This window comes from Urocampus carinirostris, chromosome 2, assembly GCF_059441175.1.
Source record: "Urocampus carinirostris isolate Australia breed hairy pipefish chromosome 2, RoL_Ucar_1.0, whole genome shotgun sequence".
NCBI classification, from domain to species: Eukaryota; Metazoa; Chordata; class Actinopteri; order Syngnathiformes; family Syngnathidae; genus Urocampus; species Urocampus carinirostris.
The window spans coordinates 68,472,643-68,753,063 of record NC_142350.1 but is presented as its reverse complement, the minus strand read 5'-3'; the positions used below and the strand labels follow the sequence as shown (position 1 = coordinate 68,753,063).

The 280,421-nt window shown below is 46.8% G+C and overlaps 13 protein-coding genes and 1 long non-coding RNA gene across 21 annotated transcripts in view; 2 read left to right on the top strand and 12 right to left on the bottom strand.

Annotated features, from left to right (window-relative positions):
- The window catches only part of LOC148373115 (uncharacterized), a 10,384-nt gene extending 4,922 nt beyond the window's left edge, over positions 1 to 5,462 (bottom strand). The window contains exons 1-10 of one of the 4 annotated variants that reach the window (XM_088328157.1): positions 5,166 to 5,462; positions 3,833 to 3,877; positions 3,723 to 3,767; positions 3,269 to 3,304; positions 1,013 to 1,060; positions 815 to 877; positions 617 to 679; positions 417 to 479; positions 220 to 282; positions 20 to 82 (exon numbers count right to left, since the gene is read on the bottom strand). In XM_088328157.1, the coding sequence (XP_088184283.1) occupies positions 20 to 82; positions 220 to 282; positions 417 to 479; positions 617 to 679; positions 815 to 877; positions 1,013 to 1,060; positions 3,269 to 3,304; positions 3,723 to 3,767; positions 3,833 to 3,877; positions 5,166 to 5,412 (736 nt within the window). In that variant the 5' untranslated portion in view covers positions 5,413 to 5,462. The remainder of the gene's footprint in view (positions 1 to 19; positions 83 to 219; positions 283 to 416; positions 480 to 616; positions 680 to 814; positions 878 to 1,012; positions 1,061 to 3,268; positions 3,305 to 3,722; positions 3,768 to 3,832; positions 3,878 to 5,165) is intronic. The other 3 variants (XM_088328156.1, XM_088328158.1, XM_088328159.1) reach the window with 3 other exon arrangements.
- Positions 5,463 to 18,549: 13,087 nt separating this feature from the next.
- On the bottom strand, positions 18,550 to 23,964 carry crabp2a (cellular retinoic acid binding protein 2, a). Its single transcript, XM_088327615.1, has 4 exons — positions 23,701 to 23,964; positions 19,131 to 19,309; positions 18,764 to 18,880; positions 18,550 to 18,645 (listed from the first exon to the last, which is right to left on the bottom strand). The coding sequence occupies exons 1-4, from the start codon at positions 23,780 to 23,782 to the stop codon at positions 18,595 to 18,597; spliced, it is 429 nt and encodes a 142-aa protein (XP_088183741.1). The 5' UTR covers positions 23,783 to 23,964; the 3' UTR covers positions 18,550 to 18,594.
- A 5,358-nt stretch (positions 23,965 to 29,322) lies between these two features.
- Positions 29,323 to 34,300, top strand: LOC148373113 (uncharacterized). Its single transcript, XM_088327614.1, has 2 exons — positions 29,323 to 30,201; positions 32,240 to 34,300. The coding sequence occupies exons 1-2, from the start codon at positions 29,977 to 29,979 to the stop codon at positions 32,582 to 32,584; spliced, it is 570 nt and encodes a 189-aa protein (XP_088183740.1). The 5' UTR covers positions 29,323 to 29,976; the 3' UTR covers positions 32,585 to 34,300.
- Positions 34,301 to 37,158: 2,858 nt separating this feature from the next.
- zbtb7b (zinc finger and BTB domain containing 7B) lies at positions 37,159 to 47,274 on the bottom strand. Its single transcript, XM_088327613.1, has 4 exons — positions 47,214 to 47,274; positions 40,572 to 41,163; positions 38,536 to 38,881; positions 37,159 to 37,930 (listed from the first exon to the last, which is right to left on the bottom strand). Exons 2-4 carry the CDS (start codon positions 41,149 to 41,151, stop codon positions 37,537 to 37,539), a joined length of 1,320 nt encoding a protein of 439 aa, XP_088183739.1. The 5' UTR covers positions 41,152 to 41,163; positions 47,214 to 47,274; the 3' UTR covers positions 37,159 to 37,536.
- An 8,796-nt stretch (positions 47,275 to 56,070) lies between these two features.
- On the bottom strand, positions 56,071 to 78,135 carry LOC148373111 (uncharacterized). The gene is made up of 9 exons (XM_088327612.1): positions 77,178 to 78,135; positions 70,794 to 71,000; positions 69,236 to 69,449; positions 68,374 to 68,535; positions 64,194 to 64,412; positions 63,215 to 63,361; positions 62,472 to 62,712; positions 62,239 to 62,403; positions 56,071 to 60,893 (listed from the first exon to the last, which is right to left on the bottom strand). The coding sequence occupies exons 1-9, from the start codon at positions 77,639 to 77,641 to the stop codon at positions 58,852 to 58,854; spliced, it is 3,861 nt and encodes a 1,286-aa protein (XP_088183738.1). The 5' UTR covers positions 77,642 to 78,135; the 3' UTR covers positions 56,071 to 58,851.
- A 4,671-nt stretch (positions 78,136 to 82,806) lies between these two features.
- On the bottom strand, positions 82,807 to 97,049 carry pklr (pyruvate kinase L/R). Its single transcript, XM_088327609.1, has 12 exons — positions 95,882 to 97,049; positions 93,787 to 93,951; positions 92,322 to 92,413; positions 92,130 to 92,261; positions 90,265 to 90,451; positions 88,897 to 89,170; positions 88,627 to 88,777; positions 87,418 to 87,570; positions 85,357 to 85,523; positions 84,168 to 84,234; positions 83,953 to 84,067; positions 82,807 to 83,008 (listed from the first exon to the last, which is right to left on the bottom strand). Exons 1-12 carry the CDS (start codon positions 95,883 to 95,885, stop codon positions 82,902 to 82,904), a joined length of 1,614 nt encoding a protein of 537 aa, XP_088183735.1. The 5' UTR covers positions 95,886 to 97,049; the 3' UTR covers positions 82,807 to 82,901.
- A 385-nt stretch (positions 97,050 to 97,434) lies between these two features.
- Positions 97,435 to 105,774, bottom strand: cyp11c1 (cytochrome P450, family 11, subfamily C, polypeptide 1). The gene is made up of 9 exons (XM_088327607.1): positions 105,477 to 105,774; positions 103,256 to 103,411; positions 102,982 to 103,184; positions 101,279 to 101,482; positions 101,060 to 101,208; positions 100,169 to 100,335; positions 98,713 to 98,791; positions 98,429 to 98,638; positions 97,435 to 98,098 (listed from the first exon to the last, which is right to left on the bottom strand). Exons 1-9 carry the CDS (start codon positions 105,713 to 105,715, stop codon positions 97,988 to 97,990), a joined length of 1,518 nt encoding a protein of 505 aa, XP_088183733.1. The 5' UTR covers positions 105,716 to 105,774; the 3' UTR covers positions 97,435 to 97,987.
- A 672-nt stretch (positions 105,775 to 106,446) lies between these two features.
- LOC148373108 (uncharacterized) lies at positions 106,447 to 111,476 on the bottom strand. Of its 2 annotated transcripts, none has more exons than XM_088327611.1 (5): positions 110,589 to 111,476; positions 109,480 to 109,581; positions 109,194 to 109,399; positions 108,267 to 108,354; positions 106,447 to 107,456 (listed from the first exon to the last, which is right to left on the bottom strand). In XM_088327611.1, the coding sequence occupies exons 3-5, from the start codon at positions 109,373 to 109,375 to the stop codon at positions 107,250 to 107,252; spliced, it is 477 nt and encodes a 158-aa protein (XP_088183737.1). In that variant the 5' UTR covers positions 109,376 to 109,399; positions 109,480 to 109,581; positions 110,589 to 111,476; the 3' UTR covers positions 106,447 to 107,249. The 2 variants fall into 2 exon arrangements, with proteins under 2 accessions (XP_088183737.1, XP_088183736.1); XM_088327610.1 differs by having other exon boundaries at positions 109,194 to 109,378; positions 110,589 to 111,475.
- A 1,158-nt stretch (positions 111,477 to 112,634) lies between these two features.
- Positions 112,635 to 140,163, bottom strand: setdb1b (SET domain bifurcated histone lysine methyltransferase 1b). The gene is made up of 25 exons (XM_088327606.1): positions 140,007 to 140,163; positions 138,262 to 138,465; positions 134,969 to 135,141; positions 134,856 to 134,899; positions 131,359 to 131,464; positions 131,131 to 131,292; positions 129,256 to 129,457; positions 129,111 to 129,184; positions 128,003 to 128,193; positions 126,621 to 126,750; positions 126,433 to 126,541; positions 124,347 to 124,442; positions 123,975 to 124,272; positions 120,264 to 120,525; positions 119,255 to 119,345; positions 119,015 to 119,131; positions 118,763 to 118,932; positions 117,463 to 117,687; positions 117,229 to 117,390; positions 117,042 to 117,142; positions 116,608 to 116,627; positions 116,276 to 116,400; positions 113,770 to 114,023; positions 112,884 to 112,972; positions 112,635 to 112,812 (listed from the first exon to the last, which is right to left on the bottom strand). Exons 1-25 carry the CDS (start codon positions 140,021 to 140,023, stop codon positions 112,695 to 112,697), a joined length of 3,540 nt encoding a protein of 1,179 aa, XP_088183732.1. The 5' UTR covers positions 140,024 to 140,163; the 3' UTR covers positions 112,635 to 112,694.
- Positions 140,164 to 144,116: 3,953 nt separating this feature from the next.
- Positions 144,117 to 165,019, bottom strand: arnt (aryl hydrocarbon receptor nuclear translocator). 2 transcript variants are annotated; one of them, XM_088327603.1, is made up of 20 exons: positions 164,709 to 165,019; positions 161,836 to 161,932; positions 160,519 to 160,557; positions 160,397 to 160,444; positions 158,945 to 159,158; positions 157,893 to 158,106; positions 157,719 to 157,821; positions 157,094 to 157,159; positions 156,923 to 157,008; positions 155,567 to 155,643; positions 155,363 to 155,497; positions 154,061 to 154,135; positions 153,787 to 153,938; positions 153,605 to 153,694; positions 153,290 to 153,371; positions 151,765 to 151,934; positions 150,581 to 150,758; positions 148,352 to 148,523; positions 146,616 to 146,734; positions 144,117 to 145,422 (listed from the first exon to the last, which is right to left on the bottom strand). In XM_088327603.1, exons 1-20 carry the CDS (start codon positions 164,725 to 164,727, stop codon positions 145,339 to 145,341), a joined length of 2,220 nt encoding a protein of 739 aa, XP_088183729.1. In that variant the 5' UTR covers positions 164,728 to 165,019; the 3' UTR covers positions 144,117 to 145,338. The 2 variants fall into 2 exon arrangements, with proteins under 2 accessions (XP_088183729.1, XP_088183730.1); XM_088327604.1 differs by lacking the exon at positions 153,605 to 153,694.
- A 431-nt stretch (positions 165,020 to 165,450) lies between these two features.
- LOC148373105 (uncharacterized) lies at positions 165,451 to 171,618 on the top strand. Its single transcript, XR_015849587.1, has 3 exons — positions 165,451 to 165,781; positions 165,979 to 166,123; positions 171,164 to 171,618. It is a non-coding gene; the product is annotated as an uncharacterized LOC148373105 (long non-coding RNA).
- cers2b (ceramide synthase 2b) lies at positions 166,934 to 189,561 on the bottom strand. The gene is made up of 11 exons (XM_088327605.1): positions 189,232 to 189,561; positions 179,581 to 179,754; positions 177,078 to 177,195; positions 176,500 to 176,618; positions 174,656 to 174,713; positions 174,537 to 174,587; positions 173,031 to 173,123; positions 171,410 to 171,538; positions 171,232 to 171,338; positions 170,423 to 170,576; positions 166,934 to 169,116 (listed from the first exon to the last, which is right to left on the bottom strand). Exons 2-11 carry the CDS (start codon positions 179,751 to 179,753, stop codon positions 168,973 to 168,975), a joined length of 1,146 nt encoding a protein of 381 aa, XP_088183731.1. The 5' UTR covers position 179,754; positions 189,232 to 189,561; the 3' UTR covers positions 166,934 to 168,972.
- A 5,454-nt stretch (positions 189,562 to 195,015) lies between these two features.
- LOC148373103 (CUGBP Elav-like family member 3) lies at positions 195,016 to 230,133 on the bottom strand. 2 transcript variants are annotated; one of them, XM_088327601.1, is made up of 14 exons: positions 229,693 to 230,133; positions 225,459 to 225,702; positions 220,981 to 221,063; positions 207,686 to 207,734; positions 205,336 to 205,464; positions 205,183 to 205,262; positions 203,463 to 203,618; positions 202,391 to 202,535; positions 201,334 to 201,483; positions 200,881 to 200,943; positions 200,212 to 200,316; positions 199,975 to 200,118; positions 198,673 to 198,823; positions 195,016 to 196,709 (listed from the first exon to the last, which is right to left on the bottom strand). In XM_088327601.1, the coding sequence occupies exons 2-13, from the start codon at positions 225,601 to 225,603 to the stop codon at positions 198,696 to 198,698; spliced, it is 1,377 nt and encodes a 458-aa protein (XP_088183727.1). In that variant the 5' UTR covers positions 225,604 to 225,702; positions 229,693 to 230,133; the 3' UTR covers positions 195,016 to 196,709; positions 198,673 to 198,695. The 2 variants fall into 2 exon arrangements, with proteins under 2 accessions (XP_088183727.1, XP_088183728.1); XM_088327602.1 differs by lacking the exons at positions 220,981 to 221,063; positions 225,459 to 225,702; positions 229,693 to 230,133 and adding an exon at positions 208,837 to 208,978.
- Positions 230,134 to 233,230: 3,097 nt separating this feature from the next.
- Positions 233,231 to 261,530, bottom strand: adamtsl4 (ADAMTS like 4). Of its 2 annotated transcripts, none has more exons than XM_088327600.1 (17): positions 261,371 to 261,530; positions 258,294 to 258,348; positions 256,582 to 257,057; positions 254,702 to 255,182; positions 247,110 to 247,212; positions 243,430 to 243,569; positions 242,065 to 242,269; positions 241,224 to 241,390; positions 240,785 to 240,911; positions 240,446 to 240,697; positions 239,021 to 239,150; positions 237,997 to 238,201; positions 236,815 to 236,988; positions 236,568 to 236,747; positions 235,304 to 235,483; positions 235,002 to 235,149; positions 233,231 to 233,965 (listed from the first exon to the last, which is right to left on the bottom strand). In XM_088327600.1, exons 1-17 carry the CDS (start codon positions 261,391 to 261,393, stop codon positions 233,832 to 233,834), a joined length of 3,180 nt encoding a protein of 1,059 aa, XP_088183726.1. In that variant the 5' UTR covers positions 261,394 to 261,530; the 3' UTR covers positions 233,231 to 233,831. The 2 variants fall into 2 exon arrangements, with proteins under 2 accessions (XP_088183726.1, XP_088183725.1); XM_088327599.1 differs by having other exon boundaries at positions 243,430 to 243,573; positions 247,111 to 247,212.
- Positions 261,531 to 280,421: the final 18,891 nt, after the last annotated feature.

Here is a 280,421-nt window from a genome sequence, read left to right as displayed (position 1 = left end):
AGGAAACCATGACCTTTACCTTCTGCGTTTGATGTTGCTGGGCGTCGAACCGACCAGGCGTCCAAGGCCTGAGGCGTTATCACTGCCACAAATATAATAAAGGGATGAATAGCCATCAAATTTGTATGTCAACATAGGAAAAAGTACTTTGAGATCGGAGTGTTTCTGTCCTAGCATTTTGCAGGACGCACGAAGGGACGAGGAAACCAGGACCTTTACCTTTGGGGTTTGACGTTGCTGGGCGTCGAAGCGACCAGGCGTCCAAGACCTGAGGCGTTATCACTGCCACAAATATAATAAAGGGATGAATAGCCGTCAAATTTGTATGTCAACATAGGAGAATTCGTGTACTTTGAGTGTTTCTGTCCTAGCATTTTGCAAGACGCACAAAGGGACGAGGAAACCATGACCTTTACCTTCTGCGTTTGATGTTGCTGGGCGTCGAACCGACCAGGCGTCCAAGGCCTGAGGCGTTATCACTGCCACAAATATAATAAAGGGATGAATAGCCATCAAATTTGTATGTCAACATAGGAAAAAGTACTTTGAGATCGGAGTGTTTCTGTCCTAGCATTTTGCAGGACGCACGAAGGGACGAGGAAACCAGGACCTTTACCTTTGGGGTTTGACGTTGCTGGGCGTCGAAGCGACCAGGCGTCCAAGACCTGAGGCGTTATCACTGCCACAAATATAATAAAGGGATGAATAGCCGTCAAATTTGTATGTCAACATAGGAGAATTCGTGTACTTTGAGTGTTTCTGTCCTAGCATTTTGCGAAGACGCATTAAGGGACGAGGAAACCAGGACCTTTACCTTCTGCGTTTGACGTTGCTGGGCGTCGAACCGACCAGGCGTCCAAGTCCGGCGGCGTATTCACTGAAACAAATATAATAAAGGAATGAATAGCCGTCAAATTTGTATGTCAACATAGGAGAATTCGTGTACTTTGAGTGTTTCTGTCGTAGCATTTTGCGAAGACGCATTAAGGGTTGAGGAAACCAAGACCTTTACCTTCTGCGTTTGACGTTGCTGGCCGCCGGTCCGACCATGCGTCCAAGTCTGGTGACAAAAAATAGACTATGTATGTACAGCAGTCGCCTTGAGAAATGAGAAGAATTCATGTAATTGTCACGGATACGGTAAAACCATGGGTTTATTGGCTTTTTAATATCAGACTTCTCCAGAGGAGATAGCCGAGAATGCCGGTTCCTTATTTTAACAATTTGACCCCGTTTGTGATTCGGACTATTATGCTCAGTGACGTCACCATCGGCCGATCGAGTTGCCCTTCTTCGATTTCTGCGCCCTTTAGAGCAGATCTGCTTTTTTTTCATAAAAAGGACTGAAGGGAGGACTTCGAATCACGAGGCCTTCCTGTACGGTCCTCTCCCGATCTCCTCGCCAGCTCAAAACGAGTCGACGTTCGCTCTCCTCGTTTCGAGTGTCTGTTGAACTTTGATATTGCGCCTCTCGAGGACTTGGGTATGGTCTTCTCCGGTTCTCCTCGCAAGCTCAAAATTCATTGTGCTCTTCTCTCCAGAGTTCCTTCTCCTTTTTTCGTGGCCAAATTCAAGCCCTATTCAAGCACTTTCAAGGCCAGTTTTTCAACATTACCTTTAAAAGAAAGAATCCAGCGCCGATCAAAACGACGTTTTCTTTTGACAGATGACTAAAATAACGTCACTATTTTGCTGTTAGCACATACTATGTCGGCGACGTCGCACTTGTTTACAAATACGAGAAGGCCCTACCAGTGACCGGTAATAACGGAGTTCCATGCGGTGGCCGATAAAGAAAGAAAGTATGAACGGGGGCAGAAAAATGAAGACAATTTGGACTCATTTTATTGCCATCCATTGCTCCGAAGCAGAGCGCATTCAATCTTTTGATTTTGCTGATTTGCATTTGACAAAAATACATAGAAATGGCTGCCATACACCTGCGAATAGGTACGATGCCCTTATCCAAAAATCATTTGATGTTTTGACTTTATCAAAGAAAAATGAAGCAATGTGTAGCCATTTTTTTTCATCCACAAAAATATCAAAAATGTGAATCCACCCTTCAAAAGGTTTTCAACAAATTTGGGTTTTAGGTGAAATCTTTGAATACGATAGACGAAATGACATTTAATATGCTTATGAATCTGCCCCCTGTGAGGAGTTAAATATGTGGTTATTATCATTTTTATCATATTGATTTTTTTCGCTGTAGCTCTGTTTGCAGCACTTTCCGTCCCTTTAATAATGCTTATCATTGTTTCGTGATGAAAGACTGCAAATCTGAAATGTTTATGCTAATTTTGTTTGTAATGATGTATTGTTCAATCAATAAATGATTAAAAAAATGTAAGATGACTTTTTTTTTATTATTATAAAAACAATTTGGCGCCCTCTGCCGGTACTACGACTCTCAGCGTCACAACGGATCGGTGTACACTCTTATTTGCATCGATTACACGTATTAAGTAGCGCATAAATCAAGTGATACATTAAATCGATGATTCGTCGCCAACGCTTTTAATAATCTGTTTTCATTTATTTTGTCGATGAGTTGTTGCAGCCCTATATTTTATATTTATGTACATACAATAGAAGGGTTGCGTCAAGAGAAAAACGAGCTGCAAAGCATCCAACATGAGGTTCAGTTTGCAGTATGTCCACTGGGTCTGACCAGAGCTAAGCGGCACTCGCGAGGCGATCTAGTGACTGCAACTGTCATTTATAAACCAGAGAACATTGAGGAAAGCTGTGTTTTTTTAGGAGTTCGTTTTTTTGCCTAAGGACACGTCGACATTTACCTCAGAGCTGGGAATCGAACCTGGGCCTCTTGGTCCTAAGGGGAGCCTTGAATCTTTAGTGATCTTATCTCATTTTGTAATCCAAGATTACATTCCTGATTCATAATTGAATGGTGAGCCTTCAAAAAGACCCCCAGCTCCCCAGCTAAGCACACTTCTTCTGCCATTCATTTACGAGTTGGGCCCCTGTGAGAGTGGATTTTCTACCGTGCGGCCCTTAAGCTAAAATGAGTGTGACACCCCTGCCTGCCGTAGGCACTGGGCTTCGCTCAATTTATCCGGCTTTCATGCAACCGACTTGAGGCTAAATTCAGCCAACATTACAAATATATCCTGGCTTAGTCTATTGTTTTAGAGACTTTTGTGACACACTAAAAGATTTATGAAGGTTTGGATGGACACATCCAGGGTCCGGCCGGGTCCGGCTTGCGAACCCCATGTTTGACAGACCTACTTTAGATGTTTACCTGCACAGCGCGGATCTTGAGTGTCCGTCACGGCAACTGCCAGAAAAAAACAACATTTGAAAATGAGTACTTTTGAAAGAAATACATTTAGAAAATAATCCATCAGTGAAATTTTTTGGAACCCACGTCAAACAAAAAAAAAATCAATAAAGGCGGCCAAAGGCCTACTGTCATCGTCTGGTGAAATTATGATGTATTTGATACTGTGTTCAATATTACTGGCGGGCCAAATAGCGGGCCAGTAAAAAATGTGATGACGGGCCGTAACTGGCCCCCGGGACGAACTTTGGACATCCCCTTTGAGCTTAGCAAAGCCAGCCCATTCTATCTTTATTAAGCCGCAGAGTCTTCTATCGAATTTTAAACCAAGACCGAAAGAAAAGAAAAAAAAGAGCAGTCACTCGATAAATTTGTAAGAGATGATGTTAAGAATTGGACGAAGAATCCAAAATACCTGCGTAGTGAACACGTCCGGCGGTCGGCTTGGCGGGACGGTTTCCTGCAAGAACTTGTTAGCAAGAGCTTCCTATCGTCCTTTCAAAATAAGAGAAAGCAATCACTCACTTTGCGGAGAAGGTGCGCTGACGGACATTTTGTCAACCTCCGCTTCTGAAAAATACAAAAGGAAATCGAGGAAAATGACATTTTCTTGACCCCTGAAGTCCAATCGAAAGAAAGAATCTCATCCGAAATGAAATGAACCATTTGGAAATATCACATTTTAAACTTAAAGCAAATCGATGAAGGACAATGCTCACATTCCTCAAAATATACTATTTGAAGGAACGCCGGGTCTCGTTTGACCACCAGATGGCATTGTATGGTTTAACCGAAAATGAAAAATACAAACTACGGAGACCGAAGGCTACCAAAAAGGCGCCATTTTTATTCACCTAGTTTGCCTTTAAAGGGGCCGTGTGCATTTTTCGACCACTAGATGTTGCTGCATGCTACAGTGCAACCCAAAACGAGTGCTGAAAATGAAGAATACAACCTGCAGGGACTGAAAGTGACCGAAAAGGCACTGTTTTTATTCACCTTGTTTGCCTTTAAAGGGACCGTGTGCATTATTGAATCCAATATGTCTTGCTGTATGGCATAGTGCAATCAAAAACCAGTGCTTAAAATGACGAAGACATACTACAGAGTGACCAAAACACTAAGTGAGCCTCATGTTATGTCAAATAAATAGTTGTTTCTTGACCTAAGATTTTTACCCACTCGTTTTGACGTGCCGGTACGCTAGTAGTCGCGCTCTACCCACGCAATCCGACGCTATCGTATGCTAGCAGTGGCAGTCTACCCGCTCATTTCGCTGTGCCCTCACGCTAGCAGTCGCAGTTTACCCAACAATTTTGATGCTCTTGTATGCTAACACTCCTGGTATACTCACTCGTTTTGACGTGCCGGTACGCTAGCAGCCGCGGTCTTCCCACGGATTCCGACGCCGTCGTGCGCTAGCATCGGCGGTCTAACCGCTCATTTCGACGTGCTCTCACGCTAGCAGCCGCGGTCTACCCAACGATTTCGGTGCCCTCGTATTCTCCCGGTATACCTGCTCGTTTGGACGCGCCGGTACGCTAGCAGTCACGGTCTACCCACGGAATCCGACGCTATCGTATGCTAGCATTGGCGGTCTACCCGCTCATTTCGCTGTGCCCTCACGCTAGCAGTCGCAGTTTACCCAACAATTTTGATGCTCTCGTATGCTAACACTCCTGGTATACTCACTCGTTTTGACGTGCCGGTACGCTAGCAGCCGCGGTCTACCCAACGATTTCGATGCCCTCGTATTCTCCCGGTATACCTGCTCGTTTGGCTGCGCCGGTACGCTAGCAGTCGCGGTCTACCCACGGATTCCGACGCCATGGCGCGCTAGCAATGGCGGTCCACCCACCGAGATCTTTGGCCTCCTGCAGGCACCCGATGAGCTCCAAGAGTTTGCGCGTGACGTCCACGGCGCCATCTACGGTGAAGGTGGAGGCCAAAACCCGGGTCACCTCCACATAGTTCTTTCCTTCCAACTTGGAGAGCGCCACCTTGCGCCCGCCTTGCCCGTCCGCCAGCACCATGCAAAATTTGTCAAAATTCAACTTGGACAAGTTCTCCAAGGCTTCGGCGACAGCTAACTTTTTCGAGCTCATCCCCGACAAAGGAGTCCGGCCCCGAAAAGCCGTCCCTCCCGCTCCTTCGCCGAAACGAAAGCTTTTCTTCCGCCTTGTTTTCAAAACGGTCTCGATAAGAAACGGGAGCGAGCAAAGGTCCTTTCTTATCAGTATTCGTACGGTTTTGTTTCTTTTGTGCTTTGTTGACCCGAGGTGAATATTCGGTTCGGAAGGAATGGAAAACAATCATAAATGGTAAACGGACTGCATTTGTGTAGCGCTTTTAACCAGTCTCTGAAGACCTCCAAAGTGCTTTACAATATACTTCACAATTTACCCATTCACACACACGTTTACACACCCATAGCGGCCTCAGCCCTTCGAGGCGCCTACCTGCTTATCGAGGGTGTTAGGTGTTCCGTTTCTCGCCCGGGGTCACTTCCACATTAAATTTAGAGGAGCCAGGAATCGAACCTAGGACTTCTTGGTCCCAAGACAAGCACTCTACAATGTGCTTCACACTTTACCCGTTCACACACACACTCACGCACCCATAGCGGCGTCAGCCATTCGAGGCGCCTACCTGCTTATCGAGGGTGTTAGGGGTTCCGTTTCTCGCCCAGGGTCACTTCCACATTAAATTTAGAGGAGCCAGGAATCGAACCTAGGACTTCTTATTCCCAAAACGAGCACTCTACAATGTGCTTCACACTTTACCCATACACACACACGCTCACACACCCATAGCGGCGTCAGCCATTCGAGGCGCCTACCTGCTTATCGAGGGTCTTAAGGGTTCCGTTTCTGCCCGAGGTCACTTGGGCGTTAAATTTAGAGGAGCCAGGAATCGCTCGGAAGAGCCGGGAATCGAACCTGTGACAAGCTGGCGTACACGGTTAACCACCGCATTCGACAAATCGGAAGCCCAAAAAAACACAATGACTGCTCAACAGAATCGAAGAACTTGATTGCCCTCAACGATAAATATCTGTTATTTGCAGCGACATCTAGTGGTTAACTCTAGTGCTCGTAGACTGTAGAAGTCGTAAGTGCAATGGCATTAGCGTTCATATTTTGAAGATAAAAGAAGATAACTTTTTTTGAAATGGATTTTCTTTTTTTTTGTCTGTTTTCGCTTCTTTAGGGATCTGCGAAGGACTGCAAGACAGCATTTCCGTTTGTGCCCGCTGGAGAGAGCTGCCGCACTCCTTTTTGGGGCAGGCCACAGAATGACTTGAATCCAAATGTCTTTCTTGTCTTTGATATCAACGTTATGAAATATTGTATGCTGCGAGATAGGACACGGCACTCCAGGGGAAATCATTTATAAAAAGACTTTGAAAGGAATAAGAATAGATAATAAGAATAATAATGCAATGAAGAATGGTGCGCGGTGACTATCGTGCAACGAAAAGAAGCGCAAAAACATTTAGCAGCAAAAAGTCAAAAATATGTCACATTCTGGTTTTGGTTTGAGATTGAGGTTCAATGTGTCATTAGGGGTTTAAACCAGATTTTGGGGTTCAAAGTAAGGTTTAAAACTAAACCGAGGGTTCAAATGATGGGTTTGATTTCAAAATAAGGCTTTGAGTATCTATAAAATGTATTTAATAGGGAAGATAAAGGGGTAGGAAAAATAAGCATCTGCTTCTGACTACCCCTTTTCGAACATGTTGTTTGACATTTTTTCGTTGTTGACTCATTGTTTTTGTCCTGTTTTTATTTTTATGTTCGAAATAAAGTTTTCATTCATTCATTCATTCAGTTTCAAAGTATTAATAAACTGAGGGGTCTAAGTAGGTTTTTGAACTACAAATTAAGGTTACAAATTAAGTTTTTTTTTTCAAATGAAGCTTTCAAAGTAAGAGGATGGTTTCAAACTTAACTGTAACTGTAATTAACTGTAAACGGGTTTAAAACTTAGCATAGGATTGAAAGTTGAGTTTTGCTTTCAAGTTAAGGGTTAAAGTAGGGTTCTGATTTCAAGTCAAAGTCAAATTTATTTCTGACGCCCTTAATCCCAAAAATGTCTCAAAGGACTGCACAGGATATCAATGACACAATGACCTGATCTTAAACCAACATGCGGGCAAGGAACCACTCAAAACCTCAGCATGAGGAAAAAGAGAAACCTTGAGAAGCGACCTCACAAGTGGTAATCCCCCTTCCAGGATGACCAGGGTGAATTACATTTAGCATTACAGTACACAAACATAGTCAACACAAGGTAAGATGTTGAAAATTTGTCCGGAAAGTGTATGACGGCAGCGACGCAGCTTACCATCTCTGCCGGCTGGTCCATGCAGGCGTTCACATGATTCAGGTCAAACGCTGCTCCGCTGACTCATCTCCAATCGTCCTTCTCCTTCGTATCACCACCAGGCAGGCGGTCGGAAAAAGACAGGACAATACAGAATATGAGGTGGGCATCCATCATAAGCTTTGGAATAGAAGTGTGTCTTGAGCCTCGATTTAAAAACTTCCATTGATTTCAAACTCAGGTTTGGAACTGCAATTCGGGTTTCAAACTACCTTTTGGGTTTTAAAGGAAGGATCAAACTATACCTGGGTTTGCTTTCAAAGTAAGGTTTTATGCTAGGTTTCTGGTTTCAAAATCAGTCAATTGGGGTTCCAAAATAGCTTTCGGGATTTAGAGCAGGCTTTCGAACTAAAACTAGGGCAGAAACGACGGCTCTGGTTTGGAAATAGGGTTCGAAACGGCAGCTGGCGCTCGGGCCGACCGGAGTTGGCGCTCGGGCGGCATATTTGTTTTGGACCAGGCGGTAAATCCAGGTTTGCGTCGGCGCTGTATTCCCTGTAAAATCCGTTTCGCGCCCGTCCGTCAAATCTCAAGCGTCTCGGGGTCACGACGGGGGCCGAGGAGCGCCCGCCCCTTTCCCCCCGCCAAAATAAAACGACGAGCGGTCGTGACCCGAAGGGAGGAAAACATCTCGGAAGTCGACCGATTCTAATTCGTCGAATTCCGCGGGACGTTTTTCACAAGTTCAAAGTCTTTGACATTTTCAATAACACAATAACGATCTGTTCCAAACTCCGTCGATTGACGGAACATTTGAAATGAAAAGAAAAACAGGGTGGACGGGATTTGTTCTGCCCAATTTTTTATTATCATGAAAAAAGAAATGAGGTGAAAAAAAAAGTAGGGGGAAAAAAAGTCACAGATGTAGGAGGTGGGGCACGGCAGGGTGCAGGGGCGTTTCTTAGCCCCTCCCCCTCTGTCGTCAATCACCCAATCAGTGTCTTCTCGTCATGAAAAACGGATGAAAAAGAGGGACGACGGTAGCACTTGCAGGTACGGCTGCTTAAAACCCTTCAAGTTCAATGTCGTCTTTTCAAGGCATGAAAGGTATCGCTTGAAATTGTTGCCACGTTTCCCAACAAGTCTGCATCGGCCAGAGAGAGAGATCTGGTTTTCTTTCATAGACGTCGATGACGTTTTGTGTACCGTTGCAAAATCGATGGCACCCTGGTCATCCTGGAAGAAGGATTATTACTTTTTAGGCTTTTTCTCAAAGTTTCCTATTTTCCTCACCTTGAATTTTTCCTTTCCCGCATGTGGGTTTCAGATCAGGGGAAGGCGTGTAACCTGCGCAGCGCTTTGAGACTTTTTGGATGGATCCCAAGTGTTTGAGCAATGAGGTTTTGTATCTCTTTGTAGGAGAACATTTTGCATCCCTCTCACTCTGATGATTCACAGCCCCCGTTTGATGTCCGCCTTGCGTTTTTTGTGGTTTTGTTTGTCCGCTTTTGAAGGGAGCAGACGCGACAGCTGCTTTTTACTGCTCGCCGCCCGCCCGAGGGGGGGGTCATAAACAGTTTGGGGCGTTATTTAGTCCTTTTATGCAGGGGGCTTATTGGGGTCCGCTAACTGCAAACAGCTGGAGGGCAAAACAAGGTTTTTGAAAAAAGGAAGCTGTTTGAGAATTGACAAATTCCTTCCCCGCGGGGGTCGGCACTTTTCAATAGTGTCTCCTGTTAACGTTCCGACGTTGAGAATTAAAGAGGTGTCGCTACCGCGTCGTCGATCACCGACATCCGTTTCAAAATTCAGTATGTGACAAAAGCGAGTACACCTCTCACATTTCTTCAGCGATTTCATTATATACTGAAGTAACATGGCGTTGACGCCATAAAGTCTGTGTAAAGCTTGTATAGCAGATGAAACGTTTTTTCCCCTTGAAAAAACTCAAAATATTGCCATCAATCACCAAACCCCGGCAACAAACGTGAGTACGACCCGAATACACTACACCCCTATACTTCCAAACAAAGCATTGTTTGTCATTTTCCCTTCAAAATACCAAGTGACTTGTTACTCTTATTAGGTCTCAGGTATGAATAGGGAGCAGGTGTGTTCAATTTGTAGTACACTCTGCCATACTGGTCACTGAAACTCCTAATATGACACACCATGGCAAGGAACTCTCTGGGGACCTTAGAAAATAAATAGTGACACTACACAAGGCCCCCTAGGGCGACAGGACGATCGCCAATCCCCTGAAGTGGAGCTGCAGTTCAGTGGCCGAGATTCTCCGGAGTTTAAAAAAAATGAGGACGCGCTCACACCGGGGCTCGTGTTGGATGTCCAAAGAAGCTGAGTGAACGTGCACCGCGTCCCATCCGAGTGCTATCAAAGAAAGATAGGCGCAGGGGGGGCTGTCAGCATTGCTGCAAAGATTGATTAGGCGAGGGATCTGCCTGGAAGTACGCAGACCATACACTTCAGGTACTTTCACTTGGAGGTGTAGTCACTTTTATTGCAAAGGGGTTTAGTAATTGACAGCTACATTTTAAGTCATTTTAAGGGAAAAATAAATATCATTGTGTCAAAGCCATGTTTCTCCAGTGTTGAGAAAGGTCATGTAGTCTAACGGTGTTCAGCCGATTCATTCAAGTAAACCACACTCGTCTCTCGATATTTGAATTTCTTAGTAATAAAGAAATCATCCAATAATAATATATTTTTTTCAAAAAGAAAACTACTCCATCACTGCCGAAGATAAAATCCAAATGGCGAAAATATTCATCGATAACAACAAATAATTCGTTTTTTATTTAGGGTTAGTTAGCTGAACCATGCTCTTAAGAAAATGACAATTGTTTTGCCGTGCTTTCAAAAAAATGGCCTTATAATAACCGGGCTTCCTCCTTCCACCTCCCAAACATCATATCTGCTTCTTGCCAATAGCTTACAAGTTTTACACACTTTTTCTTACTGCTTTTTGGCAAACTTTTACAATTTGCAGAATTTGATTTCCGTTTCGCTGCCATTTTGTTTTCGGTTTCACTTTCGTTTGCCGCACAACGCCGAAGTTCGCACGAGAGGAACAAAGTTTGGTGTTTACTTTGGCGGCAAACCAAAGCTTCGGGTTTATTTCGCGCTCGGTTAACAAAACCAGTTAATCCGTCCGCGACTCGGGTCGGGGTGATTTTTTGAGGTCCCGTCTTACCTAAAGTCTGACGGCATGGTCACGCCCCCTTATTTACAGGGTCACGCCCCCAGGACTAGCGGGATCCTGCCGGGCCACGCCCCCCGTCCGCCTGACCGCGCCCCCTCAGACTCGAGGACGACCTCAGCACCCGGACGGGAACTCGGTATCGGTTTTCCTCAAGGAAGGACCGTCATCGGATAAAACCTTAAAAAGATAAGGCGGGGGTTAGAAACGAGGCTCGGAGGAGATAAAACCGAGGACTCGAGGTTAGGATTTGGAAGGAGAGGCCTGAGCGCAGGGATTTCAATTCAAACCTTGGGTTCTGGACTCAAACGAGCTTTTGGTCTCATAGTGGAGTTTCAAACCAGACATAGAGTTCAAGGTAGGGTTTTAAAGTCAACTTGGCGTTCAATTGAGGTTTTAAAGTAGGGTTCTGGGTTGTCGCTGTAAATCGGGCTTCCAGACTAGCTTTTGGGTTTTAATGAAGGGTTTAAAACAGAACCTAGGGTTCAAAGTAGGATTTCAGACGAAACCTGGGGTTCAAACGAGGATTTTGCTTTCAGGGTAAGGTTTCATGCTAGGTTTCTGGTTTTAAAATCAGGTTTTAAAGTATATTGGGATTCCGAACCAGTTTTGGGGTTTTAGAGCAGGGTTTCGAACTAGAGCTAGGGCGGAAACGACAGCTTCGGTTTGCAAATAGGGTTGGAAACGAAAGCTCTCGCTCGGGCCGACGGGAGTTGGCGCTCGGGCGGCATATTTGTTTTGGACCAGGCGGTAAATCCAGGTTTGCGTCGGCGCTGTATTCCCTGTAAAAAATGTCTCGCGCCCGTCCGTCAAATCTCAAGTGTCTCGGGGTCACCACGGTAGCCACGGAGCCTCCGCCCCTTTCCCCCGCCAAAATAAAACGACGAGCGGTCGTGACCCGGAGGAAGGAAAACATCTCGGAAGTCCACCGATTCTAATCCGTCGAACTCTGCGGGACGTTTGTCACAATTTCAAAGTCGTTGACATTTTCAATCACAAAATAACGATCCGTTCCAAACTCTGTCAATTGACCAAACCTTTGAAATAAAAAAGAAAAGCTTATATGAGTTGGGGCCCCTACTTTTTTGGGTGTCATTGTCATCGGCTCGTCCAGGAGTTCACAACAGAACCCGCTAAAACATCCTTGGCCTCAATCAAGTTCAGTGTTCATTCGTGTCTTGATTATCCTAAAATCTTTTGGAGAAACATTCTACGGGCTGATGAGTCAAAAACAGAACTTTTGGAAGGTGTGTCACAGCATGATGCCAAGCGTAAAGCATGGTGGTGGCAGTGTGATAGTCTGGGGCTGCTTTGCTACCTCAGGTCCAGGACAACTTGCTGTCGTTGAGGAAATCATGAATTCTGGTGTTTACAGTAGATCCTGAAGGAAAACATCTGGCCATTAGTTTGCGCCCTCAAACTGCGCTCTGGGATCACGCAGCAGGACAACCATCCGAAACACAGAAGCAAGTCCGCCTCTAAACGGCTAAATCCAAGAAAAAAAGCCTGCATTAAAATCAATTGTAGCATGACCTTAAAAAGGCAGTTTGTGTTAAAAAAAAGCCTTTGACACGGCCAATTTGAAACCATTTTGCGTTGTGAAAGACTCATAAAAATATAGTAAAGGTTTGATTCCTGTGATGGCTGCCAAAGGTGGCTCAACGTGCCATGAGGTTCAGGGGTCAATGACTTTTGCAAATAGCGCCCGTTAGGTTGTCACGAGGTGTAGGACGGACCCAAATGCAGGACAACAAGCAGAAGAAATTCAAGGGACATGATCGAACCCCAACAGGGGGGGGATTTATTGAACAGCAACAAAAACGTACTAAGGAAAAGGGTGTGTGGAACCGGAATCACTGAGGAGGAGAACTTGAGAGGGAGGTTTGCAAAAGAAACGAGAGAGCGCCTCTTGGGGTGAAGAAAATCGTAAAAGGATGATTAGGAAATATCTTGAAAAAGATGGCTCGAGTGTACGCTCTGGGGGCCTGGAAGGAACCGAAGAGGGTGGTAGGAGTTGCGGGTCTTGGAGAGGGTGAACTTGAAATACAAGGAGATCGGAGGAGGAGATGGAGGTTTCGGCGGGTGAAGGTCTTCAGGAATCCAAAGGGTTGGACAATGAGGAATTGGAGGCTGGAGTATTCCCAGAGGAGGCTGATTGGGAGCACCTGGACAGAGAGGGAGACTGGAATATAGGGTAAAGTTGCCATCTTTTGGGAAAAAGAGGTACTGCAGGCACCAAACCGTGGCATACAGTAGATTTAGAATTTTTGGGAGCTTTAATAAACAGAATCAACATTTGAGTTGGGCATTACCGTATTTCCTTGGCTTGTCTCAGTGCCATGTTGAAATGGAAAGCTTTGCAAACAAAGACAGCTATCGAGAAGGAGGCAGGGACAGGGGAGCAATGAGAGGCAATTTGACAGGGGAGGGGGGAGGGCGGGGGGCGCAGGGGTGGCTTTTAGCCCCTCCCCCGTCAATCACCAGCTCAGTCTGTAATTGGCTTGATCAGCGCCACATTCCTTTGCAGAAAAATGGCAAAGTGACGCTAGCACTCGGGGTGACAGGTTTGAATCCTTGCAAATGCTTGAATTTCAATGTTGTCTTTTCAAGGATTCAAAAGTGCCTGGCATTTGGATGAGGTGCTGTAAATGCTTGAAATTGTTGCCAGGTTTCCCATAAAGCCTGCTTTAAAACGACGCAGAAACGACTTTGCCATCGTATTCCTTCTAACCTCTTGATTTACGACATCAGTTTGTAGGGTGTTGTCGTGTGAAGCGCTATCGCCCCCTATGTGTTTCGCTCAAAACGACGGGTGCATAAAACCAGGATCCTGGGATCCCGTTTTGATGAACGATAGCTAGAAAACAAACAATGTGTCGCGGGATGTCGGACTGACCCAAATGCAGGACACGGGGATGTGATCAAAGCCCAATATTGAATCAACAAAAACACAATTCACCAATGATAAGTGAGAGTGGAGAATTGAGAGGGGCCAATAGGGTGGCAGACATTTTGAAAAGGATATTGGAGTGGCAGATCTTGAGACCAGGAGGAAAGTGAAGAAGCTTGTCTTTATGGCGAGCAAACGTCTCGAGCGTAAAGCGGGAGCTTGGAGTGTTTGTGTTCCATGGGGTAACGCCGCCCCCTCTCGGAGAAGGGGGGAACTGCAGGTGCCGAACCGTGACACACGGACTAAAACATGTGGCAAATCCCTGCGCGGCATCCGGCAAAATTTGCAAAAGGTCATTCGCGGAGAAGACGAGAGGAACTGGATTTTTTCGCTAACCGTTTGCTACATCGCCACACGTGCTACAGGCGACACTGTTTCACGAAACAGTCGGACACGACTGACAATTTGGATCGTAATCGTGTCGCGTTCGACAAAATGGGAATTGAAAAACGGAGGGTGGCTTTTCAATAAAAAGAGTCTCGGCTTCACCCGCAGGACAAAAGCGGTACTGCAACTCTCGGCGTCACAACGGAAACGCGCGCCCTCTTATTTGCACGCATTTCAGTTCCACATCAATCGCTCGAGACGACGAATCGACCATTTTATTCCGTCAAGGTTCAAATTCGAGATTGCGGTCGGAAGGAGAAAAGAACGCACTCCGAGTCGGAGGTTGAGGTTTTTGATAGCTCCTTCCGTCGGAGTCGCCCGTTTCCGGAATCAGCTCGAAGAAGGACACAAAGCTCATTTATTGTACGACACTAGAACAGGGTTGTCAAACTCATTTGAACTCGGGGGCCACACCAAACAACAAACATTCTCTCTCGACCAGTAGATTTGAGAGAAAGGGAGAAAGAATTAAGAGAAAGAGAAGGAGGGAAAAGTAAAGAGGGTGGAACAAAGACAGAGAGAAACGGAGAGAAAGAGAGAAGGTGAGAAACAAAAGAGATAAAAGGAGAAATAGTGAGAGAGGGGGAAGGATAGAGAAAGAAAGAAATCCAATGCGAAATAGAAAGAGAGAAGGAGAAAAAAGAGGAGAGAAGGGTAGAAAGTGTCATGATTACCGATGTGCTTCATCTGTGGCCGCTCCTTTGGCGCCAACTGCCTCGGACTCTGATCGGCTCCCTGTCACTATTTAAACCCACTGCTATCTGTCTCCTGTGGTCAGTCCGTCTGCAAATCTCTGTGTATACTAGGCAAGCCGACCCTGACTCCCACCTGTCCCGTTTTTGCTCCTGTTCGTCTCCAGTTACGATCCATTTTTGACCCCGACCATGTCTACTCTCCCGTCCCGGCTTACGACGCGTTTCCGACCCCGACCACGTCTTGCTCTCCCAATCCTGGCTACTGACCAGTTTTCCACCGCTGACACCGCCATCGCTCGCTACGGAAGATCCACTTCCATGCTTGAATCACAAGCCGAGTACAAGAGCGAAGACTGGATGGTGGGCGCACCCTTTCCTCGTTCTGTCAATATAACTTGTAATAAACGTTACGCCTGTCCTGTTTCCGTTCTGGTCTTGACAGAAAGACAGAAGTGGGAAGCAAGAGAGAAATATAGAAAGAAAAGAGAAAGGGAAAAAAAGGAAGAGAGAGAGAGAACAAAAAAGGTAAAAAGACCGAGAGAGAAAGAGGAAAAGAGAGTGAAGTGGAGAGAGAGAAAGTGAGAGAAAAAAGGAGGAAGAGCGAGAGAGAGAGAGAAGTACATGGAAAGTGTTTGTTCAAGGCATCTGGCTTTGGCAACATCAAGCGGACATATTTCAACCTGAAGCTCGTTTTTCTCTTACGCTTCCCTCGGCGTTATCTCGCGGGCCTGATTCAATCCCTTAGCATGCCTGATACAGCCCGCGGGCCCCTCTTTCACACCCCTGCACTAAAAGGAAATGACTCGAAAATAGTTCTTAAAATGCTTATGTGGGGCAGCACGGCGGTGCGGTGGTTAGTGTGTGTGGCACAGTTTTGAGGTCATGGGTTCAAATCCAGCGACCAGCCTTCCTGTGCGGAGTTTGCATGTTCTCGCCGCGCTTGCGTGGGTTTCCTCCGGCCACTCTGGTTTCCTCCCACATTCCAAAGACATGCATTAGCCGGTTCATATTGTCCCTAGTTGGGAATGAGCGAGCGAGTTGTCTGTCCCTGTGGGCCCTGCGACTGGCTGGCAAGCAGTTGAGGGTGTCCCCTGCCCACTGCCCGAAGATGGCTGGGATGGGCTCCGGTACCCCCACGACCCTACTGAGGATAAGGTTAAATGACGGCGGGTGTTCGACCAATGACGTTTTGCGTCCCTCTCTCTCGCTCGCTCGCTCGCCCACTGTGGTCTTTTACGGCCCCCGTTTGATGTCCGCCTTGCGTTTTTTGTCGTTTTGTTGGTCGTGTTTTGAAGGGAGCGGAGGTGACAGCTGCATTTTCCCGCTTGCCGCCCGGGGGGGGTCGTAAACAGTTTGGGGCGTTATTCGGACCTTTTATGCGGGGGGCGGCCGGGGGGGCCAAACCAAGCTTCGGAGAAAAGGAAGCTATTTGAGAAGTGAGAAATTCCCAGGCCGGGACCGAAAAGCTTTCCTCTTTAAGGAGACTTTACGGGTTAAGCGCATCTGCCGTCAATCCAATGCATTTGCTCGTCCCTCGGGCATTTCCTGCCCGCCTCCTCAGGACCGGCAGCCATCGCTCCGACCCGAAAAGGGATTTGGGGCTTCCGGCCGTCTCGGTGCTTCTTAACCCGGGTCGGCTGGAACCCGAGGGCAGACCCGGGCACTCCGTGTTCTAGATAGATACTTTATTCAAGACATATAGTTTTTCTACTGGTGTGCGATATAGCCTCATGCCATGAGGCTCTTGAACCCCACCCGGGGGAGTAAAAGCCCACATGAAACCACACCCCCACATTGCATATTACCCTATTTTTATGACAGTGTGTATTTTATGTAGCACTATCTAAATACCCTATATCAACACGTTACATTGGGTATTTATGTATTATATTCCTTTTACTTGGCTATTTCGCACACCATTAGAAGAACTATATGTCTTGAAAATATATAAATATATGTCAAGAACTGGAACAGGACCCAATCGCGTGACATTCTCACACAAGCCTTTATTTTACAGGAAATGGAGAGTCATGCACGTTAGGAAGCCGGTCTGGCGTGGAAAGACAGGAAGCCAGGGACCGACGTGATCGATTCCAATTGCCCGAGTTGATACCGGACGGATGGGGTCCATACTGGACAGGACGGGACAGACGAGATAGATAACGAATCAGGATATCGAAAATAAACAGAAAAAAATAGACGGGAACAAAAACTGGAGAAAATAACAACAGGAAGGAAACAAAACTGGAACCCGAGATTAAACAGGACAAAAATAAACGGGAACAATACCGGACTGAAAATATCAACGGAAAAACAGGACCGAGTCAGAAGCCAGGTCTTGTAGGGCGGAAGTTCGTTGACGGGCTGACCATCCAACGCAAGAGAGCGCCGAGCTTCATCTAGACAGAAAACCAATCTCTCAACTAGCGGCAGCTGGCGCCACACGGGCGGGGCCAATTGGGCCCCATGGCAACCATGACATATATATGTATATATATATATATATATATATATATATGAATTCACAAGAAAGTAGGGTTTAACAAATGCACTTATGAAACTGGTGGAGTTGGGTAGCTCTGACAGGTTTAAGAACCAATCAGCTAGCTGCTTCCGTTAGAAGTACTTCATTCGCGACTATAAATATACATATATAGTGTCATGCTATCGAGGGCCAGATTCAAAAGCCGATGGGCAACATGCGGCCCGCGGGCTGCGGTTTGCCCACCCCTGCTCAGGCCATCGTGTATTTTCCCGCGAGCGACGGTTAGCGCAATTAGCGACGTTCGGTAAACATTCCGGGCGGCGCCGGCTAACGGGCTAACGGGTCGGTCCCGTAGTGGCCGCCATCCGCTTCGCAAATCTTCTTAAGCTCGCACATTTCTTTCATTGTTCGCCCTCCTGGATCTTGGAGCAGGGTGAACGGCTCGCTTTCCTTTATTGAAGGGTTCCGTTGAATGCGGTCGGTCTCCCGGATCCTGCGGGGCCCCTAGGGGCCCACACGCCCCAATATACTGAAAAAGCAAGATGGCTTCTACGAAAATTGAAAACGGCGCGCTACCGAGCATGAGGTTTTCCATCTGACCGGCTACGACACCTTCAAGCGGCGAAATCAGCCTATTCCTTTAAGGTGGTTGCTGCACGTAAAAATAAGCCCAGAATCCTCTTGACACTGTAGCGTCCTTCGCTCGCCTCGTGACTTCTTTCATAAGAAGATTGGGAAAACGTGTCTCATGTCAAATACTAGGAAATGAAATGCGCCGGATTGAAATCCTCCAAGAATTTCCACATTCACATCAGTCAAGAGTCCTTTTTATTGTTTTCTCGGAAAAAAGTTTGCTCGCCAAGCGGACGCGTCACACCGGGTGAAAATAGAACGACGGCTCTGCGCTGCGGCTAATAAATAGAAGAAAAGCAAAGTCGATCCATGGCAACTCAAAATTGATGAGTTCTTTTGTCAAACAGTACCTGATAGTAACGCTAGTAACGCTATTGCTAACGTTAGCATCCACAAAAAATATCAGAATGGAGAAAATATATACCGACACCTTCTTACAATGATGCCTTTAAATATACACAATGACAATGCTTTAAAAATGAGGGGAATCGCAGCTTTTGAAGGCATTTTCTCCATCGGGGCCGAAACAGGAGGAATTGAAGTTGAACGAGAAGGCATTGAAAACAGAACAGTTTTTGTTTTTGGAGTTGATCTTTACTGGCGCTCGTAGACTCGAGTACACACCACGTCATCCGCCCGCATCGTCTGAAAAAAAAATAATGATATTTATATGGCAACAATTTCAAGCATTTACAGCACCTCATATAAGTCCAAATTCCAGCAGGCAAAAAATGGACACGATGACGAGTTCATTCCCGCTTACCAAGATGAGCTTGCCGTCATTGGTTATCTCCCTCGTCCAGGAAGTTTTAGGCCCCTCCCCCTTTTGCAGGGTCTGCTCGCAGCTGATCTTGCTGTCCGTCTCCCAACGGGGATAACTCTACAGTACAAAAACAAATATGAAAATAGAAATGTGCCTTAAATGCAACATTCCTGACCTAAGTGCCCCGGTAAGAAGTCCCTCTGTTTCTGTTCTGGCAAAAGCGGGACCTTTTTTTGGACCGATTTGGGGTTAGGACTATGGTTAGCAATTAGCAGTTAGCGGTTCATGTTAGCCCACAAAAACGCCAAGCCTCGTCAGAGGTAATGAGCTGGTGGGAGAAGGGGCGGGGCTAATTCCGGCAGCCTACCGTGCAGGGGCGTCCGTCCACGGTGCTCTCGTTGAACTTTTGTCCCACGGTGAAGGTGATGTGGGTGGTCCTGACGCTGGTGGAGGTCTTGATGGACAAGGTCTGGCCGTCCTGCGAGATCTCCACCAGGGGCTTGGACGCCGCCTTCACCGCGATCTTACGGAGCATCACGTTGACGCCTGCCCGCAAAGTAAGGAGTGTTAGCATTCGGGATGCCGCTTGAGGGCACCAGCAGGCAATTGACACCCCCCTGAACACCACCCCTCTCCTTCCCCCAACCCACCATGCTTGCCTCTAGTCACCCGATTCAACATATAATGACTGTGCCGACAGCAGAAGCCATTAGATTAGTGCCTTCCATGTTTCCTTATAATGTCCTGCCAGCAGAGTGTGTCCTGGACTGTGTTTTTTGTTTATGGTTTTAACATCAGAGGTTAGCACTTTTTGCATGAGCATTAGCTGCTAACTCATTTGCATGAACTAATGGTTTGAGGTTAGCCACAAAAGAGATGCTATTTGCAAATGCAGCTCATGGGCCTAAGCCATACCTGTCAGGGCCAGGACAGGAAACAGGAAGCAGAACCCACTCGCGTAACGTGACTCACAGTTTGTTGGGGAGAAGAGAAAGGAGCGCACACTTGATCAGAAGATCGTTGGTCGCAGGGAGTAGATTGCTCGGAACGCGGAAGTGGTCAAAATCAAACAGATAGTGGCGAGAGCAAAACAGGAGCAAAAACACAGGAAAAAACGGAGATTCACAGGGCTTGGCAAAACAAGAACATAAACACAGGCAAAACGGGGATTGTCAGGGCGTGTCGAAACAGAGTTTCACAAACGCTCCGACAAAAGGCGACTCTCAAGACAGCGTTTAAGTAGTGACAGGGAGCAATCTGTCAACACGTTTCAGCTGGTGTCTATGGGCGGGGCCAATTGGGCGCCCTGGCAACAGTGACAGAAGCTGGCGCCACATGGCGGGGGGGCCAATTGGGCGCCACGGCAACCGTGACAAGACCAAGGACCGCACTGAACGTTTTAAACCTTCACTAACACTAATTGGATGCAAAATTATTGAATGCTGCAGAATTTCCACTTCAAGAGGTGAACTATTTCAATTCGAATCCCCAACTCTGGTCATTTATGTTGCACTAAACTGACAGTTGAGAGAGCAGCCAAAGAACTACAAAAATGGCAGACAACAACCGCAGTCCCGGAAAGATCGGATGTTTTGCCGACGTTTGTGTTAGCGACACGCTACTTGAGCCGAGCTACATGTAGACGTAGCATTTGGTTAAGTGTCTCGAGCTAACGCTACTCCTTGAATTCCGAAGAGATGACTCGATTTGGCACGGAAAGGCACAATGGTCTGACACACGGAAGAAGATTGCAACTTGTTAGAGCACGCCCGTTCCTGGTTTGGGGAATCTCCGTTCAAGCCGGGGCCAAATCTGCCAGATGCCAAAATGGGCAGAGTGTGTGTCGCAATTTGAGTCGAGGAAGAAGAAGAAGAAGAAAAAGAAGGGAGGCGGAACACACCGGCTGGTCTGCTCATGTCCTTTCATGGCTTAGAGAAAAAAAGAAAAGAAAAAAAAGAAAAAAGGTGCTAAAAAAAAGAGAAGGAATGGACGAAAACAAGGAGACAATAAGAAAACCCCTTCATTGATGTTTGGCTCCAATAATCAGAACATCTCACGGTGGTGGAGCATCGACCGGAAGGTCTCCCTGGCGCCCCCTTGCAGCTACCACTTTTTCCCCCCACGACCTAGTCAGAAGCTGTCTCTCTCCGCCTTTTCTGCCAGGTCCCCGATTTGCCTTTTCTGATTTTGCTCCACCCGCTCCGATCCATCTTCCATTGGACGGATGTTCCGACGAAGCCCCTGCAGCCAACCTCCAGATAGATGTTCCCCGCATCGCTTGGCTTCCAGCTCCGTATATTTGTTTCTGTTTTTTTCCATCAGTGAACTCCGCCATGACGGCTGCCTCGCTCGCAGGGGACCTCAGGATGCCCACGGGCCTCAGAAAGGTGATGCTTATCTCTGGTGGGAACTTCAGCCGCCTGTCAAGATCCTCCCACCCCGATGTTAAACATGGAGGTCTCTCCCTTTGGCTCATGTTCAACAAAGCGGATCGGTTCTAGGGTCTTGGAAAGTGGGTCTTTGGAAGCTTCCATTCTCCGCTCTTCAAAGACTTTCGGAAGCTTCCGCCAAACCAGAAAGTGGCGCCACCAGACACCAGACAAGTACATCAACGCTCCAACTGCAGGACAATAACTTCTAGGCAGTGAGCCACAGCACAACGCACCTTACTACTGAGTCACATCTTCATGCATACCAGGGGTCTCCAACGTGGTGCCCCCTAAAGACAGCTCACCAGTGCTGGGTCATTGTGATTTTCTAATCAAATGATTGTTTTTTTAAGTGCTTGACTGGGAGTATTTTTAACCCTACTTCCAATAATGAACAGGGAAATAACAAAAAAATACCATAGTAACAATAAACTAATAACACGTATGCCTTTTTTATGGCCAAATTCAAGCCCTTTTAAGGACTTTCTTCACTGCTATTAATAGAAAAAATCCGTTTAGAATGTCTGAGTGTAGAGGATTCATTCATGCCAGACTTTTTCGTGTCATTTGCAATGAGAGCTATGTCTCTGTCCTTTTTAAGCAGACTTTTTTTAATGGTCTTCCTTGGATACGTGATTTATTGAGTCAGTAAGAAAGAAAGCAACAATTTACAAGCACTTCACCCAAAGGTCAAGCACTCCCCAAACCTTGAAAACAAACAGTACAACATTACAATTCAAGCATTTTCAAAGATTTCAAGCACCCGTACGAACCCTGTATTTTAAAAATGCGTAAACGGGACTCAAATGGACCTGGAACCAAAATCTCAATTCTAATTCAACTCAAAAATGGCGAAAGGCCATAAAGTAAGATATCAACGCGTGTTTATTTCAAGCTATAAATCTGGAGGTTTTTGAGGGACCCACCGCACCCCCACCGAAGTCCTTTGGAGTAAGCGGTCCTCGTGACACCCCAGCTGACTTTGGGGGGGGTCGGAGGTCAGGCGGCCCAGGAAGCCCAGGGGTCACGGGCTGACAGCTTGCTTCCAGCTGTGACCCCCGCCTCCATATTGGAGGGGGCAAGGGGGAATACTTGAGGGTCTGCTCATTGAGATTTTGTTGAAAAGTCAACTTGAATAACTTTTTTTGGTCAGCCCCTCGTTATTTCGGGCAGAAAATTCCAGATTTCAATATTTTCCGACTAAGACTTTAAATGTGTTTTCGCGTTTCTTTATGAAGTAATAGAAGAGAAAAAATGACTTTTCTGCAGTACAATCGAGTCATACGTTGAAGTAAGAATATCTGGAAAAAAGTTATAAATGCAAAAAATGTGTGAAAATATCGTTAGGTTTATTTTGGGGGAAAAATAAGCAGCAATTTTATCCTAAAAAAGTGAGGGGTAAAAAATTAAGACAAACAACATTTTATGACAATGGGGAAAGACTTTTGGCAGATTTCCATCGTAGATGTTTTAGAATATTGCAGTACTTGTATGTTTGCAGTATTTCTGTCATGTATTTTTTCCAGAGTGCAAATGATAGCTAAGACAAGATCATAACTTGAGAATAAACTTAAAATAAGATTTTGGTACAAGGGTTTAAGATGATCTTATTTCTTTTGCAGCGTGTCATTTTGTTAAGATTGAAGTCGAAATATCATATCATGTCGTAAAAAGAAAAGGAGCGACATGAAATGATATAAAAATAGAGGAGAAAATCGGGTGTGCCCTCACACATTTTCAGTTGAGGACATCTGGTCCTGCCATAAACCGAAATCAGCAATATTAAAACAATGAAAGACTTTCAATGTTTCAGTCCAAAATCCTGCTGGTACGAGTACCCCCAAAAACTCAAAAAGGGCTCTCATTTTGAGTGGTCAAATAGGACACACTGTCCCTTTAAGAGATGTCTAACTTTAAAGCAATTAGCCTTATTTACCTTTTTTTTTTTTTTGAAATCAATTTGAGACTTTTGTGCAGCTTTTGATAGCGACGATTTCTCGAGGATGTATACTTTGCAAATTGAGGATTTTTTGCTGATGAAACCAATGATTTCTTGGAGCAATTGAACCACTTTCATACCGTTTTCTATTGTTTGCTTTTGAGATGCACTGTCCTTCTGTCTCTGCGGCCAAAGCAGCAGGTGTCTACTAAGCCGCTGGGGGACGGTAGAAGGGGGGTCTTCTTATTTGTGTCCTGTATCTGTCACTTTGGATCATTTCTGGGTGCGTACTGTAAGCGCGCAATCGGCCAGGGGTTTCTTTTGTATTCTATTCTGGGCGGGGGTCTTTTTTGATGTTTTTTTTTAATGAGAGGGGGGCAGGGGGGTATACTGGCCCAGGGCTAAGGCTCTTGAACTTTTTCATCCCCGTCTTTGGAATGACAAAGACCTCCCGCCTGTGCGTAAAAGGCGCACGCACGTTCTGCGAGCCGACAAAAGAGAAAAGCAACTTCGCTCCAAATCAAACAATCAAATAGAACTTGACAAATGAAAAGCCTAAAAGGACTCACCCAAAACTTTCAAAAGTTCCTCAAAGTTTTCCGAGCTCTTCATCTCCCAAATGCCGGAAAAATCCGGGATTTTGCGCTCCATCTCGCTATGCGTCTTCTTCTGCTTTGAGCGAGCTCCCCCCTCCCCTGATGAACCCCTCACCCTGCTTGAGTCCGTGGACTTGATTTGCGTGCAGTCTGCCTCCTCGCCAGATGAGAAAGACCCAGAAAACGAAATCGACCTCTCTCCTTTGCGCTTTTGCGCAAAACGCACCGCGCTAAAGTAAGACGCGCTAGTGAGGCGGTGAGATCACGCCCCTTTATTTATAGCCACGCCTCTAGGATGAGAAATGAGTGCTTGACCGCGCCCCCTTGTTCACGGGCCGCTTATACATAGGAGGATGACGTTGTGGCCACGCCCTCTTGTCCATAAAGACACGCCCCCCTCACCCCTCCGATTCGTCACCATTGCAGGGCTCTGCAAACTTTTTAAGCTTTCGAGCTACTTTTTGTAACTCGTTAGCACAAATGGCATCAGCTTTGATGTACATTTCTAAAATATCAATAGAATGATCTAAATGGCTACGGTAGCCAGATCGTTTGCTAAAAGAAGGTAGCCAGAAAATGCGCATTCCCTTTGCTCACTCGCCTGATAAAGCCCATCTATTGGAATTGAGTTTGTATTTCCTGTCAAATAAATGATGGATAAATCAACTTGTTCTTCATTTGATTCTCTTAATTATTCGCTGAAAACAACAACCAATACTTGAATAGATGTTTTTGTCTCTGAAGCCCAAAAACGCAATCGAGTTATTTGAATTTCTAAAACAACCACTTATGTTACGACGATGTTTTTCCTATGCTATTACCGGATTGATTGTTAAAAATAGGGTTAAACAGACTCAACCGATAAAATGACAGTGATCCAGTACTGGTGGGTGAGCTATTTGCGGAACAGATGAACGGGCACCTCGGCTGTCCTCAGGGGACACCGCCTCGGAGACCCCAGCACTAGTGAGTGAATGGCATCACCCCCAACCTTGCAGGGGAAATTTTGGGACGAGAAAAGGCAAACTTGGATGCTAAGCTCCTCTACAACTATAAAACAGTGTCCCCTCCCCTTCCCCTATTTTTATGCACTCGCCATAAAAGCAAGTGCGCGTGCAATACGATCTAGCTTCTGGCTGCTAGCCCCTGGACTTGTGTTTGTTGGGAGGGGGGCTTAAGGCTAGGTCTGAGTGCGCAGTCTTCTTTAGCGTGAGAAATAAAAACAAAACGTTCTCGGTCAATCTTCCGGCACATGAACGCGACCAGATGTATGGTGGTGCCCGGGCGGGTAGGGCCCATCAAAATATGGGGAGCATCTAGACCTTTGCAGTCCTCAGAGACATTTTTTGATTAAGGGACAGACAAAAAAAATGGGAGCTGACCTGATTACTAGATGGTGTCTTGGGATGGGATTGACACGACTGACGCGATGCAGGAGTGAAACAGACAGAAAGATGGACAGACATATAGGTTAAGAGCTCTTGGGCAGGGGGAAGCAAAGTTAACCATTGACTCTTGATGGATGATGGCGTCTGTGCCGTAACCTGGGGTTACCATAGGGGGGGATGCATTCACGGACCTGGCTTCTAAAGGGTCTGGGGGGGTGAGTTAACACCCTGACTTCAATCCCTTTACTTTGAAACCTCACCAAAGATTCATGTTTATACCCCAAAATGACGTCTCCATTCCCACTGGATGACATCATGCTTTTGTTTTGATAGTTCATGAAAGAAACGGCCACCGTTTGGAAACCAAATCATTGCACTTAAAAAGGTTTGAGATCCATAAATCCATCAATCAAAATGTATTTGAATAGCACTCACCACTCGATGGCACTGCATTCTCTAATGCCAAGGAAAACCAGTCCCAAGAGCTCAGCGTAGCCGGTAGGTAGGGATCTCAACCTGTAATTGTTTGTAAAAATCAACATCGGTATCACGGTCCATGTATTTGAATACATTTTTTTACCGACTGAACGAATGTTTTTGGTACCACTAGGAGGCACTAAATATGACACATTGTCCCTTCGACACTGCAAGATTGCGGACCAAATCGGTAGAAGAAAGACAAACGACAATACAAAGTTAACACATTTCAAGAGAACTGTCTGTCGGACTATAGTTCTTGGCAGGACTTTTTGATTGTTTTCTTATGGATAAACCTTCAAATGTACTTTGAAGAGTCAAGAGTTGAGTAAGATTTCAGTCTAAATCAGGTTCCAATAGATCAAAGTTTGGTTATGGGCCAAGGAAATACATTTCAATTGAAGATCTTTACGAGAACAGGAAAACCAAACTGTGCCTGCCTACTGTATACTCGTATTTGTTTTCTTCTCTGCATCATTTTCGGGAGTTTTAGCCTTCCTCAGGATGGAGGATAGTCCTTATTTGGACATTTAGGCGGTCCTTATGTGGCTAGACCCCTATTTAGGGTTAAAACCTGCTTTTAAATTCATGATTAGAGTAAGTGTTTGTTAGGAATCAGGCCAGGCAATGGGTCCCAAGCGTTACTTTTGGGCTAAAGGCCTAGCTAGGAAATGGACGACATCTTTGGAATGTCCAGACTAGAAAAAGCCCCGAAATGTGTCAGCAGGCCGTGACAAAAGACGTCCGTTTATTGAAGTGCACTCGGCCGTGATTTTCGGCCCCCAACCTTTCTCCTTTGAGCCTTTACCTCACGCAACTTTCACTCCCCCCGGACCCCCAAAAACGTCCTTTGTTCTTTTGTGCAAGAATCCAGGCTAGCGCGGCGCTTTGAAAAGTGACCGTAAGTATTCCGGGCTGATTGTCTCTGCTTAGGAAATGAAAAAGAGGCCGACAGAGATGGAGAGGAGCCCAGCACGGTGGCCGAGGCGCCCTTGTGGGAAAGGCGAATGTCTTCACATCCGCGCAATATCCCGTGGCCGACCCGATGAATATCTATGAAACTCAAAAATCAGGACATCGTTACCACGAATCCCGGACTATAGAGCACACCCCACTAAAGGCCGTGTGTTACGATCTTGCGACCTGAGGCAGGGATGCTTCAAATAAGGATGGTTTTTACCTCCTTTACGGATACCGTCGATTTGGCCTGAAATCCCCATCCAATTGAATGCTGTTCTTGAACCCTTTGGAGAGTATAGACAGTTTAAGTCTCTCTCAACGCTTTGTCCCTGGAAGTACTACCAACATAGAACCAACTGAGTTGGAACACAAAGAAATGGAAGCTTTTGATTCTGGCCTTATAATCACATGCCTGCAGAAGAGTGTCGCATGGGCATCTTAGCTGGAAAACAACAGGGACAATGAAGCCTTACCTGGTCTCGAATTTGATCACAATCTGACATAGTATTTCACACCATGTCAAAGCATTTCCAAAAGTGGCAATTTGGACACGACCACTTTACAGCTCTACAATCTCTGCAAACTGTGTATTTGACTTCGGGCAATTTTTTAGACATTGTGAAAGAGTTGGAAATGTTTGACTTCTCTTTCCGGAATTGAATCCACGATTGTGCGTCAAAATGAATCACGGGCGGCGTTACGCACTTTTATTTTGGGGTCTAATTTGAATATCTGGTTATCATTCAGAATTTCAATTGCTAACCAATGTGCCAATCATACATTTATATGTTACTACTGGCTAAAGATATTTGAGGTAAAGAAGGCGATCTCCGTCTTATCCTTAAAGGACCTTCTAGGCTATCGCATATTGCGAGTGTTTTCAATCAAAAGGTCAGAGGCTAACGGCCATATTGGAAATCAGAAACGATGCAGAAAAGCTTTTAAGTGGATTTATGTGTGTGTGGAGTCCAAATTTGACACGGTCGGATTCACTGGACTGCGGTGGATGTAAGAGACCGTTTTTGCGGCGTGAGTCGTTTCGTTGGCTGACTATCCAGAACAGGTTATTGGGGAGCTATATTGGCTTTATAGTCTTGGGGTATCTTGATGGCGACGTTTCTGTGTCAAGTATATTTTGAAATGGTCATGATATCCTAAATCTTAAGAGTGTAAGCTTTTCAATCATATTGGCATGACTGATTTTAGCGACTGCCGACATATTGAAGACACGACTTTGCTTGTCAGTAGTCCGACATTAAGGGTTTTTAATAACAAAATCTGGAACAATGTAACAAACAAACACGGGGGTCATAAAACATATTACAAGATAGATAGATAGATAGATAGATACTTTATTCATCCGCTTTGGGAAATTCCCATTTCCAGCAGCATCCCTGAGCTGAGAACAATACAATAATAAAGCAAAAAGAATACAATATACAAATACCCAGTGTGACGTGCAAATGCCCAGTGTAGCGTGTTATATAGAATAACTAAATAGTGCTACACAGAATACATATTGCAATAAAATTCGGTAATATGCAATGTAGGGGGTGTGGTTTAATGTGGTCTTTTACTCTGCCGGGTAGAGTTAAAGAGCCTCATGGCATGAGGAAGAAAAGATCTGACCTGACAACATCCAAACCAGAAACCAAGACCAAACCAAGAATAGAAATGCGAAGAACAAAGTGACAAACAAACAAGTGGCCGCAAAACAACCAAATGAAACGACGTACGGATGTGGCAGGCGGAATGATAATGGCAAACGGGGCGGTCGCGGTAATAATGAGCAAACAGAGTATTTTGACCGAGGAGCCGACATAAAGTCTAGGGCTGGGGTGTCCGACCGGTTTTCACCGATGAACGCGTGAGCTTTAATAGCTTCCTTCAAAGGACCTGATTCAAATTAGAAATGGAACCAAATGTAATTAAATGTCATGTCAAAGAGATGTTACATCTCCTTCATGTCAAATAATTTACAGTATTTTTTGTCAGGTCGCACTACAAAAATGAAGATGCACATACAGGTTTATTGTATGTTGTACTCTTGATATAACAAAAATGACCGAATCTTCTCGGACATTTTGGGGATCATTTCTTTCGTTTGTACGGAAACACCGACATGTGTTATAGTCCACAAGCATTGTGGGATATACAGGTTAGCTAAAATCAGGGTAATGTAACGTGTCTAAGTTAAAAGCCTCGCTGCAGCATTTTGTACCAGCTGAAGAAATACTAGAAAAATACTTGTATGGAATTTCTTTCAAATACCTCTACAGAAATACAACTGATATTCTCCAAAAATTGTACTATTGAAATACTAAAAAAATACTACTGTAGAATCACTACACAATACTTTAAAGTAAAAGTACAGCAATACCATGCACATACTCAAGAAATACGACAAAAATATCACCCAAAATACAAATAAAGTAATTCCACCAAAAAAAACTAGAGATGTACTACAAAGATTGTGATCTGCCAAAATACAATTGCAAAAGTATAAGAAAATTAAAACTACAGTAATACCACAGATAGAAGACAAGTATTCTTCTATAGAAAATGCTATAATAATATGAAAGCAGAAATACTGCGATGCAGTGCCAGGAATGGAATGGACTGAACCATTGCAGCGTTTCTCATCCTATTGAATTCTTTCCTGAGCCATAGAGGAGAGTTTTTAAAAGCCTATATTTGGGGTCCGGTTAGTGACGTCACTCAAAAGGCGACGAAAACTTCTAAATGTATGGATCTCATTGCCGCGTGTCTGAAGCGCATGGACAGTCGGGCCGTTTGTTTGTGTATCGTCGCGTCGCAGATTTACATAAGCATGGATCTCGTTGCTGCCCGTCTGTAGCGCTATAACAGGTAATCCGTTTCTACATCAGTCGGCGTGACGTCACGCACCCGACATCTTGGTCCTCGGAGAGTCGGCTTGCTCTATTTGGACCTTTCCGCGGAGACGGCAAAGTTTCGCAGCGGCGACTTTCGACTTTTTGGACTCACCTGCTGCCCAACTTTCGAGAAAGGAAAAGAGGGAACAGAAAGTATGAACGTTTCAGCGGTTTTCGGCGTCGTTTTTTCGGGAAACTTTTGACTCGGGGAGGGAGTGGCCGGTGTTCTGAAATGTCCTACCAAGGCCTCTTGCGCACGCGCACACGGTCGATTGTCAATTCCTTCAATTTTTGGCTTCGATGAAGTCTTTTTGAGTCCTCCACTGCTTGAAAAGGCTGCTTTCCGACGTCACTTTTGAGCCTGGCCTGTTTTTTTCTGTGCTAGCTGTTTGTGAGAATGCTTGCCAACCTTCGTTTTAATTTGAGCGTCGCTAACATTTGTTGAGAAGAAAGAAAAGAATATTAGCTTACGGTAAGGTAGGACAGAACACCGAGTCCACGTCAAAACACAAGTAAGCGGTCGTGACGTCATGCGCTCCATCTTCCTCATCGCGGCCGTCTACGTCATCTGTGTGGCGAACGCGTACAACGACGCCCCTTGTAGCGCGTCCACGCGGAAGCGGGGCCACGCCACTTTTGTGGAGCGTCACGTCCGCGGGGGTCTGCCCGCCTCCCAGGACGCCGGCGAGTGGAGGAGCTACATCCGGCAGAACGGCGGCTGCGATCGGCCCACGCAATCCTTCCTGGACCCGCAGGTACTTCGGAAGCCGACTCGAGATCCGTCGAGGTGTTAGTCGAGTCCGCTTTTCTTTCTACGGCCCCTCGATCGCAAAGGGCTAACGTCACGGCGTCCCCTGATCTGAAACCGGCACCAGGGCAAGGAAAAACTCTAAAACCTCAGCGTGAGGAAAATGAAGAAACATAAAGAGGGGAGGGCCACGCATGACAACGGCTAATTCAAAATAAATGGACCGGTTCATTTTGTTATTACTGTGTTTTTACGCATTCATGTAGCTAACGACTGCATCCTAACAAGTAGATGCTATTGGCACAGCTAGTCTAGTTAAGTCCTGTTGATTTGTTTGGCCCTTAATCACTACAAGTCTCAAAGGGCTACTATGATAGCGTCCCCTGATCTGAAACCGGCACCAGGGCAAGGAAAAACTCACTGTGAGGAAAATGAAGAAACCTTAAGGGGTGGGGGCGCACACGAGGTCATCCCCCTTCCAGGATGAGCAGGCTGCAATGGATGTTGCAACACACACACTTTGTATATAAATGCAGGTCATTTCATCAAATATAGCTCACTCGCGAGATAGATAATAGAAGCGTGTTTAAAGCCTGGATCACGGGTGTCAAACTCATTTGAGCTTAGAGGCCGGTAGATTCAACGGAAAAAGAAAGAGAGAACAAGCGAGTGTGAGACAGAGAGTGATAAATACAGAGAAAGAGAGAGAACAAGAGAGAGAGCGATAAAGAGAGAGAACAAGAGCTAGAGAGCAAGAAAGAGAGGGAACAAGTGAGAGAAAGAGAGAACAAGAGAGACGGAGCTACCGGAGAGAACAAGAAAGGGAGAGAGAGCTCCTAGAGAGAAAGAGAACAAGAGAGCGATAGCTACTAGAGAGAAAGAGAGAACAAGAGAGAGAGCTATTAGAGAGAAAGAACAAGAGAGGCATAGAGAACTGGATAAAAGAAGAGAAGAAGAGAGAGAACTTGAGACATTACTGCCCTCTGCTGCAGTAGCGCAGAATTGACAGTAACCATCACACAGTGTTGGGTCTTGGGGGCCTTCAAGGATCATTCTGCTGCCCTAAAAAAATATCTGAATCATGTGAGTTTAATTATATTATGAAATCCTTTTAAATTGTCCGTCAGCTTCCTTTCATTTTTTTTTCACTGGTTGCGATGCTTCCAGATGCTCCGAGCGTTTAACCGATCCCGTTTCAGCTTTTCACTGTTACAGACGCTGCCCTACTTACAAAAGTTTTGGACATTCGTTGGTTTATAAATTGAATTTGTTAAAGTTGCTTCGGTGTTATATTTTGTATGTTAAAGGTTTTTAAGTATGTTTAAGGTTTCTATAAGTGACCTGTATTGTTTAATACTAAAAAATAAATATTTAATAAAATTACATGCTCTATAAAGACAAATAAAGAGAGGTTTTCCCTACTTTTGGGACTTGTGCTTCCAGTGGTAGAAAGTGGCCGAAAAAGCGAACCAACCGTTTTCTCTACCGCATCAAGCTTTCTTATTCCACTTTAATTTTAAATTAGACGGTTCTCCTCTTCTTTACACTTTACACCAACTGCATTGAATGGATGGACCAGATATTAAACAATAAAAAAAAGTTCTTAGCTTGCTGGAGTTAGTGTAGCCGTAGAATGGATGACCTCAAACAACGCCACACGCCGTTAGCGGCGGGAAGAAGCACTGTAATCTCCTGCACTCGGAAAAGGGTGCACACAATACAAAATCTAACTTACGACAATGTCCGGATATTTTTCCACATTCCAAAACAAATGTTCGTATCTACAGTTTTGCGTAAGACGAATGGTCGTAAGCGGGGGAGCGTCTGTACTCGGCTCAGAAATCGACTCGCAGGCCTTCGCAACGGATCCTGAAGGCCTTAAAATCAGACTTGGAGAAAACTGTTGGTTTAGCCCAGCTGTCTGAAAATGGCTGCTCCCAAGGTGATAGCTTGAGCCCCCCCTTCAATATAAATGTTAAAAGGACAGTGTATATTATTTGCCCACCAGATGTCGCTGTGTTATCCAAGCCCGCCTTTTCCCGCAGGACTTGGAGCGCGTGCGGGAGGTGTGCTCCGGCCAGGGAGGCCAGGTCTTCCGGGACAACCTCTGTATCAGCCGCCGGCCCTTCTCCTTCGTGACGGTGAGGAGCCAGCCCGGGACCTGCGGCATCAGGAACGTCCGACGTGAGAAGAAACATCTCATCCTGGCCTGCGAGCTTTTCGAGCGCCGCTGCCTGCCCGTACACTTCGAGGGGAACCCCGCCGACGCCCGGCCGGGCCTCTCTGCCGGAGGGTGCGGGGATCCCGACGTCAAGGGCGGCGCCCCCGTCTGGAAAAGCAGCCGGATGTGGTGCCTCTCTACTCTGCTGGTCACCTGGGGGATGCTTTGACCTGCTCCGGGAACCTGGACCGGATCTTTATGCTTGTTAAATACGAGCCGTACCGAAGGCAGATCGTGTTACGGTTCACTGCTCGTAGATACTGGGTTGAATTCCATTTTCCGGCCTCCCTGTGCAGAGTTTGCATGTTCTCCGCGAGCCCGGTTGAGTGTTCTCCGGGTTAGACGCAAGACTGGGCCCGGTCGAGTCGACCCGGCTTGCGAGTATCAAAACTCGACCTGACTCGTTAACTCGATTGGCAGGACCGCGCCCACGGCAATCTTTTTTATTTTTGTTCGGTCCGCCGTCGGACCGATTTTGCCGGACCCCCAAAATTTCGCATTCTATCGGTGAGGACTTATGAAATATCAATATATATATCAAAATGTCATGGCATCCCTTTCTCCCCAGAAAAACAAAGGATTCTTCATGTCTATGCAGCGGAATGTGTTCAAAATGCCAATTATTTGCGACAATTCCAATTTCAAGCCACTTTTACGGCCATTGAAGTACACTTTGTTTTTTTTTGCTGCATTTTGGACGTCCGCTCCCTTTTGGGTGTCACTCTTTTTCTTTGCAGCTTGCACAAGTTTGTTTTGGGAATGCCGACTTTGCAACTAAACTGTAATCGATGGAGGGAAGTGGGCGTAGCGTCCTGGTCTTTTTAAAAAGGGAACAAAATCTAAACCGCCTTTGCCAAAATCTAAAGAGCATTTTATAAATAAGGGGCGGGTAAACTACGGCCCTCGGGCTTTTTATGGCGGCCAGCCAACAAAAAAGGTTAAAAACGGAGCGTCTGCGTTATTTTTTAAACAGACTTTACAAGTATTCTGCACAAAATTCAAGCACTTTCAACCCTTGAAAACACAAGGTTTAAATTCAAGCGTTTAAGCTCGATAGAGTCGGATGACTGTTTTTCCAGATTATGACCCGAAAGAACACGATCCAAGTGGCTGAAATGAGTTTCCTCCGCAGGGTGTCTGGGTTCTCCCTTAGAGATAAGGTGAGAAGCTCAGTCATCTATATAGAGCCACTGCTCCTCCACATTGAGAGGAGCCAATTGAGGTGGCTCGGGCATCTGATAAGGATGCCTCCCGAACGCCTCCCTCGGGAGGGGTTCCGGGCATGTCCCACTGGCAGGAGGCCCCGGGGCCACCCAGGACACGCTGGAGAGACTATGTCTCTCGGCCGGCTTGGGAACGCCTCGGGGTCCCGTCGGATGAGCTGGAGGAGGTGGCTGGGGATAGGGACGTCTGGGCTTCCCTTTTAAGGTCCCTGAACCCTGTTTGCTCACGATCTAAATCAACTTTCATGTAAGATCGGAGTTCTTAAACTCACAGCGCTTCGGATAATCGTCCCCTACCTTGGTGAGAGAGTTAAAGGGACGTTCTGTCACATTGAAGTGCTACATGTCGTAGTATTCTGTCGTGCGACCTAAAATGAATCCTAAATATCGTAAGAATGAAAATGACAGAAACTCAAAGTGATCATAAAACAACATTTTTCTTCAATTGAAAAAATAAAATTGCCCAGCATTTTGACATTTTTTTTTTTCCTCTGGTACCATTGGCAGAAAGATGTTAGACAATTATGTTAGCTCCGTGTAGGTGAAGCTCATTTTCCATCAAATAAATGCTACGATCTCAAAAAATACACATGTATTTCTCGCTAACGATTTAAACGGATTTTCTTCTTAATGAGTGACATTTTCGCCCCCAGCGGGCACTGTGTTCCGCTGGTTGGAGAGCGTTCTCCATCCGGGCACCGGTGTTGTGGAACGCTCTTCCCCCTGAGATCCGATCTGCAACCTCAGTGGAAATGTTTCAATCTAAGCTTAAAACTCACTTTTACTCTATAGCATACGAATAACCTAAACTTCTTATATGTAATAACTTGTGAAGCCCTTAGAGACTAATTGTGATTAAGGGCGTCACAAATAAAAATGACTTGACTTGACTTGAAAAATAAACGCTGTCTCTCTTTTGTCTCTTCCTCTCTCTTTGTAACACACTCATTTTCCTTTGGTATTTTAACTTTCTCTCTTTCATTCTTTTCTTCCTCCCTTTAATCCACAGGTATGGCCCCTTTGAGAGTTTTTTGTCGTCTTGCGTGTGAACCCCCCGCCCCACCCAAATGGCGCTAAAACGAGTCCGAGACTCCCGCTTGAGGGTTAAGAACGCCCGAGCACATAAGCTATCGTAATCGGTTCAGAGAGAGTCTCAAAACCCGGTCTGGCATCACCTTTCGAACATCATCACCGGATGTAATGAGCGTGGCCCTCATACAGTCTACCAATCAGAGCCCGGCATCAAGCGGTCAAACTCCGGAAGCTAGGGAGCTGGCCCTCCGGCCCCCCGGTTTCTAAAAGTCTCCCATTTTCATGGTTCCGATCGGACATCTCGTAAAGTCTTAGCACGTCCCCGAGTTAGTCTCCAAGTTCTTCTCCTAACCCCGAGAATTTCGCGTACGCTCGGTCTTTCGAGGCTGTAAAGGTCGTTAGGGCTGCAACAACTCATCCGTTCAAATCGATCGAGAGCGACTTGGCTCATCCTTCGGATGTATCGCGTGGTTTGAGCCACTAAGTATGTCGGATCCGTGCACGCCGTCTTGTCGTGACGCGGAGGGCCATCGGACTACTTTGGTCCGGCAGAGGGCGCTAAGACCGTTTTTTTTAATGCAGAAGTTATCTTACATTTTTTTCACCGAACATTGCATCCTTACAAACAAAATTGGCTTCAATGTTGTGTTCTTTGACTTTTTCGTCACGAATCAAAGTTGTTGATTTTCAAGGGAACAGAAAGTGCTGCGGAAGTACAACCCAAAAAAAATCAATAAAATAACAGAATATTCTGTCGCGCACTGTTTTTTCTACCCCCGAAATATGGAAATAAGAGGAGGAAATCAAAATGTCATTAAGAAATCGGATACAGTGTACATCAGTTCGTCGAAAAATAAAATCCAGCGAAGTGGGATGAGAAAAATAAGTGTCAGGTTGCGGTCTCACCGACGAGCCAATTTGTTATACCGCACACATTCGAAGAGTCGTTCGGGATCCCGAAGAATCGGCTCTTTCTGACGAGCCGAAATTTCTGCGCTTAAAAAAAGAGGTGCCTGCGGCCGGCCGGCTCACTCGCGTGTCTGTCGAACACCCGCAGGGCCTTCTTGTACCTGCGGCCGGGTGGGCTGAGATAAAAGAGGAGGTTCCGATAGCGCGCCATGGACAAATGGCAGAGCCTCGGTGGTGGCCTCAGCTGGCCCTCTGTGTCGGTTGCCCGCAGAATAAAGAGGCAGTGAGGCGGTCGTTTCGAACGAAACCGCCCCGCGTTCGTTAATTGCCCATCTTGATTTTTTTCACCCGGCATTGATCCCCAGTCATCAAATCCATCCTTTGAAGCTAAGATACGAGGTGTTTCGGAGTATCGCTTCCTTCCCGACAAGGAGACCGTTTTGGACTATCTGCGACGGTCCGTTCACGGGCGATTCCGAGTTTCGACCCCAACATATGTCACGGAAACCCTCCTCCCTACGAACGTCGGTCTTCGGAGCGCTAGAAACGCCCGACGGCGCGAACGTCGGAAACGACGGATCGGTCGGGAGCGGCTTACAAAAATGGCTTAAGCGGAACCGGAGGAAATATCCGAGTGAGGTCTGAGCATTTCGGGGTCGAAGACGGGATTCACCGGCTTCCTGGGACGGGCCCGTGGGTCGCCGTTCAACCGGACTAAACTTTCACCTGTGGGAAAGGGCGTGGTCAGAGCGAAGGGGGAGCGGTCAGGTCGCTTACCGAGCCACTCCGACACCAAATCGTGCAACGGCGTTTCGGGCTCCAGAAAAGAGGAATAAAAATATGTGACTCGTTTAGCCTTTCGCATAAAAGCGCCCACGGTCTATTGTCGTCTCCCTCTGGCTCAGTTTTTTTTTCAGCAATACAATCAAATTTCCTTTCAGCATTCCACTTGCTGATAATATTTACCAACGATAAACATGAAAAAGGATTGAAAAGTTTTTCCCATCATATATTAGTGAGGTGAGCATGATTTTGACACTTGAGGAAGTCACGGTGAAGTGCATTTCAAAAAAATGATGACTTAACACTGATGTTATTGACATGTCTGTCAACAATAAGGAAAAAAATACTCCAAAATGTACTGTAAAAAGGTTCCTATTTTCCAACACTGATTGTGACACTTTAGCAAAACGTTTTATATTGTGTCACTTGTTTTGGCTGAGGTGGCAGCAGATGACTCCGATATCTGAGAATTCTAAGCCAGAAAGGGAGGTTTGAGGTTTTATTACAGACAAATTCGAGCACTTTTGAAGGACTTTCGTTTTGGTTTCTGGCACGTCCCGCCATCACCCAGGTCAGGCCGGAGAGACGACAGAAGAAGTGTTCGGGCACAGGGCGGTATGGCCGCCCCGACCCAGGTCACCGTAAGATAATGGATAGATGGAGACCCCCGAAAATTAAGAAAGGATAAAGGAGGGAAAAAGTCCATCATTTTGGACTTAAAAAATGAAATCAATAAACCCGATTTGACTTTTAGTCGTATTTGATCAGAAAAACGAGACAAAGAAAGGGGGAGATATAACATTAGTCCACAGCGCTATTTATTATTTTTGGTCCAAAATAGCGAAAAAAATAGCACAATTTTCTCACAACAAAACGTCAAAAATAGGAAAATGATATCCAATTATAGACTTCATTTTTGAACTCTTTTGACGAGGACGACAAGTTTCCGACGGTAGAATAAAATAATTTCATCGCATTCTTGCTCATAACTGTCGGAAATAGATAAATAATATCTTTTAGCGTTCTTTTACTGGAAAAAGAAGAAAAGAATCGGCTTTTCCTCGTCTTTCTCCCGGTAAACCTTCGTTTTAAGTGCTTTCGGCTTCCTTTTCAGCCGACCGGTCCTATTCCGGGTCGGGGGCGATTTTTGAACCAGAACCCCATCTATTCCCGGTCACCTTCCGGGTCCCACACCTGCTCCTGAGGTGGCCGGTTCGGAGTCGGGGCCTTCTCGGCCCCCGGAAGGAAAAGTCTGCCGTCGTTGGTGAAGCGGGCCGAGTGGCGGCGGGGCCGGCGGGCTTTCCCGGTCGGGGACCCCGGCGAGGCCCCAGGCCGGCGGGCCGAGCCGGGGGCGCTCCAGGCAAGCGCGGCCCTCGCGGTGTCGCCGCAGGTGGTCCTCCCGGACGAAGGCCTTGTGGCAGAGCGGGCACTCGTAGGGCCGGGCCCCGCTGTGAAGGGCCAAATGGTTTTTCAGGTCGTACGAGTGCAGGAAGCGGGCGGGGCAATGCGGGCACCGGTAAGGACGCTCGCCCGTGTGCTTCCTGGTGTGGATCTTCAGCTTGTCCTTCCTGAAAACAAACGCCCAAAATACATCCGGTCTCCCCGTATTCAGCCTCCGTTATACCGAGCGCGCCTCCTCAGAAGGAGGAAAAACGCGCTGGTAGAAAAAGCATGAAAGAAAAAGCACCGAAATACACAAAAAAAAAAAAGAGAGAAAGTGACCGAAAAATGACCCACAATGCCCAAAAATGGCTAAACAACACAAACGACAAAACAAGCATAAAACGACACCCAACACAACCTCAAAAGAAATTGACAACAAAGCACAATCCCCAACAAGACAATCGCAAAACAACAACCCAAAACACAAATTGCCCCAAAATATGACCCCCAAAAAACACAAGAATCAACAAAACGACCCAAAAATGACGAGAACACCAAAACAAACAACACCACACAATCGACCGAAAATAAAATCCCCCCCAAAAACAAGCCCAAAACATCAAAAATGGCAAAAGAAAGCGACTCAAAACAAACCCCAGAAAACGAACCCTAAAAAAAATGACTAAAAGACAACCAAACCCAGAAAAGATGAAATCCAAGGCAACAAAACCCGACCTAAAATAACAAGCAAAACAGGCAGAAAACATCCAAGCGAAGGAGCCGAGTTTACCTGGTGAAGCGGACCCCGCACGCGGAGCACTGGAAGGGTTTCTCCCCGGTATGCGTCCTCATATGGCGAGGAAGTTTGCCGGCCCCGTGGATGGTTTTGTGGCAGACGGGGCACTGCTGGGGCAAGGGGGATTTCCTCTTCCTGCCCGCCGCCCCCTCTCCCCTGCCGTTTTCCGTCGGCGCCCCCTCCGTGTCTGCGGGCGGAGGACGGGACGCCGGCCCCCCCTCGTGCACCCGCCCCCTCTCCGGTGTCGGGACGGCCTCCGGGTCGCCGTTCTCCCTCCGTCGGTAGAGGATCTCGCCCGGGCGGAAAGTGGGCAGCGGCTCCTTCTTCTTTCCATCCTTTTCTGCCATAGATATAGAATACGGGGCGAGGATGAGTATTTCTTCATTTGGCTTTTATTATTGTACCTGTATAGAGCGGCTATTCCAGAGTTTCCTCCTGCTGAGGTTTTGGAGTTTTTCCTTGCCCCCCTTGTAGCTTTTAGTTCAGGGGACGCCATCATAGAAAAGCCCTTTGAGACTCGGCGCAATCCAGGGCCAGACAAAGAAACGGGACTCGACTTCAAAAAGAACAGCGACTTTAAATGGATAGTTTTCACTTTCGCGCTTGAGCATTCTGCCTACCCTGCACGTTAAGGATGGACCGATGCGGGTCCCTCGGGGCCAGTACCGATCCTTAGTATTAAAAGGAGGCCGATAACACGTATTCATTCGCTGTAAAAGCTTCAACATTTGAAAACGTGCAAAAAGAAACAAACGTTTTACAGTAAAGCCATACGGATTTCGACACAACTTACACGAGTCGTCGTTCACTGCTAACAGGAAATCAAGTGAGGCTTAGCGGCAACTCCTACAAAGCCACATCAAAACTTTTTACAACGAATCCATGAAAATGTCAATGTCACCGACACGACCAAATTTAAAACGAAAAAGAAATGATTTGACGGAGCTCCCGTTTTAGAGCCGGATTGACCGACTCGTGTTATGATAAGAGCTCATCGCATTTAGCCTGCTTTCGTATGCAAATCCCAAACCCGCACGCTTGTGCTATAAAAGCTAATATATCTCCTCCTCTGTCCGTGCGCGCTTCCGTAGAACAAGTTGACTACATTTACGCTTCATCGCATACGGGACGAAACGTCAATATGATCGGCGGCCTCGATTCGCGAGTCGGCAGAGCGGCCGCTGTCGGCTCCGCCCCTGCTTCGGTGGCTTAGCCGATCAGAAGGCGAGGGGTTGCGTCTGAGACAGTGAGAGAGAGGTTGTCGTCGCAAAAGATATAGGATCTTTTCGACTGCGTTTTTTCACAAACAATGTTCACCGGATGATGTTAACGATCGAGTAAATGCCGTTTCAGGCCTAAACCGACTCACCAGGAGATAGAAACTTAACACTGACCACTAAAGGCCGGGGAGAGCATTCGCTTAACTTGAGATCAAGACCACCAAGAAATACTCCAAAATCACGGTTCGTGCACGCTTTTCGTTCCACGAAAGAAGCAGGTATTAAGGAGAAGTTTCAAAATATTCCGGTACTGCTAAAAGAAGAACTCGAATCGTGAATTTCGCAGAACCGCAAATAGATCCGCCGTCTATTCCTTTTGGAAAATCTGGGACTTTGACATCCCGAGTGAATTGGGAATAGATTTGTCTTCTCGTATAGGTGTCGGCGGAAAAATGTCCAACGCCAGCTAGCGTTCATCGCGAGGGAAGAAGAAATGCAATCGCAGAGAAAAGCCACCGGAGAGCAGTGTCGGCCTCGTTTTTAGATAGACTCCTTAAGAAACGTGGCAACAATTTCAAGCAATAACCAGCACTTTACCCAAAACTTCAGCAAAAGGTTCAAGTATTTTTAAGGATTTCAGGGACCCGTAACAATCCTGAGAAATCGATGGCGGGCTGGACCGAGTCCTCAGACAGGCCAGGTCTGGCCTGCGGGCCTCATGTCTGACACTGACGTCCTGCTACCTGGTATGTATTTTATGAGGTTATCCTTTTCTTTTGTTAATAAAGGTTTCAATCAAAATCCACAAACTTTTCCTCCGGGATCCTCCCTCTTCTTTTAGGGCGACGGCATCCTGCCGGCGCGGACTCGCACCTCGCGGGTCAGGCTCCGCCTCTTGGCCTAGGACGTCCCAGCGGGTGTCAGCCACCCGACTTATCTCTAAGTGTTGCGCCCTCTGCGGGACGACCCGCCGGGGCGGCCCCTCCCCCCGGTCCTCCGGCTCCTGGCCCAGGATGTCCCGGCAGGCGTCAGCCACGCATTGTATCCCCAAGAGTTGCGCCCCCCGCAGGACGTCCGGCACGGCCGAGCCGGGCACAGTGAGGGTGGCGGTGTAGGCGAAATCCAGCAGCGCGTCCAGGGCGGCGGGCGCCACGCAGTCTAGCTGGCACACGTCGGAATCCCCCGCCTCTCGCTCCGCCTCGAAAAGGCGGCGGAAATAGAGGCTGACGGCGGCCATGACGGCCCGGTGGGTGGGGTAACGGGCCCCCCGGGACGTCAGCGTCAGGTCGCACAAAAGTCCCGAACGGCGCTGCCGGTTCAACTGGTACAGGACTTGGTTGCTGTGCTCCGTGAACGGGATCCCGATCAGACCCTCCTCCCCCGAACACATGCCCGACGCCGCCTGAAACGAAAAACAAAAAACTGCGTTGGCTTTTTACTGTTGGAAACGCGTCCAGGCTTAGGGTGACGCTTCGCAAAATCAAATCGCTCCAGACTCCTCGATGTCCATCCAACCATCCGTTTTCTTCCGCTTATCCGGGGTCAGGTTGCAGGAGCGGCAGCCTCAGCCGGTAAGCCCGGACTTCCCTATGCCCGGCCACTTCATCCGGCTCATCTGACGGGATCCCGAGGCGTTTTCAGGCCCGCGTCCAGGGTCATCCCCCTGCCGGTGGGACGTGCCCGAAACACCCTCAGTGGGAGGCGTCCAGGAGGCATCCTTATCAGATGCCCGAGCAGCAGCTCTACATAGACTCCCACCCGGATGATCACCTGATCAATAAAGGAGAGCCCAGCCACCCAGCGGAGGAAACTCATTTCAGCCACTTGTATCAGGGATCTTGTTCTCTGGGTCATGACTCATAGTTGGTGACCATAGGTGAGGGTAGCGATGTAGATGGACCGCTAAATCGAGAGCTTTTTGCTCCCTCTTCACCACGAAAGACCTCTATGGGGTCCGCACGACGGTGGACGCCGCACCCGTCCGACTGTCGATTTCCCGATCCGTTCCGCCCACTGCGCGGTACCCCATATTTCGGAAGAACCCCCAACAGGGCTCCCCGAGGAACACGAGTCCAGAAAACGTACGTAGACCGGATGGGCAAACGACTCTGCGCCTTGGAGGACCCTGAAGAGTGTGTAGAGCTGGTGCACTGTTCTACTGTCGGGACAAAAACCACGCTGTTCCTCTTGAATCGGAGATTGGATTTTCTGATGGAACCCTTCTCTCCGGTATAGACCTTACCAGGGAGGCTGAAAGGTGGGATTCCCCTGTAGTTGGAACACAAAAGGGGAACTGCCACCCCAGTCTGTCAATCCAGATGTCCCGTCCCCGATGTCGCAGAGCCGTGCCGACCGTGAGGTCCGCCACATCCAGAATCTTAATGAACTCCGAGCTTTTCGACCACTCCGGTGACTCCGACCTCAGAGATACGAGACACCGCTTCCTCAGAGGAAGACGTGTCGGTGGGATCGAGGAGGTCTTCCGAGTGCTCTGCCCACCGATTCACAACGTCCCGGGTCGAGCTCATCGGCGCCCCGTCTCCACTTGACACGATTCTGGTCTGGTTTTGAGGTGATTTTTGGATCCGTTTCAAAATCGCATTTCTAGTTCGCTTTTTGCTTACTTTTTGGATCACTTTCTGGTCAATTGTGGGTCCATTTTTAGATCGCTTTTCCGTCAAATTATTGTTGTTCTTTTACCATTATTTTTTTGTCGTCAAATTTTTTGGGGCATCATTTTTTAACCTCTTTTGTAGTTTTGTCATTTTTTGAACCCTGGGGATTCGTAGGAAAGGTTGGATATTTTTTTTGCGCTTAATTGTCATTTTGTTTTCCTTTTTAGTCGGTTTTCTTTTAGCAGTTTGTTGTTTGATTTCTTTAAAACGGTTTGATTTGGTTAATTTTTGTTTGTTTTGGGGTCAATGACTTTGTTTTTGGTCCTTTCTGGTCCTATTTGGGGCGTTGTCTTGGTAGGCTTTTGTTGTTGTTTTGATTGCTTTTGGCTCAATTCTTCCTTGTCATTTTTTTAAACCCGGGGGATTTTTAGAAGAAACGCATTTTTCGGCTCAAATTTTGTTCATTTTTTCCGTTTCTATTTTGCTCCAAGTCGGGTTGTTTTTGAGTTTAGAACAATTCTGAATTTCTCATCCGAGGTTTGGCCTCTCTCCTTATTCAGGGTGCTTATGAAAAGTCTAACTCATCGGTTATTGTTTTCGTCAATGTCGGTGGTTTTTTGGGGTCCGATTGTGTTCCTTAAAGGAAATCGGGCAGGCCGTGATACACTATCTCCAAAAAAAAGGCAGACAACGGAACAGATGCCGGATGAAATGGCCACCACCCGATTCATTGGGGCGGCAGTAGCTCAGGAGGTAGAGCGATCGTTTTAGGATTAAGGGATCCCAGTTCGAATCCCGGCTCGTCCGTGTTACATGTCGAAGTGTCCTTGGGTAAGACACTGAACCCCTAATACCCCCAATAAGCAGGTTAGCGCCTTACACGGCTGCACGGCCGCTATTGGGAAATGTGAAGCACAATGTAAAGCGCTTTGGGAAGTCATTGACTTGAAAAGCGCTAGAGAAATGCAGATCATTTCATTTTATTCCATTTCATTCCCCCGAATAGAAGAAGCCGGAAAAGGACCGGGGGCTGCGACAGGAGACGAAACCGGGACTGATTTTGCCCCGTTCCTTTTCTTTTCTTGACTTGAACTGGAATTTTTTTGTAAACGCTTGCAGGGAAAAAAAAACGAAGGCGGAAAGCTCCAAATGTGGCTTTTTAGGCCCCGGGGTTTTTCCTCGTTACACTTCAAAGTCAACTGTCACTTTCGTATGTTCGGCGCCCTCTGCTGGCCAGCTCAACAGTCGCAAAATATTCAACGCCGAAAGAGAACAAATACCACATTTGAAAGTCAAAATGTCAAAAAATACCAAAACCCAGAATCCGATTTAAATATTTAAAAGGGATGTTGTTTATAATTAACTGCCTCCTTGATAAACACAACTGGCAAAAAAAATACATGAACTATTAAAAATAAACTGGCATTTTTTTTAATCGTAGTAGGTGGGGAAATGCGGCTTTTTTTTTATAAATATCATGAGGACATATTTGTCAGCCATCTTGCTGCAAGGGTACCCTAGAAACCCCAAAAGGCAAAAAAACGAGAAGAAAAATGTTGCACTTTGGTCACGTTGAGTCTCTGTAGTTTGTATTCTTCCTCGTGCTTTGTAACACTCATTTTTGCTTGTGATACGCAATACTTTGCTACAGTACACGGTGGTGAAATCACGCACGCTGTCTATTTAATTTAGCAGGGGGGGAGTCAGAGGTGGGTGAACTTGAAATGTTGCCTTTAACGCCCCTGTTTTTTTGGGGGAGATTTTCTTTGGTGAACTCGTTGGATGGCTGACGCCCTCTGCCGGTCGTTTTACGAATCTGAACCTCCACAATGTTTCATATTTGACTCGAGAGATCAAAATCACAATCGTAATATGAAACACTTTTAAAGGAAAACGGTATCATAAAATGAAATCTAAAATCCAAATCAAACATCGCCTTTCAGGAATTTTGTACTGAAAAAAGGCAGATATGACTTTTCGCTACCTTTTCAATTGTGTTTTTATCTGTAAACAAATAGAGTTACTTGTAGTGTGTCAAAACGATGCTTTTGTAAACAAAATCAATCAAAAGCAACCTGTGCGGGTCAATAAATGCAAATGAGAAGATGCGGATCGGCCTAACCTTATCTAATCCCGAGGACTCTCGATTGGGATAGGAGTCGTACTAATAATAGCACACTGTCCCTTTAAGTGAAGTATTTGACTACCGTATCCTCAGAGATGGCCTGTTCCTTCCTCTTTTTTTTTGTCCCGGCCGTGCCCGCTCACAATTGCCACACCTGAGTGGACCTGATTTTCCACAAATAAGCCAGACCTCGCCCCCTGCCTCAGCAACCGGCACCCCGACCCCGCCGGCGCTACCCATTGGAGCGTTCCCACCGCGCCCACAACCGGTCCGACCTGCTCCAAAACCAGCCCCTCCTATCAAAGCCCCGCCCTCCCACCTCGCGTGCCAGCTCGTGGTCTCATTTAGGACCGGCCTAGTGCTCCCACTCTTGGCTGCCCCCATCCTAGGCTGCCATCAGCCTTTACCATCGGAGGGTTCCCACCACGCCCATCACCGGTCCGACCTGCTCCAAAACGAACCCCTCCTCACCAAGCCCCGCCCTCCCACCTCGCATGCCAGCTTGTGGTCTCATTTAGAACCGCCCCAGTGCCCCCACCCTTGGCTGCCCCCACTCTAGGGTGCCCCCAGCCCTTACCATTGGAGCGTTCCCACCACGCCCATCACCGGTCCGACCTGCTCCAAAACGAGCCCCTGCCAAGTGGCGCGCCAGCTTGTGGTCCAATTTAGAACCGCCCCGGTGCCCCCACCCTAGGGTGCTATTGTTCCATTCAACTTGTTATGCGACAAGCTTCTGGGAATCCATTTTCAGGCTCCGCCCAAAGGGAAGCGGACTCCGGCGAATGAGGTCTTTGAGGAGCGAGCGCTGGGCAAACAAAGCGGCAAAACCCAGCTGGCGTTAAAGCCACAGTGTGTAATATTTGGTTACCTTCGCTCCAAAAATGTTCAATGTTTTAACACGAAAGAGAATTGCTTTCGTCCAGCTCGGGATATCGTTCTCTGACGTGACGTCACACTGTGTCCGTTACTTTTCCCGCTCTTTCTGTCCTAGTTGGCCATTCTTTTCTTTCCTCACTTCTGTCCTTCTTCCACCTCTCTCTCTCTTTATCAAGGTAAGCCGGTCTTCTCTCAGGCTGCCCTGTTGAGACGCCGCGGACGACAGCGCCGTTCCCTGACAAATACACGCAAACGTTTCCAAAACGTTTGTCGCTTTGTGTGTAACTATACGTGTGATGAAAAAGAAGCTAGTACGTGAAACACGCGTTAAGAATAGGACTAGAAGAGCTTTTTTCCATCTTGGCAACATTGCTTAAATTCGCCCCATGCTGTCTCCGTTGGATGCGGGGATTAGAATTCCCGCGTTTGTGACCTCCCGTCTCAATGACTGTCACGCACTACTCTCCGGTCCCCCGAAGTCCAAAATCAAGAGCCTGCAGCGAGGCTTTTAACTAAGACAAGAACGTTTGACCACATGACCCCGATTTTCGCTAACCCGCATTGGCTCCCTGTTAGCTTAAGATGTGATTTCAAGGTTCTCTTGGTAGTATACAAAATCATGCATGGACTTGCTCCCTAATCTTTCAGATTGAATTTCCCCCTCCGCAGACTTCGCTCTGAAAACGCCGGTTTACTCGTGATCCCAAGAGCCAAGAAGAGATCCCCAGGTTGGAGAGCATTCTCCATGTGGGGCCCAGTCCTGTAAAATGCTCTGCCTTTTGAGATTGGATCTGCAACCTTGGTGGAAATGTTGAAATCTAAGCTTAAAACACACCTCTATTCTATGGCATATAAATAACCTATTTTATAGTGACAATATCTGTGTATTACTTGTTATTGCGACATCCATTTTGGCCTGGTTATCCTGAAAGGGGGATGACCACATGTGCGGTCCCTTCTCAAGGTTTCTTCATTTTCCTCATGTTGAGGGTTTTGAGTTTTCTTTGCCCTCATGTAGGTTTTAGATCAGGGGATGCTGTCATAATAGTCTGTACAGCCTTTTGAGACTCCTTGTGATTAAGGGCATGACATATAAACATGACTTGACTAAAAAAAGAAATAAACTATGAAATACAAGAATAGACTTTCAATTTTTTTTTTTTTATAAAAATGTTAAAGGTGAAAAGGGACCCCTGAAAACATGCCAATCAAAATATTTACAAATCTACATAAATAAGGATTCAACCCTAAACAATTGATACCCTCGACAGATGTCATTTTGGGAAAAAAAAAATCAACTCTTCAGCGCTGTAGATTAAGTATAAACTTCAAGTACTTCGAACTATTTCCAATTGAACTTTTAGCTAATAGAAAAGCAGACGCAGAAACGACACCAATCGGATGCGTATTCTGGAGAAAAAGCAGCCTGCATCAGTCGCTCACTCCCAAGAGTCGGCTTACGGGGACGTCACGTTCGCGAACGACACATCCCCGCCGGCCCAAGACGTCGGTGCGCATGCGCGCCAGGACCTTCACTTTTGGGACCTCAGCATCCACAAATGGACTCCACGAATACCCTTGAATCCCCCCCGAAAGCCAAAAGTCTTTCCACGAACCCTAATCGACGAATACGCCCTTGTCAAACGAGCGTTTCTTCGCTGCAAACTTTGAAAAGAGCGGCTCGGGAGTCAAGGCAACCGTGACGTCATCGCCGAGTCTTCCCCTGACCTACCCGGAAGCGCCAAAACAACCCCATCGGAACGCCGTTTTTGCGAACGAACGCCATAACGACGAAAAATATGGGAAGGCAGAAATAAGGAAAAGGTTACTGCTTACCTGTCTGTGCCACCTGTTCCGTCGTCCGTCTCTCACTTCCGGGTTGAAGACCAGCTGCTCCTCCTCCCCCCTCATTTCAATTTGACGTGGTTCCGCCAATCGCCTGCCTGTACCTGAGCCGACTCCTCCTCCTTAGTTTACCTTAGCCCCGCCTCCCCGCCACGCCTCGCCGGTGCAGCTTGCCGCTTGCCAGAAATGTGTCTTCGGCGAACAAAACGGCTCGATAAGCCGGCTTTTAACAAGAGTCAAAAAGAAATGAGTCAAAGCAAGAAAAGGGGGCCATTTTGGACTCGTTTTGGGCACGTTTTGAAAGACTTCTGCGGAGTTTCGGTCGGAATTGCTCAAAACCTGAATTGTGAATAGTTTTTGGATTTGATATTCGATCGCACTGAAAAGTTGATCTCTCTTTTCGCTGTGATTCTGCATGGATTCACTTTCGAGTGGCGTAGTACAAACATGTTTTTTTCTGTGTTCGGTTGGATCCCTTGGGCACACGGTTAGCAGGGGCACCATTTCCTACTGTGTGTCTTGGGCAAGTACATACTGCTGGCCCCCATCCCTCTCCAGGTCAACAAATGTTTCAACGAGTTCGACGTTCACTGGAGAGTGAAAAATAAAGGTCATTTTAATATTGTAATGCGTTATCAATTCATTTTATCTTCAAGGGTAGATTATTATTGTTGTTATTATTATTATTGGATGAAAGCAACAACAATCATCAGGAAGAGCCTTTTGGGGGGGACTCTTTTTCGTGAGCTGAGCCAAAAAGGCCACTTCGTTTTCTAGAGAACTGTCGGCGTATTCCTGTAGTACTCCCGCAGGAGTTTTTCTGTTGTATCTCCATCATAGTATTTTGTCGTATTTCCATATCACATTTTTTGTAGTATTACCGTAGATGTATTATACTTTCTTTCTTAATATTTCTGTAGGAGTATTTCCTCAGTAGTATTTTGTAGTCATTCTTGAGCGTTTCGGTGGTATTTTTGTAGTATTTCCGTATCATATTTTTCGAAGTCTTAACTTCTCTCGAGATGCCACTCCAGTCAAATAAAAAGTGGAAAAAGTCAAATTAATGAATGGCTGTGAAAAAGTACTTACCGGTTACTGTATATGCTTTTTGCTTGGTGCGTGTAAACCCTGTCCAGTGGACGCCACCTAGTGGCCAAAACAGTCCCTGCAAGCCAATGGGTCGTGTCGAGGAAACGTTACCGCTCTTCATTGAAATCCAAATCTAATTATTTCTAACTTTTCGAATTCTAAAAATACTATTTTACCATTTGAAGTCACTCACTACTTGCCGCCCGACACCGTTCAACGAAATAAACGCCCAAAATGAGGAAAAGATCCAATCAAGTCAAAACTTGAATCCAATAAATACAAAGATAGATTCACTCGATAGGAAATCCAATCCATAGTCATCTTGCTTCTTTCAGTGTCTATTTGAAGCAAACCATACCCCAAAACGCTTTCACCCGACTCTTTTCGGCGTAGCCTTATTTTTAGGAACGTGTCAACAATTTGTTTCATTCCCTTTTCCCGATAGTCTCGTTCCTTTACCCGTTTGATTTGGAGCGCCCCCTAGTGGTGCGTTAAACTGTCCATGCGTTTAATTGAAAATTAGGCGAAAAGACACAAACTATCATCCCAATGTTCATCTAGGCGGAGAGATTTGTCCTTCTTTTACGCTGTGGAATCTTTAGTTGGAGTGCTCCGATATTACGCATTGGAGCTTTAAGGTCTTTTTTTTCCAAAGTGGAGACATGTTGCTGTTCTTTGATTTGCACACCCTTTTGGGGCAGAACTGCTTTTTGTAACCTGGGAGATTGCATCAGAGTAAGGGCTCAAGGGAAGAAAGCTTTTAGATCAGGTTGCAATTTCTTATCTCGGGTTTTGGGCTCTCCCCTGTTCTCCTTGCAAGTTCAAAATCAGTCCTTTTTAGTTCTTTTTTCTTAGAGCTGGGTCATTTTGGGGTTTTTTTTTTCGGGCGAATTTTTGATCTTCTTTGGCTGCTGTTGTTCCATGCGCCCCCACCCCAACCTCCTACTTTTTCCGACCCAAAGGTAGCCAAGAAAAGATTTTATAACAAACGTTTTGATGCAGGGGCAAATAAATATCATTCCTGACGTGACACACTATGAAAATACTTCCTTATCACTGGGGGGCGACGGACTTCCGGTGGCGCAATGAGGTAGACGGCAGCAAGGAAAGTAGCTCTGACAAAAATCACTAAAGAGTAATGTAATACTTACTTGGAGAAAAGACAGAAAGGGTACAAATTGTGACCCATATTTATGAGAAATTCTTCAACAAAACATGGTCAAGAAGGGGAAACTTGTTGAGGAAAAGGGCGCTAAGGAGAAAAAGATCGAGGGAGCAGAAGGAATGTCATCGGTTGACGAAGGACGTGACTCGGCCATCCTCCATGAAATCCGTAAATTACGGCAAGAACACACGGAAGCAGCCCGGGAGAACAAGATTTCGATGACAAGACTGGAAAAAAGCATCGAAGAACTTCTGGAGCGCACTGGGTTGCTGGAGCGGAGGGTGGAAAGCATGGAGGAGCTACATGCTAACACGGAAGAGCGAACGTCAAAACTAGAACAATTAACATTCTCCTTGCTCCAACAAACTGCCAAACTAGCAACAAAGTGTGAGGACTTGGAGTCGAGATCACGGCGGAACAACATAAGGATACATGGGATTCCTGAGGGTGCCGAAAGAAACGACACAATCGGCTTCATAACAAACTTTATTAAATCGAACATTCCGACAACCGAACATATGGATGTGCGCATTGAGAGGGCACACCGCTCACTGGGGAACAAGTTTCAAGGTAAAGCACTGCCACGGGCAATTATCGTACGTTTCACCGACTACGTAGTGAAAGAATCCGTCATGAAAGAAGCATGGAAGCAGAAGACAACGTACGAAGGCAAGACCGTTTACTTCAACCAAGATTACACCACAGAAATCCAAAAAAAGAGGAAACAAGTAAGGGACGTTATCAAAAAGTTAAAGGAAAAGAACGTAAAGGCACAATCACCATATCCCGCCCAGCTGAAGATGTTTTTGGACACAGGAATAAGAACATTCTCTACACTGATGGAGGCAGCAACATTGCTAAAAGAAATGGGGATCGAAGTGGAAGAGGACAACACGGAGACACTGCAAAAGATGTTGTCAAAGAACATTTGGACCACAGTGACCGGAATCGAGAGAAAGACAAGGGAACAGCCCCATCATAGAAGGTGACTTACAAGCTCCTATGGAGCAAAACGAAGCCATATTCGGATTTGGGGAGAAAGAGTAAGGACCATATCTGCCCTTTCTATTATAAATTCAATAAGTTAGAAGTAAGTAAAATACCAAGTAAAATTATTATCTTTAAATCAAAACAATGTATGTATTTATATTGGCATAGAGCTACTTTAAAATATTTAGTTAGTTATAACTATGGACGACGGTACAAAAGTTGTTCACGCACTGAGTGCATATTTCCAGGAGGGTAGCCACAACTCTCCAATTGGACTCTTGGAAGACATGGGTTTTTGTTTTTTGGGTGTGTTTTTTTTCTTTTTGGTGAGAAATTATGTGTGCTTGTCAATATGTTTGTTAGTAATTTGGTTTGTTTTGTCAATGGAGGTGTTAGTAATTAATGTAGTGTTTCTGTATGCTTCAAAAATCAGTGAGACTCAATACAAAACATGAGCAATCTAAATATTGTTTCATATAATGTACATGGGCTAAACCACCCCATCAAGAGAAAGAAGATATTGAATCAACTCAAGACATTGCAGAGCTCAATAGCCTTATTACAAGAGACACATTTGACCGAGATTGAACATAAGAAGCTAAAAAGAGAATGGGTGAACCAGGTGTTCTACGCATCCTATGGTAAAAGGAGGGGAGTAGCAATTTTACTTGGAAAAGGGGTGGCGTTTAAAGTCGAAAAAGAAGTGAAGGACAATCTGGGGCGATATATAATGATTATAGGGTCAATGGCCGGTTGGGAAATATCAATAATGAATGTTTATGCACCAGTTGAGGAAAAGGGGACATTTTTTCAAGTATTAGCTAAAGTAATAACCAACTGTGCGAAGGGAATGTTACTTATAGGAGGTGACTTTAACACTGTACAGAATTGCAAAGTGGACAAGTATCCTTCAGTACATGGAACAAACACAAAGAGGTCGAGGATGTTGAATAACATAACTAAAGAATTGGGATTGATAGATCCATGGAGAGAGAAGAATCCCCAAACTAAAGACTATACTTTCTATTCAAACCCGCATGGCAGCTATTCGAGAATTGATTACTTTTACATTTCAAGACAACATATGCATACAGTAGTAGAGTGTGGTATAGAGAATATTACTATAAGTGACCATTCTCCAATTACTTTGAAACTAAGTTTAGACAATGAACCCCATTTTAGGTATTGGAGGATGAATGTATCTCTCCTCTCAGATAAAAACGTAGTACAGGAAATAAAACGGTGTATAAAAGAATATTTCCAAATCAATGACAACAATGAGGTTTCTCCATCAATATTATGGGAAGGAGGGAAAGCTGTAATAAGGGGGAAATTAATTGAAATATCGTCCCGGCTGAAACGAATACGCTTAAAGGATCAGAAGGAATTGGAGGATAAGATTAAGGAACTAGAAGAAGAACATAAAAAAACACCAAGTGAATCCAGATTACAGGTATTAAAAATAACCAGAAGCAAATTAGATGAACTTTTGACAAATAAAGCAGAAGGGGCTCTGCGCTTTGTGAACCAGAGATACTATGAAATGGGCAATAGAGCCAGTCGACTGCTCGCCTTCCAACTTAAAAAGGCCCAAACAGATAGAATTATATCACAAATAAAACATCCTATCTCTAAACAATGTTTAGTAAAACCCAAAGGTATAGCAGAAGCATTTGCAGATTATTATAAAGAATTATACAAGGACTCAGAAAATGACTTAGATAGCTACACGGCACAAAACTTTTTAGGAAAACTACATTTACCGACACTAACAGGAGGGGATACATTAGAAATTATTCGCCCCATTACAAAACAGGAAATACAAGACACAATAAATAACTTAAAAATAAATAAATCACCAGGAACGGACGGATTCCCGGGGGTGTTCTACAAAAGCTTTAAGGAAGAATTAATACCAGTACTGCAGAAAGTATTTAACTATGCTCTAACAAAAGGAGATCCCCCCAAAGCATGGTCGGAAGCCATCATAACAGTCCTGCACAAAGAAGGAAAAGACCCAATATTGTGTGAAAGCTATAGACCAGTTAGTTTACTTTGTAATGATCTAAAAATTCTTACAAGCATACTTGCAAAAAGAATGCAGAAATTTATAGCGAAATTAATTAGAAATGATCAAACAGGGTTTATTCCGGGAAGGCAGGGTGCAAACAATATTAGGAGGATACTAAACATAATTACGAGCACAAAATCTAAGACCCAACCCTCGATGTTACTGAGCTTGGATGCACAAAAAGCTTTCGATGGGGTGAAATGGAGCTTCTTACATCAATCACTTATAGCCTTTGGCTTCCCTCCAATATTTGTTGAATGGGTGAAAATAATCTATAAAAATCCTAAATCTCGCCTTAGAGTAAATGGTCACTGTTCAGATTTCTTTGAAATCAAAAGAGGAGTCCGGCAAGGGGATTGTTTAAGCCCACTCTTGTTTGCAATAAGCATAGAACCACTCGCAGAATCAATTAGACAAAATGAGCAAATAAGGGGGATATTGGATGAAGGAGGAACAGAACATAAAATATCATTGTTTGCAGACGACCTGTTGGTAATGCTGGAGGAACCTTCGTTATCAATACCACCACTGTTGGAGAGCCTTAAAATATATGGAGAAGTAGCTGGGTATTCAAATAATGAGAGCAAATCAATAGCAATGATGATATCAGGAAAATGTCCAACAGATGTGAGTGAAAGATTTGATTTTAAATGGACAAATAAAGGGTTTAAATATTTGGGGGTGACCATTACACCACATACCACACAGCTGTTTGATGCAAATTATGGAATGTTGATAAAAGAAATAAGGAAAGATTTGGAAAAATGGGAAATTTTGCCCTTAAGTCTTATCGGCAGGATAGAAACAATCAGAATGAACATATTACCAAGACTATTATTTCTGTTTCAATCCCTTCCAATTCTGATCCCGGCATCCACATTTAAAATGTTAGATAAGTTGATAGCAAAATTCCTTTGGCAAAACAAGAAACCTAGAATAAAATACAAAACCCTGTTAGCTCCTAAAGAAAAGGGGGGCCTAGACCTACCCAATATTAAATATTACTATTGGGCAGCTCAAATTAAAGCACTCATCTTGTGGATTACTACAGACAAAGATACGATATGGGTGGACATGGAGCAGCGATCTTGTCCAAATATGCCTGTGGAATCGTTACCATACATATCAGTCACGAGGTGGAATAAATTAAAAATCCAGAATGAATGGATTAAGGGAACTATTAAAACTTGGTCAACAATACAAAAAAAATTAAAAATATCAAGATCTGTGAATAGGGCTACCAAAATAGCGAAAAATCCAGACTTTAAACCTGGGGTTATGGAGGTAGGGTTTCAAAAATGGGCCCAAAAAGGACTGATGTTGATTACCCAAGTATTGGAAGCACAGGCAATGAAATCATTCGAACAACTCCAACAAGAGTTTGACCTACCCAGAAATGATTTTTACAAATATTTGCAACTAAGGCATTACCTCCAGAAACACGAGGAATGGGGGAAAATATGTAAGGAGCCAAGTAAGGTAGAAGAATTATTAATATCGTATACAAAAGGACAATCAATAAAGGGGGTTATATCAAAACTATATAAAGCCCTGAGAATGGATCTCAGTAATGAGGACATGGCAGTTAAGGAAAAATGGGAACAAGAAACTAATGTAGCGATAAAAGACAACGAATGGGAAAAAACATTGAAAGAGGGACACAAAATAACCAACAGCCCGACATGGAGGGAGTTTGAATGGAAAGTAAAAATGCGATTCTTCTATACACCCTCTATCACTTCAAAGTATAAAAATACCTCGAATCTATGTTGGCGTAACTGTGGGGGGGTCGGAGACTTTACGCATATTTTCTGGAATTGCCCTGTAATATCAAATTTTTGGAGAAGTATCCAGAGAGAAATAAAATTAATCACTGGCTGGGAGTTGCGGTTGGACCCAAAGGCTTACATAATAGGAATTTTGCCAGAAGAATTACTATCTGGTCAACAGAAATATATACTAAGGGTAATGCTTCTGGTAGCAAAGAAAATGATCACAGTGTCCTGGCTGAAACCACAACCGCCTGACATAAAACAATGGAGAGACAAATTAAAGCAAATGTACATTATGGAAAAAATCACTGCAAGACTTCAACTGAAACTTGACCAATTTGAGAAAAGATGGAAGCCTATCACACAAATTTTACTTGATGTCTAAACACCTCCCCCTAATTATTATGTGTTTTTTTTTTTTTTTTTTTTTTTTTTTTTTTTTTTTTTTTTTTTTTTTTTTGGGTGTATATTTTGATGTATTAATTTATATATATATATATATATATTTCTTTTTGTATGGATTTATTGTATGAGCATTTATTCTTATTTTCTATTAATAACATTTTTTGTTCTTTGTTGTTCCTTCTGTTATTTATGAGTGTGTCAAGTGTATATATTTTGTGTTGATGTAAGATGGGGGAATCAAACCTCTGTCAAAAATGTGTGTGAGAAATAAAAAGTTAAAAAAAAAAAGAAAATACTTCCTTATCATTTCAACGAGTTGATTATCTCAACCGGGTTTACAGATCAGTAATTTCATTATTGTCACCGAACGTCTTTCCCGGTTCCTGTTTTCGAAGACTACGAGGGCTTGTGCCAGCAATGTCCCATATTCTTTCATTCCATTTTCCTTCAAGGGCGGCAGGAACTCAGGAAACGCGTTCGTCTCGGGATCAAAAGGTGGCAGGTTGGATTGCCAGCCTCTCCTCGTTATATGTGGAAGTGTCCTCGGGCAAGACACTGAATCCCTAATGCCCCCGATAGCAGGTCGTTGCCTCGCATGGCTGGCGCTGTTATCCGTGTGTGACCGGGTAAGTGTCAAGCGCTTTGGGACTTGAAAAGCGCTACATAACAACAGACTATTTCCATTTCCAATTGTCGTGTGAATAAAACTTAGTTGGTGAGAATCAACGCGCACGATTTCATTATCTTCTGGACTGATGGTTATCCATATCAATGAAATGAAAAATCCATCGTTCGGACATGTTTTTAGTATTCATTCATGATAAATACTAGACCCAAAATGAGTCTTTGACGGATTCATTGGGCTGGGAAACCGTGAGCGCTACCTGTTGGTCGAATTGGTACTAAAGAAATTCGATTCTGAATGAAATAAAGAGCATATCAAGCAATTACTCTTGGTTCCCCAAAAAAAGATGAGTCCACTGGTCCTTTAGCCCAGAGTTCTGGAGTGACTGGTGCTCGGCGATCTCATCTTCTCTCTAGGCAGCTGTCCTGAAATACAGCTCCCTGATTTGCCTGGGGTGTGATCACTCCCAAGAGCCAATCAATGGTTTTCAATAGGAAAGGGCGTGTCAGCCCACCCAGTAGACTGCCTTGTAGGGTGGGACCTTTGCTTGCCACAACCAAAGCACATTCCTCAATTTTCTCGATATTTATTAGGGGTACCTTGACACCAAACCTAGCTAAAAACACTCCCAGAAGCCTCAAGTACAACCGTGTACATTTTCATTAAAATCGGTACGGCAGTTTCGGAGCCTATACGCTACATACGAACACACGCCAACACAAATTGGGATTTTTACATAAGTTTCGTTTGATTTAGATCAGGGGTCTCCGAGCTTTTTTTAAGTGTGGAGCTACCTTTTGCGCCAAGGACACCTAGTTTGATTTGCATTTCTCAAATAACAACTTCTACTACTGACTACCGGTGTTTGGAATAATACCGAGATGTTGTCAGTACGGGCTCATCAAACTCGCTGTTACCGTTACTGAGGGTGAAAAGTGCCGCGTTACTTTGTCTAGTAGGAATCGTTGGGACATCCTGGGTCAGCCTTTTGCCATATCTATTCACCTAACGCGAACACGGCTCTCATCCAAGCTAACGCGACAGCTAGCAACAATAACACAAACCGATGCGTGATGACGTCACGCAATGAAGATCCTCCTACTGTGATACCACGAGTGAGAGCGCTGTTAAATTCCTAATACTTAACGTCTCGTTTGGGGAAACTAGTGTAGGATCCTTTCTCGGTGGTTCCAAAACTGCAGGACGGAGAGATAGAGAGAGTGGGAGGATAGAGATGGAGGGAGAGAGTGGAGGGAGTGAGAAGGGTAGAGAGAGGGATTGGATAGTCACTTTATACCCTTTTACTGTTGTAACCAAAATAGTTCAAATCTAGTAACCTATTTCTACTAGATCCAAGTCTCATGTGGTGAGAGTTTGATTCTTTTATTTTACACTTCAGTTTTAAACGCATTTATATTGTCGAACTGTTTACTTTTGTTGTGTGAAAATACTTGAATTACAGTAGCACATGTCTCCTTGAGCAAATGTCTGACTAAATATTGTGATTTATCTTATCGCTGAAACTCACTCAATATTGTTTTAAAGTTGACGTGGGTTGTCAACAAAAAACTTGAGGTACAGTTGGCTATGTCTACTTGACCAGTTGCCTCGGGTTGTAAGAGTTTGATTTAATGGATTTGTCTCACTCTCTATTGTTTTCTGCTGATTGTTATTCTTATTCTATTTTTGGGTTGCGCTCGAAGTGTAGGAGATATATGACGAGGTTCATTAACACCTATCTGTTCTTCTCTATTCAAGCGAATAGAATCCTTGGATATAGTAGGAAAAGGGAACGAAAGAGAGACAATGAAAGAGAGAGAAAGAAAGAGTAAGAGCGAGAGAAAAGAGAGAGAGAGAAGTAGGAAGTGGTAAATTGACTTTGTTGACCACTGTATAAAAAATTCCTTGACTAGAAAATCCCTATGACCCAGGACCGGTGAGCTATTTTTACACCCTGAATTGGAGACCCCCGAATGAAAGAGCTAGATTAGATTGAGATAAGATGGCTGCTAAATATAAGCAGCGAATATGTTGAGATTTGATATCCCCGTGATGGCCGCAGGTGAGGCACAACTTCACCCGCCTCCCCTGACTCTACATTCACTGATGAAAACAAGTCAGCAATTTGAAATCTGAAGCAGCTTTATTGCTAGTCACACGCTCCGAAGCCAGACGGCCGTTCGGAGAAATACGGGAAAAACAAAAACGCTACCGAAACGAGAAATACATAGAAAAGAAAAAGTTTGGTCCTCGGATCCAGGTCTGGTCTAGGCATCCCGGTATCGTCCTCGTCGCTAGCCACGCAAAACATCGAGCGCTAGCGGGAAAAACAGGAGGAGGCGGCGGCGGCGGCAGCGGAGGCGCTAACTAAAAAGGCTAACGGAGCGTCGGCTAAACAGAGAAGAGAGAGAGAGAGCGAGAAGGAAGGCCGTCATGTGGCACGAAAGCGGCACGGGATATTAGATTGCCAGCCCGCATCCTGCTGGAAGCAGGACAACCCTACACAGTTGGTTTATTAGCATCTAAAATTCTAGCTAGATGGTTTATCAGGATGTTAAAATCTAGCCAGCTATTTTTTGAACTTGCTAAAAACCCTAGCTAGCTGGTTTATCAATATGCTAAAAAGTCCAGCCTGCTGGTTTAGCAACAAACTAAAACTCTAACTAGCTGGTTTAGCAGGATCCTGAAAACTCTAGCTAGCTGGTTTAGCAACATGCTAAAAACTGTTTCACACATATTGCTGTCAAATGGCGACACATATGAAAGAAATGTTGTTTTACTTCAAGTGTAAACTCGTCCGTATCTAGTTTCAGACAGTGGATTCGTACCTCGGCCTCGGTCCCTCAAATCAAGTGAATTGGTCAGGCTCGGGCTGCCTCTGGCTTTAATACCCGTGGGCCTGGGTCAGGTATAGCAGGATTTTTTTTACCTTACCTCTACTGTGCACCTAAGGTGGGTAGCGAGTCTGGGAGTGGTCAGTTGTGGCTGTGGACCTCCAGGATTTCTCCCGCCGGGTTGAAGATTTCCAAACACAAACTTGAAACAGTACACCTAAAGCGAGTAGCAAGTCAGGGAGTGGTCATTGGTTGGTTGTCCACTTCCAGGATTTCTACCTTCAGGCGGCAGATCCCCAAACACAAGCCAGAAACAGCACACCTTAAGCCAGTAGCAAGCCAGGAAGTGGTTTGTGGTCGGTGTGATGTGGAACTACAGGATATCAATTCCAGATGGGAGGTCCCCAAACAAGCTTCAAACAGTTCACCCAAAGCGAGTGAAAAGCCTGGGTGTAGTCGGTGGTCCGTGCGGATATTCGGGATTCCCACCTCCAGGTTTGATGGCTATGCAAATGGAGCACATTCCCACTTCTTATTTTTTGCATCCCATTCAGAACGTGGGCTCATCTCCTGTGACTGACCATGGAGTCGCACCGACACGTGATGTTCTAAACAGCCTAGCTAGCACAAATACAAACGCCACAATGACGAGAGCAAAGACCACAAATGTCGGTTGCGCTACATGTTGGCAGGCAGTTTGTGTCTGAGGCCTTCCGAGTCTTTTCTGGCTACCGGCAGACGAGGCTCGTTTCTGGCCACCTTGGGTGAGGCCGGGGCGGCCGACGGGGGTGAACCCAATTTATTGGCCTGGCCAGCGTTTTGTTTCAAGGGTTGAGCGCACGTTGAAGCGTCGCTCGGAGACGTAGCGACCAGAGAGGGGGACTTGGTCTGGGCCTGCCTTGGGTTGATAGGCCGGTTCAGACCCGACGCGGCGCCGGAAATAAGAGTCGAATGGGTCTGTTTCACCGGGTGAACGGTAACGCGGACCTTGGCCGGGCCGGGGTTGGTCATCGGTTTGGGAATCTGGCTGGAAGAGGCCGGCCTGGCGGAACTCACCCCGGAAGCTTGCACACAGGAGCTTGGACTGGGGGTTTTGGATGCGGGCGGTGACGGGGGCATCGGCGTCTGGCCAGAGAAGACAGACGCTAGTGTCGGAGCAGAGTTTTGGGAAGCGCTTGACGGATGGTTGCGCGCCACCTGGGTGAGGGTCGGGGAGGGTATAGGGGTCACGGCGGGGCTGACACCGGACAAGGGCGAGGCGGTGGCCGGGATCACGGTGGGTTTAACCCGCACGGGGGCTGCGGCGGGCGACGGGGGCGAAGAGCTCAGAGACGATTTGGGTCCGAATGTTTGAGGTGGCGGGATTGGACTGGAAAGAGATATCGGCGGAGGGGTGGACAAGGGCGAGGGTGACGAGGAGCGGGGAGAAGGCGTGGCGCTGGCTTTGGGACGCGGGGTGGAAGTCAATGACAGAGGGATACTTCCTGTCAAGCAAGGGGTCGGCGAAGACGAGTTAGTCGCTTTCGGGCGGGGGGACAAGGAAACAGGCGCTGGGCAAGGAACGGCAGATGCCGCGGTCGGCTTGGGAGAGGAAGCTAGCGAAGGCGCGTGAAAAGACGCGAAACCCAGCGAGAGGTTAGCCTGGGGGGGGCATTGCGAGTTGGATGCCAGATTGGGCTGCACCGGAACGGTCGACGCGAGTATTCCGGCGCTGCCGCCTCGAGCTATCGGTCCGACCAGGAAAGGAGCCGCTAACAAATTGCCCCCGGACGCTTTGCGATGGAGAGGCGGCTGAGGCTGCAGCCCTGCCCAGGAGCGGTGAGGCAAGGTCGGCTGCGAAGCTGACAGCAGTCTGGCCTCCTGGGTCAGTCTGCCCAACGAGGGCAGCCCTTGGCAACCTCCGTGGCGCAGGAGAGCTTCTTTTGCCCCTTGTTGGTTGGGCACTGTGGCCCCGCCGTCCGATGAGGCCGGGGCAGGGTTTCCGGTCTGCATCTTGGGTACGGCGTGAGTCGGGCCTCCCGCGTTGGTGCCAAAAGATCCAGCCGGTAAGGACGTATAATCGGACTGGAGCCGCAAGTTGTATTGAAGGCTTCTGGCTTGCTGACCTGGCACAACGCAGGCGTCAGGTGGGGTTTTGGACACCGGCGGGGACGTCAGCGGGCTGATGGTAGAAGGGGAGGCAGGGAAACCTTTGGGGGACAAACCTCCCATCCCGCTCATTGCCATCATTCCGATGAGGGAACTGACGGAAGGGCGCAGAGGTTGCATAACCGTAACGCGAGGAGACGAGAGCGGGAAGGTGGAGGACGGCGACGGCGAAATAAGCGGTGAAGGCAGGAAGAAGGCGCCGGCGGCCAAGGCGCACTGCTGCTGCTGCTGCTGCTGCTGTTGGTGCATAAGAGCGATAGCCACGTTGCTGGTGGCGGCGGCCGTTTGCAGGGGGGCGTGGACCAGCGGCGCCCAGATGAGGGGGTGGGGCCTGGGGGACAGGGCTCCTGTCCCCGCCATGACGCCGCTCCTACCGGCCGCTGCTGCCGCGATGGCGTCCTGCATGGCCGGCATGCTGTCGTGCTTGACGATCTGTTGCGCCAGGACGCTGTCGCAGGAGCCGAGACTGGCCGCCGATTGTCCGGCGGCACCGGGGCCGCCGCGCCCGCCGCCTCGGCCCCCGAGGGAACCTCCTTGAGATGACTTCCGCAGGAGCACGGAGTTCTTCCTCCCTGCAAGCGGAAGCAAAAATCACTCTCTGCTTCACAACTCCTATCGGCGATGCCAAAATCTGACTTTTGCCCTCGGCGATGGTTGCCACAAGATCAACCATTGGTTTTCTGATAAGGCTTTTGTAATGGATGGTGACGACACAATATTTTATCCAGTAGTGATGTGTTGTCGACTAACGCAACGGGCTCTATGAGTCAGCTCTTTGAATTAAACTTCAAATAGTAATGTGTTTTCTGTGAACGTAACGGCTCTATGAGCCGGCTCTTTAGCACGAACCGCGAGAGCTGGCTCTCCACCAGTCAGGAGTCAACTTCCTTCGAGATAGTGATGTGACAATGACGAAAGCCACACCTCTATGAGCTGAATGAAGCAAAAAAATTTGGTCCTGCTAGGTTTTTTTGGGACTGACAATCAAATGGCATGTCCAAACAAAAGCTGACAAAGTCTGAACTAGAAACAAAGACCCAAGCAAAAACTGTAAAATTCAAGAAACAAAGGAACAGTGAGCACTAAACTACTCACAAAATGTCCAAATAAAGAACCGGAAAAAAAGAGAACAAACCTGGCATCGGTCATGGAAATGAAAATGACTCGACGACGAAAGCTGTTCAAAATGTCCTTACAAACGGTGTGGATGATTAGGGACAGGTGCGTGGTGATTGGAAACACCTTTCCCCAGTTCTAAACACGGATGGTGCCCTCAGCTGGAGACGAGAGAATAGCAGACCCTAACAGGTTCTCTAAAGACAGCTGTTTGGGAGAAGAAAGAGCTGACTTTTCAAGGAATTGATTCGCTAAAAAGAGACAGAATTCCTGTCATTATTGGCCATTTTCTCTCTCCCATCCACTCACTTGCTTTGCCTTTTTTAGTCACTTATTTGCTGGCTCTAGTGTCACTTGTCCCGATTAATCATACCTCTCCTGCCTCACAGTTTGAACACACTGTTAAATGGACTTGGTGCTAGTCCGTTGCCACTTTTTTCACATTCTAAGCCTTTTTGTTTCCAGCGAACCGAAGCCTTGCCTCCTTTCCTGACCTCGAGTACCGCCTGCAGAACATTTAGACTGTTCCCTTTGACAAAGTGAGTTTACCCGATCACCGTCCCCTCTCCCGCCTCTTGGACCACGACTGCTGCCTCCGGTGATCAAGATACCGTTGACCCTATACCTAATTCCTCTTGTGCCGAACCCTGCCTGGTATCAAAACTACGCAACTAAACTGTGATTCCGCGTTGTGCTCCTATACTGGCCCGAGTGGCCCGGACATCTTCTTTCCTGCTCTCACAAGGACGCGCTTGACAAAGACAAAATGGGCGGCTCGAGACAAGAAGATGGAGGGTTTACCTATGCGGTCCAATCGGTCGACGGCGACGGTTTCGAAAGCCCGCCTCATCATGGGGTGCTCCTCCAAAACCTCGTTGAAGCTGTCCACGCTTAACGAGTAGAGACGGCAGTACGTGTCGGCCCGGACGCTGGCCGTCCTCCGTCCTCGTGTCAGCAGGCAGATTTCTATGGGACGGACGCAAAGACGCAAAATGTAGCGACGGACAAGGAAGCGGTCGCCGGACGGAGGTCACCTCCGAAGTAGGAACCGTCGCTGAGTTTGGTCTCCTTGTTGCCCCGCGTGAGGACGGCCACGCGGCCGTGTTGGATGAAGTACATCTTCCGTCCCAGCGTTCCCTCGCGGATGATGAAGTCGGCCGGCTGGAAGACCTCGAACCGCAGTTTGGTGAGGACGGCCGTCACGAAATTGGGATCGGCGTTGGCGAACAGCGGCATGTTGGCCACCAGGCTGCGGCAGTTGAAGCTCACGATCTCCTGAAACCACACAAAAACCCCGGACCGCTCTGCTGACTGTCCCTTTTATAGCGGGAGGACAAAACAAGGATCGGAATGAGGCTTTAAAGCAGGATGGGGAAGGTACTGCTGACGAGTACGATAGAGATAAAAGTCACTTTTTGAACGCGTTCAGGACAGAAGCGCGACATACGGGCAGTTCTGTGGACAGCAAAACGGCTGACCATTTATACTAGGAGGGTGGGCCACGATGAAAAGAAAACTTTAGAACAGGGGTGGTAGAGGCATGGCCGGCAGGTTTGCACTAAACAGAATATTCTGGGCAATGTGAGGAACAGAACAAGTCTGTATGGTTTCGCAAGGGCGCAGTCAAGACGGCTGACCGTCCCTTTGATGCTAGGAGGGCTACGACAAAAACAAAAGTTGAAAACAGGAGTCGGGAAGGTACGGCTGGCGGGGTGAGAATATTCTGGACGGTGCGAGGCGGAGAACGAGGCAGTCTGGAAAACGGTGCTGTCCTCACCTCTTTGAGCGGCTCGCTGAGCTCTCCTAGGATGTTCTCTTCGTCGAACATCTTCCCTTGGAATCGGTGCTCGTAGTACTCGTGGATCTTTTGCCGGACGTCCGCCGGAAGTTTGTGGAAGGACATGTACTGCTCCACTTGCTTGTACTACCGGCACAAAACACATGGCATTTTAGCAGTTTTTTAATCGTAGACAACGTCTTTTCTGGCCCGAGGAAAAATTCATTTCAAGTTAAATTAGTTTTACACATTTATTTTGGACAGGAAGTGACGTCACATCGGGAGTCATATCGCTGTCATATCTTGTCCGACTGTTGTCGTGCCTTGTCTTTTTGTTCCGTTTTGGATAAAAGTGGAGCTTGGACGCTAACCCCATTGTCTGGAAGTATCCAAGCTATTCCTTTGTAGATAGATACTTTTAATCTATTTCAATAATATTATTGATAGCTTTGTGTTTTTTGTCCATCGTTTGTGGCGTGGTGTTAGACTCCTTGTCTTTTTTATGTATAGCTTTCCTCTGTTTTGGATGAAAGTGGAGCTCGGATTCTATGAATGACCTGACCCTGTCGTCTGGGCGTTAACTAAGCTATTATTTTGTAGATAGATGCTTCAAATGCATTTGAATGAAATTACTTAGCGGTACTGTGTTTTCTACGTAGGTTTGACTTTGTTTCAGATGAGAGCTTGGACGCTATTCTTGACTCCCCCTTTTCGTCCGGAAGTTTCCAAAGCTATTCTTTTGCGGATAGATATTTTTTATGTCTTTGACCGAGATTGCTAACGGCTTTGTGTTTTTCGTTGACGGCTTGCGGCGTGCCGTCAGGCTTCCTGCGTTTTCATCGTATGTTTCCGTTTCCTCCGTTTTGGATGAAAGCGGAGCTCGGACGCTATTTTCGACGCGGCACACGGTCTGAGGGGAACGAAGCCGCTTGTCGAATCGCGTAGCACACACACCCAAGGAGAGCAAAACACGGGTCACCTTCTCCTGGTACTGTCGTCGGGAAGAGTCCAGCGACTGAATGAGGGCGGTGGCGTGTCCGATGAACATGGCGTAGCAAGTAGCGCCCACGATCATGCTTAGCATGGTGAGCCAGACGTCCGTCATACCTTCGGGCGCTTGGGCGCCGTAGCCGATGCAGAGCATGTGGCTCATGGCCTTGAACAGGGCGTACGAGTACTGGACCCCCCACGTGTCGTTCTAAAGAAGAGGGAGGGCCACATCTCAGCGTCCGCTCGCACGCGGCAGAATATCAGAATATTGACATTGAGAGCGACATAGTGATCTGCCGGGAGATGAAACGTGGCCTGGACACATCATAAAGACTGAAAAGAGAAACAGGAGCTGAAAGAAGGTTAGAATATTGGCACGATCCACAAACGGTTTTCTCTTTCTCTCCCTCTCTCTGTCTCTCACTCACCCTTTCTTTCCATACCTCTCTCAACGTTACCTGGTTCGGTCAATCACTTCCAAGTTCAATTTCCCTCCGCACAGCCGCAGTCACTTGTCCCGATTTCCCTCGTCACCATTTCGACACTCCGTCCCCTTGGCTCTGTGCTAGTCAGTACGTCCCAAGTGCTCCTGTCTCGTTATTTTGTGACTCTGGCGTATCGAAGCCTCGACCGCCCTTTGCCCTTTCTGACGACGGTAGCGGGCGCCCGATTGCCACTTGGACCGGCGCCTATGTATATATATATATATATATATATATATATATATATATATATATATATATATACATATATATATATATATATATATATATATAATAATAATAATAATAATTTCCTTGTATTGTCATTCTGTGTAACAATGTACACAGAACGAAATGTCGATTGCACCTGACCCGTTGTAGCGAGCCGATGCAGCCGCAGCCAACAGAGGGCGCCGCCGACCACTTTTTAAGTCTTAGGAATATATATATATCATGACGTCTTGGTGTATTACCGACAGTAACCTTGGAAACGATGGTCTCAGCTCTTTTCAGGTCATTGACCAACTCCAGCCGTGTAGTTCCAGGCGGATTCCTCACCTTTCTTAGAATCATGGAGACCCCACGAAATGATATCTTGCATGAGGCCCTACTCCCACTGAGAATTACGGTCACGTTTAGCTTCTTCTATTTTCTAAGAATTGCTCCTACAGTGCACCTTTTTTCACCAAGCTGCCCATCCCAGCCTTGTAGAGGTGTACAATTTTGTCTCTGCTGTCTATGGACAGCTCTTTGGTCTTCGCCATGTTCAAGTCTTAATGATGGTAAGGAGTGGACAGGTGTCTTTATGCAGCCGACGACCTCAAACAGGTGCATCTGATTCCGGATGCTACATGGAGTGCAGGTGGACTTCGAATGGGCGGACTAACATGTCTTTCAGGGTCAGAATTCTAGATGATACACAGGTGTTCAAATACCTATTTGCAGCTGTATCACACAAATAAATTGTTAATAAAGAATGCATTGCGATTTCTGGATTTTTCTTCTTAGTTTATCTCTCACAGTGGACATGCACCGACGATGACAATTTCAGACCCCCCTACGTGATTCCTAAGTGGGAGAAATAGCAAAATAGCAACTTCGCCGTATATATATCGGGCGGCACGGCGGAGGAGTGGTTAGAGCATCTGCGGCACAGTTCTGAGGTCATGGGATCAAACTTTCCTGCGTGGAGTTTGCATGTTCTCCCCGTGCTTGCGTGAGTTTCCTCTAGGCACTCGGGTTTCCTACCACATTCCAAAAAATGAATAGACCGGTCACAATTGTCCCTAGGTGTGAGTGAGCGAGCGAATGGTGGTATAGTGTGTCCTGCAAGCAGTGGAGGGTGTCCCCTGCCCACTGCCCGAAGATAGCTGGGATGGGCTCCGGCACCCCCGCGACCCTACTGAGGATAATGGATGGATATATATATATATATTGTATATGTATCTGAAACAAAATGAGAATAATAGACCTTAAAGACTATTGCCTAGAAGTGGTACCTCGCATTGTGCTCTTTCTTTGGACCACAAGCCAAAAAATGAAAAAAAAAAATCAAAATGCTTTCATGTATAAAGGCGACATCACTAAACCCTATTTTTAATTTGAAATAAAAGAGTCAAACGGGAAAAGGATTCCAAACGAGAGCTCGTTTCTTTTGCTAAGGTTTTGAGAAAAAGGTGGATGAAAATCGGTGCCGCTGTCTTTCTCTCTCTCGGGACGATGCTAGCATTTGCTGGCTGGGCGACGGTCGCCATGGCAACGGCAGGGACACGGCTCCAGGCTGTATTTGTTTGCGTCTCCCGCGTATTTCTCTCTCTCTCTCTCTCTCTCTCTCTCTCTCTCTCTCTCTCTCTTTCTCTGCATCTCTTATGGGAAACAAAAAGGCGACTCGCGCCCGCCCAGGGGCCCCGCAGGTGGGGTTTGCTATTTTCTTCTCTCTGGGTGAAGAAACGACGAGGATGAGGACGGGTCGGCCATCTTTTCCGCGGAAGCTAACACAAACACGGCAAACGCCAAGCGTCCGTACGACCGAAAGGAGGCCACCGCTGAGGGCGCGGGTGTCCAGCGGGCGGCACGCGGGCCGGATCGGGCCCGCACCGAGAGAAATCAAACATGTCCGCTCGATGTCGCCGAAGCCAGGCGCCACTCGCCAGCCAACTCGAAATGGATTTCTTCTTTCTCTCATTTTCTCTCTTTCTTTCCCTCTCTTTCTTTTGTTCTTTCTTTCTTTTCTTTTCACTTTCTCTCTGTTTCTGAGTCTCTCTTTCTTTCTACCTCTTTCTTTCTCTTTTTCTTTTGCTCTTTCTTTCTTTTTTCTCACTTCCTTTCTCTTCTGATTCTTTGTCTCGTTATCTATTTCTTTTTTTCCCTTCCTCTCCCCTTTCCCCCATTTCTCTTTTGTGCTCTCTCTGTTATTATGTCTCCCTTCTCTTTTCCTTTTTCCTCCCCTTTCTCTTTCTTTCTTTCCTTTTATTCTACTAGTCCGGCCCCCGTGAGATTTTTTTTCCTAGCATTTGAAGTGACACCCCCGGACTTAGGACGCAGCCCCTTTATTAGCTTTGCGCATACTCTTGGGATCGCTTAGAAATGTAACTTTTGAAGGCAAAGAACTTCTTTTCTGTGAAGATAACATGAAACTACTACAAAATACCGCCCGAACGTTGTTTGCATGGTCAATGACTATTCAAGTTGCAAATAATGCAATATTGAGGCCCATTTCTAGCAAGCAGCACTCCAGTCTTGTCTTTATGCAGTTCAGCTGGTGAGAAAAGCTGTAAAAGGGACCTTCCTTCGAGCTAGTCCGGTATCTGGAGCGTCACGTTTGCGACGGTGAATGGCCAGAAAAAGAGAACTTTCACGTAAAACTCAACAGTCTGTTTTTGTTCTAGGGGAAAAAAATGGCCAGGAAACTGAAGATCTCCTTCGATGGGTTGTACGACCTCTTTTAGGGAACAGAACAGTGACTAGTCTTTGGATTGAGAAATAGACCCTTTACAGGTCCTCAACAAGCAGCACGGTTGTACAGTCGCTGCATTTACAGTGACAGAGGCCGTCCTTCAAGGCATATTGGCCTTTTTCTGGCCCTGAAACTGGATGAGGAAAAACTTCTTGTTCTAAGAAATGAAAGCTTTTCCACGTCAGAAATTGTCAAGACACTGAAAATCTGCCACAACGCTTCTACCTTCAGAAAACAGCACACACGGAGTAGAATTAGAAGTCCATTAAGGTCTCTAATTTGAGATACTTTAGAGGTCCTCAACAAGCAGCTTTGTAAAATACTAGCCCAGAACTACAGTAGGGGTGGCTAACCCGGTCCTGGAGAGCCACACGTCCTGCATGTTTTGGAGGTTTCTCTGCTCCAACACAGGTGATTCCAATCACCTGGATCCTTATCAAGCTCTCACAAAGCCTGCTAATAAGCTAAACATTGGCAAAACCTGTGTTGGAGCAGAGAAACCTCCAAAACATGCAGGACGTGCGGCTCTCCAGGACCGGGTTAGCCACCCCTGATCTACATTGACAAGGTAACTCGGAGATGCAGAGTGGCAAAGAAAAAGCCCTACGTGAGACCGGACAAGCCAAGAAGGAGATTGGTATGGTCCAAGGAACACAGACATGGGAAAACTTATTTGATCTATCGGTGTCGGCTACGACTTTTGCCTTTTTGAAATAATCGAGGCATCTCACCACCATGAGGTTCTTGGAGACCCAGCAGTCGGGGGGGAAGTCCTGCAGCATGGGCACCAGGAACTGCAAGCATCCGTCCCAGTGGCACAGCAGAAGCATCATCCCGATCAGGTTGACGATGCGGACCATGGCGCTGGCCAGGTCGTACGTCATGTGGAAGATCTGGAGGACATTGCCACTCTGGATGTTTCAAACGCATTCAAACTCAAACCAAATCAACACGCATTTCAAACGATTCTTTATTTCTCTATTTTGAAAAAAGCATTAAATAGGCGACATGCAATGGTGACCCGTGGGATAGCTTCGCTCACTAACTTTCGACGACGAGTTTGTCAGCCATTTTCCTGAAGAAAATGATTTGAAATCACGGTGTGGTCTTCCACTAGGTAAAACACACTCAATACAAAGATTAAATTCGCCTCTTCCAATTCTTTGTCCATCCAAATATTTCATAAAATAATGTGTTTGTCACGGTAGCCATGGCACCCAATTGGTCCCCGCCGTGCGGCGCCAGGTTCTGTCACGGTTGCCACGGCGCCCAATTGGCCCCGCCCATGGACCCCGGCTGAAACGCGTTGACAGATTGCTCCCTGACTTTTTAAACGCCGTCCTGTGAGTCCTTGTTTGTCGGAGCGTCTGCGAAACTCCTGCTAAACTCTGTTGTGATACGTCAAGCTCTGTGAATCCCTGTTTTGCCTGTGTTTTGCTCCTGTTTTGTTTTCGCCCCGATCTGTTTGATTTTGACCACTTCCTCGTTCCGAGCAATCTACTTCCGCGACTAACGATCCCCGGATCGAGAGTGCGCTCATTTCTTTTCTCCCCAATAAACTGTGAGTAACGTAAGTAAGGAGTGCGATCTAACCTCCTCCCATTGGTGGATGTAGCGGATGAGCCTGGAGAGACGCAGCAGGCGCAACAGGCTGAGGATTTTGGTGAAGCGAACGATGCGTAGCGCCCTGGCCGTCCGGTACACTTCCGAGTCCAGGCTGTCCACCATCAGGAAGATGTAGTCCACCGGGATGGAGGACACAAAGTCCACCAGGAACCAGCTCCTCAAGTAGTTTTGCCGAATGGCCCTGAGGCACAGTCGCAAAAATAAGCAACTCCGGAGAGTAAGATGTATTTCCTGTTTTAGCCATGCTACCAAAAATGCTGCCTACGTTTTTAATTGACCAGTAAGTCGTGCGCACAAAAAACAAAAAACGTGTATAATAACACTCAAAGGCTTTGATAAGTTGATTCTGTTTTTAACTCTTGGATACCTGCAAAGGGAATGGAATGGGATGGGATGCCAGTTCCTCAGTTTGACTATTATATCTTCATTTTTGACTATTATAATTTCATTGTCACTTTCGGCTAGTCATGTTGCTGGTCTTTGATTTGCATTCCTTTCGGGCAGATCTGCTTCCGTAACATAGAAGATTTCAATAATACAGTTATTCGTCTATCCTTTAAGTCAAGTTCCACAATCTAGCCCAGTCTTGAAGTCAAGTTAAATATATTAGTCAAGTCTCATTACGTGGACTAGGTTTTAAGCCAAGCCCCACACTCTTGCCTAGCCTTTATGTCAAGTTTCATTTTTTTGTCTAGGTCTTGAGTCATATCCCATTTCTTTGTCTCATTTCCTAGTCTAGCCTTTAAGTCCTATCCCATTTCTTCATCTAGCTCTTTAGTCATTTTCCATTTCTTTGTCTAGCTCTTAAGTCAATTCCCATTTACTCGTCTAGCTCTTTAGTTAAGTCTCATATATTTGTCTAGCAATTCAATGAAGTCTTGTTTCTTTTTCTAGCCTTTTAGTAAGTCCCATTTCTGCTTGCTCACCAATTATAGTGTAGTTCTTTTTTTATTATTAGGACACCAAAGTTTGGGCACTATAGACATTGTTGTCACTATCAGCCAATCATGTTGCTGGTCATTGATTTCTACAAGATTTGGGGTGGATTGCTACCTGATCATCCTGGAAGGGGGATTACTTTATGTGCGGTCCCTTCTCAAGGTTTCTTCATTTTCCTCATGTTGAGGTTTTTTGAGCTTTTCCTTGCCCTCATGTAGGTTTTAGATCAGGGGATGGTGTCAAAATAGTCTGTGGTTTTCAACAATCTGTGCAGCCCTTTGAGACTCTTTGTGATTAAGGGACCCAGAAATCGATTTCAAACAAGTCTTATTTGAGATTTTGGCTCTCACCCTGTTCTCTTTACAAAATCATTTGATGTTTCCTCTCCTTATTCAGATCGTCTGTTAAACTTGATCGGTCATCGGAACCAAATTGAACGAGTACGTTTTTGCCGTACTGCCTCCTTTGGCTGAAGCGGGCACAGCAGAAGGAGCGGCGCGATCAATCGAATAGCCGCGGCTTAGCATTTTTAGCACGTTAGCTTCGGTCGACGATACGGGTCGTCGGACGGGCGAAGGGTCGGTACCGGGGGTCCAGCAGGATTTCGGTGCTGTCCTCTTTGAGGATGCCGGTGCGGAAGTTAAGGACCAGGTCCACCATGAAGAGCGTGTCGGAGACCACGTTGAAGATGATCCAGGAGGGCGTGTTCTCGTCCCGGAAAAAGGTGATGCCCACCGGAAGCACGATCAGGTTGCCCATCATCAGCACCAGCATCAGAAGATCCCAGTAGAACCTGGAACCGTCGAAGTCCGTCGTGAACACGCTCGGTCGGCGGACCATTTTCTGCTGAAAATCGATTTTAAAAATGCGGCGGCCTTCCGATATTACAAAGATTGAGTTTGTCGATTGATTCTCGTTTCTTGACCTCCTAGATACGTTAGATATAGCGGGGCCCCGACGCAAAAACGGACGTAGCTCCGAATCGACCGGACGGGACCTCGGTTCGTATCCGTCAGCCCGACTCGTATGGATGTCACGCGAAGGAGCGCCGGAGCCAATCCCCGTTGAGCCCTCATCCAATAAGAAAAGCGGATGGCGGGAGCCAATCCCAATCTAGTAGGACTCGCGGGAGCACTATTTAGCAGATAAGAGGCAAAAGGGAAGCTGCTGAATTGTGACCTTGAGGACTTAACTCAGAAGGATTCTTTTGCGAGGGCGGCCGAGACCCAACTAAGTCTTTTCTTTTGGTTATCTTTGGGTCGACCCTAAACCCGACCCGCCATTTATAAGTCTGGCTCTCGTTAACTGAATGGTGGCTTGAAAGCAATTTGGATTTAGGAGAGACGTCATTTTTTCAGTCTTTTTGCAACGGTTTTTTGTTTTTAGTTTTTTTTTGTTGTTTCTTTGGGTTTTTTTCTGTTGTGGTTTTTTTGGGTCATTTATTCAGGGTTGTTTTCCAGTTGCTCTAGTTGTTTTTAGCTATTTCTGGGTCGTTTTCTGCTTTTTTTTGTATTTTTTTTTTGGTCGTCTTTTATTCAGTAGTTTTGTTGGTGTTTTTTTGGTCCCTTTTCGGGATTTTTTTAGCTGTTTTTTCCAGTCATTTTGCACTCCTTTTTGTTCGTTTTTTTCTTTGGGGTTTTTTGGTCATGTTTTCAGTCATTTTGCCGCCGTTTTTTGTTCGGTTTTTTTTTCTTTGGGTTTTTTTCAGTTGTTTGGGAGTTCTTTTGGGTCATTTATTCAGTGTTGTTTTCCAGTTGTTCTTGTTGTTTTTAGCTATTTCTAGGTCGTTTTCTGCTTTTTTGTTGTTTTTTGGTAGCCTTTTATATGGTAGTCTTGTTGGTGTTTTTGGTCACTTTTCGGGGTGTTTTTTAGACAGTTTTTTTTGTCATTTTGTAGTCATTTTTAGCTGTTTTTTTGTCATTCATTTGTTTTTTGAGGTTGTTTCGGGGTTGCTTTAAGTCCTTTATGGTCATCCTTCAGTCGTTCTTATTTTTTTGGGGTTGTTTAGTGATTTTTTTTGGGTTGTTTTCCAGTCGCGTTACAGTTGTTCTTGTTTTGTTTCTTTTGCGGGCGTTTTTTTCGATGATTTTCAGGTGTTTTTTCATTCGCATACGAAACAAACGGGAGAAGATAACGTAGCGAGTCATCCATACGATGCAGCATTTTGAAGTCTAAGCTAGCCTAAGAAGCCGTGGTTTCTCTCCGTGACCTCTCTCCGGCTGGCCCGACGGCGCCCCCTCAAGGACCGACAAACGTTTGGGGAAAAAAATCGAGCGAGCTTTCTTGTTTTGAAGAAGCACCCCGTCCGGGGAGTAGCCGAAATGAGTCATTTTCTCGGCGGGTGTCGCCGTGCGTGGGAGCGGCCCCCGGGGGGCGCTGCCGGGACCGCAACCTCGGCGAAGAGCGCCGCCGGAAATCCCGGCGGCTTCTATTTGTTCCATCGGTGCCCAAATTATATTTCAGCAGGAATTTCCACATGTTATTATTACACCCGTCACATATGTACACATAGGATAGGCTTCATCTGTTTTGATTATTGGACACCTGCAAAGGAGATTTCCTTATTTTGTCTATTTGACCATACTGTCGATTGCTTTTTGACTATTATGCACTTGTGGACAACGAACTTGCTGTTCTTTGATTTGCACACCCTTTAGGGTCTGCGTTTGTAACAGGAGATTTCCTAAAAAGAAAGAGAAGAGGATGGTCTTTCTTATCCGAAGGCTTCTCTTTCCTGTTCTCCTGGCAAGTTCAAAATCTAGTAAAAACTTGAAACGTACCAGAGGTTTTTGGGCCAGTTCAGTTTTTGGTTCATTTGGTCCTTTCTGGTAGGGTTTTTCCCCTCATTTCATGTCATGTCGCTGTTCTTTGATTCCTACAACCTTTAGGATGGATGTGCTTCTGTTAGCTACTGAGATTTCACAAAAGAAAGAGGGCCTTAGAAGAGTTGGCAATTCCTTATCCATTGGTTTCTTCTCTCCTTTTTTGTAGCTTCTACTAAAATTGAGACTTAATATTTAGTTTTTCGACAATTTTTCGTTACATTTTTGGTCAGTTTCCTGTTGTTTTTTGTATGAATTTAGTCCTTTTTTATTTAGTTTTTTGATTTCATTTTTCCTTGGTCATTTTGGGCCAATCGGTTTGCCGCTCTTTGATTCCTTTACCATTTAGAGTGCATCTGTTTTGTTACCTAGGATAAGTAAGAAAACAAAAGGACTCAGGGTAGGGTTTTTACGACAGGAAGGATTCTCTCCCGCTCTCCTTGCAAGTTCAAGACCTATTGATTTATTTTTTTCCATTTTTTTATCAGTTGTCCGTTTTTGGGTCGAGTTCCGGTTGTTTTTTGTTGTGATTTGGTTTTTTTTTTTTTTGGGGGTCAATCGTGTCGCTGTTCTTTGATTCCATAGCTTTTAGGGCGGATCTGCTTTTCTAATCGAGGAGATTCATTAAAAAGAAAGGTCTCGTCGGGTGAGGGCTTTTAGAACAGGTTGGAATTTCTTATTGCAAGTTAGGGCAAGCTCCCCTGTTCTCCTTGCAAGTACAAAATCCATGAAGGTCTTCTCTTTATTTGGAGTTTAGACGTACCGATATACACCTATTTTTTCGCATGCATAAACAATACTGTCTAGTTATATATTTCTGTTGCAGTCCCTGAAAACGTTTGCACAGCGGGTTATTTTCGAGGCGCCATCTTGACAAGCGTCGCCGTCTAATTTAGCCGACGTGTCACCTGCACTTTATCCGCAGCGGGGAAAAAAACAAAGCTCCTCTCTGGCTGCCTTCAGACGTCTTTGCACTTGACTGCACAGGTTCCAAAGCGAGGAACCAACCATGAACCATTTGGCTTCGCAGAGGACAAAGAACAAAACCTTGTTCTCATTGCTTACAGTGGTAGAAGAAGCATTTTGGACATTAGGAATCCCAATACCGGACACCCGATTCCAGGACGGAGGAGAAAAATGGACGGACCGCGGACAACCGACGGACACCACTCCTGAACAATGAAAACTGGACTTGACTGGAACACTGCAGTATTTTCACTTAGGGCAATGGAAAGCAAGAAAACAAGTGTTCTTGAACTGGAATCTTTCCAATTATTTGAGAGTCTGTACAGCTTTTTCATGGCCAAATTCTGGCATTTTTGAAGACTTTTAAAGACAATTCTACACGTTCTCCAGTCCCAGAAAAAGATGACATATTTGTATTTGATACAAATGTCTCTGATCTGACTGAAAACAAAATAACCAGCCCCCCACCCCCCTGTGACAGAAACATCTCCCCGCGTTTTGTGGTCGGATCCCTCTTGTCGATTGAAATGTTAGTAATTGGTCCTTCTAAGTCCCGTGACTTATTCTCTAAAACCGCAGTGAACTTGGACAATTGCCACATCACACAGAGTGACTCACTTAAAAATTTAGGTGTCATTTTCGACCCTGATCTGTCCTTTCAAACACATGTGAAGAAAATTACTAGAACCGCTTTCTTCCATCTCCGTAACATTGCTAAAATTCGTCCTATACTTTCTCAGTCGGATGCGGAAATCATAATTCATGCGTTTGTTACCTCCCGTCTCGACTACTGTAATGCACTACTTTCCGGTCTTCCGATGACCAGACTCAAGAGTCTTCAGCTGGTACAAAATGCTGCAGCGAGGCTTTTAACAAGGACAAAAAAGTATGATCACATCACCCCAATTTTGGCTAACCTGCATTGGCTCCCTGTTAGCCTAAGATGCGATTTTAAGGTTCTCCTACTACTATACAAAATCATACATGGACTTTCCCCCTCGTATCTTTCAGATCTGATCTGCCCTTATGTCCCGGCCCGAAGCCTTCGTTCCGAGAGCGCCGGTCTCCTGGTGATCCCAAGAGCCAAGAAGTGTTCCGCTGGTTCGAGAGCGTTCTCCATCCGGGCACCGGTGTTGTGGAACGCTCTTCCCCCTGATATCCGATCTGCAACCTCGGTGGAAATGTTTAAATCTAGGCTTAAAACTCACTTCTACTCTATAGCATACGAGTAACCTAATCTTCTTATATGTAATAACTTGTGAAGCCCTTAGAGACTAATTGTGATTAAGGGCGTCACAAATAAAAATGACTTGACTTGACTTGACTTGACTTGATGGAATTACTGGAGCCGACTGACGAAGTTTCCATTGTAATTCAATCAATCTATGGCGATGTTCTGGCAAGGGAGGGGCAGAGACGGAAGGTTGTCCCCCCCCCTCTCCACCCACTTGGGTGATTGAAGTCAAACTATAAAAACTGGAGGCACCCACCCCTCACTCTCTTTTTGCTGCCGGACCGGGGATGAGCGTGGGCCCCCAATTCGGTAACCACAAACTACAGTCTGAACCGAATAAATATGATTTAAAGCAATTTTCTCGACACAAAATCTTTCCGTTTGGTCAAATTTTCAGTGTCGGGAAATTCTTCCCGTTACAATTTATAAATGGGAAACGCGAGGTCGCTATTTTGCCCATCATCGATACTAATACACATTTCCTACGGTTTAGTTGTATCTGTCATGTCCTGCACGGTTGTCATGGCGCCCAGCGGGCCCCGCCCCTTGACACCGGCTGACCTGCATTTACCTGATTACTCCTATGGGTACTTAAACGTGCCTTTTGGAACTGCCCTTTGCCAGATCATTGTTTATCCTTGTTGAAAACCTGTTCAAGCCTGTTTGATACCTGTTTATTCTCGTTGCGCTTGTTGGACTTTGTTGCACTTGGGTGTAACATTCTGAGAGATTCCCGCAAGTTCTGTTTAATCCCGTTGAACGCCTACTCTGTAGTTTTGCCTGCATCGAGCCCGCTTTGTTTTGTTTTCGGTCCGTTTGTGTGTCGGACAACTTTTCTTTCGCAATTGAAGTGACGGATCGTCTACGCAAAGGAGTTCCCACTTACCGCTTCCCGACCCGTTCCGTGACAGTAGCACGCATCCTCGACCTTGTCCTCGACCCATAGGGGGAGATAATGCTTCGTAGGGCAACGCCAAACACACTAATGCCAGCTGCCGTTAATCCCCAAGGAATAAATGCCATGACGAGCCGAGCCGCTAAGAGAACATCATTTTAAGGCAGACATGTTGAGGAACTTGGCAACGATTTCAAGCATTTACAAACACTTTACCAAAAATGGAAGCATGTTTCAAACTTTGAAAAGACAATATTAACATTCGAGTATTTTCAAGGACTTTAAGTACCCGTAAAATCCCTCAGGCTGAAGTGTTTTCAAGTATGAGGGATTCCATCCATCCATCCGTTATCTGCACCGCTTATCCTCAGTAGGGTCACGGGGGTGCTGGAGCCCATCGTGAGGGATTCCATTGGTGTCTATTTGATTCTGGAGCACTTCTAAAGCAGATGCCTTCTCTCCTTATCTTGAGTGTCTACTAAACTAGAATCCTATCATTTGGCCCTTCAAGCTAAATCCTTTAACCCACCGGTGTCCATCATGTGGCCCTCGAGGAGACACCCGGAGAAGCACAAGAGAAAAATCGGCTGCAGTCTGAAATATGCTGACAAAGCCAGGCGCTAAGGAGAGCGATCGTACTTTCTCTCTTCATCTCTTTTTCTCCCTCTCTCTATTTTACTTTCTCCTTTTCTGTATTTATCTCTCTTATAAGTCTCTTTCTCTCTTGTCTATTTTCTTTTCCCTTTGTTTTTCTGTCATTCTCTCTCCTCTTTTTTCTATTTTGTCTCTCCTCTTTTCTTTATTCTCTTTCTATTCCCTCTTTCTATTTATTTATTTCTCTCTCTCTCTCTCCCTCTCTTTTTCCTCTGTCTCCCTCGTCCTCTCTCTTTCTCTGTTTTATCTTCTAGCGTGGGCACCCTGAGAGCCCCCCGGCCGTGCCCAAACGACAACCACGCTATAACTTAGTTTTGGAGCCCAAAAAGTCAACCATTTTAGAGACGGGTAAGGGAAGGAATATTCTGGTCCCGGCGAGGCGGTGGAGGCGGAGCTTACCTGAAATCGCTGTAGGGATGTATGATCCAGGATCCGGCCGATTTGAGGCGCTCCTGCTCCATGGCCACGGCCTTGTGAGATCCCAACATCCGAAGGCTAAACTTGTTGACGCCCGGTTGCAGCATGGCGCAGAACTGACGCTGGATGAAGGTGCTCTGATTGGATTGGCTGGGGTCCTCGCTATCGCAGGTGGGCGTGGCCCGGGTCTCCGGCGTCCCCGCCGCCGCCGGGACCGGAGCCGCCCCCGCCGAAGAGGAGGCGGAGCCCGGCGCGGCACGAGAGAAGGCGAACCCCGCCGAGCGGGGCGGAGGCGGGACCGGCCGGTAGGAGTGGGCGGAGCTCGCCGCGGAGGGGCGGCGACCGCGTCCCGCCGGCGGGGCGTCGCCCTCCTGCGAGTAACCCGGCGAGGGGAGGCTCCCCTTGCTCCGCCTCTTGGCCTCGCCCCCCCCTGCCGCCCCGTCCATGGCGAGAGAGCGAGGATCAAAACCGTACGCGAATCATCGGCCGCGGGGTTGTCGGTTCGATTTCCGCAGATATGCCTTCGAGCAAGACCGGCGCCGCGTTTTCGCCTCGAAACTCCCAAAACGAAGTCACTTTCGAGAAGGATCCAAACGCTCGGGAAACGTCCCGATCTTCCCTTGTCGGCTAAATTATGGACGCTTGTCGGTTTGACTTCTGTAAACTCGCCCTTGAGCAAGGCAGCTGCGCCGTTGCATCAACAAGTGGGTAACAAAGTAGCACAAAATTCAACTGGAAAAGGATCCGAAAACCTCATCAAATCTTGGTTTCGCGTCATCCGTAAGGTTTGGGACGGTTGTCGGTTGGCTTTCCGCCGAGTTGCCCTTGAGCAAAGGAGCTGCCCTGTTTCAGCCCCAAAAGCACAACAGTGTATTGGCAAAACACCTTAGAAATATCCCGATGTCGCCTCGTGTACGAGATTTCGGACGGTCGTCAGTTGTCTGTCGAGTCGCCCCCGAGCAAGGCGGCCGCCCCCCGTTCCAGCCCCGAGGGAGAATGATTTAAACCAGGGGTCTCAAAAACACAGCCCGGGGGCTAAATTCGAGGTGACAGTTTGATAGGAAACCGAAGCTTAAAGGACAGCGAACGTTCCCGAGTTTCAAACTGGTTTTATGTTCTTGAACGTTGTCGGAAAACATGAAACGTGTCCCGACCTTACTCTCAAGAAAATTGAGTTTGAAACCCCGATTGCCCCAAAAATCCCAGCCTGGCCTGGTACGCCAGGTTCGGGACGGTTGTCGGTTTGCCGCCGTCTGCCGTTTCAGTCCCCGAAAGTAGCCGCGGAATTCACGCCGGCGTGGAAAAAGCCCCTCGTCTTTCTTTCGCGAATGACCAAAAAATACAAGGGACGGCTGCGGGTTTGCTGACTGTCGAGTCGCCCTCCAGCAAGGCGGCCGCCACGTTTCGGCCCCGAAAGCGCGACAAATCCGAAACGATCCAAATGCTTCAGAAAAGTCCCTTTTTGATAAAGGACAAAAAACGCAACCGGGGTCTCGTCTTCTTTGACAGCTTTTTGGACAGTTGTCGGTTTGCCGTCTGTCAAACCGCTCTCGAGCGAGGCGGCGCCACGTTTCGATCCGAAAAGTACCAGCAGATATTGCCTCGAAAACGATCCGGGCCTTGAATTGTCTGAGAAGTTTACGGAGACTTGTCAGTTTGCCGTCCGTCAAACCACCCTCGAGCAAGGCGGCCGCGGTTCTATCCTCGAAAGCGCAACGGGCAATTCGACGAGAATTCGACGAGAATTCGCCTCGGTAACGCTCGGGAAAAGTACAGGTCTCGTTTCGTCTGCCGGTTATTTGGACGTCTGTCGGTTACCTGCTCGGCGAGTCGCCTTTGAGCAAGGCGGTCACCCTGTTCCTGGCCCCGGAGCAGCGGCCAAATTCACCCGGAGATTTTCGAGTTCCAGTATCGCCTCGTCCACGAGGTTTCAGACCGTTGCGCGGCGAGCGGCTCCGAGCGAGGCGGCCACCCGGTTTCCGACCCCAAATCCATCTCTGGAGGGAGCCCGGTCCGGCGCCGCGGCCGGGCTTTCGGAAGGTCGAGTCGCCCCGGAGCCGGGCGGCTGCCGGTTTCGAGCCCCAAATGACGACGACGAGGAAAAGTGCCAGTCTCGTCAGGTTCGTGCTCGGCGCTCTCGAGTCTCGTCCTTGAAGGCTCCACCGGAGGCGCTCGCCCTCATCGCGCCGGAGCGGAAGGCGGAGACGATCGGGTGGCAAGGGCGTTCGATCCGGGAGGGGGGCGCCCAGGAGGGGGGGCGGCGAGGAGGCGCGCTAAATTGGCCTCGTCCTCCTCGGGGGAAAGAGGGAAATTAAATCCCGATTGGAAAAATGAAAAGAAGGATAAAGATGTCGGGGCAGGAAAAAGGGGAAGGAAAAAGGGAAGCCGGTGACCTTCTGGTCGTCATTGGTGCGCGCGTACGCACGCACGCGCTTCTCCTCCGCGACATCGCGCAAAATCCACCTCGTTCGGATCGAATGGGTCCGAAATCAACAAGTTGTCGAGCGCCGAATCTAGTCTCAGGTCCCTGTCTGGCACTTGACGTCACGGGTGGGCGGGCGCATTTGTTGTCTTCCGAGACGGAGAGGAAAATAGAAAGGTTTCCACGCCACGCGGCGACTCGTGTTGTCCTCGCTGACGTCGCGCGATGACGTCACGACGTCCTTGGCGTCCTCCCGAGGCACACACGCACACGCGCGCGCTCGGGAACCACACGCACGTGTGTCATCTGGACCCTGTGACGTCACTTCTTTCTTTCCTTCCCTCTTTCTCTTTCACTCTCCATTTCCCTCTATTTCTTTCAGGCTTTCTCTCTCTCTTTTTCTCTTTCTTCCTATTTTTCTACAACTTTCTTTGTCTTTCTTTTTAGTGAGCCAAGCAAAAAAAGCCGTTTTCTCAAAAAGGTCAGAATGTCCAGTTCGAGTTCGATTGAATTGATTCAACTCACTTTATATTGTTGACTGCTAATTATTTGAAACGATTCCACCATTTAAAGTGTGGCATTCCTACTTCAACCTTAAGAAACCCGAACGGAAACGGAAACTTGTGTTGTGTTTCTCACAAGTTTTATTAGAAGAAAGGGAAAGGGGTGGCGCCCACAATGAAATGAAATGAATGAAATGATCTGCATTTCTCTAGCGCTTTTCAAGTCAATGACTTGCCAAAGCGCTTTACAGTGTGCTTCACATTTCCCAATAGCGGCCTTGCAGCCACGTAAGGCGCTAACCTGCTTATTGGGGGTAATTGGGGGTTCAATGTCTTACCCAAGGACACTTCGATATGTAACACGGACAAGCCGGGATTCGAACTGGGATCCCTTAATCCTAAGACGATCGCTCTACCTCCTGAGCTACTGCCGCCCCCATAATCGAGGGATTGCTGGATGCGGGGACAGAAAAAACAGGTCAGTCGCCGGGACAGGAGAGCAAAAACGTGGTCAAGACCAGAAGCGCGTCGTAAGCCAGGAAAGGAGAGTAAAGGTGGTCGAGGACAAAAAAGATCGAAGCCGGGGGACAGACGGGAGCAAAAAACAGGTGGGAGTCAGGGTCGAAAAAGGCTTACCCACTGTTCACTGAGGTTCGCAGACGGACTGACAAAAGGGGACAGATAGGAGTGGGAGCCAATCAGAGTCTGCGGCAGTTGGTGCCAAATGAGGTGCTTCGCATCAGTAATCATGACAAAGACATACTCCATGTCAACCGAACGTTCTCCTTGGAGAATCCGGAGGCTTTTGCTCTCTCTCGAAAATCCAATTCCTCGTTCCGAGTCGCACCGAAGGAAGGGGAAGCGCGGTTTCCCGAGCGCGGGCCGGAAGCCTTTCCGGCACTTCCGGATCGGAATCCGACATATGGACGAAACCACCGAGACTCTCCGCGCTGGAGGCGGAAAGGAGATTCGTTTGGAGAAGAGGGCGCAGGCCAAAAAGCTGGGGGCCCGGGCCCCGGCCTGACAGGGATCAAAGCCGCGGGAAAAAAGTAAGGAAGCTCTCGGCCTTCTTCGACGTACCGGGGCGGGTCTCCGATTCTGCTCAGATTGGGTCACAAACTCCAAAACAAAACCTTGTATTTGACATCTTCTTCTAAGGTGAAATCGAGGGGTCTCCGATACCGCCCATTCTGAGACGATCGAGGGTAGGGGCCTCGGATGGGCTTTTCCCAAAAAACGGGGCCGCCGATAAAAACATTTCGAGAGAGGGAAAGAAAAAGAGAGCGAGAGAGACGTAGGATGAATTCGAGTCAAACGTAAAAAGCAAAGAATCCTCGGACTACAAAAGGGGAACGAGGCAGCGCTGGTGGGCTCTTTCAACAATGGGTCTGCGCGCACCTCCATTGTCCATAGGGGGCGCCACCTCTGAGAGCACCGGTTTAAAGGTATCCTCAGATGGCCTGCCGCTGGATATTTAGGGGGTTAAAACAAGGTCCTGAAAGTCAATTAACCTAGGGGCTCGCCTGCGCTACGGTCCGGGTGAACCGGGGTCGAATCGGCTTTTCCACAAAAATAAAATGGCCTCAAAACCTTCCACTTCTTTCTAGTATCCTTTTTTTTTTTTTAAATCATTCCCTCCACAAAATAAGATCCGAAAACCAAAAAGGAAACAATCGTTCGTAGGAAAATAAATCTGCCGATCGGTAATAAACCAATCTGTGCACCTCGAGGGAGAGTGTGCCTCCTAGTGGTGAAAATACGTCATTTATTTGATCGAGGAATCTTGATTGAAATCCTGAACGGGCCTGCTTTTCAAATATGTTTCTCTTAAGTTAACATAACATGAGCCCCGCCTAGAGGACATCGTTGTGCGCCGTCTTGCTGCTACGGCTACCCAAACCAAACAGAGGTTTGATTGTGTCGTGCAGGGATTCCGCTCTAAAGTTGCGTGGGATAAAAAAAAGTTGAAATGAGTGAAAAAAAATCGATGTTATTATAATTGACAATTATCAGACGAAGTCCTCAAACTATCCCGCCGCGGGCCGCGATTGGCCCGTGGGCCGCGAGTCTGATAGCGCCGGATTATAAGATATTTCCATAGACAACGTTGGGTTTTATAAGCTCACAGAAAATATTCCACTAAAACTTTTAGTTTTACTCGTTTGGTCCGTTGAATGGCGGAAGGCGGAGAGCTAGACCGACGAGAGCATTTGCACTTTTTTGGAATATACTCGGCTGAGCGAGACGGACGTCTTTTTACGATAAAGGAAAGGAGATAACGGCGTCGTCCTTTGTTATCTCCTGAGGACGTCCTCTCGTTGGACTTCTCTCTGGAAAAAAGGAGGACCTGTCTACTATGCCGAGAGGTCTTTCCACTCGTCTATCGTAGTGCTGACCGGCAGAGCGACGCTGTCAAAATGGCCGACGATGTTCATCGGACAATGAAAGCACTGGCGACTCGGATAGCGGATTTGCAAGCCCTCGAAAAAACTTACACACAGAATGTAGCCTTTGTCTATATTCACATTTGTGTCCAGGATATTCTGCGATCGAAACAACTTCCACAAGCTCCGGATTACAACCGCATTCTCGTCACCCCAAAGTCAAGGAAAATGCAAAAGACGAGAGAAGAAACGTACCGTGAATTCTGTCCGATGGCGTGGCATCCCGATAAATGAGACAGAGAGACACTTTGACTTTTTATTGGCTTGAAATGGAGTCCATGAAAAGAGGAGTTACGGGGTTCCCGGGAGCCGGCCTTTCGGGCGATCTTCCGTTTGCTCAAGTGACCTTGAGGGCCCTCATGATGTTGGTGTGACCCGAACCCGGGATCCAACCCGTCACCACGATCACCATGTCGCCTTCCTTGAAGAAGCCTCGAGCTTTCCCTGAAGACAAAGAGTGTCCGTTTTCCCCCACAATTCCATCGAACCCAAAAACAAGAGTCCTGACTTTTATGCCCCCGCGATATCATTTTCTAGAACTTTCAGTGGTGGGAATTTACTCTGCCAATTCTTACTTTCTCTCTTCCTTTCCTCCTGCTTCTCTGTCTTCCCCCTTCTGTCTCTTTACCTCAGTCTTTCCCTCCCTCCGTCTCTCCCCCTCTGTATTCCACCTCCTTCTTTTACTCCTTTTGTCTCTCCCCCTCTCTCTCTCTCCCCCCATTTTTGTCTCTATGCCTCTGTCTTTCCCTTATTCATACCCTCCCTCTGTCTCTTTGCTTCAGTCTTTCTCTCCCTCTGTCTCTCCCCTTCTGTATTCCACCACTTTCTTTCACTCCCTATGTCTCCCCCCCCTCCCATTTTTGTCTCTCTGCCTCTGTCTTTCCCTTATTCATACCCTCCCTCTGTCTCTTCCTCTTTCTGTCCTTCTCTGTCTTTCCCCCTCTGCTCTGTCCCTCCTTGTCACCATCTCCCTCTCCCCCCCTCTGTATCTCCTTAATTCCCTCTACCTCTCTGCCCCCTTTCCCCAAAAACAGTTACCGTATTTTCTGTAGTATAAGGCGCATCCGAAAACCTCAAATCGGCCATCAATATGAAATCGCCCCTGACAATCCGGGTGCGTCGTTTATACGGTAAAACGCGGTGGATAAATGTGCAAAGGCGTCGTTACAAAAAACTGATACCGCACACGGTAACTGTGCTGCCTTTGAGAAACATACAGCTCTCTTGCTGTTCTTGGTTTATGTCACAAATACTTTGAATCAAAATCTATTTCTTTCATGCAAAACTCGCTCTTAGCGTATGAAGAGATCTGAGGGATTTTTGGGGGTTGCGCCTCGTAGTGCGGAAAATACGGTAATATCGTGTCGACTCATCCGGGGTTTCCCGACCTATTTCCATTCCAAAGTGAACCCGGTTGTCCACGTCGTCGTCCCAGACGGGGGCGGGCAGCGGGTGGAAGAGGGCGGGGAAAACCCCTCGCAGCAGCTGTGATTGGCGGGCCACCTGAGAGAGGGCGGGGCAAAACGTCAGCGACCCCGAGACGCCCTTTTCCACCGCGCGACGCAAAAAAACTCGAAAGGGAAATCCCCTGTAGGGGGCGTACCTGCGGATTCCTAGTGACGGCGATGATGGGACAGCGAGGCCGATACCTGGACAAGAGTTGTGCTGATCTGCCGACACAAAGGTCTACTTTATTGCAATGGGAGGAAAAAAGGAAAAGGAAATACTTTGCCGACCCCCTCACCCGAATATTTGGAGGGTAAAACGATACGAAAGAACGTGTTTGGGGTTAGAAGGCTAAGGGGAGGGGTTTAGGGTTTTTCACTGACCCCTCAAAACAGGGACTTTGTTACATATCAGGGATATAAAATCTATATCTACAGTACAAATCTCTATTGATCGTAAAATGTTGAGAATGTCGTAACCATTTCATTTTCCATTATCAAACCTATTTGAAAAAGTGCCAGCGAGCCATTAGGGAAGGCCAAAGAGCCATATGCGGCCCCAGAGCCCCTTGTTGCTGACCCCCAGGTTAGGGTTACAATTTAAATCTATTTAAGTTTTTCAAAAAAGGAACGTGACTACGTTTTTGGTTGTTTTTTTTCTGTTTGTGCCTGATTTTGGACGTTTTCTGGTGAATATTTGTTTGTTTGGTTTTTTTTTGTTTGTTTTTTTTGTCGTTTTCCAGATCAGATTTTGGTTGTTTTTCGAGAAAATGGAAGTCCATTTTGGGTCCTTTTTTCAATCGTTGATTTTTCATATTTCGGCAGGGGTTTTTTTGCTTTGTTTTTTACATTTTTGGTTATTTTGTCTGTCTTTTTTTTCAGAATTCTGTTCAGTATTTGGTTCGATTTTATTTGTTTTTGGGGTTTTGTGTTGTTTGTCGGTCATGTTTTTGTTGGGTTGTTTTTTTGTTTTTCTGGGTCAAACTTTGGTTGTTGTAGAGTATTTTTGGATCATTTCTCATTTTTTGTTGGATTTTGTTCCTGTCTTTTTGTTGGTTTTGGTCAAATTTGGGTCCATTTCTAATCGTTTCAAAATCTTTCTTTTGGTCACATTTTTTGTGTTTTTTGTTGTTGTTTTTTGAATTTCAGGGTCTATTTATTTTTTTATTGGTCATACTTTTGGGGAATTTGGTCCATTTCCGGTTGTGTTTTTTTTGGTCAAATGTGTTTTTGTGGTTTTGGTTAAAATCGGAGTCCTTGTTTTGATGGTTCGTCCTATTTTAGCAGTCTTTTTCTTTTGTCTTTCGAAAGTGGGTGTCGGGGGGGGGGCAAAGGGGTTCGGCGGACCTTCCGGCAAAAGTGAGGACGATGATGGCGCCGGCGGCGCATTTGAAGGAGGACTCGACGGCGCCCACGGCGGTGACCTCGCCGGGGTCGGAGGTCAGCGGGGTCAGACGCCGGAGCTCCTCGAAGAGCCGGCGGTGGAAAGTGGCCGCCTCCGCCTCCCTGCAGATCTGAAAAAAACGCAAAATGGCCGTCAGCCTCCTAGTCACGGGGGCCGCGTGGGGCAGCGGGGACCGCGGGAACCACGGGAGCCACGGGAACCGCGGGAGCCACGGGGGCCACGGGGACCGCGGGAGCCACGGGGGCCACGGTAGCCGTCTCCTCTCGAAACGCCGCGGGACGGCTCTTTGACGCGTTCCCGAACGGCTCCCGTCGTTCACTCGAAGGATCCGGCTCCCGGCCGCCGGAGAGCCGGATCCCGTTAAGACGATGGCGCGCGGTCGGTAAACGTAACGGCTCATCGAACCGACTCTTTGAAGTGAACGACGGCTTTTAATGTGGATTTGTTGTTGCGACGAAAAGTCAATGGTCTGTCTTTTTAAGGATTCGCTGTTGCTTCGTGTATAAAGTTCAAAGTAGGCGCTACGCGTCCCTCAAAACTAGGACAAACAGGCTCAGAGACGGCTTCTTCCAAAGGCAGGGTTGTCACCACCCTAAACGAGAGCGCGACAAATCAGGTTTATTGCTCTTTATGTTGTTGCCGAATGAAACGGTAAACAAATATCAGTGTATACCTTGTGAATGATAATAAGATTTCTTAAAATGTCTGCCGTTAAATGTTCTTGCACTACTTTTCATTGCTCTACTTGTTACGGTTGCCAAATGGCCCCGCCCGTATGGCGCCGGCTACAGATTGGCTCCTAGTCACTATTTGAATCCTGTCCTGTCAATCCCCTGTGGTCAGTCCGCCTGCGAATCTCTGGGTATACAAGGCAAGCCTTTTTTTGACCCTGACTCCCGCCTGTCCCTTTTTTTGCTCTTGTTTGTCTCCTGCTACGACCTGTTTTGATCTCGACCATGTCTACTCTCCCGGCCCGAATTACGATCCGGTTTTGATTCCGACCACGTCGGCTCTCCCGTCCTGGCTTACGACTCGTTTCCGACCCCGACCACGTCTTGCTCTCCCGGTCCACTTCTGCGTTCGGATCACAAGCCGAGTACGAGAGCGAACACCGTTCGATCGTGGGCGCAGCCCTTCCTCGTTCCTTCAATAAAACTTGTGGTAAACGTTACGCGAGTGGGTCCTGTTTCCGTTCTGGTCCTGACACTATAATAGTAATAATAATTTCCTTTGTATTGTCATTCTTTGTAACAATGTACACAGAACGAAATGTCGATACACCTGACCCGTTGTAGCGAGTCGATGCAGCCGCAGCCAGAGGGCGCCGCCATTATACCAATTAGGTATGTCTCGGCCGAGGCGCGAACCAGCGACCTCCCAGTCTCAAAGCGGGCACACTACCATCTAGGCTACTGAGCTGCTATTGTTACAATGCGCTGTTCTTCATGGCATCCATATTAGGTCGTATTTTGTAACCATTTTTTTGGGGCCTATTCCAGGCCGGGTGAATGTTTTCAAGATGGCCGCCACCTCCTGTGCGCATCGTGGCGACAGCCCTTAGGGGAAGGAATCTTTTTTTTTTTTCTTTCCTGTCTTTTTTCGATCGCCAGGCTGGCGGTGATACGAGGGAGAAGGACGATTCGAGATGAGTCAGGGTACCGGCACCAAAACCGAGACCTGAATCATGTCAACGTCCAGCCGGCAGAGATGGGAAGCTGCGCGGTTGCTATCGTTCTCTTTATGGACAAATTTCAATTCATAACGTACTGTTTTCTTTTTTCTATGTTGACTAAGTTTTGTGTACTGTTACTCAATGCTGGTCATCTTAAGGTTTCTTGTTTTTTTTCATGCCGAGGTTAAGAGTTTTCCCTTGCCCGCACGTCGGTTTCAGATCAGGGGATGGGGTCGTTGTAACCCGTGCGGTCCTCCGACTTATTTCGGGATTAAGGAAGAAACGGGACCGGACTTCGCGGTCCGGCCTTTTCGAGACGGCCGCCACCTACCGAGTGCATCATGGCGACGGCCCTGAGGGGGAAGGAACCCTTGGCGGTCTCGCCCGACAGCATGACGCAATCGGCGCCGTCCAGGACGGCGTTGGCCACGTCGCTGGCCTCGGCGCGAGTGGGTCGAGGGCGGCACATCATGCTCTCCAGCATCTGAAAAAAATAAAGGGACAGTGTGGAGGATCTGGCTCCCTCTATCTTGCGCACGTGTCTAAAAAGCGCAAACTACTGAGGATCAGAAAAGAACCTCGACGAAAGGTTAGAATTTCTCATCGATTGGGCTCTTCTCGCAAGTTCTAAATCCATTGATGTCTTCTCCCCTTCTATTGAGTGTCTACTAAACTTCTCAGTAGTTTTTAGTCCGTTTTGTTCCTTCATTTGGTTGTATTATGCTTGTAGTTTGATCGACGTTGGCTCGATTTTTGTTGCATTCCTGTTTTTGGGCCAATAATGTTACTGTTCTTGGATTTCCTTCTGCTGTAGGAAAAGATGAGATTTAATCAAGAGAAAGGGTTGTACTTTTGTCATAGATTAGTCAACGTTTATTCCATCTTTGTGTATATTTCTTGTTTTTGTCATTTTTTGGGTCGTTTTTGTCCTATTTTGGAAACATTTTTGATGGCCACACCCTTTAAGGTGGATCTGTGTCTTGTAATATGGAAGATTTGAACAGTCCTCTCTTGTCCTTGCAAGTTCAAAACCAATTGATGTCTTCTCTCCTCATTTGGAGTCTCTACTTAACTTTTAACCAACCAGATTTATGTCGATTTCTGGTCCTATCTTGGTTCATTTGAAGAACTATTCAGGTCTATTTTTTCCTTTTGGGGGGTTTTCATCGGTCAAATTTAATCAGATTCAAATCCAAAAATGAAAACCAAATCCATATGTTGCTGTGGTTTGGTCGTCTTCTGTTTTTGTTTTTTAAATAAATCACGCAGCTGTTCTTATAGGGCAGATGCGCTCTTGTAACTGAGGAGAGCCAGGCCTTTAAAACAAGTTGGACTTTCTTATCAGAAGGCTTTTCCTCCCTGCTCTAAACGCGCGGTGCTCTTTTCTCCTTATTCGGAGCGTCCACTGCAAACGAAGAAGCTCGGAATCCAGAAAAATTGGAGAGCAAATTTCGGGAGCGTACGGGCGTCTGGTTTTTCTCCACGGATTTCCCGGGAAGGGTCGAAAGAGGGCGATTTTGGGGGTGAGGGGGATCCCGACCTGCGTGGCGCAGATGACGGGTTTCCCGGCGGAATTGCATCGACCGATGATCATCTTCTGGGCCACGAAGACTTTCTCCGCCGGGATCTCGATGCCGAGGTCGCCCCGAGCCACCATCACGCCGTCGCTTTCCGACAAAATCTCCTCGAAACTGAAAAAAGGGAAAAGGTCAAACGCCGGAAAATCAAAGCGACATCGTGTCATATCGGACCACAAGATGGCACTGTAGTGTCCAATGCGAGCGGAAAGAGGAATAAAGGGGAAACTGACTTGAGGACGCCCTGTCGACTCTCGATTTTGCTGACGACCTTGACGCCTCGTCCTTGGGGTCCCAGCGCCCGGCGGACGTCCCGGACGTCCTGCGCCGATCGCACGAAGCTGGCGAAGACCAGGTCCACGCCTTGCGCTACGCCGAAACGCAGATCCGCTTGGTCCCGCTCGCTGACGGCGGCCATGTCGGGCAGATCGCAGCCGGGGAGGTTGACGCCTTTGCGGCTGCCCAGGACGCCGCCCGCCTTCACCGACGTCTCCGCCCAATCCGGTCCTGATCCGAAGGAGACGGCCGTTATTCGCGGAAAACTTCTTAGATGAGGCCTCTCGGAGATCGGATAGAAGACTTGAGCCGACCCGCTAGGTTGCCGTGACTGTTTTTTTTCTCAGACTCTTCTTATCTCGTAGCGCTTTTGCACATATTATCCACTTTCTAGCCGTTAAGACCATTGAGTCTCACATTGAAGAGACGGTATAAGACTATGAAATGACATGAAATGATCTGCATTTCTATAGCGCTTTTCAAGTCAGCGCTTCACAATGTGCTCCACATAGCGGCCTTGTATTGCAGCCATGTAAGGCGCTAACCTGCTTATTGGGGGTATTAGGGGTTCAGTGTCTTACCCGAGGACACTTCTACATGTAACGCGGACGAGCCGGGATTCGAACTGGGATCCCTTGATCCCGAGAAGAGCGCTCTACCTCCTGAGCTACTGCCGCTATCTTGGATCAGCTTTGTGCTGAAAAATGCTTCACAGCTGCATATTTGTGTTTTCCCGTCCTGGCTCTTATTTCTAATACAGTAAAAGAAAAGAAATGGGCTATGGTTCGGATGAAGCTCACCAAATATATGCAAAATTGACCAAAAATCGACCCCCCCCAAAAAAAAAAATGACAAAGAAGTACCAGAATATGAGAAAAGAATGAACAGAATATAACCCCCAAAAATGAACACAATGGACCAAAAAAACGACCAAAAATACAGAATAATGACCAAATGACATACAAAATTGACAACATTTCAACAACAAAAATGTACCGATATGAGAAAAAAAACTAAATTCAACAAAAAAGGCCAAAAATTGACCAAACAAAATGACAAAAGGCCACTAAAAATGACCCAAAATGGAGCCCCCAAAAAAGACAAAAAAAGTTACCAAAAACAATTCAATTGTAAGAAAGAATGACCCAAAAACAACCCCAAATGGTTCCAAAAACGACCTACCAAAATAACGACGAAAGACGAACAAAAATGAAAACAAACCGAAACTGAACATTTGAATACTCATTTAGAAAAGGATTATTATCTATTGGGGCCGCGGAACAAAGTACTCGCTGTCCCCTAGAGGACGGGAGTGTCGGCGTTACCTATCTCCAGGACTTGAAGCGCGATGAGTCCGTCGTCGATGTAGACGGTGGCCCCGGGCCGGAGGACTTTGGGCAAAGCGGGGTAGTCCACCCAAACCTTCTGGCCGTCGGTGGCGTCTTTGTCCCGCGCCGCCGTGGAAAGGCGGACGCTGGCGCCCTTGCAAAGAGTCACCTCGCCCTCCGCTTTCTTGGAAGGAAAAACGCAAGGGCCGAAAAGGCCCGAAAGACTTTTCAGCGGGACCGCGTGGCCCCCGGAAAAAGCCGAGGTCTGGCTTCCCAGGCCCCCGACTCGAGCGGGTTTAAGACCCTTGTTTGACGGGACCCCGGCATACACTCCTGATTGAAGTCGCGCTCGAATGCATTCAAGCGAAAAGATCGGACCGAGGCGCTCATCAAAACGGAGCAGCGGAGTTCTTTTATCCTAGCTTCGGCGGCCCCCAACTCAACTGACTTCGAATGATGCTGTCCTTGCAGTTGGCGGCTGTGTCCAGCATGCTAACATTAGTCGTTAACGCTTGTGACGCTAGCACTAGCTGCTCAATCCATCAGCATGAAATGCTAAAGCCATGCTAAAGTCACGCTAAGGCCCAAAGTGCCATGCTATTGATTCACGTGGTTAGCGGTATATATGTGATCAAAATGTTTTTTTACTACTTTCTATGACAGTAATCCCTCGCCGTATCGCTCTACAGTATACTTGACTTACTTGGTGGATTGTGTTCTGCATGCTGATTGGCTAAACCTAGGAAGACGCTTTCTATCACCAACCAACTTGGACCTCTCCGCAGGCTAAACCCGCTCCCGAACCACAGGCGGCTCTTCGGCGCCCCCGCGTGGGTCCCTTTTTCAAAAATGTTTGATAGTGGAAAAAGGGATGGTTTCTGTGGGACAGGCCCACAATGTAAATGTAGTTTTCCATAACATCCACACGATGGCGTCAAAGGCTCACGAAAAGTGGATCGGGTCCTTCATCCCGGCAGCTTCGCGATAAAACAAAAGATTGTTTTTAAAGTTAGAATTTGACGGTTCGGACGTTAGTTGTAAAAGAAAATGTCTTAAGTTAGGTTTGTGCTTGAAGCAGATGTGGGAAAACAGAAAATAAGAAAAATACGACTACAGAAAGACTAAAAGATGGACTACAGATATAATACAAAATACTCCAATGGAAATCTGTCATAAACATGTCTGCTGAAATACTACAAAATAGCACTACATTTAAAACTATAATACAAAAACACTACTACAAAAACATCACAACAAAAATACAGAAAAATTACAAAAATATTACAGATATACGACAGGATTACTAGAAAAATATTCTTATAGAAATACTTCAAGAATACTTTTACAGAAATACTACAAAAATACCACCACAGTGACTCTATAATACAAAGAGACTACTACAGAAATATCACCGCCACAATACTACCGATATACTACCAAAATTCTATTTGAAAAATGTAACAGATACTACAGAAATATCACAAAAACACTACTGCAGAAATACTACAAAAATAGTAGAACAATAAGACTACAGTAATACTACCAAAAATATGAGAGAAATACTAGTCCTGGCCAGATTTTTGGACCCGGGGTGGCCCCCGACTCCAAATAATTGCCCACCCTGCTCTTGAGTAATACTGTAAACGATTCAATATACAAAAGTGAGACGACGGCGGGGGGTGACTTAATGTTACGTATCACTCTGGAATTTAGACAGGATCTGCATAGTATTTCTTTTATGACCATCTAGAAAAAGAAATACGGTAGCAGTCCGGGGGCTAGGCGGCTTCATGCTTTTCGGCAAAAACATGGAATAGAATGAAAAAACAAAGACAAACGTGGCCATTTTTGGGCTTTCTCACCCCTTGGACCAATCCGGTGCGTATCTCGGGCCCTTTGGTATCCAAGGCGATGGCCACGGGCCGATAGTAGAGAGGGTCGGACGTCAGCGTCTCCGCCGCCTGGCGGATGTTGGCGATACTCTCGGCGTGATACTGAAAATGGAGGGGACGGTGGGACGGTGGGACGGTGGGACGGCCGCCGGGACCGCGTACCTGGTGGCTACCGTGCGAGAAATTCAGGCGGGCGATGTTCATCCCGGCCTTCACCATCTCCTGCAGGACCGGAACCGATCGGGACGCCGGACCTGAGCGGGAACAAAAAAACCGTCCGGGATCCGAGACACCGTCGGCGTCCGGAATTTCGGACCGAGGAACGATAAGACCGAGAGAGCGGTTTTGTCTCTTTTTTACAAAGTCAGGAAATCAAACAAAACGCAGGATGCTCCGGGATACTCTATTCTCTCCGAAAAGCATCGAAAAATGTCTCGCACCTCTCTTGTAGGAAAAAGGCCTGGCTTTGACCAAACAGAAAAGGAAACTTACGTTGGAAAGTCTTCACAAACAGACCTTTTGTTAAGACTGAACGGAGGCAGATTTTGAAGGCTTTACGTTAAGACAAAGGCTGACTGGTCGGGAGACCATTACTGGGAAAGTACTGATATGAAAGGATACAGCAATTAGATATTTCATTCAGATATGTGGATCAGCATACGTGCATTTATAACAACTAAATGAATCATGCGATTGTCATTATTTTAGGATTCAATCATTAAAATAATATAGCTGGAAAACTTGTGCGATAGTGACAACATACTGAGTGACACGTATTGATCATTGCTCTACCAAAGAACTTTCATATCCAAGAGCAGGATGACACAAAATGTCCTTTGGCCTCGAAGGCCAGCATCTCGGGGTCTCCTCATCACTGTAGAGGTTGACACAGGTGTTTTGGGGGTACTAACCGCTAGCTTAGGATCTGTAAGGTGTCTATTTCCCGGACAAGAGACTTGAAACTAGAAACGGGTGCTGTTCTCTTAAGGGAGTAGTACACACCGTTGAAGGAGATCTTCCGTTTCTTGGCAATGTCATTTCTTAGAGAAGGAAAAGACTGTCAACTTTTGTTCTGTATCAGCGAGATGATTTATCGGCGTGTTGATTTTTTTTTTCCTTTTCCCCTCTTCAATTATTTTTATTACGGCCGTTTGCCGAACGGATACGTTTTGAATTTCTATCGTCGTGTCGGTTCTATTCTTTTGAATCTTCTCCGGTTTCTGAATCTCAATCACTCTGTCATTCGCGCAAATAAACTTCATTCGTCTGTTCAAGTGTCCAATGAAAGTTTTCTCTTTTTCCGCAAATGTGATGCTCCAGATAGCGGACTGGCTCAAAGGTTGGTTTTACAGCTAACTGTGCTAAGATCCTCGCACGAAGGTTTTTCAAGCAACGAACGATGGGAAGACCGGAGTGCCGCTCGCTAAAAATCTTGCGTTATTTGCAGCTAAAATAGCCGTTGGGCACGTAAACCGCGTACGAGGTGCGTTCCACCTTATTGTAAAGTGACCCCGAACCCGAGTAGGGGACGAGAGAGCGAAGCGGGCGCTTTTTAGCATCCGGAAAGGAGCGGGATTCTCTGCGGGGGCTCAGCTCGGAATTGGTGAAGTCGCTAACGGCAACTGACCCACGGTGCAGACGATGCCGGTGTGTCGCGCCGTGATGGGTTCCTGGTCGATGTCCAGGAGGCAAAGGTGTTCCAGGAAGCTGTCGGCCGTCTCGCCCTCCAGATTCTGCCGTTGGACAAAAGTGTCGGGCGGCGCCGTCGCCTCCGACTGGCTTCTCATGCGAGCTACGCGACGGCGAAACAAAAAACCACCGCACCGAAATCAAAACCGGACAGAAAATTGCCCCCTCGACAAAACGAATTCGAAATTGTCGGTCTCCGCCAAACAACGACACACCAAAAAAAAACACTATTGACAAAGAAAACTTCAATACCCCAATTGATAGACGGAGCGAAAGCAAAAATAAAATCGAGGGTGCTGTGCTGCAAGCGGAGACTGGAGGAACTACTGCGGATGTTAAGGTTGTGAGTGGCTGAGCGGGGCGGTTTTCCTACGGACCCCTTCCGCATCCCTGGCAGGTACCCCGGGGTCACAGGTCTTTCGCCCCTTAACCCGTACACCTTCCCTGAGCGGGGCAGCTGGGGTCGAGTTAGCCTTCACCCCGCAGAAGGGGTCCCGCCACCCGCTCTCGACAGCCACCCGGAGCTACTTTGGGCCGGCGCGGCTATTTCTCCGATCGCTTTCTGCATTCCTGTCATCTCTGTATCCGAGCAGAGGGTCTGGAGTACAAAAGAAGGACGGAAAAGAAAATGTGTTCGAATAAGAAACAAGTCAGTTTGGACACAAGCTGCAAGTTCCCTTCAGCAGCCTGGCAGAAGAGTTGAAGGTTTCCCAGGGCAGATTAGTCCTGCTCTACAGAGATCCGCTGATGGAAAAGTCCCTCGAGCGGGAGCGCGTGTCAGAACGTGGGGGAATCGGCACGGCCAGGAAGCAGTAGAGCAAGCGTCACCTAGACCCCGATGAGAACCGTAGCTACGGGCCGGGCAGCAACCCGAAATCCCGCTACGGCAGAACAGAAAGACGGGAAAGGCGAAAGCTTATCCGGGACGAGCCATCCACAAGATCTTGGGAGCAGCTGAAAAGTCTTCACGCTGGCTTTAGTTGAAGCAGTAAAAGGAGCCAATCTCGGACTCATTTGAACGATATGGACGGCTCCAAAGCAGAGTGTTTTGTCCTTTCGTGGCAGAAAAAGACGAATCAGTAGTGAGCTGAGCCTTAAAAGGCAAAGGGACCCTCTCCACTCCGAGGGAAGGGCTTCACCTACCACGGTAAACCTATCGGAGAAGAACCTTTTTCTTTTTGTTCCTCGTCCCACATTTGCCAGAACCGTTTTGTTAGGAAACTGTGTCTTGGTTGAGTGTTTCTAAGCCTGGCTTTGATACCCAGAGTGGCCGCAATATACACATATAGGAAGATCACGACCTACTTCAAATCCAAATAGAAGGAGCATTTTCCAAGAGGAGGTCAAAAAGAATAAGTGCATTGAGACTGCCCCTCCCCCCCATGCATTGTGTCTGGATTCCTTCAACCTCTACATGAACCTTTTCAAGCCGTGCATCTCACATCATGCATGTGTCGGGTCGGAAAAACTGGCTGGCAGTAGAAAGAATCACCTCCAGTTTATTCCTTTGGAGTGCCTTGAAGGGACAGTGTGTCATATTTGATTGCCAGAAAACAGGTGCTACAAAACAGAAAGCCCCCAAAAAGTCTTACCCCCTTAGCACTTTACTGTGAACTCGGAGAGAGACGAGCACAGACGGGCAAGCTCGCTGTATTCAAAATGTTGGCGGCGGACGGCGTGAAGACAAACAAATGAAGGTGTCGCTTAAGGAGCACACAAAATGTGGCCAAAGGCCTCGTTTTGGCATGGACGGAGGGAAGGTGTGACCACCGATACCGGGCAATATTTGTTTTGTCCCCAGGGATGTGGGGGATAGGGGGGTTGAGAGGGTTTCCTCTTCTGAGGGGGGTCAGGACAGAAAATAATGAAGAAGCTCTGCATGCAGTAAGCTAACATTGAGCTAAGACAGCGCTACGCAATGGCTATGCCCGGGGATTTTGAGGGGCGAGCGTTCCCTTTTAGTCCGATCCGAGAAAACCTTTGTCGGTTTTCATTTCAAAGATAAAAAAAATGACAGAATGCGAAAGACTCACCCATGAAGATTTCCTTTTGGTCTTCAAATGGAGCCGGCGGAGACACACCTTTACCTCTCGCCTCAGCGGAAAGCAGGAAGTGGAGGTCAAAGGACGATCCCCGTCCGAAACGGCGGCCGCTCGAGAGCAAAGTTCACGATGACGCGGGCGGGGAAACTCAAAGGAATCCTGGGAAATCCTTCGGCACCGCGCTCCGTATTCAAAGATATCGAGCGCTGTTTTTAGCATTTAAAGGGACACCGTACCCAAAAGGTACAGGCGGATCCGGTCAATTGGAGGGACGGCGTCTACGATTCGACCACTCTGCTTTGAGTTATGCCATCCGACGCGAGTGCTACCGAGCGCCAGGAAGAATACAAACTATGAAAACCTAAGCTGACCCAAAAGTACTATTTTTTGGGGTATTTATACATCCACGCGTCCATTATCCGCGGCGCTTCTCCTCGGTAGGGTCCCGGGGGGTGCCGGAGCCCATCCCGACCGTCTCGGAGCGGTGGGCGGGGGATTTCTAAGGAGACGAACGGATTTGAAACGGTAAGGAGTCTTCGCTCTCATTTTAGGAATTGCTGCATGTAAAACGTCTCTGAGAATGTCATCTAAATTTTACAGTTGACAAACGAAAAGGAAATGAAGAGAAGCGGTTGAATGAATCAATGAAATACTTGAAATGATTCTCTTCCTTTTTGAGAAAAAAATATTTGTCAGTCTTCCTAAAGGGAAAGCAAACCGCTCGAGTGTCTTAGAACGCCCCGTCGTCTCAAACGAGAGGGAAACGCCGACTCGGGTGGGAAACTGTCAATCTTTAGCGAGAGAGCAAATAGAACTTTGCACCCGAAAGAAATCCCGGTCGACATCAATCCGTCGTCGCGCTCGCGGATGACCGAGCTATGGTTCGCGGCCGTATCCGGGAAACGCAAATGAGAGAAATCCCTTTTCCCCTCGGGTGTCGCCAAAGAGGTATCGGACGGCGTATACAAAAAATGAAATGGGTTCCTTTTGTTTTCTGGGCCTGGACCCCGACTCCAATGACGCGGGGTTCCTGTTTTTAAGAAACAAACGGAGAGAGGCTCTCCATTTTTTACTCCCTCGGTCGGTCGACATGACCGACGGCCGGTAGAAAAAAGATCACAGGCCGGACGTTGCCGACGCGTCTCGCAACTTCCGAAGTTTTGTTCCCGCTGCGCTAAAAGAGTGCAACGAGCCGTTTAAAGGGGCGGGGGGCCCCCCCCGGGAACGACCGAGAAACCGGAGTCTGGAAAACGGAACTCATCCGGAGCGCCACCTACCGGACCGGACCGGACAGATCGACACGGAAACGACCATTGGCTGCAATCCGGCTTTATTGGCGCCCCCTCGATACAAAACCTCCGGCCGGAGTTTGCGCGTGCATCTGCGCGCCGTTCTTCGATTGCGTGTCGGTCATCGATATCAAAGCGCCGAGACGTTGAACGGCAGGGGTCGGGAACAAATGCCAAGACATTTTTGTGATTTTGAGAGAGAGAGAGAGGAAGACATAGCATATATTTTGAGAGCAAAAAACACTCAAGCCGCTCTCCAGACAAAAGCTCCTTCTTATTTGCAGTTTATGATTAGTCAACATTTAGGAAATAAAAGTGTCCCATATCTGTGGAAATAAAGCACATTTTTGTCCTGTGAAGAATGGTTTGGAAACAAGGTGCGAGCAAAGTTCTTTTGTAAAAATGTCCCAAAATACAGCAAACCAACATGTATTTAACTTGGCTGCAGACGCGTCCTGTCCTGCGTATAGCTTGGCCCGTTCCTAGCGCTCATTCCGTCGAATCGCTCTCGGCGCTTTGCTAGAACTTTTGGGTGTTTAAAGTGTGTCGCGTGGCTTTTCATTATAAAGCGCCTCGGCCGCGAACGTAGATTGTTTAAAGACGTAAAGGATTCTTTATCCGAAACGGCGACGCCTTGACTTTAAACGCTAGCCAAAAAGTCAACTCTGCCAGAAGTCTACATTGTCTGGGCAACGCGCGTGCCGGAACGGGTGCCGCGGGCATCGTTATAGTAACTATTTTCCGGGGGAGTATTTGATAGCCACGGTTCCCGACCCCCGCGAACGGATCCGGCGTGCCGTCGGGCGCCTCAAAGAATCTTGAAGGTGATGTCGGGCGGCGTCTGGGGCTGCAGGATCAGCGTCAACTTGGTGTCGGGGTCTCGGCAAGACGAGACGCTCAAATGGAAGTTGAGCAAAATCTACAGGGCGGAAAAACAGCAAAACCGTGAGGCACTCCGAAAGGCTTCTCTCGCTTTGGATTTGCTCTTCGCGTTCTCACTCTTCCAAAACCATCCGCTCGTACGTCTGTCAGAAAAAAGGCTGTCCCGTTCAGTCATCCTAGCATGCAGTCGCTCGTTCGTTTGTCCATCTGTCAGTTCATCCGTCCGTTCGTCCACTTATCATTCGTACTTTGGGCTCTCCTTAGATATAGCGTTAGTCTTGTCTAGCATGGTTTCGGGGGTCTCGACTAGCATATTAGCAAATAGCGTTAGCGTCTCCCTTCTTTCAGACCCGAAAGCGTTTCTCACGTGCATGAGTAGAAGCCGCATTTCGTTTTCGGCGATCCTGCGGCCGACGCACTGCCTGCTGCCGAAGCCGAAGGCCAGGGAGCGGAAGGCCCCGCCCCCTCCCGGCCCCGCCTCCCTCATGCGGCCCCAACGGCCGGGGTCCAACTTGGCCGGCTCCTCGAAGACCCGGGGGCTCCTGCCCATGGGGTACAGGCAGGCCTGCACCAAAGTCTAGAGCGGAGCACAGGGAGGTGGCGTGGGCACGGCGGCCGGAGCGACGCTCCGCCCCCGTTCGACGGCCTTACCCCCGCCGGGATCTTGTAGTTTTGGAGGACCAGGTCTCGGACCGGGTAGCGCTGGACCGTCACTCCCACCGGGTACAGCCTGGGGGGGGAAAAAAAAAATGGAGTTTGAGTTTCGAAAGCAAGGGACATTCGTTTTAATATCCTACGTCACGGTATTGGCTGGTTAAAAGTCGGAGGAAAAGAAAGCTGTCCTAGATGCTAACGGTCACGGTCTATTAAAGTCATACAGGATCCCCCCCAGCATCTTTAGGATGTGCTTCAATACGAAAAGATTGGACCGAGGCACACTTCCTATCGGCTAAGAGAAATTCAACGTTTAGGATTGTTGCCGTCCGGTCCGTATTACCCTTTATATCGGTATCATTAGCATTAGCGTGTAGCCTAAATCCCATCAGGAGGTACTTCTCCTAAAAATAAGAAAGAATTCAACGGAGGTAATAAATGATTGGGTTTGTATGCCCAACGTTTGCTTGCTTGTTGGAGCAGCCGCACGCAATCTTTGCAAAGCTAACCGTGGCGTTGATGCTACACGCTAACCCCCAGCTAGGAAAAAAAAGAAAATACTTTGCTGATATCATATGTAGGGTACTACCTTCCTCCAAATTCATTATTTTCTCGCCAGCTGTATACTGTAATATAGTTTTGAACCTTCGGAGTTTTCATTCGTGGTCAGAAGAATAAAAGGGTGCCTCTGTGCGTCGTCATGATTCGGCAACACATTTATTTCACCGCGTGTTCGAAATCAACTTTGGCCATTAATCGGTCGGTGAATCCGAGAACTCGATTTGAAAAGCATCGATAGGAAACTCGGGCCGGTCACGGGACACGCCTCCGATGACCGACGACCTCATCGGCATTCGAAAGGGTTTTTTAGCGTCGCGTCTGCCTCCGGGACAGTGGCCCAGAGGGAGAGCCTGGCTGTCCTTTGCCCCCTTGGACAACGGGGACAAAAAAGGCCCGAGCCCGGAGCCCCGAGGCGGGGAAGCCTGGCGCCCGCCAACCACGAGACCCGAACGGTCCGTGTTTCCTTCCCTCCCTCTCCATCGGCTGAACGCTGGGAATCTTGGTTTTGGTCAGAGGGCCACGCGGTGACGCTTTTCCCACGTGACGCTTTTGTTTCAAAGGTTTCCCAAGAAAGGATTCCGCATCAAAGGGTTTTGAGCAAGTATTTCATTCTAACACATTATGATCTTTGAAATATGTGAATTAGAATCGGGCTAATGGATAGGTACTTCAAATCAATCAATCTACAGATTCTGCAAAACTTCCATTTACGCTCAGCGAGGGTTTTTTCTCCCAGTCCGGCACACGAACCAGACGACAACCGGCGTCTACGACAGCCTTCTTTTCCTCTGTCTTCTAACCGGTGCGAGAATGAATGAATCCCCTCCCGCCAGATACCTCACAATCTTCAAAAACCAACGCAAGTGTTTGGAAATACAGTACGTTGTCAAACCTGAGGATCTCTTTGACGGTGCCTTTGAGTAAGGGGGCCCCCTCCAGGGCCCTGGCCGGGTCCCCGCCGGCCCGGCTCACCGACTCCATCACTTCTTGCCTGACCGTTTCCTGCACTTGGGGGTTGCGGGCCAGCTCGAACAGCGCGAACTGAAGCGGCACCGCCGTCTGGACCTCGGGAGAAGCGCGAGAGCAAAATAATCAGAAAAAAAGAATAATGAAAAAAAAAAAAAAAAAAAAAAAGGAATGAATGAATAAAAAGAAAAGGGATCAATGGGACTAAATGAGAAAAATAAATAAAAAAAAGTGGAAACGGGGAAAACAAGATAGAAAAGTGAAAAAAAGACATAAAAGAAAAAGGAGAAAAAGGTAAAGAAATTTAAAAAATAAGAAAACTAAGAAAAGAAAAGAAACATGTGAAAAAGTCAAGAAAATGAAAATCAAGTAAAAGGAGCGAAAAAGAAAAAGAAGACAAAATGGGAACCAAGAAAATAATCTCAGCGGAAAAAATAAAACAAAAGAAAATCAAAGGAAAAAAGGATAAAAAGGGAAATAAGACAAAAGGGAAAAAAGATCAAAGAAGAAAAAGCAAAGAAACAAAAGGAAAATAAAAATAAATCAAATGCTATAAGGAAAAGGTAAAGACAAAAATAAAGAATTGAAAAATAGAAGCCGCCTGGACCCTATGAAAAGCAGAAAAAAAGGAAAACATAAGGCCAAAAAAATCAAAAAAAGGGGAAAAAAGAAAAGAAAAGAGAAAAACAAGAATAAGGAAAGTTGTAAAAAAAAAAAAAAGAGGAAGAAAATTCATTAAAAAAAAAAAGAAATGAAAGTAGAAAAAAATTAAAATGGAAGGAAGAAAGAAAAATAGCACAATAAGCAAGCCCCCCACCGTGTCCACGGCCCCCGCCATCATCTCGGTGATGTTAGCTTTGATGGCCTCCCGGGACAGTTGTCCTTTTTTCAGCAGCCGGCCCAGGACGCCCGAGGTCTCGTCCAGCTGGGGTCCGCGGGCAAAGGCCCTATTCATCCGGGCGTCGGCTGGTAACAGATTACAAGGCGTTCTTCCACCCTTTGCTTTTTTTTTTCTCAGTTTCCTTTTCTAGCCTACCGTGTGCGAAGATGGTGTCCCAGGCGGTGGCGTGTTGCGTCCACAGGGGGGTGCCAAAGCGCTCCATGAGCGGCACCGGCAGGTAGAGAAGGGGAACGGTGGTGGCGAGCATGCGCTCTACCGCGCCGATGAACTTCTGAGATTCCGCAGAAGGCGAGGACGAGAACAGACCAATGCGCTCGCCGTACAGGACCGAACAGCTAGCTAAAACACAAAATAGCATTGTTCGCACACCCTGCCTGAAAAAGGGGACGTTTTGGGGGGCCCTGGCGGTTCTTAGTCTCCTTCTAGACTCCTTGTGTCATGCTTTTGGGTCCGTCTGACCGTACGTTTTAAGAGGCAGGTAAGGGAGAGGCAGGTTAGTCGCTAGCAGGTGTCCTTCTGAGGTTCTGCCCATGCGCTCGCCTTAAAGGACGCGGCAGCTAGCTAAACACAGAACATTTACAGACCCTAAATGAGCTTTGTGACCCAAGCCTAGGACCTTAACCCGTTCCCAGGTGGAGAGCCGAGCCGAAGACCCTAAAAGCGCTTGAAGACACTGGTCTGGGCAAAACTCTGGGTAGAAACCCTGGCCGCAGACCAGTCCGATCCATGAACCTTGGTGTGAACCCTAGCTATAGACCTTAAAAGTGCCAAAAGACCCTGGTCTTGAGCCCCGAACCTAAGGGGAGACCCTCAAAGATTGTCGACTGACGCCTGAGCCCACGGAAGTAACACCCTAGTTGTGATTTAAGACCCTAGTCTAGGGCCAGAATCCACCCCAAGCAGAAACCCTAGCCTAAACCTGTTTTAAGACTTTAGCCAGGGAACCTACATGCATTTTAAGACCCTAGTCCATGTTGGGCCTAAACCCCATGTAAGAACCATAGCTAGAGATTCCAAATGTACTTAAGGACCCTATTCGGGGTACTCTAACCCTGAGTGGAAAGCCTTTCTGAAGACACGAGGTATACTTTTAGACCCTGGTTCGCTCCCTGAACCCACCTCAGGTGGAAACTCTACCTGGAAATCCTAGGAACCATTTTAAAGACTTGTTCTAGGCCCACATCTGAGTCAAAAACCCCTCAAAAGCTTTGCAACCTTAGTTTCAGGGACAAGCCCAGGTCAGGAACCTTAGCTTAAGAGCCCAAGTAGATGACTTTTGTGTTAAAAAATGAGGATAAAGGCTGTCTTTCGAGCGCAGGTCAAATAGAGACCTACGTGCATTTTAAGACCCTAAATGTCCTAAAAACCTCTAGTCCAAGGCCCCAGACACCCTGGTCTGCTTATAGGCTGGGCCTGGACCTTGGGTGAAAATCCTAGCAATAGACCTTAATGACACCTTATGACCCTAGCTGGAGACAATAAATGTGATTGAAGACCCTAGTCTGGGGCCCTAACCTAGGGTTGAAGCCCTTGGTGGAGACCCTAAGCAAACTTTAAGAGCTGAACCGTTGGAAACCTTGTAAACACTAGCTGGAGACCCTAACTGTGTTTAAAGACCCTAGTCTGGGGCCCTATCCCTGGGTGGAAATAAGTAGCCAATAAGACCCTAGTCCGTGCCAGGCCACCCTAACCTTACTCTAACCTGAATCCTTGCAAGGAACCCTAATAACAGTTGAAGACCCTAAATGCCATTTATTGTCTGGGGCCCAAAGCCACCTAGACCTAAAGGTGAAACTTAGCCCCGGTTTTTGGCAGCAAAAGGGCTGAAAATGTTTGACCTTCCAGCGCAAAGGCGAAGAGGTCCGGACCGGGATTGAAGGTGAGCGCGCGCTGGGCACTTTGGCCCAGTAGGCGGCGCCGCAGCAGCTGACAGAAATCCCGAGCCACTTCCTCCATGTCGGGCAGGAAACCTCGGACGGCGGCGCTCAACATGACTTCCCGGTTGAGCAGCAGACGATCGGCGCGCCACTCGGCGCCGTTCCTGCCGGGAGGGGGCGGGGTCAATGCCGGGAGCGGGTGCGGCTTATACCTGGCGGCGGCGGCAAGACCCACTTGAGGAAGACCCCCTTGTGGTGACCTCGGACTCGGCGGTGCCACGCCCAAGGCTGCAAAAGCATCCGGCGAGGATTCGGACCCTCGTGACGGAAAAGTTCGGCGATGTCCTCCGGCAGCATGATGTTCACGCTGCTCTGGGGGCCCAAGTGCTCCCTTGGATGCGGGGACAAAGAGGGAGGAAGAAGAAGGTTCTCAACGGTCGCCACGGCCACAGACCTCGGGGACGCTTTTCGAAACGACCGCGTCGGGGAAAAAGGAAGGACGAATAACAAAAGGGAATGATGAAGGAAAGAAAAATGAAAAGAACAAAAAACAAAAAAGGGGGGGGAAGAAAAAGGAAGATTAGAAAGAGAAAAAGGCAACAGAACAAAAACATTTATGGGAAAAAGAGATGGAAAATTCAAAAGAAAAGAAAGAAAAATAAAAGACGAATAAGATTGAGCAAATAAAAAAAGGAAAATGAAAAAAAAATTAAAGGAATAAAAGAGAAAGAAGAAAAGAAAAAGAACAAAAGAAAAATAAGTAAAGAAAAATTGAAAACATAAAAAAGAGAGAAAGATAAGAGAGAAGGACAAAAGGGAAAAAAGAAAGAAAACAAAAAAGAAGGAAAAAAAGAAAAAAAAAAAGAAAAAAAAACAGAAGAAAAGCCAAATGAAGGAAAGAGGGAAAAAGTGAATAATGATAATAATATCACAAGGGAAAGAGAAAAGAAAGAAATAGAAGTAAAAAACAAAGAAGAAGAAATCAAGAAAAAGAAATGAAAGATGGAAAGAAGAGGAGAAGAGTTTTCTTTACCACCTATCTCTTCTTTTCCTACTGAAGGAGGCCGCTTTGGTCTCATCGGTTGACCAAGAATAAAGCCACTTCCGATGGGGCGTCTCAGTAGGAGCTAAAAATGGCGGGATAGCGCGTAAAGAAGGAAAGAAGAAGAAAAGTTCTGGAGGAGATTCTAAAAAACGGGGCCATGCTGCCATGCGAGGGACTGCAGGCGAGGAACCTCCAAAACTCTGAAAAAGCGACAAATATAAAAAGCATTCTGGAAACTTGACAGTTGAGCAAAATATTCTGATCAGATCAGAGAACTCTAGTAGGTGGCGCCCCCCTGTGGACGGTTAAGGTGTCCTTTTCTGAAAAGAGCTCACCACTTGGGAGTTTATTTTGGTCCATTGAACTTCCGTCTTAAATCCCTCAACTGCAGATCACGATTCAAATCGATGGAATTCATGGAGGACTTACTTGGATTTTTAAAGAATAAGGAAAGCAAATCTTGAAATATCGTCGCTAGGCGGACTTCAACGTCAACGTTGCCGCGCAAGTTTCCGTCTGTTTTTGAGAGAAATGGCTCTTTGGGCACAGCGCCCTCAAAGGAGCCGGTTCCCTCGCCATCTGAACGGCTCCTGCGATGGCTCGTGTCGCCTTCGTCGCCCAAAATCGTTTTAAAATAGAAACCAGGAACAAAAGGGGGGGAAAACGGTCAAAATCTAGGAAGAAAGAAGAAACAAAGTGCAGGGACACGGTTTTGGGGGTGTCTTTGATGGCTCTTAAACGTTGACTTTGGCCCCAAAAACGGGAACAAAAGTCAACGTGCTCGGTCATTTCGAGCTTGTTTTCTCACTCTCGTTAAGAAAAACCAAAGAGGAGAAAGTCTCGAGTCGGCAAAAGTCCGAAAATTCCATCTGCAAATAGAAATAGGTCTTGGCCTGCGACCCGATGCGTCATCATCCAAATTGTGGAATAGTCCATTTTTAAAAGTTGCGGTGAATAGGTAAAAAAAAGCGAACGACTCCTTTCCTTTCGTACGGCCTCTCGAAAACCTCCCAAGAACGCAAACGAGAAGACGTCGAAGACTCAGATTAAGAGCGATAACAATTGCCGATTTATCCCGATCTACTTTCATCCGGTTCTTTCCCTGACAGACAATATGATAGTTCTCTTTTGGGTCCGTGCAATCCCCCAAAACGAGCAGGAAATTGACAAAAAGGACGAGAAACGTCGACGACTCGTATGACAGGCGATACCTTTTGCCGATTTATCCCGATCTACTTTCATCCGGTTCTTTTCCTTGATTTGTTTCCTTCGGTCTTTCGATTCACCCCACGTATTCTCGTCTTTCCCCGACAGACAACATGATAGTTCTCTTTTGGGTTTGCCCGATCCCCCGAAAGCAGTGAGAAATTGCCAAAAAGGGCGAGAAAGGTCGAGTAAAGGGGTCTTTTACCTGTAAATGGGTCCCAGGCGATGGAAGGAGGCTTGCATGTGCTTATGAAGAAGTTGAAAGCGACCTTCTCTCCAGAAAGTCAACAAATTCAGCCAGCGGTTGGCGCCCGTGTGCGGGATCTCCTCCAGGCTCTTGAGGCGTCCGGGGTCCGGGGGGAGCTCCTTCGGACCCTCGGAGCCGCTCCGGGCTCCCGCGGTCGCCAGTCTCCTCGCGGGAGCGCGCATCATCCTCGTCGCCATCGCCGATCGCGTCTTCGCTCCGGCGCGTCGGCCGAGGGAGACCCCCTGGGAGAAACCTTGGCGTCGGGGCCCGCCCCCCGCCGGCCCCTGCGATTTATGGACCCCGGGTGGAAAAGTCAAGTACGTGGGTCCATCCAAACACATCCCGAAGGGAAAATCCTTCAACCCCTAGTGCTCATACTCCTTTCCCATCTTTCTCCAGAATCGAAAAACAGTCGGAAGGGGTCTCTTGGCGTAGGTCCGCCCGAGGCAAAACATTTCTTCTTTTTCTCTTTCCGAGCAGAAGAGAAGAAGAACGAGGAAAGGAGAGAATCGTCGGCGTAAAATGGAAAAGGGCCAAACAAAAGTCAAGTGGGAAAAAGAGAAAAGAGAAAGTGAGATAAGCGGCATCCCCAAAAGAAAAAGATGAAATCAACCTATTGCAAAATGTTTGGGTCTTCGGGGCTGAGAATTTGGAAACTTTTTCTCGATTCTGGAAAGGAGTTCCGGATTCCTTTCTCGGACTATTTTTCCGATACGGTTCGGTCCAGAGAGCGTCTGAGACTTTTAGGTCAAGATAGGATAGGATTGAAAGTCGGCCAGAACAAGTTCCCAAAATGGCTTCCTATTGTGTCTTATCACAAAGGAAGCGATACTCTCAACATTTGAGCTTCTAACGATCCATTTTTCAGTTCGTCGCGATGAATAGTGACGGATGGGTTCGGAAGGAACATCATATAGACGCACAGAGATTTGATTCAAACAAACTACGTTTTATTGACATGACAAGGAAAATGGGATGAAACGAAAGTACAACGTACACGGTTGACCGGAGAAACTCGCATTTATAGTCAACAAAGGAGAACATGCGTGGGGGGAGTTGAATAGAGGAGGCAAGGTTGTCATTTCTGAGAGAAATCCAGGATCCTGTGCTATTCCTGTGCCCGATGTGAGAAATGTACCTCACCCCTGGGTAACACATTTCACGGCCACCCCAAAACCAGCCAGCATCTTGTCCATTTTGTGACCGGGTGACCTCGATAAATAAGGCGGGGTTTGGGGGTCACGTCCGGGCCAACGGAAGGAAGCGTTTGAGGGCCCTCGAGTGAGAAGTTTGCCACAAAAGAAAAGACAACATTTTTTGCCGCGCGCGCCCGTCGGTAAATTTCTTGATTTATCACGACGCGTGAACACAGACGTCGATTTTTTTTATTTTATTTCAACGGAAAAACTCGATCAGTCGGTTGTGGAAATTCGATCCACAAGAAAAGAGTCGCGTGTGTAAAGTCTCTAGACGGAAGGCAAAAGGGGGCCAAGTCTCTGTAGCAGGAAGAAAAATAGGGGGCCACGGGGAGATCTGTAAGCAAACAGAGAATATCTACAGATGTGTCGAGTAGAATGAAAGAAATCCTATTTGTGACTTGAAATCACGATGTTACAAAACTGTGTTTTTCCCAAAATCGGCCTGACCAAAATAAAGACGAGACGGGGGTGACCGGATGAGGAAACAATAGAATAAGAAGCGGCTTTCTCTTTTTTCTCTCGTCGGCCTCCATCACATGAGGTGGCAAGCGCGTCCCCGTGCCGACGCGGGGGCCTTCCGGGGGGCCCCGGTCGGCGGCCCCAGCAGGAGGCCCCTGAAAGCGTCCGACAGGCCCCCGTCTTTGCGCTCCATGTCCGGTGCGACCAACTCGGCCAGATGGCGGGGGAGCCCATCCACTCTTCCCCCCGCGCTCTTCAGGTACTTGGCGTCTTCCGCGTTCTAAATTGGATCCAGAGAGAAGATTTGAAAAGTACCGCATTTACTACCACACTCCATAGCTGCCAATCTGGATGCAATAGAAATGAACACAACATGAATCGGAGTCCTTTATTTATCCATTTTCCCATTTATTTTATGATTTCTTTGAATCGGATATTGCGGAGCATTTTTTTTTTTTTTTTTTTTTTTTTTTTTTACTTCCGCGTGTATTTTATCGTGTATTTTGTTGTTCTTTTTCACATATTTCGGTGTATGTAATTCATTTTTGCAGTGTATTTTGTTGTGTACTTTGTCGTTATTTGGTCGGGTATTATGTTGATATATCGGTGTGTATTTTCACCTTTTCATATTTGATTTTAAGTCAGTTCAATGATACACTTTCCAATTGGTCCTTTGAGCCGGATATTGTCTATTTGTAGGTTTTTATTGTTGTACGGTCCTCCCCTGTTCTCCATTCGTTATTGTCTTCTCTCCTTATCGGGTTGTATTTGGATGCTCTTTTTTGACTACGTGTTCTAATCTTTTTCTTCGTCAGATTTTGCTTCTCTATGAAATGAACCGTGTTTTCTTTACGACCGGGAGGTGAAAAATAATACACGCTGTCCCTTTAAAAGACTAGAGAGAATTAGAGGGAGCTGTTCGCTTTCTTCACCCGTTCCCTTCCGGGTCAACGGCAGCTTTCAACGCCCGGCTTTGGAAAGGCGCGTCGCGCAATCTGTCTCGCGGCCGCGATCGACGCTCTCACGCCATTGGCATGAAGGTGTTGAAGGGAGGGCGAGGGAGGAGTAAGGAGGCGTCTCCCGGACTCACCTGAGCCAAATGATATTTGCAGCGGAAGTGATCTCTCATGGCCGCTCTCTCGGCGTTCTTCCGAGCCTGGGAGGCTCGGCGGAGCTTCCTGTCGGTGAGACACGCCAAAACGTCAGATATCACCGCTAGGTGGCGCGGCCGTCCCGAAACCGGTGCTACAAAACCAACCGCAGCGACTCAAGGGGACCGCGCCGTGACGTTTTTGCGTCTCGTTTCGAAGAGAAGAAGAAGGGAAAAAGCAAGACGCGATTCAAATGTAGAGGAAAAGGGAACGAGAAAGAAAAGGAAGAAGGAAAAGGGAAAGGTGGGAGAAAATGCAACATAACAGAAAGAAAAAAGGAGTGCCATCGAAAGACAAAAGACAAGTGGAAAAAGAGAGAAAATTAAAAAAAAGGAAAAGGGAGAAAAAGGAGACACGAGACAAAAGAGAAAAAGGAAAAAGGAGGAAGGAAAAGAGAAGAGAATCGATACGATAATAAAAAAAGATTTAAAAAAAAAAAGAAAAGGAGAAAAGGGAAGAAAGAAAGGAATGAAAGAATAAAGCAAGAAACAGAAATAAAGGAGGAAATGGAAGAATGAAAGACATCATCAAGTAAGACAAAAAAGAAGGGAGAAAAGTAAAAAAATGGGGGAAAATGGAAAAACTCGGATAAGAAAAAAAAAAGATGAGATAATGCTATTTTATTTCTTTTTCAAGTTTTTTTTCCTTTACCTTCTTTAATTTCTTTTTATTATTTTCTTTTGTTTTGTTTTGTTTTTCTATTTTCCCTTCGAAAAACGAGAAGAAAGGTGTTGCGGTTCGGTCACTCCGAGCGCGCGTAGTTCGTCTTGTGTTTGGTAGCGCTCGCTTTCCGAGCGCACTCCAATTTAGCACACCGTCCCTTTACGGCTTAAAGTTGAAGCGAAAGCGAAGGCGCCAAGACTGACCTCTCCTTGTCCAAGTCGGCCTGGTATGCGGGAACCCCGGCGTGTTTTTCGGGGCTCCTTCTTCCTTTTCTGCACTTGTCGCGTTTGGCGCAGAGTTTGGGGCGGGCCGGGGCCCCCAGGCAGCCCGCCAGCCCCAGCTTGGGCAAGCCCGATCCTCTCTTGCCTCGCCACGACGAGCCCATGGTCTGCCGACGGGACGGACGCGTCTCGGATTTTGGAAATCTCGGACGTGAGCGAGAAGCGCCCTCTGGTGGAACGGTCTCCCGTTTCACTCCATTCGTCTTACCGGCACGGAAGGAGATCCGGAGGGAACTACTTTGCTCCGGCTTTTGTATCGACGGGGAAGTCCATGAAGGACGCGCGCGCTGTGGAAAGTCACGTCGTCTTCCTGAAAGCAGAAAGGTCAAACGTGCCATCGCGAAGCGCAATCGTGAAGGTACGGACCCGCTCTCGCGTTCCTTCGGCAGCGAGAGGAGATCCCGGAAAATCGACAGCGCGCTCTCGGGCGCCCTACCCGCACAGGTAGAGATGGCTATACCGGACACGATCGAAAGGATTTTCTCAACCGGTCTGGTAGATTTAAAGAGACGGATACGTATCGAACCCTGTGACACCACGACGCCCGACGGTAAACCCTAGTATACACCGAACCGGGCCAGTAAAACTGCTATGCCGTTCCACACCGTCGGCAAACCGGTTCGGCGCCGCTGTCGGACGAGGTCGGTAAACAAAGGATAGCATTAGCGGAGATAGCGGACGACCCGTATCGTCTTCCCGTTTCCATTAAAATCCTCCGGTCTGCCTGACTTCAGTCTGCATTTTCTGTACTACTAGACTGTAAATGGAGTATCCCCATACACCAGTGCTGATCTAAAAGCTAATGAAAGTCTGAATGTTTAACAATTCTTGCTCGTCAGTATGCGGCGATGCGCTTCGTTGTGTCGAAAAAAATGCCCCCCGGCGTGAAAAGTCCCCCTGGCGTGCAAACGTGACTAAAATGACTTTGTATCTCGATTCGAACCTTGTCGTGAAATCAGCGCGTCGAAATATTGATTCTGCCGAAACCCGGTTATATCTTCTGAACGCGCGTGTTCACACGATTACGGTTTCGAATCGCAATGGAAGCAACTCGTTAACGTCGGAAAGAATGACACCGACTAGCTAGTTAGCACTAGCTAACTTACTGGCAAAAAGTGGCGCTTCTATTCTTCTGTCGCAGTGACGCCTATTTGTATGAACTCGACCGCCGTCCGTCACGGTTTACCTTCCGCCAAAGAAGGCGACGCGGCGTGAGGGACTCAATACGCTCTGGTATTATTCTTGTACCAGGGGCCCCGATACAAAGGGGGCGCGCGTCCTAAAATCTGGGTCCCTGAAGTCCAGAAACACGCTTACCTGCGGAAGGTGCCGATTGACGACTCCCAGAAAGCTCCGGTCGCTATGGACGGTGTCCCTCTCGAGGTCTGTCGCCGTCTCCTTCTCGGGGTTCTTCAGATGGTGCCTGAGGATTAGCGCTTAACCGAGAAGATCTCGTTAGCCGCGGCGGCTAAAGCCTCACGTGCTCGAGGCTTAAAAGGAGGAAGACGCCGGCAGCGTGTCCGGCACGCCGACGTGGAATGTCGGGTCACGTTCTCCTGAAGGGCTGGATTGGAACCTTGGAGTATCCAGATTGATATTTTCTCTAGTCTCTCCCTAAGCAACCTTTAAAGACCACAACCGGAGACCCTAAATGCGCCGAAAGACTCACCCTGGGCAGAGACTCGAGTTGAAGACCCTAAACACACTCGAAGGCCATAGACAGTGACCCTTAATGTGCTCGAAGACCTTAGTCTCGGTTTCTCTTTACCCTCTTTCTCCCGCTAAGTCGAGACGGCGGAACGGGTTTGGTCGAGGAAGGCCCGCGAGGCGCCTCGTGAGCCGAGCGCCCTCGGCGACTTAAGGGGACTTAGCTTGCGCGGGTGACACGCTAGCACACGCGAGCAAAGGGGACACGGGAATCGGCTTTATCGTCCGTGACGGTTGCAAAAAACACTTCTCTTTTTGGTCATTTTCTTTTTGAAAGAAGCAGAAAAGTGTCCCGTTTGGGTCACTTTTCTTCCTCCATAATACACACGGTGCTCTTCTACAGTTTTTGGATCGAATCAGTATTCCATTTTTGATACGTTGCGTCATTTCTTTTCACGAGCGTCCAAAATGGCATCGGGAGCTTCGTTATTTTCAAGGCCGGGCTTTATTTTACGAGCGTCACCTTCCGGAGCGAAACGGCCAAGACAAATAAAGCGGCCGACGCCGACGGACAACTGTCCAGATAAGAGAAATGACGAGCGAGGTCGAAAGCGAGGAGCGACGCTCGCGGCCGAGGCCACGAGCGAGCTCGCCTTGACCGGGCCGCCCGCGCTCCATCGAGGACGTAGCGCCAACCGTTTTTGGCTTTTGTCCGCGCGTCTTCATAGAAAAGGGAAACGGCGCTCCATATCGAGTTTCTTTCCCAAGGGAAATCAAAGGCAACGAAAAAGAAAAACCCGAGATCCTTTTCGGATTGTCCCGTTCCGTGCGATTTTCTGGAGTCCGGAGTTGACACGAGCGTCATGTTTTGATTTCCCCGAGTGAAAACATTTGGTTTCTTTGTGCCGCGTCGTCATCTTTTGCTTTCGTCGCCCATCCTGTTCTGCCTTCTCATTGGCTAAACGGTCCCGAAGAGAGCCCCTATCCCTCAAAAATGCGAGTTGACCAGTATATAGTACTTCATTTCTGAAAGAATTGCTCTGGACTTTCGAAATGTCGTTCTTTGCTTTCAACGCAATAAAGAGTTGACGATGCACGGATCCCTTAATCGCCTAACGCCTGATTTGAGAACCGACTACTGATAAGCAAGTAGCTGACCCCTGCTTAGTGGGGAGTCGACCCCTACTTCGCGTGGGGCAGAACCCTGATTCGCGGGGAGCCGACTCCCGATTCGCTGGGAGCCGACTCCCGATTCCCGGGGAGCCGTCTCCCGATTCCCGGGGAGCCGTCTCCCGATTCCCGGGGAGCCGACTCCCGATTCCCGGGGAGCCGACTCCCGATTCCCGGGGAGCCGACTCCCGATTCCCGGGGAGCCGACTCCCGATTCCCGGGGAGCCGACTCTCGATTCCCGGGGAGCTGACTCCCAAATTGTCGGGGGCCAGCTCTCTTAGACGAAAGAGTCCACTCAATGAGCGGTCGTGTTTGCGAACGGCTTCATTCTCTCGAAGGGAGTCGACTCGCGTCGATCGCATCTGAGGAACGGCTCGCGGAGCCGCGACGATTGTCGGACGCGCCCCGGCCCGGACGGGAACCGGTTCCGAATCGGCGGGGAGCGGGTCAGCCGAGCCGCCGGACGGGCCGACGACGCGGCCGTTAGGCACGCCGCGTTCCTGTCTATGCTCAGAGTTTGTACAAAATGGAAAGAAAAAAGGGGCTCTGAGAAAAGCAAATTTTATTGAAAGGTAGAGGAGATGGAGGGCGACGCCGAAGCCGGATCAAAGGAGTCTCCCGCGACATTCGGTGGAGCCGCAGCAGCACAACAGCACTTTGCCTTCCACGCTGCCCACCTCGTAGTTGTAATCCCACGTGAGCTCGGTGCCCGCTCGGATGCGCCTGCCGAGCGGACAAAAAAGGGACAGAGGTAAGGGGACGGGGTCGTCGTTCGCCCGGAGGACAAAACTCACTTGCTGGCGAAAAAGGCCACCCAGGGGAACCTCAAATCGTGCGTGTCCACAAAGACGTTCTGGACAAAGAGGTTGGGGCTGCAGCTGTGCTGTAAAAACACCAGAGTTTCAAGCATTTTCAACAAAGGTCTGTCGCCGAGACGCCACTTCCCGACTTGAAGTTCGCTTTCGTTCTCCTCGACGCGGGGAGACGAAAGTCAGACGTTTTGTCCACGCTCGTCGTTTGTGTTCACGAGCTCGAAATATTCGCGACACCTTTTTCACGCTCAAATTCCGGCACTTTTCAAGGACGTTCAAAGACGATTTTCTCATTTCTCCGGGATTGTTAAAACACGGGTGTCAAAGTCGTTTTAGCTGGGGGCGAGTACATTAGAGAGAGAGACAGGAAAGAAAGTGAGAATAAACACACCATCTACAGAAAAACTACAAGAAACCAAATACTAAAGGACGATAAGAACGCGACAAAAACGTTATCGCAATACGCGTTAGCTGACCACGAGATGTATCGTCGCACGGCAAGGAAAAGCAAGACGCCGGACAAATATACGTACCACTGGGGACGGATTTAAAAAAAACGTATCTGCCTGGGATTTGATTTACATCCATGTACCAGCTCAGTAGCCTAGATGTTAAGGCGCCCGCTTTGAGACGTTCGCGCCCCGGCCGAGTCATTCCTAAGACTTAAAAAGTGGTCGGCGGCGCCCTCTGTTGGCTGCGGCTGCATCGGCTCGCTACAACAGGTCAGGTGCAATCGACATTTTGTTCTGTGTACATTGTTACACAGAATGACAATACAAGGAAATTATTATTATTATTATTATTATGTTATATTTGCGACTGTGCCACCAGGGGGCACCGGATACGACACCACGCGCGAGCGTCTTACGTTGAGGTATCGTCCCAGGTTCCCTTCCAGTTTGGCGTCGATGATGTAACAGGATTCCTCGCCGTCGAAGAAGAGTCTGGTGTTGTTTTTGGCTCCGCCCTCGCCGCCGCCGCCCCCCTGCGGATTGGCCTTGGCCCCGGGGCCGCCCTGCGAGGCTCCGCCCCCCGCCGCGCCCGTCTTCACCATCATGCCGTGGCCCGCCTTCAAGGCGATGCCGCGCGTCGACTTCACCGCCACTTGCTTCTTCACCACGCCTGTCGCAAAAGGGACAAATACGCGGCCCGGGGGCCGGTCGGGGCCCTCAGGATGACGGGCAAACCGTTTGGTGGACATATTCGAGCACTTTCAAGGCCAATTTTCCACGCTTCCGGTTCCTTCAAAGGAGGAAATCCGGCGCCCATCGAAAAGAGGCCTTGATATGGAAGCTCGTACATACTTTATGATTGGGCTGCTATAATCTGACACGAATTCTGCCATTCTGCCTCCCCAATTGGCTACGTCAACGTCACACGAGTTTGAAAACGCAGGAAGGGCTCTTTCGATGATGGCTAATAACCGAGTTCAATACGCAAGACAAAGAAAAAAAAGAAGTGAATGTATAAAAAAGTGGAAAAAGGAGCCCAATTTGGATGATATAATATTGAATGATATCGATGACTCTGACACAGAATGAAATGGGCTGATCTTTGGCTTTTTCTTTGACTTATTCCATATTTTTGGGTGTTTCGTATTGACAGAATCCGTGTCTAATTTGGTTCAAACAGAATTGTAAATAGTTCATTTTTGGCACGTCATCGTTCATACGTTTGATTGATATTCTATTGTTTCGCATTTTCAGGGATTTTGTTTTGGCGTTCGACTCGAAATCTGTCGAGTGTATAGCGAGGCTTTTAACTAGGACAAAAAAGTACGATCACATCACACCGATTTTGGCTAACTTGCATTGGCTCCCAGTTAGCCATAGATGTGATTTCAAGGTTCTCTTAGTATTGTACAAAATCATACATGGACTTGCTCCCTCTTATCTTTCAGATCCGATTTGCCCCTACGTCCCGGTCCGAAGCCTACGATCCGAGAGCGCCGGTCTTCCGGTGATCCCGAGAGCAAAGAAGTGTTCTGCTGGTTCGAGAGCGTTCTCCATCCGGGCACCGGTGCCGTGGAACGCTCTTCCCCCTGAGATTCAATCTGCAACCTCAGTGGAAATGTTTCAATCTAAACTTAAAACTCACTTCTACTCCATAGCATATGAATAACCTACTCTTCTCGTCGGCTAAAAAAAATAAATAAATAAAAATAAATCGTCTGTGTAATAATCTGTGAAGCCCTTTGAGACTTCGTGATTTAGGGCTATACAAATAAAAATGACTTGACTTGACTTGTATAAAAAGCTAAAAATATTTTGTACTTTCCTTTTTTGGTAGATCCGGGATTATTTCAATGAATAAATATTAAATCATTTGGGGCATCACATTTTCCTGTTATAAATAACTTATCGTTCAAAAAAATAAAACAATCCAGGGAATCTTATGGGAGCGAAAGAGCCTGCTCTTCTCAGCAAGCTGAGCCAAAAGAGCCGTTTTTCTAAATAGAGCTGTCCTCTTGGCCTGGGTGCGACCAGAAGGGGGCTGTGACGCTTCGCCTGTCAACGGCATTACGACAAAGCGGGCGTGTCGGCGTCGTTTTCACGCACTATTCATTTTAATGTGGTATTGCGCGATCTATAGACTGCACTTCAATCCGTTTCCTGAACTTGAAAACAACGCATTGAAATTCAAGCCTTTTCAAGGATTTCAAGCACCTGACCGAGGCCCGCCTATTAGGAGCCCTTCCCAGTCCGGGTCACGTGCGCATCGTTGACCCCAAAGAGCGAGAGTAGGGAGTTTGAATAGAGCAGGGAAGTTTTGTACGGCGAGTTGTCTTTTTAGAATTACAATTGACAAAAACAAACGTGTCTATCGCCTGTATAGGTCAGGGCTCTCTGAACTTTTTCAAGCCGAGAGCTCCTTTTTGGTAGGACTTGGCGCAAAGGGCGCCCCCTTTCATCTCGCTCTTCTAAAATGAACCTTTATCATGTGACCATTAGGTTCATTATTGGAAGGAAGGTTCAAAAGAGTCCATCCATCTCACACACACAATCAAATATTTGACTAGATCATAACGATGAGCCATTTCCACAACAGGTCTGTGGGCACCTCTGCTGTCCTTGGGGAGGGGGGGGGACACCTTGGAGACCCCTGGTATAAATGCCCATATGGCCATTTGAAGGAAGACCTTTAAAGAGGAAAAAACAGCAGGGGGTGGCGCCCCCTAGGGGACAGCAGAGGCGCCCGCGGCTTCTTCACGCCAGGGTGTCGGGATTTCCGAGCGCCGGTCACTACGAGAAGCCGATTGGCTACGGATACGTTCTTTTGTGCGGGGAAGGCGAAGGACAAGAAGTGGAATCGGACTAGAGTGCCACGTTTCAATTCGAAACGCGGATCGGGCCGCAGAGGGCCCCTCGACCTACCGGGAGGGGGCATCTTGTCCTTTTGGTCCTTGTTGTCTTCCGAGCCCGAACTGATGGTCTGCACGTCGTCGCTGTCCGAAAGGGTGGTCACCTCGCACTTTTTCACCTCCGTCCCTTTCGCTTGGCTGACGGATCAAATACGTCAGGACCCCGGAGAGAGTGAGACAATAAAGGAGAAAAAGAAAGGAAAGGAGGAGAAAGGAAGACCGAAACGGCGAGAGAAAGAAAGCTGAAGTGCAAAACAAAAAAAGACAATCAAGGAAAAAGGAAAACTGAAAAGAGAAAGATGGAAAGAGAGAGAAAGAATTCCGGAGGTCGGAGTGTGAACGGACCTTTTGGCGTCTCCAGATTCCTGCCGCAGAAGAAGAAGAAGGGAAGGCGTTTTGTATTCAGTCCGCGTTGCGAGGGATAATGGATTTTTGGTGTTAAAACACACTTCTATTCTATAGCATATGAATAACTTCGATTTTATGTTGACAATATCTGTGTATTATTTGCCCTCATGTCGGTTTTAGATCAGGGGATGCTGTCATAATAGTCTGTGGTTTACAATCATCTGTGGTGTGTGTGCAGCCCTTTGAGCCTCTTTGTGATGAAGGGCCAAACAAATAAACATGACCAGACTTGACTGAGCTTTTTGAGTTTTTCCTTGCCCTCATGTAGGTTTTAGATCAGGGTATGGTGTCATCATAGTCTGTGGTCTGTGCAGCCCTTTGAGACTCCTTTTGATTAAGGGTGTCACAAATAAACACGACTTGGTACCGACCTTCTTGACGGGCTGCCCGGTGAGCCAGGTGGCCACTTTGCTCCTTCCCGTTTCCTCGTCCAGGGGGAGGGGCTTCCGCTCCGTTTTGCCCTCTTTGTCGTCTGCGGGGGGAAGAGACGGAAATGAGGGGCTCGGCGAGACCTCCCGCGGGTGGGTTCGGCGTCGGAGTTTGCGCGTGCGTCCTGACCCCGGTTGTTCCCTTTGGCCTGCCCTCGGGTGGTGTAGCTCCTCCAGACGGAGCTGCTGCTGTAGTAGGTGTCTTTGACGAAGGTGTCGTCGGAACTGTCGCTCTCCTCGCTCTTGGACTCTTTGTCCTCCTCGTTGCTCCCCGCGGAAGAAGCCGAACCTCCTAAGAACGAAAAGACCGGGACCTGAGCGCTAGAGGGGGGGAAAAAAAAAAGAGCCCGAGCGGAGGACTTACCTTTGCTCCGGTCGGGCGGCGCGGCGTCGGCGTGGAGCATGGCGGAGGGGGCCATTTTGAGGCGGGCCACGTCCACACCGCTCCCCTCGCTGTCGGAACAACGGGCTTCGCTCTCGTAACCTTCCTTGAAATTCTCCACGCTCTCGATGTGATCCAGGTTGGCGAAATACTCGTCCCCCATCTCCAGACCCTCCTTGTCGGCAAAATCGTCCGTCAGGATCTTACCTGGAAACAAATCCCTTTCGCCTTTTAGCATCCGCCGCCTTCCGCGCTCCCCGCGCGTTTCGGCCGGACCGTCGTAGACTTTCTCTCTCCAAAACCTTCCCCTCGCCTTCCGATCGGGGGTGGAGCCACCGAAGCCGGAAGGATAGCGCCGGAGCGGAGCCGACGGCGGCCGCTCGGCCGACTCTCGACGCGCTCGCGAATCGAGGACGCCGATCATCTTGACATTTCGGCCCGTATGCGATGAAGCGTAAGAAATGAAGTTAACTCGTTTTAGGGAAGCGCGCACGGACGGAGGAGATGGATTATCTCTTATAGCAGAAGCGTGCGGGTTTGGGATTTGCATACAAAAGCACGCTAAAGCAAAGCGATGAGCTCTTATCATAACACGAGACCGTCAATCCGGCTCTAAAACGGGAGCGGACTCGCTTTTCAAACGGCCAGCTCCGTCGAATCATTTCTTTTCGTTTTAAGTTGGGTGGTGTCGGTGACATTGACATTTTTATGGTTTTAGCGTCAAAAGTTTTGACTTTATAGGAGTTGCCGCTAAGCCTCATTTAAGTTCCTGCTCCAAGTGAACGACGACTCGCGTAAGTTGTGTTGAAAAGGATTTACTGTAAAAAGTTGGATTTCAGTCGATTACATTTTCTCGCACCAATCTAAGGCGAGTGAATATCGACTCCATTCTAAATAGGGCTTATCGGCCTCCTCTTAATACTAAGAACAACCCATAGCGATCAATCCCTTGGCCTCGGTTGGCATATTTTGCGTGTCATTCAAATCAATCTTGCTTTTTCGCCACGAGTAGGCGCTAATCAATACGCAGTGTCCTTGGTAAAACTATTGGGAGGGTTTGTCAGAGTGAGCATGGATTTTTTGGAAAAGGGCGGGAACGCCGATTTTGATTTCAGTTCCTTATTTCGACTCCCACGAACTCTTTACGTCACTCTAACGTCGCCGTCCTTCGATTCGCACACCCTCCTCGGCGGCTCTGCGCCTCCTGACCGAGGAGGTCGGATATAAAGGGCTTTTCGAACGCTACGTTCTCTCCCGTTCCCCTTGGTGCGTGTCCGGGTACCGGCGTAGATGCAGAGGAAGGATCCCTTGGCCACGTCGTCCAGGCAACGGATCCCCCATCCTTTGTTTTGCGTCTTGAAGAGCTGGAGCCGGACCTGGAGGCCGTGTTGGACCAGCCGGTTGGTGCACATCTGCGAGCAGCACTTGCAGCGCTTGTTGCACTCGTAGATGCTGAGGAGGGAAAGCGGCGGAGGCTGAGCGTCCCGGGTCGGGGGAAAGGAGAAAAAGGAGAGGGCCGAAGCCCAGGACCGACCCCGTGGGGAGGCACTCCTCCAGACGCTTGTTGAGGAAGCCGGCGTTGGGGTTGATCTGGGCGCCCGGCGTGCAGCCCGTGGCCTGCAGCGTCAGCTGGTGGCAAGAACATTTCGACCTGGAACCCGACAAAGACAAAAATCACGCCGTCCTTACGACCGGGAGGCGCCACGGAAACCCCGCCGACGGTGTCGAGGGCGTTTCCTCATACGCGACGGGAAACGGCGGACGGGGTCCTCACTTGTCCTGGCAGCCGTCGGTGCAGTCGCATCCCACCAGGAAGTCCAGACTGGTGTTGATGAAGACGCCGTCCTCCGGGATTCGCTCTTTACCTTGAAAAGAGACGCGTCGAGGCCCGGTGAGAAACCTAACCCGCTCGCGCGACTTATGTTTGAAACGACAACAACGTGACATCTCCTTCTGGGGGACCTTATCTCCGAATCAAATATTGACTTTTAAGACATTCAAAACAGCCAACTTTCATATAACTCCATCAAGAAAGCTCATTTCAAACGATCAACGTTCAGTAAATCAGGCGTGATAAACACTGTAAAGCTTTGATCAATCGACAGGACAGGTTTCTTCGGTTTTGACTATGAGGGAAACCTGCAAAGGAGATTGCATAGAAGGCCAGGACTATCGTCTGTTGTTTTGACTCTTTAATCATGGTCGCTATTGAGTTGGCTCATATTTAGGTGGGTTTTTGGTTACATTTTTCTTTGAATTCGGGTCATTTTTTTTTCCTAAAAAGAAAGGGCTCGGGGAGGACTTTTAGAACACGGATGGGTCCTCTTTTGTTCTTTCCTTGTTCTGGGTGTCGAGACTTGACATTTATCAATAAAAAAAATGGAAAGAGAAAAAGGAAGAATTGTAAAAGGGGCAAAGGAGAACACACTCTATACAACACGCTACAGTGGGTATTAGCACGTCACATTGGGTATTTGTATATTGTATTCCTTTTGCTTTATTATTGTATTGTTCTCAGCGAAGGGATGCTGCTGGAAATGGGAATTTCCCAAAGGGGATGAAGAAACTATATCTATCTACACGTTTCTCCTGCTCGCTTATCACAGAGAATCTAGTCGAGCTTTATCTTGTAGAGATTGTTTGCTAGATGGCTAGCTAGCTATCTATCTCTAGATAGCGAGACTACTGTGCACGGTTTACACGATCTTTGCTTTTATTAGACGAGGTTCTCGTCAACGAGAGGTTGAATTTTTGCGGATCTCGGGTTCGGTCGGAGGACTCACTGTAGGCGACTTTGGGGGGCGGCGTGGAATCGATCTCGTTGACGCAGGAGAGCGGGATATCCTCGTTGCCGCCGGTGATGTCGGGGATGAAGTAGAAAGGCCTGAGGGGCTGGAAGTGGCGGTCCACCAGCACGTAGGGGTCCAAGCAGAACATCTCCAGGAAGACGAAATCGCAGCCCGTCTGGAACAGGTAGCGCTGGATCTCCTCCATGTTGCGGAGACACAGGCCGCAAGGAGCCTTGTAGATCACGTGGAACGTCATCTGCCGGAAAAAAAACGGGGAGAGCCTTCTAAGCCTTTTCGCTTTTATGATGAAGACCAGCTCGGTGGCCTTGTGGTAGGGCGCCCGCCCCGAGACTGGGAGGTTGTGGTTCAAGCCTCGGCCGAGTCATACGTAAGACTTAAAGATTGGTACCTGTTGCCTCCCTGCTTGGGCGTTCGGCATTAGGGGTTGGAATTGGGGGGTTTGCTCACCTAATGACTCCCAACACCTCAGTTGGGTTGAGCGAGTGGGCTGGGAATCCCCTCCTCTGTATCGATCTCCCAGAAAGAGTCAGAAAGGATTCTAGCAGGACATGGCTCTGGTGTATATATATATATATATATATATATATAATGATAAAGATATCCCAGAGCGCTGCATCCCCTGGCTTCAGACTATCCTGTTCTCCAGCGCAATCGGAAATCGGCTATTTTACGCACGACACTATTGGCGTCTTAAGCGTGCCGTTTTTAACCTCATTTGCGCATTTCGAGATCTTAGGGGGCGATGACGCATTGTCGGACGATGCCGTACAGACTCATGCCAACTGCCACTAGAGAGCAGCGTGGGTCGCATTTTAAGAAGACTCGTTGAGAAACGGGGCGACCGTTTCAAGCGCTTCAGACAAAATGAAACACTTGAAAACACAAGACTTTATATTCAAGCATTTGAGAGATGTCAAGCACCCGTAAGAACCTTGCCATCATCTCTATCCGTCTAGTGGTGAGGATTCGGCACACTCACAAATCCATACCCGTTAACTTGTACTTTTTTGCCGTACAAAATAGGTTTATGATGCATTTTACGACGTTTGCGACGTACGAGAAAATCTGTACGGAAAAACGCAAATTTGTCAATGACGGCTATCATCCGGTATACACAGACGATCACTAAACGGCAAATCGATCAAGTCAAAGGAGTTCGCCGCGGAAGCCTCTCACTCTCGGTTTTGTTTTTTCCTCGCAAACCAAGCGAGCGTCTGGCGCTGTAGTGCCCCATTTCGACTCCCCTGCAAAATCCTCCCCCTCTAGCGTGACCGCACCTTCTGCTGCGTTTCCGACAATAGCTTTATGGTTTTAATAAGCTGACGATATAGAGTACGATCCCTATTGTCGCAAGCGCAGCAGAAAGCGCGGTCACGCGAGGGGAGGATTTTGCAGGGGAGTCGAAATGAGGCACTACACCGGAAGTGATGTTTTGCCATTTGATGGCAGAGCGCAACATACCTCCGCCAGTTGCCGATCACTTCACGAGGCTTTAATACTTTTCTGTCCCCGTTAAATCGTCTGTTTGGAAACATCAATGGTCGATATTGTGCTTTGGTATACAAAATAGAAATGCCGACTCATTTTTTCCTCCAAAAAATATCTTTATTTACAAATTTAAATTGCTATTCATGGATATTTCAGTTACGCCGATAACAATTGTTGCCGATTTTATTTGTTTTATTTTTTATTTGATTTTATCATTAAGAATATGTACAGAAAGATATAACGAAACATACGTACGATATAACATGTTAAACGACATCAATAAACAGGTTTGAAAGAAAATACGGTGTAAGATTTTTTTGTAATTTGTAAGGGAAAATACGTCAGTTTGTAAGGGCGTGGAGCCCTGGAGCGCCACAGGTATGCTTAGCGATCATTGCACAAATACACGACCGTAAAACACGCAATTATCACAGTACTAGAGACGAATGTTAATTGGGTTGACAATACATTTGTCACTTCCTGGGCTTCGAATAGAATGTGTCATTGTAACGTGTGACATGCTCAATGACATCGACTTTATCTTTGGCATGTACCGCGACGACGATCGGATCAAACGGGATGCCTTTTCGTACGTCATTTATATCCGTCACGCCGACGGACTGACGGGGAAAAGAAGCACTCGCGTCTTCATTCGCCGTCACAAAGTGTTGACTATTTGCGGCTCGTCACCCGCAGGATAGGATTTTCTTTCGGGTGCCTTCCTTTCGTGCAGAATTTTCGGACTGACGGTGAAAAAATATTTTGGCAGTCGAGGCCGCATACGAGTTCGGCTTATGCTCCGATAGAATCGACGGAACGACTTCTACGCACGTGTGGTAGATTAACGATTGATACGTCGAACGGTTATTCGAGTGACTCGCCTTCCAGTCGCGTGTTCAACGCAGTGTTCTGGTTTGCCGGCGTCCCCGCGTCCCAGACGCATGATTTTGGCTGGGGACGCATCGTCTCAAATCAACGTGCGTCCCCGGGACGCAACTTTTTCGACACAAAATTGTCATTATTACACAATCACTTTTTTAAACAAAGATTTACCGCACGCCAAACTTTTGGTCAGGCAGATCCGCCATTGTTGTTTTGGTCTCGCCGTTCGAGTTTTCGTACGCACGCCGATCTCGGCAAACGAGATCTCGATGCTTCGAGATGACGTCATTTTTGTGGTGCTTGTCGTCGATTTGAGGTGAAAAGCGACACAAAATCGGTCATTTCTTCAGTGGCAGTCATAAGTCGAAACATAATGCCGAAAGTGATAACAACGGCAATGATTCCGGCACGAAAAAACGGCGGAGAAATTCTTCGGAAGATCGCTAGGAAAACACGCGCGTTGAAGCGAACGACTCGCCGAAAGAAAATTAACAAAAGAATACTCCTAGCAAGATAAGGACTTTTCTGCCAAAACGGACTTAATTTTATTCCTGGTGATGCTGTGAGGAGGATGATAATGGATTGGACCGTGAGAAGGCATTACAACTGTGGCGGGACAGCAAACCACCAAGAATATATGAAAAAATCTGAAGTGATAACGGCTTTGTAATACCAATCAACTGTGATGATTAAAACTGCACGTATAGACAAATATTTCAGCAATATTATTTTGTATACTGTACAATATTGTTATGAACTGAAAAATCTTAAAGTGATAACTGATTTGTTTTACCAATAAACTGTGATCATTAAAACGGAATGAATATATAGATTGATATGATAGATCTGTCGCCGATTTACAATTTCAATTTTGGGGAGCCCTAGATCTCTGTTGGGACCCATAGATTTCGGAGCATGCCAGTCCCCGGACCCATCACTTTTCACAGCTCAAACGAAGACTGTCAACCTCCGAGCTGCCCGGTTTTGGACGTTACACTACATTTGGTCTGCGCTTATTTGTAATTACGGTAACGAGCGGTTTGTTTCTTTTCACGCGTGTGCTCTTTGTTGAACGGGGTCCGTTGTCCGTGACCCAACCGTACGCGATCCGTTTCCTACCGGCTTTACCGGAAACCGGGAAGCCCTTCGTCAGCACCACAAATGTCAAAAGAAAGAGGGGGGGGAAACGGACCGAAGGAGTGCAAACGGAGGACAAAATCAATTGGTCTATATCGCACGGTTCAAATCCCGATATGTGACGCGCCCCCGAATTTAAAAAAGAAGCGCGTCGTAGACGAAGGAAGCCGGCCGTACCTTGCGGTTGACTTTGCGTCTCCCGGTCATGCGTCGAAAGTCGTAGAGGAGCGGTATGAGGAGAGGGTTCTTGCCCCGGTGGAGGTCGGGCCGGGCGGGTCGGACCCTCTTCAGGCAGGCGGGCTGGCAGCCGTGCTCCATGTAGAAGATGCGGTGCGTGGGAGCCCGGTAGGACGGCTGATGGGGGACCACGGCCGCCGGGGGCGCCGGAGACGCCGGCACCGGGGGACCCACCGGCGTCACCGCCGGCAGCGACGGCGCCTTCAGGAAGGACGCCACCGGGTTGGGGACGGACGGCCTTCCGCCAGAGGGGGAGAAGCGGGGTTAGCGACGCTCGTCGAATGAGCGCGGCTCTTGAATTTTGAGGGGCACCTGTTGAGCGACTGCATGACTTTGGAGGCGTGCGTGCCGCCCACGCCCGGAACGAACGGCGACGTGCTCTTCTTGGCCAGCTGATGTTTCACCACTCTGAGAAAGGGAAAAGGTCCCGTTAGCGGGGCGCACCACAAAAAGACATCCTACGCTATAGAGTGAGGCCGCCCCCGGGAGGATAGTTTGAGGACCCCTGTATTAAGTCTTGCCACTGAAAACGAGTGCTAAAAAAGATGACCCAATACAGAGGAAAAAGAGAAAAATGAAAACAAGAAACTCGAGAAAAAAAAAAAGAGAAAACGGCATTTCCTTTTCACTTTCTTTTCTTTGTGTTCCCCTTTTCCTTTTTCGCCCCGCATTCTCATTCCTTGCCCTCATTTGTACGTTCTTCTTTTTGTCCGTCTAAAAACGGCAAGAAAAAGGCCGTTCGATTTCCATCTGTCGAGAACCGTTACGTTCCTTGGTGGCAGACTCGATAGGGTTCTCCGTTCTACTGCAGCGAACCGGACTGTTCAGGATCAAGAAATGCTTTGACCAGAAAGGACATTGGCCAGCATGCCTTGTATTCCCGATCAGTGCCTCTAGAGGGCAGTAACGCCAATGCATTTCTTGGACGTGCGCTTCTACTTACGGGGGACGCGGGGCCCTTCGGCTGACGCTCAAAACGAGTCCTCCAAAACGGTAGGACTCGATTGTTTACCCGTCTTTAAACATATTCGTGGTGTTATCAGGGATGTGATTGAGGTGAGGAGAAAAAGTCTGAAACCTAGCCGGGCAGAGCCCAGTGGGGGGGTGATGCCCCCCCAAAGCTCCTGGGTTTTAAGCAATTTACTTGTCCAAAACCATGCTTAAATGAATAATTTTAACATCTTTAGAAGATTTAAATAACAAAATAATTTGTCCACATACGTGATTTTTTTTGTAAATACTGCAAGGTCAGTTCAAATGCAGTTCAGACCCTGCAGCTTGTGCAACGATGTGGCCAATTTATGAAATTTTTCTAACGGCCACCAGGGTGCGCCAGAGCAATAAAGGAAAGAGTGAGACAGTCGGATTTGTTTGCTACGCAAGTGAAAAAGTCGGAATTCCGACTATAGTCGGAAAAATCACATCCCTTTGTTATGTCTCGACTGACCGAGCACTTTGCCCGAGCCGTTTAGATTTCCATTTTGTACATATTTGCTGTGAGTTCAATTGAAGAAGTATTTTCCTTGTACCATTCATTTGACCCACATTTAGGGAAAAAAAAGTCATCCAATGAATCCTTTCAATAGCCTGTGACCAGTCACCCGTTCAAATACGATATTGATTTGTGTACGACTTAAAATGGTCGGGTGCAGATTATGCTTAAGGTTTTAGCAAATGATCACAAGATTCCTTATGGCGAAAGCGCAACCGGTGATACATTGTAAAAGACATTGGCTTTCATTCCATCTTTAATTACGGTACCAGAGACGAACGTTCATTTCATGGAGCATTTCACATGTTACGATAAATGGGTCACTCACATAGAATAGAATGATTTGTCATCGCGAGATGCGAAACGCACGATAAAATGAACATTCCTCTCTGATAACGCGACTATAAATAGGTGCGATAACGAAATAAATCCCAGCCTTTTCACACGTCATCTATACCGCCGGTGATGGACAGGGCTTCACGGGCAAATTTCTGAGGGACATTCAAAGCCAATTTTCAAATGTTTTTTAGTACTATTGACCAAAGAAAGCCAATCCAATTCTTTTCAAACCTTAACTCTATACCCTTTCTAGAATTTTTTAAAACCCTGAGAGCTCAAACCCTAAACCTTACACCTAACTCTAGCGGCAAGCCCAAGGAGCTTTAACCCTGATCCTTTTTTGGAACCATCAAACGAGTTGCAAAGTCTTATTTGGACAGCTCACCTTCAGGCATTTACAAGCACTTCATCTACTTTTCAAACATTTTGAAGGATTTCAAGCGCCCGTACGAACCCCAGATCGAGCCGTTCATAATGGGTCGGCCTCCCTTCTCGCAAAGTTCGAGTCGAGAAAAAAAAAGAGGGACTACGAGGGCGGCGGGAAATCGGGTAAACGGATGTACGTACGGCGTTCCCGTGGGCTGAGCGCTGTTGGCGATTGGCTGCTGAGCGGAGGCGGCCTTGCTCCCCACGTCGCTGGTGTACTGCACCACGGGGCCTTTACTCCTCAAGGCGCCTCAAAACAAAACAAACAAAACGCGGGTTTCGCCGGAAGCTGGGGTTTTTGGAGGCCGGCGGGCGGGCGGAGCCTTTACCCATATTGGGTCGCGTCCTGGTCAGCCCGGCCAGTTTCTTCTCTTGGGTGTTGGCGGTGGTCATCTTCAAGTTGAACATGGGCTCCAGTCGGGTGGAGCCGCGGTAGATCCACTCGCTCCTCTTGTCGTCCTGAGGGAGACAAACCGGACCCGGGGTTGATTTTTTCTTCTTCTCCAGAGAGAAATCGAAGCCCCCGTCAAAAGAACATTCTTGTTGTTGACCGCCATGACTAAAACAACGGCGATATCTTGCTGCCGGCACATACTTGGTGCCATTTCCAGCTATTTGGGTCAACGGGCTGCTATAAACTGACATCGATTCTGCCATTCTGCTTCATCAAAGCGGGCGCGGCTTCAATTCGACACACGGAAAGGACTCTATAGGCGCTGTGTAATAATCGAGTTCGATACGGAAGTCCAAAAAAAGAAAGTACCGTATGTCTCGAGAGCGGAAAAATGAGCCCAATTCGGACCCGTTTTTAAAGATATGGATCGCTCCGAAGCAGAGTGCGGTCGATAGTTTAATCTTAGAGGCCGGTAATCTTTTGCTTTTTGTTTTTATGATTTCAAGTGATATTTTTGGCATCTTTCTCAGAGGATCTGTGTCTAAATGATGCTTATTTTTGTACATATTCGTATTTGTTCATCGCGCTTAATATTCGACATTTGGATATTAGCGTTTTACATTTTGATGGATTTTGTGTTGTCGCTGGACTTGAAATCTGTCCAGTGGGTCATCATCTAAAAGTTTTTTGTATTGGATGTCAAAATTGAGTCGATCTGTGGAGATTACTAAATGATCGTGTTTTATTATTATGAATTAAACATAAAAAGCAAAAAATCCGAGGAGCCATTCGGGAGCCCAAAGTGAGCCGACCGATCGAGGCGGTTCTCTTTATAGAGCTGTCCTCTTGGGCGTGACCACTAGGGGGTGCTGACAACGCCATCACGACAAGCCACCAGAGCGACCTCATTTTCTGGCACCATTACTTAATATACGATGGCGTCGGACTGGCAAAAAACGTGGCCAAGGCGACCCTTTCCGACATTTCCCTGACCTTGAAAACGCACCGTTAAAAATTCAAGCATTTCCGAGGAATTCGAGCCCCTGACCCCTTTGAGGTGCCCCGCCTCAGATCCCGTGTCAATGTGGAACACTTTGATTGAATGTTTTCATACGTCTTCAAAAAATGAGAACTATCGAGTGAATGATCAAAACAATTGTAAAATCGTTAAGATTTCCCGCTGGGAAACGCCATCCAGGATGGATACGGAATCTTAGCACTAATACGATGCTGTTATTTTGTAGTACGGCACCGGTGTCCCGTAGGGGGCGACGACGCCAAAAAAAAGGGAAGAAGGAAGGCAAGTAAAGGCGTTACCAGAAAAAGTATCTTGACCAGGCTTCCGTCCACTTCCTCCACTTTGCTCTTCCACCAGGTTCCCTCCCATTCGGTTTTGATGATCTGCCCCACTTTGAGGAGGACCATGGGCCTGCTGGGATAGGCCGTGATGTATTCCTCGATAAAGTCTCGGCAAGACGCGTCCTCGATGTCCTCCCACGTGCGCTTCACTGGAAAAGACGGCCGTAGGGAGGGGGGGGTGTCAAACGCGCGGCCCCCGGGACCGACACGGAGCGCCCGACGGGACGCCGTGTGCCCGCCCGACGACAAGAGAGACGCTCGGAAAACCGCCGGTGATGATTTCGTTCTTCCCTTTTTTTGTCTCTCTCACCATTGAGTTTATTCTTACTCCTCTCTTTTTCATCTCTTTTCTCTATTCTCTATCACGCTCCCTTTCTCACTCTCCTTTTCTCTTTTTTCCCCATTTCTTTGTCACTTCTTTTTCTGTCCGTCTTTCTATTTTGTTTCCTCATTCTCTGTTCTTTACTTTCCCTTTTTTAATCCCTCTTTTCTTCCATGTTATTCCTCTGTCACTCTTGCACGCATGCTACCTATCCTAACTCCCTCATTGCCCTTTTCTTTTTTTCCCATTCTTCCTTTGTCTCTCTCTCCCTCTCTCTGTATCTTTCTCACTTTATCCATTTCTTTTTCTGTCAAGTCAAATGTATTGATGACCCCCTTAATCCCAAAAATGACTCAAAGGACGGCGCAGGATTACAATGACCTGATCTTAAACCAACATGCGGGCAAGGAACAACTCAACACATATTCCACATTTTGAGTCGTCCAGGGTGAATTACATTTAGCATTACATATTCGGTCTCGTCTCTCTTTATTTCTTCTTTTTCTTTTTTGTGTCTTTCTTCTGTTTATTTATTCATTTTCCTTTTTTTTTCCACCTTTTTTTCCCCTCACTCTTTCTCGCACGCTCCCTTTCTCTCTCTGTCACTCCCCCTTTCTCTTTTTTCCACTCTTCCATTCTGGCTCTTATCCTCTCTTTTTCCGATCAAGTAGCCGGGCCCCCGCGAGTTTTTTTGTTCGGGCCGGCACGTGCCCCCCGCAACCCCAAAGGAGTTGAGAGCCTTACTGGGTCTGCAGACGGGGAAGAGGTCCGGCAGGTTGACGTAGGAGGCGTAGCCGTCGTCGAAGAAGATCAGGAACCTGCGGGACCGGGACGGTTTAGAAGGGCGTGGCGAGGGGCGAGGCGAGGCGAGGCGGGGCTGGGGACCCACCTCATCTGATTCTTGTTGGTGGGCATCTCGGCCACCACGCCGGCGTAGAGCCACATCTGCTCGCTGTCCTTGTACTTGGCCACCACGCGGGAACCCACGAAGAGACTCTCCAGGGTGGGGTTGTAGTCGAAGGCCACGTGGTTCCCCGACAGGAGACTCTTTCCTTTCTCGAACTTGACTTTGTATTTAAAGGTGTTGCTCCCTGATCAACGAGACCACGAGACGCGTGGGCGGACGCCGTGAGACCGCCGCGACCGGGACGCCCATCGGTTCCGTTGCCTATTGGCGCCGGACGCCCTTTCCCCCCCGGGGCGAGGCGTCTCTACGCGGATATCGTCTCTACCGAGAATGGCTCGCGTGGTCTGGAGCGCTAACGGCGGCGTGGCGTTCGAGAGCCCCGCGCATCGTGGCGCTATCCCGGTGACGGTTGAACGAAACGGAGTCCGACTCGCCTCGGGAGGTCAGATTCGAGTGCCGTTCAAGCCGGTGACGCGCGTTTCGGGCAGCCGTTGGGCTCTAAAAGAGCGCCACGCCGGCCCATTCCCGTCACAAAGCGGTCGTTAACGAAAAGCACCGAGAACTAAAGTCACTTGTTGGAACGTTGAAAAGGACAAAGGCCTTCCGTTTCAAACTGTGGAGTACTTTTGTTACAGACTTTGCGGCGGATTGCCGAGTGTACGGACGCTGCCCTACTGACGTGAGTTGAATTTGTTGCTTCTGTGCTATATCTTGGATGTTTAAGGCTTGTTTAAGTAACCTGTCGTGTTTAGAAACTGAAAAATAAACGTTTGATGAAATAATACGCTCTATAAAGATAAATCAAATAAAGTGTAACTAACTTTTGGAAGAGTTAGGCGACTCTCTCTTCTGTGTTAAAGAGTGAAAAAAAAAACCCATCCATTTCCTCAACCGCATCAAGCTTTCTTATTCCACTTTTGTTTCAAAAGTAACGGCTCGCCTCTTCTTTGCACTCGACACCAACCGTATTGAATGAGATATCGAAGACTAAAAATGTCCAAGTTCTCAGCGCGCTGGAGATGCAGTATAGAATGTTTACACACGAACGAGGAAGAGGAAGTGAATTCCTTCTTCGGGGTGGATGCTCCCGCAGCGCCACACGTCGGTAGCAAAAGAAAAGAGGCACTACAGTAAGGTCCCGTAAAAGGTGCACGATACCAAATCTAACTTACAGCAATGTCCGGATATTTTTCCACAACCCCCAAAAAAATGTTGGTATCTACGCGCAAGTCGAACGGTCGTAAGTAGCGTCTGCACTCGGCAAAACGCGCATCATATTTATTGGATTGATCCCCTTCCTGGTTTACAGCGGGGGTCTGGAACTGGCGCTCCTCAGTAGGAAAATTAAAGGGACAGCGTGTATCATTAGACCACTAGATTCTGTTGTAGTTTGTGTGAAAACAAGTGCTAAAATTCTCAGGTAAGAATAAAAAACTATAGAGACTCGATGTGAACATTTTCGGATCGCGTATTTTTTTTCTCGTTATTCGAAGGAGTATTCTTTTTTTAAGGGTTGACATTTTTAGCACTAGGAGACACTCGATAATAAACAACGTCTCATTGACTGCGTCCCTAGCCGACGAGAGATTTGTTCGGTACCGATCGATATATTTTCGTACGAGATCCTGACGTTTATTCTTAGGTCTCGTTTGCTGCGGGGAGAAAGAAAACGATTTTATCCCAACTTCCTCGTGAAAAAGCCGACTGACCGAGCACCGCGCCCAATTGTTTTTTGAATTTGTCATCGTTTTTCCCGTCGTTTTCTTAATGAATTCCCCGGTGGCAAAAATCGGCGAGTAGTTTAAAGCGGCCATTCGTGGCAGCCCCGAAGCGGAGGCGGTCGCGTCGGAGACCCACCGATAGCGTTGATGGCCACCAGGGTGCCCCTGTGCCAGGTCTTCATGCGTTTCTTGCCCAGGATGCTCATGCCCAGGCGCAGTTCCTCTTCTTTCTTCCTGGGGACGACGGGAACTCCGGACTGGCCCAGAATCTGAGACACGATGACGGCCGGCGGCAAACCTGTCCCGTCCGACGGTAGCGTTAGTCGAAAGAGGCGACGGTCGGCCGCGGCGCGGGGGGACTGACCCGATTGGCCCGAAGACCTGGAGACTCCCGACGAAGGCCTGCTGACGATTTGCACCAACTTGTTGACTTGCTCCGCCGTTTTCTTCAGCGCGCTGCCCGTGCTCTCCTGAAAACCACAACAACGGAGCGTCATAGACGGCTCGTCCTTTTTCCGTACGTCGTCGCCAGAAGGCGCGCCCCGTTAAAAGCCACTCCGACCTGACTTTCTTATTGCGTTGGCCACGTCGAATTTAGCAGCGTTAAAAATGAACTCGTTCGCGTCCGATTTGCGCATTTGGGGAAAAGAAATGTCAGCGGGGAAATGTCCGCTAGGGCTCCAACACAACGCAGCAGTGGCTCAGGAGGTAAAGTCAAAGTGTCCTTGGGTAAGACACTGAACCCCTAATACACCCAATAAGCAGGTTAGCGTCTTAAACGGCCGCTATTGGGGAATGTGAAGCACACTGTAAAGCGCTTTGGGAAGTCTTGACTTGAAAAGCGCTATAGAAATGCAGATCATTTCATTTCATCGATACGACGGATCATTAAAAGCGCCGGGGACTCGATGCTTTGTGTTGTGCAATTTACAAAGCACGTTACACCGACACAAAGAAGTACTTTGGATCTCGACGGCGCGTCGTAGGGGTCATCGTATCCGGCGGAGCGGGCCTCGACGCCGTTTTGAGACTTCTTTTGATCGAAGGCCGCATCGTCGCAAACGAAATCGGCACGAGGCGGTCAAACGCGACCAAGTTAACCATTTAAGGGAACGGCAAGTGCTGTGCAAATACTAAAAAGTCAACTCGTAAGAAAAGTAAAAAAAAAAAAAAAATGACGTCTTAAACTCGAAATATTGGGCAGAACTTTAAGCGTATTATATATGATTTGCATCCTGCGTTTATTCAAAGGTGACACGGAAAAAAAACGACAAGATTTTGAAAACGCGGTTTCGATCTTTGGGCGGCTCCAGATGTTGCTACGCGTAAAACGTATTGCGCCGTCTTCGTTTTGACGAAGTCTAAAAGTAATTTAGATCATGAGCTAGGTGTAGAGCCTATATTTGTATGTACTTTTGTTATTTGACACAGATTTTGATCGCGTCATAGAATCTTCTGCCGTTTCGTGCGCTATTTTTCCAACGGAGGAGGAAATTCAAAATGGGGTCCAATTCATAACGGAGCGATTCACGAATGCTTAAAGGGACGGCGAGTTGCGGCCTAAAGGTCTCGTCGGGAAAAGGAAGCCCTTGTAAAGTCCAGGTGAATCCACTAGCGCAGCGCTTAAGGTAACTCGGATCGATACCGACGCCACGCGAATGCTCTCCGATAAGCCTGCTCAAGACACATCACGGGAAACGGTGCCCCTACCGCCCGCGAGCTTAAGGGATCCGACCGACCGACGTAGTTTGATGACCGACTAATCATCATCTGTATTTTTCCCAACAGGCAGAAACTGCTGTGACCGGCTCCGGGGCTCTCTCAGGGGGGGGGGACGGAATCCGCGGGAAAGAATAAATGAACCGAGAAGGCGGCCGGTCGGTTAAAAATGAAAAGAAAAACGAGAAAGGAGGACGGCTTCCCTTGTTTTTCTTCAGGCCTCGGGCGACTTCCGGTTTTAAACAGCCGGGCGGGCTGGGCTTCGAAGGCCCCGGCTCACCTTAGGGGCCGGTCACACAGACATTTGCGGCTGAATCACGGCCAGAAATTTCTGCCTTTGAGGCGGACGCTATAGGACGCATTGAGATCGCCATTCAGACGAGATTCAGTGGTGCTAACACGAGGTCGGAAATTCAGGCGCGGGTGGCAGCGCGAAATTATCTGGCGCTGCTCAATTCTTCAGAGCGCGGGTACACAGCCTTTCACGAGCGTATTGAGGCTGAACCAAATTTCTGGCCGTGAAGTAGATGCTGTAGGGCGCCGTTGGACGTTTTGAGACCGCAATATAGACGAGATAGAGCAGTGCTTTACTCGCGGTCGGAAATTTTCACGTGGTTGGCCGCGCTCACAACTTTTGAGCTGCTCAAAAGTTTGAGCACGTGTTTAAACCGCGTGCCGCACACGTGGTCAACGCGAGGAAATGACGCGGAAATGACGCGGAACGACGTGCTCTGGCCGCGGCCAGGGCGTGCTTACACATGGGTAGGACGGGAAATTTCAGCGGGTCATCGTGGGCGGAGCATGGTAATAGCATGTTCTGCGCCTGTATCGTGGTGTTATTACGTGAAATTAGCGTGTTACGCGTGTGACAGTCAAACGCCTTTCTCCGCGTATAAACAGCGCGAATGCCGAGCACACGTCAGTTGTGCTCGTGACGTCAAGGGGGTGAACATGGATCCTTGTCAGCGTAGTTTCTCTTCATTTCGAATAAATCTTTCGGTGCATTCGCAATGATCGTAGCAAGGCTTTAATGCTAGGACCTTAGCTCGGCCTTTTAGCTGAGAGTAAGAGTCACGGCTCCTAAGCTTTGTTGCGTATTATGAACTGATCGATAATGGATAATGAATAAAGAAGATACACCAATAACCCTTAAGCCCCACCCCCCCACCCCCGTCAGCGTAGTGACCTCGTCTTAATCCATTTTTATTTCTTGACATTTCTTTTCAAGATAATAAAATAAAAATGATTCCATAGCTTGGAATCTTGATCTTCACGGGACTGTGTCTTGTGCGGTTATGATTTCTACAGCCCGGTGACGAGATTAACATCCCCTCGCTACTACAACCACTTTTACCTCGTTTGATCACACTTTTAGGGAATGTGATGGCGAATATATAACCAAAACCACTTGCATTTGTTGGAAAATGTAATACAACTTAAACCATTCCGTCTTTGATTTTGTTGTGAACTTAATCGAACGGTAAATCCTCCCCCCCTCGCGTGAACGCGCATTCTGCTGCGCTTCCAACGAAAGCGATCGTATTCTATATAAAACGCTTATTAAAACAATAAAGCGAGCTAATTATAACAATTGGGAGATCCTAGTCTATATAACGCGTTTATTTAAACAATAAAGTGCGATCGTATTCTACAAAATGCGTTTGTTAACGTGGATGAAAAAGTCACGCGAGGGGGTGGGGCGGTGTGGGTGTTGCGTAGGAGTCGGATTTGGGCACAACACCGGCTCGGGAGCTTTTATACCCGTGGTCCGCACGAGAAAATGACGCAGAAATGACGCGATGAGGAAGCGGAACAGTCGCCGGCGTCTGTTTTGCGGGCATACCACGATGAACAGCGGGTTGGCCAATTTTGCGCATTTTCCATCCCGGGCAACCACGGGCAAAAAAAAAAACGCAAAATTTTAGCCGTGATTCAGCCGCAAACGGCTGTGTGACCGGCCCCTTAGGTACTTCGTGTCCTCTCCATCACTTTGTCATTATTGGCGTGGGATGGTAAAACGGGGCATTTAAAAAGAAGCGGCCATCTTTGGAAACGGAGGGCGCTTCATCGCGTCGCAAACGGCGTCGGTTGCCATGGATCCCCCCGAAAACGAAATTCCGTCGCTGTCAAAACGCGTCTTACCGCGGGCTCTTGGATGGTGATGATCCGATTCTGCGGCGGGACCACTGGCGACAGAGAGAGAAATAAAACCAAAGGAAAAGGAAAAAGGCGATCGGCCAAGGAAAAGCACTGACGGCATCCAACGGTGATGACGTCGTCGTCGTCGTCATCGTCGTCGTCGATCTCGATGACCTCGCCGCTGGCGGCGGGGCCGTTGCGCTCCTCGTCTTCGGAGCCGCTGCTTTTGTAGTCCAGGCCCCCGTCCCGGTACGTGGCCCTCACCAGCTTCTCGCATTCCACCAGAGAACTACCAAAATAACCGGCACGACGTCAATTACTCCGCTCTTTCTCCAAAGGGGGCGATCTTTACGAGAAGTCGACCGATGATCGGACGGGTCCTCCTGCTACCCGCCCCACGCGTTCCGATCGGATAAGCGACCGGTGGTAGAGACGCTGAAGCGGGAACTAAATTGTCCCGTGACGGAAAGACGGTTAAAAGATAACCGACTTTGTTTTAGGGAAGCTTGCTCAAGCGGAGACTGATAAATGAGCTCTTATCATAACATAAGCGTGTGTGTTTGGGATTGCGAGAGAGAGCATAAAAGGCACGCTAAAATGGAAGCAATGAGCTCTTATCATAACAGTTTTTGAATTTAGAACAAATAGTTTTGGTTCTCACGCCAATGTTTTAGCTATTACAGCAAATAGATCGGTTATCTGCTCCCTCTTGATACTAAGAATCCATATCGGTCCTGAAAAACCCATACCTGTCCATTCCTATTGTTTACCCCTCTTTGAAACGCTAGTCAGATATAAATAAATGACGTGATAGCGGGCGGCGATAGCCGGTCTTCGGTCTTTGCTCGCTGCGGGCAGTACAGGCACGCCAGCGTATACTAACCGGAGCTGAGACTATCGAAAACAATCGTTAGCATGACATTGCTCGGAGTGGGGAAGCAAATTTCTCCTTTTCTTCGTCGGTTCCGACGGTGACGCCGTGATTCATAAAGGACCAAAAACCCCATCTAGGCTAGTTTGGTTTCTCTTTGAAGTATTCGAAGGTCGCTTTGATGCACTTAGAATACATTGCTTGCAGTGAGAGATTAGAACTAAATAAGAATCTCCTCGTAATATTAGATGCCTTTGCCGATGGTGGCCGGCACGGCGGCTGGGTGGGGAGCGCGCGGCCCCACGGAGCAGAAGTTCAGGGTTCAAGTTCAGCTACCGCAACCTGCGTGAGTTTCCTCCGGGCACTCCGGTTTCCTCCCACATTCCTAAAATCATGTATGCGCTTGTATCGTGTTCCTCGACTCGCCTAATTTCTATGTAAATGTGCAAGCAAAGGCAGGGGTGTCAAGACTTTTGAAAAAGAGGGCGGCCCCACGATGCAAACTGCCGTTCTTTCAACACTCTTTTATGAATTCAACCTTCGTCAAAGCGTCGCCATCTCATAGCGTTCTCGATTCGATGAGAGTCTGGTAAAAAAGCGCCGCTATGCCGTTAAAACAGCTTCCGGTCGTTTCACCTTTTCACTGCGTTTGTTTCCAGATAGCTTTTCGTAGTCTGGCGGTGCCACTCGATGTTAGATCACGGTCTCAAGTCAAATTAGGCAGATGCAGTTGTTTCTAATTTGGGTGAAAAAAATACTCCCATTTCCGCTTTCACACTCAACTTTACTGTTTTTATTTAGAATAGCCATGTGGGAAACGGGGTGGGCTCAAATTTTAAAGGAAAGCCAAGAGCAAAGTGACCAAAGAGTGACTGCAGTCATCTGATGGAATGGTGAATAGTTATTATTTGATACTGCGGTCAACGTGACTGGCGGGTCACATATTGATCATTTGATGGCAGAGGTCACCGGTCAATAAAAATGTGATCGTGGGCCGTAAGTGGCCCCCTGGCCGGACTTTGGGCATTCATAAGTTGATGTCACCAGCTCAGACTACAAGTCGTCAACTCTTTCGTGTAGGCTCAATCTTGTCAAAGTTTATTCTTTCACAAAAGACTAAATCTCTTGCTTTTGTTGGCCTTTTTTTCAAGGGATCTAAATTTTTTTTCCCTCCCGGTAAAATTCCCGGATCCCTCGGGCCATCGGAAATCGCGGCGAGCGACCCCAGACCGAGAATCCGGCCAGGATCGGATTCATCCTGGAGCTCCGCATCAAGGTCGCGGTAGGAATCGGATTATTCCTTTGATTTTGACTGCGGACTCGTGAACTTTAATAAAGCCACCTCACCCTTGGATTTGGGATCACTGACTTCCAAATTGGCTTTTTTTGACGAAACTTAATTTCAAGTGTCGTGACATTTAGTGTGTATTATAGTAGGTCTAAATATTCTGACACGAAAACCGATGAGGTTGATTCTGTCAATTTTGCAAGAAATAAAAGGTCATCAACCAAAATGAGATTGCGTGACGGATCTTCAAACGGGCATAGGAATAAAACAGGATCATTACATTCAGATTCAGATTCCGATCTACTTTATTGTCATTCTAGTACACGTGTATACAGAACGAAATGTCAATACATCTGACCCGCACAGTTTCCTTGAATGTACAGATATAAATAAAATGTTGTATTGTATTATGGCTACGTATAGTATTTTACCATAGTGCCGATAGTGCAAGAGGAGTAGCTAACCGGATGTGCAAAATGGGCATTCAGGTTAACAAGTCAGGTAAACAGTAACATTAACACTGTAACAATAACGCTGTAAGTACAATAGTGCAGAGAGCAATTGTGCAAGGAGTGGCAAGCTATAAAGAACTGCCAGTAGTGCAAAAAGTCAGATTAGCAGCCGTTTAGATTTAGGTTAACTATATGTTCGATTGACCATTTAACAGTCTAATGGCCAGGGGGACTAGACTACTGCGGAACCTGGTGGTCCTGCACCGCACACTGCAGTACCTCTTCCCAGAGGCTAGCAGAGTGAACAGTCCATGATGGGGGTGAGAGGGGTCCCCGATAATGTTCTTAGCATGGGATAGGCAGCGCTTCTGGCCAATGTCCTGAATGGAGGGAAGTTAGGATGAAGTCCATTTTTAATCCAACACCTTCCACTATAAGTGATGTTAAATGTCGTCTATTGTCTTATTTATTGTTCAATAAATTGCCGGGGAGAACGAGTCGAATCGCTTTTCTTCCCTCTGCCTAACAGCATCGATAGGAAGATTCTGGTGAGCTGCCAGAGCCTCATAAACTTGGATTCCTAAGAAATAGAGCAGATTTTTCACAGCGATTCTACAGCACAACCCCAAAAAGAATCTTTTGCCATTCCTCGGCGAAGAGCCGTCGGGCTCTCGACACGCTAACGGCGCAGGTCCAAACGGGAATGGAACCCGCGTCGATCCGGACCGCTAGCGCTACGGACGACGTTCGAAAAGGCGATCGAGAGAGAAAGAGTCGTTCTGATAAGGACGAGCTGACCTTTTGGCGTCGCTGATGAGTTTGTCGGTGCGGGCCTTCTCTTTCTCCTTCTGCTCCACCCATCGCGTCAACTGGCTGAGCTGGGCTCTCCTGTTCTGCACCAGTTGGCTTTTCTCCACCATCTCCTCGATCCATTGGCTCAATTCGCTCAAAGACACGCCCAGCTCCTCCTCCAGGCTCGGGTCCCAGCCCTCCACCGTCGCCCTGAAACGGGAACACCGTTCTCGGATCTTGATTTTAAAAAGCCGCGGGGAGTCGGCGAACGTCAGCGGAGGACGGGAGCCGGTGTTATGCGGAGAAATGCATCCCTGCCTAAATTTGCATTTCCTCGCTACTATAACCACTTTAACCTCGCTTTATCTCACTTTGATCTCACTTTTCGGGAATGTGACGGCGAACATATAACCAAAAGCACTTGGTCTTGCATTTGTTGGGAATGCAATACAACTTAAACCATTCCGTCTTTGTATTTGTTGGGAATATTATCCAACGGTAATGCACACCGAATATAAATCACTTTTGAGAACTATTATGCACTCTACCATAAAGCTTATTATGCTGAAATAAGCTTTATGGCAGAGTGCATAACATTTTTAATACGAGCAATTTGAATAGAAAAAGGCAAAATAAACACGTTACCTGCTCAAAAGTGATTTGTATACGGCGTGCATTACCGTTGGATTCCATTCACAACAAATACAAAGACGGAATGGTTTAAGTTGTATTACATTCCCAACCAATGCAAGACCAAGTGCTTTTGGTTCTATGTTCGCCATGACATTCCCGAAGAGTGAGCTAAAACGAGAAAAAGTGGTGATAGTAGCGAGGGGATGCAAATCTCGGCATAACACCGGCTCGCTCCCGGATTCTTTGTGTCGTTAGCGAACGCGACGGCTTTTTCATCCGGCTCCCGACTAATCAATAGTAGACTCCAAAGCGGAGAGAGACGCATCCTTCGCAAAAATAACAGCTCTATCCGTCTTAAATGACTGTCGGGAGCCGGTTCCAAAAATAAACGGAACTGTTACGTTTGCAAACAACTAGGAGCCAGCTCTCCCTCTCTCAGTGTCTGCGCAAAAGGGGCCGAGTCGAATACGAACGACAACAAGAAAGAAACCGAAGAAGGCAAAGGAGACCAATTTGGACTCATTTGAACGTTAATGGTGGATTCTGGATCGCTTGCCTTGCCGAGTGATTTGAAACGAGTTTGAAAAGTTCACGCTAGATTGAACGGCATAAAGGGGCGATCAAGCCGTTTTGCGCACAATGTTTGTACGCCGATCAGCGCAACGTCAACAAAGCCAAAGAGTTGTTTGGGAGCCGTTTTCGGAGGACGATCTTTTTCGACTTTGTGGCTGCTCGATTTCAAGATTGAGCGACAAAGAAAAAATGTTTCATTCATGGGTCCTTGCGAGGCGATCACACGTTTGAAATAGGATACGATTTGCGTCCCTCCGAAGTGCGTGATGCGCTCGGAGGGCACGCTATTTGGGAGCTTTGGCTTCTTGTCGAAAAATGCAGACACAGACTTTCCATTTTCAACGAGGAGCGAAAGAGTATAAATTGAATTGTGTTCGAGGTCCATTCATACGGTGAGCGTTAGCTTAGCACAACACAGAGACAAGCTCCGATCTTCACTGGCAAGGGAACAAAACATGCACGCAAACGTTTTTTTTTTTCATTTGCAACGAGGCAAAAAAGAAGACGGAATAAAAAGGGGCGCGGGACCGTCAAGCGCATCTCACCCGTCGTCGGTGTCCATTTTACGACGCGAGGCTGCACAAACAAGCTCGCTGCTGGGACGCTAAGGCTAGCATACCGGCTAAACGGCGCGTGCTTCCCTTCACGGGTTTGCCCGACTGGGCGGTGCTAACATCCGAAAGAACAAAACTAAATGGACGGAAAATAATCTGGATCAAATGAAGAACAAAACAAACAAACAAAAAACGACTGAAATCAAGGCAAAAATCACACAAGACAACTCAAGGTGCTTTAAGGGAAACAAAGGAAAACTTTTTTAAAATTTTGTGTCAATATCTTCAATTTGATTCCACATGGTCTAAATCCAGTACAACGCTTCAATACTTGTATTTTATGAAGTGATTTCAAAATTCGAAGCCTGATGCTCACCTGCCAAGGGTAGCATCGCGGCTAAATGGGACCGCGCGTTTTTATTCACGGGATCGCTCGACGGGGCGGTGTTGCCTTTTTTGAAAGACGAGCGCTCAAAACGCCTAAAACTTGGAGCTAAAAACAAGCCATGAAAGCGATAGTTTATAAGCGAAACAGTTCTGCCCCATTATAGTGGTTTTCTTGTAAATACATGCATGAACATGATATGACCACATAAAACACTTTCAATTTGGCCTATTAAATGTGTGTACCGGTCAGCTAAGCATTTCATGACGTCACATTTGTAAGAACGCATATCGAGTTGAATTGTCATTATTGCAATTAATACCATCCTGGAGTACGCAACGAGATTAGACACGGCACTCAAGGGTAAACATCTAATAAGGACTTTAAAGAGGAAAAAAAAGGTAAGACTGTCTGGATAAGAGTCCAAGGTAAAACTTTGACACTGGCCTAAATGATCATGACAGTCCGGGTTTGCAACCCTTTGTAATGGCCAAATGCAAGCACTTTCAAGAAATCCGGCGCCGATCAAAAGAACATTTTTCTCGACTTTGATAACCAAAAAAGTTGCTTTCTTGCTGCTAGCATATACTTTGCGCTATTTAGAGCTGCTCCGATCCGCTCTGCTTCAACAATGCACGCACAGCTTGGCAAGGTCACACTTGTTCACAAACACGGAAAAGGCTTTATAGGTGTCGGGTAATAGGGGAGTTCAATACGGAAGACAAATAAGGAAGAACGTCTTATGTAAAAAAGGATCAAAGGGAGCCTCCAATCGATCTTTTGCATTTTGTCTTACTTATCTCGATTCATATTTTTGCGTGTTTTTCCGAGAATCGGTGTCTACATTGGGTAAAATACTTTGGTAAATAGTTCTTTGACATTTGATCATTTATAGCGCCGAGGAATTCACATTTTAAATCTTTATATCATTGTTTTATACGGCGGAGCAGTGGTTAGCGTGTCAGCGGCACAGTTCCGAGGTCATGGGATCAAATCCAGCTTCCTGTGCGAAGTTTGCACGTTCTCCCCGTGCTTGTGGGGGTTTCCTCCTCCCACATTCCAAAAACATGCGTGTGGGTGAAAATTGGCTGGTCCAAATCTCGCGAGTGAGTCGTCTGTCTGTGTATTGGCGAGCAGTTGAGGGTGTCCCCTGCCCACTGCGATGGGCTCCGGCACTCCCGCGACCCTACTGAGGATAAGCGGTGCGCATAATGGACGGTGTAAAAAGCTAAAAATGGTACTGTAATTTACAAAATACTTTTGTAGATTTGTGAATATTTTAATTTACATTTCATGCGTTTTCCCGGGCCCCCCTGCAAAACAAATGGAATTATGACTTACTATATATCTTGGTGCATCATGTCTTATTATCGTTATTACATCGTTCCCCAAAAATTCTAAGTAGCCGCTTGGGGGCCGACTCTTCTCGGTGAGCCGAGGTGGTTTTCTAAGCAGAGCTGTCCTCTTGGGTACGACCAGTAGGGAGCATTAACGCTTCACATGAAAACGCCATAATGACTGAGGCCGGGCGCAACGCCGTCATTTTCTCACCTTTTTCCTTGATAGATTGCGTGGTCCAACGACTCAAGAAAATGGCAATGCCAACCGTTTTCAAGCAGTTCACTCTAAATTCAAGCATTTTCAAGGACTTAGGGCACATGTACGAACCTATACAGTGCAATGAAACTGTACCACTCGGTCGGACTTTGCTGTACTTTTCCAGCTTAAGGCAAGATCAATTCAAGACTTTTGCAATTTCAACGAGGAACACGCACGCACGAGGCAATTTTAAACAAATGTTTATTCAGTTTTCTTTTGGAATCTCATTTTGGTCCGGGTGAAAACTTTCCATCTGAAAAAAAAAATAATTCCGTTTTCGATAGGAAAAAAAAGAAATGAAAAGGACGTCGACAAAAGTCAGTGGATCCTCGGTCCAAACTAGACGATAACTACTCATGCCAAAGAACTCTTTTATTACATTCGTGGAGGATATTCATCACGCAGCATGAAAAACGACTTTTTTTTCCTTTCGCTTTGTAGTTTAACCAAATACAACTCTTATTAATGTGTTCCCATTTATTTTTTATTAGAGTCATGAATTCAATGCTTTTGAAGAGTTTTCAAGCATCTGCGAAAACTTCAATAAAATACACGGTATCATTTTGAAGAAAAAAAAATCTCATAGATGTAAACCAACTTTGCTTTTTTGTAGAAGAGGAAGACTGAAAAAGAACTGGGCCGACAACATCGAGGAATGGACCGGCACCCACTTTGCAGGCCAGGGACCCTCAGCGCTGGGGAAAGCTGTCCAGAGTCGCGTCCTCGACCGTGAACCCATATTTGATTTGATGAAATTCTTGCGCGAAAGCAAAGAATACGCCATTGGCATTTGATGTTCACGACAATAAAAACAAACCTCGAAGTACGTCGAAACAATTGCGCAATGACATTTTGGCATCTTAGTAATCGATGACTCGTGCCGTTTTGCGGCTACTGACCAGTAAAACCGACTAACTCTTATTTACAGGGTTCACACCCCCTTTTCACAGCCAAATTCAAGCACTTTCAAAGGAAGAAATCCAGACTCTGTTTTTGGGTGACTATACCAGCTCAGTAGCCTAGATGGTAAGGCGCCCGCTTTGAGACTGGGAGATCGGTGGTTCGCGCCCCGGCCGAGTCATTCCTAAGACTTAAAAAGTGGTCGGCGGCGCCCTCTGTTGGCTGCGGCTGCATCGGCTCGCTACAACGGGTCAGGTGCAATCGACATTTCGTTCTGTGTACATTGTTACACAGAATGACAATACAAGGAAATTATTATTATTATTAAAATAAAGTCGATATTTTGCTGCTGGCAAATACTTTTGTGCTATTTTGAGCTCTTTGTGTCGACGGGCTGCTATAAACTGACGCGAATTCTGCCAATCTGCTTCAACGAGGCACGAGCAGCTTTAATATGTCACACTTGTTTTCAAAGAAGGAAAGTGTTGACAAATAATGGAGTTTAGTAGGCGAGACAAAGAAAGTCGTGTATGTAGAAAAGGCAGAAAAATGAGCCAGACAGGACAGGGACTCATTCCAACGATATCGATTGCTCCGAGGCAGAGAGCGTTCAGTCTTACAATCTTAAAAGCGAAAGATCAGCACTCTCTATTTATTTTCATTGATATGTTTGCGTTTTTCAAAGGATCTGCGTCGAAATCGGCAAAAATAGAACTGTAAACGGTTCATTCCTTTGCATTTGATTATTTCTGTATTGCACTGAAGATTTCATTTTTTGAATTCGTATTTGATCTTTTTGCCATTTTCAGGGATTTGGTGAAGTTGTTCGACTTTACATTTGTTCAGTCCCTCAAAGGCTAAAATTGTTTTGTACCTCCGGCTAGATTTTGATGAAAAACGTAAAAAGACAAAATAATTCACGTTTTACAATTCTGGATAATAGATCTTTCTGGGCAGGCGTTTGGGACCCGAAAGAGCCGATTCTCTAAGCAGAGCGGTCCCTCTTGGGCGCGACCAGTAGGGGGCGTTGAAGCTTCACACACCACCATGAAGACTGAGAGCAGCGGCACCGGCATCATTTTTTGAAAACGTGGTCTTGATTTATCGCGCAGTCTGTCGAGTCAGACCGCCTAGGAACTCGGCGACCGGTTTTCGACCTTCCTCGGGCGGCTTTTCTGGATCTGCCGAGTCCTTCGCCGGGAAGTGCCCTCGACTCCTTTCGAATGGACATCTCCATTTATTCCAAAAAACAAGGTGTTGTACATGTCATATACATTGACAGCATGGTGTGTGTAAAGTGGACACGGTAGGAAAGACTTCAAAATAAAGACAATGAGCAGAGAGCGCTACAAACAAAGGAAAATAGCCAACGTCAGTTCGGTGACATTCACGCTCTTTTTTTGAATAGAGCGGATTTCGGCGCGGCGCCACACGGTGAACAAACTGCATAAAGAATAAAGTTTGGTCGCGGGCCGACCCATTTTTTCTCCGGTCAAAGAATGGGACGGAGCGCCCTCGTTTGGTCTTAGCCCACTCGAGAAAGTTCTCAAACGGGGTACGTGGCATCGCCGCGAGGATCGTCTACGTAGAGTACGCACGCCTCAAAAGCAATACGGTCCCGGTTCGGAGACGTCACCGACCATCTTTTCCATCGAGCCGTTCGAAAGTTCCGCTCTACGCCGTTGAAGGGACAATGTGTATCACTTAGTGCCTCCTAGTGGAAAAAGTAAACACTGCGGAATAAGTAGGAATACATGTGCATTTTGAAATCCCCAGCGTGTCCTATTTGACCCCTCGACGGCGCCGTCGTCTCACGCCGACGAAAAAGTGGCGCCGCGGAGCGCAACGTAGCAGCAAGGTCCCGGACAAACACGGCGGCGACCTCCGGGTAAAGAAATACAAAATTCTCCATCAACATGAACCTTTTTTTTGCCTAGTATTCATATTTTTTTGTACTACCGGGAGGCACTAAATATGACACAATGTCCCTTTAAAATATATATATACAGGTCAAGACATTTGAACTGACATAAGATAAGGTTCAAAATAAAAGACACTTAAATGATTGTCGGCCATCTCGCTTCCAAGGTTACCCCCAAAACACACCAAAAACTCGTGAAAGGCAAAAACGCTGAAAACCGCGGCGTCCGTAGTTTGTATTCTCCCTTGTGCTTTATAGCGCGGCACGACACGGCGACATCTAGAGGTCGAATATTACACACGGTCCCTTTAAGAAGAGGGCGGGTGCGAGGGAGCGTGCCGGGAAACACAAAGAGTGATAATAGTGTGCCGTTTCCTGAGACGTCTTATAAAAAAACGGAAGAAATAGAAAGCGAAGCCAAAAGGCCCTCGGGAGCGAGGTCCGTCCGTCTCGGGCCTGGCGCTTCGTCTCGACAAAATGGCCGTCGTTCCTCTCCTTTCCTTCTTACCCGCGGCGCGTCACTGGCTAAAGGAAGGGTAGATGGGGATGTCGAAGTCCTCGCCGTTGAAGTTGCCGGGCTGCTCCAGCATGGATAACACGTCCTGCAAAGACTTCCTCTTTTTAAAAATGTTCACCTCTTCACATTCCATACAAATCCTATTATGTACGCTACATTCCTTTTGCCTACTTCTTGTATAGAACAATATAAGTCTTGTTTATTTGTGATGCCCTTCATTGCAAAGAGTCTCAAAAGGCCGCACGAATCAAAGACTATTGCAAACTACAGACTATTCTGACACCATCCCCTGATCTAGAACCTAGAAAGAGAAATATATCCAAAATTCAAGCCCTTTTTAAGGCCAAATTCATCCGGTAGCATTCAAAAGAAGAAATCTGGTGAGAATCGTGTATTTTGCAGAGCCACGACTTCATCTGTCATATGTGATTTTTCGATCTTGCGTGTGCGTTTATCGAGACGTAAGATTTTCTAGATCTGGAGTAAATCCCTCAAATATTTGTTTCGGAGATCCGTTTCTCTTTCGAAATGACGCTAGATTGTAGCTTCCGTTTTCAGTTGCAGGAAGTTCTCCCCGTGACCATTTACCGCCGGGAAACGCTTCCTCGCCCATAATAAATGTCCAGAATTGATAGGTCATTCTCGCACTTCTCCGCGTTTCATAGCGTCTTGTTTAGACGTGGCACGCGCATTGTCCTGTAGGGGGCGACGGCGCTTCACAGGACAAGGACGTACAAACGAATGCCAGCTGCGGTCGCGACGCAATTCGAAGGCTAAGCCGAGCCGCCAGAGAGCGACGTCGACATCGTTTTGAAGCGGACGTGTTGAGCGACGTGGCAACAATTTCATGCCTTCACAAGCAGCCAAAATTCCAGCCCTTTTCGATCCTTGAAATAACGACATTAAGATTCAATGGTTTTCAAGACCCGCGTGTATTCTAAGTTTGAAATGTTGTTTGTTTTTTAATTTTCCTTTAGTTGGGTAAGGTCAATGTTTTTGTTTTCTTCTACGAGAAAAAAACAGAATAGGCACTCAAAAGCTCTTTTGGCCACATCCTTAAGTATTATATTGCTGGTGCTAATATTGTGTTGTTTCCTTTGCTTAATTAGTGGTTGAAGTGACTCTTTGTGCTGTGTCCAAAAATCAAAAGCCACTTAGAAAAAAACGGTCTATCTCGGCGATTTTCAAGCTCTCTGGGAGCCGAAAAAATACAAATTCTTACAGGACGGATGGTTTCCCACGGTACCGCGACGGTTGAAAAACAGGGGTCTAGCTTACGGTAAACATGTCCTGCTGGTTGTGTGGCGGCGGCTGCTCCACGCTGGCCTGCTGCTGCCCCTGCCACTGGTTCCACACTGCCTCCGCTGACCTGGAGGGGAACTGCGACTGCGGATTATCTGGAGAGTGACAATCACTGTGTCAAAAGCTCAAAATTCATACGGGCAGACGTAAAGGTTCGAGTGAACGACGGGAGCCGGCTCACGACGGGACATTGCGAACGTAGCGACTCGTTGAGCTGGCTCCTTGAAGTGAACAAAGAAAGTAACCCTCAAACAGGCGGACTATTAAATGTTCGATTTGGATTTATAACAAATATTCTTGGTTTTTTTTTGCACTTTTAAAACTTTCTCGGAATAATTTTCAAACATTTACAGCAAATGAATATCGGCTCCAGATACGGGTTATCGGCCTCCCGGTGAGACTAATAATCGGTATCGGCACCGAAAACCCGTATCGGTCGATCCCCGATCGAACGTGAATAATTGAATGACCGCGACGGGATTCGCACGTCGGATCGATCCCGGGGGCTCTAAATTTCCCGCATCGCCGATGATGCGAGCAATGTCACGTGATCAGCTGCGGAGGTTATCGGCTTTGCGCGGCACACAGATTCGCCCGACTCCTAAGGCGGGGTCCGGAACCTTTTTGATAAACGCCGTTCTAACGGTCAGTTTGTCGGACTTTTGCAGATACTGGGCCGTTCTAAAGGGACTGAAATCCTCCGGCGGCAGGTTGTCCGCCGGAAAACCAAAAGGATGACCCTATCAGCCATAGCAAGACATCGGTGATCGTTCCAAATCTGTGATTTCAAGAAGATTGGCTCTTTTAAACTCATTCAAGTCAACCTCAGATGACAAATGTAAGAGAGGACCGGTCACTGCCGAGGATGCCAACGGGTAATTGTTTCCGCACTGCAGCCGGAATTGCTCGCCAGATCAGTACTGGACACGGTAAGGATTTGTTTCGCCGCCCGCACTGCAGTAAACTAACCTCTCATTAGCAAAAAAAAAAAAGATGATCGTTTGAGGCCCCCACCTTCATATGAAAGTTAAAAGGGACAGTGTGTATTATTTGCCCACTAGATGCCGCTCTATTCTGTCGTGACATCGAAAAAACAAGTGCTAAAAGCACAACGGAAGACAAAATACAAAGACTCAAAGTGACTGAAACGCACCTCACTAACTTTTGAAAATAAGAGAAATAGGAAGATTAAAAACAAAAGAGAAACACAAAATAAAAGAAAAAAAGGGCCAAAAAGAGAAATACAAGAGAAAGGAAAAGATCATTTTTAAAAACTAAAAGAAAACCCGAGAGAAAAGGACAAGAAAAAGACAAAAAATAAGTTGCATTGTTTTTGTCTTTTTAATTCTTTTTTTTTCCCTGCAATTTTCCTATTTTTTTCTGTTCCCGTCTTCCACGTTGACCTCTTTTTCTTATTTCTTCTCCCCTATATTGTATTCATAGTCTTTGTCTTTCTCTGAGAAAGGCTGGCTAAAAATGAGAAGATTGCTTCTTGCTCCCTTTCTGTTTGTGGCCTACGTTTTGGGTTGCGCTAGACGCGTGAGCGGCGACATCTAATGGACAAATATCAAACAGTGTCCCTTTAGGAGCGTAAGGTTTTGGTGGGAAAGTCCGTTCGGCCCGACCTCCCCCGGACCCCGGCCTCGAAGTTAAGACCCCTGGGAGAAGGGGCGGATTCGAGCAAGCTGGCGATCGACAAACACGTAGCCTACCGTAGTTGTTAGCGTCCATGTTGGCGCGAGCGTCCATCAGCGGGTAATTGTCGGCGGCGTTGGGGTCGGCGGCCCCGGCGGCCATTTGGCCGAAAGAAGCGGAAGCGGCGCCTCCGTAGCCGCCCATCGGAGTGAACGGCGGAGACGTGCTCTTTCCCGCCTGCGGCGCCACCTGGGAGCAAACGATAGAATTATCCTACTTGTTTTTTGTGAAGAGTTTCTTTATTTTTCTTTACGCCTTCCTTTCTTCTTTCCCCCAATAATATTTGTTATTCTCTTATTGATTTTTTAAGAACTGTTTTTCTCTTGCCTTTTTCAAATAGGCTTTTTCCTTTTCTCGTCGTCAATTTCTTTCTTTTTCCTTCTCTCAATAATTGACCCTATCTTGGGGCGATAGCTGCCTATCTTTACGTTTGACCCTTACGATAGGGGCGCTCGTAGGATGTCCCAGACTATAAGGACTGGGAAAAAAAAAAGCTTGCAATTGGGCAAAAGTGGTGTCAGTCAGGAGGTCAGAGGCCTGCGGCATTATTGGAAATCATCTGACGGGTCCGTTTATTTTTATTGGGCAGTTTCGGAGCGCAATGAACCGATGACGACAAAAATAATCGATTGGCGCAGGAATGCTTGCGGACGGATGGTTTTTGATCCGTCGGCATCATCGAGTGTTTCGAGGTGGATAGTTGACACGGTCGGACTGACTGGATGTAACACGTCCGTATTTGCGTGGAATTCTATAATAGGGTGACTACGAGAGCATTTTTTGGATGAGCTTCATTGGAAGTGTTCATTTTTTTTTTGTAATGTAATGAGAAACATTAGACTTTCATATCATTTAGAATCTTTACACATAAGTGAACTTAAAGTTTAAGTCATTTATTGTTTTAATAAATAAAAATATTTACCATTTAATATTGACGATTATGGAAAAAATAGTAAAGGAAAAAAGAATCCCTATGACAAATAATTAGCGTATTTCATTCGACCAATAACAAAAGTGTTTTATTATTCAAAAAAGTCAACTTTCAAATAATGATGTTCAGTTGTGCACTCAATATCCTTTTGCAGAAATGACTGCTTCAATGCGGCGTGGTATGGAGGCAATCAGCCTGTGGCACTGCTGAGGTGTTATGGAGGCCCAGGGTGCTTGGATAGAGGCATTAAGCTCTTCCAAATGTTGGCTCTGGTGTCTCTGAACTTCCTCCATCCCACAGATTCTCAATAGGGTTCAGGTCAGGCCAAATGAGCACAATAACACCATGGTCAGTAAACCATTTTCCAGTGGTTTTGGCACTGTGAGGGGGTGCTAAAAAATAAAATCGTCACCTCCATCAAGCTTTCTAGCAGATGGAGGCACAAAGTGCTCCAAAATCTCCCGATAGCAAGCTGCCTTTGATAAAACCTAGCAGATGACACGGCGCTTCAGACCATGGCTGACTGTGGGTACTTGACACTGGACCTAAGGCATTTTGGCATTTCCTTCTCCACAGTCTTCCTTCAGAAGAAGTACTTTTCAGGACCCGGTCACCTCTTTTGCATGTGCAGCGTTTTCTGCCACACTTTTTTTCCCCACTAAGGTGCCTTGATAAAGCCCTCTGGGAACAGCCTATTGGCTCAGAGATTTCTTTTTGTGTCTTAATCTCTAGCTTGAGGGTGTCGATGGAGGCCTTCTGGACAGCAGTCAGGTCAGCAGACTAACCCACGATTGGACTTTCGAGTAATGAACCAGGCTGGGAGTTTTGAACAGCCTCAGAAATCATTTGCCGGCAAGTGGAGTTAACTCCTTGACTCAGAAGATTAGGTCAGTAGCTGAATTAGAGCACTTTTTCACGATATGCCCATTTTGGAGGTAGGAATTTGTATTTTTTAGGAGCGGTTTGCCAAAATCATTCATGTTAAAACAGTCAAAGACCTGAAATACTTCAGTTGGTGTTTAATGATTCTAAAATAGATAAAATTGATCATTTTGATCAATACACTTTGGATAATAGTGAACTTTATCACAATATGCATATTTTTGGAGAAGGACCTGTACTCCGAAAAGTACAAACTTTCCCAAGACTGACTCAAGTGAAGCGATCGGTGCGAAGGGCTACGAGTTTGACATGCATTTCTCTGTTATCAGCAGCTCGTAACGATCAGAAGAGAAGCGGAGCGATAACACGTGTCCGTTAGAAGTCGAGCCCCGACCGGCGAGCTACGTTTCGCGGGCTATCCGGCTGTCGTTACCCGATTGTTGAAGTGCGTGGCGGCGGGCGTTCCGGGAGCAGGCCAAGGTGCCGGCGGTCCTCCGCGAAGGGGGCTGCCGGCGGAGGAGGAGGCCCCCCCGTTTTGCCGCGACATCTGGGCCAACATCTGGCCTGCCGAATGGAGCGGCCGGCCCATCTGCGCCGCTGTATCCGGCGGCCTGCGCCGGGTGGAAAAAGCAGAAAGCGCGTTTAGTGACAAGGAGCGCCGGGCTTCGGAAACGCCCAGGAGCCGAGGCGCTTGCGGCTTCTTGCCGATTTGAAAATCTGACTGCTCAATCGCGTTATTACAGGAGTGGGCAAACGTATCGAGTGGCGGGCCGCATAAGGGTTCAAAAGGCAGATTTGATTTTTGGTATCTAGTATTTTCTTGGCAATACATGAGGTCGAACGATAACGACGGGCCAATTTTTCTCATAGGCTTGCTGCCGTTTCAAAAAGGCGCCTAAAATTTCAGGGCATTTTTAACATTCCCTGAAGGCAACGATACAAAATTACAAGAAATTGGACGTTATTCTTTTGAGTATATCAGCAACGGGATGCATTTATGAAGGAAAAAACATGCAGACATTCACAAGGACATGTTATATTTCGAGAAATAAACCATTTGATCATATTGTTTTGAAATGCTCCCAATTGAATCAAAGAAATAAATGTGTCCCATTTTATGGATTGAAAAAATCAAATTGAAATACAGCTAGGTCAGAAGGGTCTTTCTCATTCATTTTCATGAATATCTTGATAACTCAAATAAATACATGATTAAAATATCTCATCTCTCATCTCATCAGCTGCACCGCTTATCCTCAGTAGGGTCGCGAGGGTGCTGGAGCCTATCCCGGCAATCATCGGGCAGTGGGCAGGGGGACACCCTGAACTGGTTGCCAGCCAATCGCAGATTGAAATTGATTCAAATATCGAGTGAAGAAATATGTGGCTAGCTCATTGCATGTTGGGGACATTACGGACAAGAGTGGCACCAAATCAACGTGCTTTTACGGGTAGCATTTCATACTTCTTATTACGTCTGCAACATTTTCGTTTGGCGGGCCGGATAAATAAGTGTGACGGGATGCCGTAGCTCGCCCGCAGCCGTACTTTGGCCACCCCTGCGTAACACTCGCTTATGAAAAGTGAGGCATCGCGGGAAAAAAGATGGCGTCGAACCTGTACGCGTCGTCGTTGCGAGCGGCGTTGAAGTTGTTGCCCGGGGCGGCGTAAACGGGTGCCGAGGGGGTCGCGCCCTTGCTACGACCTTGGAAAAGGGGAGGGTAAATGTCGGCCTTCTCCAGGCTCTTGCCGTGCTCCGGCCCGGACGCCGGCGGTGGCGCAGGAATCTGAGAACGGACAGGGATTCGTTGCGATTACAATCGTCTTTATTGCCATTCACTACAACGGGGTGAACACGGTTTACAAACAGATTAGACGCGCTCGTTTTTCACCTTTTGTTTTTTATCTGTATTTTTGGTGCCTCTTTGTCCTTGTTTTAAGGAACCTGTAGCGTCTACTGGAGGTCAAAGGGGTCATGGTCAAGGTGAGAATATTCCTTTATTCAAATGACAACAAATACCATATTTTCTGGACTAAGTTGGAGTCTTTTTCATCGTTTGGCCGGGGGTGCGACTCATACTCCGGGGAGAATCATGTGTGAAATTGTTAACACATTATTATATCACTTCACGTGTTATTTTCACACGAAACCGCAAGAGGGCGCTCTAGGCCCGCGTTGATCGTTTCAAACGTTGCCGGTAATTCATAAAAACAACCGAGAAGGGGCTGAACAAAAACCACACCGAAAAGAATCACATTCTGCACATTACAAGATGCAAACGATACAAAATGCAGCCGAAAACGGAACAGGAGCAAATACTTAGCGAAATGACGAGGTGATAATAAATCTGACGGACGTGGACGCGGCGCACAGTTTGGAGAATTGTTTAAAAGTGACAGCGAGGATGAAGATTTGATCGGATCGAGTGATTTGGAGCGAAACTGCTATTTTGGTAAGCATATTAGCATGTTCTCTATGCCAGGGTTATCGGAATGTCATGTCAATTACTGATATGAACAGGCACGTCAATAACGTTACGTTACCTTCGTGTACCGTACAAACTCATTCAGCCCGATGCTCTCTTTTATTTGAAATTGCCAGGTGCTGTATATTTGTTTGCCCCCTAATCATAAGAACACCATCCCCTGATCTAAAACCTATATGAGGGCAGGAGAAAATTCAAAACTTCAGCCAAAACGGACGTTGCAGGTGCATCAGAATTTTGTATAATAGCCACAGAACCTTCAAATCACATTTTAAACTGACAAAGGAGGCTTAGCAGGTTAGCTAAAATTGGGTCGAAATTTTAAAAACCTGTCTGCAGTCTTTTGATGATAGACTTGGGGAGACTGGAGAGTAGTACGTTATAGTAACAGACGCATGAATTTGCGAAAATGGAAAAAAGCTCTTCCAGTCCTATTCTTAACGTTTAACTCGATAGACGGATTCGGGTCAAATGTGACACCTACATTTTGGATCGAGTCATTATGAGTGACGGCATGTATGCTTTTGGTGTTGGATTGGATCGAACACATTTATGAATGCAATTTATACTCCAGATCCTTTTTAATGATGCCTTTCGGGCCGCATCAGGGTACATGAAAAGAAGCGGCGTATTCTTGAGTCGGACAGGTAGCCCACCTGCGAGAGTCCCGCCTCGTAGATGGCGTCTCTGGCCCCGCCCCCTTCCAGCTCCGCCTGCTGCTGTTGCTGCTGCAATTGCCTACGAAAGGAAACCGGGGCGTCAATTCGGACTGAACGCCGACCTCGGCCGGAATCCCCGCACCCCCGAGCACAAAAGAGGAGATCCGAGAACCCTCCACCGCTCACCGCAGAAACTCCGGTTTACCCATCGACCGCAAAAACAAAAACCCTCGCCTGACGCTTCGGCATGCATCGTGGCCAACACCCGCACCGGGAAGCGCTAAGCTAGCACCTGGTGCCGACTGCTCTCACCTGCTGGCTACGGGCCCCCGGGGGCCGTTTGAGACGCTCTGACCCGAGGAGGGGGATGGGACGGGAGCGAGGGCGTCCTGAGATGCCTTTCTGATGCCCCCCCGCCCCCACACAGGCAGTTACACAAATGTTTTGCACCGTTTCTATCCGCGAAAATAGGAAAAAGGAGAAAGGCGACTGACTTGACGTTGACGTTGGTGCAGATGATGTATTCGATCTCCTCGGAAAAAGGATTCTGGAAGGTGAAGGAACTGGTCCTCATCCAAATCCATTCTCGGGATTTGGAGCGGAAGCGGAACATCACCGAAAGGACTTGGCCCTTCAGCTTCATCACCTGGGGACACGTTAGACTTGACATAGTGATGCGAGCGTTTTGTTTCGTGATGCGGAGTTGGCAAACTAAGCGACTCTAGAAGGGAGCCGACTTGCCGCCAATCGAGAACCAGTTTGAAGTACCTGCTGGAAACTGTCTCGGAGGAGGCCCTGGTCCTCGGGATGGGCGAGCTCCAAAATATTTTTCCCCAACAGTTCCTAAAAAAAACACATCATTTGTCCAGTTTCAGAATGCAGAGTGTGTATTATTTAGTACCGTTTGGAGGTCAAACAGTGCATGAATCCCAAAAATCAATATTGATGTGGGTAACAAAAATCCACAAATCACCATCTGAACATGCATTTACTTAAATACTTGTAGGAAAAGAAATGTGTATTTAATTGACATGAGACTCACTTAGAGGTGGCTGGCATCATTGTCTGTCGTCTTGCTGCTAAGGGTACCATACCACCAAAACTTGTCTTTTTTTCCCCTTCTTGTGTATGCCCTTTCCCCCCACCCTCATTTTTTTCTTCTTCGTGCCCCTTTTTTACATTACTCAATTTTCTATCTTTTTACAATATTTCATCTTTTGTTTCTGCTAGCTTTTCTTCTTTTTGATTTTCTGTTCTTATTTTTCTTTTTACTGTTTGGAATCTTGTTTTTCCTTTTTCTTCCTTTTATCTCCTTTCCTTTTTGATTTTCTGTTCTTATTTTTCTTTTTACTGTTTGGAATCTTGTTTTTCCTTTTTCTTCCTTTTATCTCCTTTCCTTTTTGATGTTGTATTTTATTCAATTTTTTTTTCTGTTCTTAATCTTGTTTTTCTTGATTCTATTTTTATTTCATTTTCGACTTTGTTCTTTATTCTGCTTCTATATTCTTTGTTTTATAGTTATTTTCTCATTTCCCTTTTTATTTTTACAGTCTTCTTTCTGTCTCTTTTCATTTTTTTCCCTTCTTTTTTCTTTGATTTTTTTTTTCTCTTTTCATGTCTGGAGTGTTTGGAAAAATGGTGCGTCTCCGTAGTTTGAATTTTTTGTTCTTTATAGCGCTCATTTTCAGTTACATAACACAATACAGCAACATCTAGAGGTCAACTATTCTACTACTCACCACCTGTTTAAAAATTCTGACATTCTAGGGTTGCTTTCCTGGCCACTTGAGGTCTCCATATTTTTCCTTGTTGTTTGCGGCACTCATTTTCGATTTCACAAGCAATACAGTGACATGTGGGGGTCAACTATTCTATCGCTCACTGTCTCCTCAGAAACATTGACTTATCAAAGAAAACAACAAAACTGAAATCTGGATGTTTTCTTAGTCACTCTTGAGTCTCCGTTGTTTGTCTTTTTCCCCTTGTGCTTTTAAGCGAGTGATTTGCGTTGCACGACACGATACAGTGACACCTAGTGGTCAACCGTTTCCCTTTGAGAAGCGGCGGTACCTGGGGCTGGTAGCTGACGGCGGCCAGGGAGCGGTGGTCTACGAAGGTGAAGACGCCCTGGCAGTTGTGTCGAGAGATGAACTCGACGGGAACGCTGATGCTGTTGACGTCCGTGTCGCCCGGGCAACAGGTCACCTTTTGAAAAAGGGAATCAGAGTCCGCATCCAAAGCGGAGCTTCTTTTCGGCCTGTTTTTTTTTCCCACCTGCAGTCTGCCGATGGCCACCAGACAATAGCGACTCCCCTGGGTGTTCTCTGCTTCGTTTTCCGACAAGGACACTCCTGAAACACACAGTCGTCTTACTTAAAGGATACACGAATTCGAAAACGTACAAAATGTAACAAAAACAGTACATTTTTTTGGCATAGTATCTATATGTACATTTCATCGGTATATTCCGATGCTTTTCTGAGAGAAGTCAGCCTGTCTCGTCTTTAACTTCCTTAGCTTTGACGTCATCGGGGTAACTCTGGCCCCCTAGCAGGCCAGTCACCCTATCCGTTTACGTGTCAACTGGTCGGATAGGTTACGAGTTTTTTAAGCAGTTTTGTTGGTTTTTTTGTGGAGAATTCCTAGGTGTTGTGTCGCAGGTGTCGAGCGGCCATAATGGGGGCAACTGGAAAAAAAGCACACGGAGAGCTATCCGGGGCGAAACCAGCCGATACACGGCAGGCTAACCGGGACGGATAGGCAGAAAAACGGGACGCTGGGCAACCGGTAACATGCAGTAAGCAGCCAGGATATACGGGAGGGAAAAAAAAGAAGAAAAAAAAGAACACTGTCGTTAATAAATCAAAATAAATGAGCGCGGCAGGCTAGCCGGCTGCTAAAGAGGGCTAACCGGGACCGATGGAGGGAAAAACGGAAACAAAATACACTATGTCTGCAGCAGGCTAGCCAGCTAACATGGCTACTGCTAACGGGGCTAAACTGGACCAAACAAAAACTGGGTGCCTTAGCCTGTATGCTAACAGGGAGCTATCTGGACAGTTTTTATTTTCATTGCAAGACAAGTGGCAAAAAACACAAAGGAAAAGTCACAATAACCTACATCAAAGGAAGCACACGGTACATGCTGGAAGGTAAACTAACCTCACGCAGCTTTGAATAATCAAAACCCGCAATTCGGACACGATGAGCAATGTTCCAAATTCTCCAAGTGGAAATGAGCGCGACGCGATCGCTGTTTGTTTTTCAATGGAAGCCGCCCTTCTTACGTATCCTTATTATCATTCGGTGACATCACAGCTCTAGGGGATATGAGGCAAAATCAGTCAACTTTGAGACTAAATTTCTCGAGTTCCTAGCGCGTGGAACATTTTGCAACATATCTGCATGATAGAGGGGGGAAAAAAATTGTATTTTATAATCTCTTAAAGAGTCGTGTTCGGAGCAACGCAATTACCGTATTTTTCACACTATGAGGCCCAGCAGAATATACGGCCACCCTCAATAACTATTCTTTTGTCGTTTATTTTGGATACATAAGGCACACCAGACTACAAGGCCCATCCAAATTGGAGAATGCTAAATGAGGTCAATGTTTTGAACGGTGCCTACCTGCAGGCGGCCAGGATTTGATGTAACCTGTACAGTGGACCACCACGTACTGAGGTTCTCCCTCCTTGGCGGCACCTAAACCGTTCCTGATTCCGACATTCCCAAAAACAGAGATGAAAACGGCGCTGCGTGCGCAAAGTTTAGATTCTTTAAGGTCTGGCTTGAGCTCACCTGTTTCTATTGCGAAGGAAGTTGAGTCTGTTCATGGACATGGGTTCCACCGGACACGAGCCGCACCTGAGAACACGTCAGCAAACGCCACATTTGTGCTTATACGTCAAAATCGCGGCCCACATCCCGCCCGACGGATGACCTTTAGAACCAGCCCGCCGACCTGCAGCGAACATGCAGCTGGCAGATCAGTTTACACGCGCAATTAAGACATTTTCTACCATACGACAGTGATGAGAAACAACTAAGTTGCAAGTACTGAACTTATTTTTGTATAACGCACACACACATATATGTTTTAAGGATAAAAATGGGGAAGGGTATTTTCTTATCTCCGTGCAAGTTCAAAACCCATCATGTCTTTTCCATTTTCAGTGTCTACTCATCATTTAACTTTTCACTAGGTTCGTTGGACAATATACCTCATTTTAAAACGGTTGAACATTTGATCAGTCCCACCCTAGGCTTGTGGCCATTTTATGAGCGGGCACTCCGTTTGTTTGACTTTGACACCCCATCACGAGGAACTCCGCATCCTTTTAAAAGGTTTCGATTACGCAGCATTTTGGAAGATTTGTCAACCCGCCGCTAATGTCTCCCGACGGGTCGAGAGCAGAGAGCGCACCTCATTCGGCAGATGAAGGAGCGGCGGGCTCCCATGGTCATCCTGGCAGACGACTGCTGGCTCTCCTTCTTCACCGTTCCCGTTTTCAAGTCCAGCATCCTCCCTTTGAAAGGCCAGAAAGCGGAGGCGTCAGACTCCGGGATCGGGGCAAAAGTGCGGCGAGGCGCTCCCGACCTGCGTTGTTATTTTCGGCAGTGGACAGCTGCTCCCTCAGCTTGTCGCCGTCGTCCGGATGCAGCTGCTCGTAGAGCGAGGAGCCCAACCAGTCGGCCTGCGACTGGTTGAGGACGGGCGTCAACGAGTCCGACACGTAGACCACTCGGCCCGTCTCGCACGACACCACGAACAGGAAGCCGTCCGCCGCTTCCAGGATCAGGTGCTTCAGCTCCTGGACTCACAAAACCCATCCGCTCCTTAGATAATGATATCAACTGCTCAATCCCATCGCTCCACGTCATTTTTGCTCCTTACTCTAGCACCGCCAGGACACCAGCTTCATTTCAGAAAGATAAGTCGTGTATTTCTCCCTAGATACCCGCACTCAGGGTTAATGACCAACTTACAATCGCGGGAAGAAATGAGCCGCTTGTATTTATGTGGAATGGAACTTAAAAGTCCCAAAAAGGACCCAAAGACTGTCCCATTTCTCCGCACGGCGATGGGGAAAGGGGAAGAGAAGAGACAAAAGTCTCATGTCATGGGATGCCCTATCTTAACCCTAGATGCTCACACTCAGGATTACTGATCAACTAGAAATTGTGGGAGAGAATGACCTCATTATAATGTTAGCCCAGACACTCGGTAGCCATTTTGTCTGTGTGTTTCAAACAACTAACGTATCTCTTTATTTCTGGGTACAGTCAAAGCACGGTGTATTGCAAAAATCATCAGAAAAATAAAAAGAGTAAAATTCAAGACATTTTCATCGGAAATTCTGTGCTGAAATTTGCCCCGTTGATTTCAGGTTGGTTTGCTGATCCTGTATTAGCCAAGGGTAAAAAATACACCCCGTCGCCCAGCCTCTCAGGATGTACCCCGTGCACACCGTTTGACCTTTTTCAAGTTTAAAATGTAAGAAAAAAAACACCAAAATGATGCATTTCACTGTGAATGGCTCGTGGCGTTTGAGAGCAGGGCTTGGACATAAGGTCAATAGTGCTTCAGGAAGGTCAACCAACCCGTTAACGGGACTGGGCAAAAGGCGCAGACGGCAAACGTTTTCTGACCTGGTCCGTGAGGAAGGAGGGCTTGTAGGATCCGTCGGGGTTGGCGTTGGCGCTCCCCCTCAGCGACTTCATGTGCGAGACGGCCATGCGCAGTATGGTTAGCTTGTCGGGTTTGCGCGCTAGCGCGCTGCAGGTGGGCACCATGTCCGAAAGCTCGGTGATGTAGGCCGTCATCTTGTTGCGCCGACGCCTTTCGATCTCGCTGTGGTTCTCCCTGGAAGGGGGGGACGGGCAGGAGAGATAACGGGGCCAGATGGGGCGGCAAACCGTTAATGCGTGAAGGCGAGTTGCCTCTAGGGAAGAGGTAGCCGTGAAATGAATTCAAATCAAAAACAAGCAAATCAAGATGAGAAAGCGGTTTCCGGGCCGTATGTGTGACAAGAAAGCGAAAAAAAGAGAGTGAGCCTGTGGAAAGAAATAAAGAGAGAAGGGAGAAAGGAGGGGATTACAAAGTGGAAGCTGACGGAGTTGCAAGTGAGTGACCCAGAAGGAGTGTTGCAAGTCAAGACGCATGCATTTGTAACAGTGATTCTCATCTGGTCTGACTCAGGACCCACACAGCCTCCCACCCTAAACACAAGCAGCCAGCCAAATCAAGAACACATTTCCATTTCTAAAACGCCTTGCGTGAAAAGATTATACAGTTAAAACCAGAAAGAGCAGAATCACATTTTTGAAAAACAAAATGACCAGCAAAACAGACGACTTCAGGTAATACTATTCCCTTTAAAAGGACAGATTATTCAGCGCTTCCTAGCATTCAAAAAAAAGATTGGTTTGAGATAGAAAATCATAGCATGTATTTGACAAATAAAAAGCACACCCGGAGAGAGCTGAAATAATGGTCAGCCATCTTAAGCCAAGAAAAGGCTTGGCAAATGAGGTTTCATGGTCACTTTGAGCCTTTGTAGTTTGTCTTTTTCCTCATGCAATACAGCAACAGCCAATGGTTAAATAATAGACACGTCTAAACAAACTTCAGCGGTCTTTTTCCGTGGCGTGAAACAGCAGCTGTCAACTGGCATTTACAGGGCATTACCACTATCTAAGAAGTGTAACAGACTTTCTCTTCTTTTTCTTAGCATCATTTTGTCAAAGCAAAGGCCCACGACCCACCAGTTGAGAAACACTGCTCTCAACAGCTTCAGAAGCAGAACTCCATCAGAAATGGACACTTTTTATTGAAAAAAACGTGGATCTTCTTCAAAAACCCGCTTAAAGACGGACACGTGTGCTCTGGTTTTTGTTTCACTGGGTTATCACTGTAACCGAATTTTCTTTTTTGGCGGGGGGTTCCTTCTCGACCTTTTGAAGAAAAACAGACCTAAATGATAAAAGTGCAAGTGACAATGCACAAATGCTAATCAATACTGGCATTCTTTCCAATAATGATTCTGACCTTAAGGGGCAAAAGCCAGAGAGAAATGAGACAAAGGTGCCCAAAGGCCTTACCTAGCGAAGCGTTCTTTGTCGTTGGAACCTCCCGTGTCATCGTCACACCTGAGAGAAGCCGCAACGGAGTCAAGCGGTTGCCACGGAAACACTCAAAAGGCAAAAGACGAGAGTAAAAGTACCTGAACAACTTGCCTCCTTCGTCATCGTCAAAATCGGGGCTGAAAGCCGAAAAGGGCACCGATTAAAAAAACAGACGCGTTGTACAACCCCAAAAATCTTTTTGAAATCCAATATCAGATGCTGAAGATTTTTGCATTCGACTGGAACGTCGTCAAAGTCAGGTCGCCGCATTCACATTTTTTTTACAATATTGTCGTCTTTTTATGAGGCACTTGAGTGGGGTTAGGTAAGTGGATGCCCTAACCACTAGGGTCTTAGGGACACCGTTTTGTGGCGTGTGTCTTGGGCAAGTACAGGCTGGTGGTGCCCATCCCTCTACAGGCCAGTTCCCTTAAAGCAGAGGAGTCAAACATATTTTCACTGAGAGCTACATTAGAGTAATGGCTGTCCTCAAAGGGCCTGGTGTCACCTAAATAGAACTATTCCTTAATGTCAACTCATTTTGAATGTATTGCTTCTTATGCAAGTCACAAACATTACAGTTACATTGAAAAAATATGTTCACGTTTTTCCGCACTACACGTCGCAGTTTTTTTTCCATAGTTTGCCAGAGGGGGGTGCTACTTATACATGTTATTTCCTTCTTTATTATGCATTTATTGGCTGGTGCCATTGATAATGCGGGGCGACTTACAGTCCAGAAAATACGGTACTATCTAAAGATAACGATATCCTCTGGGACATTTTTGGGATTGTTTCTCAATTCCACTGGTTGGCATTGATATGGAAATGCTGGCATGCAGAAGCACTGAGTGAATATCATAGTCAACAGACATTGTAGGAAATGTAGTTTTTTTTTGTCCAAAGCAGTCTTGAACCATTTATTCCTAGGCGCTCAGATGTTTTAAGCGGGTATGGGCCACCTAAGTGATGAAGCGGACCACATTCGGCCCAAAGGCCATGCATTTGACACATTCAGTGTCTGAAAAGGACTAAGAGGCCCAGAGTCGGTTTATTTTCTCTTCGGGCCATAGCCACTCTAAAAAAGCTCATAAAACTTACGATATATACCTTGTCAGTTGCATTGAAAATGGAAACTTTTTGATTGACTTTTGTGGCTTTTAATTGTTATTGCGCTGGTTTTTCATTGCACTATTGTTACAATCCCCAATCACAACATTGGCAGTATTTTTGCCTGTTTATCTTGAAATTCTTTTACCTTTTTTCTCTTCTGAGTTGTTATTACGTGTTTCTTCTGGAGTACCACGTCTAATCTTGTTGCGCTCCATGTTCACTATGTTGTTATCAATGGCAATACATTTGTAGCTGATAGTTTAGAAATAAATGAAGTTCTATAAAAATGAAGTCGGACTCACGGCGCTCTTCTCTTGTTCCCTTTGGGTATGACGGCCCCGCCGCTGGTTTGGGCCCCGCTGGCCCCCAGATCCAAATCTGCCTCCACCATATCTAAACCTACGTCGAGGGGAAAAATGAAACGTTAGTTTCTGGCGGACCTCAGGGCTCAGCCACAATCCCGTCTTTGGCATTTGGATGACAGAAAACTATTCAAAAGGCCAATGGTTCAGATCATTCGAGAACCGGTTTTGATACGTTTCCATTGGTGACTGAAAAAAAAAAAAAAAAAAACTCTACAGAGTAGACGAACGTTGGGGATGCAACAGAAATACGCAGTCGAGTCCATACATACGGGAAGAGCGTCACAATTGTGACAATAGCTCGTGCACATGATCATTCAAGAATGAGTGATGAAACACTCCTTAACCTGAGAACACGTCTTTATTAGAGGTGGGAGGAAAAAAAAATCAATCCAATTATGTTTCGTGATTTCATTTTTGAGGATTGTTGAAATCGATGTTTCTCCCCAGAATCCATTTTTGCGACGTCATAGCCGGTACGTAAAAATGCGGGAAAGCAAACAAAAATATGTTGAAGGATCTTGATTTAAATTTGATAGCTTAGACTTGAGCCGTTTTTTCTTCTTCTAGAGGCTCGGTTTTATTTGATCATATTACAGTATTAACTGTAAATAGGATCATTAAATGAGCACATTTGTGTTACGTCGACATTTCAGTTCATGGCATTTTGTGTCTGTAAACCTGTTGGACAGTGTACATGATGTTATGTTCTCATCGTCTCAGTTGAAATAAATGACAGCTTCTAGGCTGACTGACAGCCCGATGTGCATCGTTTGAACATCCTTCATTGTTTATTGTCCGGGAAGTGGATGAACTTAATGATCAATTATCTCGAATAGCAATACGCGTAGAATCGCAATTATGGAGAATCGAATGGTGACCAAAGCATTTCGTCCCACACCATACGTTTCTCCTCATTTTCACCAAATGTATACTTCACCCAAGGGGCAGAAGGCTTTTTAGTAAGTCCGATCTTCAGCTCATGATGAAAGTTGCAAGATACATTCTTCAGAAATACCAATAGGCCAGAATATAAAGCCTTGTGCTCAGTCTTCATCATTTTAATTCTGTAAATCCTTTGACTTCTATCGTCCTCCATGACTGATGTTGTTGAACAAAAAACATTCAGCCATTTTTTCCAGCTGCCTCCATATTGCAAATGCTGCAATTAGTAAAATGTGTTAAACGTCTGTCAGAATGGAAAATATGGAAAACATTTTCATGTCCAAACTTTAAACAGCCACATCTGTTTTAAAACTTACTGGAGATCTGAACAGTCGGTCAAGACCTTTCGAATTCTGCGATTTCTCTTGCGTGACTTTATTACGTGTTCATCCTAGTGCGACATTTCCTGCTAAACAATGTTTACTTCATTCTTATCCACGACAATCAATTCTAGTTCTTGTTCTAATACAACACAGAACAACAAATCAAATGCACATTGTGATGTTTAGATGTTGCAACGCACATTTGATTTTCTCCAAAATGACATTTATTCAATTAAATTATCTTTATTGTCATTGTAGATTAGAGATTAGACACGGCACTCCGGTATATACATGTAATAAAGACTTTAAGGAGAAAAACAAGATCAAAGGTAAATACGCAAGACCATTTACAATGCCGTGATTAGAGACTGACCTAAACTATATAAATAGTGCAATGAAAAATAACTGTGTATCACAACCATAGTGCAATAACATTTAACAGCAACAAAAATGGATTCATATGAGAGAAGATTGACAAATAATTGCAGTTATTTTGAAAGTATGTAATGTTAGGATTATATGCGGGTTTGAAAAAGTAGACATTTCCCGTCCATTTTCCGAGCTAAATAGTAAATTCCCGCGTACAACAATTGTGCCTCTATGCCCAATTGACGAGTACATCATGACATTAAAGCTATATATATATATATATATATATATATATATATATACACTAGAAGCTGGAAATATTCTATTATATGATTCTGATTTGCTTTGAACCCATACTCGCAAGTTGTTTGTTGACATAAGTTGTTTATTAATCGTGCCATCATAAGATTGTCAGTGTCAGTAACAGCGTGTCAATGAAAACGAAGCAAAACTTGCGACCAATTTGGGGGATTTCTCTCGCTGCTAAAAGTGATTACACTTCTCATTGCATTAGTAATGTAAATATGATTTATGCCTTTTATCGAGACTTTTCAAAGTCTTTATTACATGTTTTACCCCGGAGTGCCATGTCCAATCTTTTGCCATGCAATGTTTCACAACGTTGATATCAATGACAATAACGACTAGTCTATTCTATCACTTGGGCCAGTCTCTATGCACGAGGTTGTCAATATTTTTTTCTGCTTCTTATCCTAGCAGTCGTTTTAATAAAGGCTTTATTACATAGATACACTGGAGTGCCGTGTCTAACCTCGCTGCAGACAATGTTTTCACAAAATCGATCTCAATGACAATAAAGACAATGCATTTCAATTTAAATCGACATCAAGCTTTCCATTATCTAAAAGCTGAGTCCTACTTTGAGACGTGTAGAATTATTCCACGATAACCGGCATTATTGTTGGATGGAAGTTATTTTTTTCCAAACAATAAGGTTTTCAATAGTGCATTTCTAAGATTGTCATTAAAAGTATGTGAAAGGAAAGCGATCAAATGTTGTGAATTGTGCAAGCCCTTCTTAGCTTAGCACGGAAGCTAACGTAGCATCCGCCGATGTCACGCAAAGTGTCCGTTTGGCACAAAAGGTGCAGGGAACGACGTCAAACTTTCCAAACATTTCTTTTCGAATATAAAAAGACTTTTGTGTGACTTGACCTTGGCTGGAAGTTGACATGTCCGACTGGAAGAAGATAAACAAACTCCGTCCGAGGGGGAGAAAAAACGGACCCGAACCTCCCCCCTTCCTCCCCCTTAGCCGAGGCTATTGTTGTTAGCACGTCGTTAGCGAGCGCTCGGCGGCCTGCCGAGTCCCGGCCATGTCTTTAAAAGCGGATTCGGGAGCACAAAAAGAAGGCAGGATGGAAACGCCGAATCCGAGCGCTGTCTTTTTCCCGATTGGAATCGGCGCTCTGGCTTCAAGATGGCGCTGCTAGCTTCGCCGGCTACTAGCACACTCTTGGGTTTTCCGCTCCTCCGATTGGACGAGGGCCCATCGGATACGCGTGACGTCAGCGTTTGGGAAATCCGTGCCGAGGTCCGCCCCTTTCAGACAAATATCCAAAATCAAATCATTTAAAAATATAATTCAAGGGCTACACGAGAAAAAGGGATAATGTAGGCTTTCCCCACGTGTCTGCCATATTTCTAGGATTTTTTGTGGATATTTTTGCTCATTCAAGCAAACTTTTTGGAGTAGCAGCATTCAGGCCAATAAACCATTCCATCTCATTGGTTTTGAACCCCAGGGAATAAAGTCATTTCTTCCCTTTTCTAAAGACTCCGTTTCATGAAAGTGTGACATATGTTACTTTAGTTGCTGTTGTTCGTGTTCACGCATGGACCCTTTAAGAGAGGACGTGACAGTATTGTGCGCTCAAGTCACGCCAACGGTGGGAGTTGTGACCAACAAGAGCTCTTGTGTGAACAGCTTGTTATTTTGCCATTCATTTGCTGTCAAAACTTCATCAAATGCTTTCCAAAACTACAGTGAGAGACAAATATTGCCTCTCGTTATACAAAGTCAAAAATACAGAACGGTATTGTTGATCCCATAGTTCCACCTGGCGTGATTCGCGGCATGCTCTGTAGACAGTCTACTGTACGGTAGCGTTATGAAAGCTATCATTTACAACGGTCCACACGAAAGACATGCAGAAAAATGGACGAGGAGAAAAGAAGAGGAAGAGACTTTTTCTGGCCATGGAAAGAGCGCAACAGACATTTGAAAGGTATGAAAACACACACCGACATGCAGGAGTTTAGAAAAGACAAGGAGGAGGACGCAGACTTCATTCCATTAGCTCAAATTAAAGATATCCAGGCAAAATTCCACGAAGTCTCGGAATTTTCAGAAAGGAATCATCCATGTGAATTTCCCTGCAGGGATGAATAAAGTATCTGTCTATCTCCATCGCTCTCTCTCCAGAAAAAGTGTTGACGGGTCGCTCATGATGATGCCTAGCGCATTTTCGACAGATTGTCCTATAGCTGACGTCATTGGATCACTTTTTCAAGAAAGGCCAGGCAAATAACAATGCTGAGGACCAGTAAACAAAGAGGCCAGTTAAATGGTAAAACACTATTTTGATTCTTTGTTTATTTTACATGACGTTTTGTTTATTGCGTGGTTATCTTATTTTAACATGTATTTGTTTCATGTTCTCTTTTATGATTCATTTAAAAAAAACATACTTTTGCAGGGGTTCAAAACAGATGAGCGCATTAACATTCAAAAAGTGTCTACTTACAAATGTTTCAAAGCTACTCCCAGAATGATTTGAATTTATAAGTAGAAACCGGCTCGGTGCCTCGGGGTTAGGGCGCCCTGAGACCGGCCTGCGTGACGTATGGAACTGAGCAAGGGGGCTGGGAATCCCCTCCTCTGTATCGGTCCCGGAAAGAGTCGAGGATGGGAATATGTTGAGTAGGCTGTATAAAACAGGTTCATGTTTTTCTTTTAAAGATGTGTAAATACATCAATTGACGTTTCCTGTGGTTTTCACGATTAGCTTTTGGAAAACACAAAGGGATCTCAGTTGCTTGACTTTTAAGTGACTTCATCTCAAAATAATCAGAGTTTAAATAAGTTAAAAGTTTACTGGATTGTGAAAAAATAAAATAATGCTACTGTAATTTATTAGAATAGTAGATTTAAAAAATATACACAGATATTATGCATGATATGACATTATTTTCGGTGATATATTGATCAAAGAGATCTCCAAAACCCTGTCTTTGTTTCCTTTCTTATTTTCCTTATGGTGACATTTTGAGTTTTTCCTTGCCCTCATTTAGGTTTTAGATCAGGAGATGGAGTCATAGTAGTGTGTCGTGCGTGAAGCCTTTTGAGACTTCTTGTGACTGAGGGCCAAACAAATAAATGGGACTTGACTTTTTTATTTGATGTTTTCTTCTTTTGTCTCTGTTTTCTTTATTGTATTTTACCTTTTGGACTCATTTTGTGCATATTGTCATCTAATAATCGGTCATATACGGATTCAAGCAACAAAAACAATCTGAAGAGATGCTCCGAAACCGAAAGGAGCCGGGGCCGAAAGAGCTTCTCCTCTAAATAAGGACGGGACCCTCACGACTAATGCTGGGAGGGGCTGCTATGCTGATATGATATAGTATGAAATGAAAGCTGTCCGCTCACGTTTGCGGGGCATTATTGACATCTACTGTGAAAGAGTGGAATGGACACTCAGTTCTTTTTCTTAACATTGTTTTGCCAAGGATAAGGCCCGTGACCCACCGAAAAACGGGTCCACGGCCCACAGGTTGAGAAACACAGTTTAATAATACACACTGTCCCTTTAAAAAAAAAAATCATGTGAAAAAGAAAAGCGACGGTCCAACTTTTGTTCACATGTATCGCTGTGATTCCTCACCTTGCGCTTTTATTGTTAATAAGAATAAGCGGGCGTCATTTGAAAAGCAATAAACGGACGTTATTACACAAAAAAGTCATAACACTGTGACGGCGTCGACTCGGGCTCGCTGCTCGCAGAGGAAACGGGAAAAAAATGAAGACGGAAGTAAAAAGGAGGGAATGTCCAACAAAACGACAAATAAGGCACTCGACGGAAGAGAAAGAAAATCCGGTTCACTTCCCGTTGTTCTCTTTTTTTCCATTCACAGAAAAAAAGAGATAAAACAAACATGCGTCGTTTCCCATTTCGTATGGCGTTCCTACAAATAGTGTCCGTTACTCCACTGCCCAATATGACTTTTGCGGAGAATAGTGCCAGATGGCGACACGGACGAGAGACGTCGTCCGTTTATGTCGTTGTCATTGGAGGTCGCTGAGGTAACGCACCAAATTGTATTGGCTTGTTATCGTTCCTTGAGGATTAAAGGAAACTTTAGTGACCTGACTTTGACGCCGGTGATACGGAAAGAGAAGTGTGGCTTTTTCGATGGATAACTTTCAGCGCCGGTCGATTCAACATCCGCAAAATCCCCCTCCTCGGCAGTCCCGGACTCACTCTCGTTTTTTTCTAATAGAATAAACGCCCCGTGTTGGGGTTTGCTCACATCCCTGCCTTTTGACTCTTTGTGTCCGACTCATTTCTCTAGAAGGGCGTCATAAGTGTTTTCGAGGGCATGCGCCGTGGAAAAGAGGAACGGCTTTTAATGTAGAGGCTGTATCATATGCTTCTCTTGTAGTATTTTCTATGTTGATGAGGTTGAGTACAAGCGACTGGTTTACAATAACAGAAGTTATGATTCGTTATACTTTTGGACCGAAAGTCAACTCGACGTTCATTTCATTGGTCTAACGTTACACAGAAAAATGTTTTTGTACGCGCTAAAAAAAAAAAAAAAAAAAGCCGCATGGCACAGTCGTTAAAGCCAGAGTTAAAAATGAGGCTAAAAATGTAGCCAAAAAAGTAGCAGCTCGTAGTCTGAAATTGATAACAAACGAGAAAATGCATGAATAAAGACTAAATGGCATTGATTTGATACATCTGATTTCTATGGCAGATACCGTATATCTGTATAAAGAATTCTACACCGGGCAGCGTTGGTCCTCCGTACCGTTAGAGAATAAAGGCATAAATCAAGCGTTTCCTGCAGAACTTTTGTCAGAACTGGACACTGTTTGAGGAACGGAAGGGAACATTTGGCACAAAGAAGAGCAAAAGGAAGGCAGCAGCGAGCGAGCACCGTTTGCATAGACCACATTTCACACAAAAATTGGCGCGTTTTCTCCTTTCGTTGACACAATTAAAGCGTTGAGGGCTATCCCGGCCGTTTTTGTTTTTCCCGTGGGGAAGAAGCCGTAAGCCGGCCGTAAGGCACGCGACGGTCGGGGCCGGGCGGGGGCCCCCGCCCTTCCGCTTTCTCACCGCCGCCCCGCCCTTGGGCTTCTCGGGCGGGCCGGCCCGCCTCCGACTGGCCGTCCTTCATCGTCCGCTCATTCCACTTTGTCGTGGTTGTTGTTGAGCGCCGCCGCCGCCACCGCGTGGCCGTTTCGCAAGCCGGCCCCCGTTTTGTCGTCCTCGTCGTCTTCCGATTCGTCCGTCTCGTCTTTGTCGCTGCGCTCGTCGTCCACCTTCTCCTGAAAAGCAGAAGGCGGCGCCCGTTAGCCGCCGTCTTTAAAAGGACGGCCTCTTTCCGTGCCGCGCTCTGACGCGGCACTGGATGCACACCTGCTTGCCCCCGTTGCAAAATTTGAACCACTCTATGTCACTGTATCGTGTAGTGCATTTGAAAACAGGAAGGATATAAAGACTCAAAAGCAAATATGTTCTTTTAATTTAAAGACTTTGGTGGAAAAAATCAAAATGAGGAACATAGAAAATGAGAAAAAACGGAAATAAAAAGGGAAAAAGAATAAGAAAAAGAAATATTTGACCACTGTATTGTGTAGTGCAATTAAGAATAGTGCTACAAAGCCCAAGGAAGAAGCAGGGGTCTCCAACCTTTCCCGGGGAAAGAAGAGAAAAACAAAAAACAAAGGAAAAAGGGATAAGGGACAAAATAAGAGAAAGGAAAAAAGAATCAAATATAAATAAAATAATGAAAGTGGAAAAAAAGAAAGAAAACTGGAAAGAAATAAGATAAAAATGGAAAAACCAAGTAACAAGTCAAAATAGACCACTAGATGTTGCTGTATCGTGTAGTGCATTTGAAAACAGTGCCACAAAGAAGGATATAAATACTCAAAGTGGAGAAAAAGCAAATATGTTCTTGTTATTTAAAGCCTTTGGTGGAAAAAAAAATAAAAAGAGGAACACAGAAAATGAGAAAAAAACAGGTCAATAAAAAGGGAAAAAGGAAGAAGAAATATTTGACCACCAGATGTCACGGTATCGTGTAGTGCAATTAAGAATAGTGCTTAATAGTGAAAAATACAAACTATGAAGCAGGGGTCGCCAACCTTTTTCAGGGAAAGAAGGAGAGAAAAACAAAAACCAAAGAAAAAGGAAAGGGATAGGGGATCAACGAAGAGAAAGGAAAAAAGAATCAAATATAAAAAAATAAAAAAAATAAAAGTGGAAAAAAGAGAAAGAAAAATGGAAAGAAATAAGACAAAAAAAGAATGGAAAAACCAAGTAATATGTCAAAATAGACCACTAGATGTATTGCTGTATTGTGTTGTGCGACCATAAAAGAGTACAAGGGAGAATAGCAACTGACCAAACTCCACTAGTTTTCCACTCCATTTGTTCAGCCTTTAGTGAGTTTTTTTTGAAGATAAACCCGGAAGGGACGAGAGAAGAAAGATGGAAAAAGAATGAAAGAAGGCAAAAGAGAGACCAAAAGAAAAGTGACAAAATCAAAGGAAGAAAAGAGGAGCAAATGAAAAATGTCAAACCAAAGGAGAAGCAAAAGAGAGAAAAGAAGGAGCAGAGCGGTCTTACGTTGCGCGTGAGGAATCGAACGGCGATGCGAAGGATGAGGACGGCCCAGAAGACGTGAAGACACTGCAGCACCATCAGGAGGCCGTTGAAGAAGTAGTAACCGAAGAAAGGCCGGTAGATGGTCACCGGGTACACCCAAGTGCAGTAGATGATCCTGAAAAGCGCCAGGAGAAGCTCACAGGAGACGCCCTTTGCTAGCGAGACCGCCAAAAACAAACGACAAACGGGGCCCGCTTCCCTTTTTGCTTGCGATTTCCGTGCCGGAATTCCTGCATTTTTCGACTCGTTTTCCAGAAAATCTCGGGGCCCGTTTCCCTGCGTCTTCTGTGCCGTGTTACACCATTTTGGGCCATTTTCCTGCACCCTTTGTGTTGAATTCCCTGCTTTTTTTGGCCTGTTCCCTTTTACGTTTTGTGCCATATTTTGTGCATTTTTTGACTCTTTTCCCTGCACTTTTCAGCCTAGTTTCCTGCACCTTTTTGTGGATTTGGTCCCGCGGGTCCAACGCTAGAAACGCGCCACAGAAAATATCCGCATTCTCTAATTTTCCTTTCCACAATACACCCGCCACTTTTTCAAGCCCTCCAATTTCCTTCTCGTAGAAATGTTTAACCTTTGACTTGAGTTTGAATGCATTTAGTTGTGTTTTGGACCCAATTAGGAACTCACGGTCATATCAACGAACCTCCAACGGATAAATAAAAGTGCAGTTCCTTTAGCGTCCTCTTTCGGTTCCCGTAGGTAACTCCGGGAAGGCGAAAAGGATTTCCTCGTCGACCGAGATACAAAAGCCAGGACGGAAACCTTACCGGAAGGGGAAGATGACCAGGCGAGTGACGATGAAGACGGCGGCGAAGCCGATGAAGATGTAGTTGCAAGCGTTCCTCCAGCCGGCGTAGTTGAACATCTTGGCCGACTGGACACAAAAGAAAAGGTCGGGCCCGTTCGCTAGAGAGCAGCGTTTGGGAAAAGAGGAAAAAGCGGGACCTCCAGGAGGTAGTCCGAGGAGTCGTGCACCAGCATGATGAGCGTTCCCGCCCGGATATAGTTGACGCACCACGAGAAGCTGATCAGGAGGATGGTGGCCACGTGGTGCACGATCTGCTCCTTGAAGTCCTACGTGAGATCACAAAGGAAAACATTAGACGCACCCGCGATTGTGAACCCCTCGTTTGGGAAAACGCAGAGTTTTCCGCGTTCCAGAGGAACCTTAGTGAGAACTCTGAGTTGGTTCACCCTGAAATTGGGTGAGTCATCCATTTCACAAGTCAAGTCGAGTCCTGTCGATCCGTTTGGCCCTCAATCACGACAAGTTTCTCCAGCGTTCCCTGATCGAAAATGTCGGAGATGAATTCCGAGATGCGGTTTCGTGTTTTTTTTTTAAAGCTTAAATGATCACGTTGCCTTCGCTGACAGTATGGAGTTTTTCCAATCATTTGTGGCTGACACGTGCTATACATTTTGCTCAATAACAGTGCTGTCATATTACTCAATTGTAGCGACTGCACCTAACCATTATTTTGTGATGATCGCCAAATCGGTCGATTGTTATTTTTCTCAATGAATCGGATTTCTTAAAGACATTGTGAATTTCCTCCGTGTCAGGGAAGACCAGAACAGAGCAGGGGACCCCAGAGCGTTCGTTACAAGTCTTTTATTTGGGAAACGTAAGGGTTAGCGGGAAACACGATGACCGTCGAACGTCAGCAGCAACGTCGTGAAGACAACTTCGGAAGACGTAGCTAATCGTAGCGTGGGACGGAAGCAGGTCGGATCGGAGGCAGGCAGGCAGAATCAGGTAAACAAGAAGGCACAGGTAATCGGGAGAGTCTTACGGGGTACAGAAGTAATCCTCCGACAAAGAGTTCTCCGCGTAACGCGTTAAAAAAGGGAGCATTAACCAATCAGGAAGCACATTCCAGCGCGCCACATGATAACCCCAGGTGGCTCCACTTGGGTAATCATGACACTCCGCCTTATTGTGAGAACCCTAAATTTTACAAAGGAACCTTAGTGAGAACCCCGAGTTTGTCAACCCTTAAATTGGAGAAACTCCGAGTTGTCCGCCACACTAAGGAACTTTAGTGGGAACCACACGTTTATTCAAGCTGAATTAGTTTGTTTCACAAAGGAGATAAGTCTGAATTTATGAAAACCTGGAATTTAAAAAAGCAGAAGTACCTCAAACCAAAGAAAGCAGTACCTTTGAGACCTGTGCCCGTTACCATAGTAACAAGCTATCTATCAGGTTTTCTCAATAAAGTTTTAACCGTCCCCGTCCACTTTCAGCCAATTTTTCATGCCCTCACAGAATAGAATGTCCGCTTTGTTCAAGCAGGATCGCACCTCGACGGATGAACTGGATTCCCCCGTTGCCACACCGATTAAAATTGCTTAAATCTGAGTAGATCAAGTCAAAAGTCCCTGTTGTATACAGGCTCCTGTGTAAAGGGACACCCGCCGGCCAATCGGCTGTCCGGATTTGGCCTCAGCTGAGCCAGCGCAAAGTCCAAAGGCGCTCTAGCACACGACAGTCCAACGTCCGCGCGCTATATCTCGTCCTGAAAAAGGATTCGGTTTTCCGGGACTCACGGGACTACGGACTCACCTTGCGTTTGACGTCGGAGGCCACGCTGAACAGCAGGGAGCAGTAGAAGCCCAATTGGATCATGTAGTACCAGTACTGGGACCGGAGCAGAGTCTGCACCGCAAAAACAATTCAATACAAGCAAGTTCCATTTAACGCGCGCACCTGATTAAAAGCTAGAATTGAAGAACCCGACACAATTTTGTTTTGTGTGAACCGCACCCGATTTAAAGCCGTAAAGATTTTAAGCCCGAGTTGTTTACATCACGTGTTTTCCAATCACGTGACCGTCCAAGATGGCGATTACAAAGACAGCACACGTATGCGCCGAAAGAAAGCGCGAATAAGGGCAACCGTACTGTGGAGAATAGTGCCAGGTCGCGACACAAACGTCTCTTTTTGTGCCGTCGTCATTCGTGAAAACCGCGGTAACGGACCAAATTGCATTCACTTGTTATCATTCCTGGAGGATTTAAAGGGAACTCCAGGGACTGGACAACAACTCTGATGATATGGAAAGATAGGTGTAGCGTTTTTGATGGATTACTTCCACTGTTGTTCGATTCAGACGCATATATTGAGGACTTGATTTGCGGGGGGGAAACAGTAAAATATTGTGAGTACATCATGAATTTTAATGATAAAGTAGTGTTAAAGCTCTCATTCTGCACCTGTCTGAAATGTTTCTGGACATCACAGCAGTGTTTGTGATTTATAGCACATGCACTGTGGAAAAGAGCAGCTCGCTGTTTTCCTGGATACTGCCACGAAAAAAAAAACAGACCCTATTCAAAGCCACAGTGTTTAAATTGTAGCAAAAAAGTAGCCGCTTCAAGTACAGAACTTGATTGCACTCTAGTTTTCTTCTTGACAAAATGGCAAAGTTTTAGCGTTGAGTGCGTTTTTTGTGAACTCGATGCACTTTTGGGGACCTTGGATCATTTTGGGGCAATTTCAGGGACAAAAATATCACAATTGCTCAATTTTGGGGGCAACTTTAATAAAATGATTCTGTTGGTGGTTCGTGCGTGTGCGGTACAGTTCTGAGGTCATGAGATCGAACCTCCTGTGTGGAGTTTGCATGTTCTCCCCGTGCTTGTGTGGGTTTTATCCGGGCACTCCGGTTTCCTCCCACATTCCAAAAACATTCATGTTAATTGGCCGATCCAAATCGTCCCTAGGTGTGAATGAGCGAGGGAATTGTCCGTCCCCGTGTGCCCTGCGACTGGCTGGCAACCGGTTCTGGGTGTCCCCTGCCCGCTGCCCGAAGATGGCCGGGATGGGCTCCAGACCCCCCGCGACCCTACTGAGGATAAGTGGTGCAGATAATGGATGGATTCTGATTTGTGTGTGCGATGTAAACGAATCAGGGGGTTATTTAAAGAAAAGCAAAAGCTGATTTTTTTCCCCACACCCACTCAGGAGGTCGGGTCACATCAAGTTGGGTTATTTGGAGTCGACCTCCAAATTCATTTCGACAATAAAGAGCTCCTTTGCAAAAAAAAAAAAGAAAAGGATGTAGCCTACCAGCACAGGGAACCCTCGCCACATCTCCTGCAGGTCGTACAGCCACGGTTTCTGTAAAGAAAGAAAATGGTCATGTCGTGAGGGAGCGCAAGGTTTTGCGGGAAATCTTTTTGACTCACGTCGATGAGGGCGGCCAGGCCGGCCAGGAAAGCCAGCAGGTAAAACGTGAATCTCCAACTGCGGCACACAAATGCATCACAGTCAGGCGGGATCGTTGACCGAGACATTTTGGCATATTTTGCTCCTTCGCCGGTCAAATTTTTGCTTTGTTTTTTGGTCATTTATCTGTCGTTTTTGGCAGGGTGGTTTTCTGGGCTCATTTTTTGCGTCAATTTAGTCATCATTTTTCCGTTTTTGGTAGGTTTTTGGTCAACTTTTTCCTAGATCTTTTTGTCTTTTTTTTATCATACTATTGTGGTTTTGAATTTTTTCTTGCCCGCATGTTGGTTTAAGATCAGGCCATGGTGTCATTGTAATCCTGTGCATTCCTTTGATACATTTTTGTGATTAAGGGCATCATAAATGAACTTGGCCTTTCTGGGTCCACTTTTGTTTTTCTTCTCTTGGGTAATGGCACGTGTCGTCTCTGCCTCGGGTTTTTCCGATCCCGAGTTCCCTGCACCGCCGCCCGGCTTCCTGGTTCGGCCCTTCGACCGCCACCGCCTTCTGTCGGTCGGCCATTCGGTTTAAAAGCAGCCTGGATGTTGCCCTTCATTCTCTACTGTTGATGCTCTTTTTAGTTTGTTATTTGCAGGTCAGATAGAGGCCTCTATACATGCTCAAAACGTAGTATTCAGGTTTTTTTTTTAGTTGAGATGCAAAGAGTCTCCGGTTGGAGACCAGGTGGAAACGTATGATCGCCTGGAGAGGGATGGGCGCCACTAGCCCGGCGGCACCACGCTCCGCTTGCCCAAGACAGACCACAGGAAAGGCTGGCCCTACCAGCCGTGTGCTTGAGGCATCCAAGCAACCCACACAAGGTCAGAGGGGATATGCCAACCTTTTACTTTTTAGCTAAAGCAGTACAATCAGTGACTGGCTGCTACCGAAGGAAAGTTAGCTGCTTGGAAGTTTTTTGATTCGGCTTATTCGCGCTAGTCCCTCGGCCCGCTTCTGTGATTTTTGTCAAAGTTCTGTTACTCAATACAACTACCTTTTCGTGACACCCCGACCTCGTTTTGACTCCATTCTTGCTCCGGTGCGCTCCCATTTTTCGGTTTCTCGCCAATAAAAACTGGTAACGGGTCAATTTGGGTGTTTTTTGTCAGGTTTGGGCAATCGTTTTGCTATCCTTTGATTGACCCTTTAGGGCAGATCTACCTTTTGAAACCTAGGCGCTTTTATAAAAAGAGAGATTGGGGGAAGGGCCTTCAGAACAGGTTGGAATTCATATCTGAGCTTCGAGCTTTCCCCGATCCCCTTGTAAGTTTAAAATCAATTGATGTCTTCTATATTTAAGTGTCTACTAAACTATACACTTCATTGGTCCTACCAGCTGAATATTGGCCATTGAGTGTTTGTACGGTCCTCTCCTACTCTCCTTGCAAATGAAAAAATCTTTAACATCGTCTCTCCTGATTTGGAGTGTCCACCAAACCATAAACCGAGTGCGTCCTTTTGAGATGGATATTTTACAATTACAGGATCCGATCCTGTTTTCCTCGCGTGTTCAAAAGTCAATCGATGTCTACTCGCCTTACTTTGAGTGTCTACTAAAGTATAAACATGTCATGAATTGGAAATTGATAGCGTGGCTCCATTTATTCATGGTAGTTCGAAGTTGTGTCGAAATTGTTGTCCCGAGAATCAAAAGTTTGAGTCGCTGGCGTGTGGCACGCAATGTTGCGCCGCTAGCACGTGCTGGCTAAAAATAGAGCGCAGAAATGTTCTGCTACGCGGCAGGGAGCGGCACCCCGCGGCAGCTGCCGGCCAAAAACTGCCAAATCTCACGTCGGGATCTCACCTGGCTTCTCGAAACTTTTTGAGCAAACTGGGTCGGTCCCGATTCCTGCGTCGGCGGAACCATCGTTGGACTTGTCTCTCCGTCTGAGACGTCTGCTTGCAAAGACTCGCCAGCGAAACCTGCAGTGAGAATTTAACACCGAAAGAGTCCGTTTCAACACCACCCCAGTGAACGTATGCTCATTATCGTAGGGAAGACGGGGCCAGGCCCACGGCTATTTAAGCCCGAGCTCGACCGATTCCCTTGATTTACAAACCCGAAAATGTCATATTTTATTTGGGAGAGCTCAGGAGGAAGAAAGCTGATTGACAACGAATTAAATCCTGTCTTCTGTCAAACAATACTGTTTTATCATTGGCATATAATATATTTCTGTGTCCGCAGAGGTGACATGAACCGACAATTTTCCATCATTGAAAAAAAAGGTTGAAAAAAAACGAGTTATACCCCTATAAATACAGTATGTAAAATCTGTTTTTTCACTAACTCCGGTGATAGGTTTTACAGTGTTCATTGTTGGAATAACACCAGAGGAGTTGAAACGCGCTCATGTTTTGAGTGGGTGCGTTTTTGTGTACCTGTGAGGGGTTTTTGTTAACGTTGCGGTAGTAATGCTCCAGCGTGGGGTTGTGAGGGACTTGGAGCCGGACCGTTTCTTTCACCCCCAGGAAAGAAGCCAGGGGCGTGGCCACCGTCCTGAAAAAACATACACGCAATATTTACTCATACTTTTCTTTCTGAAATGTGATCATCCGTCCACGATCTGCACAGCCTATTCTCAGTAGGGTCACGGGGGTGCTGGAGCCCATCCCAGCCATCTCTGGGCAGTGGGCAGGGGACACCCTGAAATGGTTGCCAGCCAACCACAGAGACAGACAACTCGCTCGCTCATTCAAACTTAGGGACAATTAACCTGACATGCAAGTTTTTGGAATGTGGCTGGAGGAAACCCACGTAAGCACAGGGAGAACAAGCAAACTCCGCACAGGAGATTCGATCCCATGACCGCAGAACTGTGCCGCGGACGCTCTAACCACTCACCCACCGTGCCGACTCTAAAAATCCACTTTCAATCAATTATTTCAAGGTGGTTAGGAAGTGGCTAGAGAGCTAGACGGCTAGTTATCAAGCTAGCTAGATATCATTTACAGTAACTCGTGTTTTTTTATCATAGTAATTCATACATTAAAATAATGACATTCCTGTATTTGTTTTACATTTCTACTTTAAAACCACTAGCCACCTGTCTAGCTAGCAAACTAGCTAGCAATCTATAAAATGGATAATTATTTTTATAACTTTTTATTTCTCATACACACTTTGACAGAGGTTTGATTCCACCATCATACATCAACACAAACACAAAATATATACACTTGACATATCCATAAATAACAGAAGAAACAACAGACAAAAAATGTTAATAAAAGAAATACAATTTAAAAATTGAGGTGTTTAGACATCAAGTAAAAATTGTGTGATTGGCTTCCATATTTTCTCGAATTGATCAAGTTTCAGTTGAAGTCTTGCAGTGTTTTTTTTCCCAAGAAGTACATTTGCTTTCATTTGTCTCCATTGTTTTATGTCAGGAGGTTGTGGTTTTGGCCAGGACACTGTGATCATTTTCTTTGCTACCAGAAGCATAACCTTTAGTATATATTTATGTTGACCAGACAATAATTCTTCTGGCAATATTCCTAATACGTAGGCCATTGGGTCCAACCGCAACTCCCAACCAATAATTCATTTTATTTTTCCTTGAATACTTCTCCCAAAATTTAATATTACAGGGCAATTCCTGAAAATATGCGTAAAGTCTCCGACCCCCCCACTGTTACGCCAACATAGATTTGAGGTATTTTTATATTTTAAAGTGAAAGAGGGTGGATAGAAGAATCGCATTTTGACTTTCCATTCAAACTACCTCCGGGCCGTTGGTTATTTTGTGTCCCTTTTCCTCCCGTTCGTCATCTTTTATCGCTACATTAGCTTCTTGTTCCCATTTTTCCTTAACCCCCATGTCATCATTACTGAGATCCATTCTCAGAGCTTTATATAGTTTTGATAGAACCCCCTTCATTGATTGTCCTTATGAATATGATATTAATAATTCCTCCACTTGAGTTGGCTCCTTACATATTTTCCCCCATTCCTCATGTTTCTGGAGGTAATGCCTTCGTCGCAAATATTTGTAAAAATCATTTCTAGGTAGGTCAAATTCTTGTTGGAGTTGTTCGAATGATTTCATTGCCTGTCCTTCGAATACTTGGGCAATAAACAAAAAAAAATGGATAATTCGAATAAAAAACAATAAGTATTAGTGCTTAGACCAGTGATTTTCAACCACTATGCCACGACACACGAGTGTGCCGTGAGAGATCGTCAGGTGTGCCTTGAGAAAGTGTCTGTGCTATGAAAACTGGGGCTATTAGAAATCATATAGTCATTAAACCTACTGTTCAGTTTCATTTCATAACATTTTTGTTTAGTGGTGTGCCGTAAAATGTTTCCAATGTCAAAAACCTAAAACACTGGCTTAGATAGCCAGCCAGAGAACTAGCCAGGACGCCAGTCAGGTTGCTTGCTAGTTATATTGCTCGTTAGCCTCGATAGCTATCGAGCTCGCTACCTGGCAAGTTATCTGGCTAGCTAGTGAGCTATCCATGTAGTTAGCTATCCAGCCAATTCCTTTTGTAATTATTTGTTCAGCTAGTGATTTAGCCAACTATCTAGCCAGCTAGTAGCTCTATAGCCAGCTCACTAGCTAGTTATCTAGCAAGCGATTGAATAACTGTTATTTTCCGATAGTAATTATCATGTAATTATTATATTTTTATGATGCGCGGCATAGAAGAGTTTTGTTTCGAACGGCACCTCGCTAGTGTGTCGTGAGACCTCGTCGAGTGTGCCGCAGAATTTTGGACAATTTCTTTTTAGCCCAAAAAAACTAGAGCTATAGTGAAATGTTTATTCCGAAACTTATTTGTGATGAAGCTGATATGGGCCAACCCTAATCGGGCCCTAGCTTCCGTGAGGTAACGTGAGTTTGAGATCTTAAAGGGCCAGCGTGTATAAACGGACCTTTCAAAGAGTTGTCGTACGATGAGGAAGAGGATGGCGATGGGCAGCGCCACCCACAGGTCGCCCGCTTTGGCGTAGACTCGCCCGTCGCGGTCCTCCAGGTCCGCCCAGCCCAAACCTTCGGGGAACCAGAACCGATCCTGCCAGAACCAAGCGCTGAGCTCCCAAAACATCCTACAAAAAAAAATCAAAAATTGGATACCTTACACCAGGGGTCGGGAACATATGGCTGGTGAGCCGCGTGTGTGGCTCTTTTCAGGAATACACCAGCTGTGAGGGTCTGACATATGTCCTACCATCAGATGGCCCCAACCAGGATTTAATAAAAAAGTCTTAATAAAAACCTGTGTCCATTTTTAGGGATAGACGTATCAATTCACTATTATCTCTGTAAATTGTATCTAACATTCAGGAACGATGTAACCTTGGCAAAGAGTTTAGCCTGTTTATCCTGACTATCTGAATATGTCTTTATCCTGGTCTAGTCTAGTCCACCTAATTCTAATTCTAATATTCATTTCCTACTTCTTGTCGTCTTCTCAAGTGGGACTTTCAGGATGGCTTCTACTTTTTGTTTTTTATGACAAAGGCTGTGGAGGCTTGTCGGAGCCAAGTTGTTTACAAGGTGCGGATTCAACAGTCGCCTGTGTTTTTCATGACCGGCCCACCGACCGTACCGAGCGCAGATACGAGACGGGAGGCCTGACGCGCTTCCGATGTCTTGCGCAAGGTCCCCGCAGGCACAAAGAGGAATAGAAGCTTCCACGGATAAGAAAATGCCTCTCTCCGCACAAATAGGGTCCAAAGGGTAGAGACGTACCAGTCTTGCAAAAACAACAACATCATCATTCCTCCTTTAAGGACCTTGTCTTCGGGACAGCTGAGGTGTTGGCGTACCGCCTCTAAAATGGGCTCACCCGCTACAGTTCAATTCCAGACTTTTGTAGACTTTTTAAAATGCTTTATGAAATCAAATTGAAGACCCGAAGTCGACAAAAACGAAACACCATTGAAACAAAGAAAACAAAAACCAGAAAAAAAGACATTTTGTACCTGGTACACATGACCCGGAACAGATTTTAGCCATGGCCAAAAATGCCGGTCGGACAGCCGCTTCTCATGAAATGTCCGCTTTGCGGGCAGGGTCCAAAGTAAGGGTCTCTTGTCCCGAGTGGCTACATGTATCGCGGCCGGACCGAAGACCCGCGATTGTTCGGAAAGGCCCGACTGAAAGCGTATCACCGTTTGATAGTTATTGCGGTCATACCATGTTGATGCAAAAGTCAATCGGGAAAGACTATTGATAAATGTTACAAATCTAAATATTATTCACGTGTTCACATTTTTAAGACTTTCGAGAAAAAAAACGGATTTGCGACAATCGAATGCCAACAAGGCCTTACTTTTCGAAAAAAAAAGAACTCAATGCCATTTCAGACTTTTCAAGGATCCGTGAAAACTCTGTCACCAGTCGAGATTTCTTATTAGTCTGTTGACTGAGCCTCTTTACCAATACTTCCAATGATTAACCTGGTAGTAACTGGTAACAACTTAGTAATAAGGTGCTAAGTTATTTGAGAAATGCATATCCAGCGGGGTGCCCTTTGCGCCAATAAGTAACAAAGAGCAGCTCTCCGCTTGTAAAATGTTGAAGATTCCCGGTATACTGTTATTAAAAACAAGTGCTGAAAAGCAAGACAAATAATACAAACTACGGAAAAATAAAGTGACCAATCTGCAACTCTTTTCTTGCCTTTCACAAGGTTTTTGGGACTACCTCGAGCAACAAGATGGCAAACGATCACTATGTGTCAAATGAATACACATTTCCCCACCTACAAGTATTGTAGTACTTGAAGAGGCAAAATATAACTCATTGTACATCCCAAAACTATATATATACTATGTGTTTGTCTAATAATAAACATGCTTTTTAAAGGGACACTGAGTAATATTTGACCAATATATATCGCCCAACCGCTAGCAAGAATTCAAACTACAAATAATCTATATTTGACGTGACTACGGAGACACAAAGTGACCAAATTGCATCTTTTTGCTTTTTGCCCAGCCTTTCACAAGGTTTTGGGCTTTTTTTTACTTTATCATGATAACGCCATCTCGGTGACCCTACTGTTATGTCAAATAAAAACAAATGTCTCAAGTACAGTGGTACTTTTACTCACATAGCATCTGCATACGAAAGTTTCACGTTACAAAATAACTGAACTGGCAATGATTGCCTCTAGTTACAAAGTCAAAAAAATAGTACGCGCCCCTTGTTCGCCCGCCGCTACCATAGTTTCCTAAGTTTAAACAAACCGGCTATCGCTTTAAATTTGCTCGGCAACCCTGTGCGCATACGTGCTCCCGGCATGCTCTTCGTGTCGCCGTCACAGTTTATAGTTCAGCGATGACGAGGACTTCCGGCACGATAGCGGGGAAGAGGACGCGGCTATCGTTTCATCAGCCCAAACGAAAGACATTCGATCAAAATTCCACAAAGTCTTGGAATTTGTGGAAAAAGTCGCTACATCCGCTTCGCCAAATTCCTACGGATTGGGTCAGTTTTTCAAGAAACGCCAGGTGAAAAGGTCAATGAATATTTGGATGATTTCCTTTGATTCTTGGTTTTCTTACATGACGTGCCTCTCGTTTTAAGTTCATGGTGCGGTCATCTCATTTTAACATATCTATGTTTTATGTTCTGCATGCCTTTTTATGATTTTCTTTCCCAAAAAAATCATATCGTACTTTTACAGTCCTCTGAACGGATTTGCACATTTACATACAAAATGCGTCACCGCTTACAAAATTTTCAGGTTACGAAGCTACTCCCAGCACCAATTCAATTCTTATGTTGAGGTGCTGCTGTGACTATATGACAGTTGATATTCCAATCGATATTGTTTCCTTTGAACAAATGCATTATTTTATAAGTTAAATAAGACAGATTGTCCCTTTAACATGGGAGGGAATTTCCAAATGCTATCGGGTTTCATAAGCTGAGCTCATCCGTTGATTTCTGGAAGCCCTTTGAGGACACGTCATTGGCGGATGGGGTCACGTGACCCAGCTCTGACCATTCGCGAGGACCAATGGAAAAGGGGATGCCTCTGAGACAGGAAGTGGTCCGTCCCTCCCTTTCTCAGCACAAAGACATATGGAGAAAATGGAACACGCCCGTCCCAAAAGAGTTTAGGATACGCTAGGAACGTCTGCTCGCAAATCACGAGGGCTACTTGAAGAATGTCTGGGACTCCCAAAGCCTGGTTCTTAACCCTGTTGGAGCTACCCGACCCCGCCAAACCATACTTTAGTGTCAAGTTATAAACGTAATATATCTTTTTCAAATCAAGACATAAAGTCTTTCTACTGATGCGCAAAAATGTGGAACAAAATCAACATAGGACACCCACTCCCACTAAATTGCGAATCAGTGTGACTTTTGCCGTTGCCTTGGAGAGGACAGTGCAAGTACTGTTTTTTCCTGACTATAAGTCTTTCCCGAGTATAAAGGCATCGTTAAGGAGGAGAAAACGTCGCTAAGGTGCACCGGAGTACAAGTCGCATTTTTGGGGGGAAATGTAGTTGATCAAATCCAACACATGTGACATCTTGAAAGGGAATTTCAGATCAAAATGAAAAGAAAAAAATGCCTTTGCGTGAAATCCCCCCTAGCATACGTCACTCAAACGGGTATGGCATTTTTAGGGAGTAGAAAGCAGAGCATTCGCACCTCCTACAAAAATCACTTTTGAGTAAGCTACGTTTTTCGGCACGACGCGGAAAGGTTGAAATGATGGACACAGGCCTACCTAGAGCGCCCTCTTTCGGTCCCGTGTGAAAACGATATACCGTTCATAAAAGTGTCAAACTCGATGATTTACTTATGTGTTCATAATTTCACGCATAAGTCTCATCCCCGGCAAAACTATGAAACACTGTGACCTCTACTTTGCATGAGTGACGAGTGCTACTCACATGTCGTTTTCACGGCAAAGTCGTTTTATTGTCCAACATCCACCAAAAGGAATGTTTGCAATTTGGCAGAGATGTGTTGTAACAAATGGAAAAGTATACAGTCATGGCCAAGGTATTCCCGGACTATTTCAAACCATTTGTTGACAGCAAAACGTTGAGAGGGTTGTGGTTCTAAAGACTTGTTTTAGATATGCTCTCACTCAACTGAAAGGATTTGGTCAAAGTATTCATCGTGGACTTTTTCTCGACATCGAACGTGAACGCTGACTTGGAGTCTCGTGCGGGACAGTATCGATCCAAAGACTTGGCGAAGCGATCTAAGTGTGTGGCGATTGCTCGTTTCAGTTCCACCAGTACAGTAATTTCCCCGATCCCGGACGCGTCTCCGGACTTAGTTTTAAAGTGGTCGAGAAAGGGAAAATTCGCTAAGTTCTATCAAACGCGTTTGTGGGAGCAATTTTGCGGCGGAGGCTCTGCCAAACTCCTGAACCTGACTCACCCAAGCCCTCAGGTTCCACCCAAACAAAGTTAAAACAACTACCGTTGAGTATGAATCGGTAACAAAAGTGCTTTTCCATAGGCGAAAGAAGCGGACGGTTTCTGAACTCTAAAACAGGACATTAAACTCGCGTAGAGGAAGAAGAAATCCGAACGGTGATTCTTCATCTCCTTCACAATTGACAGACTTGAAATGAGTCAACTTCCTGTTGTCACACACATCTCGTGATGGCAATGCCGGCTCTTTTTCAAGAATGGTCTCTTTCGGCCGGGCTCTCTGAAAACAGGCGGCTCCCGAACGGCTCTTTGTATTTCTGTCGTTGTTTGAATCCGCATTTGAACAATTATTACGGAACGTCATATAGAGCCGTCACACTCGCCAACGACGTATCACTACTTGAAAACAAACCGACACCCGACGGGTGGAGAACCGGCTCCCGTCGTCCGTTTCAAAGAGCCGTTACGTTTGCGAAGGACAGATCGTTATCTGGAAAGGCGCCTTCTCCCGTTCGGCCAGGAGACGGCTCTCGTCGTTCACCTCAAAGAGCCGGCCGGCGGAGCCGTTACGTCGGTCAAAAACGATAGCTGAACTGACGGAGGAGACGTCGTCAGGTTTGATCAGACGGACGGACATTTTTCTCGCGGACGCCAAAGCGGTCGAGATCCGTCCCCGTCCGGGCGACGGCGCAACGTACGAGCCGGTACAGCCGAATGACGGTTTTCCGGAACGGGTCGGGGCACGGTTGGCGTTTCAGGGCAGAATGCCCCACGGACCGAAGTGTCCTTCGACGCTTCGGCTAGCAATTCCGATAGCGTGGACTAGGGCCTCCCCTGCGACGTTCCTGCATTCTGACCGCTGCCGAGACGACAGGAACAGAGCAGAAACGGATTCTTGAGAGTGCGGACAGAAAAAAGAGCTCCCGCCGCGAGACTTCAGCTCGTCCCGTCGACGGTGGACTCGCCATCGGCCGGGAAGCCAAAGTCAGCCGCTCGCTCTGAGAGGACGAATGTTCTCATCGCTAGGTCTTCAACGCCATTCCTTTGAAAGACTGTTAGATGATTGTTAGAGGATTCAAATGTGTCCTTGTGTTCGTCTTATCATCTCATCAACAGGTCGTGATGATGTAATAAATTCACCTCATGTTTGCCGCCATATTGGAAAGAAATATTTACTTCTTGACGTCTGAATGCGTCTATTCATTCGCTGCTCATACTTTGTCAAGATTGTTCTATCTAAGTGTCAATGAGGCAGCCCGCGGGTCGGATCGGGCACCGCTAAAGGATTCAATCGGGCCCGCGAGATCACGTCGAGGGAAGCGCGAGAGAAAAACGAGCTGCAGGTTGAAATATGTCCTCTGTATGTTGCCAAAGCCAGGTGCCTCTCACAAATGCTGTACTTATATTTCTTTCTTTTTATCTCTCTCTCTCACTTCCTCCCTTTTTCACTGTCTCTCTCTATTGCTTTCTCTTTCTGTCTCTTTTTCTCTTTCTTTGTTAGTCAATGTCTCTTTCTCTCTGTCTTTTTATCTTCCTTTGCTCTCTCTTCCTTTTCTTGTCTCTCTCTTCCTTTCCCCTTCTCTCTTTCTGTCCTTCTCTTTTCTCTCCTTCTCTCTTTCTATTTCTCTTTGGATTTCTTTTTCCCTCTCTCTTTCCCTCTCTCACATTTTCTATTTGTACCTCTTGTTTCTTGCATGCTCTCTCTCTCTCTTTCTCCCTTTCTTTGTCCCACCCTCTTTTTTCTATCCCTCCCTCTCTTTCTCTTATTTCTTTCTCTCTAATCTACTAGTTTGGCCCCCGAGAGAATGTTTGTTCTGTCATGTGCCCCCCCGAGTTGATCTAAGTGGTGCTGAGATTTACTCTTGACAGCCCAGAAACTCATTGGATGTTCTCTGCCCAGTCTAGAGTACATTCCCATAACCAAACAGAGCCCACAATATTGTAAATGACTCTTTGCAGCCCATCCGCCGCCTCTTGGACCGGTTTCCTTAAAACAAGGGCTACCAGGCTCATAGACACTTTTTGAACAAAAGAAAAGGAAAAGGAAGGAAGAGGAAAAACAAGGAAAATCAAAAAGGGAAATAAAACATAAAAAGACGGTAAAAAGGAGGAAAGGAAAGGGGAGAGGGAACATAAGGAAGAAAAAAAAATAATGAAAAAGGTAAGAAAAGAAAACTGGAAAGTGAAAAAAAACCATGGGGCAAATGTAAACATGTGCGGAATTTCTGTCTTTTTATATGTCAAATGATTTTTGCAATACACTATACCCGAGGGAAAAAAATAAAACATTTAGGACAGTATCCGGGAACGGAGGAGATCTCGGAGCGGTTTGACGGCAAAATGGATACGGGGTGTCTCATTTGCAAGCTCTCAAGATTGCACAGGCCAAGAATGATGAAATGGGTTCACTATTTCCACAGGTGGGCGTACACCTTTTCTATTTCTTTTAGGACCTGGCTACTTTCAAGCACTTTTAGGGGGTCGGCTTCTACGCGGGTATACACGCTTATTTGCAACTAGGCCGTTACGTCGAGAGTGTAGGAAATCCCAGCGACTTTGAAATCAAGTCACTGTAAGGAACGGCTGTTTTTCAGCCAGTTGCCGACGTCGCCCTCCGGAGGACGCGCGTTCGATATCCGGGATGGACTCGAATTCAAGATGAGGTCGAGAGCGAAGGATAAAGCCGTACGGGGCGAGCGCTCCGCTTCCGTTTCGTCTTGGCACGGATGGCGCCGTCTAAGTAAGTCCCGCTTCGTTCCGTGAACGACATCGACCGCGAATCGATCGCTAACGGGTCCAGCGCCTACTTAAGTCGATGCTCCGTCCATCCGGTCGCGATCGCTGGCTGGCCTATGGCGGAGCCAGGTGAACGAGGCTCACAATTTAGCACGGAAAACAAAATAGAAATAGGGCCAAAGGACATTCACGGCCAAAGGTGGTCATCCTTCACGACAGCCGGGTTTACTTTTCAGGCTTTTGCTACTTGCTGTGTTCTGCGTTGGGATTGGCCAAACCGTCTTCCTGCTTCAACTGTTTTGACAGGGCAGTAGTAGAAAGCCCAGTCTTCATTTGAGCTGTGAAAAGTGACGGGTCTCGGGGACTCGCACGCTCCAAAATCTATGGGTCCCAACGGAGATCTAGGGCTCCCCAAAATTGAGATATTGTCAATCGCCGACAAATATATCATATTAATCTATATATTCAGTCCGTTTTCATCAACACAGTTTATTGGTAATACAAATCAGATATCACTTCAAGATTTTTCAGGTCACAACAATATTGTACATTATACAAAATAATATTGCTGAAATAATGATATGAATCTATATTTTCATTCCGTTTTAATCATCACAGTTGATTGGTAATACAAAGCCGTTATCACTTCAGATTTTTTCATATATTCTTGGTGGTTTGCTGTCCCGCCACAGTTGTAATGCCTTCTCACGGTCCAATCCATTATCATCCTCCTCACAGCATCACCAGGAATAAAATTAAGTCCGTTTTGGCAGAAAAGTCCTTATCTTGCTAGGAGTATTCTTTTGTTAATTTTCTTTCGGCGAGTCGTTCGCTTCAACGCGCGTGTTTTCCTAGCGATCTTCCGAAGAATTTCTCCGCCGTTTTTTCGTGCCGGAATCATTGCCGTTGTTATCACTTTCGGCATTATGTTTCGACTTATGACTGCCACTGAAGAAATGACCGATTTTGTGTTGCTTTTCACCTCAAATCGACGACAAGCACCACAAAAATGACGTCATCTCGAAGCAACGAGATCTCGTTTGCCGAGATCGGCGCGCGGACGAAAACTCGAACGACGAGACCAAAACAACAATGGCGAATCTGTCTGACGAAAAGTTTGGAGTGCGGTAAATCTTTGTTCAAAATAAAAGTGATCTGGTAATAATGACAATTTTGTGTCAAAAAAGTTGCGTCCCGGGGACGCACGTTGATTTGAGACGATGCGTCCCCAGCCAAAATCATGCGTCTGGGACGCAGGGACGCCGGCAAACCAGAACACTGAAAGCCATATGGTACTTTTGTTTAAGTTCTTTGCTTTCGGTGTGTAATAGAGTATTCTGTCTAACAAAAAAAGGTCATATAGTACTTTCATTTGTTCGGCAATCGTTTGTGCATTTAGTGTATGAAAGAGTCGTTTGTTGTAGAATTGCAAGATAATTCACTCATGGGCAACTTTTATCCGTCCAACAAATGCTTCAGCCTGTAAATGAGCTTACTTCTATTCTTCTTGGTTTCAGACTAAAAAAATGTCCATGGATTTTGCCTATCGCGGCCTCTTTTTAGAACAGAACCCCTGCTCGAAACCAGGGATTTCTATCTCGGAAAATGTTTTGCCCATTTATTCATTTGTTGCCGTGTTGAGGATGAAAAAAGTAGATGATATGGCTTACCAGTAGCTGTTTAGAAAGCTTATGATTTGTTTATTCGCGGAGCAAAAGAAATGTCGTGTACGGATACTTTGGATGGCAAACCCGAACATTTTCTCCTCCGTCAGTTGCCTTTTAGGAAGACGTATTTCGTCTTATCGTCGTGGTTGAGAAGAGGGAGGGTTGTACATGACGGATTTTGCCTATCGCGGGTTATTTTTGGAACGCGGCTCCGCCAGAAACGAGGGATGACTGCGCAGTACAGGCGTGCACGGAACGGCAGGGTCATATGATTTTCAGTGATAATAAGGAGAAGATGATGTGGAAATCACTGCATTCTTTTTCGAGAGGCACGCGCCGGAAATATTACGGGTCGGCTGACATTTATTCAACATAATTGGATTTTTTGAGCGCGGTGAAAGAAAAAAGTTGGTAGGCACTTTTTGTAGAATACCTCAATGAATTTCCCCCGTAATTATCCAGGAGTTCAAACAAAAAAAAGTTTAGTTTGAAGTCTTTAACAATGAATATTTCGAAGCGTGAGGACAATTCGCTGGTTGGTCGTCCAGCTGTGCGTTAGCCTCCTAAGCTAACTTTCAGTCTCCGTGCTAAAGGCGGCGGAGAGTGTCCCAAAAAGCGGCCCAAAACGCTTCTCAAAATGTTTTACGAGTATCAAAAGTGAACATTTACAACGTTTGAGAAAGGATAGAAGGGCTTTTTCGTTGTTTTCCTCGCGAGGGCGTGATGACGTCATCGCCCTTCGACACAATCGCACAGAAAGAGCACTTACTTGTCGTTTTTCTCGTCTTCTTTTTCTTCCTCGGCTTGTTTTTTTTCTTCCCAAACGCAAAAAGAGAGGAAAAGTGTGTCGGTGACTCCGCGGAGAGCGGGCGAGCGGGCAGGCAGGCGGGCAGGCTAGCTAACGGTCCCGTCCCGCTCCGGCAGCCAATAACGGGCCAATGCGTCGTCAGCCTGGCACAAGGCTGCCATTTTTTGGGGGGACTCGCTCTTCTTCTCGAATGTCCGATTCGATAAAAGACGAGAAGATCTTCTTGGGAGTCTGAGTGGAGATTTCCACGCGTGGCGGCCGAAGCGCGTGATGCTAGAATAGGCCCCCCTGCCCCACCCCCGACCCCCCGACCGCCGTTATTGTCCAGTTGTGCGCGTTGCCGCCGCCCCCTCTCCCCCCTGCTCCCCTCCCCCCTCCCGGGGATATTAGCTTAGCATCGGCTACAGGCGACTACCCCCCCCCCTCCCTTTCCAGCTGCCCCCTCCCTCGTTCCTTTTTGCGTCCCCCGAAGAGTAATGTGTCTTATTGGGGCGGCAGTAGCTCAGGAGGTAGAGCGATCGTTTTAGGATTAAGGGATCCTAGTTCGAATCCCGGCTTGTCCGTGTTACATGTCGAAGTGTCCTTGGGTAAGACATTGAACCCCCAATGACCCCCAATAAGCAGGTTAGCGCCTTACATGGCTGCAAGGCCGCTATTGGGAAATGTGAAGCACATTGTAAAGCGCTTTGGGAAGTCGTTGGCTGAGTCCCATTCTTCGCACTTTCACTCGCTATGTGCCCTAGTCACTCGGTTTGCGCGTTCACGTGAAAATGGGGTGTGTCCCGATACTCTCAAGACCGAGGCAGAAGTGCCCTCAAACCATGTCGTAGCCACTTCAAGACCGAGGGGGCTCTCGACCTCCCTTGGCAGCGAAGTGACTACCCAGAAGGCTTTGCGAATTCTCAATATCAACAAACATGCCCGGAAAGGAACCGCACAAATGTAAGTAGTTTTCCACAACCACGCATGTATTTGCAACAAAATGTATTGAGATATCTTAGTTAGACGTAAATGCAATAGAAAATCGTATTTTCGCGTTAAAACATGAACATTGCAAAATCGCTACTTTACGAAGTGCACAAATCTACCAAGGGAGCTGCCAAAAAATAATCTTCACGCTACAAACTCTAAAGTAGGATAACTGCAGAAAATCACGGTTCAGCCCATCCCTGTTTGTATCTTAAACGAGTCGTGCTTTTACATGTACATGGCCAGTCGCTAAAGGAGCATAGTCAGAATAACGTTCTGGACATACGCGCTTGTTTACTGCACACAATTTCGGGTGTCGTGTTTTATTTACAATATGATTATTTCATGTGAGATCAGAATGCATTAGTTTTCATCATGCATTATGAGTAATGTCTCCGAATTTCACGTGGAAATACAGTTGAAACAAACTACTATCACATAGTCCACTGCCTTCTCTGTAAACACATATTAAGTAAACTAATTACCTTTTCAAAATGTTGTCCAAATGTGGAGACAATTCTAAAGCATATGTGACGCTGGCCAATAGAAGGCTCTTACAGCCATAAGAATAACATGTCAATTTTGTGTATCTATTCACTATCAAATAATTATCCAGAACACATCCTATAATTTCTCACATCAACTTGTTGAGCATCCTATACACAGTTGTTTTTGTGCAATACACAAGCATTAAGTAATTCTTGTTTTTTCCACCCAACCTAAAGGCCAATGTAGAACGTCCCGTGGAAGAGCTGGCCACCATCACAGCTACCACGCCATCCACACCGACGGGCACGTCGTTGGCATCTTCTAATCCGGCGCCAAACCCCAAATCACCCAGAAAAAAAAGGAAGCACGATACACTCCTTGACTTTTTGAAAGCGGAGTCTGCCGGAGTGAGGAAAAGGCTCAAGGAAACTGTGGCCAAAACTGAGCGGTTCCCGTCCTTTTTGGGAAGCTCGTGGACAAATTTCCAGAACAGTGACATCCCTGCAATGTTTCCCTTTGTTTTATAAAAGGAAAATATTTTATTTTATTAAGAACTCAATGAAGTTCCAGTTTGTGTTTTCCAGCTTTATGGAAGTATTGGTATATTTTTGTTACAATTTGTGACATATTATTTATTTACTATTATGTATTTCGGCCCAATGTGATTTTGTTTTTCTGAAAGTAAACTATTATTTAAACTGGAGTGATTTGTAGTTGTTTTCTGTCCAACAGTCACATAGTTCACACACAGTATCTCACATCATTATGAAATAAACCACCAAGGTGTTACTCAAAATAAAGATGTTTATTGAATAGTAATGCAGAAAAGCACGGAATGCAAATGTGGGTCTGACTTCCAAAGCCTAAAACATGGCTTTTGGGCAATTTATTCCATATTAACTGTGGACAATTCTGTGTATCGTGGACCTGGGAACCCTGAAGACCCGTGACACCACACGGTAGGACAGACCGTGGGCCAGCCAGTATAGGCCCTCCAGCCATGGCCCTGTTCCCTCTTTAGCAGCTCCTGCAGGGCCCACATGACCTTCTTGCTCAACCTTAAGTCCTGAATGAGTTTTGACTTCACATCGAACCATAAGCACAGGATGGGAACATTCCTGTCCAACCTGTCCACGCTTATGGGACAGCCACTCTGGAACACAATAGATAACAGACAATTTAGACTTAAATGTGGGCATAGATGATGTAAGCATCATGAAAACATGTTGAAATGAGCTTTTTTATATCCAATGACAACTCTTTTGAATTAAATTCCTTATGAACCAAGGTTTTTGGGTCGTACAGGGAAGTTTGGTGACGATATTATGTCAGCTTAAGGGTCAGGTGGACTGTTCTTGTGTTTGTTTACTTTTCATCATGTCACACACTAAAGACCCCTACTATATGTCATAAAATGGCATTAAGATACTAATAAGTAGATTGCCATTTATGTCTACACAAACATAAGGTATTATGTGAACGTGCATTGTATGTTAACTTTTACTGTATTTGACCGAACGGGTCATTTTTTTAATGAGTGTACGTACCTTGTAAAGATGAATCGGCACTACATAGCGCCGAAGCTGTCTTCAGTATAGCACATTTCTCCTCCGTTGATTGGAGACACGGAAAAGATGATGAGCTTTCAGGCAATCGGTAATAACACAGCAGTAGCGGGCATTTTTAACATTGCACGAACTCTCCAACTGACACACTACAAGTTGAGACTCGAGTTGTTTACATGTGACGTAGACCAATACGTCACTGAGGTCTACAGCCAATTAATATTACCGCCATCTCCTGGACAGGGGTGGAACCTTGCAAGTCTTGTCCAAACCGTCTCCACTTTGCACTCAACTCGCGGAGGGCACTCCTCTATCGAGGGACCTCACTGGAGGGTTCTCAGGGCCGAGTGAGAGAAATGGGATTGGGCCGTTGACTTGAAAAGCGCTATAGAAATGCAGATCATTTCATTTCATTCAAGAACGTCACGGCTTTATTAACGGACTCTTTGTGGTGAGCGACAGGAGCCGTCTGCCTTCGTTATAATGATGAGGAATGTATCGTTCGCGCACGTCTAGTATCAATGAGGTGTCTCTTTGAATTGATCGACAGGAGCCTGTTCCCATGTAGACAGTGATGTGTCGTTTGCGAACGTAAAATCTCCATGAGCCACTCTTTTGTAGCGTACGACCAGAGCCGGCCTCTGCAATATAATTTAAAGTGGGGAGTCGTTTGCAAACGCGATGGCCCTAGTGACTGACTCGATTTGTGGCCTGTGCAATGTAATAATGAGCTGTGTGTCGTTCTCGAATGCAACGGCACTATTGACTGACTCTTTCTGGGGAACGACAGGAGTCAGGCTCTCTGCAATATAATAATAATGGTGTGTCGTTCCCAAAAGCAACGGCACTCGCGACTGACTCTTTCCAGTAAACACCAGGAGTCGGATCCCTTTAATATAACGATTTGTGGTGTGTTGTTTGCAAATATTATGGTTGTACGAACCAGCTCTCGCATGTGACGGGAATTACAGCTTTTGTTGAGAGAAACGGCTCTTTCGGTCCGACTCTCCAAAATTCCGTGTTTTTTCTGCTTGGGTTTTATTGCCCTAATCCATTTACTAACACGTATTAGTATGTAACTTTATGCACAAATGACTTAAAAGGGAGAGGGAAATGAAGTATAAAATGAAATAGAAAAAAAAACTTAAAAAAAGAAGTTGCTAAAGGGGCAAAGGAGAGAGTGACAAAGTAAAAGCGATCAAAAAGAAGTAAAAGCTAGGAATAAAAAGAAACACTTTAGGGAAAAAATCACACAAAAGGAAAAAGGGGTAAACGATAAAAAAGCAAGAAAATTTGCAAAAGGTGAGGGGGGAAAAAATGAAAAAAAGAGAAGAAAAGCAAGTAAAAAGAAGTAAAACGCTAGGAAAAAAGAAACATGTGAAGAAAAAAAGAGGGGAAAAAACAGAAGAAGTCTCTTGGATCAGTATATGACCAATAACAATGTAATATTATGAACAAAACGAACTTTATTTCCTCGCCCAAAAATCTCCGATTCTAATCCATTGTAAGTGGATTTTGAAATCCCCCAGTGAACTTTGAACTCATTTCAAGGTATTTCCTCCCGTGCGACCGGAAAGCCAAGCGAGTGGAATCCCTGCACCAAACAACCAAATCTCCCTTTCAAATGATTAAAACCAGACTGAAATGCAAAACCATTTCCACCTTTTCCAAATACGTACTCGACAAACGTCGAGAAGAGAGAATCGCTGGCAAAAAGGGACATTGACTCGTCGCTAGGGGGCGACATTGCCTTGCAATTAAAGGAAATCAATATATAAGGTCCCCGTATTTAGCGTTTCATTTGGATATTTAGTTTCGAAGGATAACTCGAGCTGTGATTTTTTCATATCTCTTGTAGTTTTCCTCCAGTCATATTTTTGTTGTACTTCTGTCATATTTTTGTTGTGTTACTGTTGTTTTATTTAGGTAGTATTTGTGGAGTCGTATCTTTGTATTGTCTGTGTTTTTTTTGTCCGACCGGCAGGGGGCCCATTATCTTTACACCGGGTCGAGAGTTCGATTCCCCGTAATGAATTTTAGGGTCAGGGTCTCTCTGTTGAAATTGAGGTTATTGATCATTGATCAGTTGGAGCCGGAACATCGCTTGGGTGGCTTCATCGGTGAGATACCGACATCGAGCTCGCTTGTTTGTCGGACGAGTCGGTTCGACTCGTGGATTTGGGTTGGAGCCAAGCGTCGGGCTTTGGGTTAGACCTCTGGTTAGGATTTTGGTTGAAGCTAGGTATAAACTTTAGGTTGTGGTCACCGGTTATCGGAGCACTTGTAGCTCAAAGGATAAGATGCATGCACCCCACTCAGTATTTTTTAAATATTAACATTGCTGTATTTTGGGTCGAAGTAAACCTACTTCCTACTTATCGGTCTTCTTCTCTTTCTTTTTGTTTGGCCTTCTATCTTTTTGTTTAACGGTCTCTCTTTCTTTCCTCCATTCTTTTTATTCTCTCTCTCTCTTTTAATGTTCTTCTCTCCCGGTCTTTTTTTTAATCGGTCTTTCTCTTTCTTGCTTTCTATCTTTTTCTTTCCCTGTTCTTTCTACTTGCAAGCTGGTAATAAGAAAGTAAGAAGATAGTGTGTAGGTAGTACAAGAGAAGGGGCGTGTCCCTTTTTGGGCTACGAAGTATACCGTAGTAGCAAAAAGTAACCGGCCTCGCTTTAGAAGGATGCTACCTGGTGGGCAAAAAAAGGAGTGCACAAGAGCAAATCGAGGCAGTTCATTCTTTTTATTTCAACTGAAAAAGAGAACAGATCCAAAAGAGAGACTTTCAATAAATTACAAATAAATAGAATTGCCTTGGATTATAAACGAGAATTTCTTCTTCTTCTTTTTTTCTCTCTTTTCTTTTGCGTAGAAAAATTCCAAAACGAAAATATTGCAACCCGACTCCAATCTGAGAAAGAAAACTCCTTGCGTGGATAAATAAATAAATAAAAAATAGATCACATATGAAAACCTCCCCAAGAAAAGTGCAAAAACACATTTGCCCAGCATAAAACCCCTGGCGACCCTCCCCACCTCCCACCCCCGGCTAAAATCTACCTAAAAATTTTAAATAGTTTTTGTGATTTTCATGTTTTTTTTTTGTCGTCGTACGTTTCGGAACGTGAGCCGTGAAAATATTTTTGAAGCGGGGGTCTCTAAGTGGCAACCTGCGGGCCCGTGGCGGCCCGCGGGGATGATAGTTTGAGCTCCCTGCCGTTGTAGGAAAGGTAAAGGGACGGTGCCTATCGTTTGACCGCTAGATGTCGCTGCGTTCTGTGGTGCGACTAAAAAAAAAAACAACGATCGAAAGCGCAAGCGAGGCTACCCGCTACCGAGACTCGTCTCGTGTCGGATCGAGGATCGAAAAAAGAAGAAATTGAAGAAAAAAAGATGAAAACCAAAAAATTTGAAAAATATGAGAAGAAAAAAGAACAAATTAAAGTAAAAAATGAAAAAGGGAGTAAGGAAAACACGAACAAAAATAAATGGAAAGAAAGAAAGAAAGAAAAGAAAAAATAAGAGCATTCAAAAGAAAAAAAATATAGAAGAACAGGGGGGAAAAGGGAAGAGTGAGATTACAGGGAAAAGAGTAGAGAGAAAAAAAGAAAAGAAAAACGAATTGATCCATGTAGCAGCAAGATGGCAGCCAGTCATGCCTGCTCCCAGTAGGTTAGCCTCATCTTCTGGCAAATAAATGCATATATTTTTTTTTTAAAAATGCAAATTTAAAAGACAATTGGTGTATTTTTGCTTATTATTCACGTTAACATTGTTAGTTTTAACTGCTTAAAGTTTGGTATTTGGCCCCTGGGAGGCTCCAAATAATACACACTGTCCCTTTAAGTGCAACCCTAGTAGATGACGGATTCATTTCTATATCCGTTCCGAATGTGAGCTCCGATTTTGTGTAGGGAATGTTTAAAAGCAACATTTTGGAGAAGAGCGGAATGTTTTTTAGCGGAGCCGGTCTCGTCTCGGAAAAGCGAGCTCCGGCGGGCGGGTCCCGGGTCGATTGAGATCGGAACCCGGGTATACCCGGTCCAAGGTCCTTGTTTTTAATCTGGAGATTAAGATGATTGACAAGAAAAACCAGAAGAATCTTATTTGTTGTTTTTCCGGTAAAAGATCTTTTGAAATGCTGTCGCTATTTACACATTGGCCCTTGATATTGATCCCGGAAGAGAATTTGTTTTTCTTTCATGTTGAAATCATCCTGATGGGGCACCGGACCGAAAGACCCCGCGGCTGGCAAAACGGCGGCCACCGGGTGGCGCTCTCCGAGGTACGCGCACCCCGTCGGCAGCTTTTGTGTACTTTTTTGGGGGGCGTTTTCTTGTCATCGCCTAAGTGCAAATATTCCGGTGCGGACGGGAAAGCCCTCGGGAATTTTCCAGCCGGAATCCGGAAAAAGTCACCTGGGGACACAGAGGGGGAAGGACAGACATACGAAAGGGACAAAAATGGTGGACGGGGGAAAGGGGGGACAGAAGAAGACAGAAGAAGCTTTCTCGTTAGACAGTTAGACCGCTTCACAAAAACACAAGAAATATTCCTTAAAAACCCATATACCCTCGATACCAAAAATAGCACGGGAACAGAAAGAAGGTGAAGGAAATAACTCGGTACCGTTGTTGTTATAAATCGGGAAAGAAAAACCTCATTATTCACAAAGAAAAAACATTCACGAAAAACGGGGAAAAAAAAAAACAAAGGAACCGAATAAAAACAGGAGAGCGAAACGATTTTCCGAAACGGAAAGATCATTTTCAAAAATCGAACCCCAAAAATATCCAGAAAAACATTTTTGGAGGGAAAACGAAAGAAAAAAGGTCTCGAACGGAGCAAAACGAGGCAAACGGGGAACGAACGGAAGGAAAATGGAAATCGGGAAAGAAAATACCCCCAAAACAGTGTTAAAAAACAGAGAAGGAAAAAAAATCTAGTCGACACAAAAAAATCTCGAAAAAAAACGGATACAAAATAAAAGGGGGAAACAGAATTGGAATACCTGATTAAAAAAAGCTACGAGAATAATAATTTCCAAAAACGAGGAAAAAAAAAATCCTGAAAAGGATTCTCAAACGCTAACATTTTTCAGAAAATTGCAAAAATGTCTTAGGTTACAATAGCGGATGTGCCCTCTAGGCTGCGCCGACACGAGTGACGATAACGGCAACAGCGCATCGTAGTCCAAATAAGGAACAAGAAGTAAGGAACGAGAGAGAGAGGTATAATAGTCAAAGTAAGGAAGTCCTCTGCAGCCGTCCGATCGGAAAAACAGAATCGTCTTATCAGCTACGCTGGTCGAAGAGAAGAAAGGCCTTTATTTATTTTTTTCTAGCGTGCACGTTTTATATAGACTAAAAGCCGAAGTGGTTTGACGGCGAGGATGCCATCCAATCGGGATAAAGCCCTGAATTTTCCCGGCGCCGGTCGCCTTGGCAACGGGGGCTAAACCCTTTCGTCCGGTCGCTATGGTGACGCCGGGCGAGTGTCTTGTCGCCCTGGCGACAGATACGGCCCCAGCGTTCGAAAAGGACGGGCGTTCTTTGCCGAAATCAAAGAAAGGATCTCCCCCGGACTCCTTTGACTCCTTCGACGTTCACAACCTCAAAATCGGATCACTATTCGTCTCGCCCCGAAGTCCCGCTTCCTCTTTTATCTTTCGTCAAGTCCCTTTTTTTTGTTTGTCTCTTAAGTGGAGGCCTTCTACCATCGGACAGCTGCAAAGGACGTTGCCTAGGAACGCGCCCATCGGGTTGGCGTTCTTTGATCTGCACACCCTCTAGGACAGAACCTATCGAGACGTCATCGAAAGAAAGAACTCGGGGGGGGAACTATAGAACAGATGGCAACGTCCGCCTCTTTTTTTCTACAGGCCTCTCCCGTTCTCCTGGCGAGCGAGGGACATCTACTCGAGGATTCGGGGCTAAGCACTCTACTGAGACAGCCCTGATCAAGCGAACCGATGATCTTCTACTGGCAATAGACTCCGGCGCTTTATCACTCTTGCCGCTGCTGGACCTTAGTGCCGTCTTTGACATCGTGTACCATAATATTTTACTAGAACTGATGGAAAAATGGATCGATCTCAATGCTCTTCCCCCTAAGATTGGATCTGCAACCTCAGTGGAAATATTTCAATCTGAGCTTAAAACACACTTCTATTCTTTAGCATATGAATAACCTAGATTTGATGTTGATAATATCTGTGTATCATTTGCCCTCATGAAGGTTTTAGATCAGGGGATGGTATCATAATAGTCTGTGGTTTGCAATGGTCTTTGATCCGTGCAACCCTTTGAGACTCTTTGTGTTTAAGAGCCAAACAAATAAACAGGACTTAAAGCGAGTTTGCCGGCCGGTCGGCCGTCTGACCTGCTTTCCGGGTCCGGGCGGAGTCAGTAGGGGCGGTTGGCGTCCTTGGGCCTCTTGAGTTGGACTTTGAGTCTCTTCATTCCGATCTGGAAGCCGTTCATGGCCTGGATGGCCGCCTGAGCGCTGGCCGGGTTGTCGAAACTCACGAAACCTGAAGCAAAAACGGCCTTTCAGAAGCCCCGCCTTCCTGCCAAAAGCAAGTACTCGGATAGAGTAGTATTGTGCCGGGATCGCGAAAGGCGAGGGAGACGAGCCATTTCGCTCTGGAAATATCGCGCGGACGTAGGTATTTTCGTCGTCTTGTCGACGTCGGGCCGCTTTTTGTTCGATTTTTGGCGTTCGACTCTCTAGCCTTTCCTTCTTAAAGGTACAGTGTGTCATATTGGACGGCTACGTACGCACGGTGCCGTGCCGGGAGGCATAACGCGAACGACGGAGACGCAAAGACGCAGTACGGTTATCCCTCCCTTTCTGGCCTCGCTTTCCGCAAGCAAAGAAAAAAATACGAGAAAAAAGGGAAAGAAAAGGAGAGGGGAAAAGAAGGAAGAGATGAAAATATGAAAAAAGTATGAGAATGAAAGGGGGAAAAGAAAACAAAAAGCAGGAAAAAAGGAAAACAATTGAAAGAAGAGAAAAGAAAAGAGAAATAGGGGAAGAAATACATGTCAAAGTCAATGATAATAGAAATACTTTGCAAAACGCTTTTTTAAAAATATGAATGGGGTCGTTTTATTTTTTTACAACAATCCTAAAAAATGAGGTTATAAAGCATCATTTGTAAAGTGATGCCAATATTTTGTTCTCAAGCCAGCTCATTACTTTCAAAGCCAAATCGTCTTCATCTAGGAAGCCCGTCCCCAGAAAGTCTGCAAAACGACCGGAAAGAAGCGGCTCTTCCGAGAGTTTGCCCGTGGCGGTACGGGGCGTCCTTCGGACATTTCAAACAGCTGCGTCGTTCCGGTCTCCTTTTCGGAGAAGAAACTATGTTTTAAAAGAAAAACTTTTGCCGGTGTCGGACCTAAAAAGGATTCGCGACGCAAAGACGATTAAAAAAAAAAATGTAGACGGAATATTTGGCTTGAAAGCTTTTTCTTTCTTTCCTTTGACCGACGGAACGTTTGTTCCATTCATCTGACAAGAGCGCTCTCGGGCCGGCCGTCGGGGGCGACGACGTTTCGTAACAAAAAGCGGCGGCGAAGCCGGCATAAAGCGCTTCGGAGCGTCGACGAGCGCTCGTCGATCCCGCAAAAAAACGGCGTCGAAAAGGGAAGGATCGGGAGCGGCCGTTTTGGCCTTCCTCACCGAAGCACTTGCTCTGATTGGTGGCCCGGTCCACGAAGACTTTGGCCGAGATGACGTTTCCGAAGGGCAGAAACATTTGCAGCATCTCCGAGTCGCTGAATTCTTGAGGGAGGTGATAGATGAAGATGTTGCAGCCTTCCGGACCTGAAAGCGACACCCATTTCAAAACGGGCCCGCCGAGGGGCGCCGCCGACCCCTTCGGAGGACAAAACGGAACGACGGAAAAAGCCTCCCCACCTTCTCGCTGCTGCTGTTGCTGAGGTTGCTGGTGTTGCTGGGCAACCAGCGCCGGCGGCTGCGGGAAGGGCTGGCCCACCAATCCGTAGGCGGCCGGGTAGGCCGCTATTGGAGGAGAAGAAGAGGGGCGGGGTTAGCCGCAAGTAGAAATGGCCCCGTGGCGGCTTCTTTTGCCAAAGGTAAAAACTGTAAGAAAGAAGAAGCTGTCAGGGGCCCAAAACTGCCCCTGACAGCGCCCCCGCCCCTGCCCCCGCCCGTTTCATAGCTATAAAGGGCAATTTTAAATGGAGAACAATCAGAATCCGATCGTCATTATCGTCATCGAGATGAGACACCGCACTCCGGGGTCAGACAGGAATCGGGTCGAGTTATCATAACGCGATAGCGAAAAGGGGTGCGAAAAATTCGTCCATTGATTTTGGGAGAGGCGGGCGGGCTCGGAACGAGGAAACCGCAAACAAAGAAATATTCGGTTCGGAAAAAGAACATTTGACAGAAAAACAGGAAGCAATCCCGAGAACAGAACTCAAGTTCCTTCTCGTTTTGTTCTTGTGTTTTTCTGCATTTGGGGATTGATGGGACCCTGTTTTGCCATCTTTCCAGATGGCAAAAGTGCAAGAAGGCCGTACCTGGCCGCACCTGGCCGCACCTGACCGCACCTGACCGTACCTGTGTAATGTTGCATGCCGGCATAAGCTTGCTGCAGCGGGTCCAAGATGTTTGCCGTCTGAGCTGAAAAAGAGGAAAGAAAAAGCATTGGGATCCCAAAGGCAGACCAGTTCCGCTTCCAACCGCCGAAAACGCTTTTGGAGCGTGCCAAAGACAAAAAAGACAAAAAAGAGGGAAATGTCGACACCAGGGGGGCGGCAAACCCCCCTCCTTGACCCAATGCGCCGCAGAAAGCAAGAGCCTATTGTAAGACGGACGGAGGAGATCATTTCTTCCTCATGCCATGAGGCTCTTTAACCCGTTTTGCGATATTTTTGAACAGGTCCGATCAAAAACCTTTTCTTTATAGCCAAAAAACACAGACAAATAATGCAGGTGATCCAGCAAAATATCCGGCAGTTCCCCAAAAGGAGAAATCTTCCCGCTTTAAAAGGTTCCCAAATCTGCAAATACCTTGATAGGCGTGAACGCCGTTGGCGTATAAGGTCTCGGCAGCTTGCTGTCCGTTGGCGGGCGGGGCCAGGCCGCCGTAACCGTTGACTCCGATGGGCGGGGGGAGAGCCGGTACCGGCGTCGCCGCCATCGTGGGCGGCGTGTTGGTTCCTGTGCCCGCCAAGATCAAAATCTTCATTAGGGTTGCGCGACCGTCTCCTTTCATAAATCCTTTCGTGTCGCACACGGCTGTATTTGAGACGGATAAGACGACTTCCTGTTCCTCGTCATAAACGAGATTGATACCTTTATTCTGTTGCAAAAGACATTTCATAGGATGCCGCTTTCTTATTTTGACTATTACGCACCATTCACATCGACGTCACCAGTGGCCGATCGTGTTGCAATTCATCGATTCGCGCAGCCTTTAGGGCAGATCTGCTTTTGTAACCTAGTAGTCTTTAGTCTTCTCAAGGTGTCTTCATTTTCCCTATGTTGAGGTTTTTGAGTTTTTCCTTGCCTTCATGTCAGTTTTAGATCTGGGGATGCTGTCATCATCGTCCGTGGTTTGCAATCATCAGTGGTCTGTGCGGCCCTTTGAGACTCTTTATGATTAAAGGGCGTCACAAACATACCTGACTTGACTTGAAGTTCCTCATGCTAAAGTTTTTGAGTTTTTCCTTGCCCTCATGTAGGTTCTAGATCAGGAGATGGTGTCATAATAGTCTGTTCTTGGCAATAATCTGTGGTCTGTGCAGCCCATTGAGACTCTTTGTGATGAAGGGTGTCGAAAATAAAGATGACTTGACTTGAATAAGTGTCTAGTCAACTTTAAACTTTTCAAAAAGTCACACTACTCCGACGGACTCGACGGTTCCGATCCATCTCCATCCCCGTTGAAGGATCGAGCAAGCGATGCCCTACGTTGCGTTGATTTGATGTTTCGGCGAGTCTATTTCGTATCAGTTTGGAGAACTGCCAGTAAACAGTTTGTCACGTGTACGGTATTGCTGCGGTTATCAGCATCCGAAGTAGGACACCGAAGCCTCGGCCGGCTTTGAACGGAAACGGTCTTTACCTGAGGACGGCGTGATGGGGGCGATGGGCGTGGCGATGATGGCGTTGGCGTTGAGGGCGGCCATTTGTTGCATCTGCACGGCCGCCACCGTGGCTACCGGCGACAAATACGCCGACTGCGCCACCAGGGCCTGCTGCTGCGCCAGCTGCGCGCAAAAACGCCACAGAATCAGACGCCGGAGACGTCGACGAGCCCATATACTTGTATTCGACACCGCCCGGACGATTCCGAAAACAACGAGGCTCTCTTTCCCACGACACATGCGTCTAAATACGAAACGCTGCGGTCGCCCTTGAACAGAAACAAGTACTATTATTCATATGTTATCCCTGATCACGAATACCTTTATGGTCGGAAAATGTCGTCCACGCATGGGAGAGTCTCGGTTCCTTGCGGTCAAGATTTTTTTAGAAATTGACAAATCAGATTGACTCAGATGATATTTAACGGGAGCAAAATGTTTCGACACCACTTTTGACTGTATTTTTGCTTATTTATCCTCATAAAAAGAAAAAAAATATGACAAGCAAATAAAAAAAACACCCTCAACCCCCCCAACTAAAAACAATTGCCAAAAATAGACCAAAAAAACATCAAGAAACTACAAATAAAATACTGAAAAAACCCACAACATAAAAATGCCCCAAAGATCCAAACCAGAAAAGACAAAAAAGGCGCAGACACCAGAATCCCCACCTAAATCAACACAAAAAGACACATCTGAGTTGCAATCTGGCACTATTCCCTAGGCTACGGTTGCCCCATTGCTGTGCTCTAAAACGATAGGGCTCCCGTTCGACGCCACATTTGCAACCCCTACTTACGTCGGGCGCAGTAGTAAATACGTGCTCGTCTTTGTAGCACGGTCATACGTTCTGAAAAAAAAAAGTCGGTTCAAGGAGTCGGGGTTGCGGACGGGTCTTCGAAAGAACGTGCGAATTTCGGTCAAACGGGCCGCGGTCGAACCGTACGAAGACAAAACGGGTTCTCGACCGGCATTTCGGAGAGCGTGGCGAACGGGCGGGTGTAAGGGCCGATAAAGGCGCAGCGTGCCAGGCGGGGGGGGGTTTACCTGAGCGTTGACGGCTTGGGCGTAAGCGTTATAGGCGGGGAAGTTGAGCGTGACGGGGCTGAAGATGCCCAGTTGGGAAGCCACCTGCTGCATCCTCCTCAATCCTCGTTCCTTCTCCGTGTCGGCCAGTTTCACCACCAGACTGGAGGAGGCGCCCTGACGCCCAAACAAAATCCTCAGAACCGCATTTCTCTTTTTGGATCGTTTGAAAAAACTTTCTTCAAGGAGCTCTCTCATTTTACAATGCAAATCATGAAATGTTACTTCAATAGACTTTGTATTTCTAACACGTGTCATAATAACTTTTGTTTTGTTGAAATTGCTGCTGAAATATGTTTGTATAATTTATGTATAAGTGTCCTGCAATGACGCGTCCTACAGCGCCATCTGCTGGTATGGGGTAAGGTTAAGTTTAGCCTCTGATTTGATGACAGGAAGGCGAATATTGGTAGCAGTCTCCAGCGCGATGCCAACGGTAAGCCACGATGTTTTGGTGCTCCGCAAAAAGTGAATGGACAACAATAAAACCACAACTGACAAATCTTGCAACATACGCAGTCATGTAAAATGTCAAGCTGTTTGGATTGATTTTCGTTTTATTTCTGTCGCCATTGATGTTAGTTTTGTCGTACGTTGTACTAAAATGCTAATTCCCCTTAGTGTTGAAGCCAGCGGCGGTGCTAACCACATGTTGTGGATATGTTGATTCACTCATTGCAGGTCAGTGGCTCCCGTTTTTACACTCATTATTGTAATTATTTCTATTTTCACAAATAGATAAAATTTATGTTGGTTGAAATTCAGATTAAAAATATGTCGAGTTGAATTCATTGTAAAAGTTAAAATGGATGTTCAAATTGTTGTCATGGTTGATTTTCTGAACTTGTATTGTATCTCAACTGTAGAGAAAACGATTTGATATGCTTTGAGCAGTCTCCAGCGGGCTGCTAGATAGATAGATAGATAGATAGATAGATAGATAGATAGATAGATAGATACTTTATTCATCCGCTTTGGGAAATTCACATTTCCAGCAGCATCCCTGAGCTGAGAACAATACAATAATAAAGCCAAAAGAATACAATATACAAATATCCAGTGTGACGATACAGAGAACCAGCGGAGGTGCTAACCACACGGTGTGTGTATGTTCATTGCAGTCTTCGACGCGCGGCTAACGTAACTGAAATAAAAGCCTCGTCATCCAGTCCAGCCTGAATGCGGATCCTTAGTGGGATAGGAATATTGCGGTTACATATATTATCCACGGGACGGTTCGGTCCTCTCATAAACAAATAGACAATAAAACGTGACTCGGGCAGTTCAATGCGAAAGAGAAAAAAACAGACGGGTCGACACGATCTTTGTTCTTCACGCGTTGTCAAAGTCTCGGATCGGAGACTTTCTATCGGATCTTACAGAAATCGGAATTTGTCCGTCAGCCTTTATGCAAATTCGATCCGAGCGACGGCTTCCGAAAGTCGCGCCTGCTCATCGGAGTCTGCGTTCGTCAGACTCGGAGGCTTTCGCTTGTGACGTTCGATTGCATTTGACTTCCAACGAACGTACCGGGGAGAACAAAAGGCTTTACGTGACAAAAACAGCTAAACGACAAATAAATACGTGTACAAGACCGAGCGGGGATCGGGCTTTTCCCGAGGCCGGCCCTCCCGAATCTCGTGGACCCGTGTCTGCTCCCTGACCGAGTACGGCAACTCACGGGCATGGTGCGACTCCCGTGCAGGCTGCCGATGGCGGCTTGGGCTTCGGCGTGGCCCTGGAATTTGACGAAAGCGCAACCTAAAAGGGAACAAAAAACCAAGACGGACTCTGAGACGGAGCGAGGAAAGCCGGGCGAGACGCGGCGTCCTACCTTTACTGGTTCCGTCGGGTCCTCTCAAGACGGTGCATTCGTCGATGCTGCCGAAGGGTTGGAAAAGCCTTCGCACGTCCTCGTCGCTCTGCTGCTTTCCCAGCATGCCCACAAACAATTTGCGGTCCTCTGACCGCCAAAGACGCGCAGAAACAAGCAGAAAACACAGAGATGACTTCAAAAGCAACAAAAAAGTTCATCCCTTTCATCTGCACCCGTTCTTCAAATTGAGCCCCTCCTAGCGGTCAATACAACTATGGAACCTTTCAGACCCAATGAGCCGTAAAAGCAAAAAGATTTGGACTTTCTTTTCCAGAGACCATTCAACAAAATCGCCACAAAACCTCCTTTTCCAGCTTTTTTGATTTCTCTCTTTAAAATATTAATGGCAGAGTCTGTGTCCCAATACGAATCTCTCGACCAATAGAAATATATCACATGAGATTCGACTCCCTCCCGCAGTTACTCAAGAGTGTCAAAGCTGATTCTGAGGGTGGTTTTTTGTCCTCAATAACGGTTTCAAAACAAGGTGCGAGCAAAGTTCTTTTGTAAAAATGTCACCAAATCCTGTAAACAAGGATACGACATATCTCCCTTCATTGGGGGCGGCGCTGGTCCAAGGCGAAAGAGTGTAGCTCCGCCGATCAAATTTTTCAAGAAGCTCTGCTAGAACTTCTGGATGTCTAAAGTTTGTTGTGTGGCTTTTCATTATAAATTGTCCCAACAATAAATATAGATTGCTTCGTGAGCTTTCATGTAAAGTATTATTTAGCGGTCTACAGGCAAAACAGAGTCGGTTGGGGGGGCATCCTGACTTTAAACTGTAGCTCAAATTGTTTCCTATATATACTAGACAAAAATTTCCGTACCTTAGATTATTCTCAGCTTGGTATTGGGGACAATTGACTCTGCGTGAAGCGATATATCCAAAAATTACACACGTTTTAGTTTATCCCAGAGCCAAATGGGGTTCCTAAGCCATTGGTTTACCAACCCTTGCATTAAAGGGACAGTGTGTATTATGAAAACTAAACTAGGAAAAAATAACGATCATTTGCGCAAATAGTGGCAAAATCATTGTAGTATCTTTTTTTTTTTTAATTTTCCAATATTTGTAAAATCAATGCACATTTCTCAACCTATGAGTATCTTAAAGAATGCACATATTGTCCTTTTCTCATCTTTTCAGATCAATTGTTGTTTTTGACCACTAAGAAATGCTCAATATTAAACACTTCCTTTGAAAATAAACAATGATGACTTAAAAGACAAGGATCTATGAACTATCGTACGAACATGCGTTTGAAAAAAAAAATACTCGTTTGAGAAATGACAATCGGCAAAAAAAAAAATAAAGGGTACGTGCCTCAGTTGTCGGAATTTTTAAAGAGAGATTTGAAAAAAGAAGGTTTTTTTAACTGCCGTTTCCTTTTTTGTGGTGGACTGAACCTATTCCGATTCCACTTCGAACAATTACAACCTTGTAATGAAATAATAATAAGATGATCGATTGTTTTGATACATCCTATTGTTGGGCCTTTGTTCGCACTGGCCTTCAAAAAGTAGGAAAATTCTTGCTCAACATTCACTGAGCATGTCCCACTGATGTCCAGCGGGGGGCAGTACTCCCTTTTGTGGTAAAGGTCATCGATCCCCTGCCCCAACGACGACCCTCCATCAGAGTCCTACTTTGGCTCGGTCGCCACGGAGGTCACGAAGAGCCCCGAGAGTCGAAACGTCCCCGGCGTGTCTAAAATATCCCGAATGCCGAAATGATGACGACGTCGCGACTCGGAGACCCAAACATACAGAATCGACCCTTTTTGGAGCTTGCGCGAGGGGAATTCCTGTTTATTATTCTATTAGGTTAAAGAAGCATTGATTTTTCAATTCTAGTGACTTTTGTAAAGTAGGCTTAAAAACTATTTACTCAAAAGTGTGTATTTCTAAACTCCGTTTTCTTTGCTTCTTTGTTTACCGGGAGGAATAGTGTTTTTTTTCTTTCTTTATAATAAGCAGGGAGGAGGGGCAAGGCAGAGAGGAATGGGCCGAGTAGGGATTCTCAAGAACGCGGATTACTTTGCAAAAAGGCCGAATGACCCATCAAAAGAGGGCAAAAAGATGCGCGGAAGGGAAACTTGAGGCCGTCTACTCTTTGAAAAAAATCAACTGCCGTCAACTGCCGCAAACCGTCGTCGGACGCGCTCTTGCTCATATGTCCGACGAGCTCAAAAGCAAAGTCGCGATTGTATTGGATATCCCCCCCCCCCTTTAAGACTCATGCCTGGCCCGGGATCCTATCCTCGGTTTTACTCCTCGTAGGTGGTCAAAATAGGGTCGGGGGTCTCACCTCCTCTGCCCTCGCTGTCTGCCGGTTTGACCTGGATGGGACGATTCATCTGAAAAACAAGCCAGAAAGCTCTTCAATTTGGACACCAAAGAAAGAGACGCGCCGTTCGAATGTCCGTCCCTAAAAAGAAATCCGTTCCGTACCGGAACGTCGAGTCAAGTCCTGTTTATTTGTTTGGCCTTTCATCGCAAAGAGTCTCAAAGGGCCGCACAGACCACAGATGATTGCAAACCACAGACTATTATGACAGCATCCCCTGATCTAAAACCGACATGAGGGCAAATAATACACAGATATTGTCTACATCAAATCTAAATTATTCTTATGCTAAAGAATAGAAGTGTGTTTTAGGCGTAGACATTTCTAGTGAGGTTGCAGATCCAATCTCAGGGGGAAGAGCATTCCACAGCACCGGGGCCCCAATGGAGAACGCTCTCGAACCTGCGAATTTCTTCTTGGCTCTTAGGGTCACGAGTAGACCGGCGTTTTTAGAGCGAAGGCTCCGGACCGGAACATAGTGGGAAATGAAATCTGTCGCTGTTCCGAATTCTGATCGGCTCAACAGCTTTGAAGAGAGGATATACAGTAAAAGTTGGCTTTTACGGTTTGGCGACGTGTCTCGTTTTGATGGCGCACGGTGTTTTGCCTCCTGGTGGGCTGGAGTCCCTCCGCTCAAACATGTCTACACACTTCTTTTATGTGTTCCATCGATAAAACGTCTCGGATCCGTTCGGTGTATTGACGGAGAGGCCTGCGGGGCTCGTCGTGATCAAGGGCCAAACAGATAAACGGGACTTTTGACGCCTCCTCGAGTACTTTGCCTTTCGCGGATTCTTATCCCTGCTACGAACCAGGGATTACTATACATTCGTTCCATTTGTGATTTAACAAGCGAGGGAGAAAATAAAGGAAGGGGTTCGGCTGATACAAATAACAACTCGCTGACTCCATCGACGAGGGCAAACGTGAGCACGAACGTTTTGCAACACACTACAGATACACTCGGTTTGAAGCCAAAATGGATACGGAGCGTCTCATTCGCTCGCTCTCGGGATGGCACGGCCCGAGACATATGAGACGCGGTCACTATTTCCGCAGGTCGGCGTACGGATTTCTTTTACCGCGATAAAGCGTTTTTAGAGGGTCGGCACCTTTGTCCGTGCGCGGCTAGGGATCGATCATCTGGTCTGATCCGTTATCGCTCGTTCGGAAGTAGATCGTTACTCTCGACCCTCTCTTTGAGGCATCTGTGAGCCGCGAGAAAAGCGAGACGGAGAAGCCAGGAGATGAAGAATGAAGGCCATCTGATGCGGATTACGGGCCGACGGCGGATTAGGGGAGGGAAGCAGAAGGGGATTGTGGGAGGCGAAAGGGGAGTACATGCTGGAGAAGGGGATCCTGCCTTCCTACCAGCGACCGGCGAGGGGAGACTTCACCCGCAGCCGCTTCGTTTCTTTTGAAATAAAATCGACGTCGAGGGCCAAAGAATAGGATAGAATAGAATCTACCTTTATTGTCATTGTTACAACATGGGTTGAACATACTGTGACAACGAAACTGGACGTGGCACTCCAGTTTCGCATTTAACAGTGAGGATCAAAGAAAACAAAGAAGATAAAGGAACAAAGAAGATAAGGTTATCATTTACACCGTATTTACACAGGAAAAGGGGGGACGGGGGACGGGAGGCCGAGCCGGGACGGGGGTGGGGGCTTATCATTTCATAAATGCGGCGTGGGAGGACCAAAGCCGGCTCGAAAAGGAGAGAGAGAGAGAGAGAGAGAGAGAGAGAGAGAGAGAGAGAGAGAGAGAGAGAGAGAGCGCCATTGGGTCGTGACTGGCTCTCTTCAAAATCATGTCACGACGGCAGAGATACGAGCCCCCTGCCCGGGATTTATCCTCGCGCACGCATGCGCACGCCTGTTATATACGCACACACAGAGAACGATCAAAGAGATAAGAGAGAGAGGTAGATGGAGGGATAAGAGAAAGAAGAGACGGTTATATAAGAGAGACAGAGAGGGAAAGAGGAATATAAAAAAAACTAAGAGAGCAGTTCGAGATATATGAAAGAGAAAAGAGAGGGAGAGAAATAGAAGAAGAAGTGATTAAAAAAAACATGAAATATTCTATATTTATATATGGTAGATATGAAAGAGAGAGGTATGAGAGTGAAAGTCAGATATATAATCAAGATAGAATGAATTGAGCCATACATAGAAGAGAGATATGAGTGAGAAAGAGTGAGATAGGAAAGAGAGTATGAGTGAAAAGGGAGAGAAAGAGAGAGATGCGTGCCCCCCCCCATGCTTCCAGCCCACCATTTATTGTGCATGCACGCGTGCACGTGTCCTGCACAGACACGCCAATAGAGAGACGCGTCAACACGGACACGCAAAACGAGACGCGCGCGTGGAGTGACGCGCTATGGGCGAGCTGAGTCACGGCGCGAGCGAGTGCGCATGCCGCAAATGGGGAACGGCCGAGGGACACCACATGAGAGAACAAAATGGAGAGTCGAGAGCGAGAACGGACGGCACCTCCGTCTCCACATTATCGGGAAAAAAAAACGGCCGTTCTTCCGCTTCTTCGATCTCAGCCGCCAAACACGTGCCCGCGCGGAAAATTGCCGTGGGCTTCTTCCCTTTTCTCTATCTACACAGTCGCTACGTATTCGCCAGAGGTCCGGGGAGGTCGTAAGAAGTAGAGAAAAGGGGAAAATAGACATCAAGAAAGAAAGAGAGAAAAACAGCCTAAGAGATAGAAAGATATTGAAAAAGAGAGAAATTGAAAATGAAATGGAGAAAAGGGGAAAACAGAGATCAAAAAAGAGAGAGAAAAAAGCATGGCAAGAGATAGAAAGAAAGATATTGAAAAAGAGAGAAATTGAAAATGAAAACGAGTAGGAGAGAGAGAGAGAGAAAGAAAAAATGAGAAGAAGTGATGGAAAAAGGTCCCAATGGGCATTGAGACAAGGTCTGAAGGCAGTCCTTGAGGGAGACGGATCCATCAGATGGACCGGAGGCAAGGTGCAAACACGCCTCGCTCCGCGCGGCCCCTTTTTAATCCGACAACCTTTATCGACCGCCTTAAAGCGAACCACTTCCGCTCCTTTGTCCGTCACTTTCTACCATATTCCGTCCGTCCGTCCATTTAGCGCCTCTGATCGGTGGCTCAAGCTTCGTCCTTCTGTCAGAGCGGCGCTTTTCAGCTGCTCGGACTTCGAGACCCATAATGCATCGGTCGTTACGACCCGTTCTCATACGTGTCGAAAGAAACCGTAGCGCGCTTACCCTCTAAAAGGCGTTCCTTTGCTCCGATCCGGGAGATTCCGATCACCCGGGTCATGATCCAGCTCTCACAAAGCTCGCTAACAGGCTAAAATCGGCGTCACCTGTTTCGGAGCAGAGAAACCTCCAAGACATGCGGGACCGGGTCACCCCTGCTCTGAAAGCCCGCCTTCTATTCGGACCCCGAGCCGAAGCTCTACTCCGAGTATCGGCGTCTCGTTGCTCCGGTTTCGTCGTTTTCGTCTCACGGTTGAGCACTGTATTGTCCGGTGAAGAGGAAAAGCAAGATGGCGGACAAACCACCCGGTATGAATTCCACTGTGTCTAAGAGATACAACTTTTTGCACCTACGAATACTTTTAAAAATGAAGATCGTTACGATAGTGGCGGCGGACGTAGTATTTGAATACAAAATGAAAGGAAGAACTCGATGTGACACGCTGCCCCTTTAACTAAGAAGCCACTTTTTGTCCGTCCGTCCGCTCATCAAAACAAAAAGAAAGCGGGAAGAGGCAAAACGTGTAAACATCGCCTAGGCGACGGAGCCGGTTGCCACGGCGACGGAGCCGGTTGCCGTGGCGACGGCGCACCGCCGGCGGGTCGACACGGACGGGGCCGGCCGCCATCTTGGATCAACAAAGAATCCCGCAAGGATTTATGTGATCCGCCGTCAAGAAATCTGAGCCGGCGGTCTCGTCCCTGCGATTTGAAAATGGATTTTTCCTTCTCTCTCTTTCTTCCTTTTTCTTCCTCCCATTCTCTATTTCTTTCCTTTCCTCTCATTCTCTCGCTATTTCTCTCCCGTTTTCTCACTCTCTCTTGGTTTCTTTTTCTCTGTCTCTCTGTGTTTAACACACTCTCTCTTTCTCTCTCGCTCATTCTCTCTCTGTCTTGTTTTGTTTCTTTCTCTCTCTCTCTCTCTCTCTCTCTCTCTCTCTCTCTCCCTCCATTTCCACTTCTCTTTAGTTCTTTATTTTCATTTCCTTCTGTTTTTCCTTTTTTTTAATAGCTTCTTTTTTTCCTCGCTCCTTCTCTATCCCTCTCTCTCTTTCCCTCTCTTTGTCTTCATATCATTATCTGACCTTCTCTCCCCCCTCCCCCCCTCTCAATTCCTTCTTTTTTTTCACACCCCTCTCCCTTCTTCTATTTGGCTTACTCGTTTTCTCTCTCTCACGCGGAGCAGCCGGGCTCCGATCCCCCCATGACTCACGTCCCGACGACGAGTTCATTAAGAGTCGGCATCTGCCTACGAGCCGGGGGGTTGGGGGGCTTGTGCAAGGGGGCGGGCACGCCGGGGCCGCCCCCTAGCGCGAGCGGTCGGCCATATTCCGGCGGGCTCTGAACTTAGCACGCTACGCTAACACGCTCCGGTTTCCCGCAAATTCGGTGGCGGCTCTTGCTGCTGCGCACGGGCGTACGCCTAATCAGTAAGGCGAGGGGGGATCGTGGCCGGATTAGCCGATACGCAATCCCGGGATTATCCAATCAAACGCTTTTCTCCTCCCGGGGCGAAATGGAGCGAGCCGTGGCCCTCGATACGGGAAAAGCGCCTTAAATAACATGGCGGGGCAAAAAGAGAAAAGCGCGACGCGGTCCGCAAAATCGCTCTCCCGCCGGAATTTCAGCTCGCCTTCCTTTCGACGGCAAAGTCTGCTCGTCCGGGTTCGGTTTCGAGCCGTCCCGCGAGTCGGCAACGACCGTTGTCGGATCCCAAGCGGGGTCGAGCTCGTTTCAGGGGTTACCGGTTAGCATAAAAGGCCGTTACTATCTTCTTAGCGGCTTGTACATTTTACAGGTTCGAAAAGGATATCAAGCAGGTGAGGAAAGGATTTTCCTAGAAAATCGCAATGACCCAAGATGTATATTCAGAACCAGAAAGCCGCCCGTGACGGTGGTCTTAGGGGGCTATTTGTTGCCCACGGGCACCACGTTGCAGAACCTTCATGCTTTCCATTCCCCAGAAAAGTCGCTCTCTTCCTTTTTACAAAATTCTTTCAAAACGTTTAACGTATCCCTCGTTTATTTGTGCATTTGTTTTGGGTCGGGTTTTTTTTGTCGTATTTTGTCATTTTTTGGGTCCAACGTTTTTTGTCGTCATATTTCCGAGTCCATTTTTAGTCATGTTTTTTTGGTTTTATTTGGTCTTATTTTGAGCATTTTTTATTTTTTTTCAGGGGGTATTTTGTTGTTGTTTTCGGCCAATCGTGTCGTTGTTCTTTGATCGACACACCCTTTATGGCTGATGTGCTTTTGGTCACCTCATAAAAAGAAAGAGTTCAGGGGAGGATTTTTACAACAGGTTTGACTTTCTTATCTTCCTTGCAGAGTTCAAAAGCCATTGATGTCCTCTCTCCTCATTTTAAGTGTCTACTAAACTTGACACTTATCACTCCATTTTTGTCATTTTTCACTTTTTGACTGAACAGAATGTTTATAGAGTGAATTTGTTCTAATTGTCATATTTTGTTCAATTTTTTTGGAGTTATTATGGTCAATGGTCTGCTTTTATATTGCGCTTTCGAAGACCTACCAAAACGCTTTACAATATGCTTCACACTTACCCATCCACACTCACATTTTGTCATTTTGGGGATTTTTAGGGCCATTTTTGTTGGTTGTTTTTCTGCTAGTTTTTTCACTGCTTTTGTGCCGTTGTTGTTCTTTGATACCCGCACCCTTTAGAGCACATCTACTTTTTGTGACCTAGGAGATTTAGTGTTTTGTGGTTCAACAGAAAAACGGCCTTATTTCCATTTAGACCGATCGGATGAAAATCGTTTGAAGAATCGCATGTTTTTTTATCGTCACAATGAAAATATCGTTTGCGAGGAGATCGGACACGGCACCCCGGGATAAACACCTAAGAAAGACGAAATCACGTCAGGATAAATATCGAGAACGGCGCAAACAAATTAGTTTTTTCATGCAAATATTTGTGAGATTTGGCGGCGGACGGACTCGTTTACGCGCCGCCTTCCCGGCTGGCATCTCCGGCGACGCCCCCTCCCCCTTTCCGTCCTGCCCCCCCTTCACTTTGCATCCTCGGCGTCGCCTAGCAACCTCGCCTCTCGCGGGCCCGTCGCCCGGCAACCTCTCCCGGCGAGCACAATAGCGCCCCCCCCTTCCCCTCCTCTTTTTCACACCTGAGGAGTAAGAAGACGCCACCGCTGAGCTCTTAAGCCTTTTCCACATTTTCCTCGCTGGGTTTCCGAAACCTTTTTCAAATTCCAGTACTTTTTAAGGGCCGTCCTCGAGAAAAAAATCGTGTTCATGTTAATGTTCAAACGCGGCAACAACGTCAAGCATTTACAAGTACCTTTGAAAAGAGGACGTTAAAACTCGAGCATTTTAAAGGCTTCAAACACTCGTACGGATTTTGTTTTCCGCAGGTCGTTAGGCGAGGACGGGGTGAAGGTGTGTGGACCCTGGCGGGGACCCAGGTGGTACCCCACTTGGGTTTTAACCTCACGCGACACGAGCGTGGCCCCCCCCGACAGATGTCCTCCCCCAAAAGTGGGGCCAGACGCGAGACAAACCCCCCCACCCACCCCCCGTGCTCATTATGGCAAACTTTTGTCCTCTTTCTGGCAAGCGGACCTGCCCCCGTCTATTCATCTTTCAAGAGCGAGCCGACCCCCGGCCACTTATTTCATTCAGAAAAATTCACACCTTGCATCGGCTCCCCCTCCCAAGATCCTTAGCTGGCAAATAATTGGCACACAAAAGCCGGACGGCGAGTGCAGAAACAGACTCATTCGTTCCCAAAAATCGCGCTGAAAATAAAGTGAACGCAAGGGTCGGAATCGCTTCCGAATGGCCAAATTTAAGCACTTTTGAGGCCGATTTCTCATTTTTCCAGTAACTTCAAAGGAAGGAATTCAGCGTCCGTCCAAAAAAGATATTTTTGTCGACTCGGATAAAGAAAATGAGCTGTTCCTATCTCGGATCTTTTTGTGACAATGGGCTGCTCTAAACTGACATGAATTCTGCCGTTCTGCCTCGATGTCACACTCGTTTGGAGACAGGGAAAGGCTTCCAATAATGGCGTTCGATACAGAAGACGAAAAAGAAAGTACTGTATGTATAAAGGGCAATCGTCGATCTGTGAAGATTTTTATAAATGTTTCAAGTGTTTTTCAGGGATCCCTGCAAAACATGGGAAATGGCTAAATACTATATCATCTGGTGCAGTTTTATGATTAATATTGATGATATATCATTTAAAAAAAAACAAGAAAAGTCCAAGGAGCCATTCGGGAGCCCAAATAGTCGGCTCTTCTCAGTACGCCGAGCCAAAGGAGACAGTTTCCTAAACAGAGCTGTCCTCTTGGGTGCGACCAGTAGGGGGCAGTAATGATTCAAATGACAAGCCGCCAGAGCAGGCGTTTCGTATCGGGGTCCCGGCACTTGGGGGAGGGGGCTCCTCCTGCTAAACGTGTATTAGAGGAGCCATCCCGCCACAAGTACAAATCCGTGCATTGGCCTCCTATTTCCTCCTCCTCCTTGGATTTTCTCATCCTCCGATTTGAATGTCCTCGTATTTCCTCAGCGGCGGATTCTTTCGTCCTATTTTGTCATGGTTGTGGTATTTTGTTCATATAGATCGTCATTGTATTCGGTCACGGTTGTAATTGGCGGTACTTTGGCACTTTTCGGCATATTTTGCCGCCGTGGTTTTTTTAACGTGGTCTTTTGCCGTCGCATTCCTATTTTGTATTCTTATTTCATCTCTCGTCTTTTGCAATCGTATTTTGTCGTCGTCGTATTCGTTCACGGTCGTATTCGGTCATATTTGGCCGTATTTCGTTATTCGAAGGAGGGGGCGGCTCAAACTGAGCTTTTCACCTATCGGTCGACGGACACGCGGCGCATTGGTCGAGCGCAACGCCTTTCTTACCTCGGCCCCCAGGGGGCCAGCCTCCGTCGCTCCGTCGACCGATAGGCGGAAAGCTCGGCCCGTTGGACCCGCCCCCTCATTTCGCTGTGACGCAATACGCAGGTATTTATTTCTATGACTGCGGGACGGCCTTATTTTAGCATTCCGATATCGAACGGCACGGCTTCCGGAAGGGAGTTTTTCTTCGCAGAGGACAAAGAGCTCGGAACGGTGAGCGTTCTTGAACATTTTGGCGCCGAGCTTGAAAAAGAAAATCCGGTGCTTGAAATTCCAACAACTCGAAATGGAAGGAGGAAGCGGATTCCTTTCCGACTCACCTCGGAAAATCGAGCGACGTAGCGGCAGAATTGGACATGTTTTTTCCTTCGTCTGTATTGATTCCTTTTTTTCTCTGCAAAAAGTCGGCAAGAACTTTGCAAACTCCTTTGTAGGGTCTCCTCTCGCAGCGGATCATTTGGTGCAGAAATTCGAATATACGGCAAGACCGATCGATGGGATGGTACGGTTTACCTTTGAAAGACGACTCGGATATGATTCGTGATAAAGCTAATAATGGTAACGGAGTCGTTCGTTTCATCTCTCTCTAATTATATCCAATAAACAAAGCTACCCTTTAAATCAGAATCCGATTGAGGACCCGCAGGCCCCATTTGGACCATTATCGGGCACGGGGGTTTCTTCTTTCCATGATGATTTCCATCCCGGTTATGAAGAGCCCACTGTTTCTCGAAGATTTGAGGTTGGGATTTCTTAACGGAGGCTTGGCCCTATTTCTCTCCTTGCTTCTCCTTCCACGGACCTATTTTAAGCGCTCTTATTGGAAGCGGCTCCCGCCGGAAAGAGTTCGTCTCTTTCTGACAACAAACCCTCAATAGTGGCCATTTTCAAACGCTTCTCGACGATTTGGCGGGATTTGCCGGCATTAACGATCCAAGTCCAGATTGGAACGAAAGAAGGCCGCTCGTCCGGCACCGCCATAAGCTAAGCCGCTTATCCCGCTTTCATCCGCAGCGCTACCCGGCCCGGCCCGTCCCGACCCGACCCGACGCTCCCGACAAAGACGGAGGGAGCCGAGGCCGGAGACGGAGAGCTCGAACCGCAAAAGAAAAGGTGAGAAAAATCAAATGGGCGGCGGCTGTAGGCTGGCGAGGCTGGAAAACGGACGGATGCCTTTGCGGGAACGAGACCCTTTCGGTCGCATCCCGCCCGGCCGTCGCTCGTGTTTCCGCCTGCCGGCTGGCGGAGATGCTGCTAAGCGTTGAGTGCTGCTACACTCGACAACGTGGCGCTCTCTTCGTCACAAAAACAGAGAGATGGGAGGATGAGGACGACTCGATTCGTAGCGCAAAAAGATGCTCGCCCGCAATGCCCCAAATCAAACACGTTCCCTTGAAAAGAGTGTGTATCATTTAGCGCCTCCTAGTGGTGGAATATATATATTTATATTGATTAGAAAAAAAAGAAAGAAACGTCAACGATCATGTAATTGGGCCGTACATGGCAAAAATGAGACATCTCGACATGATTAGAATCTTTGGATAGTGTGAGAATGAGATGCAACGGAGCGCCTTTTCGTATGTCGTCTACTCCACAAGTGGTTAGAATCGGCACCTTCCTCACTGCGACCCAAGGGGTTGGATTCCCGTCGCGTCCGAAGATTTGTAATCCGAAATGAGGGCGGCCTGTTATGGAAAAGTGCGCCTATTTATCATCTCTTTAATGATGCGGGTTTATGAGAACCCGGCGGGAGCAATTCAACCCCGGTGACCCTCCGGAACTTTCCTATCGTACGGGAAACAATCTGCCGAATCGAAGACAAAATGAATCATGATCCGACGATTCGACTTCTGGTTTTGACGGCCGGTGACTCGTCGACTCTAAGAATAATCTCCGGTTGCGGCCCTAAAGAGAACTTCCTAGCTAAATTGTTCGTCTCCCTTTTAATGGAAGATAGGGTTACAGCTCCTATCAAAGAGAATTTCCAGATTTTTTTTCAATACCGTTCAAAGAAGAAATCCAGTGTCCATCAAAAGATTGGGAGCGTAAACCTTTTGAAACCCTTAGTCCCCAACCTCATTTGGGAACCCTAGATTTGTTTAAAAACCCTTCTTTGAAGCCCAAACCCTAGCTCCTAACCCTAGCCCCACACCTCACCATGTTTCAACCCTAACACTAGATCTAAATGCATTTTGGAACCCTAATATAATAATAATATTAATAATAATTTCCTTTGTATTGTCATTCTTTGTAACAATGTACACAGAACGAAATGTCGATACACCTGACCCGTTGTAGCGAGTCGATGCAGCCGCAGCCAGAGGGCGCCGCCATTATACCAATTAGGTATGTCTCGGCCGAGGCGCAAACCAGCGACCTCCCAGTCTCAAAGCGGGCACACTACCACCTAGTTTCTACAACTAACCCTAACTGTAACCCTATCTCCTTTTCAAACCGTAACCTTAACCCTACACGAATTTTGGAAGTCTAGATTCAGTTTAGAACCCTAATATGGAGCCCAAACCCTACCTTTACACTTAACTCTAGACGTAACCCTAGCTCTATCTGTGTTTTAAACTGCAACCCTACATTCAATTTAGAACCCTACCATGGAGCTTAAACCCTACTTCCTAACCCTAAGCCTACACCTAAGTTTCGCTGTAACACTAGCCGGGACCCTATTTAAGGACCCTAAATTCAGTTGAATACCCTAAGAGGGATCCCAAACCTTAGTTTCTAACCCTGTCTCTAGGTTTGCCATCTCTGTCTTTGTGTGTCCTGTGATTGGCTGGCAGAAAATAAAGGGGTGACCCTGCCCACTGCCCCAGAATGGCCGGGGATGGGCGCCGGCACCCCCGAGGCCCTACTGAGGAGATGCAGCATCAGTCAATTATTTGACAGGCTCGAGAAATTTGTCTTTCCTTTACACGGTGGAATCTCCATTCAGGTCGGCGCCATGTTGGTTTGCCATCCGTGTATCACTGGCCCTTGCTTGTACCAGACGACACAGTGCCATCTAGAGGTCAAATATTACACACCGCGGCTTTAACTTACACGTAAATGGAGACGTGGCCGCCTCATTTTTAAGCAGACTCGTTTAGGTTTTCTTCATTTAACGTGCGGTGGATCGCGTCAGACTGCTGAAAATCCTGGCAGCGATTTCAAGCATTTACAAGCACCGCAGCCGAAATGTTTTATAACCATGAAAACACGACGTGAAAATGCCAGCATTTTTAGGGAAGCCCGCGAGAGTTTGACTCACGCTCTCTTCGCAAAATCAAATCGGACGGACAAAAATAGAGAAAAGGTGACTGTTTCAAAGAGACAAAAATCCCCTTTTAAGCGGCGGGGAAATCAGGTCAGAGAGAGAGAGAGAGAACGGCAGCGAGGGAAGGGAAAAAGCCAGTGACGGAAGAGGACAGGGGATGAGACGGCCGTTTCCAAATGAGACAAAGGGAAAGGGTCGCATTCATTCCGCCGCTAATGCTAACGTATCGCCCACTCCTAACGGAGAGGATTTTTTCCGTCCCCCGGGAGATTCGAGGTTTCTCCTCGACGGCGAGACCAAACCACACAAAGGGAATGGCTCACATTCGTGACATCGCTAATGCCAACGTCCCGTTCCGAACGGAAAAGATTTGCTGCGTCCCCCGAAAGACCAGCGTTTGTCCTTAACAAAGGGAAATTGCCCACGCTCGTTACAATGCTAATGCTAACATCTTGTCCGGTCCAAACGAGGATACTTTGTGTACCGCGAGAGACGTGATGTTTGTCCTCGGCGCAAAAAAGAGACGAAAAGAAAGGCGACATTCACGACATCGCTAACATCTCGCCCGCTAAAAACGGAAACGATGTTTTGCGGCCCCCGGGAGACGCTATATGTGTCCTCAACGGCAAGACGAGACGAAACGGGACAAAAAGAAAGGGCCGCGTTCCCGACGTCTCGTCTGGGCCGAATGAAAACGTTCCGCGTCCCCAGAGAGAAGCAATGTTTGTCCCGAGCACAGAGATGAGACGAAACGAGACAAAGGAAAAAGCTTACATTTATCACAAGATCTTACTCGCGTCCCGGTCCGAACACAGAACGAGTCGCGTCCTCCCAGAGACGCAACGTTTGTCCTCGGCATCTAGACCAGACGGGCCAAAAGGAAAGGGCCGCGTTCGGGAAACGGCTAACGCTAACATCTCCAAATAAAGACGGCGTTTTGCGTCCTCCGGGAGACACATCGTTTGTCCTCACAAAACGTGGAAGACACTGTCTAATCACCATAAGCGATTTCAATATTCCTCCTTCATCTTAATCGTGACGTCCGAGTCGCGATACGTCACCTTAGGGGACGTCGTCCAAAGATGACCTTGGACGAAGTCTCGTCCTCGATACGATAGCGACACCTTGTCACCGATAGGAAAAAGGAGCGGAGCGGGCTGCTTTTGGCTTCAAACTCCCAAATCCGTCCGCACGCATACCGTATCTACACGTCATGTCAGGACACATAGATTCGATATTTATTGTCTTGTCTTGTTTGGATTTGGAATGGGTCTTCCCTGCCACGAATGGACGAGGGCCGGGCACTAAAAGGCTTCAACTTTAGTAAAATATGGTCTCATTGTGCAGCTGTTTTGTACAAATATCTTTCCTGTCGTTAAGAAGGAGACTTCATCTTGTTGCCGTCAGAGCGAGAACCAGCAGGCTCAAGGACAGCTGAAAAATCAATGCAAAACTGCTCCATTGAGAAGATGCCTAGTTTTATTGACTTTAGTATTCGTGTCTTATGCATTTTTCCCTTCTTTCTTCTTTTCTCCATAACTTTTAGTCGCATTTCTTTTTTTTTCTCCTCTTTACCCTTCTTTCTTTGACTTACCCTGCGTTGTTCTTCTTTCCTTTTTCCTTAAAACCATTTTCTTATACGGTGTCTGCAGAAGCCTCGTCGTGATTAAGGGCCAAAGACATAAACGGGACCGGACCGGACTATTGATCGCCGCGTGTCCGGCTGTTGCGTGTCGTGCTTCGATTCAAAAGGCGCAAAGGAACGGGATGGGAGTATTCGCAGGTCACCGTTTGGGAATGGGGATTTGCGCGTCAAGGGAGACTTGTTTTGCGGGGTACTCACCCCCGGTAGGGTTTTTTGCTCGTGGAGGGCGCTCTGGGCCTTCAGCGCAGACTCCCTGGCGCAATACGTCAGGAAGGCGCATCCTGGTACAGAAGGAAAAAAGCAATGAGAGGACCAGACAAAAAGCCCAAATATTCACCGTTGCCCGTGAAAGATTTTATACATTTGACTAGAAAGGATTTTGTACGATCAAATACAAATGACATTTCAATTCAAAAGATATTCACTGGCTGAGCTGCGGGGCCAGGTCAACGCAACTTCATTGAGAACGATGTTTACAGGAACAGCGGGGAACCGGGACAAAGGGCCGATAAGATCGTCGGCACTACTCGACGCAGGGGGGCCACGGTGACGTAGAAACGCTCGGGGACGTTTTGACCGTTTCGGAAATCGAGGCGAGGGCGCTTTCCCGGCACACCGGCTTGCGGAGAGACGCGGGTCGAGGAGGAAAAAAAGACAGAAGATCGAGAGAGGAGGCTCGACGGAGACTCGAGCGACACGAATTCGGCGAATTCGATGGAGTTCACTTAGTTAAATTGTTTAAGAAATGAAATCTACCCCCGTGTGAAAATTTGGGCGACTCTCGTCCATATTTTCCCATCAAGAAACGAGCGCGCATTGTTAGGTTGTGTTGGGTTAATGGAGTCAGATAACTCAAACAATTTGGTAAACGCTACATGTGAATATTGAATTCCAAAACAGCCGTCAAGGTCCGTCTTTCTGCGACAGGGGTCTCAAACGTCGTGGGCTGGAGGGCCCCCGGAGTAGAAACGGGGCCGGCTTAGCTCGTAACGCCAGATAAAAACATTTTGTTATTCTGAAAAATCACTTTTTTCGACACACGAGAAGCGCTAAAGACGCAAAGGACAAGAACTGCGTGATGGCCTGCTCACAAAAATAACTTTTTATCATATTAGGGAGCAAAAGAAAGCGGACACTGGATGGGAGTAGAAAAATCCAATGAGTTCCTCGTCTAGATGGCTCTCTCGTCCTTTCCTTCTCTCTTTGGTGCTTTTATTCTCTCACTCTATTTCCTTTTTTGTGTCTGTCACTGATTCTGTCTCTCCATTTTTCTATATCCCTCTGTCCTTTTCTCTTACTATCTGTCTCTCTTCATCTCCATTTATTTTTAGGTCTCGCAAACTTGTCCCGGTCTTTTCGGCTTTCTATCTCATTCTCCATCTTTGTCCCTCTGCTTCTCTCTATTTCACCCCATCCTATGCTTTCAATGGAAACTGGCTGACCAAAAAGACATACTTTCAAATACCGCGTTCGAACGAACGAATGAAAACTTTGATTTCGAACATTAAAATAAAAACAGGACAGAACAACAAAGTACATTTTGAGAGCGCATTGGAACGCTGGCCGCATTTGCCCATTCGGGGCCCGTTTTACCGCTAAGCACGGAGCTAGCATCCGTGGCAAAGTTGCACCCGGGTTAAACTTTCGCCTGAAGACGCTCGCCACCGTTTGATTTTGAGACCCCCGCGCTCCTACTCGGCTTTCTCGCACTGCAGGTAGAGGCGAGAAACAGCACGGTAACGCGGCAGAGAGGACACGGCACGCCACGTCACCATCCAAAGCGCCACAACCGTCGGCTCGCGTCCGCTTCGGCCCCGAAACCCCAAAAGGACTGTTTCGAATAGAGTCCAAATGCCAACCCGAACCCCCCAAAGGATGAAAAAGGAAGAGTTTTTTTGAGCGCGTACTAACAAAAGGAGCAGTAATGATGGTTTCAGCCAGAAGATGTCATCAGCTAGTAGAAAAGTTCCAGAACGAACTCCCATGTAAGGAATTGTTCTTGTAACACGACGAGCGTATACTGTAGAACGCACTATGCCTTAAATATCTCAGATCAAGACTGTCTTCGTCTGGCTCGACACATATGACAGACGGAAGATTACAGGGAAGGTAAGCACGGCTCCTATCTGATCTTCGAGCCGGATGTACTCCTAAAAAGAGCCCTATCTGGCTCACCAGCCGTACCTTGCCAACCTCTGGGTTTGGTTTTTCGTAGGCGTTTTGTGGAGCGTTATGACTTCATGTTGGAAATGAAAAAACGAGTCATGACGGTGACACACAAAAGACATCAAAAGCGGCATCTCACGGTCTTCCTTCTGCTTTGTAGCGCTCGGTTTCGGTCGCACGACGCAGCGACATCAAATAATGTCCCTTTGCGGTTCCTACTTGATGGTTTTTGCCCCCGACGGGTGCTTTTTGGAACGGAAACTCTTGCGTAAACTACTGTATGCGGGGTGTCTACACCGTTTTCATGGCCGAATTCAAGCACTTTTCAAGGACTTTCAAGGGCAATTATACATTTTTTACGGTCGTATTCAAATTCTAAATCTTGGTGTATTTTGCAAAGCCACAAATAGATCGGCCATTTTTAATCTTGCGTGTGCGTTTATCAAGACGAAAGATTTGTTTTGGCGACAAATGTCTCCCCCTAAAGGTGAGGGCTAAAACCCCAACTTCAATTTTTAGTTGCACGAAGATCTTCTTGTTCCAATTTACTACAGGGAAAGACTAACTGGCCCACCACAAAAGTCCAGAATTGATACGGAATCCTTGCAACCAATACACATTTCATAGTGCAGCGATCGCCCGTCTTCTACGGAAAGTGACGACGCTTCTTAGGAAAAAGCCCGACAAACTCATGCTAGTTGTCGTTAATCGCCGGGAAAGAAAGTGGCAGACTTGTAGAGAAACACGGCAACCGTTTTAAGCATTTTCAAAATTCAAGTACGTTGCAAAACGCACTTTTAAAACGGGAAGATTCGGAAGGATTTCGAGCACCCGTACCAACCCCGTTTGTTTTTCTAGAGAGAGAGAGGCGTTTGGTGGAGCGAGCGTCGCCACTTTATGCCCGAGCGGAAAAGGAAAAAAGGAGTCACCGTGGTGACCGGGGAGGACGGACAAAGGGACGCGGGAAGATGGGAAGATCTCATCTGACGTGACTTAAGAGGAGCTTAAGGATGGTGAAAGGGAGACGCTTCTTGCTCCGGGACGGCACGGGCTTAAAGCGCCCATTACGCTGATTGCAGAGTAGGGCTTCATCCGCACATGCTAAATACAGGGCAACCCCCCCTCCGTCCACACTCTCGTTTCCACGGCTTTACATAAGAGGGCGCGGCGGGGCGGGGGCTGACTTTTCAAACGGCGGGGGCCATATTGGCTTCCAAAATGGGGCCAAGGGGCCCATACCGGGGGTATGGGCCCCTTGGCCCCATTTTGGAAGCCCAGCCCATTTTTCCTATTTAGCAATAAATATCCATCTTAGATTTCTTTGGAATAAGAGTCGTCCCATCCGAGATAGATAATCACTTGGGTCACCGTTTCCATTTGGTTTTGTAGCACATATTATTTATTTGTGTAAAAGTATTTGGTATTAGAGTCGTATTTTTGTGACATGTGTGTACTTCTTTCTTTCGATTTGGACAATCATGGCAAAATAATAGACAAGGACCCTGTTGTCGGTGCTCCACTGGATAGATCGTATTTCTGTAGTATTTTGCAGGAGTATTTCTGGAATTGTATTTTGAATGAATGAATGAAAACTTGATTCGAACGTTAAAATTAAAAAAACAGGACAAAAACAATAACTCGACAACAAAATAATGTTGCATAATATGTTCGAAAAGGGCTAGTAAGAAGCAAATGCTTCTATTCCCTACCCCTTCATCTTCCCTGTTGAATCCACCAATAGCAATTGTAATAATGATAATGATAATGATATCAGAATAGTAACAATAACAACAAAGTTAACTATAGTTGTAAACGCAGTATTTCCAATCTCTCGTATCACTCCTACCCCATTTTCTTCATCTCTGTATTCCGCCAGGAATGTTTTTTTGTATTGAAATCTTAACAATCGTTGGACATTGTTTGATCTGGTCGTGACTCCGCACGCAGACCCACACATCCTTTTCCTGGTGGTTCTCACCTTTGGGATGATGACTTGACCACAGCCCCTCAAATGATAATTTCCCTCTTTCCGAACAAATCATTTACGGATGCGTTCCGACACTGTGTTTTTTCGTCGACCTTAAAATATTTCATATGATAGTATGACCGTGCTCATACGTTTGACGCATTTGTGTAGTACTTTCTTTTGATTTGAAGGATTACCGCAAAATAATATACGCGGTCCTTGTTTTCAGCGCCATATTTGCTTTTGCAGTATTACTGTGGCAGTATTTTCTCATATTTCCCGAGTCATATTTCTACAGTGTTTCTGTAGCAGTATTTTTGGTCCTATTTCTGTAGTCGTATGACTGTATGAGCGTCATAGTATTTTTAAGTTTGATTTTTTCAATTAAGAACGAAAGCAAAACAATACACGAGGTCCCCGTTTTAAGCACTCCATTTGATATTTAGTTTTGTGGTCATTTTGCAATATTTCTGTGATGGATTTTTTGATAGTAGACACAAAACGCTCCAACGGGGACACTTTCTTTTGGAACTGGCGCGCTCACCTTTGTGCATGCCGGTGTACTTGTCCTTGATGACGGTGAGCTCGTAGATTTTTCCGAACTGCTCGAAGATGGGCTTGAGGTCCTTCTCCTCCAGGTTTCGGGGGATCTGCCCCACGAACAGCTTGATGGCGTCCGCCTCCTTCATGGGGGCGGGGTCAAAGAGAGGGGGGCGTGTTTCCGGAGAGGGGGCGGGGTACAAGCGATCGACGGGCGGGCGTACCCCAAAAACGGAGGCGAGCCGGATCTAAAGAGAGGAAAAGGAAAAGCGTTACGAGGACGGGGGAGGACCCCGATTGGGCTCGGCCGCCTCGCCCTTTCCGAATGGACTATTTCCTCAACCTATTTGAGCACTTTTCAAGCACTTTCGAGGACAATCGTGCTTCGAACTAAGGGGATCTTTGATCGTTTTGATGAATAAAATGAATTGGCCATCTTGCTTCTAGCACATACCGGGTGCTATTTTGAGTTGTTCCTATCGATGTTTTTTTTTTGTGTCAATGGGCTGCTATAAACTGACAGGAATTCTGCCATTCTGCCACCACATTTGGCGATGTCACACTTGTTTGAAAAGACGGGAAGGACTCTAAGTGTTGGCTTAAATCAGAGTTCAATACCCTAGACAAAGAAAGATTGAAGGTACCGTATGTATAAAGAGCAGAAAATTGAGTTTAATTTGGACTCATTTGAATGATATTCCCACTCCCAGGCAAAACGTATTCAATCTATCTATCTATCGACTGCTGATCCGCCCATTTTGACTTATATTATATATTATCTGTGTCTAAATTGGTGAAAATAGATTTGTAAATAGTTCATTTTATCACTTATTTATAGCACGGAAGAATTCCTATATCGAATCGACGGGTGTTGTCGTTTGACTTGAAATCTCTTCGGAGCGTGTAAAAAGCTCAGTTGTTTTGTATTCTACATTTTGGGAAGGTCTGTGAATATTTCACGCGTTTGAATACATCACTCAGAAAATCAAAAGAGTCAGCTCTTCTGAGCGAGGCGAGCCGAAAGTGGCGCTTCTCGAAAAAGAGCCGGATTTCCAGTGACTCGTCTGATGCACTTGGCCTTTTGGATGCGACAGTAGGGGGCAGTAACGCTTTGCGCGACACCTCGATCACGAGGACCTAAACCACCATTGGTGTCATTTCTATGTCCTTTTTTTTTTTTTAATACTTGATGTCAAAGCGTTCTCTATACAGTCAGACTGCCAGGAAATGATTCAAGCGCTTCACCTGAAATTCACGTATTCCAGGGTTTCGAGCACCCGTACGAACCCTGCAGAGTAAATTCTAAGGAGAAGATTTATTGCTTGAACACAGGTATAAAAACTTTTTTGTTTTTTTACGCTGGGGAAACTCAAATAACGAGAAGGTGAACAATTATTAAAAGCACTGTGCGCATCGTTTCGCATCTCCCGGTAGACGGAACATCGTCGATTCGGTTCACTTCCTTATTTGGACTAATTTACCTTGAATGTTTTGTCGATGACGTGACGGTTGCTATGGGCCAATCCTGTTGCTGTTCTTTGATTTGCATTGCCCTTAGGGCTGATGTGCTGTTGGAATAAGATCAGGGGGCTCAGGGGAGGCCCTTTACAACGCTTTGGAAGTTCAACATGTACCTGTGTTTTCTCTCCTAACTTGGAGTGTCTACTAAACTGAAACAGTCGGGTTTTTTTTCTCCCTTTTTGGCCAATCATGATGTCATTCTTTGATTCCCACATCCTTAGGGGGGGCCCATTACAACAGTTCTTATCCCGAGAGTTCTCTTCCCTGCGCTCCTCGCGAGTTGAAAATCCACTTGTGGCTTCTCTCCTTATTTGGAGTGTCTACTAAACTCAAGACTCGGGAAGTGATACGGGGGATTTTTGGATAGGATTAACCTGCTTTTCAAATGTTACTATATTTCCAACTTTTGATGTGCAAAAAATACTGAAAGGGAAAGTGTGTATAATTGACCAAGTCCTAGAGTTTACAAAAAAACATACCGATTTGATAAATCCACAAAAATACATAGAAACAAGATTTTTTCAAATACCGATTTGTTATTGAGACTCGGGTGCCGAGGTGCTTCACTCGTTCGGGTGTTTGGGCATTTGGGGTGCAAACGGTCCAAAATATTTTGTGTGTGTTTCTTGCTCCTTTTTCCCTTTTGATTTTCTTGATTTTTGTCTTGCTGTGGGTCACCCCCTCTCGAGGGATATGACCAGGGTGTTTAAATAGATAGATGGTATGTGCCATGAGGTTTACAAGAAGCTGTCACGATTGTCAGCCATCTTGCGGCTATGGGCTAAAAAGAAATCTCTACGGTCGGCTCACTTTAAGTCTCCGTAGTTGATCATCTTCCTTGTGCTTTTAGTACTCGATTTGGGTGGCTTGACACGACGCAGCGTCCTCTAGCGGTTGAAACTTACGCACCATCCCTTTAAGAGTAGTTTTGTATTCAACAAGTGACCCCGGAGTGACTAAAACGTGTACCGGTTGACCGGATTTCCCCACGGAAAATAAGATTTCTTTTTCCCGTTTGGGAACGGGATGAAATGAGCGCACGCTTGCCGTTTCTCTGTGGAGCGCCGGTCGATTGACCCTCTCTCTCTTGCTTCGCGCTCCCAAAATGTCAACATTCAGCGCAGGAAGCAAGCAAAATGGCACTCGGAGAGGAAGCTTTATGTTTTTAGACACATCAGCCGGAGAAAAGGATCCTTTTACCTGCAGGGAGGTCAAACTCAGACGGCTGAACGCCTTTTTTCGGAGTCACTCATTGATAGGAACTTGGGTGCTTGAAGAACAATTTGCCTTATATTTTTTGCGTTTGGACGCGTTTCCTTCACTCTCTAAAACTTTCACGGTCGCGCATCGACGGCGGATCAGATAGCAAACGGCCCCGGTCCCTTTCGCTCAGCAGCGGAGGCGAGGGGAATCGAACCCGGTCATGGATGACAAGGGCGTACGGTCCTACGGCGTCATCGCCCTGTCGCCATTTAACCAGGCATGGTGGGAAAGAGTTCGGTCGGGATAACGTCGTACGACCGCGAGTCAAAATAGTGCCGCGCTCAGATAAAACCTAATGTTCTAGTGGTGGATTCCCACCAACGGTTGTTATTTATATCATTTTTTTTTGCGTGACGAATGATTTTATCCAGATGAGTTGCGAAAAGACGAGACCGTGTTCCGAGGCACAAAAAAATCTATTTCTAACAATCCAATGACGTTGTTTTTTTTTTGTTTGTTTTGGGGGGGAATGGGGGCTGTATTGTCACATTGCCGCTAATTTGGTTTTCGGGGGCAACGCTGCCCGATGACAAAGAGCATCTTGCAGATAAGAGCATTCAAAAAACGCTCCAAAGAACATGAATGGGAGGGGTTTCAAGGTGTTACCTATGGGGGGGGGGGGGGTCTCAGCAGCCAGGGGAACGCCTGAAAATGGGAAAAGGGAGAAAAAAGAAAAAAAGGAGAACATTGTAATTGCATTTGAGCAGCTTCTTTGTTTAGGCAGCTGGAGGTTACAACACGGATGTCGAGGGGGGGGGGGGGGGGGGGGGGGGGGGTTAGCGGGGGGGCTCCCTTTGTGAGGTGGGGATTCGGTGTCTTTTTAGAGAAGCGGCTCTTGTGGCTCAACTCACTCAGAAGAGCCAGCTCTTTCTGCTCACAAAGGGTTCTTCTGATTTGGGTTGTTTTCAACGAGATCTTAACATTATGCAACGAATGCTACATAGAAAGACACGAATGCTTACAATTTACGCTCAACTTTTACCCAATTTCAACTTTCAAATTGTTTGTACGCGGCAATGACGACGATCCTCCTATTGAGCGGTCGCGAGCGCCTTCGAGAGAGGGTGCTATAGAGAAGTACAGATTGAGAGAAAGAGAAAGGCAAACAGAAGGAGAGAAGTAATTATGTAAGGAAATGAGAAAAAAGGAGATCACGAGATAGAGGAGATAAATGAAGAAAGAATGAGAGAGAGAGAGAGAAAGATGCAGAGAGGAGGAAATAGAGAGAGGAAACGAAATAGAGAGGATGAGAAAAAAAGAGAACGAGAGCGCTAGAGAAAGAGCATTTGGAAGGGAGTCAGCTCCCTGATTATGTGGGGGGGGGCTCTCGTTTCGTTCGCAAACGACCCATCACTATCCCTTTGCTCTTTGTCCGACCCCCAGTTAACACGCACGCACGCACACACGCACGCACGCAGCCTCCCCCCCTCAATCCACTCGAATATCGCGCTTACCTTTGGCAGGTGACGCTTCTCTCTCGCCGACGAAAACAATCAAATCAGGTCGTCTCGCGCGAACGCTCTCGATCCGCTTTTCTTCTTTGTGTCCTCCGATACTACAAGTGGTCCTCGCCCCCCCCTCCCACAAGTACATTCATTCAATTCAATCTATAAATACATCTAGGATGAAACAACAGGGTCCAAGGCAACTTGTAGGTCCCCAAAACAGAAAGAGAGAAATGGTGAAAAAGGCTGGCTTCCTTTTTCTCTAGTGATGCCAAAGTCAATGGCGGGCGCAATTCAAAGGAGAGAAAGGCGCCCTTTTCCGGTCAAGTGAGTGGGGCGTCGAGGCTCGATTCCGGGCGCTTCTGCTTCTTGTCCTTTTTCGCCTTCTTGGAGGCTGCAAATGTTGCTGGTCTTCTTTGCTTCTTTCCTTGTTTCCCTTTCACATCATCTGCCGTGATTCCCTTTACCCCCTCCCTCCCCCCTTCGCACCCCGCCCCCTCCCCATCTGTGACGTATTTCCGGGGACCGTCGAACAAAACACGCCACCTCCAACAAAAACAATCGCTTTTATCCTCTTTCCGACGCGTTTTGGTCACACGTGTATGACTTCCATCTTGAAAACAAAACATCAAAAGCAGGACAGAATTCAAAGGGATATTTCTTTGCGGGTTTGACATGAAAGTGTGCGCGTGCGCACTGGCGGACGTTCCCTCGGGCCAGGACGCCCATTGTTCTTGGCTGGAGGACCCCTGGCCTTGGTGCTGAACTCAAATACTGTACTTGGAAGATGAGGTGTCTTTTTCGGGGAAACAAAATACTCCCTATCCTTTATACTCAACGACGCTACTGCTTCGGACCGCCAATTTGCTACCCCCGATTCAAAAAAGCGATTCAAAAAACGAGAACGAATCTTGACTCCAGAGTCCTATTTTAGTCTACAGTTGCTTTATCTGGAAGTGAGACAAAATCTTTGAGAGTGGACGGAATGCTTCAAGCATCCCATAGGATTTTTGTTGCGCTTCCGCTTTTGAACCGGGACGTTTTGAATATTCTGGAAACGGATCGCCTTTGGCCCACTTTGACCCTCGTTACTGACATCCGCGCTCAGGCTAAAATGGCGTTTTGCAATGGTTGCGTTGACACTGGCCAAGTTGCAAGCCCACCGTGAAGGAAACCTGAAGACATCTCGAGATTTGGTGCCAATAAACGGCATCGCTTTTGGACAAAAGAAGCTTGTCAAAATAGCACTAGAAGGATTGCTTGACGCGGGTGCCAAGCCTCAACAAAGGATACTCTTACCATTTTTAGGGAGTAGGGGACTTTTTGCCATACCGACCGGACTATAAGGCGCAACCTGAAAGCCCAAATTGGCCGGAAATTGAAAAGTGAGCCTCAGACAATACGGTGATGAATGATACCGCATTCGAAAAGTGTTTTGTCTTTGAAAAACATATAGAGCGCCCTCCCGTGGTTAGCATGGTAATTGTTTGCTGCTCAAATGAGTTTTAGCGGTGAAACACGATGTCATGTTCATTTACGTTCTATTAAATCCATTCTTTAACGAGGATGATTTTTTTAAATTATTTTTGCAACCCTAGCTCTTACCTCAGTTTTATTCCGTAGTACTGTCTTGTTTACGTATGAAAAATACATTATCAAAAAATGATCATTTTTGGAACAGCTTCCACGGAAATGTGAATTTGGAACAACGTTTCAGTTTTCTACTCCCGGGACCGATCTCATCCGTCTAAACTCCTTTTTGAATCCCGATTCGTGCGTGTCTTATAGGCTTGAAAATGAGCGAAACCAAAATAAACACGGTTGCGCTTTAGTTAGGTTTGTTGTCAGGGCCACCCCCCAATAAATACCAACCGAAACCATAAACATCTGCTTTGGTGGGGTCTCAAATGCCCTTTGGGTTCCAAATTGGATACCGCAGCTCCTGACCACTGATCGCACCAAGCAGCCAAATCCAATCTTCTGTCAGAATCAAATATCATGGAGTGGATTTTGTTGGGCATTTTGAAGAAGACAGTGGCAGAGGACAAGATGGAGGTAAAATACCTTCTGGGAAATGTTTGCGTGCATCAGCGGTCGCGTGCGTAATACGCCGGCGTGTCGGAAGAGGGCGGGGGCGGCTCGCCGTCAGCCGGGATTCCAGCTGCTCCCGCTCGTGACGGAAGGGAAGGGGGGAGCCGGATCATACCAGGAGTTGGCCTACTTTTCGCTCCATAGTTGCAGAGAAGGAAAGAAAGACCCTCACTAGACCAAAAAAGGCGTGAGACGGTGCCCCTTCCAGCGCCAAAATATCCATAACGACCTCTGGTCAGCGTTTGACGGCCACGCCGTGGAAACGGAGCCTTTAAAGCGCTTTCTGGCTCCAAAAAGCCCCAGAGAGAAATCCCTTCCTTCCCGATCGATTGAATTTGCTGAGCATTTTGCAAGCGTCCCCGTTTTAGCTTTAGCGGGTCGTCGAGTCTCCTGGCAGTCGGGTTAGGGTCCAAACCGACCAAAAACAATCGGGCGCTCGTCTGAAAAGTGCCGCTCGGAAAGAGTGGGACAAAACGGGAGCAAACGGGAGCAAACGGGATCGGGAGCGTCGGCGTCGGATCAAGCGCGGACGTTTGCATCGGCGGACAAGAACGCCGCTCGTCGAAAGCCGGAACAGAAATCGGGGCGAACGCGCAAAGCCCGTACGACGAGATCGATCCTTCGATTTTCATTTCTTTCCTCTTCGTTTGAGACGGATTCTGGAGTGTGAATTGAACTTGATTCGAATTCAAGCCTGATTTTGATTTGAATATCATTTCAGTTTTCATTTCGTTTTAATTGAAAGGTATTTGAGGTTTACATTTTATTGCAATTTGAATGCAAACGGATTTGAATTGAGATCGAATGCGATTTGAATTCCATTTTTAATTTTGAAGTACTTTTATTTGGATTGACTTGAAATTTTCATTCGAATATCATTTCCATTTTGGCTCCATTTAAATTGACGTTCATTTTTATTTTCACGCGATTCAATTTGATTCCGATTCGAATCGAATTGGATTTCAATTTCACGTTCAACGAGCGAGTCGAGCAAATGACGGAGAGATTTGCCCTGGTTGACTTTTGGAAAATACGCGTTGAAGAATTCCAAAACGGAGCAAAAACTACAATCTTTCAAATGCATCAGAGTTCACGATTCGACTTGAATGAGAAACAAAAGGATTGCTCCTCTCTTGTGCGCTTTGGCGCCCCTATTGGCGGTAGTGGGAATACGCTGAAACGTTTTACTGAAACTGGAAACTGCAGAAATGCTTCAAAACGACGAGTAAGGTCATACTATAACCCAAATATACTACTACAGACATTTTACAAAAACATGATTGTGGGAATACTAAAGAAATGCTATACAGTTAGCGGTACAAAAATACTACTACGGAAATATAACGAGAAAAAAACAACACTAACAAGACTACAGAAATACTACGGAAATACTCACGACTACAATAACGCCCCTAGCGGTGATAATGGGACTAGTACAAAAAAGATGGGACTTCACTCCTTGTTTGTCGAGTTTTATTGAGTTGAAAGTTTGACGTCGTCCAAAAAATAAATTAGGTGTTCTTTGATACAGATAAATTATTTTCCTTTTCCTATACACGTCACTACATGGAAATCCGTACAAGCGCGCCGCTCCGTAGCGTCGTCCTTCCGAAACGACGAGCGTCTGCTATGTTCGGAAGATCTTATGGACACCCAAAGCATTCACTATATACAAATACAAAAGCAAAAATAAATGCGGAAAATAAATAGATGGATCCGAAAACTGAAATCAAAACAAAAACCTGAACAGAAAAAGAAAATAAAAACTTGACTAAGAACTACAAAATAAGCAAAACAGGCAAAAATGTTGACGGAAACCTCGACGATCACAAAACAACGCAAAAAAAAGAGAAAAAATTCTAAATAGACAAGAAAAACAAAAACAAAAACAAAGAAAAACCTACAAAATCTAAAAACAAAAAAATAACCAAAAACCTAATCAACAGAAAAACCCTACAAGAGAAAAAAACCCCAAAATCAACAAGACAAAAACCTAAAAAAAAAACAAAAGGAGCGGTCGAGTGGGCGTGTTCTGGCCGTAAGCCCCTCCCACGCCGCTAGTGCCTCCTGGCCCTGTTGGCGGCGCTGTGGGCGCAGGAGGCACAACAGGCCGTCTTGTAGTAAGCGTAGACGCAGAGGCGGGCCTGCGCCACCGTCGCGCAATTGGACACCCGGTCCTTGCAGTTCTCGTCTGAAATCGACAGGGGGCGACACACACACAATGAGTTCGCGTTTGGCCAAAAATCCTGGGTAAAAAGGAGGAGGTTTGTGTCCCCAGGATTATGGAACGATTTCTTTGTTTATGACTGGAGAACAAACACAATTTACAGCCTTAAGAATGCGTTGAACAAATACTGAACTCGATCAATAACTCCCAAAGAATCGACTTTTGTCGACGTATGGATACAGGACCCTATCCGCTTTACGACACTCTGCCGCCACCACGTGGCCGCAATGGAACATTGCATTCGCTTCCCGGTTGTGTCCCGCACATTTAGAAAAAAGCGCCAGCCAGCCGGACATTTTCTTATTTTAGAGGAAAAAAAAAATCCTATTAGTCTAAATCATCATTTGAATTTTGATCTTCCCATTTGGAAAAAAAAAAATTAAACTTGAAATATTTGAAGCCTATTATGAATCACTTTTTTTTTTATAAATAAAATAATAACCACTTTTAAAGGGACACTGTGTCATATTTGCCCACCAGGTCTTGCTGTTTTGAGTCGTGTAACCAAAATAAGAATGAAGAAGAATGCAAACCACGATTGGCTCAGAGGGATCAAATCGAGTGATAAAAAGGCAAAAAGACAGAAAACAAGAAAGGAAAAAAGGAAAAAGAAAGAAAGTAAAAAAAAAACAATAAGGCGAAAAAAAGAAAGAAAAAAATGGGGAAAATGGAAAAGAATGAGATGATAAAAGAGGAAAATGAAAGAAGAGGAGAAAAAAGACAAAAAGAGGAAAACGAGAAAAACGAGAAAAGGGTAAAAAAAAAGGAAGAAAAAAAACCACGGAAAAATCAAAAATCTGAAAAAAAGAAAACAAATAGGAAAAGAAAAAAAAGAAACGAGTAAGAAAAATCCCAGGTGGGTAAGACGGTGATAAAACGGAACCAATGATATATCTACAGCGCCCTGCCGGCCCCTCCCAACGCCCGGCCACGTTTTATGGAACCATCGAAAAAGTTTTGTGCCCCTATAATCTCCTGGAAAGGGCTGGGAGTGGCGTACCTGTGATTTGGGGGCCGCAGGGGCCCGTGTCGCAGGTCTGTTGGCTTGGGGGTTTGCGGTCGGGGGGGCACTCCGGGCTCTGCTCCTTTTCCGCCGTCAAACATCGAACTTCGCGCATTTGGACGCCTTTGCCGCAAGATTGCGAACACTGAAAAAAAAAACAAAAAACCCAGGAGAATAAGAAGGCCGCCGCGCCGTAGCGGGAGCACGCGAGGCACGCCGGGCTTTTTTATCCGGTCCGCCGACCCAAAAAGGAAAGCCGCTACGGTACCTTGAATGAAATATGAAATAGGATCTCTCACCGCGCTCCAGCGTGCGGCGAACCATCTGGGCGGACATTCTCCGGCGCGGCACTCCTCCACCGGCGCCGGCTTGTCCAGGTGGGCGCAGCGGGCCGGCTCGACCGCCGCCGGATCCGCGTCGGAGTTCCGCACGCAGATCACCTGGCGACGTCGCGTTCCGTTACCGCACGCAACGTTACACTGACAAAAGAACGCAAGGTGAGTGACACCTACGGGTGGGGAAAAAAAACAACAACCCGGGACAAAAAAGTCAACGCGCGCCTCGTCGCCAAACGATACGCTCACGCGGAGCGGTGGAAGGACTTTCTTCAAGCTAAAAGAAGGCGCCGTACCGTATGTCCTCCCAAAAAGGAAAACCGGGATTGCCGTCCCACCCCGCCATCTACGGTCTTAAGTCTAAGCTGACCCGAACTGGATTTTGGTCACGGTTTGGCGCCCGCGGTCCCTCCCGTGACCCCGTTGTCCGCTTCCCGGTCCGGGTGCTCCCGATCGGCCCCCTGTTACCGACCGGTCTTTGAACCCTGCTCGAAATATTCCCGGGCTTTTCTTCCCGAGAGCTTCTCGGGCAGGAATTTTCTTCAAGGTACTCCCAAATTTCCTTCTCGCCACCCAGAGAACAGCTTTTCGAGTTTCCCTTCCTCGACAGTTCCGGTTCCGTCCTCCCTTCTCGTTCCCCGATTTCATTTTTTGCTACTGAAAAGACGCCCCCTCTCGGACACAGATCCTTTCCCCGATTTTCCCTCTCCTCGCGCTCCGACTTGAACCATTTAAGTCAAGCCGGGCCTAAAATGTCAATCGTGACGTTGGGGTCGGGCCGGGCTTCTCTCTCGCTGACTTAGAAAATAAAGAAATCTGGTTCACCAAAAGTACATTCAAAAGAAGAAACGATTTCAAAGAAGTCCTTCCGTCTCCGTCTATAATCCAGCCGTCATTGTGCTTCTTCGTCTTTCTCTCTTAAAGGGCCGCGCTCGATTTTGAAGGCGTCTACTGCTGCGGTTCCCGGCCTCATTTTCAAGGGACGACCTGCAAACCTTCTCATCGACTCTTTCGATAATCTGTCGAGGATGGAATGTAACGTCCGCAGACACAAAAATAAACGAGCTTACTTGGTAGTCATTCATCAGCTCTCCTCCTCCCGAATCCTCACAAATATGAAATCTGGGGTTCGCAAATCAAGTGACTTGGCCCGTGTACCCGGGTCAGTCGGACCCCATCTTACCCCTCGCCTTTTTCAAACCTGAAACCCAAACGCCGGGCGACTGACCTGCGTCCAGGGTCCGCTGAACCAGCCGTGCCGGGGCAGGCAGGGCCCCCCGTTGCAGGCTTTGAGGTCGGGGGGCTTTTCCCCCGGGCAGGCCTCGGCCCCCCGGCCGTGGCCCTCCGCCCCCCGGGCCAGGCACACCACCTCCCGCTGGAGGACGCCCGGCCCGCAGGACGCCGAGCACTAGAAGGGCGGCGCAAAGTGAGGCGGGCGGGCGCGGCGGGCCGGATCTCGAGGGCGGGACACTCACCGAGTCGGACCAATCGGACGCGTACCAGTCGGTGACGCAGGGGCCCATGTGGCAGTCCTCGCTGTTGGGGGGCCGTCCCCTGGGGCCGCATTCCGCCTCCTTGACCACGCCCCCGTCCTCCCCTACGCAGCGCACGCTTCGGCTCCGCTTGCCCACGCCGCAATCCACGGAACACTAGCCCAAACACACCTTCAGAAAACACATTCAAACCTCTTCTTTCTCTCTTTCTCCCTCTCCCGCTCTTTCTATTTCAATCTTTTTTTACTTTCTACTGTGTTTTTTTTTCATTCTCCTCTCTCTCTCTCTCTCTCTCTCTCTCTCTCTCTCTCTCTCTCTGCTCCCGCATTCTTCCTTTCTTTCTTTATACCTTTCTTTGTCCCTCTTCTTGTTTTCCTTTGTCTCGCTCTTTCTCTTTCTTTTGTTTTTTCTTTCCCTATCCTTTTCTTTCTTGAGCTTCCTCTTCTTGTTCAGTTGTTCATTCTCTCTACCTCCCTCATTTGTTCTTTTTTTATTTATTTCATCCTCTTTTTTCTCTCGCTTTTTTTCTTTGATCCGTTTTATTTTTCTTTCTTGTTCTGTTTTTATTTCTCTTTCCCTGTCATTCTTTTATAGTTCTCCCTCTTTCTCTCTTCCTCGCTTTCTTGTTCTTTCATTCTATTGCTTGTCCTTTCTCTCTTGTTCATTTTTTCTGGGTCTCTCCCGCTTCTTCTTTCATTCTTTTTGTCCTATCCTTTTCTCTCTCGTTCTTCCTCTTTTTGTTCAGTTATTCATTTTCTCTACCTCCCTCTTTTGTTCTTTTTTATTTATTTCACCCTCCTTTTTTCTCTCGTTTTTTTTCTTTTTCTTTCTTGTTCTGTTTTTTTATTTGCCTTTCCCTGTCCTTCTTTTATTGTTTCTTTCTTTTTTCATTCAAGTTTTCTCTCTTTCTATCTCCCTCACTTTCTTGTTCTTTCATTCTTTCCTTTGTCCTTTCTCTCTTGTTCATTTTTTCTGGGCCTCTCTCTCTTTTTCTTTCATTCTTTTTGTTCTCTTGAGTTCTCTCTTTTGTTCCTTCTTGTCCCCCCCCCCCCCCCCCCCCCCCTTCTTCTCTCCCTGTCGTTCTCTCCTCCTTTCTCTCTTTCGGGCGAGACGCGAGAGGAGGAAACCGAGAAAAAAAAGGCAGAGGGTCCGGGCCTAACGTACGGGGCTCCACTGCGAGGCCACCTCCCAGCGCGAGCAGAGCCTCAGCCGGCAGGTCCTGGAGGACTCGGGAGGCTCCGAGTCGGCGCATCGCTGGGGGTGCACGCTGGTGGAGCGGTTGCCGAAACTCTGACGGCAGCGGAGGTGGCGCTGTTGCGTACCCTGGCCGCAGGAGGCGCTGCATTCCGACCAATCGCTGGCTTCCCAGCTACAAGCAGACACACCAAACATTCCTCGCGTTCAGATTGACGAAAGACGGCAGCCTGTCTTTCCCGCCCGCGTCTTTCCTTCCGTGGTCCTTATTTCATGTTTGGTTCTGTTAGATCGAACGAGTGGCCCGATATATTGTCTCCCTTTCGTGTTTTAGACCAGTTAAAGTGGGTGCTTTGACTTGAAGGTTTTGTTCTGTTAGGGCTGTTTTTTTCTCTCGTCTTCCTTTCATGTTTTGTGGTTCGATGGTCCTTATTTCATGTTTGGTTCTGTTAGATCGAAGGAGTGGCCCGATATATACGGCCTCGTCTCCCTTTCGTGTCTCGGGCCAGCTAAAGTGAGTGCTTTGACTTGAAAGTTTTCTTCTGTCAGGGCTGTTTTTTTTCTCCCGTCATGTTTTGTTGAAGCCGGTTCCAGGTGTGGCCTGGGTGTCGAAAAAGAGGGGATGTTGTCTTTCTACGCTTTCAAAAACTTTTTTACGCTAAATGTTGCATACAGAACATTGCCATAAAAGTGCTTTACAAATAGATTTCGATTGATCGGGATTCAGCCGATCGCAGTTACCTTATAATTCCAAAAGGGGGCGGCAAACGATACCTTAGAAAAACGAATGTCCTTGCTTGCAATGTATCATAGGGTTTTCAGTAGACTCGTCATTGTAAAAAAAATAACAAATAAAATAAATAAATAAAGGTTTATACCTGACTAAACGAGGGATTTATCTTTGAGGGCTTTTGGACTTATCCTGACCAAGGAACGAAGAGGATCGGAAGCGCGGAGCGAGAAAGCAAAAAGAAGGACTTTTTCTGGGGCTCACAATGGCGGACAGGCCTGCGTGTTGCAGGGTTCCTCTTCCGGCCCGGGTTTGGCGGCAGAATGGCATTTCCCGTCGGGAACTTCCCGGTCGGAATGCCGATCCGTGCAAACGATGCGGCGGGATTGAAAACCTGAGACACAAAAGACGACAACCTCAAAATCTTGCTGCTACGGAGTGTAAACCCGTGAGCTAAACACGTGACGTCACATCTAATCAGGGTCTCGACATGTTTTATTGTTCATATTACGTTTAGACTTTATTTACATTTATAGTTACGAGTCTTAGATAGATAGATAGATAGATACTTTGTTCATCCCCGAAGGGAAATTCACATGGCAGAAATAACGATATAAGTGTCAACAAACAAAAACTTGTGACTGCAGAGTGTCAACAAGTTCGCTAAAACACGTGAACAGGACGTGACGTCACATCTCGTCCATCTCAATGTCCCGCCCGCTCTTGTTTTGTATAATTTGATGCTTCGTATTACGCGTAAAATATAGATTTACTGTCATAAATAATTGTCTCGTCAAAAACACAGAAAAGCTTCAGACGAGGAGTTGCGGTATCGATAAGTGGCCGCAAGAGGGAACCAAAGCAGGGAGCGAGGCTCGGTGGCTTTGCCGCTTGACACGAGGATTCATTGAATCTCAGAACACGCTCTTATCTCAAATCATTTCGCTAATGCAGGAGGACTATTTGATGGGCAGGTCTGGACACCTTTCTGTATTATTCTAACACTGTAGTAGTATTTCTACTGTATTTCTTCTATTTATACTTTTTAGAATAAGAGGAAAACAATAGATCAGGTCCCCGTTTTCAAACAAGAAATATGAAAGTTCCGTAGTATTTTTGTAGCGTTTTTGTCGTCATTCTATAGGATTTTTCTAGTATTTCTAGGGATAACTTTATGGTATTTCTGTAGTAGTATCTGTGGGTATTACTGTCGATGTATTTGGTAGTATTTCTGTAGCAGTATTTTTTGCAGTATTCCTCTGGTAGTATTTCTGTTCTATAATATCACTGTCGTAGTAGTTTATAGTACTTAATTATTTTCTTTCTTTTCAGCACTAAATTTAACGTATTTCTGCATGAGTGTTTTGTAGTCGTCTTTTGCAATCCTTTTTTTTCTTTTCAGAACAAAAGGCGAATCAAATATTGGCTCCCCCTTTTTAAATCATAGATTTTCTAGTCATTTTGTAGGATTTCTGTTTTTGGGTGTCGTAAACACACAAAAGAAGAATAGAAACGAAGCTGGCACTAAAACACTTTGTATTTGCGGTACTCCATTTACTATTATATATATTGTCAAGATTCTCCGCTCGGATTTAGAAGTCCGGCTGGCCCGCACGCGGCCCGCGGGCCGTAGTTCGCCCACCCTCGAGCTAAAACCCTCATAACGCAAGTATATCATTTTTTTCTGACCTTTTCCGCAGGAGGCGGAGCACGGTGTGAGAAGGCCCCGCCTCCAGACAAAAGGCGGCTGCGTGTCCAACGGGAGGTCGGTCCGAGGAGGGATGCGGACGTTGCGATGGGGCACCGAGGACGCCTCCGGACCGGCCCGCCGATCGGTCGGCGGGGGAGGCGGGGCCGATCGGGGGACGGAGAGCGGAGGCGGGGCCGATCGGGGGACGGACGGAGGAGGCGGGGCCTCGCGGACCGTCTCCGTGAAGGAACCTGTGGGACGGCGAGGACGGGAAGAAAAATCAAGGAGACGTCCGGATTCCGCCCCGCCCACCTTCTTGGAGGACCGGCTCGGGGTACCGTGCGAAGCGCGAAGCTCCGCCCTCCCCTGCGGCATCGGCCCGTCACTGTCCGCCTCCGCCTCCTCCTTCTCCACGGGGACGTAGAACTCGTAGTCGATGCCCGGGTTCTGCTGGTGGAAAATGATCTGACAGGAAAAAGTACATTTTCTTTTTTAAAGGGACAGCGTGTCGTATCGGACCGCTAGATGCCGCCGTATTGAGTAAGTTCGGAGACTGGAAGTGAGCAAAAATCAACGCTTTTCTTTAGCTATTTTGAGGTTTTTGGCTACCCGTAGACGCGAGATGGCCGACAATAATGTCAGCTTCTTCCTTTCATTTCTCTCTCCCTCTTTCTCCCTCCTTTAATCAAACGCTAACTTGGGGTTAGCGTGCTCTCTCTCTTTCTCCCCGAGCCCTCCGTCGGGCCCCAAAGACGTGTATTAGCGTCCCCTACTCACATAGAGGCGCAATTGGGCGGTGGTGGGCCCCGGGGCGGTGAGGGACTCGCCCGATCGGTCCTGAGCTCTCCGGTAGGTGAAGGTGGTCCCGCTTGCCCGGTATTCCCCCGGGGGGTCCACCGCCCAGCGCCCGTTTACTACCGAAGACCCGGTCACGCTCCTCATGGCTGAAATGAAAAGAAAGAAAAAGACACGCTCGTTAGCTTCGGTTAGCGTGGGTTAGTGTCGGTCAGTGCCCGTTGGCGCCCCGTTAGAGTCGGTTAGAGTCGGTTAGCATTTGTAAGCGCCTGTTAGCGCATTTCAGCATCGGTTAGCATTCGTCAGCGCCCGTTAGAGTCCGTTAGTGTCCTTCAATGGCGAGAGCTTCATCTCCAGCGACGCTGGCAAAACACAATCTCTCTCTCTCTCTCTCTCTCTCTCTCTCTCTCTCTCTCTCTCGTGCTCTTTCTCTCTCTCTCATTCTTTTGTTCTCACTTACTTTTTCTAAGTCTCTTTCTTTCTCTCTTTTTTCCTTTCTTACACTCATGTCATTCTGTCATTCTCTCTACCTCTACCTCTCTAGCTTTCTTTCTCTGTCTTTCTTTCACTAAATGTGATGATTTTTCCTTCCCTCTCATGTTTTCTGTTTCTTTCTCGCTCTTGTTTTTTCTCGCTTTCTCTGTCTCTCTTTTGTTATCTCTCTCTCCGGGCATATAGAGAGCAAGGGAAAAGATGGTAAAAATAAACAATTGAGTGTACTCCAGTGTCAAAATGGCCGCCCACGCTATCGTGCACGGACACGGCGTCCAATCGAAAGAGGACAAAATGTTTGCGGCAGCGCCAGAGGGCGCCGGCGACTCACCCAGGTAGTTGGGGCTGGCCCGCCTCTCGGTGACGTTGATGGAGCGGGCGCCGGCGGGGATGTCCAAGATCTTGTGGTAGCCTACGGGAACGCTGAGGTCCAGGAAGCTGCCCGTCACCTTGCGGCAGGCCGAGTCCCGCCCGCCGCACACGCCGCAATTGTCCGGGATCGAACCCGAACCCAGGACGCCGTCGCAGCCTTCCGTCTGAACGCCGGAGAGACAAAAAAGGGGCGGCGGTTACAAACGTGAGCGGGCGTGGCCGAGGAAACAAACGGGACGCTCGCGAATCGGGCTCAGGTTGACGTTTACGAGACGAGGAAACTCTCCATTTGTTTGGTAGCACGCAAACGCGTCTATTTTCGGAACGGTTTTCACAAAACGATCGCGGGACGATTCGTCCCAATCCTTCGGAGCGAACGGCGGTCCAGTATGTTTGTAGTATCGGTCGTTATATCATTCATATTTTCTTATACTATTGAAGTAATATTTCATAAATGACTTTGTTTTTTTTCATAAATATACGATGATTTCTTACAACCGAGGACATTTCTGACAATGTCAGGGTTCGGCACCTACAGTCCCTCCCCTTCTCCAAGAGATGGCGGCATGACCCCATCTTCCAGTCTCTCACTCTCTATACGCCAGTCCAGGTGCTCCCAATCCTCACGAGCACCCTCTGATCTAAATTCTCCAGCCTCTCACTCCATGTCGCCGTGTCGTCTAAGCACTCCGGTTAAAGTATCCCCTCGCCGAGACGACGAGCCCCTTCTTCACTGGGTACTCTCTTTTCAAGATTTTCCTCAATTTTCCTTCTCGAGACTCAAGACGATTCCCTTCCTCGCCAGTCGGGGTCCCACTCTCCCTTTTTGTATTTGTGTTTTTGTATAAACGCTCGCTGTTGGGGTTTGATCGCGTCCTTGTTAATTGACTCCTCGTGTCCCGCATTTGGGTCCGTCTGACAAAGATGAGACAACGTTTCACTTATTTTGAGCGAGTTTGCGTCTCGGCGATATCTTCCGAGCGCCTCGTCGTCCGCTGCGAGTGCGCCGGCTTGATTTTTCAGCAATTAAAGGTTCGATTCGTATCGAACCGTTAAAGCGGGGGTCTCAAAGGCAATTGAGTTGGGGGGCCTCGGAAGCGAGGGTCCGGGTGAGCTTGGGGCCAATAAAACAGCGCTTATGATCACATTATGTTGTTCTTAAAGGGCCAGTGTTTTAGAATTTTCTACTAGATGTCGTTGCTCTCAAAAATGAAAAAAAAACCCAGAAAAAAATGGCTCTTTTCGGGGTCCCTTTCTTTTTTCGTCTTTCTCTCCTTTTCAAAAGTAAGGAAGCGCGTCTCGGCAGGCGGCGCGGACGCCTCACCAGGCATCGTCCTCCCACGCAAAGGTCCCGGGCGCTCAGACGGAAGCAGGGCGTCCCGTCTCGGACGCGTTCCGACTGTCGGACGTAGAAACGGAAACCCGCCGGGCGGCACGTCAGCTCGCACTGCTTGTCCGGACCGCCTGCCGCACAAAAATACAAGACAAATACATTTCACACACTTTTCTCTCGCAATGTTTATATTCCTGGAGAATGATATACAGTGATCCGTTTATTTTTTAATTTTTATTATTATTATTTTTTAAACCTGCGAAGCTCTGAACCCGCGAACATGGAACCACGAAGTAGCGACGCCCCTTCAAAAATGCTTAAAAAAAAAATGAAGCATTTTTGAAGGGGCGTCGCTACTTGGCGGATTTTCACTTTCGGCGGGTGGTTTTGTTCCCCATTAACCGCCATAACCGTTTTTTTTCTCCATTATTATTTTATTTTATTAGTATTATTTTTTAGACCTGCGAAGCTCTGAACCCGCAAACGTGGAACCACAAAGTAGCGACACCCCTTCACAAATGTTTAAAAAAAAAAAAAAAATTCCTTTTTTTTTTTAAAAATTATTCTATTTTACTATTAATTTTTTGGTTTTGCTTTAATTATTTTATTATTATGATTTAGACCCGCAAAGGTCTGAACCCGCGAACGTTGAACCGCGAAGGAGCGAGGTCCCACTGTATATATATTTTTGAAATTGCTGCTCTTGACCCTAATTGCATTCTTATTATTATAACAGGCCAGTATATTCTTTTTTTTTTTCCCCTTCATCTTTTTTCCTTATTCTTTGGATAGGACTAATCTCCTCGCATACAATGTTTCACAAGGCGGATATCGACGGCGATCGAGACAATGCCGAACGTAATCGTCAACGAAATCTAAAGCGCCAGGCCAGAATGAATCTTTTCCCACGTCAATCTCCCTGGTGGCCTGACTCGAAGGCGCATGCAATTAGAACTGGTCGCATAAAAAGAAATGCGGGTACATTTTAAAAGAGTTGTTCATGTCCAGAAGTCATTCCATGATTGTTGACGCCTGACTTGCACGTGATTCTCACGTGCAAAAACGGGTCCCGGCTCGCATCCTTGCACGTTTAAAATAACGTTGGGAAGTTTTTTTAAATGTGTCAATCGGCTTTTGCTTAAGATTTTTGAAACCAAAGTCAGGTTGTCGTTTTTTTGTAGGCCCTCCTAGGTTGTCGCGGGCTAAGGACCGTGAAGGAAAGCCCGCAATTGGCCGAGAGCTGCGTCACTCGAAAGGTCAGATGCTAACGACCGTATTGGAAATCCTCTGACGGGTCTGTTTATTTTTAAAAGGGAATTACGGAGAAAAACAAACCGATCCTGATAGGGATCGTCCGATAATGCAGGAATGCTTTTAGGTGTACTTTTTTGAGGGTGTGTCTTGCTATTTCAGAAATGGATATTCAAGTGGGTGCCCTTTTCTCAAATTGGGAACAAAAAGTAGCACTTCTTCCCTATTTTTTCTTCCATTTTTGAGAGAGGCTGGGTGAAAATGGAAAGAAAAGGGATGATTTTTGCCCACTTTAGTCGTAGTTTGTGGTCTTCATTTTTGGTTGTTCTACACACGAGAGTGACCTTTCGCCGACAACTACAAAAGACTGTCCCTTTAAGAAAAGCGGAATACATTGGTGGGATAGCCCATTCGGCTCAACCTCACTCGGACCCTAGCGACAGCGGCCCCCGACTCCAATGAGTCGGAGACCCAGCTTTAAAAGGACATTTTGAAGATGAGTTGTGGTCGGGTCATTATCGTTTCCAGCAGCAGGTTACTTTTGTGTTTGGTTTTGCTTTCCTGTCACTTTTCAACTTGCCTTTCCGTTCCTCGTTTTGGTCTTTGTTCCCGATTTAGACTTTGTCAAATTTTGTTTTGTTTGGGCACCGCCACACGGGCCATAAATTGAAATCTTGACATTTTGTCAGGTGGTAGAAAATCAGCAAAAGCAAATAAAAACATCATTTTGATCCAAAACGGCTTTTTTTTCTTTCCAGGTCAACTTTTGGAATTTTACGGCAGAAAATCCTCAATTATCCGTCCGTCTAAACAAACAGGAGGCAGGAAGTGAGGGAAGGGGCCACCGGGAGGCCACCACTCTTATGTAAACCATCCAAATATTTATCATTTGGAAAGTAGGATTTCTAGTTAGCACGCTAACTCTTGTAAAGTGTTTGGAGAGCCTCCGGATGACTTTCTGTTTACAAACTAAAGTCAAAGCCAAACAGTGGCCTGCAGAGGAGATTCAAGTCTCAGCAATTGACTTCAATCAAGAGCAAAAATACATCCACACTCACGAGAGGTTTTACATCTTACCTATGTTTTTCCTATTGATGTTGACTCGGTTTTGTGGACCGTTCCCCAACGCTAAATCTATTGCACCCCGGTCATCCGGGAAGAAGGATGACCCCTTGCGAGGCCCCTTCTCAAGGTTTCTTATTTTCCTCGCGCTGAGGTTTTGAGTTTTTCCTTGCCCGCGTGTCGGTTTCAGATCAGGGGAGTTTGAGAAATTGGAATCGTTTGACAAAACGTGAGGTTCTCACCCCTAAAACGCTTACAGGAATATGCAAATATAAGCATGCTAAATTTCTATCGAAGGAGAACGTCTGAAAAGGGGGGAAGATTAAAAAATCCGTGAGAAATATTTGCGGGCGTGACCCCGAACCTGACACGCCTCCGACCGACTTCACGCGCAAAGAATTGCGCCGGGAAAAAAAGGAAAGATAATAGTGCCGAGGATTGGCCGAGACCAGGGCGGCTCTCGAGTTAAGCCCCCTTGACTTGTCTAGCCCGGGGCTGTCAAAATCATCTGAGCTCAGGCGGGGGCCACGTGAGAGTCCATTCGAGAGAAAGAAGGAGAGTGAGAAAAAATAGAGAAGAAAAGAAGAAAAAGAGATACTACTTCTAGAGGCGGTCGCGTCGACCGGAGAAGAGGCGAGTGCCTCGTGGTTTGCCCCGAGTACGCCCGCATCGAAACAATGTGAGGAAATGAAGGCGTTGGAACGGAGCCGCCGCATCCCAAAAAAGAAAAGGAATGTTTGCAAATCATCTTTCACGTGGAAGTCGTTTCAAAAATGGAAAAGCATCTTGGAATTGACTTCGGCGCTTCTTCATTCAAGAATCAATGGCCGCCGCTCCAAATGTTGTGCACCCTCATGAGAAACTCTTCACTGCCCCCTACGGCAGAGGCTAAGCAATGACCACAACCAGAAAACCACATTGTTGAATCCTTCCTTCTATCTATCTTCCTTCCTTCTTTCCCTTATTCACCTCTTACCCTTTTTGCTTCATTAGTTCCACTCATCCTTTTTTCCTTTCATCCTTCCACCATTCTTTCCCCCCTTTCTCTCTGCTCCCTTCCTTTCTTCTCCTCCCTCCCTCTTTTGCTTCATTCCTTCCATTTATCTTTCTTTCCTTTCATCCCTTCACCCTTCATTTTTTCTCCTTTACCTGCCTTTCTCCTCTCTACCTTCCTCCCGTTCCTTCTTTCCTCCATGAAAAAAGCTTAGAGAGGAGAATAATTCACCAAATAAAATGATGGCCTCTATCGATTCACCCGGCCCCTAAAAAAACCCCGCTACTTCTTAAAATGGTATTCACTCTGACAATGAACTCTCTGCTGCCACCTAGTGCATTGCCCCGGGAAAAGAAGCCCCCACCTTCGTTGAAAGGCTCCCAGCTGTAGAGTCGACCCATAAACTCTTTGGCGTCGAAGGCGGCGCACTGCTCGGCTCGCCGATCCACGTGGGCTCCGGCGCAGGCCTGCCGGAAAAAAAAAGAAGAAGAAATAAGGAGCGCGTCCGGCAATGTGGAAACAGGGGCGGGGGAGGAAAGAGGGAGCGCAAAAAAACCTTCGCCATCTGGAAAGCAGAAGCCGCTCACACCGGGGCATCGCTTTTCATGATGTTTCTTTGGATTTGTGTTCAACGGTAAATCAGCGTTTTCGCCAGTTTGGGAAGCCAGCGGGCGTGTCCTCGCTCGGGCGTCCAGACCAAACCTTAAAGCTGTTCCGGTCGGGCGGCGAGTGGGGATTTCGCGTCGCTTTTTTTCAAAACAAGTTTGTGGTTGGGCGGCTCGGCGGCGCAGTGGTTAGCGCGCGTGCGGCACAGTTCCGAGGTCGTGAGACCGAACCTCCTGTGTGGAGTTTGCATGTTCTCCCCTTGCTAGCGGGGGTTTCCTTCAGGCTCTCCGGTTTCCTCCCACATTGCAAAAACATGCGTGCTAGTTTTATTGGCCTAACCAAATTGTCAAATTTTCCCAAATTCCCAAATGACCAGTGAATGAATGCCCTGCGACAGGCTGGCAACCGGCTCAAGGTGTCCCCTTGCCCCAAATAGTTGGAATGGGCTCCAGCACCCCCGCGACCCTACTGAGGATAAGCCGTGCAGATCATGGATGGATGGATGGAAGTCTGTTGTTTGTGCGGTGGCGTGCGGGGCCTCAGGCTCACGTGGCCCAAAGGGGTCCCGGCCAGCCGAGAGAGAAACCCGACACGCGCGGGAGACGTACTGCAGGTCTTATGGTCGGGATCAGGTTCGAATGCCACGAGGCAGGAACCGGCACGCGAGGGGGCGGGTCTAGCGCTGGACGAGGCGGGGCCTCCCCTCCCCGCGTGATGGAGAGAAGCACGAGAGAAAAACTGGTCAAAAGACAAAGAAGTCGGATGGGAAAGTCAGATTTGAAAGGTGAGGAGGATGCGCTTTGGGACCACCCTGACCAAGTTCAGGGTCCCCGAAATAAGATTTGGGGTTGAACCGAACTCCACTTTCGGCATTAAAAAGCAACCTTGAACGGGCTGAATTCAGCTTTAAGGCGATCGGAGGAAGTGAAGGTCACATACAAGGTCGTTGGAACCCAGGACAACGCAAATTTTTGGATTCGATCGTCGCGGCCTCACCGACCGTCCTATTGTCATACGCGACGATGCTACCGTCGCGACGACGATGGTTGTTCTATCGCCGAGACGACAACGAGGATTCTGTCGTCACGACGACGGTGACGATTTTATCATCGCGGCAACGAGGATTCTGTCGTCACGTGGGCCGCGACGATTCAAACGTCCCGACGACAAAGACGTTTCTAACGTCACGACGACGATAGCGGTCGGCAACGATAACAATTCCATTGTCGCGACGACAACGGGGGACTCGGTCGTCACGACGACGACGAATCCACGGTGACGACGGCTGCCGGTTTGCTCACAAAGACTCGAGCTCGTCGTGACGCCAGTAATTCTGGAAATATGACGCGGCAAATCGTTAGGCACCGCCTCCAAATACGTCCGGGTTCTCGCATCGGTTCTAAGCTCCAGTGTCATCGACGACGTCTTTGTGGTTCAATGAAGCGCTTTTCTCGTTTTTTTCATCTTTATCGTAAGAAATTCATCTCGTCAAAGAGTAAACATTTCGCTTCCTACACGTGTTTCCGAGGCGACACCTTTTTCTCTATTTCCGCCCAAGTCTGTTCCAGTCTGCGTTTTTGAGCTAATGCTAGTTTTTACAAAATGTCTTATTTACACTACGATCCACTGTTTTTTTTGGAGTGTCAGGGAATGGTCCAAGAGGCAGGAAGGGTAAACTCATTTTTGCGTAGACGATCAGTCACTTTTATTTAGAAAATAAAAGTTGTCCTACACGTAGGGACCAAAGACAAAACGAGCCCTTAAGAATCCCACACGCAATTAAGTCAATCTGTGTCAGCCGGTGTCAAGGGGCGGGACCAGCTGGGTGTCATGGCGACCATGCAGGACATGACAATGAGGAATTGTTAATGTTGGCCAAAAGGGTTTAAAGGCCTCCTTTGGGGCATCACCTTTGCCGTGACACGCAAGAAAACTTATCCATTTGGATCATTTGCGACGCATACGTGACCGTCTCCATCAGGCAAACAAACAAAACAAAAAAAAACCCCGAAATAGACATTTCGTCTCGTCGTCACTTCTGTCGCAGGAAAACGTTATCGGCCGGCTCACCGGGTCACGTCGTCGTGCGAACGGGTGAAAAGGACGGCGAGCGTCGCGGCGGCAGGAAGCGAGCGCGGCCTGGAACCCTCCACCCAAAAGAAAACAGGAAGCGGGCCATCCACACGCGTCCATCAACCACATCTTTTTCCAATTCAAGCAGGTTTTCAAGCGCTTTCAAAGCCAATTTTTTATTCTTCTCTTGACCCGACGCTTTATGTGACAAAGCCATACAAACTCATGCCGGCTGCTGTTAGTCATCAGGGAACAAAACATCTAACGGAAAAGCGAAGCCACCGGAGAGCAGCGTCGGACCCATTTCACGCAGACCTAATTTATTTTTTTTCGTTTACTACGATCATTATATCGAGTGAGACGGTCGAGAAACATGTTATTGCTTGAAATTGTCGCCAAGCACTTTTCAACCCATGAAAGCACAACATAAAAGGTAGAATGGGGCGGCGTCGGCTCAGGAGGTAAAGCGCTCGTCTCGGGTCGAGGTCACAGGTTCGATTCCGGACTCCTCCGAGTTATATGTCGGAGTGTCCTTGAGCAAGACGCTGAATCCCTAGTGCCCCCAATAAGCCAGTCAGCGCCTTGCATGGCTGCATGGACGCTGTCGGTGCGTGAGTGTGTGTGTGTTTATGGGTAAGTGTGAAGCACATTGAAAAGCGCTATAGAAATGCAGACCATTTACCATTTAATGACATAGTCAGTCAGTAAGAAGAGCGGGTGCCCTTGGAAGCAATAGGTAGGCAAAAGGGGCCCGGAGATCCAAAACAACGGAGTGCATCCGAGACGACGCTTAGGGTTGCGTTGCTTGACGGACGAAAACAAGATGGGGATCGGGAAAGCGCCGGAGATGGATTTTCACATCTCGCTCCTTTCTACAGGCTTTCCTTTGGGATCGAACGGAAAGAAAGAAAAGCGCGTGGGCCTTTTTCACGCGTCGACGAAAGCGGACGTTTGTCGCTGCCGAACGTGAGGTGTTTTGTTTTCCACTTGTGCCAAAAACACACAAAAAAAAATGGGGCCAGAGCGAGCGCCTCACCATGGCATTTGTTGAAACACGTGTGGCGACGCCCATCATGACATCATCACAGACAAGAAGGGAGCCGTCGAACTAGCGCTTGAAAGCTAGCCGAGCGGGGCGAAATCGCTCTCATTTTGGGGGGGGGCCACGCCGCCACGTGCCGCTTTTCTTCCTCTCGCGTCGGCTCGTCTCAAATGTCCCCTTTTTTGCGCACCTCTGCCTTTCCGCACATTCCTCCTCGCATTCCTCACTCGCTCTTTCTCCACCTTCGCTTTTACTGAACGGAACGGCCCCGAGGGCCGGCTCTTTTTAGTGAGCGACGCGTCGTCCGCACACGAAAGGCCCCGAGAGCCGAGAGGGAGTCGCCTCTTGTCTCAAATTTTCACATCGAAACAAAAAGTATAAAAACGTTGGTAAACCTAAAGTATGCTAAACGTAATGAGCTGTCTCTTTGTAGGGAATGATGGGAGCTGGCTCGCCACCCGTCGGCGGTGGCTCCATTCCAGTCGGTGACGCATCGTTAGAGAACGGAATGACTTTATGACTCGAAGTGAACGACGGGAGCCAACTCCCATCCCGTCGAGGGCAGGCTTCCAAACGCTGACGTTTTGTGGTAATGCCTCGACCGGCCGGCTCTAAGAAGGGAACGATGGGAGCCGGCTCCCTTTGAGACACTGGCAAAAGCGATCGTGGGCATACTGTTACAAAAGAAGTGGTAAAATACGAAAGAAAGCCATAAAGTCAACCCGAGGAGCCGTTTGAGAGCCGGCTCTTTTTAGCCAGCCGAGCTGAACGACCCGGTTGTGTGTTGAGGGTTTGAGGGTGATGGACCCGTGTGGGGGGAGGCATTTGCCGACCGAGAGACAGTCTTTCTTTTTAAATTGTATTCTTTCCATTGTCTGTACAGTGTCCTTGGGTGGCCTGAAAGGCGCTTTTAAATAAAATGCATTATCATTATTATTATAAGAAACCGGTACCAAAGTAGCAAAGAAAGAAGTGGGCACAAAGCCACTCCCGAAATTGCCAAACAAGAAACTGGAAACAAAAAGCAAAGCTGACAAATTCTAAACTAGAAACTCGAGAAGTATGTCACTGGAAATAAAAAACTAACCCGGCATGAAGGTGGCAATGAAAAGCAAGAGGGTAATGGCCCGACCTCGTGCGGGGGATCAAAATGTCCTTTTTAGAATGTGCGGTAAGATCGGGAGCCGGTGTGTGGTGATTGGACACGCCTGTGCTCAATTCAAACCCCGGTCGGGGCCCCCTGGTGGTAGGACCTTTGTCAGATCCTATTAGTTCTGTTAAAAGCCAGAATTCCCACCGCTACTTTCTGTGCGCGAAGCAACGTGTGGGACTTGGAGCGTGATTGAGAACCCCACCCCGGTCCACCGAGACTGACGGAACACGTCACGTCTCAAGGCGAGAAGCCGTTTCGGTAAAGAAAACGCCCGAGAACGATTTTTGTCCCTGCATCGCCGTTGAGACTAGCACGTCACCGAGGAAAGCCTTCCTGGAACATCATTCCTCAGAAACAAGAAGTGCGTGGCAGAGAATACTGTAGCAAGGCCTCGATGGAGACGTCCTCCTGTGCTGCTCTACCGCTGTTTTCGCTAAGCCCAACACTCGATTTACCAGAATCAAGTTTTTCTATCACGCTACAAAGTGTAGGTAAATACAATGATGGCAGAGGCGTTGAATTTCTCCTTCCGGAGATATTCTCCCTACTGCATTTATTGCCATCCTAGCCAGGTTTATAACGATACGACGAACTGAAATCAGGGAGTCAGCTTAAAGGCACCTATTTGCTTGCGCGTCACCCGTGGCAAATAGTAGGCGGCGTGTCGAGAAGGGGGTGTGGTTTATTCGGGAACAAAAAAAACAAAGGGAATTCCACGGGGCGAACGTGAGCACGGACTTCAAGGGTTCTGAATTGCGCTCATTTATTTTTGAATATTTTTTGCCCGGGGAGAAAAAAGGTCGAAGACATCTCGTCGTGGTCGGAAGCCAAAACGGATATGGAGTGTCTCGGCTAAACGCTCTCGAGCCCGAAACTGTGACAATTGTTCACTGCTTCCGCGGGTTCGCGTACGCCTTCTCTTCCATTTCTTTTATGATGCGCCGACTGCAAAGCAGTTTGATCCAAGTGTACACGCTCGTTCGGAAGGAGAACGCGATTTACCGGGTAAAACGCAAAATTCCTCGGGAAACAGAGTCACGGGGATCCGGCTGCCGTTTTGCGGCGAAAAGACGAGCGCTCTAAAAAGCCCCGGCAGAGAAAAGTCAAGAGCCGAAGCCGGGTCCCTTAAGAACTAAGAGAGGCCACTTGCACTTATCTCTCGGCCTCGCTTCAAAAGATAAGTACAAAACGGTTGACAAAAACTATTTCGGTCCGTCGGTATCAGACGCCATCGTCGTCCGTCCCGGACGCGGCCGAAAACCAAGGCTAAGCTCCTAGACGACGAGAAAAACCCCAAACCGGTCGAGGTCGGCCGACACGATTCCTATCCTTTCTGATACGGGATCTGAGAATTCTCCACGCTATTTGAACTTTTTCAGCGGCGAATCCGGCAAAGTCCACGGTCGAACAACAGGGAAGGTGATCCCTCCGGCTCACGATCTTTCCCTTTCGGTATCGTTCGGTCGCCCGAGTTCCCTTTCGTCCTCGAGGGACGGTGACAAGCGAATCCGATGCGGTCAGTGACTATGACGACAACACAAAAAGAGAACGCCTCAGGTTTGAGTCGCAATCTGGCACTATTCTCCATAGGATTTTTTTTGTTCGAGTGCCCCGGTGCCGAGGTCTATAAATATTATGCGACACGGACCTCATTCGTCGTTACTATCTGACTTTTTAGTCGCTTATCCGGCATCTGCTAACCAGACAGAAAGAAGCGGCCGGGGGAGGTTTGGCAAAGGTGGAGCGAACGGCCGAGGGGGAGGCGAGCTCGCTCCGAAACAGCCGAGCGGAATTTGTTTCCGCTCTTCATTTGACCATAAGTACCTTTTCTTTTGTTACTTGCGGCCTCCCGCCCAGGCCGCGAACTGTTCGCAGGTTCCGGCGTGACCAAATAAGGATCTCGCGTCCGCCGGCGAGCGGGGTCCGACTTTTCGCTCCGTCGCCTCGGATCTCGGTCGAGCGTCCGGCGGCCCCCCTCCCCTCCTCCCGATGTCACTTTGAATTGCGACAAGTTCACATTCTTGGAAGACGGCCGGTCGGCCTCCTGCCTGCCCGGGAACGCGGGACGTTTGCCAAGCGCCCGCTAGATTTTTTCCCGTTCCCGTTCCGTTCCCGCGTCCAAAATGTCAGCCGGCGCTAGGGAACGAGCCGACCTTCCCCAAACGTCTCCGGACGACCTCGGACGACTCGCCCTCGTAAAAGCGAGTCAAGGTGCGGGGGGAGGGCCACACGAGTCCCCATCGTGGAAATGAACAAGTTCGACTCAGAGCCAAGATGTCTTTAAAAGTCAAGTTGGAGCGAGACGACGTTTGAATTCATTCTTCATTTCAAACGTGGAGAATCCGAACATTTGATGTGGGTGTTTTGCTGAAAAGGGATGACTCATATAGCAAAAAAGGGAATTTATCTATAACTTGTGTATTTTTGAGCACCTCCTAGTGGTAAAAAATTGTTGGTCCTGTGTCCCTTGCTTTTTAGCCGCTTACAGAGACATCCAGAGGTCAATATTACACATTGTCCCTTGAAAAAGACATTCCCGCCCCAAAAATGTGTCTCCGTTTTGCAAAAGGTTTGTTTTGTTTTTAATATATGTTTTCCCGTTTTTACAAAAATAGTTTGACGTTTTTTTTCAAAGTTATTCAGGAAACTTCTTTTTTTCGGAATGTCTTTTTTTTCAGATTTTTTTTTTCGTTTCACCCAAATTTTGACGCCATTTTTGGGTGGTGATTCCATTTTTTGGGCATTTTAGTTTCCAGTATTTTTTGTTTCGTTTTACAGATTTATTTTCAATTTCTTGCCATTTTTGCGGCATTCGTTTTTCAGTTTTTTAAATCTTCTCCTTTGTGGTGTTTTTTTTCCTGTCTTTCTAAATCTAGTGGTCAGATAATACACGCTGGCCCTTTAAGCCCACCTCACAACATTTGCAAGCTTCTCACTGTTTTGGGGGATTTTTTTATCCTTATTTTTGTGGCAATTTTTTTCCGATATTCTGAAATCTCACGGTCAAATAGGACCTTTAAGCCCCGCCTCCCAACTTTTGCTAGCTGCTTATTGGTCGTAAGGAGGAAACGGGCGACCTCACCTGCGAGAAGCACCTGCGAAATTCCTCCTGGGGGCCGGCGCACCGGTACCGGAGCGTTAGGCTCGGCCCGCTCCCGCCGTGAAGCGGCAAGGTCCCCGATCCCGGTCGGGAGGCTCGGTGTAGGGGCGCGGCGTACGGCGAGCGGGAGGAGCCGGACGTCGAGCGGGAGGAGCCGGACGTCGAGCGGGAGGAGCCGGACGGCGAGCGGGAGGAGCCGGACGGCGGCCAATCGAAACGGCGCCGAGCGTCCCATCCGGAGGCGGAAGCGGGCCTGAAGTCCGGCCGAGGGGGCGGGACCCAAACCCTCCCGGGCGGGCTTCTGCGAGGCGCGGGGGGCGTGCTGGGTACAGAAATGGGCGCGGCCTCCTCCTCCTCCTCCGTGGCGTTGGCTAGGTGGCGAGCTTGCCGATTGGCTCGGTGCAACGGCAGCGAGAAGGGAACTTTGCCGTAGCCGAACTGTCCCGGACGCACCGCCCACCGCCTGGGAAAATACACCCCCGCCCGGATCAAAAAATTTTCCTTGCATTTGGTCCTTTCATTTGTCTTTTTTGAAGTCAATGTTTGCTGTTTTTTGGGGGTTATTTCAGTCGTAATTTGTTTTGTCTTTCCTGCAAATCGAGTTCTTTGATCCCCACACCCTTTCGGGCGGATCTGAATTTTCATCGAAAGAAAGGGCTCAATTTTTTGCCTCTTGAGGGCTTGAGTCCCCTCCTTTTCTCCTTGCAAGCTCAAAATCCATTGATGCCTTCTTTCCTTTTTTCAGATGTCTGTTAAACTATAAAGTTTGAGTTGGTTATTGTACATCTTGAGGGTTTTTGTTTTTGTTTAGGCCTCTCCTGTTCTCATTGTAGGTTCAAAACTCATCGATGTCTTTTTTCTCTTTATTTGGAGTTTCTACTCAACTATAAACGGATCAAATTGTTCAATTTTATTTATTTTTTTGTCAAACGTGGGTCAGTTTTTAATTCTTTTTCGTGGTTTGTTTTTTTTTGGGGGGGGGGTCAATTTTGGTGATCTTCTTGACATCCATTTTTCTAGTCAATTTTTGTTTGATTTTTTTAATCTTTTTTTATTCTTTTTGGTCACATTTTTGCTCCCACAAGAAAAACAAATTGGGCCCATTATTGTTGTTGTTTTTGTTGCATCTTTATTTATCTTTTTTGACAATTTTGTGAGGTTTTGATCAATTTTGGATCGTTTTCCAGTCAATTTATTGTCGTCTTTGTATTATCTTTAATTATTTTTTTGAGTTTTTTTGTTTATTTACAACTGTTTTTTGGTCAGTTCTGTTTGTTTTTTGGTCATTTGTCCTTTTTTGGTGTTTTGAGATTTTTTGGGGGTCATTTTTGTCATTTTTTTGATCATTTTGGTCATTTTTAATGAATTATGTCAGGGTTTTTTGGGTCAATGTGTTTTTTCAAATTTTTATTTGTTCTTGGTCAATTTTGACATATTATAGTTGTTTCAGATTTTTTGGAGGGACATTATTGTCATTTTCTTGGTGTATTTTTGTCGTTTTAGTAGATTTTTTATGGGTCAGTCGGGTGGTTTTGCTCCTTATTTTCATTGTTTAGTCAATTTTGTTGTACTTTTTAATTGTCTGGTATTTTTGATGGTTATTTTTATTGTTTAATGGTCATTGTTCGGTCCATTTATTTGGGTGATTTTTCTTCTACTTTGGTAGGATTCTCTTTTGGGTCAATCATGTTGCTGTTCTTTGATATGCACACCCTTTAGGGTAGATGTGTCTTTTGTAACCTGGTAGTTTGCATTAAAAGAAAGTTCTGGAGGAGAACCTTTTCGAATGTGTCGGAATCGTTTTATCTGGGGTTCGTTTCCTTTCACGTTCTCTGTTTGTTCGGAGGCGGGGTCGGGCTCACCTCCCGGCGGTCGATCCTTCCCGGCCGGCGCCGACCGACCTCCCGTTGCCGCTTTCCGGTCCGGTTCCGGTCCCGCCGGGCCTCCTCACCGTGCGTTGCTGCTGTTGATGATAGGCCCTGGAGGGGGCGCTATCATAAGGGGAGCGGTACACCGAAACGCCGTGGGAGGATCGCTCGTTCCCGTAAAACGAGGAAGAGGGTACGGCGCCCCCCGCGGGACCGTCCCGAAACAGCGACAGCCCCCGGTCGAGGTTCGGACCCCGGTCGTGGGCGGGGTCGAAGAGGGCGGGGCCGCCCGCACCCCAATCGGGCGGCGAGTAGGACACGGGGGGCGGGGTCGGCGGCGAGCACTTCCTGCTTCTCTGGGACACGCCCACTCCGCACGACTGCGAGCAAGTCGACCAATCGGTCCACGTCGACCACGCCCCTTCCGCCAGCCCCGCCTCCGACGCTTGCCTGGATCGCCGGGCGCCTGCCTAAAAGAAAGAAAGTCAAATCGATCGATGACATCCGTTCGAATGCGTCAATTATGAATCATGAATAACGTATGAAATCATAAATACTCTAAACAAAAAGTAACATTGAACATGCTTGTATGGGGAAAAAAATCGATTACAAATTCGAATTGACTGTAAAGATAAACTCAATGAGAAAAATGTATGAGACGTGAACACTAACATGTCTTGCCCTAAAGTTCTTAGGGGGGGGGGGCAATACTTTCGCTAGGCTCTGTAAAAGAGCTGTTAAAGTGGAATCGTCTTCATACGTTCGGGTCTTTCGTTTGCCAAACGGACGGCTGTTCCTGTTCGAGTCGATCAAGGAGATGAGCGCCATATTTTGGAGGACGGCGGCAAAACCTTTTGGAGGCCCCGCCCACTTCCTGCAGGCACACATGTGTCCAGAAGCACACGTGTGTAGAAGGATTTCGCACACGTGTTTCGGGTGCCGCGACGGGCGGCGTGCGCGGCATCGATTCCGGCAAAGGACAAAAAAATGGCGTACGCTTTCCACCGGCAAGGGCGGCGCCCGGGATAAACCCGATTGGCGTTGCGCTAAGCCAGGTGGCGCTTGGGACACTTTATTATACCAAGGAATCCACGCTACTCTATTGAGCTGAAAATCCCCTGAAAAACATTCCAATTCTTTTGAGGAACGGGGGGAAATATATGTGTACCTACGTTGTGTTTTTATTGCAAAATGGGGAAGAAGAAATGCTTTGCAAAAAAAAAAAAAAAAAAAAAAGCCTTGTGGAAAAACTCCCGAAATGAAATTCATGGAAACCACACTCGAGTGCAAGCGGTTATTCCCTTTCAAGTCTCCCAAAAAGTGACTTTTCGGGGCGTCTTGAGAAAAAGGGGGAGGGGGGAAAGAAAGACGGAGGGGGGAGGGGTCCCTCACCACGAGCACCACATCGTACGCACATCCGCTACGTGCCGAGTAGCAAAAGCGGGGGCCTCCGAGTGCCGGGGACTCGCCTTAATGAGGGACACTCGCTGACCCCGAAGGAAAGCGAGGTGAGTCGGCCCCCGGGCCCCCCCTGCCACCCCCTTGATAGAGGCGCGCGGGCCCCCGCATCGCAAAAAGCGACGGCTCGCTCGGACATGCCGTTTAGGGGAGGGGAGGCTTTGGTTTTCCAGGTCTTAGATGAGTACGGGACGCGGAAGCCGGTGGGTGTGACCTTTGACCCCCGGCGTCAAGAGCCAATGACTCACCTTCCTCTCGCTCGCGGAGGTCGCGACCTCTGACACGGCCCACAGCGCCAACAGCCTGCGTGGAAAAAAAAATCAGAAACATGTTTTTGTTCGTCTTTTGCTCCGGCGAAGCGCCGAAGGACGCATCCGTGATGAAGAAAAGCCACGAATGAAAACGAATTGCACCGGCGTGAACGCAAATCCGGAAGAAACATAGGGAAGAAGATGTTTTCGATATAAAGAAACGGAAATGGGGCAGCACGACAACACGGTGGTTCGCGCTCGTGCGGCAGAGTTCTGAGGTCATGAGATCGAACCTCCTGCGTGGAGTTTGCATGTTCTCCCCGTGCTTGCGTGGGTTTCCTCCCACATTCCAAAAACATGCATGTCAAGTTGATTGGCCTAACTGAATTGTCCCTAGATGTGAATGAGCGAGTGAGTTGTATGTCTCTGTGTGGCAAGCAGATGAGGGTGTCCCCTGCCCACTGCCCGAGGACAGCCGGGATGGGCTCCGGCACCCCCGCGACCCTACTGAGGATAAGCGCTGCACATCATGGACGGATGGATAAACGGAAATGAAATGATGGCCAGCGTAGCTCAAATCACAGCTGCAATGGCCAGACATCTCAAGCCATCTGGAGGGACGAGAACATGGCAAAGAATTCAAAGAGCAGACTCTCCATTGCTACGCAGATGACACTCGACTCTATCTTCCGATGGAGGTATCTGCCGGCCACATTAAACCTTGGAAATTTGGAGGCCTGCTTCACTGAGATCAAAGAATGGATGTCACTTAACTTCTTGCGCCTTAACTCTGAGAAGGCCGAAATGCTAGTGATTGGTCCGTCTCAATGCCGTGACTTGTTCTTAAAAAGGGCTCTGAACATTGACAAATGTAATCTTAGCCAGAGCGACTCGGTCAAAAATGTAGGCGTCCTATTTGACCCCCATCTGTCCTTTCAAACACACGTTAAGAATATGACTAGAAGAGCTTTTTTCCATATACGCAACATTGCTAAAATTCGTCCTATGCTGTCTCAGTCGGATGCAGGGATTAGAATTCACGCGTTTGTTACTTCCCCTCTCGATGACTGTCATGCACTACTCTCCGGTCTCCAGAAGTCCAAAATCAAGAGCCAGCAGCTGGTACAAAATGCTGCAGAGAGGCTTTTAATTAAGACAAGAAAGTTTGACCCCGATTTGAGCTAACCTGCATCGGCTCCCTGTTAGCTTAAGATGTGATTTCAAGGTTCTCTTGGTAGTATACAAAATCATTCACGGACTTGCTCCCTCCTATCTTTCAGATTTAAATTCACCCTATGTTCCGGCCTTCGCTCTGAAAATGCTGGTCCATTAGCGATCCCAAGAACCAAGAAGAAATCCGCAGGTTCGAGAGCGTTCTCCATCCAGGCCCCGGTGCTGTGAAACGCTCTTCCCCCTGAGATCGGATCTGCAATCTAAGCGGAAATGTTTCAATATAAGCTTAAAACACACTTCTATTCTATTCTCATATGAATAACCTATATTTTTTGTTGAAAATATCCGTGTATTATTTATTATTGCAACATCCATTTCAGCCTGGTCGTCCTGGAAGGGGGATTACTTTATGTGCGGTCTTTTCTCAAGGTTTCTTCATTTTTCTCATGTTGAGGGTTTTGAGTTTTTCCTTGCCCTCATGTAGGTTTCAGACCAGGGGATGCTGTCATGATAGTCTGAAATAATAGTCTGTGGTTTGCAATAACCTGTGCAGCCCTTTGAGACTCTTTGTGATTAAGGGCCAAACAAATAAAACTTGACTTATCCAAGCACTGCCTTCTTCCATCTCCCTGTACGCTTGCGAAATACGGAGTCTCACGGCAAAACTGGAAATGAAAATTCCAGCCGTGGAGATCCGAGCTCGATCCTTCTCCAGGGAACAGTCCGAAGGAGGCAAAAGAGGAGCAGGGCCCACCACATCGAGGAATGGACCGGTACCCTCTTTGCAGGTCAGCGGTGAAGAAAACTGTCCGGCGTTGCGCTCGAGGGATCCTCGGACCCTTAGAAATATCCATCAACGTATATCGAAGGATTCCAAGAATTGAGATTGAGACCATTCCGAGTGCCTTGTTTGAGCTTGTCACGTGATATTCTTTGAGATGACAGAAAGAATGTCCTTGAAGCCAATGAAACGAAGAAGGCTTCGTGGCGAAGAAGATGAGGAATCCCAAAGAGTGTCCGCCATGGATGTCCAGCGTCCGACCGAGGTCGCTCGTCCGGCTCCTGCCGAAACGCTGAAACGGTCTCCGGCGGATGGCTCGGGTTTCTGAAATGGATACGACCCCCGTACCGGACAATTTTCGAGCCGTTTTGAAGAATTAAGGAGTTGAATTCAGGCAGGACTCGCTTTCGTTCTGCTCTGGCAACCCACTGTGTGTTTTTACGTCCGATTTGGGAGCTGAGCGGCCGAATTTCCCAGGCGAGCGCGAGCAACAAGTGTCTTTTCCACGCGTGGACGCACCGCCAGACCGCTAAACGACCGCAAGAAGAGCGCGAGAGGAGCACCGCGGCACAACTTTGGCTTTCTTGTCGGCGCGCTGCGAGTGACCGCAAGCCGCGGCGGTCAACCGAACACAGGCGAGCACGCGCCCCACGCGCACGTCAGGACCCCCGACTTTCAAGAAGACAAAATGAGACCCCGAAAAGTCTTGCCGAGAGACTGCCACCGACAGGAGCACGCGCGCGAGAACACGCACGCGACAAATAAAGACCCCAGCGTCGAAGTGCCAGAAACCGAAACGATCCGGTGCATAAAAAAAGGACAAAAAGTGCTGCGAAGAGAGTCAAAGAGAGCGTAGCGCCCCAAAACAGACGCGTGCACGCATTCGAGGGAAAAGGTCAGGATCTCCCCCCTTCGCGACCCTTTTCTAAATTTCGAATTGCGCAAAAAGAACGCTCCAAATGTGTGCGTCAAAAAGAGAGCTTTCCGAGAAGAGGCGAGTCAAGTCAAGACCACCGCCACAAAACCAAAGGAGCGACACCGCGCGTCAAAAGAAGACCCGAACCTCCAGGAATTTGCAAACGAGAGTGCCCCCCCCCCTCCCCAGGCCAGGCCCTTATACCTGAGGAAGGAGGCGATCCGCATGCTCCTGGTTCGGGTGAGGAGCGATCGGAGAGTGGCGAGGGACCCTCGACAAAACGGGGGAGCCCAAAAAAAAAGAGAGAAGGAGAAAAAGTCAAATCAAAGGGAGGAGGCTTTGTTTGCCTCCAACTTGTCGTCCTCTGCACTCTCTCTCTCTCTCTAATGCACGCGCGCGTGCACGCCTGTCCCCCCTTAGTCATGCCCGCCCAGTGCAAAGTGGGACGTCTTTCTCGTATTCTGTATTTCTTCGTTTGTTTTGTCAAGTCCAGGCGCCGCTCCAGAGCCCTTTTCGAGCAAACTTTTTCTCCAGCCCGCGATCAACGAAAATCAAAGCGCTGCGAAGAGATTGATCTCCGACAAAATCATTTTGACCTCTTTATCCAAAGTCTTTTCTTCTTTTATCTTTACCTTTCCCCCCATCCGTTCTCCTTCTCGTCATTGAGCCCATTTTCCATTTTTAAAAAAATATTTTCTTCATTTTTCCCTTTTCATTGGTTTTAGTGTTTTTCCTTCCCTTCCCACCCCTCCCCCTCATTTTTTTCGTCACCCCCTCATTATGTTGATTTTCAATTGACTCCTTGAAAAAAATGGTTTCTCCCATCTTTTCTTTTTTCCCTTTATTTTGTCATTTTCCCCATTTTTTTCTTAGTTTTTTTTTATAATTTCTTGCTCCCTTTTTCATCATTGTTCCCTTCTGTCGTTTTTCATTATTTTTGTCACGTTTTGGAGGCCAAAAACGAGGGAAGGTGGCAGTCAGGAACCAGAACTAGATCCGGACCCGAACGCGTGACGTTTTCGCACAACCCTTTTATTTGACAGGAATTGGGGAGTCCTGTACGTCAGGCAGCAGTCTGAAGTGAAAAGACGGGAAGCCGGAGGCCGACGGGATCGATATCAATTGTCCTAGTTGATATCGGACGGATGGCGTCAATACCGGACAGGATAGACGATGAAACAGGATATCCAAATACACGGGACAAACAAGACGGAAACAAAAACTAGAGGGAAAATAAACATGACAAAAACAGACAGAACGAAACTGAAAACCAATATTTAACGGGACAAAATAAATGGGAACAATATTGGACGGGACCAATAGGAACAGGACCGAGTCAGAACCCACGTCTCGCGGGGCAGAAGTTTGTTGACGGACCGACCGAGGAAAAACGAGAGCGCTGAGCTTAAAAAGACAGAAAGCCGATCCGTCAATGAGCGCGGCACGAGTGAGGCTAATTGGGCGCCGTGGCAACCGCGACAGTGGCAGGTAGTAAACATACGCAAGTTCGCCAAACAAAGTTATGCCCGAAGCAGAAACGAAAACCAAAACTGGAACCGCAAAACACGTGGAGCCAAGTAAAAAAAAGAAAAAGCAGGAAGAAAGCCGGCGTGGTGGTGGAAGTGAAAACCAGGATGAAAATGGAAGAAGTGAAAATGTCCCATTCAAGGGTGCAGGATAATCGGCACAGGGGTGTGATCATCGAACATAACTGTGCCCAGTTCAAACCCCGGTCGGGGCCCTCTCCCCATAAGGGGTCAGTCTGTAGTTTGTAATCTTCTTCGTGCTTTTCAGACTTTGTTTTTGGCTGCGCGACGCAAAACAGTGACAACTCGTGATCCATTTTACACACTGTCACTTTAAGGATAGAAACAAAAGGCCACATTAAAAAAAAAACATCAGAAATATTAGCGCGTTTGAAAAAAGGGGAAAACTGCCAATTTGAAAAAAAAACCCAGATGTCTTTGGTTCTGAAGAATAACGGCAGACATCGGACCTTGCGCCCTCCAGTGGCCGAACCTTGCACGGTTGTGGTGAAAAGACGCGGTAGGATGAATGACCGACGCCGTCCGCCAATCGCGTTGTGCGATTTCGGGCACACGAGTTGAAGAGCGGGTGACGATGGAGGCAGCAGGGATGCCCGTCGGATCTACCCCAAAGGGTGTGCGTATCAAAGAACCGCAACATGATTGACCCAAAAAGAATCCTACCGAAGTAGAAGAAAAATCACCCAAAAAAATGGACCAAACAATGACCATTAAACAACAAAAATGAACCATCAAAAATAGCAGACAATCAAAAACAACCAAAATACAACCAAATCCACTAAAGAGTGGATATAAGGAGCAAAACCACCCGATTGACCCCAAAAAATCGACTAAAACGACAAAAATGCACCAAGAATATGACAATAATGTCCCTCGAAAATGATGTCGATGAATTTTGGTAGTATTTCAGTAGTAGTACTCGTGTATTATAGTATCACCGTAGCGGTTATAGAGCGATGGATATGACACCGAGCTAAACCAACAAAGAAGGACGGTGACGACAGGGGACGTAACATCGAAGCTTTCATTTTCTGGATGTGGAAAAGCGCAACAGTAGCATACGATGCCTCGAGACCGTGTGCCGATACGTCCTCGTTCAGCCTCCCTGCATTCCGCTTTTATTTTTATCATCGCCATTTAGGTTTTGCGCTAAAGATTGCGCAATCTTTTGCGCCGGCGAGACATTTCCCGCATCGGCGGGTTTGAGCCCCTCGGCCGCCCCCGCCCCGCGACGCGCGGCCCCCGGTCGGCCCCCCAAGGCCGCTATGATAACTGTCCTAAGGAAGCGCCATTGTGCCGCCCGTCGGAAGCCGGTATTATGGGATGCCGCCAATGCAAACATGGGCTTTTTGCAACCGATGACACTTTTCGCTCGGATTTCTCGGCACGAGTTCTGACGCGGCTATTATTTACGATAAACGGCGAAGAAGATATTTACGAGGATACGTCGGTTCCCTCTAGATAGCCGGGACCTCCGAAGGAACGTTACGTTTTTCTAAATGGAGCTAAGCCAGCGCTAAATTGTGTAGCACACACCCAAGGAAAGCGGCACATTTGTGCAAAGTCCATACCGAGAATAGATTTGCAGATGAATCGACAGCTCTTAAAATGGATTCATCTTTGAATTTCTGATTTGTCCATCATATAATAATAATAATAATAATTTCCTTGTATTGTCATTCTGTGTAACAATGTACACAGAACGAAATGTCGATTGCACCTGACCCGTTGTAGCGAGCCGATGCAGCCGCAGCCAACAGAGGGCGCCGCCGACCACTTTTTAAGTCTTAGGAATGACTCGGCCGGGGCGCGAACCACCGACCTCCCAGTCTCAAAGCGGGCGCCTTACCATCTAGGCTACTGAGCTGGTCGTTTGTGATGTGCTCTTTTCATTGTATGTTTCAATTTGACTCTGTTTTGGATGAAAGTAAAGCTCGGAGGCTATTTTTGACTGGGCGCAGAGAGTCAAGCGACAGCTAAATTGGGTAACACACACGCGTAGATAGAGCAGATGATATGTTATTGGGTTTTGCTTTCGGAGGATGGAACGTCCCGGTATTCGCAGAAAAATAATTGAAAACGACGCACCGCAAAATAGAAAAAAAACAGCAAAAATGAACGTCTTTTATTTCCCTTCTCCGTTTCGTCGATATTTTTCAATACATTTCATCGACGTTACTCATTGTGTGGTCGTTTTGGTCAAGGGTTTGTGATGTTGTGTCAGACTTGCTGTGGTTTTTGATTGCCTTATGTTTCACTTCTATTCTGTTTTGGTCGAAGGAATCTTGACTCGGCCCTATCCTCTGGAAGTATCTAAAACTAGTTTTTTTGTAGATGGTTGGTGTGTTGACGGGTTGCGGGGGCAGCATTTCCCGTCTCAAACCGGGAACTTTTTGCGCGTTGGGCGAATGTGCCGACGACATACTTGAACCGGATCGGATGGAAATCGCTAACAATTTGGTGTTTTTTGTCAATCTTTTGCGGCGTGGCGTCCGATTCGTCTTTTTTCCTGTTGGATTCAATTCGACCTCGTTTTGGATGAAAGTGGCGCTCGGACGCTGAACTTTTTACGAGAAGTGACATTATGACTAGATTTTGTATCGCAAACACACACAAAGAGAGCAGAAGAACGGCTGAAAAATGACTTTCTGAAAAACGTCCCACTCCGTCGAGCAGGCTCGCCAGCCAACTCTAGAAAAAGACTGTATGATACGCAAGTGGAACAAAACAAAAACAACAACAAAAGTGAGAATCCCAGATGCCGCCTTGCTAACTCAGAGCAGGCAAAGAGGAAAATGTTCGATTTTGGCTTTAAAGGACAAACTTTTGAACCATTCCCGTCCTTTTTTCTCTACAAATTCGGAAAGAAATGAAAAAAGAACGCGATAAGGGTTGACGTTTGTCGACAAGCGCGGCGGCGCCCGCGCAGGTTCCTTTTCACGCGAGACGAGACGTCGGGCCCCAGAAAGCAAAGCGGGGGGCCGAGGGACCCTCTCCCCCCCTGTCATCAATGGAATCAATCCCGGAAAGAACGCCTGTTCCCACAGCAATTTGCATGCCATCCGAATCGCCATTGGAAGCGCCCACTTCAAGGACTTGTTTGGGTGTGGGAAAGATCAAAGACATTGCATCAAGATTAAGACATTATAAAAAGGAGTTTGGGACACTTGAAGATAAACTCGGCCCGTCGACATTCCTTGTTTCAGCTCGATCGGCAAGGAAAGAGGTGTTTTTAAACGTTTTTCATTTGCTTTGAAGAAAATCTCAGAGCCTTTGTCCATCAATAATGCTTCAAAAGGAGTTCCTGGTGCCAGTTTTGCCCTTTTTTAAAAACCTTATCTTATTGTGTCATGTCGTTGAGATTTATTTAAATATTTTGCGGTCACCGTGGCATTTTGCTTCATCGATTTTCTGTCATTTTGTACACATTTTAGCACGGTAAATGCTCCGGGGCTGCTTTGCCGCCTCAGGGCCGGGACGACCGGCAGCGGTTGACGGAATCGCGAGTTTCCGCGTTTACCGGAGGAACCCGAAGGAAAGGCTCCGGCCGTCGGTCGGCGCCCTCAAACTGGAGCGCTCTCGGACCGCCGTCCCGAATCACACCGGCCAGCCCGTCTCCGAACAGCTCCGAAAATCAAAAGGAAGGCTCCGGAGCGGCCGAGTCGATGTCCGGAATAATATCAACGGAGATGCCGTCTTTTGATCTGAAAGGGACGCTTCGTGCTAGGACGCGGATTTGAAACCGTGTCGCACTTAAGAGCCTTGGGAAAGCCTCATTAGCAATGATAGTAGACGTTTCGTTTCTGTGATCGTTGGCGTGACTTTTTCAAAAAAAAAGCCAGATCGCTTGGGATTTTTTCATACCTTAAGGCAGGGGTCGGGAACCTATGGCTCGCGAGCCATATATGGCTCTTTCTATGAATATCTATGGCTCAGAGACAAATTTGATTGCATGCAAAATTTCTCCATCTTGTTCGAAACTTGAGTTGTTCATCCTATTCAGGTACACGCAAATCCAATCCGAAGCTAAGTATCCGACGTTACTTCGCAGTATATATAGGGCACATTTTTCACTACAATTTACAGTCAAGGTGTCACACAAAAAAGGGGGGAAAAAACTCGTTTTGGCTGTACAACGCTAAAGAATCCTTTAAATAAAAGTTCACTATATAATCTGTGTTCAGTGTTCAGATACCTTATGATGAATCCACAGAACACACTGTAAATACGCCAAAACACCGGAAGAGAACTTAGTCTTTTGATTGGGTGAGTGGGAGGGATGGGTGGAGCCATGCAAAAAGCGCAAGCACTCCCTCCCATCTCTTGCCCTACGCCATCTGCGCCAAAAGTGAGCTCATCAGGCTCCCTGTTTGCAGAATGTTGTGACGTTTTTACAAAATAAATGCTTGCATCTGGTTTTGAAACCAATATTTATGATAAAAAAGGGTCAAAAGGAGTTGAACCGATCTTGAGTCATTGCAAGAAAGAGACAAGTTTAAAGTGGTATGTTTGTTGATTTTGGGACAGGGGCTCTGGCATTATTCTCTTTTCATATTTTTTATCAAATCATCAAAAATAAATGTGCTGAAGACTAAGCTTTTGTCTGGGGTGCGGGTTTAGCAATTTAGTCAATTTGTCTCATAATATATGGTGTGGCTCTTTCCCAAAATAAAATTAATATTTTTTGCTTTTATGGCTCTTTGAGTCATAAAGGTTCCCGACCCCTGCCTTAAGGTTTGAGCTGTGCATTTTCTATTTCCTCGCGTTGGCTCCGCGTGATATTCGTGTGGAAAGCTTTGCGAGTGACAAATAGGCAAAAAGGACAGGACCGGGGCAAATACTTTTTACGTTTCTGAAGAAGAATCTCCCGGACATTCCTCGGCCCGGGTCCGAGTTACTCCGCAGAAATCCTGAAAAACGAGAGCTCGGAAGTCCCCGGGGCGCGTTCCGAGCGCCTCGGAAAAGCGGGAAAGCTTGGAAAAGGTCAAAAAGTTTCATTCCAGACATTTTCAAGGTGCGCTCCGCTTTGGAACGCGTTTGAGCTCAGAGGCGAATATTTGGCAAACTACCGACGAATCTACCCGGCCCGAGAGTCAACAAGACCCCCGACCTTCGGCTGAGCCCGCAAAAGACCCCCTAAAAAGGAGGACATCCCGCTCCAACAATCAACTCTTTGACTTTGCAACGGCGTCACCGGGGAAAAGATACTCGGAAAACGTAAATAACCGTAAATTCCATCGGGTTTTTTTCACTTACCCCGTAAATACTTTTGGCCATTTATCCTAATAGAAAATCACAAAAACACCAAGAAAAACAACATCGTCGACGGAAGGTTAAATATGATCGGTGAAAACAACAAAAATACACACGCCAAAAAAGTGTTTTTGCCAAAAACGACCCTCAAACAAAAAAGGCCACCCCCTAAGAAAAAAAAACAAACGGACAAAAAAAGACGACCAAAAAAACCACAAACAAAAGTTGTCCAAAAACACGTTTCCCCTCTCTAAAAAAAGAACCAGTCACCCCTCCCCCCTGAAAAAGGACAAAATACCCTAAAAAACAAACAAAACAAAAAAACAGACATCGAAAACCTCCAAAAATGATTCAAATAATAAACCCACCATTAAATGACAGCAACAAATAAGATAAATAATCCCCCCTCCTAAAAAAAAAACAGGACAAAAGAGTAACAAAAAAAATCCCCAAAAGAACACAAAAAATGAGCCAAAAAGCAAGCAAAAGGTCCAAAGTGGGCACCAAGGAACAACACATGTTTCTGCAAGTGAAAAAAGAAAACGGCGGGAGCATCGCTTCCGAGAATTAAGGAGGGAGAGCCGTCTGACACGGAAGTCTCGGGCGGAAAAATCCCATTTAGCGGGTCGAGTCGAGTCATGTCATGTTTAGCATGTCAAGTCTTGTTTATTTGTTTGGCCCTTCATCACAAAGAGTCTCAAAGGGCTGCACAGACCGCAGACTGTTATGACAGCATCCCCTGATCTAAAACCTACATGAGGGCAAGGAAAAACTCAAAACCCTCACCATGAGGAAAATGAAGAAACCTTGAGAAGGGACCGCACATGAGCCCATCCCCTTCCAGGATGACCAAAATGCAATAAATGTTACAAATAATACACAGAGATTCTCAACATCAAATCTAGGTTATTCATATGCTATAGAATAAAAGTGTGCATTATGCTTGTATTCAAACATTTCCACTGAGGTTGCAGATCGGATCTCAGGGGGAAGAGCGTTCCACAGCAACGGGGCCCGAATGGAGAACGCTCTCCAACCTGCCGATCTCTTCTTGGCTCTTAGGATCACGAGTAGACCGGCTTTTTCTGAGCCAAGCTCCGGACCGAAACATAGGGGGAATTCAATCTTTCAGATATGAGGGAGCAAGTCCATGCGTGATTTTGTAGTCTACCAACAGAACCTTAGAATGACATCTTAAGCTAACAGGGAGCCGATGCGGGTTAGCTCAAATCGGGGTCATGCGATAAAACGTTCTCGCCTTCGTTAAAAGCCCGGCTGCAGCATCGGAAAAGTCCGGGACGGACGCAGAAGGCGGTCGGGCTCAAGAGACCGAAAGAGGAAGAAAAAGCGGGCGCTCTGCGAGGATCGGAGAGCGCTTCCATCGCTCCGGTTCCAAAAGAAGGAGCCGACGGAAAGGCCTTGCGTCTCGATATCCGGAGAAGGCCGGCCTTTCGCCATTGGCGCGGCTCCTTTCCTTCGGTTCTTCGGAATCCTACCGTCGATCGGAGTGTTCCTCCCGATGACGACCGATACGAATGAGCACGTCGCACGAATCCCGCGCCGTTCTCAGTTGGGGTTAGAGGGCTGTCTTAGAACAGAAAAAGCTTTTCTAGACGAGCCGATAACGTCCAAATTCAACCGTCGGACGCAGTCGGTTTCTCCTCAAAACGTTTGGCCGCGTCTTCATTCGGGCGAAGGACGCTTGGACTCCGTCGGCACGACATAGGCCACGGATGGAATGACTTTGCGCGATAAAGAAGACGTGATACGAATAGCAGAAGGGAGTATACCTAGGAAAGAAATAGAGGCTTGAAAGAAAGGACATTCGCAAAGAGCCGAAATTTTGAACGGTGAGAGTCAAAGAGCCGCATTGCGCGCTGACCAGAATTTCAATGAAATCCACAAAACACCGGTTAAAAAACTCGTCTTCGCTCTATGTTTTTTTAGCCCGGGCAATGTTCCAGGCCACTTTAAAGGAGGCACGTGTCACCGTTTCTCCGTGCTTAATCGATCGCTGAAACATCTGAGACCGTCTTTTGACCTGGCTTTTCAAGGAGCTCCCATTTTCGCTCGCGTAGTTTGGTACCTTTGGGGAATTCCGTGTCAATATTAGCATGGGCTGTGCTAAAATGATGCTGAAGATTTGAAGCCTTAAAATGGGACATCGCGGTGAGTGATTTGTCATTCCGTTCAATAAAAAACGAAGGATCTTCCCGTTCTTCCAGAAATGCCCCGTGTTCATCTTCATATTTCCGTTTCACGCTCCTGCAACGTCGTCTTCATTTCCCGCCATTAGACGTCAAAACTACGCAGAGGATTGGCAGTCAGTGATGTGTCCGCAGCGGCATAAAAACAACAGATCTGCCAAATGAATTTCAAAATAGGATGTATTATTTGTTATTAACTCTGATGGATTCAAGTGTGTTTTAAGAGGGGGAAAAAAACGAACCACGAAACGAAGCAAAGAGCCACAGTATATGGAAAATAGGATGAGGCAAAGAGCCTCGAGCGGCTCTAGAGCCGCGTGTTTGCCACCCCTGGTTTTTAGCATAGATTGAGAAGAGGGCAGAGTTGCGAATGCTCCTCCACGGCAAACAGTTACTCGGACTATTAGAACGCACTGTTGTTGCTCGGTTTGTCTATCGTGCGGCGTCACTATCGGTCGATCTGGGATTTCCTTCGGGGCAAATCTGCCTTTTAGAACCTTTTACGACAACATTTTACGAGAAGGTTTTAGTCAGAGTGAGAATTTGGGGGGCTTCAAAACAAGGGGATATTTTTGCATCTTGAAGAATTTTGGTCCAGTCCTCCTGTTCAAAATCCATCCATTTCTCCTCAAACCCTCTTCTGAACATTGGCCAACGTCATATCAACCTTTTTCTCAAGGTTTCTTAAATTTTTCATGCAGAAGTTTTGAGTTTTTCCTCGCCCTCGTGTCGGTTTTCCATCGGGGACGGCCCCATCGTATACTCGAGTCCGTACGGCCCTTTGAGGTTTCTCGTGATCGAGCGCGTCGCGAATCAGCACCGTTCCGCCGGACTCTCATTGGGAGTTTCTACAAATGAGTCAAAGCCGGAGCTTCGGAAAGATGCTCACTTGTCCTTTGCCGCCTTGCCTTTCTATTCACGAGGCCTCAAAGCGGGTGAGGGGAAGTTTTGGGGGGTCTTTGGCGTCGAGGTCAGTCTTGTTTGCTGTGGATTCCTTTCACTTTGCTTTTCACGAATTGACCCCCCCCTCGCCCTCCACAGAGAAAGAGGGGCGGTCCGCATTTAGAAGTTTCTATTTCGGGAGCCTTCCATCAGGGCGGGCCGCACCGATAGCCAAACAACAATAGAGCGCTACCGCTCGTTTGTCTTCCTCCAGGGGGGGGGGCGGACATCTATGCCGGGTCGCCGTCACCCCGCCTCGCCCCCGCCTGCAGGAAAATACTCGCGGAAGGGGGGGGCCGTCGGAGTACGGAGGGGGGGGGTCGGGTCACGGAATCCTCCCCCGGTCGGACGCGAGACAAATCTGTGGAGAGATTTAGCCGGGCTATTTTGGGCAGCGCTTACTTTTATCTTTTACGAGCGCTACGTGAAGAGTTTGTGTCGGGGAAGGGGGGGTGATCTAGATCACGACTCCAGGGTCCGTACACCTTTATCATCGGCAAATTCGAGCACTTTTCGAGGACATCGCGTCGTTCAAAGAAGAAATCCGCTTCGCACCAATATAGCTTCCGTTGACGTACGCCGTTTTTGTTTCTGCGTGTCGATGAATCGAGACATATCATTCGGAGATCTTAAGTAAATGGCCGCTACGTGTGTTTCAGAGACTCATTTCTCCCCAGAAGTGACTGCAATCTGACGCTTCCATTTCCAGTTGCGGGAAAGTCTTCCCATTAAGATTTGCAACTGGCAAACGCGACCCGGGCCATAATCCGTGTCCCGGATTGATCTGCACTAAAACGCGTTTCATAGTGCCTAGCATGCGAGCGCCCTGTAGGGGGCCACGACACTTTGTAGGACAATGCCGGCTTCTGTTCATCACGAGGGAAGAAGGAATGCGACGGAAAAGCCGAGCCGCCGGAGAGCAGCGTCTGCGTCCTTTTTATGCACGCTTCGTGTATAACATCGCAACGGTTCCGAGCATTTCCGAGCACTTCGGCCCAAATTCAAGCGCTTTTCAATCCTCCAAATCACAAGGTTAAATTCAAGTGTTCTCAAGGGCTTCTAGCCCCAGTACAAACCCCGCTACCTAGTCCCGTGCGGGGAGGGGTGTCCACCTCCACCATCGCTAAATCCATCATTTGAGCGGCGGCGCTAACGGCGCGCGTCACGGCGACGCAACTCCCGGTCAACGTCGGAGCGCCTCGTCGGACTCAAACTGACTCGAGGCGCGTCGAAAAACCATCCCGGCACACGCTACTCACATTTTGGGAGTCTTTCTTGGGAAAGGACGGCAAGCTTTTACGAAACCAGATCGAAATGGAGAGAAATAGACGTGGGCGGATTGAGAGAGACAAAGATAAAAAAGGAGAACAGGGAGAGAAAAGTAGAAAACCAAAGATACATTGAGAGAGACAAAGACATAGAGATAGACGGACAGGAAGAGAGTGATGGAAACAAACAATACACAGAGAGGAAGAGATAGGAGTAGAGCCAGAGATAGAAAGACAGATGGAAAGAGAGTGATGGAAATGAACAAAACAGAGAAAGATCGATAGAGAAAGATCCAGATACCTACATTGAGAGATGGAGAGGGACAAGAGTTGCAGATAAAGATACAGACAGACGGATATTGAGAAAGACGAAGAGAGAAACGGAAACACGTAGGATGGACAGCGAGAGAGATGAATAGAAAGAGTGATAGACACAGAGAGAGATATGAAGAGATGAAGAGAAAAGCAAAGATACATCCCTAGACAACGTAGACCGATCTAGACGAGAGGATCTCGATAGAGAATCGTGAATAGGGATAGAGACAGAAATTGACGGGCGAAACGAAACAAATCTAGAAGCGATAGAAAACGAGAGCGAGATGAGCGAGATGAGCGAGAGGGAAAGTCTACGGGGATGCGCCGAGTGTATAGGAGAAAGACAACTCCTTCGAAAGATAAAGAATCGTCGAGACGTCGATAAACAGAGAGACAAAGGTACAGGGATAGATGTTGAAAAATAGAAAGTGAGGTAAGAGCGATAGAAGCGGACACAATTACACAGAGACGGACGAAAAGGTGGAGAAAGATGTTGATAGAGATATAGAAAGATGGCTCCAGAGAAAGCTGCAGATCAAGACGGACAAATGCCTAGGATGCAAAAGACGGAAGAGTGATAAAGACAGAAATACAGTGATAATGAACGATAGGGACAAAGATGGATACCGGACGACCGGACGATGGATGGAGATAGAGAGACAGGCGGGAAGCTAGAGAGAGATAAAACAGAGATACGTGGGCAAAGAGACCAATCCACAGAGATAAATAGAAAAGCGTAAATAGAGAGCGTTAGAGACAAACACATCGGGAGAACAAGAACGGTCTCGTGACAAGGAGAGACGGAGGGACAAAGCTACAGAGATAGACGAACTGAGAAGAATAGAAAAGGGGACAAAAAGATGAACGGAAAGAAAAGATACGGAGAAGAAAGAAACGGGGATAAATGGATCCGGCCCCCCCCCGTTTCCCCTTGATGTCTAAAAGTTTGTCGAGTGGCCTGCCTCTGCGCGCGTTCCTCCAGCGGACGGCCGCCATCTTGGGGAAATATTCGTACCTCCCGGACAATTTACGGTCAACGGCCGACCGCCAAAGCGGCCCGGCGGCCGCGTTGACTGAGCCGAAGCCGGCGAAAGGAACCCCGCGCGAGTTTTCCGGGAGCGAGACAAAAACCTGAGCGCTTTCCCGACGTCGATCGCCATTGCTGTGCTTTTTTGGAACCTTGGCCTTTTTGGTGGCCAAATTCAAGCACTTTTCAAGGACTTTCAAAGGTCATTTTCAATTTCTCCAAAGCTGGCGTGGATTTCGAGAGCCGCAAATCCGACTGCCGTTCTTAACCTTGTCTGACGTACGAGTTTCAGATGAGTCATCGGAAAAGGTGTTTGTTTTTCAAAGGAAACCTCTGTTGAAATCCGGGCTTAAAACACACTTAGATTCCATAGCTTATGAATACCCTATATTTTATGTGGACAACATGTGAATTGGTCTGCATTTCTATAGCGCTTTTCAAGTCGATCAAGACTTCCCAAAGCGCTTTAAAATGTGCTTCACATTTCCCGATTGCGGCCGTGCAGCCGTGTAAGGCGCTAACCTGCTTATTGGGGGCATTAGGGGTTCAGTGTCTTACCCGAGGACACTTCCACATGTAACGCGGAGGAGCCGGGATCCGAACTGCGATCTCTTGATCCCGAGACGAGCGCTCTACCTCCCGAGCCCTCGTGTAGGTTTTAGATGAGGGGATGGTCTAATAATTGTCTGTGGTTTGCAATCATCTGTGCGGCCCTTTGAGACTCTTTGTGATGAAAGGCCGTACAAATTAACAGAACTTGACTTGAAAACCTCTTCCCATACGGGTGTTCAAATAATTTCCCTGCAGGGATGAATAAAGTATCTATCTATCCATCTATCTATCAAGCAGTATATCTCACGGTATCATTTCATTTTCATTTTTTTCCGTTCCAAATTACCAGCGAGAATTCCTGGCGTGGCCCTTCACGACCGTGTCCGTCGTGGATCTGTAATCCCGGAGCCCATGCGCGTTTCATAGCGCCCCCTTTACGTGTAGCACAGGTACCTGTCCGTTAGAGGGCGACGACGCCGTACAAACCGATGCCAGCTGCCGTTAAGGCGAAGCGAGGCCGCCGGGCAGCAGCGTCGTTTCGAAGCCGACGGATCGAGAACCGCGGAAACCCTTTCCGATCCGTCGCGACGCACTTTGCCCAAATTTCGATCGCGTTTCAACCCTCGAAAACACGACGTTAGAATTCAAGCGTTTAAGGATTTCAGGCTTCTGTACGAACCTCGTCATAAAAACCATCATTTAATGTTCAGGAGGAGCTCGGAACGCGAATCTTTTCGTCTTCGTATTATATCGGTCTATTGTTTTAAAGCCACGGTGTGTAATATTTGACCGCGAGATGGCGCTGTTGTCTCTCGTGAAGGAAAACCAGTGCCGAGTGAGCACAGCGTAACAGCAAGGTCCCAGACCAACACGGCGGCGACTAGGAGGTCGGGATTCCACTACGATAAAAAACACACGTTTCCCCAACTCTGACTTTTTTAAAATGAATAAATAACGTTGGTTTGTCGATGATATTTTTCCTACAGCATTCAAATCAAGGTTTTGTTTTTCACTCCGAGGTTTTGTACCACTCGCTATGACACGCTGTCCTTTTCCACAGCTGCTGTTGTGACTCCTGTCTTTTCCATGGGGTCGCCTTCCCCAACGACCAGACTGACAATGTGCTCGCTCAACTCCTATTTTAGACAAATTTCTCTTCTTCCCTCTCTCTCTCTCTCTCTCTCTCTCTGTTCTTGCGCTCTTTTTAAGGGAACACACTTTTTTTTTTACGTCCCGATTTAAATCCGAGCCCGACACGCTCGGAGCCTATTTAGTCAACACGTCGGGAAGTCGTCGAAGTCTGCCGGAACGGAGCACGTGTCGTTCGGCGGACCGACGGAGAATTGAGTTTCGCGGCTCGTAACGTTTGAAAAAGTGGAATCCGATCCGTGCGAGATTCAGAAAAATGTAAGCGGCCGTCCGAGTGCGGTGAAAAAAAAAATCGCACCAAAATAACAAAAGACTTTTCTATTTGCAGTCCTTTCTTTCAAACATACAGTATTAGTGAACATGAGTGAGCAGGACCCCCGCAAAACGTGAGCATATGCAAAGTAGAAACCCTTCTTTATGTGTTCATAAAAAATAAAAAAAAAGTTCTTTTACAAAAGTACAGTACTTAAAATGTCGAATTATAATAACTTATGACACATCACCGCCATCATGCGGTCATTATCGAAAACTGCATTACCCTTCCGGTCGTGTTCTACAGAAAACGTCAATTTTTCCAATGATGGAAGATTTTTGAATCACTAGGAATCTCCAAAGACCCGCACGTGGCTCCGTAGAGATCCGGGCGTGTTGGCGATAGAAAGCGTCTTCCTCTGTAAATACGATCAGAACGCAGAACACAAAGTACCGTGAAAACCCGCCATAAGTGAAGCGCACAGTGGCGAGGCGTCTCTGTACGAATAGACTTTACCGGGCCGGATCCCCGGGCCACAGTTTGACCACCGTTCCCGTAGAACGAGGGCGACGATCGGGACACGCAAACTTCATTTGCCGTTTTGCAAAAAGGCTCTTTTTTCTTTTGAAAGGTTAGCCTCGAGGCAGCGCTTTATTGTCGTATGCCGGCGACAAAGACCGCGAAAGGGAAGTTTCCGAGGCGGAAAAGAAAATGAAAAGCATCGCGTTGGATATCGCGTCAAGCAAGGTTTAAATGGGAGGTTTTGAAGGAGGGGAAGTCTTTCGAAAAGAGAAAAGCGCTGCGGGGGATTCGACAGGGCTAAAATGCGCTTCCACGCCAAAAGCTTCCCCTGAGAAATGGCACGCTCCATTATCCCAGGCGTAGCCCGGATCCGGGCCCGTTGGCCCTTGAAAGTCCGATTGCTTTTTAGACGGTCCTCTCCTGTTTTTCTTGCGTGATCCAAATTCATTCCGGTCTCTACTCCTTCATTTCAATGTCTGCTAAGCAATCAACGTTTTTTTTTGGTCAATTTTCTTCACTTTTGTTGTATTTTGGAGTTTTTGGGGGGTCCATTTTGGCTGATTTTTGTCATTTGATAGGGGTGATATTTTGCTTGCTTTCCTGTTGTTTTGGTGTTGTATTTTGCTCATTTGGGGATGTGTTTTGCTTTTTTGGGTCACTTTTGGTATATTTTTCTCATTTTCTTGGTCATGTTGTTCATTTTCTTCGTAGTTTAGTTTTTCCAATTTTGGGTTTTTTTTTTGTTTTTTAATTTGGTCGGTTCTTCTCTTTTTTTTTAGTGTATTTTTTCTTTATACTTTGTGATTTCATCGGCCATTTTGGTCGTTGGTAGTTTTTCTGGTTATTTGTTTGTGGCGAATCCTGTGCTTTTTTTTTATTTGATTGTTTTTTGGTATCGTTTTGGTGGTTTGTGTCGTTTTTTTGGTCAACTTCTGCGGTTTTCTCTGTAAAAATTTCATAGTCATATTTTGGTGTATTTTTCCAAAGTCTTTGGGGGTCGCTTTTGGGTCATTAGTGTCATTTGTCGTTTTGTTACTTTTTGGTCATTTTTTGTCGGGATGTCTGGGGTCATCTTTGTTGCCCTGTTTTTCTGACCATTATGTTGCCGTTCTTAGATTTGCACACCCTTTACTCCTTTTTGTCCCCTAGGAGATGACATAAAAAAGAAAGGGCTCAGGGATGGGTTTTTCTGTTCGAATTGGAATTTGGTATTGTGAGGTGTTGTGGAACGCTCTTCCCCCTGAGATCCGATCTGCAACCTCGGTGGAAATGTTTCAATCTAGGCTTAAAACTCACTTCTACTCTATAGCATACGAATAACCTAAACTTCTTATATGTAATAACTTGTGAAGCCCTTAGAGACTAATTGTGATTAAGGGCATCACAAATAAAAATGACTTGACTTGACTTGAGGGTTCTTTGTACAGTCCTTTCCCGTTCTCTTCGCGAGCTCAAGACGCATTGATGTCTTCTCTCCTTCTTTTAAGTGTCTACTAAACTGTGAACGCTCACAGGCGGGAGAAGAAAAATATCGAGAAGAGGCGCTAAAAGCGGCGAATGGATTTCGCCTGCTGCTGCAAACAGGTTGGGAACGGAGGGAGGGGAGAAGTCAGGAATGTCGGTTTTTACGGTGTTTGACCGAGAGCGTACGGGGGAGGACTGCCGAGCGTTCTCGGCCTTCGGGTCGACTACAAAACCTGGGACGCGTTTTGGAGGCTTATGATGGAGCGTTCCGTACAATGCGACGTTTGCTTGCTTACACGCGCATATTTGGTTGCGTTTCACCAGGCAGCAGAATGGTAGGCAGCACACGAGGAAGGGGCGTGGCTTAAAGGGGAACAACGACATATAGGGGGGCAAACGTAAGCACAGAACGGACAGTTAAAGTGTGCTGAATTTTCTGAGCTTTTTTTTTTTTTTGCAATACACCATGCCTAGAGAAAAAGCGTCTCGCGCAGTAGCCAGGAATGGAGACGGAGCTCATGGAGTGTTTTAAACCCAAAATGGATATGGAGTGTCTCAGCTAAGCGTTGGTGTGCTAACTCTCCAGGTTGCACAAGCCAAGAAATATAAAAAAGGTATCACTGCTCTCACAGGTCGGTGTCAACGTTTACTTCTATTTCAATGATGATAATGCTATTTTATAGGAGCTTTATACAAGTATACGCAGTATTATGCAACAAGTTACTTTCAGAGTAAAGCACAGAATTAATTCATAAAGGAAGTAACTGCAACTAACTATTGTATTAAGGATACCTTCATGTTTTGCACGTCCAGAATTGATGCGTAACACACGCTTCGTAGTGGCCTTTTTAGCTGTGGCATGCACCCGTCCTGTAGGTGGCGGTGACGCTTCATAGGACAATGTCATACATACTAAACGCAGCTGCCGTCGCTATACAATGGCAAAGCAAAGCCGCTGGGGCGCAGTGACCGCCTCAACCTTCTTGTGAAACACGGCCACCGTTTCAAGCATTTACAAGCACTTCACCCCAAATTCGAGCACACAACATTAAAAGTCAAGCATTTTCAAGGCTTTCAAACAAAAAACAGCCAACAGTCTTTGCCAGAAATTGAAAGGCACGCAAATGACGGATTCGTTGACGAGTGCATTCGTCATGTTTTTTTGTTTTGTCAATTGTGAAAAACATTATTGTAAAAGATATTTGAGAAGAGCGCAATCTTTTAGTCTGAACTTCATTGAGCCCAAACTCACCATTTTTATAGTGATTGTAATTTCCACATTCTATTTTTCATAGATAAGGCGCACGTGAAATGAAAACAACAGCAGGGTTTTATAATAAATACGTAGATCCCTTGACATTCCGATATTTCATTTCACGTCAATTCACACTTTCGACATCTGGTCTCCGCCGTTCGTTTTAGCCAAAAACGATGAACACGCTCGTCGCGAGAGGCCGCTCTACGTTTCTGAAAGGTAAAACAGTGACCGTACGCGGTGGCTTTTGACAACAATCGAAACGGGTCGTTTAATACGCCGCGTTAACGTCGACGGAAAAATTCATTCGAGTCGCGCCGATGCGTCCGGAGGATTTTCAACCGGCGTTCCAAAGTCGCGCGCTTCTCTTCGGTTTCCTTTCGGCGACACGCGATCGACACGTTCGCCGCCGCGAGGCTCTCTGGGATCGTTCGACACGTTTCTCAACGGCAGGACAGAGACCCCGTCCCGGCTGCCGGCCGGGGCGCCGTGGCTCCGCGGGCCTCGTCGACGGGCGGAAGGAAACCCGGAGCGGAGCGGACGGGCGCTCCTCGCAGAGTCCAAACAGGCCTCGGTCTCCTCTCGCAGCTGCGGGGGAATTCCCAGAAAGATAGAAAAAAAAAAAAGAGTGCAAACGGAGGACACGCTAGCTAGCGAGCTAGCGCTCGTCGCGCAGTTGACGCGGGGCGCCATGGGAACGTGTCAGGGGGGGGGGGGCAGATTACATATCCGAGCGCTAAGTTGGCCGGGGACAAAGCGGCGCATTCATCAAGTAGGAATGCGCTCGCCGTTATGAGCGTAGCCCGTCTAATCGGGGTAACGTGATCCGGCGCGCGGCGACTTTGGAAAACCGGCGTGTGCGCCGCCGCCTCCGACGCAAACGTTTGGCTTTTGTTATGTCAGCGCCGGCAAAATGTCGGCAGCCATTTTGGCAAATAGACAAATCGTGAACTCGTTCGACATTACGGCTCGAATCAGAGATAGGATCCGGAGACCGTGCCCGACTCAAATTTAAGACTAAAAGGTCGATCGTTACATCCGGTTCGGGCTTTGTTTCAATAATTATCCACCCGTCATTGTTCTTTGAGTCTCTCAAAGTGCCGCACTCGATGCTTCAAGACTTCAAGTTTTTCTGCTGTGCTTCGTGGCCCGACGGTCAAGCTGACAAAACGACAGACGGACTTCAAATTTCCACTCGACTCTTTGAAAAAAAAAATATGTCAACGATGAAAAATTGAGGGTTTATGTAACCTTCGCAAACTCAGAAAGATGTCAATATTCATACGGTGCTGTTTCATTTGGATTTGGTTAAAAAAGAAAAGACAGCTTCTCATGTTTCCATCGATCACCTTTCCTCCCGAGTCCTCACAAATAAAGTATGAATTTTGGGGTTTCTCTCAAATCGAGTCAAATTGGTCAGGCTTTAATACCAGCGGGCCTGGCTCGGGCTGGATTTTTTAGAGCCCATTTTTACCCCCGAGTCGAACCTTAGTGCTGTCTA

What these genes read in the sequence shown, in the direction of transcription:
- crabp2a (XM_088327615.1), bottom strand. Translation starts at nt 23,782, where the DNA reads ATGGAGCGCAAAATCCCGGATTTTTCCGGCATTTGGGAGATGAAGAGC. An exon ending in GGAACTTTTGAAAGTTTTGG is followed by an intron (nt 19,310 to 23,700) that starts GTGAGTCCTTTT and finishes CTTTGCGGGCAG; the next exon opens with GCGTCAACGTGATGCTCCGT. An exon ending in ATGACGGCAAGCTCATCTTG is followed by an intron (nt 18,646 to 18,763) that starts GTAAGCGGGAAT and finishes TTTTTTTTTCAG; the next exon opens with ACGATGCGGGCGGATGACGT.
- LOC148373113 (XM_088327614.1), top strand. Translation starts at nt 29,977, where the DNA reads ATGCGCTCCATCTTCCTCATCGCGGCCGTCTACGTCATCTGTGTGGCG. An exon ending in AATCCTTCCTGGACCCGCAG is followed by an intron (nt 30,202 to 32,239) that starts GTACTTCGGAAG and finishes CTTTTCCCGCAG; the next exon opens with GACTTGGAGCGCGTGCGGGA.
- zbtb7b (XM_088327613.1), bottom strand. Translation starts at nt 41,151, where the DNA reads ATGTGTTCGGGGGAGGAGGGTCTGATCGGGATCCCGTTCACGGAGCAC. An exon ending in GGGAGGATCCCGGAGGAAAA is followed by an intron (nt 38,882 to 40,571) that starts GTTTGTGGATTT and finishes TATCTATGGCAG; the next exon opens with AAAAGGATGGAAAGAAGAAG. An exon ending in TGCGGGGTCCGCTTCACCAG is followed by an intron (nt 37,931 to 38,535) that starts GTAAACTCGGCT and finishes GTTTGTTTTCAG; the next exon opens with GAAGGACAAGCTGAAGATCC.
- LOC148373111 (XM_088327612.1), bottom strand. Translation starts at nt 77,641, where the DNA reads ATGGACGGGGCGGCAGGGGGGGGCGAGGCCAAGAGGCGGAGCAAGGGG. An exon ending in GAAATCCTGCTGGACCCCCG is followed by an intron (nt 69,450 to 70,793) that starts GTACCGACCCTT and finishes ACTGTGCCTCAG; the next exon opens with GGCCATTCGGCAAAACTACT. An exon ending in CGACCGATTGGACCGCATAG is followed by an intron (nt 60,894 to 62,238) that starts GTAAACCCTCCA and finishes TTCCGCTTGCAG; the next exon opens with GGAGGAAGAACTCCGTGCTC.
- pklr (XM_088327609.1), bottom strand. An exon ending in GCTTCAAGTCCTGGAGATAG is followed by an intron (nt 89,171 to 90,264) that starts GTAACGCCGACA and finishes CCTTCGGATCAG; the next exon opens with GACCGGATTGGGCGGAGACG. An exon ending in GTCCTCACTTTTGCCGGAAG is followed by an intron (nt 84,235 to 85,356) that starts GTCCGCCGAACC and finishes TTGTGTCGGCAG; the next exon opens with ATCAGCACAACTCTTGTCCA.
- cyp11c1 (XM_088327607.1), bottom strand. Translation starts at nt 105,715, where the DNA reads ATGGCGACGAGGATGATGCGCGCTCCCGCGAGGAGACTGGCGACCGCG. An exon ending in CTTCGCCTTTGCGCTGGAAG is followed by an intron (nt 101,483 to 102,981) that starts GTCAAACATTTT and finishes TTTGTGTTTTAG; the next exon opens with CTAGCTGTTCGGTCCTGTAC. An exon ending in TGCGGCTTCTACTCATGCAC is followed by an intron (nt 98,099 to 98,428) that starts GTGAGAAACGCT and finishes TCCGCCCTGTAG; the next exon opens with ATTTTGCTCAACTTCCATTT.
- LOC148373108 (XM_088327611.1), bottom strand. Translation starts at nt 109,375, where the DNA reads ATGGGCTCGTCGTGGCGAGGCAAGAGAGGATCGGGCTTGCCCAAGCTG. An exon ending in GCCGACTTGGACAAGGAGAG is followed by an intron (nt 108,355 to 109,193) that starts GTCAGTCTTGGC and finishes TCTCACCGACAG; the next exon opens with GAAGCTCCGCCGAGCCTCCC. An exon ending in GCAAATATCATTTGGCTCAG is followed by an intron (nt 107,457 to 108,266) that starts GTGAGTCCGGGA and finishes GATCCAATTTAG; the next exon opens with AACGCGGAAGACGCCAAGTA.
- setdb1b (XM_088327606.1), bottom strand. An exon ending in ACCAACAAGAATCAGATGAG is followed by an intron (nt 129,185 to 129,255) that starts GTGGGTCCCCAG and finishes CCGGTCCCGCAG; the next exon opens with GTTCCTGATCTTCTTCGACG. An exon ending in GAGGAGTGCCTCCCCACGGG is followed by an intron (nt 118,933 to 119,014) that starts GTCGGTCCTGGG and finishes TTCCCTCCTCAG; the next exon opens with CATCTACGAGTGCAACAAGC.
- arnt (XM_088327603.1), bottom strand. An exon ending in CCACGCACTTCAACAATCGG is followed by an intron (nt 148,524 to 150,580) that starts GTAACGACAGCC and finishes GTTTGCTCCCAG; the next exon opens with GTGGCGCCGCAGGCGGGAAA. An exon ending in CATGGACGCTAACAACTACG is followed by an intron (nt 146,735 to 148,351) that starts GTAGGCTACGTG and finishes GTCACTCTCCAG; the next exon opens with ATAATCCGCAGTCGCAGTTC.
- cers2b (XM_088327605.1), bottom strand. Translation starts at nt 179,753, where the DNA reads ATGTTTTGGGAGCTCAGCGCTTGGTTCTGGCAGGATCGGTTCTGGTTC. An exon ending in GTACGACAACTCTTTGAAAG is followed by an intron (nt 177,196 to 179,580) that starts GTCCGTTTATAC and finishes ATGTTTTTTCAG; the next exon opens with GACGGTGGCCACGCCCCTGG. An exon ending in TTCGATTCCTCACGCGCAAC is followed by an intron (nt 169,117 to 170,422) that starts GTAAGACCGCTC and finishes TCTGCTTTTCAG; the next exon opens with GAGAAGGTGGACGACGAGCG.
- LOC148373103 (XM_088327601.1), bottom strand. Translation starts at nt 225,603, where the DNA reads ATGAAGGAGGCGGACGCCATCAAGCTGTTCGTGGGGCAGATCCCCCGA. An exon ending in ACCCGACGGAACCAGTAAAG is followed by an intron (nt 205,263 to 205,335) that starts GTAGGACGCCGC and finishes GTTCCCTTTTAG; the next exon opens with GTTGCGCTTTCGTCAAATTC. An exon ending in CCCAAGCCGTCAACGCTCAG is followed by an intron (nt 202,536 to 203,462) that starts GTAAACCCCCCC and finishes TTTTGCGCGCAG; the next exon opens with CTGGCGCAGCAGCAGGCCCT.
- adamtsl4 (XM_088327599.1), bottom strand. Translation starts at nt 261,393, where the DNA reads ATGCGGATCGCCTCCTTCCTCAG. An exon ending in CGTCCGATTGGTCCGACTCG is followed by an intron (nt 236,748 to 236,814) that starts GTGAGTGTCCCG and finishes CCGCCCTTCTAG; the next exon opens with TGCTCGGCGTCCTGCGGGCC. An exon ending in TCGCCGCACGCTGGAGCGCG is followed by an intron (nt 235,150 to 235,303) that starts GTGAGAGATCCT and finishes TTTTTTTTTCAG; the next exon opens with TGTTCGCAATCTTGCGGCAA.